This window comes from Camarhynchus parvulus, chromosome Z (assembly GCF_901933205.1).
Source record: "Camarhynchus parvulus chromosome Z, STF_HiC, whole genome shotgun sequence".
Lineage (NCBI taxonomy): Eukaryota > Metazoa > Chordata > Aves > Passeriformes > Thraupidae > Camarhynchus > Camarhynchus parvulus.
In genome coordinates, this window is record NC_044601.1 from 27870993 (window position 1) to 28120351 (window position 249359).

Below are 249359 nucleotides of genomic sequence, written 5' to 3' on the forward strand. Positions count from 1 at the left end.
TTCCCTGCAACTGATCAAGGCAGTTAAATATTTTTTAGCATGCAGAACTGTCTCTGCTTCTGTTCTTATCCTCTGCTGAGAAGCTCATTATGAAGAAATCTTTCCAATCTTTGACCAGTGAAAGATGGTCATTAATAAATGATGAGGATTATCCTGACAAGGAATTATCCTGATGCTCTGATATTATTCTGATAATTTTCTTGAGAAGTACACAGGTTGATGCCTCTGAAGTACTATTTCTTCTTCATTATCACATTGAAAAAGTAATTAGGTATTCCAAACCTGATGTGAACAAGAGTTAAAAGGAATGGAGAATTTTTTCAGCAAATCTGGGAGCTCTTTGTGGGTCTCCAAATTGCTGCTTCCACACATTCCAACAATATGATGTGAAACCCTTTAAACCAGATGTGTTTCCTAATTAGAAAACCTATTTAGTCCACAGAAACTAGAAATAAGTTCAGAACAAAGGGGAATTTTTTATAAATTAATTTAATTTTTTGTTACCAGAAGGCTCCGCAACTGTAATGATTTTAAAATTATGGTTCCTGAACAATGCACCTAAAGCAATGCAACAATACCACTGCCAGCAGGATCTTACATCTATTCCTGTGCTGTATCAAAATTTTCCCTCATTATTGAATCTAGGGGTTTCTTTCCCTGCACAATTTCTGGTGCCCCACTCCTGTGCTCCTGACACATGACAATATCGCTAGCATGACTCATGCCATTTAATATGGCAAAGAGCTGTTCCTGTGACTGATTGGTCACGTGTCAGCTCCCTTCCTCCCGCTTATCAGCTCTTGGAGACACTGCACACCAGGCAGACTTATCAACCTCCATGTCATCCTCAGTGTGCCTGGGCACAAGCCACCTTCTCACCTCCTTACAGCCTTGAAGGTCTCAGGCACCTGGACAAAGAAGTTGTGATGACTCAATCACAGAAAAATGGAATGTAACACCACACAGAGAGAGAACTATAAAATTGAGAAGTTACAAGCCCCAGGTGGGACTTGGCCCACAGCTGCTTTTGGACAGCAAAACCCACGATCCCCCAGTGGCCAGGGACTCCTCCACTGTTGTCTGCTTCCTCTGAAGATTGACTATAGATTATGATTGTTTTATTTACACTGCAAGCCAGCCACTTGATCTGCAGAGAGTCCAGGCGATTAAGAAACATCAATTAAGATGTGATTTTAAATTTGGTGCTATGATACTTATAAAATCGTGCTACACTGATACCATTTACAAAAAAAATCCTGTGCTACTGTGATCATAAAATTCTATACTATGCTGATCATAAAATGATGTTTTTAAAAAACAGATATTTAACTGTAATTACAATCTAGTGCCATCATTCCCTGAGGTTCTCCAAAGGAATCAGTTTGTCCTTACAGTTGGTAAGTGGAATTATAGGACAACCATTTTCAATTTAAGGTTGAATAGTGGCATCTCAGTGGGGTAGCAATCAGGTATATTCATATGGAAAATTGTCCTGTTGTGCTGGTGAGGGCTTTTGGTCTGTCTTGCCTTATGCAGCACAGGAACACAAGAACTGGAAAGAATATAGATAGGAGAACAGCTTCATTTTAGTTTGAATGGAATTTCCAGATGTCTCTGGACCACTGTCTTGCTGAAAGCTGGGCCAGTCTACATCTGGGTATTCAGGGCCCTCTCTATTTGAGGTCTCAATTTCTGACAATGGAGATCACATTACCACTCTGTACCAGTGCTCAACTTCTCCTCACTGTGTGGGAGGCCCCGTTACTACCCAAAGGTTCTGTGTCGCACTAGAACTCAGAGACGGAAGGTAAGAATCCTGAGATAATTGCACATTGCAATGTGTAACTGCAGAAAAAAAAAAACCAAAAAACCCCAAAACCAAAAAACAGCAAGGAAAATTAGTTGCACCAAAATGACTCCTTGCACCATTTATCTCGTTGAGTTCAAGCTAATTCAAGGTCCTAGACAAAATCTGCAATGGGTGGAGAACACTGTGCTGTTACAGCTGCATCTTTACCAGAATTTGCCATTGTCATTTGTCCACCTACTGAAGAGTAGCTGGGATTGAAGTACATAATTCCAATGGCTACACACTACCAGCGCTCAAAGCAGATCTATGATGCAGATCATAGTGGTCACTTGAGCCAGAGCTTTCCAGAGAGGCACTGAAAAATGCAAGAAAATGACAAATGGAATGCTGTACTCCAAATCCAGCTGGCTTTATGAAGCTGCTTTTGCAAATTCTGCAGGATATCTGTAGGTGACAAAACCCTTCAAAATCTGATTTTGAACAGCCCATGTGGTTTAAGAAAACTAAAGATGATTGATGTGAACTTGTTCTTGGAGGCAAAGCAATCATTGCAAAAGTAGAATTAAAGAGGAGTGTCTGGTTAGGTTTTTTCCCTGCAGTATGAGAATATGGTACAAACTAGGAGTCTTGCAACTCCTTGAGAGACCCAGGTACTAGCCAGTCAAGAAACAGGACACTCACTGCTCAGGCTCAGGCTGAGAAGTTGCTCTGAGAAAAAAAAAACTGTAGTCAGAATTCAAGAGGACTGTCTGGTTAGGTTTTTTCCCTGCAGCATGAGAATATGGGACAAATTGGTTGGACTTAAATAACTAACACATGCTCACAGTATAAGAATTTCTCCTTACTCAGGAATAAACTAATTGCAGGAAGATGTCACCCTGGAAAGTAGAAAAATCGGACCTTCCTAATAATCCTATTTTTAGTCATACATATGAACAAGAAGGAAAACATTCAGCATTTTCATAGACTGTGGATAACAAATTGATCTCTAATCATTACCTAGGTATGATTTTTGTGATGCAACATACACAAATAGGAGGAATCCGAATGTGTTACGGATGCTATGTACACTTTCTGAACTATCTAACACTAGTCACCAGGAAAGAAGTGCCTCGAGAGAGAGAACATTTCTCTGTTTTGTGATGGCTTAACATGGTGCATTTGATTGTTTTTTTGCACAGCCTAAAGCCATATTAACCACATGAATTATCTGCTTTCTATGTTTCTTGTGGATATCTCAGTGTGAAAGATTGATCAATACTAAAAATTTTGGACTTATTTTCTTGGAAGATAACTGTAAAGTTAGACTTTGCAGCACTGCTTGAGTGTTTATTAATACAGAAAGTATTTTGCTCTGCATGTTACTTGCTACTTTTTCTTCTTTATCCTGATTTAAAATGCACTGCATGTACTGCAACTCCTATTATACATGGAAATCATGAGTGTGAGAGGAAACAGGACCTTATAAATTCCAGATTAGATGCTACTTAACTTCATTATTTAATTAAATTAATATGATTAGGAGTGTGAACATTGGCACAAATTGGTGACTTGTGTGCAAGGATATGCCTGTACCAAAAGGTTAGAGCCTCTTTTTTACTAATTCCCTAAGTTGAAAGAAACGGAATTATTTCTGCTTCAAGAAATCCAGATCTGAGAAGAAGTAGATTTTCTATTCAGATAATAACATTTTAGGATTTGTTATTTCACAGTGAAAGTTCACTTTCATAATCACCCCTTCCTCCTAATGTTTGGCAAAAAAAAAAAAATAGGCTGGAAACCTGCCAAGCAGAACTTAAAAATGTGGTCAAAGTTCTAGACAAAAAAGACAAAGCCTGTTTCCTTCAAAAATACATGTGAAAATGACTTAGAGCAGGGACTAGGAGTCCTGCAGGTGTAGGTATACCCTGCATGAGCAGACTGAGATTGGAAAGCATCTCGTGCACATGCAAAAATATTGTGGGCCTTGCAGATTTGTATTGGAACAATCTCTGAGATTAGAGAGACAATGGAATTCTTGATTTTACGTCTCTGCTATGCCAGCTTTACAGATTATTCTGTAGGTATTCATATTATTCATTCGTAGGTATTTATCCAGGTTTGGGCGTTCCTAGGGTTATCCTGTACACCCATAGTTCCTATCCTCTCACACTTCTGAGTGGCAACTTTAGAGAAATTCTGAAGTATTAGAGAAGCTTACCTGCATCGATGTGCTTTTGCTCGCTTGTCACCTCAGAAGGGGCCTGTAAATGCAGGGAAGAGAACGTGGTTCCTCACTGAGCCACAAGGGACACTATCAGGCTGAGTTTGGAGCACTGCTGGGGCTTTCTTGCCCCTCCCCTGACTGGCAGAACAGGAATTGGGGATCTGCTAGACTTCTGGGTAATGAGATCCTTTGAGTTTTAAAGAAATTGAGACTCATCTTGCTTCAGGGAAAAAAATCGCTCTCATACAAAGGGCCTAAAATATAGCATTCCTGAATCAGCAGCTACTGGGAGCCTTGCAACCCCCTGAGAGACCCAGGTACTAGCCAGTCAAGAAACAGGACACTCACTGCTCAGGCTCAGGCTGAGAAGTTGCTCTGAGAAAAAAATCTCTGTAGCCAGACAGGATGAATATGCTGAGCAGAGACAGGAGACCAACACTAAGGACGTAAAAAGAAAAATTTGCTGATTACAGTAAAGGGAGCATGCAAAGCTCCTTTCCACAAAAGCTAATGAAAATACTGCAGGAAGGAATTACAATTGAAGCCTGCACTTACAGGGGAGGAGGTTTGTTCTCAGGTGCTCACTAAAACATACAGACATGCCTATGTTGAGCAAACTGCAAGGATAGTGCCCAAACCCAGAGAGAATGAGGCTTCTTATAGAGAAATATGTAGCCAAGAGCAAGGTTAAAAGGGTACATAAAACCAGATAAAAACTTCATATGTAAATCTAGTCCATCTTTATTTCATAAAGAGAATTAACTCATTAATATAGCTGAGTCCATTTTGCCCTCATAATTCATGACTGGCTGTGGGTAAATACATTGTGTGTAAATACATTGCAGGTATGTGTCTGACATTGGGCTTAACAATGTCAACAGGGAGTGAGACAGGTGTTTGCCAAAATGTAACAGGGCAATACAAAGATGACTTAGTAGTAGTAAGTAGATAAAGGTTTCCTCTTCCCTTCCCTCCACTATTCTGATTATAAAAAGGTTAAAAGAGCTGCAAGTCCCAAATGATTAAAAACAGTGCAACACATGACTGTGCCTGACATTTTCACACCCCTCTCCAAACTGTGCATGACATTCCCTTTCTTATCTTTGAAACAGGTTTGCATCTCAAGTCTAATTTTCAGCCACCCTTCTATGCAGAAAGCATGTTAGGGAAGACAGATGTTAACACTCTGAACATCCTCCCCTTCCTTCTTCTCCCCCCAGTTTTATATGCTGAGTGTGACACCATATGATATGGAATCATATGGTTGGTTGAAGTCAGCTGTCCTGGGTTGTGCCATCCCAAGCTTTTGTGCACGCCCAGTTTGCTCGCTGCTGGGGTGGCGTAAGAAAACAAGGCCTTGGCTCCATGTAAGCACTGCTCATCAGTAACCAAAACCCCCTGTATAAATAATGCAGTTTTCAGCACATATAGCCCTGTAATAGCTATTGTGGAGAAAATTAACTGTACTTGAGCCAAAACCAGCACACGGTATTAGGAATATGTCCACAGCTCCTAGTGAAACTGCAATGTTTTTGTGCAGATTTTTGAACTATATGAAAAGGGTTCCACTTCTTGCTCATCTCTCTGCATTGATGGACTTGATAAAGCAATGGGGAAACGATGCTTCACACGAAGGTATAGCTCTGGAAAACTCTGTCACAGATTTGCATTGGGGGAATTAAAAACTTTTTTATTTCTTTTATTGATAGATCAGAATTCTGATTAGTGGAAGATTTTTAAAAATGCAATTGTGAGACATTCTCTATATCTTCATTTGAAACTGCATTCCGCTATGCAGCGTAGACAGAACAAAACTGCAACAAATCTCTCCTGTCACTGATCAATAATGCACAATTGAAGCACCACAGGCCAAGCTATCATCTGAGTAGTTCGTCTGTTTGCTTAACTTTTTCATTGTGGCAGAGGCCAGAGTTAGGCCTGGAGAGATCAGCCTGCATGTATTCCTATCTCCACTTGAACATCCATTCAATGCCTCCAGCATTCCCTAAAACCAGACCACATCAGCACCAGGATTAGGACTAAAGATATAGTGAGACTACCACAGCTGGCCAGACAGAACTTGGGGAAATCTGCTGTAGTATATGTTTACCTTTGGGCAGATGGAGAAAGATTAGAAGAGCAATACTAAGTGGCTGTGACTGTGGTGGCCCAGCTGACAAATTTTTCCAACACACAAGCTGAGCAGCATGATTCGCACAAGTATCATCTCTGCGTTTGATTTACTGTATCCCTTACCTAGGAACACACACGGGAAAAGTGCCTACCAAAAAATATGCAACATCCTGTTTGTTTAGGCTCAGCCCTGGCCAAAACCAGGGCTTAGTTCGTTTCTAGGCGCCAGCTGGAACTCTCCTACCCCACCACGGAGAGGAAGGGGGACACACAGGTAGCAGTAGTAGAGAATTCAGAGTTCAAACTGTGCAGGTGGTGGCTGCAGGTCCCACGGCCCCTCCAGACGGCAGGCGGAGGCACCTAGGAAAGGAATGGGAAGGCACCTCCGTCTTCCTCACGGCGGCAGCTCCCCTCCCCCGCCCGTTCGAGGGCGTAGCGGGGAAGCCCCGCCGGATCCCGTCGCGCCAGAACGCGAAGCGAGGCTGAGGCTACACCGACCCCGGGCCCCGGCCCCGACCCCGGCCCCGACCCCGACCCCGACCCCGACCCCGACCCGGCCCCGGTTCCTCAGCACCGCCCCGCCGGCACCTGGCGCGGCCCCGCCCGGCCGCGGCGGTGGGCGGGGCCCGCATGCAGATGCGTCCCCCGCCTCTCCGGTGCGTGCTGAGGTCAGGCTGGGCTGCGCTGCTAGCGCGGAGCAGCGGGGCTGAGGTTGCGGCAGACCCAGAGCCGCGGGCGCGGAGCTACGGCGAGCGCCTGGCTCGGGTCGGCAGCGGCTCCCTCCCGCCGGGAAGCCAGGGGGCTCGGCGGGGCCCTTCCAGCCGCTGGCAGCGGGAGAGCGGGGAGTGCGCGGAGCGGGGCGCCCGGCCCGCCCCGCCGACCCGCTCCTCCATGCGGGCGGCGAGCGGGGCTGGGGCGCAGGGCGCCGGGGGCAGCGCGGAGCGGTGCTGAGGCCGCGACCGGGAGAGACGATGGCCAAATGGCTGAACAAGTACTTCAGCCTGGGCAATAGCAAGACCAAGAGCCCTCCGCAGCCCCCGCGGCCCGACTACCGGGAGAAGCGCAACGGTGCCGGCAGCGCGCCCCGCCCTGAGGGGCCGCCGCACCTCCACCTCCACCACCACCACACCTCGCCCGGCTTTTCGCGCCGCCGTCCGCGCGACGACACCAGCGACCTGCTCCGCGCCTACCGCGCCCAGAAGGACCGCGACTTCGAGGACCCCTACAGCGGGCCCGGCTCGTCCCTGCGCAAGCTGCGCGCCATGTGCCGCCCGGATTACTCGGCGCCCGAGGACCTGGGCGAGGGAGCCCTTAAGGCTTCCTCCTCCTCCTCCTCTTCGTCGTGCTGCGCCACGCCTCCCACCACCGGCTCTCCGCACCTCTTCCGCAGCCACAGCGAGCGCCGCCCGGCGACGCCCCCCGACGTGAAGTACATCTCCCCCAAGCACCGGCTGATCAAGGTGGAGAGCGGCGGCGGCGGCGGCGGCGACAGCGCGGGCAAGAAGCTTAGCAAGGGCTCTCAGCAGCCGGCGGTTGCTGCCCCCTCTGCCGTGAAAGATAAAGTAAGTGTTGTGCTCCTGTTCCTGCCCCTGTAGGCGAGGTGGTAGGGCTGGGGCTGCGTCGGGCCCTGGAAGGACTTTTGGCGAGGGGACCAACTACTGTACATCTGGAGTTGCCTCTGTTCTCAGCCATCCTTCATTGGGTGGCCTGGCCCTTTTTAATTCTTTAGGTCATGCGGGGCCTGTGCAGGTGTAGCGCGTGAAGTGATGGTGCCCTGTCCTTACGGCTTCAAGCTCGCCTTCCTTCTGATGGGACACGTTCCCAGGTGTGTCTGACCCTCCTTTGAGGCACAATTCACTGCCAGCCTCATGATGGGTACCAAGGCTCTTGTTGTGACCCGGCAGAACAGGATATGAATTAGGGGGAGGGATATGCTTGGGGAGGGCTAGAGGCCTTGAAAAGCCTTGTGCTTGTGACCCCAAGCCTCAGCGCCACTGCGTGTGGTATTGGACGCAATATATAAAAAATAAACTGGTTTTATGGAGAGAGTTTGTCATTTGTTTATTTATAAACCTCTTACCTCCTAGTTCAGTGTTAAAGGTGGTTCAAAGTCCTGTGTTACAATGGCAGGGCAACTTGCATGATAGCTGTGTTTCCAACTGGTTTGTAGCTGAAACAAATTCCTTAGCTACTTGCCCAGTTGCAAACGTTATCCTGTCTTTTACTGGTCATTCTTTTCAAATTTTAACAAGACATTCTAGACACAACACTGGAAAGTGCTGGCCTTGGGAACTCAAGTTAGAGAGGGAATAGCATTATTTGTTTTTTAAGAACAGCACATCCTCCTGCCTGTGTTGGTCTTGTGAGTATAGTTCAGTTTCTCTCATGTATTGGAAATAAATGTTTCTGGTATTTTGTTAATTGGCATTTTCAACTCCAGGATAATAGTCACATCACAGGAATTTCAGGTATGTTCAGAATATTATCAGTCTAAATGATCTGTGTGTACATCTTTAAGTATGTAACATGATTGCATTGCTGCACTTCCATGACAATTTGATAAATTATATCTGTCCAAGTGGAATTCCAAAAAAATCTGCTTGTGATGATATAGGGTGAAAAATCTAGGATTTATTCTGTTGTCTTAGTAGGTGTTCCTGACTGGAAGCAACTTTTTTTTTGTGGAAGTGATTGATTAAAGGCTAGCATCTCACTATGTTTTCCACTATATGTTACAATCGATTCAGTCTTCTTTAAATTTCTTACACTGATGTTAGGTATCCTCTTTTGGGGAACGCCTTTCAGCAAAAACAATTGCTTGGGGCGGAATGTATTTATTTTTTTAAAATCTGTGTTCAATTTTAGACCCTACTGAAGCAATTTTTATCAGAAAATACGTATTTGTTGCTAGGTAACGTGCTGCTTTGTAATGCTCATAAATCTGTATGCTGGTCCCAAGCCCTTGTTGAAGGTTCTGAATCTTGTAGGCAAAAATTCTCATATTTAGGGTTTTTTTCCAATTATTGAGAGAGAAAACTATATGTGACAAGCAGGAAATCTGAATGTATCTGAGAAAAGCCAACTGTGGCTGCCTGCAACAGCATTTTTATGCAACATAGCTTGCCTTTTGTTCAATTGTGTTAAGTTTATCCTAGCAATGGACGTGAAATCTCATTCATTTCACAGCTCCAAAATGTAGAGTTTGACAAGTGAACTTGGTAAGTAGGGGTCATAGTGGGCCAGCAAGGAACTGCTTCTCTTCTACACCTGTGATTCACTGAGGAAGAAAAGTTGGAAATTTAGTTAACTGAGTGTCTGTAGTTCAGTAGCGAACCAAGCAATTGAAAATAAACTTCAGTAAGAAAGATATAATAAGGAAGACAGTAAAGATGGAATAAAACCCCCCAAAGCTAGAGGCTAGAGGTCTGCTGTTCATAAGAATTCACAGACATGTGAAAAACATTTTAAAACCTGGGGTTTTTATGCTGTGTGTAAGATAGCATAAGCTAGTAAACACTTTAGGAATGAAAAAAAATAACTAAGGGCCATATAGTTCTGTCTTCACAGAACTATCTTAGTGTTTAATGATCCAGTAATGCCTGTTAAATGTTTGTGTTTCATTCCAGCATGACTGTTTCAGCATTTTGGTGGTGGTTTTTTTTTCTGAATTCATTTACAAGGATAGAATGCTTGTTTTCCTTTATGTGTTGATGGAGAAGTGAGAAGTAGGGGTTTCAGCAAATTCAGTGAGCAATTTTGTATCTTCTGTGGTTTGTCATCAGTAAAGAACTGGATGAAAATCTCAGTTGTGTGTCATACTTGAAAGAGTTACTGGAATGGGAAGGAGATTCAGGAAGGTGCTTGTTTGGTGTGGTTACTTATAAAGGGCAAATGGTAAAGGGCAAAAGTACGGAGAGTGGCAGACTGGTTAGCTGAAATTCCCAGAGGAAAAGAAAAATTGTAAACTAGCTGATTCAGGGAGTAAAGGGGATGGAGATTTAAAGTGGTGGCAGGCATGATTATATTATGCAAGATTTTAGACAAAGGCTGGTAAAGTAGCCAGAGAGATATAATCTATCTGGGATTCAGGAAGTTTTGGTATGTAGCAGTGGAAATTCCAATTAAAGCTGAAGCAGACAAATCCAGATTGCCATGCACCTTTTAGTAGTGAGGTGACTAACCTCTATAACAGATGCAGTGAGAGTCATCATTTCCACATGTCTTTGAATCCAAATTGTTGGGGGGATTTTTTGTTGGTTTTTTTTTTTTTTTTTTAATGTAGGTAATACAATTGGGTGGGTTTGGGGACTTTAACTGTGGTGTTTACCTTCAGACAAGGGAGAGCAGGGTGTGTTACAGTTAATGGCTGAAGCAGTTCAGGTCCTCCAGTATGGTGGATAAGGAAATGATTGGCTTCCATCTTTAGTGCTGGCTTGTGAGAGCTTAACTTATTTGCTTGCCACAAAGAAGCTAGGGAGTGTGGGCAAGTTGAAACAACATGTGGTTATATTCTGGATTAATCTGGCATCTCCTGTATTTGTGTAAGCATAAACACAAGACTTGGTTTAAGACCAGCTCACTAGGCAATCTACTTGTGAATGGAGATCAAAAGAAATAAAAGCTGAAATCTTTCTGAGTGATTGTCTTCTATCTGGATTTACACACACATGGTGTGTGTAAATCCATGAAGTAGTAACTGAGGGGGAAGTGTCTGGGTGAAAGAATACTTCAGATATGTTTTCACCTGTTATGTATTTGAACCTAACCATTTCTCTGCCAGATTTTTCAGCTGAAGAACCTGGGATATTTCCCAAAAACAGCTGTATCATATTTCATCACAGGAAGTTCTTAAGATTTAAAAGCTGGGTTCAAAGACATTTATTTCATAATGAACAGCATTTTGCACTATCTCTGTTCAGTGGAGACAGAACAATGTAACAATTCTTTATATTGAATGCAGAAGACACTGCAAGTTGCAAGATCCATTTCCACAGGTGTTAAAGAAATTTTTGACATTAATCTCTCTTCTTCATTAGACAGGTTTGTTAGCACAGGTCAATTATGGTATCTGGTAGTGCCTCAACACAGGGAGTCTGAACAAATAAATCCCTAGGCAATTATACACTTAAAATCCAAACTCCCTATCCCTCACATGACAGTCTGGACAAACAGCAGCATTGGGGTCTGGGGTCTTCTTACTTCTGGTTTTCTGTTTTGTTACGAATTGCTTGCTGTATGTTTAGTTGGTTCTGCCATCCATGTTGTAATATGGTTGTTGCAGTCCATAAGCTGTGATCTATTATTTTTAAATAATATTTAAAATGCTAGTTTTGTCCAGTTTAATTATTATTAATGTACATATTGTTAGCTCCAGGCTGTACTATAATCTCTGTTCAACTTAGACAACATAACCTTATAATTCCAATAAAGTTCAACCTACAGCCTAACAATTCTAGCTATTTTTGTTAAGCAAGCACTCAGCTACTTTCAAATAGTACAAAATTTTGAATGGCAATACAGGATGTATCTGATGCAGTAGAGAATAACTTGATTCTGCACAGTCAGAGTCGATCTAGTGCAAAATCATGTCAATGTTGTGCAACAGCAGCATTGAACTGTTCAGGACAGCAGAGCTGCTGACTTGATGTACAAAGTTCTGAAAACACTATCTATGCATAAGAAACGTGTGCCTTTGCAGTAGACTAGCGAAGTAGTATATCTTTTTGGACTTCTGACATCTTGCATAAAAGTGATTAGACTCTGTACAACATTATTAAGATCTTTATATTATTAAAATACTGGTTTAGGTTTGAGCAGATACTTGTCTTATTTTTATATATGGAAGGTCTATATTTTATTTCATCTTTAAACTGAGAACAAGTCATGTGCATTTAAAAGAATCTTGCAGCTGGTATTTCAAGGTGCACTGAGAAAACACTTGAAAGATGTCTAAACAGTGTTGGGGTTATTTGTATCAGAGAATATTATTTCTAGATATCCTAAACTACAAATGTAACTCAGTGTCTTATTCCCATGTTTCATCCATTGCAGCAGAGTTTCAAGCTGCCTCTCCATACGGCTGGTTCTGAAATAGTCATCCTCTCACATGTGATTCCCATTGTTATATGGCTCTGTCTTTGAGTAAAAGAAAAAAAATAGTCATGGCTGCTGGTTGTGCATTAATTGGTTAGGCAAGGCTATACATAAAGGCAGGAAGTTACAGTTTTTCTGTGTATCTATGTTGTTACAGGGCAGCTATAATGCAGCTAGAAATGCAATTTTTTCTCATATGTTAGTCTTATGATTAAGGGACTAGAGCAGTCTTGTGAAAAGGAGGATATTTAGATACAGCCTGAGACTTTAGAGTCTTGACTTCAGAACTTTTTTGGAATGATGTGGTAGGCTGTTCAGTTACGAGTACGCCTGGCATCTGCACTGTATGCGCTGCTTGGAATGCTCATGGCTTTGGAAGCTATCCAAATTGTCAGACTTCTGGGCACAAAGAGATAGTCTCTCTCTGCTTGTATCAGGAAAGAGTATGAAGGAGTTGGACAACGTGGAGATTGAAGAAGGGAGTGGTAGACTTCTGGAAGAGTGTATCATGTGTATACCTTTGCAGTAAGCATCTCAACTCTGTTGTAAGAAAGTTCTTCAGATACTGCCTTTGAACAAGGGAATGGACTTGCTGTTCTGCTACAACACTGGGGTCACCATAAATGCAGCTTTCTTTCTACTGCATGATAGCACACGTTACCTGCAGACTTTCCTTCTAAACTGTCCAGATGAGGAAAGACATCTGTACTACATTATTTTACATATCCAACTTTAGGTAAACTTGCACACCAACTGTTAGCATTAGACTGTTGTAATGTGTATATGGCAGTAAAACCTTCTATAGGCTAAATAAGGTTATGCAATTTACTATGATTCAAAGGGTATTCTGACTCTAAATGAGAAATTAGGAACAGCAAAAATTGTATGGGAATTCAAGTAAGTATTTTAGCCTGATTAATGAGGAGAAAGGATCTAGAAAGGAAAAAGATGAGGCTGTGTTTCTCTTTTTAAACATTAAGTTTGCATGTAATCTTGTAGTTTGCTATCTGATCTTGTGGCCAGTTTACCATTTTATTTGCTTGGATCACTGAAGAAGTGTCTGGTTTTATAAGATTCTTTGCTCCCCAGGCTCACTGACAATGGTGTAAGAGAGATGTTTGTGTCTCTAAACACCTTTGTATATGTCCTTGCTTGTGCTAACCACTGCCTGGTGGCAAACAATATGGTTTAACTTTTTACTCCTTTGCTGTCCTGTGTCATTGTGGTTGTATCCTTGACTAACAGTATGGTAGGCATGGTTTGGAAGTGGAGGAAGTGATATGAGATTAAGCAGTTGAAACAGCATAATGGTGGATTCTAGCAAGAGATAGGAAAGGACTGTGGTGCAGATCTTCCTGGATAGGCCGTTGTTTTTGTAAATGTTAATGTTAGACAGTCTATTTGCAAGGAAACAGACATAAGGTGTGGTTTTGGAGTAGTTGTGCGTTGTCCAGGAGGTGTGGAAAATTGTTTAATTGTTTTACAAAATATATTCTGCTAATGACATAAAAGGGGTACAATTTTTTTAAGCTTTTTTAAAAAAACTTTGTTCTCTAAGGAGAGCAATGTATCTTAATTTTTCTGCTTGTCTTTCCTTCAACAACTCTTAGATCTACTGAAAAATTCTCAAAGCTGCATTTTCAGATTTAAAATACTTGCATGGATGGGTCAAGGAAGCACCTGTTTCTTTCTGAGGGGAAAGGTACAAATGCATTTTTAAACTTTGAGCAGGAAGTGCTGCATTGCCTGCCATGTGAAGAGTGGTCTGCATTGCCCTTTGTGAAGCAGTGACACGTATGGGATAGCAGGGGACTTCAATTACTGCCTGGGAATAGAGGAGAGAAATGGAAGGCAAGAACTGTTATTTGTATCAACTTATTAGCAGTTCAGTTCTGTCCATGTGAGTGTGTGGATTTATAAAAACTGAAGAACAATTCACCTTCACTGAGCACCAAACCTTGTATTTGGTGGAAGAATAGCTCTTGAAATCCTGTTATTAAATACTGGGAGTTTTTCCCCCAGCACATCACTATCAGTTCACAACTCTCTGAGAAATTTAGGCACCACATTTCCTAATTTGTATTTCAATTACCTTTTAGATGAGATGTGTCATTCTTTGGAAGTCACCGCTACGAATGTGGCCTGTGATTCCTTCTGGGATCAGAGCTAGTGTTGGTCTTTATTAATACTCAAATTTAGGACTCGGAGGAAAGGCTTTATATACATTTTATCTGTAGGGTAGTCCTCTAGAGTCATATCCTAAATTTCTGACTTGGTAGCAAAGTATTAAATGCCCTTGATATATTTTTCCTGATACTTTCAGGAATCCGGTCATGTACAGATCACTCTATTAGCATGTTTTCCAAGACTGTGAAATTTATTTTTAATAGGAAGTGATATTTAGGCTACAGGGAGGATTATCCAACAGGTTCTTGAATTCAGTGCTTCATGGAAGAAAAGTGGAAGTCTTTATTAATATGGAAAACAAATCAAGACCAAACTTCACAGTCCTGCTGTAGGCAGGCTGAGCTTTGTCCAGGCTTCAACATCAGAGATCTTTCTGGTGTCTAGTTGCCTGAATTTTACATGAAAATATAATTATTTAGGAAACATCTGCTTAGGACGTGTTTGGGATGTGAGACCTGGAGGTTCCTTGGGGTCAAAGAGAAAAATCTGGCATTTGTCAAAAATATCATGTTGTGAAAAAACCCGAAACATACCCCTGCAAAAAGTCCACAACCAGTACAACACACCACCAACCAAACAAAATAACAACACAACTCCCCCCATTTAATATTGTTAATCACTGTTGGCCACCATGATGATTAGATTGATAGAGCACCTCTCATATGAGGAAAGGCTGAGGGAACTGGGGTTGTTCAGTTGGGAGAAGAAAAGGCTTTGGGGTCACCTAAGTGGAGCCTTCCACTCTCTGCAGGGAGCCTACAAGAAATCTGGAGGGGGCGTATAGTGACAGAGCAAGGGAGAATAGCTTTGCAATGAAAGTAGATTTACATTACATTTTAGGAAGAAGTTCTTTACTGTGGAGGTGATGAGGCCCAAGTAGCCCAGAGAAGCTGTGGATGGCCCCATCCCTGGAAGTGTACAAGGCCAGGTTGGATGGGGTCTGAGCAGCCTGGTCTATCTAAAGGCATCCCTGTCCATAGCAGAGGGGTTGGAACAAGATGATCTTTAAGGTCCTATCCAACCTAGGCCATTCTGTGATAATTTAGAGTGACTTCTACTGTAGCTAGGGACTAGTCTTTTGTGAATACAAATTCTCAGAGAGGATGAAGAATTTTCATTACATTGTGTTAAATGTGTTAACTGTGGTGTTCTCAGAGATATATTCACAGTTTTTAAGTGCCCTTGTCTTCTGTATCTTTGCTGATAGACACATGCTGTTATCTGCAGTATTGGTGGGTTTAATTGCAACTCACAGAAGTTGAAAGAGGAATATATGGTCTGTCGTTATACAGTTATTTAAGTATGTGCCTGCCCATGGCAAGGAGTTTGGAACTAGAGAATCTTTAAGGTCCATTCCCCCCCAAACCATTCTATTATTTAATACTGATAATATAATAATATATATTATTTAATAAAGAGAAGTCTTTAAATATCCCCTAATAAATTCCCCAAAGGCCTGGTAGACAGGAAAAGTATTTTAGATTTTTTGCTACATGTTGTTTATTATAATTTCTCTTGGATTCTTCTAGAACAGTGTGTCCTTAATCACAATAGCCACTAAATCAGTGAAATAGCTAACAGTTCTGTGCTGATGTTGGTGTTTTAAAGATAGCTTGATCTTCTGCATTTCTGTTCAATTAAAAAAAGAGATTACCTCTATTTTTTCAGCGTGGTGAGTTCTCATTTGTTTCCTTCTTTTTCATTCCCTTTAAAATGTTTGGTTTAGATAGAGATACCTGTGAAATTATGCGCTTAGGTGTGTTCTTTGGTTTCTTCCTGTGTCTGCATATGCAGATCATGCTTTTGTATATGCAAATACTCATTTAAACTTGTGTTTAGTATGATAATATTTGTCAGACTTTTTTTAAGACTGTAAAAGAACAAAGACTATGCATCAACAGTGAAGCTTGCAACTTAGTTAATATATAATAGAAGGATAAACCAACCACAATCTCAGTTTATGTGTAATTTTCTGGGAGGTAGAGTGATTATTGGGCTTTTGATCTTGTATCTGCTGATGAACTTTTTAGCTAGAGTTACGGTTTTTAATTTGTCAACTTGTCCGTAGCTGAGCTGTACTCTTTTTCTTATCTTCTGACTTTTAACTAGCAACCAGCAAGGAAGAGCCCCTGCAAGTGTTCTCTAAATGCTTATTGACTTCTTTTAATAATTGTACTTCTGTTTGTGTTAAAGTTTCTTTTACTTGGTGTTACTGATGCCTCAAAGTACTACATCTACATGTATACAAAAATAGAAAATAGTATCATATATGTATGGGATGTCATAGAACAGGCTTGAATAGAGTAGGAATCAGTAGTTGTAGGAGCTCCTAGTCCACACTCAGAATGTAGATCTCACATTCTCTCAAAAGATAAGCCATAGGTCTTTAACAATAACCCTGACAAATGCAACTGATTTTGACATTAATTTGGAATCTGGATGACTGCCTTCTGGAGATTCCTGATAGCTGTGTTTTCATTTTGACAGACTGGACCTGTGAGGAAGGTGGCTGGATTTGGCAGAGCAGGGAGCCAAATTAAATATGTCCTGCTCCACAGGTCATCCTCTGTGTATGAATGCTGTCTTTAGCTGTGCGTAGAAAATTTCAACGTGTTGCCATTCCTCTGATTATTGTCCAGGGTAGATGTGGCAAGTACAGCATTAGATCCTGGATAATCTAACTAGCTGAGACTTCTAGGAGGGATGCATTGGTAGACAGTGGATGCTGTCCAGTATCTTCTACCTGCTGTCCAGTGTTTGTCAGTCAGTAACATGAAAGATCAGTTTGGAGACCAGTCAAACGAGTTTAGCCATTTGCCTTGGAAGTGCACTAAATCAAAGCTGTGGAAGGGGCACTGCATGCAGGCTCTAACCTGGGATCTCCTGTGCTCACCTTGGCCTCTGGACTGTAGAAAACAAATGCCTGACTGAAACCAGTTTGCTGGGCAGTGGTAGAAAGGTTGTGGGGAGAAATACAAACAAGCAAAATGCGTCTTTCTGGAAAGCTAGTGAGCTCTAGTGAGCACAGGAGCACATTGGTTGTCACAAGACCTGGTCCTACATGCCTATGGGGAAGAGGTGACAGCATGGTGTTCTCACAGTGGATCTTCCCCATGTGGCATGGAGGTGATCAAGATAATGACCTGCAGAGCCCCCACTGCATATTCAAGGCATGTACCTGTGATACTTGTTTAACATTGGAACGCTTTTTCTTTCTCAGAATAGCATGAAAGGGGTATGAGAACGGTGTATTAATACCATTTGTCATGAAGCAAGTGTTTTGTTTAATTAGAAAATTCATGTACTCAGAACCTTCTATTTCATCAAAAGTTTTCGTCTGTGCTTTGTCTAACCAAGAACAGAGGCTTGGAAGGTGAGCTCATTAAGCTAAAAGTAGCTTATGTGGAAATGGCAAAAAGACTTGCAGAGTAGGAACTCTTTTTCTGTTTGAGATCTCTGAAAACAGGAAGAATAATCCTCTGAAATAGGATTGTCAAAAGGAGTTCAGACATTTACGGTAAGTATGTTATAATAAAACCGGCAATCATACTAATTTGAGGTTTTCAGGCACTGGGGTTTTTTTGAAAGAAGTAGAAATACTTGAGACTTCCTAGAAGTGGAGAATTTATAGCTGTTAGCAGGTATAGAAGAAATCAAATTCTGGCACTGGCCAGCTGCTACATCTGGGCTGAGAATTACTGAATTTTAGTATATATGGAAACAGTAACAGTCAGCTGGGGAGTCCTCTGACAGCTCAGCGTTGTAACTCTGCTTGTAATAAGATATACGGTTCCAGGAATGATAAAGCAGGTTGCTCTTTCTGCCTGAGTGCTGAAAAGTGGGTTTGGTATTTGCTGTGAGAGGGTGTTGTTTAGGTTGGAGTTTTTTGGGTGGCTTTTTTTTTTTGGGGGTGGTCTTGTTTGACAGCATCTTTTATGTATAATTTTCCTGGTATACTTTGGGCAAATGAAGAAGAAGAAATGTCAAATAGCTGTGCTAAGTCTGCTTTCTGTTTTGTGTTCTAGTATAGTTATGCAAAGGATTGGCAAGTGCTATGTGTCAACATTTGCAAAGGAGAGCAGCACAGAGCACATGCGACCACCTAGCAGCTCTTGACAGGCTTGGAGCAGAAGGCAATATGGATGGCATTTCAGCTGCATCACTTTTGGAAATAAAACTGCCCTTGTGACTAGGAGAAATTACTGCTGCATGATACACGTTGTCCTCTTTGTCTCAAGGGTGTGCAGCTGCTGTCACTTGATTTGCTGCTTGGGCATATGTTGCCAGACAGGAGGGAGGGGACTTTTCCCCTTTGTGTTAACTGTTTTTTCGAAATAATGAGGGAGTAATTTTGGACAGCAAGTGAAAGAAAGAATTATGTTTTCCTCTCTCAATGATCCACGTCAGTCTGGTGATTTCTGGTCAAAAAAAGCTTCCAGTCACTTTAAGCTCTGAGCAGAGGAAAACACAAAAACCCCATAATTAAAATGTCAGTCTTGGTAGTAAAATAAGCAAAATAAGTAGTATAAAATTGCAGTGTGCCAGTGTTATGGGGCCTGAGTAATGACTCTGAAGTGTGTTAGATGTTTTGTTTCCTAATCTTAAAGGAGATCTGTCTTTCCTAATAGAGTGTTCATTTATTCCATTGCACTTGTGCAGGTGTTTGATCTGTGAATACTTGTGTGTCCTGTTTTTCTTCTCTGACTGGTGGGATATGCTGGCAGCAGGAGACAGAAGCAGATGCAGCCTCAGTCTCTCAGCTGGCTGGCAGTGTACTCCTGGTTCTTTGTTGAAAAGATTGAAACTGTTGGAATAGCACTGTGCTGTAAGTCTTACTAGTGCTTGTCTTAGAAATGTGAAGTAACTCAGTTGAAAAATCCCTTGTAAATAAAGTAAGCAGTCAGGGCAAAACCCTTTAGGCTTGCCTTGCTTTGAGTGATGAGTTGGATAGGGTGATCTCTTGTGGTTCTTTCCCACCTGAATAATCTTACAGTTTCATAGGGATTCTGATGTTGAAGCCTGCCTCTGCCTGCTTTTGTTTGCTTCAGACTCTTTTGCCTGCTGTAGATTCTATCTCTGTGCTCTGCAGTATTTCTCATAGGAGGATTTCTGCCTTTGCCGCAGTCCGCTTGTCACATCCCAGAAACAAAGATTAGCTCTACCACTTCTATTATAGGGAGGAATGATTCCTGTGACTTTATTGACTGATAAAAAACCTATAGATAGGTCCTACACAGCATACGACAATTTTGCAGTTGTCAGGAAAGCAGAGTAATGTAAGGTCAAATGTGAGATTTTCAAACCTTCAGATTTTTTTAGTCTCCTAGTGGAGAAGAAAATGTCTTCTGACAGATAATTTCTTTTTGCTATCTTTTGTCTCAGTTCACAAAATAGAAATAAAAATAATGTTCCTTTGAGTGAAAAAATGGCACAGATGGTTTTGAGGGTTTAAGTTTAGCCAAGAAGTTTGTTTTGTGTCTTGTTTTTTTCAAGACCTAAAATTAAAAGGTTTCTTATTAATGCAGTGAAAAGAGCGCTTTAGAATATTTATTTTAGAAGTTTCTAGCAGTTGTAGCTTGTAAACCTTAAAAGCAGAGGAGATGAAGTATGTGTAAGGGAAGGAGTGGGTTTTTTTCCTGAATATTAGCAGACTTCTCTGATAAGATTTGCACTGGATTGAATTTGCTGACTGGTTGGCTCTTTCTAATTTGTCCATCTGAATTATTCCATTGCTTCTGCTAGTCAGAAATCCTTTTGACATGGAGTCTGCCTTCATGAGGTTTCTGGTATAAATAGGTGCACACTTGTATTTCAGTACCATTTAGTAACTAATCTGTGGCAATTGTGTATTTATCCTCTGAACCAAGACTGTGCTTTGAAGATGGCATAGGATGCAACCGAGTGAAGGTGTTTTTATTTGCTGATAGGATGTCATTGCCTTCTGCTTTGCACATCTCACGGAAGACTTTAGTAACAGGTTCCTTCCTGTCTTTCAGGTATTGATAGCTGATGACTACTCAGATCCGTTTGATGCCAAAAATGAATTGAACAGAATGGGAAAAGGGGAGAACACCGGCTATATGGAACCATACGAAGCCCAGAGAATAATGGCTGGTAAGAAAAGACAGTTGCATGTGTGAGCTCCAGTTGCATGGCAGTTCACATGCATATTATAGCTGCTGTGAAACAGAAATGTCCTTTGGCATGGAAAACCATGTTTCTGAAGCTGCTTAGGTAGGCAGCAGCAAATGCTATAGAAGCACTGCATTTTACTGCATATGCCTTTTTACCTAAAAATACCGCTCTGTACCTCGCTTTTAAATGTAGAAGTTTTGTACTGTCAGGTGACAAGGTTAAAAAATAAGAGCAATGGGAGTTGGAGTGTGTATTCCTCTTCTTGGCAATGTGAAGGCTGTCGTCTTTGTATGTGGGTGAGATGGCCAAAGCATGACATTGTGTTATTCCACTTAAAAACAGTTGAACAGCTTGCTAATGGACTTTTTTCCTCAATCAGATTTGGACTTCTTGGTATTGGAGGAGGGCTGCAGATCTACATCTTTCTGTAACTTCCTTCTTTCCTTCCTTGCTTCTCTGATGTTTTTTTTATCAACAGTCAAAATGAGATACTCTAGGATGCCTGTGAGCCTTTGATTGCTATTCTTGATAGTGTCCTTCCTTTTCATGTAGGAAAATGGTTGGTGGTGATGTTGTTGTATGCCTTTGAACTATTTAAATCTTTGTTACCAGCATTGTGCAACTCTATTTTCTGTGTATTTTCTTTATCAGAATCAATATCCTACTTTTTGGCTGTGCAGTCTGTAAAATGTTCTGAGGTATTGGGCCATATGTTTTTAATTTGTGATGATTTGACCAGTCAATACATATCTTTGTGCAGTTCAAATGTACATTTCTTGGGTTCGTACAGCAGGTCCTTTTTTTCTCATTTTGCGGTATAAGTCAGTCTTGTGCCCAGTTAAGTTGATTATATGCTTTCCTTTTCTATTGGCAGCTCCGGTTTTGGGCCCTCAGGAAAGATTAATCAGTGGGGGAAGATGAGGCTGTTGGATGCAAAGATCCTTTTTTCATGCAAGTGTTGCTATTTTTCTTTTCTTAAAGCATTTCTGAAGACAGACACAGGAAATTACATGGAAACAGTTCTTTGGAAGTTTTCAGTACCTTATAGAAGGGCTGGGAGCTGTTACTTCTCATTAGTGTAAATCTATTAATTTTAAGTCAAGGAATTTCTCAGAAAATCATATTAGTCCAAATAATTTCTTGCTCTTTATACAGCAGTGGTGAGCACTTGTAATTTAAATTATTAAGCTTATAGTGCATTGGCTTGTTTCTTCCTGCATTTAGGACTGGAGTTTGTTCTCTCTTCTTTTTCAGATTAGTCATAACAAATGAGATATTTAGTAGGACGATACTGGATGGCTTATCTGCAGAAAGGGACAGTAGATTCGTGAGCTGTTGCAATTACGAGATGTCCTTTTGCCTAATTGGTACCTGGTGCAACTGATAAGCTATTATATCTGCTCCGTGTCATTATAAAAGAAACATGAGGAGCTCTTCAAGATTCTAAAGGCACTTTTGAAAATAGAGTTTAATTGATTATAATGATAGAGCAAGTGTTCTGAATATTCATGTGACTGAGCAAGTAGAAGATGATTGATATACCTGTGAAGATGTTTTGTGTTTTGAGATCTGGGTATTTAGTTTCCAGTCATCTTGTCCTAAAGTGGATAGAGAAGGTCTCCCCATAAACCTCCATGGCATCAGGCTATGTTGACTGTATTCAAGCACATAGTTTTATGTGTGGGGATTTTGTAATTGCTCCGGTATTGCCTTTGCACTTCACTTGATGAATGAAAATCCAAAGGCATCTTGTTGGAGAATTTTTAAATGTTCTGTTTATACTTACTGAGTACCTGCTGCTACTGAAGAAGACCTTTTGACTGAAGTTTGTCTTGCCTCAAAATATTTACTGCTTTGTTACATTTGTTAGTTTTGTTATCTGATGAATAGAAGAACATCAGAAGGGTATCCATTTAGCCTGACTAATCTGATTAAATTCTTCTGATTGCATTTAAAGTGGCTTAATCCTAGAGAGCAGGAATTTGCATAATCCAGCAGAATGCACTGTAGGAGAGATAGAAAATAAAACAGCTTTTTATCAGTTATTCCATGTTTACTGGTGTACCTTAACTCTTGAACTCTGGGAACCCAGTGTAAGGGTCGTTGAAATATGACCCTACAACTTTTGTGCATGCTATGTGTTCCTTGAGTTAGTAGAGCATTAGGCAAAAGCAGGTGTCCATATGAAATAAGACCTTGTGATTTCAATATGAGAAAGTAAGCTTACATCTGAATAGAAATGTATGATGTCTGAAGTAAGTAATATTTTTATTCAGAGCTTATCCTTTCTTCCTAAAAGTTCTGTGGTCTTGCAGTTGTCAGGCAGTTTGTTCTGAGCTGATGTTTAATTTAAAAGAATAGGCAGTCCCTGAGTTGATTTATTTCAATTAATTATTGAAATAAATAATTTTATCTCTTCCCATGCTGTCGTGGTTAGAATTGGGTTCAGTCAGGCTTGAAATTTCTTCTGCTGGTAGTGCTCCCCAAAAATCCCCAGATTTGTGGTTGTGATGACTGGAAAAAAGAGCTACCTTTATGACAAAGTTTGGAAGGATTTCTCAAGGAAAGACTTGACCTGAGGCCAATATTGAGTGTGTTGACAACATGATAAATGTTGTCAACACACTCAACATGTTGATAAGAAGCTATCATCTTTTGTCAGCTGAACACATCTGCTGTGGTATTGCCATTCCTAAGTGTCTGTCCTTGTCTTCAGGAAGTCCATGCCAGAGGTTCAGAGACAGTCCCTGGCAATCCAGCTCCTGAAGTGCTGTGTGGTGGGAATCTCAGCGTGGCAGGGTGTGCATCCAAAGCCACAGCAACAGTTGTTGCATCTTTGCCTTGACCACAACCTCTTTGGAGATTTGATGTCCCGGAGTAACTACATGACTATAAAGGAAGTTCTGTGGTATATGATGTAAAGTATCCTGGACTATGCATGGAATTGGCTGAAGATTCTGGACTGGCTGCTACCAAGCATGCAATGACAGCAGATAGAGATAGCTGATTTCTAAGGATCCTGAGTAGTAGGTGGACCTTTCTTCTCCCCTGGCATCAGTTTGTAGCTGCTGCAGTGGCATGTGGCCTGTCACAGAAACAAGCCTGTGCTGCTTTACCTAGGCTGTAGCCAAGCATCACTGCTTGGATCAGGTGTAGTATGTTCTTCATGCTTGAGAGAGAGCTCTGCAGAGAAGCAGTGGCTGGAGATGCTGCATTTGAGCAGAAGTGAATGGCTGAGACACTGTCAGGTCAGAGTGCTGGTGATCATAATATCCAGGCCTCTCTGTCATCCATTCCTCTCAGGGAATGCTAGGGGAAGAGAAGTTATTTCCACTTTAGTATTTACGCTCATCAGCCTGCACTGAATGTCAAATCCTGGAGAAGGGTCTGTTTGTTTTCTGTGGTAATCCCTTACCTGAGAGGAGAGAGGTTTCCTTAGTTCATGGATATGACTGTGGCAATGGTTGGGGAAAATGTGTGCATTTTTTTTCCCCTTAAAATCCCCTAAAAGTCAGAAGGCCCTGTTCCAGCTATAGCCTTACAGCCACGCCTTTCCTCTTTCTCCTGACAGCTGTGCATGTGGACATAACTCTTCCAGGAATCTCTGCCTTTCAGAAAGAATTAACACCAGTCCTCAGATTGCATTAAACATTTGCCATCAAATGCCAGATCAAGGCTGCCTGTACCGCAGCCTTCTGTGTGCTGCATCATAGAATGCATCTAAAACTTGCCTTTGGAGAAGGATCCAATTTTGGATCATCATTCAAGTGGAGATATGCTGGTAGGCAAATTGTTGCACAAACAATGGTGTCATTTTAAGGTATGATAAGGAATACTGCCTTTAGAGATTGAGATAATAAACCGCATCTGTTGTCCTACTTTGTGCTTGGATTTGAAGAGAGCATCTTGCTTCCAAAAGGAGATATTTTATACCTTGAGTAACCTCTAAGGTTACTCTCATCAGAACAACTTATGATGTCTTGAGTATGAAGCACCTAGCATGATACGTACTATAATATATAATTCAGTTTACTCCAACCACCATAAAATTAAAGTAATTTTAAGTCTCAAAATAATTTGGAACATAATGAGAAATTACTGGGTAAGGGGCCTGGGTGTTTGGTGAGAGAGGAAGTGGAAAGCATTATCGGGATATGAGGCCTACCCTGAGAAAAGTGTGTTGGCAAAATCACTTCTCTTTTTTCTGGATCAGGAATTGTATCTTCTGTTCTGTAGAATGGTCAGGGAAGGAGAAATTAAGCCCTTGAATTAGAACAGTGATTTGAAAGGCGAGATAAGTATGTGATGCATCAGTGCCTTAGAGATTACTTAGAGATCTAGGAATGCCTCAGGTTTATGCCCTGGTAGTCTTGATGTACATCGCGTTTTTCCTTTGCTTTTATAGATATGACCTAGGACTGTGCCAGAGACATCAGCCTCTTTGTGCGGTTCTGGCCTCTAGTTCATGCATCTGCCTCAATGATGTGGTAGCCAGGGAGAAAACACTCTTCTTGTGTCTCAGAATTCTGAAGATTTAAATGGGTAGCATTACTGCAAACAGTTGCTTTCCCTGAGATGTAACATACCATGCGGTATTCCTCACGGAGCAAATGCTATGTTATGTGCAGACTTAAGAAGGCTGTCATAGCACTATTGATAAAACATACACTCTGCCTCTGTTCTGATCTGGGTAACTTGAGAGGTTCCTCAAGGCATAAAAGATCTCCTTTTTGACAGCCAAAGTAGGTGTTACTGGAGGAAGGAATTCAATTTGTTATTGATGTATTTCTCACAAGAGTCTAGTCACACAATTGTCCTGGGGACTGGGCATGTTAGATCTTGTAGGTGGGATGTGCCAACCCATGAGATCAGGGAAAGTACTCAGTGTGCATTTGGTGACTCCCAAATCGACACCGAAGCATGCTGCCACTACTGCTTGAACACTGGAAAATCTAAGTCATTAAAAGGCTTCTGGCCATAAATGGAAATCTGAATTCAAGTTTCAAACAGAAAAGATGAACTTGTATGCATGCTCCAGGGTTAGGTGAATGATGTAGCAGAAGGATCTGTGTACTGGACTGAAGAGCTGGAATCTATTCCTAGGGATTCTCTAGAGCATTAGAATCATGGTACAGAGATACCTGTTTTCTTGCCTGTGTTGTTCAATGCTTTCATCAACCTGAGCAATTACATATTAGCAAAAGTGAGCATAAACTAAGGGAAGCGTGTGATGAGGAAGGGCAGGATTTTCATCCAGAGGGGCTTTAATGAATGTGAGCATTTTGTCAACGGGAGCTCTTTTAAAATTAAATGAGCGGTTATTAGAGAGAATTCCAAAAGAAAAATCACAGCTTTGTTCATAGGCTCACAATATTAGCATCCTCTTCTTTTCTTCTTTTTCTGTGTATTTATCATCATGTCTCCATATGCGTTGTCCTGGCTGTACCATAGAACAGCAGTGAACAAGTCTAACTAGCTCATACTTAGAGATTTTGTGCTTGGGCTTCTTTCTCTAAGGATGCAGAAAGCTGAGACTCCTCTATAGGTGCAGACAGTGCTAGAAGAGTTAATGCCTTCTTGCACTTCACTACTTCTTTCTAGGGGCTGAGGTAAAAGACCATAGCTGCATCACAATGGCATCTCTAATGCATGACAGGCAGCCTAGCAAAAACAGTGCACCTGCCTTAACTGGGAGCTTCCCATGGACATGCTGGGAGAAGTAGCTCAGTCTTTGTGCGAGCTATCACAGAAATGCTGGGAGTATGGAAAAAACAGCATTCCCATGAACCTGGACCCACTTCAAAAGGTCTTGGGTGTCAGTTTCCCTTGTAACTAGAAAGGCTGTTTTTTTGTTCAGACATGTAACTTCATCTGAATAGTCACTAGAGCACATTGGTGGTGAGTCTGATCTTGTAAAATTCTTTACCAGGTGGCCTCTAGCATGTTGCTTGTTGGCACCGGGTTTGCAACTGCAAATAATACAAGAAGAGCAATGATAACTGCTTTGATAAAGGCTTTGATTAGGATGCCTGGATTAGCACATACAGATGAGAAGTTTAGGAAGAATATTTTTGGCTTATTGAAAATCACCAAGCCTAGCAAGCTAACCAGATCTCTAAGCACTGTAGTGGCTTTGTGTAAGATTTGCTGTCTGTCTGTACTTGAGCATGGCAGACAGCTGTAGTGAACACAGGAGAAGCAGTGTATTTGTCCACTAAGCTCAACAGCTGGCATCATTTTCAAAAAAAACTTTAAGCTCCTTCTTTTGTTCCTACATTTATGTATTTCAATTCTAATTCTCTTTGAGGGTCTGACAATAGGCTAGCCATGACTAGAAATGAACCCCAAACGAGGATTGATCCATTGTGAATTCCTCATTAGCACTATTATCATCTGGTTTCCAGATGATGTGAATAGACCACATGCTGGTCATTCTAGTAGAAAAATTAAGATTTTTATTTTTTCCTTTAAAAGTGTGGAAAAGTGCGAGGTAACACTTCATTCCTGAAATTTAATGTGCATGTGCTCTCATCTCAACATTTGCAATGTGGAGAGCCACTGTGTAGGATTTGAAGATCAGTAGCACACAAAAGTAAGTTTGTGATTGATAAGAAGTTGGTTTTACTTGGTGTTGGGAGTTTCCTATAGAGCAGCACTGGAAATCTTGGGGAGCTCTTCCTAGAAGTGACAAAGGAGAGATGTCTGATGTGTTCTGAGCATTCCCCATCATTTGGAGCATAGTGCTAGTGTTACTGTCACCTGCTGCTATCCTGTAGTGCAAAACTCCCTGCAGCTCATGAGAAGTGAGGACATAAGCTTTGAACAGCTGTGCTTTGTTAAAGTATGCTAGATGCAATGTTAATTAGAAACCTCCTGGGCTTCAGCATCTATTTCAAGTTGTTTCTTACTTAATTTGGAATTTGGACAGACATTCCATTGGGCAATGATTTAAAGGAAAGAAATTGTCTAAGAACAATTACAGAAGAGAACGTTTTCCTTGGCATTATGTCTAAAGTGCATGAATTGAGTGATGTTTGAGGTAGTGCTGGACCTGCTTCAACGCAAGTCCTTGTGTTCTCTGAGCAAAGCAGCAGATCTCACACATGCTGTGAAACCCTACCAGTTTAGAAGCATGTCCAGTTGCCAGGATCATCAGTACTTCTCTTTCTGTCTTCATGAGCACTTGTGCCCCATCAGTGACTGTGAGAAGATAAAGCCAGAAAGGGGAGAGCCTAGTTTCTCATGTACTGAGAGACTGTGATGTGCAGTGGTTGCTGCTGCTGGGTGCATCACTGGGCTGGAAACCAGCTCTGCATAAAATTATTACAATTTCTTTATGTTTAAAGATGTTTCCTCCCCTAGAAAGATTTAAGGTGCTCTCTCTAATGTTTAATACTACAAGTTTAATTTAATGTTGGTTTTGTTTGTTGGTTTTGTTTCTGTTTCTACACCTTCACCTTGTGCTTTTGATTTGATATAGTTTGGAAATGGACTAAATGTGAAACTTGAATCACAAGCCTGAATAAAAATTGAGTTTTTCACAGTTTCCTGACTGTTGTTCTCATTAAGACAAAAGTTTATGCCCAAAATAATGGAAACAAGATGTCCAGAATTTTGGAAATGTACATCAGAATTATAGTAGACTACCTGAAGATGCATGTTGAAGGACTATAACTTCATTCATTCAATTTCTTTGCTCACTGTCTGATGAACATGTACTTGCATAAAAAACTAAGTGAAGGAATGGATGTTTGGGAAAAAGAAACCAATGAGGTCAAGATGCTATTTAACCTTTGCCTGCAGCCTGGAAGACTGGTGTTGGCAAAGAAGCAGTCGTTTCAAGACACTTTTGGTGAAGATGGTTAGTTTGACAAAATCTATCTGCTTTCCTAATATAAGCAACGTGTGTAATGTGTGCAGGTGCTTTTTCCTTGGTGCCTACCTGTGCTTTGCAGGCAGTGTTGCCTGTGGCATAGGGAGTTAGATTTGTGTTTCTTAATATGCTGCTTTGATTCTATGTCTGTTTTCACCTGCCAGTTACCACAGGGCTTCCTTCTACTCCATCCTTCTCATGCCCAGATAAGTTTCACGATTTTGGACTGTTCTTCTTAAGAACAATGATGCTTTTAATATAGGATGTGAATTGCCTGTCCTTTCAAGACAGCAATGCTTCTGGCAGCAGTTTGAGTAGCGCTAAGGTCTCTGTGGTCCAAGAGGATCTGTAATTGTAGCACTTCAGCAGCTGTGTCTTGGAAATATGAAAAAGAGTACTGTGACCCTGGAGTGAAAAAAATTCAGTCAATCGGAATATTGGTATTCTTTTGGTTACAAAGGTGAAAGAGCTACTGTTTTTTCATTTTGTGTCCTGCTGACTTGTTCAAATCCTTTACATCTCCCTCCCATCTCCCCTCTACCCTCCTCTGCCCAACTTTTACCCTCTAGTACCATGTATGTTGAATTTGAAGGTGTCTCACTTCTCTGGTCATCTACTTCGTCTTGGTACAAAGGATTCTCTTAGGTAGAACATGCCTGAACGTGAAAGTATATGGCCATGAAGGGATCCTCTGCCTGCCCTGTAGAGATTGGTGTGAGTTGTATAAACCCTTAAATTGGATAAAGTAAATAAAAAATGAAACTGTTCTGCATTTCCCCTTGTAATCAGACCTCTGTAGACTGTGATTCCTTCTGATTTAATCAGTGTTCCATCTGTTCTTTCCATGCCTTGAAAGTCTTAGAGGCAGTGAACACAAACTGAAATAACAGGTTCATTGAATACAGAGGGGAAAAAAAAAATCTCACTATGAGGACAGTCAGATTGTGGCAAAGGTTGCGTAGTGAGATTTTGTAGTCTCCGTCTTCAGAATTTTTCAGGACTGGACTGAGAAACCAGAATGTCAGTAACCTTGTCTGACTCCGTAGCTAAAACCTGCTTTGAGTTGGACATTGAACAAGATTGCTTCCACTTCCTGAGATTTTGTTTAACCTAGCTTATTTTATGATCCTTCAGCTGATTTGTGAAAGTGAGAAGTGGCAGTGAGAGTCAGCATATCCCAGACTAGATTACTGGAACCCATGTTTGTTTAGTCTCAGTTGATTTCCAGCTTCATACCATGACAGTATGTTCCCAATACTGATCCTTTTAAACTTTATCTCTGGGAAGACCAGACAGGTGACTGTGAGGCGCAAGGAAACAATCTGCTGAAATGTAGCTTGAGCAGGGGCTTATGCACAAATACTCTGGTTTTGTGGAGGTAACCCTAGATGGGCAGACTCCATGCTGAAAGCATGCTGTTGAAGCAAGGGAGTCTGACTCTTGACAGCTGTTCACTATCAGTTTGTTGGCGGGGGAAGGACCAGAGGCTGAACCGATGGGTTTCCAGACTGCGCTCAGCCTGTACGTACACTTCTGGACTCTGTTGGCTGGAATTGTGGGTGCTTTCCAGGTGGAGATTATGATGGAAGCATAGGTGGCTGATACCATTGTGCGCAAAGCAAAGGAACGCTATAAATTCACTTTTGGTCTGACTGGGAGGAGTGTTATTTTATTAGAAAGGGGGACATCAGAGGTACATCTTGCCAGCATATCAGCTCTCAGTCTTCTCAAGCTGGTGCCAGCTCTATTGCTTGTTGCAACATGGCTCAGAAGCAGAATGTGGAGAATTTGTTACATGAATAATCAGCTGTGTATGGGAGATGTAGACTGTTGCTGATGAGTTTTATAGGGATTTGTTATATGGAGATGTAATAGTGATATTAAAAGAAAAAATGAGACATGCACTTGGGACAAAAAGTGATACAAAAATCCCTTGTCACTTTTTTATGTATCTTCAATTATGCTTTGTTTTCCTTTTCTCTTTTATTCTTTTGCAAAGAGGCTTTTAGCCAAAGGAAATGCGAAAATGTTTAAGAACAGCATGTTAATAAACAAGCTAGTGTCAGGATGACGACCCTGGGAATAGATATTTCTAGCCTAACCCTGATTTATTGTTTTTTAAAGGCAACTAGTGGACTTTATGCATGCTATCAAGCCAGAAGGAATTTCTACGCTTTCCCCAGCTAGCTGTGCTCAACTCAAAGGTCCTGCTTGGGGGTCCTTCCACCCCCCCCAAACTAGTGAGAATTTTTTCTCAGAAGAACTTTCTCAATCATATTCTTTCATATTATACTCTCACTTACTCAAATCACTTTGGTTTTTTTATCTGCACTGTACAGAAGAGTTAAGTAGGCTCAAAAAAGCTGGTACCGGAAGTATTAGTTAAGCATGAGGTAAACAGAATAATTCTTTGAAGGAACAAGGTACCCTTTCAGCCCTGACATGTTGTCATCTTTATTGTGCTTAGCTTGCTAGTAAATGAATAAAATTTTTGCCTGCTGGTTTTGCGTCCAGACTCTGGAAATCCCAAGTGGCAAAAATATGAGTGAAACCTTCAGTAAATTAGGTCTATTTCTGACATCAGCTGTAATGTTGTAGCTAGTATGCCTTTTTCAGTTAGGAAACCCAAACCAGATGAGTGCTTTCATATCCTTAGAAGTAAATGACACTTGAAGATTCAGCCGGTTAGTTCTGTGTCTACTTTTGCTACAGAGACTGTACATCTTGCCACATCAGTTTACCAACAGTTTAATTTGGCTTCACAGCAGTGTCATAAAACAAACTTAAAACTTCAGTGAGAAGTGGTGAGAAACAGTTTTTGTGCTCTTTGCATTTTGTGTAGGGTGGCAAAAATGTACAGCTTCTCTCTTTCTCTGATTTCTGGCTATGAAGAGCTCTGGTTGAAAATGCTCCTTTGGAGGAGCTCAAAAATCTATAAAAACCCAGCTGTTCATTATCATTCTGGCTGCTAAAATTATTAGAGGCAGTTGTCTGCAGGAGCAGCCTGTTCCTTCTGGCTGAGGTCAGGTAAGCTTCATCTGGTTTTGGTGTGTGTTGGTGTGCTGATATGTCCATTAATCTTTGTTATCCCTACTCAGGTAAAGACCTAGGACGCCTTCACTGTGTTTCTGCTTGTGATGGACTGTGTTGTGCTACTGTGATTAAATTTGTTGAATAATAGCAATGTACAAATAGAAGATGGAAATATTCAGTCTTCATCTGGGCTTGAACAAGGCTATGCATTGTTCAGTTTCATATGTAGGTGTCTTGGGAGAGTCCACATACATCTTGGTTTTATGAAGCAGGATGTAGGCATGCAAAACTGATGCTATAGCAGTTTACACTAACAATTAAGAGCAACACAGGTAAACCTGGGGGAAATTAGGTTTGCCCGAAGGAACTCGGCTTGCTTTCTGCATTCATTTTCTGTGGATAATTTGAAAATTCACTGATGAAGCAGTGGGTTTTCTGCTGTTCTGGCTCTTGTCCTTTGTACAGTTGAACAACAGTTGCACTTGTCTGGGATGGGCTGCAAGACAGAAAAGCACGAGCTTTTTCTAAGCAAGTCCTGCAGCAGGAGTTATGGCTCTAATGCAGCCTGAGATTGCCGTGAAGGTGTCTGTGCTGCTGCCTCAGTTGAAATAGAAAGGGAAGAGTGAGATGAAGTTTAAAAAAAAGTGATGTCTTTCATATGTACTCTTGATTTTGCATTATATTTTTGTAGAGTAGCACATAGTGTAGCTCTTTCCTTTGGCTGTGACATGCACCATCACTGAGATCCTGGCATCATGGTAGAATAATAGAGCATAACAAAAGACAGCCTCTCTTAACTATTCTTAAAGGACCTTTTTGTATCCATCTCCTAAAACAAATAACAAAAAAAACAGCAAAAAATAAAGCCTTCCACAATTGTCTCCATGGATGTGGTTTTGTGCATGGTAAATGTTTCCATGTTCACTGTTTGGTGGTTTAGAGATGCATATTGAAAAGTAAGAGTGTAACTGGAAAATTTACCAGAAAGTGTTGACTCAGTTGCATCAGGATCAGGATTGCAATGAATTTTTATAACCTGACTTTTTCTCACTTGACCTAATTGGAAAATATTAATTATTGCTCTTCCAGACTTGTGATACTTCCATTGCAAGAAGTGAAAAAAGTAATGATTTATGATGTTTGCACATGACTGTCATTTGCTTTCTTAAAGCACCTGTTCTTAACAATTCTGTGCTGAATGCTAACCAGATTTATTTGCTGTTATGTATCAGTGTAAGCACAAATACGCTTGAGTGATGATGTGATAGACTGTATGCATGCAAACACTGCTGCATGTTCTGTGCTGTTGCATAAGTCTTGTCCAAGGGGAAAACCCAACACTGTGTAAATGACAGATTACTCTGCAGGTGGGCGTCTAACTAGGAATGGACATCCAAACAGGGTTTACCTGAGTAGTTTTATAATTACAGATAAATCTGGAAATACAGGCAAGGTACTGAATATTAGCAGCTGCGCAGCTCAGCACAGAGTATTTGAAACCTATAAATGCTAGACACAAGTTTACTCATTATGTCAAGTAGGTCAGCAAGGGACTGATGGAAGGAGAAAGAGATCATAGGCCAAAGAGGACACCTATGGAATAAATCTGTTGTAGGAATTATTAAGTAGCAGTTCTTCTCCTTGCCTCTGTGGCAAATGCTAGCAGGTGCCTAAAAGAAGATAACATGTCTCATCTGGCTGAGAATACATCTCATCTGAGTTTGTTAAATCAGATATGGCATTTCTTCTGGCTACAAAAATCTACTGCCTTACTGTACCATGTAAGTTGTACCTCTAGGGAACTTCTTCCCACTATTTGTATCAAAGGGAGGAAGTCTGGAGGGAGGCCCCTATCTACTTATCCTTCTCTACCCTCTCCCACATCCCTAGGAGGCTGTGCTCAAAGCCAGTAACATGCAGAAAAGATAACTCCTTTCTGCATAATTCTCATAGAATTAAACTTCCAGCTCTCAGGAAACAGTTCTCTCTTTTGTCTTGGTCATATAAAGTCCCTTTTGCTCCCATCTGGTCATTCCTTGCAATATCATCCTGAATATATAAATATATATATTTATACTCATTAAAAATAATTTTGATCTCCTTTGATAATTTGATTCTTTTGACTAAGCTTTCCGCAAACAGAGACTCTCACAGGCAGACATGATGCAAGAAAATATCTTCCTTCTGTGCTCTTCTTGAAGAGCATTTAAATTATGAATGGTTTCTTCTTCCACTCCTGCCCTCTCTCAAGGTAATTCCTGTGAAGGTGAGATTTTTTGTTTGTGAAGAGCACTGGCAAGGGCATAGGGGGGCATCAGTAGCAGTCATGAGCAGCAGGACTGATCTAACTGCAGGAAACAGTCACATTCACTATAAACTTCTCTGTCCTCACATGGGACAGCTTTAGCTTGTTTAAAATACTCATTTAGATGTTGGTCTTAGGATGGCTTTCAAGGAGAATTTATTCTGTTTGTGCTAATCTTAAAACAAATATTTTGGGACACTCTAGTTTGTGTCCTGGGCTGATGAGAACCCTTGTACTAACTGGCATACATGGAAATCCCAGCACGGCGTTCTGTTTCCCAAAGGGCTTCTGTTCCCTCTTACCTCAAGAAATGAATGGTCTTTCACACAGCCTAGAAGTTTTAGAGTGTGGAATGGGGATCTTGAATTTTTTGATTTGCACTGTTGCCACTTGGATTGCTCTGTTTAGGCCATGAAACAATGATTCTTGTATCCCAAAGAGCAATACTCCAGGCAGGTCAAGAAAACCTACAAACAAGCCAGGAATATAGCACTGTGAGGTAAGTGGCTGTAGCAGCGTCTGGAGTTGGCTCTTGGTCAAGCAGCAGTAAACGTACAGAGCTGCGGAGTTTTATGGATTCTTTTGTCCCCTTATCTAAATAAAGAGGGCATCCCTACTCCTCTTCTGTCTTACTGAAAAATGTGCAAGGAGTAAGTAGGTCAGCAGCATCAAAGCACCTCCAAAGAGGCAAAGTCTGCAGAAATCAAGAATTTAAAACTGACAGTTAAACACTGCTTACTTATCAGAAAATAGGGTGTTGAGGTGGAAGGCTTTATAGAATAAATTTCTGCCTTCAGGGAACTGGAGAAAGTTAATTTTTTTATTTCTTTGCCTCTGCCGAAAGAGAAATACATCTCCAAAGATAATTTTCATGTCCTTTAGAAACAGTATGGCTGTCCTTCCAGGCCACCAGGATTTAGGTGTTCTTCCCATGTGTTTTGTTTTTTTAAACAGCATCCTTTGACTCCACCAACACCCACCCCTCCTCTTCCTCACCCTCCCCAACCACAAAGACAAATATGTACTTCCTGTCTTCTTAGGCAGGGTAGTGGTTGCTTGTTTTAATTCAGTACATACCTTCTGTGGAAAATATTAATGGGGTTTTTTTGCTGGTTTATTGATACTTACCATAAACGGTCTTCTCCCTGCCTGCCCCTGCTCTGACTGGCCTAACAACTTTTCTTTATCAGGATTGCTGGAATGTAATGTTGCTTTGAATGCTTTTTCCTGGGGTAATGAGTCATACTTGGACTTTGGTAGTATTTCCGGCATGATGCAAGCAACATGAAGATGTTGGTTTTCACATCATGCCAAGCCCTCACAGGGAACAGGGGAACAAATATCTGTTCATTCCTGGAAAGTGGCTCACTTCTGACTCATATGGCTTCTGTTTGGAAGAAAAGATGAGGGAAGGAAGATCTCATATCCAGCTTTTCCAGCAAAATCTGGAATAATTACCATTGCATGGCAGTTGCTGCAGTTTCAAAGCAAGACAGCTCTCCCTGCCACTGGAATATAATTGGTGCTCCCTTGTGTCCCAGCAGTTGGAGGCATCCAGCTGGATCTGGAAGCAGAGGGAAAAGCAGTTTGATTTCTGGTGACCTGAGGGTAAAATTTGAGAGGTAAAACTCAGCTTCTCTAGTGAATAGGCTTTGTAGTAATAAAATGAGAATTCTGCATCACAAGTCCTAAAATATTTTCATACGGTCTTTCCAAAATGGATTTGAAAAGAAGCAGTAATCGCGAGGCTTGGATAAGTAAGCAATTGGCTGAGTATTTTGACCTGTTTATCTGGGAATTAATTCAATGGAAGCAAATGTTCATATCAAGGTAATCTTTGCATTAATCTGTCTTATGCCTGCAGCAAACTGGCAAGTTACTGGTTGATTGTTGCCTGCCCATACACCTGGAGCAAATAGCTCACTGCCCTTCAATGTGATTACTTGCCAGTTCAGTGATTTTCCATTAGAGGCCTCAAGAGCAGAGCATGTGTAAAGCAGAGGTTTGAGCATTTCAGAAAAACTTACGCCTTGTTAGCAAGCACTCCTGCAGATGGGTCTTTGTTGTCTGTGATCAGATCTGGCCCTGATGTGACCTTTACCTGCTAGAGATTGCCAGGTTGTCAGGATAATGTGGGGGGGGGAAATGCATCAGATGCTCAGCAATACCTCTCAAAGTGAACCTGAGCATTTTCAAGTTTCTTTCTGCTTCCACTGATAATTTCTGGTTTTCAGTGGTAGGTGAGAATACAAGAAATGCAACTGGCTGTTGTCCTTAAACAGGCCTTATTACTGAGTTATGTTCTCACGTACTTTTTTTTTTATTTTAAATATGGTATTTTCTTTTTCCCAGACTTATCCACAAAAAGCCAGTGTGCTTATAGTGAGTTCTCCAAACACTTTGTGGACTGCCCTTTTAGGGCTTTTGAATATAAAGTGTTTGAATCCACATTCCTCAAGTTCTGCTGTTCATAATTCTGCTTTGACTATCCTAGTTAAAGACAGGTTAGCCTGTTCTGTCATTGCAGAAACACTCCCTCTCCCTATGGGGAATTTTGTATATATAGGAGGAAGAAATGCAAGAAGCTGACTCTAAGGCTATTGTTGCTGGCTTGCCTGCTTTAATTAAATACCTACATCTTTCTGATAATAAGTCTTTGGTCTGTCTGCCTTGAAAAGTTTTGTGAGTTCCAGATAAAGTCGCTTCAGTGTTGAGATCCTTGTCACTGGAATTATCTGGTAGATTTGAGTATTCAGTGAGAATAGCAGCACAGTATATGGTGTTCACTGCAGGCTGGTTACAGTTTTGCTTGTAGTTAATAGCAGGTTGTGTTTTTATTTGGTTAGTGGGAAACTAAGTCCAGGTTAGTGGGATTGAAGTTGTTTAAATGCTGACTTCTGGAAAGAGAGCAGAAAAAAAGCCACCATCTGTAGTCTGAATCCAGAGGTAGGAGGACAGAAATTCTTCAAGCTGACAGCTTGACAGCTGTCCTCTGTACAACCTTATTCTAGCATACTGTTTACATGTTAATGTGCATTAAATAGATGAATGAAAAATCTACTGGGCTTTCTGCAAATAACTATGTATTTGAACAAATTTAACTGCATGTCAAAATGACCTTGAAAATCATTATACTTACATTAAAGGGTTTCTAGCAACAGCTGCTTTTTGGAGTTAGGAGTATTTCCAAGTATTTTGTTTCATGCTTTCTGAAATAGGATGAAGATTTATTCAGGAATGTGGCCAGATAAACTCTGTGAGTTCTGTACTGCTGAATGGAGTTGAGTGCAGCTAAATGTCCTCTGTAAAATCCCATCAATAGAGTTCTGTTCTCTGTCCTGAGTATTGCTCTTAGGCTTGTCAGATACAAAGGGCTTTGATAACCCTTGTACTTTTCTTGAAAGTCAATTTCAGTGGTAGCTTTTCAAAAGTTGACCTTGCATCTTTGTACTGTTTCCAGCATGAGACCTTCATAGTCAGATTTGTCTCACTAGGACAGGGCTTTTGGCCAGAGAAAGCAGCTGAGGAACTGGTAGGACTGTCATTTTAATTTGGCACTAGTCTTGAAAGCAGTAGCTGAGATGGAGATGGGTCTGGTTTATCACTTTTGCACCTGATATGTGTGGGCCCGTGCACTTTGAAATCTGACATACTGGCAAGTAAAAATAGCTTTATTGTGCTGCTGTTGATCACTCTGTAAGCTAATGTGACTATATCCAATTCCACTATAATTTTCCCTGGTTTTCAGTGGAGCATGCATAAATTACAGATGGCTGTCAGACTGATAAAGAACCACCAATGTCTGTCTTACCACTGATGCTGTGATTGGTTGCATGCAATTTGTTTGAAAGTTTTCCCAATAGAATAGCAGGGGTTGAAAAAAATCAGGCAATTGATATAAGGCAGGGATTTTGTCTCCTGCCGGTTTAGACTCTTCCTGCGTATTAGATGTAGACGAGCAAGATGTGCTGTTACTGTGATGCAGGAACCCCAGCCTGCACAGTCATTGTTCATTGTCTTTCACCACACAGGAGAACAAAAACTCTTGCAAGCCCTTAACTTCAGGGAACATCTCTGTAACTAACATTCCTTACATGATTGTGGCAGTAAGACTCCTGCATTTTGCTTGTCTAGTGTTTCATCAAAAGATATGTTAAAAATGGGCTGTAAATGGCATTGAGTTTATTACTGCCATTTACAGATGTGCTTGATTTGGGAAAATGGACTTTTATATTATCAGAACTTTTTTTAACAGTGCAACTACATTGTTTGACCTCTTGCTACTGCATGCTTTGAGATGAAGGAAATATCTGTCGGCATCTGGCCATTATAGAATGGTTGTTTTTTAGTTTGTTGCAACCTTTTGGAAGGCAAGCTGTAGAAGTTCACCTGTTTGGTTTGGTAAGCAAGTAAAGAAATGTTGAAAACACTACTTTGTTGGCTTCATAGCTGTTCTCTTCCCTTGATGATATATCCCCTAATTCCTTTCAAACTGTTTCCAGAAACATAGTGCATCTATGTGTAATCCTGTTCAGTTTTTTTGGGCTGTTAAGGTGTTTGGTGTGGCTGATGTGGCTTCATGTCCTGTGGTGCTCTGTTCTGTATGTGAGTATCAGAATTGTTCACCAAGTGGGAAGAACAATGTCAAGTTGAGTCTTGTGTCTCATAGTGTTGTTTCAGTTTTGGTACCTCTCCTAGTCAAGTTCTTGGTTTTACATAGGAGCCCAAACTTCAGGAGCCTGATTCTGTAATAACTGCTGATCTGTGAGAACAAGAATTATCTGTGGGAGTCTTACAGACTGCTAGCAAAATTAGTGCTTTCAAAACTTCAATTGTTACTTCTTCTGATAGCTAGTAACTTAATGCTGAATTGTATACAAATGTACTTTTAACCAGCAATAAGAATTCCAATGATATAGTTCATAAAAGTGAATTTCTAAATAAAAAGTTAAATTAACAAAGTTTTTTATTTCCTAATCTTTCCAAAGACTTTACCCCTTAGAGCCGTCACTGTTAGTGGCTGTAAAATTACCATGAGAAAGGCTTCATCACAAATGTGCTGTTGTCTTCTACTGTTTCATTCTTGAATATCAAGTTTGCACTGAGCTATCTGTGTGTATAATGCTAACACTGCTTATGGTACAGATTCAGCTGTGCTGTCGTTTATTGAAAGGAACTTCTTCTGATTTAGCTTTTAGTAAAATTACTTCTATTTACAAATACTCTCAAAGGTGAATTTTCAAGCGTATGTATACAAAGCTTTACAAAAGAGATTGGAGATATGTGTGTAGAAGTGTGTGTGCATACATGCATATGTTTTTATATATCACAGAATCACAGACTATGGTGAGTTGGAAGGGATCCACAAGGATCATTATTAAGTCCAGCTCCTGGCCCTGCACTTCCCTCCATCTAGGTTGTAGCTTTTCCTAGAAAAACTTTTCTGTTTTAGAATCAAATATTCATAATTTTTGTAATTATGCTTCCTGAACATGAACCACCTTCTATTTACTGGTAAACTTTTTGGTATGGCCTGATGCTTTGGTTTTCTGGGTAAAAGAAAAATGGCAGGCAAGAGTTCTTGTATTGAAATATGCTCACACACAAAGAGCCAACTGCATAGCTGTATTTGGCACACAAATTTGTGTTTGGCACTTCCACCTGATTTGGCTTCTGTTCCTCCAAAATGCACATTTCTTGGTGTAGCATTGACTGAGTCCACAGTGCCAAAGACAAAAAGATACATGCCACTTTTCTGACTTCAGAAAAAAACAAAATGTTTCTCTTTGTGAAACAAAGTATTCAAGAGAGCAGTGTATTCTTTCTATTACAGTTATTTTTTCCTAATGCAGCATTTTTTCTTGATGTGGTTGTTCATAACTAGAATTAAGAGGATGTGTCTTGCTTGTAGCATCAATTTTGGTGTATATTTATTCAAAATTACCGTATTTTTACTGCATAAATGAAATAATTTTTTTTCAAGGAATAAGGGCACTGTCATTTTGCAGACTTTTCACTGTGCTTTGAAGGGGTTTGGAGAAGTTACTTGATTACAGTATTCTTGTTGATATATTACTTGATTTATGACTTTTGTTGTTTTCACAGAGAACTGCTCTGGATCTTTCCTTCATTTGTAGCTTAAAAAGTTCTCTCTCTGAGTCTTTTCATAACTTTACAATTTGCTACATTATTGGTGTTCTTATTTTGTTGTTGCAGTGATCAGTATAATCACACAACATCTGAATTTGGAGGGGACCTCTTGATATTAAGTAATAAAAAGTCCTGTTCAAGCAGATTCAGCTAGAATAGATTGCCCATAACTATGTCCAGTCAGATCTTTAATATCTCCAAAGATGGATACTTCACAGCCTCTCCAGGCAACCTATTTCTTTGTTTGACCATTATCACAGTCAAAATGTGTTTTCTTGTGTTCAAATGGAATTGCATATTTTTTGACTTGTTATATCTTGGCCTGTCACTGGGCACTGTCAATAAAAGTCTTTCTCCGTCTTCTCTGTCTTCCGTCAGGTATTTATATGCATTGATAATGTCCCCACTAAAACTTGGTTTTTTCCCAGCTAGCCAGTCTCAACTCTTTCAGTCTCTCCTCATATGAAAAGTGCTTCAGCCCCATTATTGAGCTTCATGGCCTTTTGCTGAAGCTTCTTGCAGTATTCTGTGTTTTTCTTGTGCTGGGCAGATGAGAACTGGACCCAGCAGTCCAGATGTGGCCTCTCCAGTGCTGAGTAGAGGGGAAGAATCACATCTCTTGATCTGCATTCGGCACTCCTGATGCACCCCAAGTTGGGTTGTCCCTCATTCCTGTAAGGGTGGATTGCTGGCTTGTGTTTAACTTGCTGCCTTACAGGACCCCAAAGTCCTTCTCTGGTGAACAGCTTTCTAGCGTGTTAGTCTGCCATTTTCCAGCCTCCCTGGGTCCCTTTGAATGGTAGCACAGCCACCTGGTCTGTCATTCACTCCACCCAGTTTTGTATCAATAGATGGAGGGACCGTGGCTTTGCCTAACCAAGGCTCTGTAAACTCAAAAGAATGAAGACACTTCCCATGACCTACCTGGTAACCTGTCCTGGGGCTCCACCTCACATGAGGGGAAGAAGGTACCCACAATATATCACTTGGATCTCTTGAGTTACCTCTTGTGCCTGTTCCTCCTTACTGCTTCTTCTGATTCTGCCCAAGAAGGTTTGGTTCTGACTGTTTTTCAGGCAGCTGAGAGCTGCTGTTACAACTGCTTTGATGTGAGATAAGCTCTAATGCTTTCTTTTTAGTTTTACTCTAGTTCATTTTTTCCTGATATTCCGTAGGTGTAAAGGCAGACAACTTTTTTTTTTTTTATCAGCATATACAATAGTACTGTGGGATTTTTTTTTTCTCTTCTTTGTGTCTTCAGATTTCACCTCGGAACCATCTCTTCCTGAAGAGCTAACTGTACACAAATTTCAGTGTTCTTGGGAATTTATGTACAGTTGCTCGTGAGTGTGCTTTTTAGCAGCTGACAGGGATTGTGTGCTTCCTGCAATCTGGCTCTGCACAAGCTGGGAAATGTTGGTGGAGGCATGAAACTGTGGTCGTAAACTGGAGCAAACTTTTGCTTCCAGCCGGTTACCAATGTAGAGGTAGAATTTAGAAGTCTTGTACAAGCTTGTCATCTGTATAATTACGTGGCTATTAAGAAATGGGTGGAAGTTGAATGCTCTAAAATTACAGACTGTAATGATAAGACGTGGTTAGTAGTGATTCTGATGCAATTTTCCTCCTTGCCAACAGAGTTTCAACAGCAGGAAGGCATGAAGTCCCATCAGAAAAACATGCAGCTCTATGACACACCCTATGAACCAGAAGGCAGTGGTGTGGAATCTGATTCTGAAAGTGTGGTGAGTCGCCGTTTACGAGAAAGCAAATTGCCACAGGATGATGACAGGCCTGCAGATGAGTATGATCAGCCGTGGGAGTGGAACAAAGTCAGCATCCCAGCTTTGGCAGGTAGGATTCCTAGATCCCAGCCTCAAAATTCCCTCTCACAGTTATACTATATATACTTGCCTTTGGGGTAAATCAAATACTTATGCTCTTTTGTGTGTGTGTGTGTGAAGAAAAGTCTGTAAAGTGAATGTGGGTCATCTAAATCTTTACCTACTGCAGAAATATGAAACTGCACTTTTTGCTTGGTACTTCAGCCAACCTGTTGTCAATCATCTTAGCAACTCATTTCATAAAAGTAAAAGTTCTGATTCTCCTGCTCCTTCTCCCTTCCTTCATTTTAATGGATGGAATGGTGTTTATTGTTGAGTATCTCTATGGTGAGGAAGTTGCTTTGCAGGGTCCTGAAATTGTGGAGCTATTCTCAAAGGGACAGTGTGATGAAGTGTTGGGGGTGAGGCGGGAAGAAAAGAGGTGTGGCTCCGGGACTGAGCATGAAAGAAGTCTGACTGCAATGATTACTTGGGAGTCAGTGTGCATTTATCCTAGGTAAATCCTGCTTGACAAACCTGTTTGCTTTCTGTGTTAAAACTACTAGATCTCTTAATGGAAAGAGAGCAGTAGGTCTCATCTGTGTAGACTTTAGCTTTCAGGATGTTGTGCTGTGGCATCAGCTGTGTTTGGAATGTTGTAGCCCAGATGGGTGGACTAGTAGATCTGCAAAAACCTTTCAGAGTCATTGACCTCAAAGGGTAGTGTTAGTGATTCATACTCTTCCTGGAATCTGGTTACAAGTGTGATTCCTCCCAGGATATGTTCTGAAACCCTTCCTGTTTAGCACAGTTATTAGTAACCAAGAGCAGAAGGAGAGGAAATGCCCCTTATCAAGCTTGGAATAACAGCCAAGGAAGGGGAAGGTGCATACAAAGCTGCCATTCTGAGGGACTTGAACAGGCTGGAGAAGTGGACTGACAACAAGCTTACAAAAATCTAATGAGAACAGACCTAAAGACTTGCATCTGGAGCAAACTAACCCCCTGCAATGATATGGACCTAGATCTGGTTGGCTTTCTGGGCTACAGCTTTGCTAGAAGGGGCTTAAACAGTCTTAGGGGAAGTGGACTAAGTGTGGCTAGCAATGCTCCTCACCATGATGAAGGCTAGTAGCATGCTAGCCTGTGTGAATAGGAGCAAGCCAGTGGATGAAGCAAAGTGACTGTTCCTCTTTACTTCATATTTCTTGAACTATGCATAATGCTGTGGTAGAATTTTGATATAAGAGGGATGTTTATAAACGTTTTTGTTAACATAGAGCCAACAAAATGTCAAGAAACTGCAGCACATGGCAGCACATGTGAAGAGATGCTGAGAGACCTGGGCTTGCTTAGCCTGGAGAAAACTTTGGGTGAGACATAGTGGGAACTTTCTAATGCCTGTGAAGATATCCTCTATAAGATGGAGCCAGTTTCTTCACAAATGAGCAGGTGTGTGATGGGAAGATGAGATATAAGATGAATCAGTAGAAGTTCTGACTCAAGTTGGTTTTTTCTCTGCAAGAACAGTCAAGTATTGGAAACAATTATTCAAGGAGCACTTGCAGTCTCCATCTGCAGGTTTTTTTTCATCCTGTGGGAAGAAATGACTGGATAAACAACCTGATCTGATCCCATACTTCCCACACAAGGTCGGTGATTGTGTGCTACCCAGAAGTAATTTTTATTTCAGAAACTAGCAACTTCACTGCTTAATGATGCTGAGATGCAAGTTGTGGGCCAGTATGCATCTGTCTCCAGTGAGATCACATTTCACAAATTTTTCAAATAGTAATATAGCAGCTAGAGAGACTGGATTTTAAAAGTTAAGTCTAAAGAGTCATATATGGGCATATGCAAATTATTATCCTTCATGTATTGGTAATATTATATGAAATCTATGAGTTTTAATTCATTTGGATCTTATCTTAACCTCTGTATTCATCTTTGTGTCCACTTTTTTGGTCTTTATCAGGTAAATTCTGAAATAGGGTTTTTCTGAGTTGTTTTAAAATAAGGATCTTAGTTTTGTTATTTTTTTTTCTTTATATCTACTTTTCAGTTTTTACATGTAACTGTAAATTAACAAGGTCAGTCCAATACAAGATTTTATGATTGGCTTATGTGTAAATATTCTTTCAAGTACTATGCAGTTACGAAAGCACACGGAGCAAAATATTGCTTTACCGAATTAATAGACTAAAGAGAGGTTTAATTAAATGGTATTATGATATGGTTGGTTTACTTACAGGTTCAGCATAGAGAATTGTTATTTAAAATAAGAAGAGTAAACAGTTCTTGAGATTAATTAGATTTCTCTCATTACGGCTGCCATTCATTATAGATTAATTTGTTTTAGGTACAAGGTTATTTTAGGTACAAGAATTTCTTTTGTCACAAAGAAATGTCTAAGGATTGGCTGCAAGCCCAATTGCAAGCTGCTGTTTCATCTAGTGTCTCTAGAAATCCTCTTTGTCCTAGGAGTAGTAAATGTTTAAAATAAGGAATAAAGAGGTCCAGCTCTAAAGTTTGAAATGGTGGAAAGTTTGCAATGGAGAAGTGTTGACCCCGTGCTGAGATGTATGAAGTGCTCTTGTGACTTAGTCAGTGGTTCCATAGTATAGATCAGGAAAGGGGTTTTTCAATTCTTGGCTGAGGTGGACTTTTCTGAAAAGTGCAGTGTTGGTCTAACTATTAAAAGTTCTAGCAATGGGTAAGTCCCACTTTACAGGCCCACAATTACCGTCTCCGAGTTCTGTGGAACTGTGGAGATCCTGGAGGGATCCTCTGCTGAAACTTTCCTATTTTGTGAAATTCATCTGGAGGGAACAACATACATTTGTGATGAGAGTTGCAGACACAGAGTCTTATGAAGCAAATGTTTTTGATTTGTCAGGTGATAGACTGTAGAAACAAAACCAAATCACCAGCGACACTAGAATTACCATGAACCTAATTACTCATGCAAGTCTTTGAAGGAAAAAATTGTTCTTCTGCCATGATTTCAAGATTTGTTGCTGAAGCATAGCTAAAACCTTTTTATCTCCAGCCTGGACTTTGAGATTTGTCAGAATGAAAGTGTGCACAAGCTATAAAGTGTGCTCAGGCTGAGGGCAGTGTGTCTGTGCTCTGACTCCTAAGGATGAGGCTGAGGCTGTTGTCATGCTGGCATTGCAGATGGAGCAAGATGTACATAGCCTATGGATTTTGCTGTGCTAAAAGATGTGTCTCTGTGTAGCAGAGCTGGAATGCAGCATTTTGACTGTCTGCAGCTGGAGTCCTTTCATAAACATTTTTGGGGTTGTTTTATTGGAGGCTGTCCAGCTGAAGCTAAAATGTGTTTTGATGGCTTTTATGGGAAGCGAGCAGGTCTTGTTAGAACTCCCACTGAGCTGGGCAGACTGGTTTGCCCAGAAGAGTTGAGGCTGGAAAAGCAACAGGAACAAAGTAGCTTCCAGGTACACAAGTCTGGCTAGAAAAGGAGATAACACCAGGGAGAGCCCCCTGGATAGACAGAAGATAGCATGGGCACCAGAGGGCCCATTGAAGAATGTCACGCTGACACTGGCTTCCGCTGAGTTTGTGAGAATCTGTCCTCTTCAAACTGTCGTGTGGGCACAGAAAACATTGGGTAAAGGAAATGCTTGTGAAGTCTGTAAAGCGAGTCTTAGTATTGCTTTACAAAATATGTGACCCTCTCTTACAAAGAGGGTCTCAATGGTCAAGAGGGCCATTTGGTAGCAGTTTCCAGCACTGATCATGGGGTCATGGAAGAAGGATTTATAAATGCCAAACTTTTTCTGGCTGCTTCTGGTGTTGAATGGAAAGGTGTTGGCTAGGACCCTGAGTGATCTAAAGCAAGGGAGTTCTGGCATGCTACTGTCACAGGGGTAGGGCAGGAATTACAGGGCAGTGGAAGAGAGGCCACATGAGGAGTGTGAAAGTAAAGTATTGCAGTCTGTTCCATAACTGCAGTGGCTGGATGTACTTTAGCTTTATTTAAGAGAGGATTCATAGCAGTCAAAACTCAGACCTGATTATAGCATTGGGTGGGGAGGTACCTGACTGGTTATCACACTTGTCACTTTAATCTGCTTGGATAGCCCTTCAAGACTGCTTCTTCCTGGGGAAAAAACCAAACAAACTCCAAAAACAAAAAAACCCAACAAAACAAACCAACCAACCAACCAACCAAAAAAAAAAAAAAAAAAAAAAAAAAAAAAAAAAAAAGGCCAGAAGTGCAGACACATGTCTGAACTTTTCAAACACAGAAAAAAGCCCCAACATTCAAAAGCATCTGAAGCATCTGAAATTTGACTTTGTCCTGTTTTTGGAGAATAGTTCCTATGTCTTATCATCATGTTAGTGACTTCCTACACAAGCATATAAAGATAAAAAAAGAAGGAACATTTTTAAACTAAAAGAGGAAACATTTAGATTAGATGTTAGGAAGAAATTGTTTAGTCAAAGACGGCGAAGCAATGGAGCAGGTTGCTGTGTGTGAATTGTGGATGGCCCTTCCCTGGAACTGTTCAAAGCCTGGTTGGATGGGGCTCTGAATAATGTGGTGTAGTGGCCGAAATCACTGCCTGTGGTGGCATCTCTTTGCTCTTAGGAGTTTGCAACTAGATAATCATTAACATCACTTCCAGCTCAAGCCATTTTGTGATTCTGTGTTGTAATCACAAGTTGTTAACAGTCAGAACTGAGTTTGTTATGTGAACTAAGTTTTTTGGCATCTGAAAGGTGTTCCTTGTTCAGAAGGTGACTCTCTGGGTTTCAGAGAGTACCCAAGTTACATCCAGGTGTTTTTCTTAAAGTAATAATACTGCTCATATATGTCATGGGCAGGTCTCCACATGCTGTGTTTCTCCTTGTTACACTAATCAGCTTTCATTATTCAGCAATGAGGGTTAAATCTGAGTTTATATTAAGAAAGAATCAGCATATTTCCACTATGTATACTTAGGAATGTGATTGAATACATTTGCCTAAATTTTACAATAAAAAAATTGTGCCGACTTTCTCTGAGTAGAGGGGGCATTTGGAAGTGTCCTAAGCTTCATGACAAAAGCATAAACAAATTTTTAAAAAACAACTCCAAAATATTTTCCTCATCCAACATGTCTCTGTGCATTATCATTTTGAACTTGAACATTGCAGTTGTCTGCTTTAAAACACTTAATACTGTCAGCCACATGCCTACTTGGCTGTTTGTTATAGTAAGTTCACTTTTAAGTGCATGAGGCCTGTGTTGTAGGGATGTCCTTCAGTTTTCCTTGTAATGTTTTTCTCCAGTATTGCTCTTGAAACTCACGTAGGGGCTGATTGAGCTGTTTGTGCTTGTGAGCACTGTGATTTTTACCTCCTGATGCAGTCAAGGTTCTCTGCCTGGTCCTCACTAGATGGCCTTAATATACCATCATTTGCAGCTGGGAGTGTTAATTTTTGATGAAGCAGCAAATCATAGAAGGCAATAAGAGTCAGGAATATGGTGTGGGTAGATTCTTTCACTGTTTCTGTCAACATTCTGTCCTTTAGTATTTTTTTTAATTGTAGCTATGTGGAATCTGTAAGTGTAGAATGAGAATACTGACATCATTAGTATGTGCTTGGCTACAGGTGTTGCACTGCTCTAATAAATTACAACTTTGCAAAATAAGTTGTATTTCTTTTCTTGGAATAATGTAGTTAGTGAGAGAAATGATGAAAGAATATCTTTCTTTTGTCATCTGTTTCCTAGACTTTAAAGGCAAAAGCTTTATGCCAGCAGCATGTGAGTGGATGTACTGTTAATTCTTTGCTGCTTGACAGTATTTCTGATATGGATGTTAGCTGCCTGATTTGCCCCCAGATCACTGTCAGGATGATGCCACATAACCTGAGGCAAACTGATGTTCTCACTTATTTCCTTTTGGAATTATGGCAGGTGACTTAAGGCTTGTTACTGTTACTTGTTTAACAGCATCAGCTCTGGAGGATCTAAGTATCACGTCAAGATAAGCAGTAGTTATTATAACAAGGTTTAGAAGACCGTGAATTTTATTACTGGCAAAACAAGAGAATTTTGGGACTGTACTCTGCATAGTAAGAAACACTTTACCTGATACATATAACTTTGTAGATAAAGCATCTAAATGCTAGTGGGTATATGTTTATTCTCTGTGGGGTGTGACAACCACTGTAAGTGCTACAACTCTTTTGGTCCTTGCTAACCTTGCCTGGAGAGATAATTATTGTGTATCTTGCAGCCCAGTTTAATGGAAGTGGGAAACGGCAAGCATCTCCTTCTCCCTCAAATGACCAGCAGAGGCAATTAAGACCACCTGGAGGAGGCTTTAAACCTATCAAACATGGCAGTCCAGAATTTTGTGGAATCCTGGGAGAGAGAATAGATCCAACTATTCAACTGGAAAAGCAGATGTAAGTAAGCACAGTAATTGCTCTCTAGCTCTTTGCCTCCACACTTACAGGAGCAGTAAGTACCCAGATCCTACTGTCCAGCTTCCCCCCTCAGTATCCCCAAACACCCAAAGATTTACTCTTACTAGTCCTGCAAATTGTAAGTAATTTTTGTGGGGGAGCCAAATAGTGTTAAAAAGGAAACTCATCTCAGAAACTGTGAATTTTATCTGTCAAATATTCCATTATTCCATTTTCAACCTTGTTGTTTATACTGCATTAGGGGAAAAAAAGTTATATCTCACATATAACCAAATTCTGTTTAAAGCTGCATGAAACCAATATATTTGTGGCTGCAGAGCATGTTTCTAATACATCAGATTTGCCTTGCATCTGGCAGTGATTCTCCACCAGGGAGAGAATGATAAAACCACTGAAACAGCTTTCAGATAAGAGATTGTTATTTCTACCCTTGTGCTATCAAACTTGAGAGTGATATTTAGATGCACTTCTATCTAATTCAGGTTCTAGGTGAATTCCCTGTAGTAAATGTCTGATATCCACAAGAGTGGCCTCTGTCCTGCCTTATTGTTGCCCTTCCTTGAACAATTTGGACAGACTGGCTTGTGTGGTGGAATGACCACTGTCCTGTATCATACCAAAGGTGCAGCCTCAGAGAAGGGGCCAGAATTCCTGCTACACAGAGAAAAATCCTGAAAGGTGAAAAAGTGGAGCAATTTACCAAAATTCGAGTGATATTCCTGGTCACTGAGAAGCCAGTGGATTCATGCAGTTAAGTGAAGAAGCTGTGTCTTGAATCCCTGAAGGCAGTCCACTCGAGAAACTGTCATTCTGGGTTAGAGGCAGAATTTATTTGCACTGGAGAGGGAGGGCATAATTTAGCATGGATGTGAGTATGTACTTTGTGAGAATACTTTGTTCCTTAATGCTAGTGGCATTGAGAGGATTAAGAATCCTTTTACTTAGAACCCTCAGTAGGAGGGTTTGAGAGGAGGTAGTTCCAGAAATTGCTTTCCCTTTGACATTCCATTTTCCAGGCAGTATTTGGAAGCATAAGTTTGAAACAGATAATATCATCCACATGTTGTCATGTTCCATCTAATCAACCTCAGCCTTTGAACCATCTGCCCATTCACTGATTGTATGCTTATCTCCAGTAGAGGAAGTACCAATCATTATTGTGAAATCAGTCACTGATACTGTTAGGTAAATAACTAAAAGGCTGTAAATTTAACTGTAGATTTGGTCCTCCAAGTTGGGTAGTTCCAGCTTGCCAAAGTCGCTCTCCCAGTCCCAAATATATTAAAAATAACTGCAGGAAGGACAGTGTCTGTTACCTACTGTTTGACTCACAAATATGCTGTGGTGTCATTCTGTCTTTTAGTATAACTGCAGTTAAATGTTACAATTGAAAACTGTAGGTCTAGTTTTTCCTTCTTAACTATTCAAATGTTAGTGGCATGAGGGCTTTTTTTGTTTCTTCAGAATAATGGATCAAACCTCAAATGAATGCAGTTAACAATGATGCATCATAAAGTGAAAGAGTCCCCATTTATTTTACCATAGAAAATTCATAATAATTCGTATTACTCATGTTAGTAGTGTGAGACATGTCCACAGCGCATGCCAAGCCCTTCCTTCTTTTTCTTCAAAAGTGGAGTCTGTTTTTGCAGAAAGGAATACAAGAGCTAAAGAAAAGGATGCACACAAATTGGCAAGTGGATGGGTAGGTTAGGATATTCCCCAAACACACAGAAATACCAAGGTGAGTTAGTATATTAAGAAAATATTTTTAGTTACTTGTGACTGAGGAATCTGTAACTCTGAACTTACTAACTCATGCACCCAGGGGAATCAAAGTAATTTGTTTTATTTCCTCAATAACAGTGTAAAGAAAAACTGTGTTCTGCTATTTCCATTGTCTTATTGAAAGTGAATCCCTCCCAGACTTATAATCAAGATCTTGTGGTTTCCTGTTTTGCTCTAACTCAGAAGTAGAGTAGTATTGTGCATTATATAAGCTGTGATAACTTAGTATGCTTATTATATAATTGATGCTGCTCTCCTGTCTTCATTGGAGTTGTAGCCCCTTAGTGGCCGAAACGTGACCATTGACAAAGTAAGGGACGTCAGGAAGAGCATTCTGTAAACCACAATCAGGGTACTTATAAACTTGGGAGGAGATCCTGTTAAGGGTCAAAGTGTGTGATTATGTTAGAATTTTGCTTTCAGGTTTGCATTGTGTGCATGTGTTTTCCAGGATATCTTAGAAGACATTCAGGTTATTCCATACTTTTGCACTGATGTCTTTCTTTCACAAGCTGTCATTACACTTTTTTAAGACCACATCACTGATGTTTGAATTTTTGACCTTTCTTCATAAATGCTTGTATGCTGACATTTCAAAAAATGAGCACACCCAGGACAAACAGACCCAATGCAGTTGAACAGCAAATCTCTCAGGAACTTAAATCTGATTATCGCACTTTGCTTATCACACTAGGTAGCTGGAACAGGAGCAATCAGAGTGTCCCAATTACATGGGCATATGACTCACAAACAATTATACTTCTGGATACTGCTGCCTACTGTCAGGTGTAGCTAAAACAGCTTCCAGACGTCACATCTGAATCAGATGTCTCATCCACTGTTTACTTTCAACTCTTAAAAGCAGGTTTTTCTTCCTCAAACCAGCCCTGTGTTCTTTTTCCATTTCTCTCTGAATATCAGAGTTCAGTATCTCCCTTATTTTGGTTAGGTAATATTTTACTTTTGTTTTATTGGCCCTTTGGGGAGAAAAGAAAATAAAGATAATTGTAGCTAACAGGAAAATTTTTAAATTCTCCCAAATCCATTTCTTGCTTCACACTTGTATTAATATTATTCTGTCACACTCAGAACGCAGTCTAGTCTTTAAATTCCTTGTTAAGAAGTATCCTTCACCAGTAAATATCTAGTGGGAGATGAGGAGGAGCCTGCCTGAAATAATTTGTATCTGTGTCTCCATCTTATTTGTGAAGGGAAGAAGCTGTCAGGGCCTCCCTTTCTAGTCTGTCTTGACTATACAAATATAACCTCTCTTTAGTTCCCTCTAATGCAGACTTTGGTTTTAATCAAGCACTCAATGAATTTTTAATTTGGGCACCAACTTTATTTTTTTAGCATATTCATCAGATTTGGCAATGGAGTCACCAGCAAGAGGCAGTTAAGGGAATAATTTCTGTCAAAAAGGCTTAGCTGATCTTTATTTACCTATCTTTTAGTTGGAGCATCTTTCTTAGAGTAAGAACAAATGGAATGAAACTCTTTTACACAAAGCAAGCAACAGTTCCCGATAAGAACAGACAGAGAGCACTTCTCATGTGTTCATTCTTGCTTAGGCAGACGTGGTAGTGTCACATAATGTTTCAAAGTGCAACTGGCAATTGCAGGGAGGGAGAGGTCTTCCTCAGAGCCACATTTGACAAAGGGCCAGACACATTACATTGCTCTGGAAACTTAGTGAAGGGTCAAAGTGCTTACTCCTGGAGTCTCAGATTTTGAAAGCTGATACAGAGCAGCATGCACTGAGAGGCTTCTTTGTTTGCAGTGGCTAACTTCCATGAAGGATCCACCTCTCTCACCCAGTTTCCTTTTTTCCCTGAGTTGTCCACATCCACTCTACAGATCCACCAGAGATTTATTTAAAGCTCTCAGAATTGCCACAGCTTTGTTTAGAATGTGCCTTTTCGATAGATCTTCACACTTTATCACTGTTCTCCTTTTTCAAAGATTTATTTTAGCAAATCTTTTCCACTGTTAACTGTTCATATTCTCCATGTGTGATCTTCAGTTTCTTTGCTTTTGTTGTTTATTTTGTGTATTAGTTTTAAAACTGATATATCCCAGGGATGAAATAGAGCAAATTGTATACCATGGATCTGTTTGCAAGACAGATTATAATGTGTTTCTCTAAATGGGAATTTCTTACATAAACATGTACACGTGTCTCATTGCGTGGTTTCCTGATCTGAGTTTTCCCCTCAGCTGACAGGAACGAGAAGCCTCTACAATTTGTAATAACTTCATCCAGAGCTTTTTATCCATAATATATTAGATTTTAAAGGTATCCATGTGCTATTGGTAGCAATTCACACCTTAAAAAATTAAGTAGTTAAAGCTGTATGCGTGGGAATGTTTATTTATGTTAATTAACCTCTTTGCTTTTTTCTAGATGGTATCATGGAGCAATAAGTCGGACAGATGCAGAAAACCTGTTGCGTTTATGTAAGGAGTGCAGTTACCTTGTAAGAAATAGTCAAACAAGCAAGCATGACTATTCACTTTCACTGAAGTAAGTACTTGTCAGTAAAATATAGTAAATGTCTTTATAAGCCCTAACTTCTCTGGTGCCATATGAGAAAATTATCCAGTTTGTTGCTGCACTGTTTTAGCTCCGAAGGACTGCGTGATGTGTAGTTACAGTCACTGAATTAGTATCTTCCTGTCCAGGGATGTTAATAGATTTTTAGTCTTAATTTAGTGTCCACTTAACTAAATAAACTTGGATTAATGTGGAGAAAATATTGGCGGAAGAAATGCGGCATTCGATGCGAACGATCAGCAAGTCTCAAACTTTATTGATAGGCATACATATTTATATTGGTGTTAATGAAGCTAATGCCTATTGCAAAGGCGAGCTCACAATTGGTTAGTTACTTATCAGTCAACTACGCCTACTTCTGCATTCTTATGGCTACTCTATTGAAACTTTTCTTCATATTTTGGCTAAAGACTTTCTCCCACATCCTAATGTTGCACCAAGGGTGCGGTGTCCTTTGCTTTATACAGACACTGACTGCTGACTCTTATACTTGTCTATCTCTTGCTTATTCATTGGTATTATGTCGACATGGCCTTTCTCAGCTAACCAACTGTCCACAAAATCCTCTACAGATTAATTTTTTTTTCTGGTTCTAATTTGAAATGGTCCTGCTGCTTCTGCTTTTGGCTGAATAAGGAACTGTATTGTTAGGGGATTTTATTCCTTTTGTTTTGTTTGCTTTACTGTAGTAAAGCTGTACAGCATTGTTACAGTTCTTAGAAGTAAAAAGCCCAGGATTGAGAATGAAAGATCTACAGAATTAGGAAATAAGCAGTATTCTAGTCTTAACACTGCTCTGAATCTGCCTTACCTAGCTTAGGCTGAGTAGGGTACATTACAGATGTCTTCAACCCATCATAATACAAATTCATAAACTGTTGGGGTTGGAAGGGAGGATCAAAGATCATCTAGCCCAATTCTCCCACCCATAACAGGATAATGAGTTCATTTTCTAGCTGAGGAAGATTGTCAAGGTTTTGTGTGCAGGAGAAAAAGAAGCCCCTTTACCTTGATATAAGCTGTACAGGTGCAAAGAGAAATGTTTCCTTTCTTTCCTTTATGCAGGATAGTGTCTGATGTGGAACCTAACCTTCCAAGTGGGTCTGGGGTACAGGCCAACTTACCCTTTTCATTAGCACTACCCTTTTCACTACCTTTCCTGCCAGATTGGCTTTTATGCCATTTCTTCGCAGATGTGCTCTAAAAATACATTTTACTGCTGGGATGATGGTGATACCTGGTTGTAACAAACACTTTTACAAATAGCACCAAACTGGATCCTTTTTTTTATGTTTAAAATTCCATTCTAGGACTTGAGAAGAAAAATATTTTGTAGGAGTGTGTTTTAAATCACTGTTCCTCTGCTAGTATTTTTGGGACCTCTCTGTAATGCAGAGGTTTGCCTTGAGCTGGAACACATCTACTTTAGAATTGTGGTTTCTGTTATAGAGTTTCTGTTATCTCTATATACTCTGATATAGGTATCTTCTAGATATTTTCAAACGCTGAAGCATTAATGGCATAAGCTTTGGAATAAATTTTCCCTCAGGCCTAAACTGTCCCTTAAATTCAAAGTCTTGGAATATGGCCTATTTTTAAAAGTATTTCGCTTAATTCTTGCATCAGCCCAGTGATTTTTGTTATTCTGCCAGAACACACTTCCAGAGGAAAGGTGACAGTTAAAATTATATTTTGCTGTTTTGGACAGCTGGATTCATGCCTTTAGTATCCTTTTGTAGTCTCTTTGGACAGAACTATGACGTTTCCATTGTCTATAAGGTGTGTTTATGTTTCTTAGGGACCTTTAGTACCATGTGTGAGTCAGCTTTTTTTTTTTTTTGTGTTAAATGTTTCATTTCTGCTTTAGGGAAAAAGTAAGACTCACACCCTGATTTTGTACTGAGATTAAGTAACAGTGATTTAAAATCTATTCTTCTGTTTCATGTGACAAGCTTTTTCTAAAAACAAAACAGAAAGCAAAAACCAAACTCAAACCACTTCACTCTAGTTTATTTTTCTTTTCTCTAATATCAAAAGATTGTTTCCCAAAACACAGCAATGAGAATCTACCCAAATATTACCTGTATTTGAAAAGTGAAAAGATGGTAGAACTTGCTAATTTTCTTTTAATGTAGTTGAATATTTCATAATGGAGACATCTGTGAAGACCATTTTTTCCAATAGCGGGAAGTCTTTTTATGTTCTATGGACATGGAGAGAGTCAGACAGGCTTGACTTGCATGGGGAATTTGTGCGAGATGTCTGTCTGGTTCAAAAGTCAAAAATTATCATTCCAAATATAATGAAATGAGTGTGAAAATAGCTTTATTGCTAAATTAAAATGCATCTGTGTATAAAACAGTCATTGAGGTAGTTTAAGTTGCTCATGTCAATGTTTGTTGCTTTGAGATGGTGTCGTTTACCCAGGAAATTTAATTGCATGTGGATTAGCTATCTCTGTGGGCACCAGAGAAGGTTTTATTGAAGTACGCATTTGTGTTGCCCATCTCAGTTAGAAACAAGGAATTGGTATTGTTGGTGACAAGTGCTTGAAGCTAAAAGCAACTTTCTGTGGATTGTGATCCAGAGACCTAACCTCCTTGTCAGCATTGTTTAGATTCTGCAGAGCAGAAGAGGAAAAAATATGATCTACCTTCCCAGAACAAAATGATCCCAAAGGCATGAGGAGCAGCTGTACATTCTCTTGAATCTCCTCTGTCAGCCCTGGATTGTTCCGTGTTTCCTCTTCTCTGCATTCCTTTAGGGTTGTAGATATTTGGCTTGCTCACACCCACACACTCTTTCCTTAAACACAAATACAATTGCAGAAGGCTGGCTAAAAATTGGAGACCCATACTCCTGATAACTGTGCTGTAACAAGAAATTCCTGGCTGCTGTTGAAATGCCTAGTTTTAAATTCCTTGTCTGAGACCTGTTCTTTACTAACAAGAACACTGGTGAAAAAGGTAGAAGTGGGTGTGCAAATGAAAGAGGGAGAGCCATTTCTTACTTAAAAATGTTTTAGGTGTTTGGCAATTACTTCCTAACATCAAGCTCAGAGAGATGCCTTTCTGATGTAGCAATAGAACAGGATCTCAGGATGGGGTTATCATATTTCAGTCTTGCTCAGTGAAGACCAGGCACCAGCTGGGCTCTACTAGCTAATCCTTTCAGTCAGGATTTCCCCCTCCAAAGGCTCTTGCAGCAGTGTGCACCATGCCCACACCACTTCATTTCCTGACTCACATTTCAGTTTGGGGAAATGTGGCTGTTCTTAATTTTAGATAAGGACTATCTCACAAGTTAACTAAATGTGCAGTCTGTGAGCAAAACAGTAACAGGCATTGCTTTCTGATCTGTCAGATAGTTCCTGCACAATCACAGCCTCTGGACATACAGAGCTGAATTCAGAGAGGGTGGTGCCTTTTGACATCCTGATCCTGTGGATTCGAAAACAGGCATGTGGTTTCCCTGAATAGCAAAGGAAACTGCAGCCTATGGGGTTTTTTGTCATTACAGTCTGTAGAAGTGGTTGTGATTTCCAAAGTTGAGTACATAAACTTTGAGTAGTTCTGGGTTCTGGATAAATGATGGACTTGCACCTTTCTGTTGATTTTTGTTCTTGGAAGTAAATCTCTTAATATTGTAAAAATAACAAGTTTTTTCCTGTCAGTATAATTTACAAAGAGGTCATGGGATTTTTGATGGCTCTCTCAATTAGCAATTGAATAAAAGTATTTAAAAGTGTATTACTAGTCTGTTGTTTGCCTAAACCATAAAGATAAGGTCCTGTTAGAGGAAAGTATGGAGTCTGTCACTTCTATGGACAGCCCAACAAGCTGAGGATTCTCGTTACCTTCAAAGCAGCAGGTGGGAACTGGTTCTAGAGGATGGAGCCTGGGCTTAGTTTAAGTAGTGATTTTCACACATTGGGTGCAAATGAACACTTGTACACCTTGTTTCTTTGTAGGGGAAGAGATGTTTATTTTATCATGGAGACAGTGCCTCTCAGGTGTAGAACGACAGTGTTGTGTATAATGTGCTTGAAAAAGCAAAGCTGAAGCACGGAAAACAGTTAATAGGCAAGCCTCTTAATGTCTCCAGTAAATGATTTTTCAGTGGTTTGGGGTTTTTTTTGGGTTTTTTTTTTTTTGGTCTGGCACTAAGCAGTGAGGTTTTATTTTATTTTCTTTTTGCTGTCCATAGGCTTTGTTCAAAGTTACAGCAAGTAAAGTTAAAATTATGAAATGGAAAATCATTTTGGAGTGGAAAAATAACACAGTATATATTTCCTACATTGCTAGAATTTTTTTCTGATGTTATTGCAAAGTTGTTGCTTTTTTCTTTATGCAAGTGACATTTCATCAAAATTAATGCAGAAAAATCTGTTCTGACAAAAGAGTGCTTTCTTTATTCAAAAATAGGGTTCAGAAGACTAGGTCAAACTTTCTGATTGTGAACACTGAATCATGTTTCAAAGCCATTAATATTTCCTGGAAAAAAATACTAGGTTTAATATCTAATTAATATTTATTATAGCTGCTTTTATCACACTTCATGCATAAGATCAAAAAAGCACATTCTATTTAACTGTCTGCCCAATTATTTTCTCATCCTCACTGGGTTTTGAAAACTGAAAGAAAATATGTGGGGACGTTGCAATTCAAAGTCTCTTGGTATTATGGTTGTGTTGCCAAACATTTTAAGCAAGGTGTGACTGACTATTAGTCGACTGACTATTAGTCATGTGTCAAGTTTGTGTCTGTGTAAACATCTGTGCTTGAGAGTTCCAAAGAAATTTGGTGCAGGGATCAGCAATTAGCAATTTTTTGTGTTTGAAACTCATAGGAATGGTTGCAAAAAGGAAAGAAAGGGTAGAATATTGTCTCTAGTAGCACTGTTTTGTCACCATCAGTTGAATGAAAATGTGGTGAAGAGTTGTTGCAACATTTGAAAAAACCACAATGACATTTAGAATTCATACAGTAATAATATCACATGCTGTAGTTCAGGTCCCAGCACCTTCTCTTACAAAATGTGTATGTCTTGTCTCTTCAAGGCACTGTCTCTTACCAGTGTTCACATATGTGAACTTGGGATCACTATTTAGGTTCTTTTCTTTGAAAACTTCGGGCCTGGCAAGCTCTAATAGTTGTTGCTGAGCTGAAAATAAGCATTCCAAAACTAGGACTACTCAGTCAGGCACTTGTTCAGCTAGACTCCAAAAGTGCTTCAAAAACTGAGCAGAAACTTATTTATAATTACTTCAACCATGGAGCTTTTTTCCCTGTCATTACCTGAAATTTCAGTAATCTCTTTGCATACTAAAAACAGCGTTTGGAGGAGAGGAAGAGAGAATATGACTTCCAGGTTCTTTTTTCACGTGGTCCCTGTAATTCCAGTCACTGGTCTAGCAGCGTTGATGTTGTTAATCAAGTGCAGATGCATCTTGCCCTTACCTGTCACTAAAGGCACTGATTCTCTGAGTCCAGGCATACTGGAAGAGGGGAGACGGTGAGACAGATTTTAAGGACAAATTGTGAATGCAAGACAGCACAGAAGGATTCTTAGTGTAGATGTGAATAGTTTCACAGAATAGTTTACAGTTGAAAGGGTTTAATTCAAGGGCATGATTACAAGATGCTGAGTTGACTTTCTTCCAACTTAATTTGTTCTACATTATAGAAGATGGGAATTGTCTGTTTTAATATGTCTACTTGCAACCTGTTCAAGTTCATTTGGAACAGGGCTGGGCAGATAGCACATTCATAGTGTAATTTTTGGACACTAAAAGAGGGTGGAAAGGGAGTGAAGAAGGAAAATATTTGAAAACATAATCTTTGCTTTAATCCACCAGTAAGCCTGAAAGAATGCTCAGTTTAAAGAGTTCTGAACATCCAGGAAAGTAGCCAGTATAGAAATCAGGTCTATCATTAACAATGTGGTATTGGCTGCAAACACTAGTGGTAAGCAAAACCAGTTCATTGACTGAATGTTGTTGCCTCTCAGTTCTCCTCCTTTATGAACAGAAAATTTGTGTGTGAGACACTGCAAAGCTTTGAAGTCAGTTTAACATACCTTCCAGTTGCCTAGAGAGATCTAATTGCAAATGGATCTCTGGACATGCCTAGTCCAATCCCTTGCTCCAAGCAGTACGTGCTTATCAGGTTGCTGAGTGCTTGGAAAACTTGTGAGGATGAAACCCTTCAGACCTGCCTTATCCCTTATCCTGGTTTCTGGGCTCTAGGACTCCTACGAGGAAGTCCCTGTGTCCAGTGGGAACTCCTTTGCAGCTTGTGCTTGTTGACAGAGAAACTTCTGTTTTCTCTTGTAACTCTCTCTTTTAGGCAGTGGATGTTTGCAACCTGACACCCTCCATCTCACCTTTCCTTCTCCTGAAGACTAAACAGGCACAATTCCCTCAAGCCTATCCTCGTCTGTCAGTTATTCCCATCCCCAGACTATGCTTAGTAGTCCTGCTCTGGATATGCTCCAGTATTGACATCTCTTCTATCATGGGACACCCTCTCACCAGATACGGGTGCAGCCTCACGAGCACTCTGTACAAGTAGTAGTCACTGTCTTCCAGCCGCTGGCTGCACTTTGCTGTGGAACTCAAGGCTGCAGTAGGCCTTCATGGGCAGACCATTGAATCATTCTCCTTCCCACCATGTGTCCTCCCTTAGCATAGTTCCTCTTCTGGCCTGTTGTGCCCCAGCTTGCACAGCTGCTTGGGTTTGTTCCATCCCAAGCGCAGAAGCTATGTATTTGCCTTGTCTACATTCCATTAGCCTGCTATTCATAACTTTTAGCTCACATTCTTTTTCCATCACCCTCACAAGCAGTGTGGCCTTCCAGAAGGCTCACCTGTCAGGATATATTTCTAGGATTCTTTTTGTGTGAGCTCAATGACTATGTGCTACACAAACCTGAATATATACATTGGTCCTTCTTGGGGAAGCAACAGCTGTCACGAATACATGGCTTGTATTAATTTGTTCATACTCTGTGCATTGTCCTCCTGTACAAAAAAGGCTTGTGCTTTTCCCTTCTCTGCACTAAAGTGCACTTAAAAGATTGTTCTTCAGTCCTTGTCATACTTTTGAAATTAGCATGCACCTGATTCCATTAATGTATCTGCACACTATCAAGTCCTTTTGTGGCAAAGCAGATTCGTAGTCAACTGGAGAAAGAGAGCAATACATCTGTCCTCATAATAAGTATTTAAAGATGTCACTCTTATTTAAGGAAAATAATTTAGAAATTAATTATGACTTGAAAGATATATTTTCCCACTAAGAAATTGATATTTAAAGCATGACTTAAAGCATGTAGAGCCATAATTACAGTGCCTGCCATAGTTTCTGCGCACCAGGATTCTCTTCATCAGACAATTTTTGAATACATCTGTAAGATATGAGCTTGGTTATGATACAGGCACTTACAGATGGAACTCTGCACCTGCTAACTAGAATATGGCAGATTTTAGAGAAGCCAGTTTTAACATAATTTGTTTTCCTGCTGCAGCTTTCTGTGTCATCTTGAATTGGGTGTTTTTGCTGACACAGGCCAACTCCAGTTTTAACACTACTGTCTCTGCCCCTGGACACACCTAGAAGAAACAATGGCTTGGAGCCAGAAGGTTAGGGATTGGGACATCAAACAAGCTGTAAAAACCTTCTAAGCCTCATTTAACGTCTTGATGTGTAGGAGCTGTTCTTTGCACTTGTGTTGCCCTAGCTGAACTCTACACTCTTAAAGTAGCCTATATGTTATGTTAAGACAGCAGACACTGAAAGGTCACTTCTGGGAAGAGCTGAGGCCAGCTTTACCTCTGGTGCTGCATGGCAGTGTGGGTGCTTCCTATCAGAGTGGAATTCTGTTGGATGGGTTGCTTTGCCAAGAGCAGGCAGGGCAGTTCCATGATTCCATGACACTCTTCTCCTGCCTGTGTAATCATAAGCCTTCCTCAAAGAGAGTGCCTGCAGAAAGACCACAGGATAGCAGCCCTTGCTCAGTATAGCGCGCAGTCTGAAGCAGTACTATGCCATGAACCTTGGGAACATGCTCACCTGGAGTAGTTTTCCCACCCGAAGCCACCAGATTATGCACAGAGATCTGTTCTGGGCAGTTACTGCCCAGGTGGAATGGGTAAGGTCTGCCCTGAGGCAGCCGCAGGGTAGAACAGGACAGGTCTTGTCTTGCCTAGCTGAGCAAGGTTCGTGGCCTGCTTGTGCCTATGAAGGGACCCTCAGGCCTCCGACAGGCCAGCACTACAGATATTTGGGTCCAGATGTAATGACTGGCTATAGTGAAAATAAGTGTTCACAGGAAAATATTGCAGGGGCTGGAGAGAAGGGCCATGGGAAGGAAATGGATTGTTTACTGGCACACCTGTGGATCACTTTCTGTGTGAGACAGCCATGCATGTGGATCAAGGCAGCGCAGGTGCTGAAAACTAAATACTACCTTAGGCTGCCTTTGTGGTGAACTGTCCATGGGGGTTGCAATTAGCAGTTGGAGGCAGTCAGTCTGGCCACTGTCTTGGCCTGCCACCCAGCAGGTACTGCCATTTTGTTCTCCTACTTTCCCCTCCATGAGGAGAGCCTGTCGTAGTGCTGCACCCCTCTTCCCTATGCACAAGCATGAACTTACACTTTGCTTTCCTTGCAGGAGCAGCCAAGGTTTTATGCATATGAAGCTGACGAAAACCAAAGAGAAATACATCCTGGGTCAGAACAGCCCTCCATTCGACAGTGTTCCTGAAGTCATCCACTACTACACTACAAAAAAGCTGCCTATCAAAGGAGCAGAACACTTGTCCTTGCTCTACCCTGTGGCTGTACGGACTCTCTAATAACCTAGTCTCACCCCTTCCTGTGGATGGGAGGTGAGAGATAAGCTGGGTTGCACAGAATTCATTGCCAGAATTAGGAGCCTGAGTCTATGATGGAGAGAAGTAGCATTTAGTCTTGTGAATGTGGGCTCTCTGCAGAGTTGTCTGTGAGACTCTGTGTGTGATACACTTGTGCTGCAGCATGCCTCTAGAATTGTATTGCTGCGTAAGAGAAAGAACACTTATTTTAATGCAAGGAGAGCAGATAGCCTTCCCAGACTTTCTGTGTGAATGAAAGTGCTTCCCAACAAAAGTTCTTCCTTCATGCTTTGAGAAGAATCAACAAGTTCTTCTCAGCAGTAAAAAACCGACAACTTGTATTCTCTTGCTACCCTGAGAAACTTCTCCATGAGAAAGAGTAACCTTACTCTGAGGGACCCTAGGGTGTTCTTGATGGACCTGAGAAGGAGTTGCTTAGCAAGCAAATCTCTGGCTCTGGTCACATAGTTTGATGGGTTTGGGATTTTTTTAATGCGGTTTCTTAGGGTAGTCAAATATTGAACTTCTGTTAGACACACAATCTTAAAATAGTTTTGTGAGAGCAAATCATGGTCAATTACTTATGAATAGGGGATGTAATTAAACAGTAGTTTGTTATATATTTTTATCCTTTTTGGTACAATAATCTCTTAATGTTTACTGTCTTCATTTTCAAGTTTCATTTGTAGGTACAGGCAGCTAATTCTGTTTGGGGCAGTTACACCACAATGTTTTAAGTAGTTAGGATAAGTAATTTTGATATGTGGGTTAGTATTTATGCATGAGGGTGGTCAAAGGCTTTTATAAAGCTTTAGTAGGCAAAATCTTCACTTGCTCATTCATCTGGATCAAACAGCTGTCCTACTGATGTAGCAGGCTAATGTGTATCACACTGCCTTTCCACAAGATGGCTTTTGCAGCTGTGAGAATTGCAGTATGTTGCAGAGCAGAATTTTGTTTTTCTGGTCTACCAAGGCATTCTTAAGCCATAGCCCCACTGGCATATACCTTCTGGCCAGTGCTCTTTTTCACCATGAGCAGAAGCCTGCCTCCTGCTGTATTTCAGTCACTGTCAGCCAGAAGCACTGTGGAAGCTGCTCTGTATCTTAGTCCTGCCTACTCAGTGCCCATGTACTTGGGACATATTTTTTACATGCTCTGTATGCTCATTCAGTGAGATAAGTGAAAAATTATAACTGTACACAAGCTGGAACTGGGGAATCTATAGCCTTGTAGTCCTCATGTTGTGCCATCTCCCACATACATCTAGAATGTTGTGTATTAACCCATCAGCTGGTATAGTAGCAAACTGGTTGTATGCAGGTTATGTATTTTACAGACAGCAATAGGACTGTGAAATTGTGTGCTATTTAATTCAGCTTTCTTAGCTACTACTATTTTTTATGTATGCTTAGAAAGAAGTGCAAATCTGAAAATTGTGATGGAATAACCACTTATTGCCTGTAAAAGTAGTTCTTCATGGTATTGTTCAATCTGTTAAGAACCTCAAGGATGACCCATATACTCTCACTGGTGCTAAATATTGTTTCCTTTTAAGCCTGCCTTATTCTTTAAATGGCATCCAATGCAGATTGAACAGAAGTTGATCATACGTGTGTAGAGCCCAGTGTCATTTTGTGCAGCAGTGGTAGTGGGTCAAACTGCCTGTCTTACCCAGAATCGGAAGTTGCATTGAAATAGGTTTTCCAGCTTTCCGAGGAGGGTGGCTCAGTGGAGGAGAAAGAGACAACATTCCTTTCCAAGTGAAAACAAACATCCCCTTTTTGTGTACTTGATGCCTTGAGAAGGCTGACCTAGAACAGATGCTAGACAGAGTTAAAGAATAAAGTACGTATTTATTAAAAGGCCTTAAAGAATACACCATGGGCAGTGTAAGAGCCTGGCCAGGGCTACACCCAAGATGAACCCAAAATGGTCACAAAATGGATGACCAGTCACAAGGTGTCACACTTTTATAAGTTTTGATCCATTAGCATATTGGAGTTAATTGTCCAATTATAGATTGAGGTTATGAACTTCCATCCTCCTTCTTTTCTCTCTTCAATTCACCATTGTTTATACTTTTTGGGCCTGGAGCTTGTAACAGTTGTCCTTGGTCAAGCTGGAAAAGGAATTGTTTTGTCTGTCTACCCTGTGAAGAGAACTTACCAACACTTAATATGAAGCTCAGAGCTACACACTAAAACAGCACAGAATCTGAAAAATATGAAAGCTAAAACTTAAGGCATCATGTTACCTGCCTGCTTTTTTCATTTCCCCAAAGTCTCTACTCTCTTAACATCACTCTACTGACAAGAGCGTACAGGCACTTTTAAGTTAGTATATTCTCTCACCAGAGTAGGAGTTTATGAAGGTGGCAGAGTTCACACAGATTAGGAATCAGGTGACATCTGCTCTGAGTCTTGGCCTTTGTGGGCTCCAGCAAAACTATCATGCCCTTTGGGACAGAAATATGTGTTATTTCTTCTTTTGTGTATTGAATCTGGCATGATTGCTGTTCCATAGTCTTTTTCTTCTTTAAAGGGAAAAAAAAGTATGCCCCTACTCTAACAGCAATTACCAGTAGAAACCAATAGCATCATTAACCAAGGCCTTGTCTGGCTTCCTTAAGCACTTTGTCTTTAATTCATGGGGATAACTATTGCACCAGACCTTTCTTGTCATGGGTCTGATCAAAAGTCAGATGAAGCCAGCAAGTGCCATTTTATTGCTGTCTGCGAATTTTGGGTTGGGATCCATTGTTTCATACAAATTATGTGAATGTGCATCATATAAATGAGTATACTGCTTATTACAGCTTCAAGGATCAGATCAAGGTTCTTGGTTCAGGAAGAGGAAATCATCTCAGAACGTATTGGTTGTCCATGGGAAGGTTTTTTTATTATTTTTCTAAAAGACTTTTAGAAAGTACTCAATAATTGCAGAATAAATAAAACCAGGATTTTGTTTGCACTGTAATGTTGTCTCTGTTTATTTAAGTGATTGTATGATATTTTTCCAGTGAAGGAATATTCTTCCCAGATTTTTTAATGTACAGTGAAAATGCGGTGTGTTAACAGTGTGTAGTATTGCGTATAGGTGGAAGATCTTGTAGTGATCATGCCTATATTGCATATTAAAAGTTTATTTAAAAAAATATATAAACCTCTCCCTTTTTTTCCTCTGATTGTCCTTATGTACTCAGATTGTCATGAATAGCTAATAATTGAAGCAGCCTTTTAGAACAACTTGTGTTTATTTGTCTCAACTGTGTTGTGAAAGTAATCACTAGCTTGTAATTTGGAGTCTGGAAAATCATATATCTCAGTTCTACCCTGACTAATTCTCTTGATAATGTGCACCTTTACAAGGGCTGACAAGGGTGCATGTATGAATGATATTGCTGATGTCCAAGGAATCCAGTTATTGCTGCTAGCAGCATAACACTGGTGAGTCACTTTTTGCAGTCTTTGTAAGAGGTGTTAATTTGGCTTCTATTTTGATGAGTATTTCACAGCATGGTGAAAGCTGTGAACATCTGTATGATGTGTAGGAGGGCTTTAGTGGCCAAAGTTGCATTTCACAGCTCCTTCCATAATTGGAAAATCATTTAGGTTTGTGGAAGTACAGTCATCACCATGTTTTCTCTACTTGATAATAGATTATTGTCTTACTTTGAAATTAAGTCTTCAGAGACAGGATGCAAAGCGCAGGGCTGAATTAAGTGCAAAGGTACAAAACAGACATTCTTGGCTTCTCAGAGAACATGGCCTGAGGTAAGTATTCCTTTATGTTGTAAGGAAAATGCTTACTGCATGGAGGATGACACATTTGTGTGCTTCTCCTCAGCATCCCATTGGGTTTTGCACTTTATCTTGATGTCATGGCTCAAGCTGGCAACACAAACATCATGTGGCAGTGTTGGTGGAGTCCACAAATAGTATGTTTTATCCAGGCTCTGATTCCATTTTGACACTGCTACGCTACTAAGCTGTACTCTGGTGGACTCGGTCCTCTGCTGCTGTAAGTTACTCATGCTGTCCTTGGGTGGTACCTCAAGTGGTGCCTGAGCAAAACAAACAAGGTCTTAACAGAATTTTAGATAAACAGATTAAAGACCTCACCCCACACACTATACTCTCTCCCTGTAGAGAGGGTAAAACAAAACAGATTTGGAACAGAACTGTCTGTAGTCCTGATATGAGCAAGGGGTAAAGGAAATAGAAAGGAGATTCAACTGATTTGCATACATTTTTTCTTTTTTAATGATTAGCAATGATCCCACATAAAATACCGCATATTGCTTTCTTTTATTACTTATTTTTGGAGGCCCCAATAAGAAGAAAAGAAGAAAGTAAGGAAGGAAATCGTAGCAGCTGAACAAAGTTGTTGATCTGAAATGAAGCAAATAGAAGTCCTGCTGAAAAAAAATGTTCATATGTTGCAAGGGATGACCATGTACAATCCAATTTTCTGCAGCATGTGATTTCCCATCTTGAGCCTTGAGCTTCTTCTGCGAACAAGGTATGCACAATCTAGAGATAATGTGGTGACTTCAGTGCTCTGCACCTTGTGTTTAGTTCAGTGATAAGATTAGACCAAACATTGCCTTTGTTTTCAATGTCCCTGAACTGCATTTGTTGCTACTGACAATTCCAAGACACAAGCTTGGTGAAGCTTGTTGGCAAGTTGATTGTATTAACCCATTCTCCAAGTCTGCCTCCAAGAAACAATGGTTCTTACCACAGGAGAAATATCAAGAGGATGGCTGGAAATCTGCTGAGTTGCATAAGTCGCGGGGATGACTGAAATCAATGATGATATATTAATTTCATACTATGATGATTGTATGAAATTAATATATAGGAAGTGTTACAGGATTGTTTATAGAGTAATGGCTAGATTGTGTCAGGCAGTATGGGCAGGGCCTGGCTGAAATTTAGCTATGAAAGAATAGAGAAGGATAACGTAACCCTTACAAGTAAACAGCTTGTTAACTACTGTGAAAGTTGTAAAAGTGTCATGGAGAAAGTGTGGAGATACTTTCAGCAAGGGCAGACTGAATTGCAGTGAGGCAGGAGCCAGGTGTGAGATACTGAGAGAATTTGAATACAGGAACCAGGCATTCTCTAGCAGTCTGTAATGGATATTGTCCACTGTCTCAAGAGAGACACAGAAGGTACCTACAGGAGGTAACCCAGACAAAGAGATTATGAGGAGAGACTAAAGAAACTTGATGAGAATCCAGAGAGATTCAGAAGAGATCTCGAACAAAACCCTGGGGAGGAAAAGGTGAGAATTCAGGAATACCTTGGGAGAAATACAAGGGACCCTGCATCCTTAGAAACTGCACATGGTAAGGCTGGAACTGCTACACTGACCCTCCTGACTTGTCTCCCAGATTGTGTGGTCTACCACACATGACAAGGACTACACTGATCAAACTCAATTCTCTTCTGGACTGTCCTGTGGAACAGGAAGGTCATATTTCTCATGGTTGACATCACAGATATCCATGTCTAAAATGTTTTTGAATCTGACTTCATTTAGACTCTGCACTTTCATTTTAACTTTTATTGCAAAAACCAGCCTTGAACTCTCTATTTCTTATTAATTAACTATTGTTAATTATTTTCAAAGATAAAGTTATGTGATATAATTGTGATAAATTATAATAAAAGGATTCCAGTTAGTAACTTTGTATGGCCAGGATGGATCATGGTTTCAACCTGAATATTACCAGTTCTGTGAAAATAAGGGTCATGTAAATAATGTCTTTGATTTTTATTGTTGGTTCATAATCTCCTTTCAGCACAAACGTAGTAAACTTTCCTCTGAAATCATCTTTTTATTTACCTCCAGTAATTAGATCCATTCATAGAGACGGCAGCCTATAAAATCTTGTCATCTGTCTATTTTTTCTACACATTAAGACTATTTTTATCTCCACGTAAACATATCTATATAGAATCTGTAGGTCATCGAGTCCAACATTTAACCTGACACTTCCAAATCCACCCCTAAATTATGTCCTTAAATGCCACATCTTGTAAATATTTCCAGACAGTGGATTGAACCACTTCCCTGAGCAGCCTGGTCTGTGATTCATAGCCCTTCCAGTAGTGAATTATTTCCATATTAATGCAGTCTAAACCACCACTGGTGCAACTTGAGGCTGTTTCTTCTCATCCCCTCATTTGTTGGGAGAAAAGGCTGACCCCTACCTCACTAAAACCTCCTTCCCAGTAGTTGCAGTGTTGAAATTTCCGAGTCTCCTTTTCTACAGGCTTAACACATCCAGTCCCATCAGCTGCTCTTCACAGGACTTGTGCTCCAGACCCTTCACCAGCAGTTCCATTGCCCTTCTCTGGACACACCCCAGCATCTCAATGTTCTTTCTGAATTGAGGGACCCAGAACTGTACAGAACACTCAAGGCGTGGCCTCACGAGTGTCAAGTGCAAGGGGCCAGTCACTGCCCTGGTCCTGCTGGTCACACTATTGCTGATACAGGCCAGGATGCCATTGGCCTTCTTAGCCACCTAGGCACACTGCTTCTTTGTGTTCAGCCACATGGTGGCCATATCACCCCCAGGTCCTTTGCTGGGCAGCTTTCCAGACGCTGCTCCCCATCTGCAGTGCTGAATGAAGTTGTTGTGATCCCAGGGCAGGACCTGAGATTTGGCCTTATTGAATCTGACACCATTGGCCTCAGCCCATTAATTCAGCCTGTCCAGATCCCTCTGCAGAGCCTTCCTGCCCTCCAGCAGGTCAACACTCCCGCACAGCCTGGAAAAATGACTGATGGTATGCTCAGTTCCCTCATCCAAACCAAATCCGGCTCCAGTACTGACCCCTGGAGAAAGCACTTGTGACCGGATGGATGTAGCTCCATTCACCACCACTCTCTGGACGTGGCCATCCAGACACTTTGTTACCCAATAAACAGTGCACCCATCCAAGTCATGAACAGCCAGTTTCTCTGGGATAATGCTGTGGGAGAAAATGTCAAAGGCTTTGATCAAGTCAAGGTAGACAACATCCAAAGCCTTTCCCTCATCTATTAAGTGGGTCACCCTGTCACAGGTCAGGTTGGCCAAGTAGCACCTGTCTTCCCTAGATCCTTGCTGGCTGGGCCTGATCTCTGGTTGTCTGGTATGTGCTGTGTGATGGCACTCAGTGTGACCTGTTCCATGACCTTCCCCAGGCTGACAGGTCTATAGTGGCCCAGCACCATACAGATCCTCCTTCCAGCCCTTGTAGAAGGGCATCACATTGGCCAACTTCCAGTCTCCTGGGACCTTCCTGGTTAGCCAGGACTGCTGCTAAATGATTAAAAATGACTCAATGAGCTCTTCCACCAGCTCCCTCAGTACCCTTGGGAGGAACCCATTTGGCCTCATAGACTTGTGTGTGTCTAAGCCATGTTTGATTGTTAATTTTTTCACCTTGGATTAATAGGCCATCATTCTGTTTCCCATCTATGTCTTCCAGATCACCAGATGTATTGATAGAAATATTTTGTCTTTTACTGTGATAGCCAAATTAAGTTCTAGTTGAGCTTTGGCCCTTTAAACTTTCTCTCCATGCAAATTTGGAACTTGGTAGTCTTTCTGAGTGGAGACACACTTTTTCCAAAGGTCATAAACTCTTTTCTTTGCTAATTATAGCCAAAACTCTTGTCCAGACTGGTTTTCTTCCCCCCCCACTCTGCCCCACCCCCATCTCCACCACATGTCTTTTGGCATTCAGGGAAGGTACTTCTGCACCTCTAAGAGTTTTTTCTTCTAAAATTTTTAGCCTGCCTAGATTCTTTTGTCCTTCAAGAATCACAGAGTCCTTTAGGCTGGGAAAGACCTCTGGACCATTGAGACCATTCTTTGACTGATCACCACCTTGTCAACTAGACCATTGCACCATGTCCTGTGTCCAGTCCTTTCATGAACACCTGCAAGGGTGGTGACTTCTCCACCTCCCTGGGCAGCCCATGCCGATGTTTAACAACCCTTTCCATCAAGAAATTCCTCCTAATATCCAGTCTGAACCTCCCCTGGCACAGCTTGAGGCTGTCCTCTCATCCTGTAACTAATTTCCTAGGAGAAGGGGCCAACCTCCAAGTAGCTACAACTTTCTCTGGGATTTTTAGAGCAGTAAGGTCACCCCTGAGCCTCCTTTTCTCCAGACTAAACAACCCTAGGTCCCTCAGCCTCTCCTACTAGGACTAATCCACTAGATTTTTAACCAGCTTCACTGTCCTTCTCTGGACTCACCCCAGCACCTCAATACCTTCTTTGAAGTTCCTTCCAAGGGACTCTGTCAACTAGGCCAAAGGCTTCCTGACAGGTTTCCAAGCTGTAGTTCTAACCACATTCCTTAATTTTATCATTTCATGATTACCATGGCCCAGACATCCTCCAGGCATTAGCTGCACCAGTTTTACTGCTGTTAAGGCTGTTCTTCACCTCTGTCAAGCAAATTAAACTGTCCCTTCCCTTAGTTGTCTTTTGTGATGTCACCATGTGACTGCCTGAATAATTCTGATTTCAGGGTGCTGAGAATTGGCTGAATGAAAGAGTTTGAGTTGCAGAGTCCATTGTCTGCTCTGTCACTAATAGGAGCCCTTGTGAAGAAAACTAAAGGTGGGACCATGCTCCTTTTGCACTTGGAAGCTGCATTTAAGTTCAGATTTTGCTACTGACCCCTACCTCTGTATTATCTTTGCTTCTGTAATACATTGCCTTGTGTCTCGTTGATTCTGATCCTAATCCTGACTCATCACCTTGGTTTTCAGGCTTAGCTTCAGGCTTTCTACATTCCTATGCACCTGCTGTGTTACTACTGGAATGAGACTGACTTGCTTGTTCAGAATCATGCCGGAAAAACAAACAAGCAAACAGAAAGACAAACAAAAAATAAGACTGCATCTTGCTCCAGCTGTAGGTTTTGTTTCTATAGAGGTCATGTGAAAATGGAGCTTGACAGCAAGAAATAATATTCTGGGATGGCCAAAGCTGCTGAATTGGTCTGTTTTTCACACATTGAGCTGCTGAGTGCTTGCATGTACATCCTTCCTTCAGGTTTTACATCTTTCATTTACAGCTGTGGCCGCCCAGTGTCTGCAGAAGCAGGCTGGTTCATGAGCAAAACAAAATTTTCCTGCTTTCAAAGAAATGACATGCTAACCAAATCCAGATCAATTATAGTGGGGACTATTAAGATTTCTTAATTTTTTTAAAATCTATGCTGAATCCTAACTTAATCTTATCATGATTTTTCTACATATTAAATTTTCTTTTTACTGAATCCTAGAATTTTGGTTATTTCAACAACAATAACAATGAAAATGGAAAATGTGTTTGGCCTGCTTGTGCCCATTTCGCTTTTTATGTTTGTCTCTCCAGATGCATTTCTTCTTTCCTTTCTTCATCTTAATCTCCCATTCCTCCTCCTTTTGCCTACCTATTTGAAAAGCTGAAATCTTTTCTGTCTGAAAATCTTTTATTTTCTGAATTCTGTCAAACATTTTGGTTTGAGTCTTGGAAAATTAAAAAAAATATGATACAAAATGAAATTTTGTGGCCACTCCCAGCATATTTGGTCTTGATGCAGCCAGTCAGACAGTGCAATCCACAGGACTCTGAAGGGGCAGAAGGGGATAGGGCTCTGTGTTCCCTCTGCCCAGAGCTGCCAACACTCTCCAAGTCTTGATGGCCAAGGCACTCCTGGATTACAGGGAACGTCCTCCAGCCTTGTGAGGACTGAACACACCCAGCTTGTCCTGGGGTGGGGCCCTCTTCAATATAGAGACAGAGCATAAAGAAACTTTTCCAAGTGGATCCCTCCCACAGGCGGGCAGTGATCCTATTTTCTGTAGGCTCACATCCCCCTGTCCTGTCCCTCACAGCCTTAAATCCTCCTGTTTCCTGATGCTGTGTCTCTATGTGACACAACTGGGGCTGTGTAGAGATGCACTCCTTCGACAGGGAGTGCGGGGAGAGGGAAGAGAGATTTCCTTCGATCCCATTCTGGGTCTGTAGGGGAAAATCAATTCACACTCTCTTTTCCTGGGAACACAGCTCCCTCGTGAGGCAGACTTCAGCACGGCCGTTTGAGGCTCCAGGTTCATCTAAGGAATGGGATATCGCTGCAGAACCACCTGCAACACCAAGGAAGCAGACATACCCATCAAATCTCAGCGCAGGTACAAATGGGAGAAGATGTGTCTTGTAAGAGGTGAGGCTGGGGAAAGGAGGGTTAGATCCTGCTGTTTTCCAGGGAGCCCGGGTGCCCTGCTGCTCACTAGCCCTGCTTTGCTCTAGCTGCTAGTCCCAGCTGTTCTCTCAACACCAAAAGAACCCAGACCTCACCTCTTCGCCATACTCTAAAGACTCTACTGCTTAATTCCTTAGAAATCAAATTATAGACTCCCACCCCTATAAACCCTGCTGCCCACCCAGCAGGCTTTTTTATCCCACCTGTTGATGTCATTGATGTATGGTAATTGTTCAGGGGGATCATTCTGGTGACTGTCAGCTCTGATCAGTCCATGACAAATGGTAGGACTGTGCTTCCAGCCTGGTGCAGTTCATTCTAGGTGTACTGACACCCTGTCACATGCTTCTGCTGCCAAAGGAATTGAGTAAAAAACATTGATAATATCTGTTGTAGCATACCACTTCTCTGTCCTTGACTCCAGCTGGCACAGGACTCCAGCATATCAAGTATAGCAGCACTCAGCAGCAGCGTGACATCTTCATTCAGGACACAATAGTCCCTCTTAACTTCCACCAGACTTCTGCATGGGCCATATGAGATATTTAAAATAAACTGATCATTCTTTGGGTCTCCAGTGGGTGAATCAGCCTCCAGGTGGGAGCCAGGGAATCTCAGTTCCCGCAGTATCACTGCTGGTGCAGTGTCATGGTAGCAATCAGCCTGCCATTCATCCACCCACAGTAAGGCCACAACAGAGAAATGTTCTGAGAGGCCAGACAAGCTAGTCAGCTGTTTAATCTTCTCCATATTCATGATGGCTACACTGAAAGCTCATTGGTACCCTTTTGGGCCCTTGAAGTTTGCTGTCAAGTTCACTGTCCTCCGGTAGTCAGAGGTAGTCTATGCCAAGGATACGTGAGGCCTCCAGGACTGTCCAGAATAGGGTGTTTTTGCCACAAACCCAAAAATATCAGTTAGTAGTATTAAACAACTCACATAAGGGTGAACAAAAACTGTGGAAGTCTATGCAGTAAAACCACCAACATGAGTCTCAGTAAAGAGGAGGTGCATTCTCTCATTCTGTCTCCAAAATAACTTCCCCAGCATAGTTAAGTACACAGCATTTGTATTAACATGCTCCAGAGCTCAACAGAATGGAGAGGTATTCAGTGCGGCCAGCCAGCTTCAAAGAAACAGAAACCTGCTGATTAATGACTGCTACAGCTATGGCATGCTCAATTCAGAACTCCCATTGGCTCAGTCCACATGCTGGGTGCCAAAAAGGATGTGGGGGTTGACCTTGGCTGGATGTCAAGTGGCCACAAGCAGTTCTATTACTCAACAGGACGGGGAGAAAGTAAGATGAAAAAACTCATGGGTCGAGATAAAGGCAGTTCAGTGAAGAAAACCAAAGGCTGTGTGTGGAAGCAAAGAAAACAAAAATATTTATTCTCTCGTTTTCATCTTCAGGTGGTGTCCTGGGAAGGAGGGTCTCAGTATGTGCAGTGATTACTTTGGAAGACAAATGCCTTAATAACAAATCCCTCCCATGATCCTTAACTTCTTTTTTTTTTGCCAAGTACAACATCACATGGTATAAAATATCCCCTTTGATGATGAAATATCCCCTTTGTTTTGTCCTTGCTATATGTGCTCCCAAACTCTTGCCCACCTCCAGCCTACTGGCCGTTGGATGGAGTATGAATAAACAGCCTTGATGCTGTGTAAGCCCTGTTCAGCATGACCAAAACATTGGTGTGCTATCAACACCATTGTAGCTGTAAGTACAGAGAGCAGCTCTATAATGGTTGCTACCAGGAAACCATTATACCAGGACTCCATCCCAGCCAGACCCACTCACCATGCTCGTTTGTGAGTCCAGTGTCACCCAGCTGCAATCAGAATCCCATCTCCCTCCATTTCACCCCTGCAATGTTAGGGAAAGCCCTGTCCTCTGCCATTCCAGGCTGACCCTCGCACTAAACTTTCCCTATAGCAAAGGAGGAGGCATTGAAACCTCCTTCCATGGCTCCACACAGCTGACAATTGGCACTGCTGGCCACTCTCCACTGTGCTTTGCTCCCCAAGCCCAGGGAATAGGGCAGCAACCCATTAGGTTGCTGTCCCAGCCATGAAGGTTTGTTCCTCTGCTTCCTAAAGGGCCTAGGGTTGTCTTCATCAGAGGTCTGCTTGCCCAAGAGCCTTCTGTCCCAAGCCATTTTTTGAAAGATGCAAAGACTGCAGCAGGGATGGGATCTGGCTCTCTAACAGGCCGCAGCAGGTCAATAATCCTCATGATTGCCAGCAGCTGTAGCACTGAGAAGTGGGTTACAGGTTTTGTATCTGCTCAGGGGAAACTCAATGTGCAGCTGGCCAGGCTTTCAGCAGAGGTGTGCCTTGGAGCAGCTGCCAGCTTGCAGAAAAAGTGGCAGATTTTCTCTCCCTGGGCTCTGTTGCTCGTTGCTGAGTTCAGCCAGCAGCTGTTTGTGACCCTTCTGTGAGCTGGCTCACCTGCCTCAGTCAGGCCCTGACATCTCTTCATTGATGAAGGTGTTTCCACTCAGGCAGCCTGCACGTGCCTCCTCCCATGCCAGGGAATGCTCCGCAGCCATGGGCTCCCTCTGAGGAAGGAAGCTCAGGCACAGGTGAGGGAGCTCAGCCAGGCAGTGCCCTGAAGCTCAGGCCTTAGCCCTGCTGCTGTGGGTTCTTTCTCCACTCTCCGTCCTCTTCTGGGGGCTTTGCCATCAGGCCTGTGAAGGCAGCTTTTTCACAGGAACACACTGAGAGCCCAACAAGCATCCCTCTTTGGCCGGGGCCACTGCCCAGCTGCTTTGGGATACTACCAAGCTAGCTGGGCTTCCAAAGCTGTGATTCACCTGGAATCCAGCCCTAGATGTGCTGAAAGTTCAGGGCCTGGATCCCAAAAGGAGCCTCTGAGGTTCCAGTGCCAATGCTGACTCCATCACCCACCTCACAGTTAAAGTTTTGCTGAGAATGAAATAGTGACAGTACTTGCTGTGCCAGGAAGAAATATTTCCCAGTCCTGGAGTTGCTTTGTTGGGCATTTCACCCTGTGGTCCTTGTAACCTAATGCTACCCATTGCAGTGGGGCAGGTTCTTCTAAAGATCCTTTGCAGAATTAGAATGGGTCACAATATTGTGATTACAATTAGATCTTTATTATTACATAAAGTAAGTCAATTTCAGACAGAAAATCTTTTGGAAACTCTGCAATAGCATTCCAGATAACTTCAAGCATAGCAGAAATACTTAGAACAGTTGTTGCAATTCCAACACTACCTGAAGTTGGAAAAATCTTTTTGAAATGTTGTGTTTTCGAGTAAATTATCGAGTATGCTGGCAATTAGCTCCTGAGTCCCACAGTGTAATCAATGTAGAAAGAAAAAAATGCTGTATTTGATTGGCTTTGAGCTGTGATTAATTTAAGTGGAATTTGGTCATGTGACTGAAATATTGGAGGGCATGTCATTTCATTAGGGAAGATTTATGATGCTGTGAATTGATTTTAAAAACATAGAATGGAGAATATGTTCCAAACTGAAGACTGTGATTTAGCTCAGATGGTGAAAGTTGCCTTTCTTTATGGTAAAGCAACTGTCTTCATTTTCACATTCTGTTTTCAAGAAGAAATTTTCATGAAGCCATAGATCCTTTCCTCTTTCATCAAAAATCTGTTACTTGCAGTTCATGTTCTGCTAGAATATTTTTCCAGTTTAAATTATTGTAAGCATCACGGGGGGAAAAAATCAGTGAAAATGTTATTAGCAATAATAAAAATGTATCCAGCTTAAGATTTTCTATCAAAATACATGAATCATTCATAAAAAAACTCTAATAATGAGTTTTTAAAATTGGGAAGGTAGTCTGAATAAAAAATACACATATTTTTAGGTAGGAGAAGGGGTTGAAGGAAGGATTGTTACAAGGTCTCCCTGTTTGGCAGAGACCTTTGTGAATCCAGGAAGGTTCTAGTATAATATTAGCTTAAAAACCCAGACTCCAGAATCTACCTTGAAAACCACAGTATGTCAAAGAATGGTTACAGTTGTATATACAGAACATGTGGAAAAGTAAGGTTTCATTAAGAATAGCTTCTTAAAAGCAGGTACTTCAAAGATATAACAGAGAAGTTCAGATGTTGTGAGAGCTCCACAAGATTTGGTGCTTGAAGATGTCAAAGATAGAATGTTAGAGGAAAATGTGCAAAAAAGTTTGAAAAGGACAGTTAAAATTTGCATTAAAGGGAAAGTCATGCAGAACAGTCAAAGAGTTTTTCCTTGTGAGATTTTCCTCCTGGCAATGTGGCCAAGAATCTGTTTAGAAGGGTATCCCATCCAACAATTTCCATTCTTTAGAACGACACTCCAGGCAAGTTTTGGTGATTAGCTTCTGATGGCTACATGCATTTAAATGTGAAAGGGTTCTGAATGACAACCAACAGATGTAAAAAAAAAAGCCAGAGATAGAAGAAGTGCATGTGCTGCTATACCTTGGACAAAAGCAATGTGATCTGTCATGCAGTTAACAATAATGCAAGAGAAAAGCATGACAGCTCAGATGGCTTAAGTATGATATAAATCAGACTAGTGGAGGTACTGCATTATTCTACAGAACTAAAAATACCTTCTCCTGAGAGTGATACCTGCCCTATTAAATGCCTCATAAGTCTGGAAAACTCATAAAATCTTCTGCATCCCAATAAACACAGAAACACCTTGTCAAATTTACATTACCCTAATTTCATCAAACCCCATTGCACTGCTGGAACTGCAGAGGAAGCTGAAAAGATAGCAGCTGAAGAAGGTAAACAGGGCTTCTAGCCATCTAATGCTTTCAGGCCCTGTTGTGAGGGAGAAAGGGTTATGTGGATCTGCCTAATTACTATATGCTTCTGTAGGGAAAGACCACTTCATCTAGGTTTTTCTGCAAGTGGCATGGATATCACTTAACTGTTTTACCAGGAGTAAACAGCCCGTGCATAATTATCCCTTCCAGAGGGGAATCACGCCGTCAGTGCAGGGGACGCCGCTCCCAATTTGTTGACATTTTGCTGTGAAACCACCCTTGACAGCAAAGTGCTTTCGTGCCGCCATCAAGAGGGGGCAGCCTCTGTTAACTGCATCGCTGCGCCTCACAGCACAGCGCTGTGTCTGCCTTTCCAGGGAGCGTTTTCGTGCCAAGTTCTTGTCACATGGCCTTCTCGCCTGTTTGCTGAGCTGAGAGTTTTGTCAGAGCCGTTCAGGACACATACCTGATACCATATTCTGGACTGAGCTAGACCGTGTAAGCATCCCAGGTAATGGGGGTGATGGGGCTGGTGGCAGTTGAGAGTTACCTAAGTAGTGTGGTTTGTAATTAGGGCTGCTTCAGTCACACGGAAACCAGGACACTGATACCAGTAAGAACCAGAGTTCTGACAGAAGTTCTCATAAACTTTGGTTTTCTTCAGTCAGGTTAAATGAATCCCAACTAGTTATAAGTCTTTCATCTGATGATCTTACAGGATCACACTGGCAGGTCTACATAAGCAGTGAAAACTGGATCTGTTATAAGGCCAGATATCACCTTTACCCATTCAAGACTGTTTTCCTTCAATTGTACATAATAATTGTCTCCTTTTTTTTTTTCTTGTTAGAATACTGACCCTCTATTTCTAAGGCTTGAATTTCAGATTTCAGTGGGAATCCAGATGCAAGGGGCATAAATAAAAACTTCATTCAAAGACTTATGAAATATACTTAAAAGTTTTACTGCCTTCATTTATTTATGTAGAAGACCTTATTTTTTTTCCTAAGGATCTGGGTCATAATTGAATAAATAGAAGATAAAATTCATCTCCCTGAAGTGCAGAGGTTAGCTGCAGCTCCTCGGTGATCAGTGTGGGCTCACCAACATTTCCACTGAGCTCACCTTCTCAGTAAGAGTGGGTCAGAAACGGATCAGGGAACTTTTAATGAAAACAAATGGAGAAGTATCTCAGCACTAAATTTAACAAGAAATCTGTGTCTCTTTGGGGTTTTTGACTCAAGAAGAGCAAAGAATGAGGAATAGTGTGTCATCAGATGCAATGGATCTTTAGATAACTGCTCTAAAAAGTGCTACACAACTGCCGCCCCTCAGAGCTCTGCAAAGAGTGATAAAATTTGTTACCTTTGTACAGCATTCAGATACCCTGCAATTAGAAACCTAACATCTTGAGAAAACATAGAAATTACTTAGCCAGATGATGGTGAACAGATCCAGGGGTTTGCCACATCTATGATTGCACTCAGTCATAATCCAGAATCTCAGGTTTGCAATTTACATTTTTTCTCCCAGTTCAGTGCTATTGTTGGAAAATTTTTTAGTGAGTTGTCCATACTTTTCTAACATGGAATGAGGCATACAGCGGTGATTTCAACAAGCATTAACAAGCATGCTTGTTTGTTGTTGTCGTTGTTTCAGTGACACAAAATGCAACACCTTGGATAGGCTGGAGAAAGCTCACAGGTACTTTTCTTTTCTTGACAATAACTGAGTCTGGTGTGCTATGTCTCTTCAACGAAAAACAATGTTGATGTTGGATTTCTGCACATTATCTTACTTAGATGATGCAATTTTCATAATTTTTTCTATGTAATGTCATGCAGCCAGTCTAACTGGCTGTAAAACAAGCAGTATAGGTGCAAATGCATGTGTCCATGACTTTACTAAGGATAGATATTTCTTCATCTGGATGAGATTCAGGATAATATTAGGAAATGGAGAATAAAATATTCCCAAAGCCGCTGGAGGCCAAATGGTAGTGTTTTCTGAAATGCTTTAAAGCTGTGAAAGAAATGATCTTCCAGGTAAAATTAATCCTGTTTTTATAGTTGTCTCAATATTTCTATCAACTATTATCATATTCATGCCCCTCTGATCCCTCCAGAGGCCAGCTGTGAGAGACAGGTTTCAGGAAGCACAAAGCTAGTTATTTGCATGAATAGCATTTTCACACGTCCTCTAGCAATAGCATCTGAAAGCCTTGGGCACAGAATGTTGTCAAAAAGAGGCTCTGAACCGCAGAGACTAGGAACCATGCACAGCATTGTTAGGGCAGTAAGAGGCAGGAGAAACAAAAGGTGAAAATAGAATCACCACCACTGACTCAGCACCTCCTTCTGCTCAGAACAGCTTCAGCACAGCTTTTGGTCTGTCTTTCCTAGGGTGGCTTTTGCATAGATTAAAGTTGAGTCTTAGTATGAGGGTTGGATTTATACAATGATTATGCATTTTGCAGAACTGGGACATGGAGATGAGATCCGAATAAGTTATTAGATTGGCTCTATTTTGTGTTACTGTTGAAAAAACTTGTTAAGGAATTACATGCAACTGCTCATGCCATATATCCTGTCACTCAGATAGCAGTGGTGAGGAATTTATCCTCCACACTACCTGAAAGGGACATAATTTAGCATTTGAAGTTCTCTGGATGGTTTTGATTGTTTTTTTTTTTTTAATAGTATGGCATGTTGTAGAGATAGATGTTTATACTCCAATAATGACTGAGTGGATGCTTTTATATGCATTTTTATGGATTACTAGTACTAATTGTTGGATTCCTGGATTATTTGCCTTTTCTCCCCCCAGGTATTCTTATTTCCTGGGTTTTTTTAATTAATATTTCCAGAAGTCAGAGTTTACACTGCAAATTTTCTTACTAATTCTGGAGGGATGAATATGCATATAAGTTATCTAAACCTGCTTACAATATTTCAGAATACTCTGAATGTTCTGTTTCATTTTGCCTTTGTTACAATCAAAGGAACCCATTTTCCAAGTGCATTTTCTGCAAGCTTCTGGCTCTGTCTGCCTACAGTAGTTCACTGGTTCACTGATGAAGCAACACCACATCTGCAGCATGCATGGGATCTTCCTGTGATGAGATAATTTCAGTTAAGCAGGTGCAACCTGTGTCAAACAGTTGTAGTGGGTTAACCCCAGCAGGCAACTCCGTACCAAGGAGGTGTTCACTCACACTCTGCCCCATGGTGGGATGAGTAAGAAAAAGAAAGAGGAAAAAAGAGGCAAGACTTGTGGTCTGAGATAAGAGCAGTTTGATAATTGAAACAAAGTGAAGATAACATCAACAATAATAAAAGTAGCAACAACAATAATAATAGTAGCAACAACAACAATGAAAACAAAAACAACAACAGTAATAAATAGGAGAGAGAAAAAAGGATACAACGGAATAAAAACAAGTGAAGCCCAATGCAATTGCACACCACCTGCAGGTTGGTGCCCAGCATGTCCCTGAGCAGTGACTGGTGACACCTGCCCAGCTCCCCTCAGTTTAAACACTGAACAGGACATTCTGTGTGATGGAAAATCCCTTCGTCCTGTTAGCATCAGCTGTTCTGGCTGTGTCCCCTCCCAGTTTTGTGTGAACCTAGTCATGTGGCAGAGCATGGGAAACTGAAAAGGCTTTGATTTAGAGCAAGAACTACTTAGCAAAAGCTGAAATATCAGTGTTACCAACATTATTCTACTACTGAATCCAAAACACACTGTACCATCTATTAAGACAAAAATTAACTCCATCCCAGCAAAAAACAGGTAAGGATCCACATCTTATCCCATTTTTGTCATGCCAGATCCTATGCTGCCCATTGCCTTTCCCATATTTTGACTGATGTACCTACTGCTGTCATTCCTTAAGTCTATGGAGCTTCCCTGTAAGGGTCTGTTGAATTCATTTAGTCCGTGACCCTGGGCCATCACAACAATCAGGCAGGAAAGATGGTGCGTAGTACCCAGTTGGTGCATGTTGTAGACAACTCTGATTCCATCACCACTGTGCTCATTGAGTTCCACCAAAGTCCATTCCTCATTAACGTGGCGATTGAAAGTCTGGAGTTGTGGAGATGGATATTGTGAGGCACCCGATGTGATGAAGGGTGGGCAGCAGCCATAGAAATGATAATACACAGTATGTGTATATACATATATATATTTTTTTTACATATATATTTATCTGTATATATACATATAGTAAATAACATCATACCATTTTAATTCATTGGCCAAAATGAAATGAAACCCCCCTGAGGTACACACTGGACTTCCTCATCCTCCTGCATTATCCACCGTGTGCACCTAGGGTCTTCAGAAAAGCATCCCACAGATGGGTTTACCTATGCTTAAGGCAGGGACAACCCAAACTGTTACATTATCCCTTTTGGGTCAGTATGTATGGCACAGCCCCACAGATGTGGAAATCCCTGGGCCGCAGATAAACTCAGACAGTTCCATCCAACTGGAACTGCTGCTTATCCCACTTGGAATAAGCAAGTGGAATAAACACTGTGGCCCGCTTATCCCACTTGGAAGTAGCAATTGCAACTCCTGCCTTTAGAAGCGTAGAAAGATGCTTTCAAGTGAACTTCATTACAGTTTTGGCTCTAGAATTAATGATAATAGAGCTGTTCCTTGCAAGAAAAACCTGTAATTGCTTGAAATTCCAAAAAGGGATCGTGTCTGCAATGGGCATTCCTGCATGGCACGCTGCATGTTAGAGGCTGACTGATCTTGAGAACAAGAGATTTGCAAAGTGAACAGTCATGAAACTGAAAATTATCTAAGTCGTGTGATCAATAGCAATAAATAATTACCAAGTTTCATGACAATCAGAATAATTTATAATTAATTGAAACAAAGACTTCAGTGACATCTAGAGCCCAGTGAAGGTATATTTTATCAGCTGGAATCCGCAGACATGAATTTATGCTCTCAGATTAATTTCCATTTGTATAACTTGTTTTGCACATACTCTTAAAGTTTATGTGTTTTTTTTCTTCAGGCTTTTTCTTGACCTAAGATGATTTAAACATTGGGAACACAAGAATCTTTGCTGTCTTCTAAGTTCAAAACTCTCAGCCAAACAAGAAGCACTATGGCCAGCATGGAACCAGGACAGCTTCAAAGGGGAAAGGGCAAACAGTGAAAATAGGATTTTCTGCTCACTAACCATATCACATGATTGAGTTCTTTAACTACTCAGTGCTTATGATTAGAATTTGGCTTTCAATAGAACTCAAATTATGTTTCCCATGCCTAACTAAGTTTTTTTTAATCACTTAGCGCTGTAGACCTGGACATGGTCTCTGTCTTTCATCATTCTGAGGAAGAAAAGGATGAAGGGGAGAGTCAATTTGTGGTGGCTAATTTATGGAAAAGTTCAAGTGGACATGATTTGTAATTCAGCTTTGCAGGAGTATCTTATGACTTGGGCTGCACCTTCACTAAAGGCTGCCAAAATCAGCAAGGATGTAATAGTTGCAGAGCTCTGGGCAGAAAAAGTCAAAGTGCAAAAGTCAAATCAGTTAATGATTGAAGGCCAAGGCATCCATTCTGCACAGTGAAACATAGCACTGTCTGGGACCTGCTCAAGATAGTTGTTTTGTGGATCATTAGCTCTGAACAATAATCTTCTGTTCAGGATCACTACAGTGGCTCATTCCATATTACTGAACATGTCTTGAGTTTACTTAAGCACATAGCTGTAGAAAAGGATCCGAGCTCTAGGACAGAATCAAGAATGTGAACATAATTAATTAAATATCATTGATATTTACCACTTCCATTTCCAAGCTAAATTTTTACCTGCTGTTATCACTTGTTTCTTGGATGGCTGGTCAAACTAGAATATTGTTGTGCTTCATAAAACTAAAAAAAAAAAATTATAATTCTTGCTTTAATGATCTAATACAATAGGACTGAATAACATAGTGGAAAACCTATCTATGGAACAAGAAAATACAGAAGGTAGAAGTTATTATAGCAACAAAACCCTATCTGACAAAGCCCAAGCAACTGTTGTTCATCCTGAAGTAATATAAAAAACAGGAAATAAGCCAAAGAGAGTGAGTTTCCCCAGAGCAAATTCCATGTGAAAACTCTTAGTTCAGCTCCTATATTCCTAATCTCAAGTTTCCACTCATTTAATGGTACTTTATGTTCCAGCTTCCCTAGGAAGGCAAAAAACCTGGCACAAAGTTAACAAAAGCACTGGAGCCAGTCAAGACTTGTGTGAGCTATTTACTGTCTTGGTGCCATGGAGAAGCATGAGAGCCAACTGGCCAGGTTGAGGCACTGCCTGTGCTGGTGGTGGTGGTGCTCCACATCAGCCTTTGCCCTTGCTACACACATGAACCCTGCTTTGGATAATGCAATCAGAAGACTTGAGTTTGAGCTATGTTACAGAAAAGTTCAAGTGAAACTCCACTCCAGGACAGTATCAAAAGAGCAACTTTCCTGCCAGGTGCAGCTCGTTTGTGGGGAAATTTTCCTATTGCCTCTTGGCCCCTTTGTTACAGTAGGATGAATGACCAGCTCCATGGGCAAACTTTCCAGCAGAGGCATGCACTATAGCATTTCCTGGATCACAAAAGTTTTGGGATAATTTAGTGGATATATTTGCAGGGCCAGGGAATCAACTCCCAGGCATTCTCACTCATAAAAAAGGGTTCTCAGTTCTACAGAACTCAACTTCCACCACAGTGTTTAACTCAGAACCTAGCACCTCCCACTCAAAACAATGGAGATCCTTCCTTCCTCCCCCATTCTCAGGAGAAGAGAAGGTGATACTATAATGGCCAGGATTTTTAAAATCTGGATGTCATTGTATCTCTAGGTTATTGTTTCTATTGCAATTGCTTGAGTAGGAGAGAAGATACTGTTTTCCAAAACAGTATCTTACTTAGTGAGGAATGGAAGACCTGTAATACCAGGGAATTAATACTACAGTGATAAATTATTTTATTTGTTTTTTCCTTATTTTCATTCTGTTTATTCCATATTCCCACTGTACGAAGGATAAAACCAGATATTATTCATATGAATAAGGTTATTAGCCAATATACCAGATTACTTATACAAAATACATTTCCAGGTGTGAAACAGTGTAATTTAGTTTTTCAGTCTACTTTCAGATCAGCTAATCAGTAGCCCATTTAAATTCACCATTTTAAGAGAGACTTCTAGCACATGTGGTGGTGCATTCCTGCTATCTCCTAGACTGCTCTGAGATCTCAGGAATTCCTGTTAGGCTTTGTCCTTGATAAATTGCTCTCGGGTGATGACTCTTCCCCTGAACTTATCAAAAACATCTTATCCTGGTCCATAGCAGGAAATTCTGTTGCCTAACCAAGGAAGGGGACAAGAGATAACCCTGAAAGCCTTGGAACTTAACTTGCCTGAATCATAGCCCAAGTGGAATAATATTATTGTTACTGAAATTTTGAGGAAAATTACTGGTCTGGATTGAGGCCAGGATGGAGACTGACTGATGACTGAAGCCAAGAAACTTGCAACCCTATGAACAACAGTCCCAAGTGAGGCCCTTTGAGCTCCCCTGGGCTGCAGTGGCTGCACCAGTGTCTTGTGCAGGGTCTCTTGGAGCTCCCCAGTTCACAGGTTTGAGAACTCAAAACAGTAAGTAAAAACTGAGAACAGGGTCTGGGTGGGTACCCAGCTCCTTGAGGGTCAACCCTTCATCCATAGAGATGCAAACACATTTGGTGTCAATCTGAACAGGTACCTTAACACATCCATATACACATCTGTGTTTGTGTGTGTCTGAATTCATTTAAATACAATCTATAAAGTATAGCATGAGTCTGCCATCTTGAATCTATTATCAAGTCACTGTTGTAACTGTCGTAAACCCTGTTGCTTCTCTTTCTAAATGTTAAATTTGTCAATGATTGTGCACTGCCAAATCTTTTATACTAAACCATTGACCAAGGGTCTGGGACTAAGATTGTGCTCAGCTGCACTTAGGCTCCACCAGGAGTTTAGAAAGCAAGGGGGTCCTTACTGAACTTCATGGCTCAACAAAGGGGGGGGTCTCACTTACCATTTTATATCCTTATCACTTTGCATCTTCAGACTGTGTGTGAATCATTCTAAACTGATTCTAATCCAATTATGCCTCACAATGCAATTTTTCCATGTATGCTTCATCTATATGCTAGGTCATAGAGTGGACCTTGCCACCAAACTTTTTTAAGTCATGCTTTCACAAATTTATATTGAATTTGCCAATACCCTCAATGGTGATTCTTTAAATGACCTAAATGATTCATTTGTGACATCATTTCAAAGAAAACAGCTTGTTCAAAATGGAGATATAACTGTTTCTTCATGCCACTCACACACCCCAGAGTATCCTGGATACGGAAATATGAGAAAAGACAGAAAAATTCAATGGAGGAAAAGGCAGTTACAAAATTGAAAGACACAGCATGAGGCTCAGACCCCTCAATTTACAGTCTGAAGCAAACCTGGTCTCAAAAAACTCCTAATACCTCCTGTACTGCCCAGTGCTACAGCCAGGGTGCTGGGCAGACTCACAGATCTTCTGAAAGAAGACAAAAAGAGCATGGTTGTTTCTCTCAGTTAAGAAAAGGCTTGAAGACACTTACGTTCTGTAAAAATACCGGATTACAAAATGCTGTGTTGGATGAGGAAGTTTTTGAGCTAAAACTTGATGTTGGTCTAAGAACAAATGGATACAGATTTGCTATCAATAAGTTTAGAATAGACATTTGGGAAGGTCACTGGAGCAGCAAGGTTCCAGCAGTGTCTGCCCCCAGAACTGATAGAGAGAGGCTGCCAGTCTGGCTTTTCAGAGAAGCAGAGCTGAATTTTTCAGAGGGCAGTTTGATGAGGTGCCAGAAGGAATGAGGCCTCCTAAGCCAGGAACCAGTGCCAGTCTGGGTTCTTTACCTCAAAGCTTATCAGCAAAGGCATCTCTTGACTATAAATCATTTGCTTGGCTCTCCAATATATGGCAATTTCTATATTCAGGATACATTACTTAAAGTGGAGGTGAGACACTGCTTCCTTGCTCAATTTGAGGACTTGAAATAGCAAGTTAATTTTTCAAGAATTATTAACTGGAAATGACACATACAAGAGATTTTCACACATGGTTTTTCCTAGGTTGTATTGTTAATAGCAGCCTGAAATGCAGACCTCTGACCACTTCTACTGCCTGTAGTCTGTCCAGCTACTGTGATCAGCCATGAGGCAATGCTGGCAGCTGACATCACTAAAGGTCAGGCATATTTTCTGTCACAGAGATGTGCTTATCCTTATGTCTTCAGTGTTATTTTGCAAATCTTCTGTCAGAGTAGCTACAGGATTCGTACCATCAATCTGTAAGAGAAAACAAACAGAAGCATGACAGAATTTCTCTGATGTAAGCTTTGAAACCTCCCTGGGTAAAAGGACTACATTTCTTTCAACATTTGAGTGAAAAAGTGTTTGTTATGCCCCTGTGTGCATGGCACAACTGCGTATTTTCAGTATTAAGAAAGGAAAGGGATGCTGATCAGTGTGTAGCCAAAGTCTGCCTCTCTTCTCTGCAGCAATGTGAGCACAACAGGGTGCAGCTCACCTCACACTCCCTTTCATGGTGGTTTCTCATGACATTCTAAAAGAGAGATTTCCATTCCAAAAAACATTGCCTCTAAAAACTTCTTCTTGCAGGTGATGTGTGAGGACTGCACGTCCTCAGGATGGCAGTATGAATTTGAGAGGAAAACTGTGTCCTTAGAGTACAAGATAGCCTCACTCAGGAACTGTGCTTACCTCAGGCAGGCACCAGATCCTGGGTCCTTAGGCTGTGCCAGCTGAAGGTCTGATCTTGGAGAAACAGCAGTTTAGAAACTGCTTGGAGAAGCTCCAAGTGTCTTTCTCTCCGTCTGACTGCTTGTGACTTCAACACTTTTCACTTCCTCAGGCATTGTGCCCTTTCTGCCAGCCCTGGCTGAGTAATCATAGTTATTTTCTCATGTCAAAAGACAGAAGGGGAAATGTTAGTTTTCTACTTACAAACTAGCTCTCCCTAAGTTGTTTTTCCTTACAGATCTGTAATGTGTAATAAGGAACTTGCTGGCTAAGAAGACTTACATTGGAAATATCCTTCCTCATACTCATGAAAGGGTTTGCATGAACCTCAGTGAGAACCAGGCTAGCAGGACAGATGAAGGTAGACCTTTATGCAAAAAGTTTCTAAATTAATCTCACAATCAGGAGCAAAATCTCCAGCTTGCAAGATCAAAGCCACCACTACCAGATATTTCCACCCCAAGCAGAAGTAATGCAACCAGAATGTGCAGGGCAAAGGCTGACACCAAGGAATTGGTCACGTTTTTTCGACTTTATTTTTTGGCAGCCCTGGAGCAATCAGAGTTTCTCCCACCATCTGGAATGATGGAAAAAAAATTAGAAAATTTCCAAACTCAAATAACAGCAATAGTCCTTAGGTGGTCCTTTCAGATATATGCTGATTTCCATGGCAGTAATTGGTAAATATCCTCTTGACTAAATCAGCAATCATGCTCTCACATATAAACCTTAGCAATATAATTTCTCAATTCTAAGATTGATTATTCTGTTTGAATATTTCAAGACAGAACCAGCAGATTATAATTAAGAGGAAAAAAAAATAGGTGAAGTTCCAATTTTCCTTTTTCTTGGGAAAAAATGGGGGAAAAACCAAAATAGGAAACTCACCACTCATCTGAGACTAGGATGTTATCCTTCTGAGGACTTTCCAAATGTGAAAGTGAGGGATTTGATAAATGAAAGCAGTATTTTCATTCAGAAGATGAAACGCAAAAGTTCCAACTTCTTACTGTTCCAAGTTATTTACAGCAGCAGTATTTGATTGATCATGTTACTGTAACAAAACGTTATTGCAGAAGTACTAGGAAAAAAAAATGTTCATATAGATAGAGAAAAAGAAATCCCACCTGGAATGTATGTAGCATTTAATAGCCAATGCTCTAGAAGGAGAAGCAAAAATTTAATATTCTTATGAGAACATTCTATTTTTCCAGAAGAAATGTGTAAGAGGTTCTATGTAAAGTGACAATCATCTGAGGAAGGGTTTTGGTTTAAACTTTGCATGACTGTATTAAAACAGAGCAACATTGCAAAATTGACTTGGCTTATCATTTTCAATAGTATTCATATTAAAAAAGGAGCTGTACTGCAAGTTTTGTGCCAGACTATGGGTGGTTTAAACATGTATTTCTCATTCCTAAGGGACTCATACGATTTCCTGTTTTCTCTGAAAGACTGTGCAGCTTGTAGTTCTATCCTAAGTATCAATATGGAAAATCACAGATATTGTGCCATTTTCTATTCAGGTTTTTTTCTTATAACTAGAGAGAGAATCTAAATATTTATTCAAAGTTGGAACATGACCACAAAAGGAGATCCAGTACCACAAGCAGGCAAACAGCTACCAAACCTCACTCAATTTACTAATTTTTGCAACTTATTAATTCTTTTGTTGCTCATTGCCAGAAAGTGGTATCTGTATGCAAACAGATGTTTCTAATCAGCCTCATATGCTACCTGTAATTTACAGTCTCTAAAACCACACTCATTTCTATGTGTAACTCACAGAACAACATTCATGAATAACTGCCAGGGCATCTTCTTCTCCTTTTGTATTTTGGACGAAAGTACTGACAGCCCTCACTCAGGCTATAAAGCCACTTCCTCTGCAAAGGGTGAGCAGACCAATCAGATCTATTTAGAGTCAGAGAAAACACTATCTCCTGGTGTAGGAAACTTGACTAACAGTGCTGAGTTTTGCTGCAATTAGATAGTCATGGCAATTCATGCAAAAATGAGAAGGAGCTCTTTTGGCCAAACTCTGAATTTTGGGGAACATTTCTGTGTTGCTCTTCATACACGTATGTCTAGTACAAGAGTTTCTTCAAGACTGAACAGGCAAACCTTCTTATGAGCACTCTGTTTCACTACGCATTGCAGTTTCTTCTTTAGCTACCATGATATGACAGGAGAGTCTCTGACTGACTTGTACTCAAGGAGAAAAAGCCCAGGTGTAAAAACAGTCTGTAGGGGTAAAATGAATGACACAACAAAATGAAAATGTCAAATCAATTTTTTTGGTAGACACACTGAAATAGTGCCCTAATGGAAATTATGGCCAGATGAAAGACATATCCCAGAGTAAGAACAGCCTGAAGCATCTATAAAAATGGACTCCATCTTGTTGAAAGAAGTTCAGATAATGGTGGACAATAACTCAGGAAGGACCAAATTTAAAAACAAATACCAAGGTGACTGTTGATCATCATTACTCTCTGAAGACAGACTGCTCCTGCATGGCAAAAATTCCCACAAGAATGCCAACATCTAAAACTCTTCAACTTCTTAAAATTCAGTCTAACATGTAGCATCTCTTGAACATCTAAACCATGTTCTTCCAAAAATGGTAACGTACTAGAAAAAGTTCAAACCAGCAATACAGTCCTAAACAGGATTATCTTTTTTTTGGTTTTGGTGGTTTTTTTTTTTTCATGCTTTCTTCCTCCATAAGACAAGCATTCAAATAGGTGGTGACATTTGTGTTTTTAAGAGGCAGATAATGAAACAGTTTGCAAAGAGCATCTCTTCTAGAAAGCACAGGCTTTATACAAGTAAGTATACAAATACAATACTTTATGCAGCATACAATCTGCAACCTTCTCAGTTTCCTAAAAACTCAGTTCTCTAACATATGAATCCTTGGTCTGAAATTATTGTGTTGTCTAAGAGCTTGTTATTTCAAAAGTCTAAAATATACCTGATCTCCCTAACTTTTCTTGCTGGAAGAATAATGCTCTCAGTGATGTTGTCTACAGAGAGATGGTGGAGAATCATGAATCCCTCACTTAAAGGTATGCCCTGGAGTTGTTTCCCAGCTGACTTCCTACAAGATCTGACCATGGATTCAAATTTTTGGTTCTGAGCTATTGGGCAGAAGAACACAGGTCAGTTTAGCTAGCAGCAAACTGCCAGACAGCCATTAGACTCATGCAACACAAGACCCCCAACACAAGAAAGAACCAGGCCTGTTGGAATGAGACTAGCAGAGGCACCAAGATTATCAGAGGGACAGGGCACCTTCTCTGTGAAAACAGGCTGAGAGGGTTGCATTTCTTAGGCCTGGAGGAGTTCTCCAGAGAGATCTTACAGAATTTTCTAGTACATAAAAGGGCCCTATAGGAAAGCTGGAGAGGGATTTTTTACAACAGCATTCAGTGACAGGACAAAGGAGGATGGCTTCAAATTTACATAGTAAGTTTACATATTACATAGTAAATTTACATTTACATAGTAAATTTAGGTAGTAAGTTTAGATTAGATATGGGGAAGAAATTCTTTACCATGAGGGTGGTGAGGCACTGGAACAGGTTGCCCAGAGATGTTGTGGATGCCCCGTTTTATCCATGTGGATGGAGCTTTGAGACACCTGAGAGGTGTCCCTGCCCATGCCAGGGTGTTGAAACAAGGCAATCTTTAAGGCATTTCCAACCCAAATAATTCTATGACTTTATGAAATCCTGAGATTCCAGGGCATGATGAAAAGAAATCAGGTCCACTTTGAAAAAGCGGGCACATTTTTGAGAAACACGACATTCACATGCCAAGGGGTCCAAGAGCTCATAGAGAAGCTGGAAGCCTCTGCCCCATGAAGAGTCAGTTACCTGTCCAGTGCTTAGGGCAGTCTGCATGATTTCCTGCAAAGTCTCCACTGCCAGTATGCGTCAGCATCTGCTCCAGGGTTCTGAGAAGATACCAGTCCTGACTGTGATGCTGGATCTGCCCAGAGGTGTTTGTGACACATATTGTGTCTATGCCTGGTTTAAACCCATGGTTTCCAGGCTTTAGTTGTCTCCCATCTATGGAGCACAGTGCACGTGCTGCCAGAAGAAGGTGTTTTTCATCTCCTCTTCTGTACAGCAAGATAGGAATGTGGTCTAGCAAGGTACTAAGCCCCCAGTTTGGGAGTAAAAAATATCAAACCATTATTCTGTCAAGGCAAGCACCAGCCACGGGAGTGAAAACTGCTAACTTTCAAGTTAGTACATTGGCAGATGGCTTACCCAGGTCTACAATGCCAGTGTGGATGCTGTAGATTTTGCCTCTTTTTAAAAAGGCACCAGACTTTCAGTCACATCTGGCTGACTGCTGTGTTCACATCTAATGTTAAACAGCACATTGGCAGTGGGAATACAAGAACAGAGGTAGTTTATATCAAAAGCTACTTGTTTTCACTTCTTTTGCTATAAGAATCTCAGGATGCAGAGAATCATATTGTGCTGAACCTGCATTTTCAATGATCTCTGAGTGTTGCTGCATGCCTAGTTTATGCAAGAATTTGTTGCAGTTTTCTCTTATGCTGAGATACTTCTGTGAAAATACTGCTGTATAGCTATTGATAGAGAAATACTCTAATAGACTAATGAAATTACCAACTGTTTAACATTTGAGCCAAATATCCCATTTTCCCCCTGAATGCTGTCAGTAGAATAAATGTAGCTACTATTAGAGCGAAAAGTCTATCTTGTAGTCAATGTTAGGCTCAGGTAAAATACTGTTTCACCAGTAAGACCCTCTCCTCTCTTTGCCACTTCCTCTTGCATTGTGTGGTACTACATCCAACACGCAGACCAGTTTTGGAAACATATCTTCTAAGAACTGATCTCTTGTCTAACACTGGCAGCTCACAACTATTTGTTGCTTGAAGCAAATTTTCAGCTTACCAAGCACACCATGTAGAAAAGTTTGTGGTTTCTTCCAGTCTTTGATTTGCTGATTGGTTGTGTTTATCATAAACCGCAAGGGGTTGTGAACTGCCATGCACTGAAGATCTTAATTTCTATTACTGCAGCATCCAAATAACAGTGTGACTTCAAAAGCCTCCTGTAAGGTGTAATCCACAGTCTAAGGCATTTCTACTCTATTGCTGAAGAAAATGTAGTAATAACATTTTAAAGGATTTAGGTAAAGTTAGACCACTGTAGAGGAAAGTATATAATAGCTTTACATACTTCTGTATGTAGGTGTGTTCATGCTCAATAATATTTCTGATTCAGCCTCCCATTTAGTATCATTTCATTAATTGATCTCTGGGCTCCCACTTAAGGAAAAGTCAGTTCCACCAAAGGCACCCACAAGAGTTCTTTATATGCTGAAGGCCCACATGACATTGTTCTGTAATGAACACTAGGTGTTAAAAAAAAATCAGAATACAGAAACAGAAAGAAACAGGGAAAAGGCAGTACCCAGGATCGAGGGAAATTATACCAGCATAATCAATACTCATCCTTAGTAAGGAGTGTGAAGGTGATGGAGAGGAAATGCAAAATGTTTTGCACAGCTTCCAGTGCCAGCTGAGCAGCTACATATAAATGTCACAATATTTCTTTGCCTCCAAGACATTCTCTGTTCAATGAAAGTATAAAATTATCTCCGCCGATTAAAGACAATGCAGAGGTTTTGCATTGTGTTGTTAATATTTTTAACACGAGAATTGAGGATTTGTGTAACAATGGTAAAAACTGACAAACATGCTGTCATAAGCTTTTTTTTAAAAAAGGGTAGAGGGGTGGGGAAACCACTATTCACACCCAGAGCACGTCCATCATATATGATGAAGAAGGTTAATGGTCTATGAGAAAAAACCTCATCTCATAGTGACAGACAGGGCTGCAATGTACCACTGTACAGGGCCAAAGAAAAGGTCAGTGGTGGGCAGAGCACACTTCTAATGGCAACTTACACAGGTAGATAGTGATAGGACAAGGAGAAATGGTTTGAAACTTTAAAAATATTTTTTTAAAAAAGCGTGCATGTGGAAAAATTTAGATTAGATGGTAGGAAGGAATTCTTTATTCAGACGGTAGTGTGGAACTGGAACAGATTGCCCAGAAAAGTTGTGGATGCCCCATCCCAAGGCCAGGTCAGATGTAGCCCTGAGCACCTTAATCTAGTGCGTGGCATTGCTGCCCATGGTGGACAGGGTTGGAACTGAATGATCTTTTAAGGTCCCTTCCAATCCATGCCACTCTATGATTCCATGATCATGCTGAGGCTAGTAAAGATCAATTCCCAAATTTTAGCACTGCTCATTTTTGCAGGATTTTGTCATTAATAGTTTATTCATGCCTTGAATTTTCAATCTGTTTAAAGGCATTAAATATTTAATTAACATTATTAATTCCATTTGTTACAGCTCCTCAAATAATGATTTCTGGAAATGGTAAACATTTAACATTGTTTTGCTGAATGGATGTCCTATATAGATTCTTAAAATACTGATAACTAATAGATAACCATGTAAAGAAGTAGTAGAAAGTTAATTTGTTTTTACTTTGAAAATGACATTTTCACAAAGTCTTGTGAGATTCCTGAAGGGCATAATTTTAATGCTGTGCATTCATCTAGCCAGTGGGATGAACTCCTGCTTGGCATAATCACTGCTCAAATCTCACCTTGGCACATGAAAGCCATTGAAGATCTGGACCATAACATCTCTGAATATGACTTTGATGCCTGAGTCAATGCAGGCATTTAAGCATTTCCATCTAAATCTTTTACTTTTGAAAAAGCTAGGTGTCGCAGACATCTTTTTATGAAAATCCTTTTCTTGGGATTTTTTCTTCCCGAGAACCTGAGAGGCTTCAGGAACAAAATGTAAACAATGGTTTTCTGCTGCTGTGGAGTGCAACAGGTCCATGTGTGATTGGTCTCATGCGCTTGTTTGTAATTAATGGCCAATCACAGCGGAGCTAGCTCGGACAGAGAGGCTGAGGCAGCTGCCTTTGTTATCATTCTCGTCTTTTCTATTCTTAGCTTAGCTAGCCTTCTGAAATGAAACCTTTTTCTTCTATTCTTTTTAGTATAGTTTTAATGTAATGTATATCATAAAATAATAAATCAAGCCTTCTGAACATAAGAGTCAACATTCTCGTCTCTTCCCTCACCTGAAAACCCCTGTGACCACTGTCACAGGTAGGCAGGCCTATAGAGCTCCCTCTTGGTGAATCCTAAGTAATCCCACTAGGTACATGGAGCTACTTGTGGAATTTTCATTAACAATCACACTGAGCCTTGAGGCTCAACAGATAATTGTGCCACAAGTGCTAGATTTCAGGGTCTCCTGCACATGTGAAGGAATTAAACGAATAATGCTAATGAAGAAGATGTGAGTGTGTGTGCCATTGTTCACAAGAGAAGCAAGAGAAGATGCTACCTTGTAGTCTGACCTGTGTTTTGACCCAGGAAAACATCTCTGACTTTGCTTGAAGAATTTGGAACCAGTGGTTTGCCAGAATGTCACCATAGCTCCACAAGTGTCTGCAGACAACAGCCACAGTTCCTGCTTAGAAATTACAGGCCTGCATTAAAAGTTAAAATTAGCAACATCAGAGGAAAAAAAAATCACATATCCATGTCTTATGGCTCTTTTTCTTTGTTTGAAAGCTCCCCACCTCAGAAACCATGGCAGGAGCCTACTGTTAGCAGATCGTGATGGACTAACCCCAGCAGGCAGCTAAAGCCCACATAACCACTCCATCAAGTGGGATGGGAAAGAGAATCAGAAGTCTTAAAGGCAGAAAAATAATGTATTGTGATAAAAATAGTTTAATCAGTAAAGCAAAGTCTGCGCAGGCAAGCAAAGAAAATCAAAGTATCCATTCACCACTTCCCCTTAGGAGGCTCTAGGAAAATAGGGCTCCATCATGTGTCTTTCCCCTATAATCATCATCAATGTACAAAACATAAATTAAAATTTCCTTCATAAATCTTTTCCAGCTATCTGGACCTTTTTACTCCTCTCATGTTTAGTCAACTAATATGCAGACCTGCCTCTGATGTTTGGAAGACTAATAAACTTGTCACGTGAGGAGAGTTGTCCAATGACTTCCAGTTTCTCATTGGTAAAGCTGAACTTGGTCTTCCTTGGCCTAAACGGAGGACAGGAGAAGCGGGGCAGTAAGCAGCTTTTACTGCATTAATCAGCCCACATCTTCAAAATGAAGACTGTACGAGTAGCCACTCATATGGCTGATGTGTATGTGCTGAAAGCGTGAACAGCATTAGAGTTCCTAGCACTAAGCTATAGCCAGCAGCATAGATTTGGAATTTGCATTTTGCAGAGCGCAGCACTCATTTGCTTGGGCTAATTTTAGTGATGAGCTAAGAAGCATCCATGTGGCAGCGCACAAGCTGAGCTCTGGCTAGCTCCACAGAAGAGAAGAAAGCGCAGCCTGCAGCCTGGTTGGGCCAGCTGGTGTGGCCACTGCAGCCCTCGTCCGCACCAGGGACGACCAGGGCGACCAGCCAGCTTCCCGAGACCTCTCTTGTGTCTTGGCAGGAGAAGGCGTCTCGGCAAGGCAGAAGCCAAGCGGGCAGCAGCAGCGTAAAGGTGGCGAGGCGAAGAAGACAAGTGAAGCAGACAGTTATCCGCAGCCGGTGTGGGTTTATTGAAGCTCAGCCCAAATGCCGCCCCTCGGGTGAGGCAGTTATAGAAACCCCGAGGGGAGGAACAAATCACAAACAACCAATGACATAACAGAACAAGATGAAGGGCACGGCACATAGACAAATGAAAATACAACATAGGAGTGGCTTCCTACCCTGATCCAATCACCCTCTGTCCCTGGAAGAAGCTTCTAGGGAAAGGGAGTGGGCAGAGAGTGACGGACAGGGGGGTTGCCAGGGAAACGGGAGGGGAGAATCAAGATAATGAAGTAATGGGGAGGGGTTACATAGATGGATAAGAAAACTGCAACAAAATGGCGGGAGTTGTCGTGGTACTCTGTGATCGACAGTTAACTGTAGGGAGAAGAAGGGGGAGGGAGCCCTGAAACAGCACCTAAGAGGCCATTTTGATTTTTAACCGAACAACTAATAAAACTACTTACAAACAACTTGAAACACACCTAAAATAATTTGAATCCGCACCACAACACATCAATAAGCAGAGTGAAATTTATGACCCAGTTAGCAGTGATTATGACTACTTATCAGCAAAAGAAGTTTTGGATTTTTTTTTTTAACAAAAAAAAAGGAACTGACATCTTATTTACAGAGAAGTTTTCAGAGATTATGAAGTTTCTACATATCCTTTGCTTCATCCTTTTAGGCTTCTGGGTGTATTTGAGTACACACATACCTATAAGTGCATTTATGTATTTCTGTATTTATGTATACACATAGCAGGAGTATATCTCATTATTGGTAGGATTGCTGTGAAATTCTTTCAAGAAAAAGGCGAGGGCTTCCTGTGGTCATATGCATGAATCTAGCAAGCTCTACTGGTTTGATCAGAGAAGCAAATGCCTACGGCTGTCCCCCAGCTACTGCTTGTATGGTTTGATCAGGGAAGCAAATATAGAGGAGCAAATGCCTATGGCTGTCCCCCAGCTACTGCTTGTCAACACAATAAATTAACCTCCATTAGTTAGTGAACGCATTGCAGATTTACAAACCAGAAGTAGTCACTTTAGACCTCAGTTCTGTCTTCAGCTTTGGCTTCAAAGTACATCAATATTGGACCTTTAGACTAGTGCTTGTCATACAATTTTCTCTGGAAAACAATCTCATCCAATTCTGGAGTCTTAAAAAAAAAAAACAAAAAAAAACCACTAGGTTTTTTGGAAGCTAGTCCAAAAATTGAACATCACCTGTTAAAAATGTGGTAGTTCATTCTTTGTGCCATCTAGCCTTGACATCTCCAGCCTCTTTTCCAGTTTTTCTGCTGCAAATCAAATAATTCTCCAGTACTTCCTGCAACCCAGAAGAAGTCCTTGTACATTTTTAAGTTGCTTCAGGGAGCTCCATTTGGTAAAGCTGCACAGGTCCTGAAGTTTCTCACTGGGAACAAGGTCTTCACATAGCATCAGAAATGAGGTGAGAGCAGAGATGAAAAATATGCACTAGTGGAATCTAGTTGACTTGCTGGAATCAAATAGGAGAGAGATTTGGTTTGTGTAAGAATGTTATACCACAATACCTCAGGGCTTCATAGTCCTCCATGTTGTAAATATTCCTGAACAATAGAAGAAAACAAGTGGGGCGGAGAGTGGAGATTACGGACTGGAAACAGCTGGGACACATGAAGTCTCATAGTTTCTTGACCTGCAGAAGACATGGCCAACAGAGCAGCAGTTCCAGAGTACGGCTTATTAAATCAAATTGAAGTGGATTTCCTAAAATTTCTCTTCTTGCAGGACTGTTTGAATTGATTCTGGATCTTGTTCCAGTATCAGGCTCCTGCCATTTGCATCTTTTCTACAGGCAGTGAGGCTTGTATAATGGAAGATATTATCAGGTACATGCTACGTTGGATTTGGGGGACTTAGCTCTACCTCATAGCTGGGCTAGAGAGTTCTTATGCCATCTTGGGCACCATCATCCTGACCTTCCAGCAAGAATCCTTGCACGTATATGTGGTCAGAGGGAGTTTTAGGAACTTGTTCTTCCCTAGACTCAGTCAAGGTCTTTCAGCTGTATGTCACACACAGGGAATGAAATGCTGGTGCTGCTGGTCCCATTTAAGCTGACGCTAGGTTTTCACCCAAGTTTCAAACATGGGAATCATAGTGGTGATCCTGAGCCCAGCAAGATTGTGGCTCAGGAACTCACCAGTCCTTGGTCTGCCTCTTTGCTTGCCCTTAGTTCAGTGGAAACTCCAGTGAGGGCTTGTGCACCTCATGGGTCCTGTGATGCTCTCTATGAAGTGCCCAGTACAAATGACTGAGGTTCTCTGGTCCCAGTTCAGTAACGACTGACTTCAAAGACAGGCCTGTCTTCAGGAATCTTCTGGTTGTATGTCACAAACAAATCAAATGGCCCCAATCATACCTGTGGGTGACCTCATCCCTTTCACCTCCTCCCACTGGGGTGATGTGTCTCTCTGTCCTGTCTATTGCTCTATATGTACCCATGGCCCTTCTCACTGTGGACAGCTGCTGTCAGATCTACTTGGAGCCTGAAGTGAGGTTGTTTGCACTAATGCATTGTGATGACTTGGCCAGGCAGATATTTACGGGATGAGCATTTTCTGCAGGAATTTTAATTTATTCAAGCACCAACATCTTCCCAACACAGTTAATTCAGGACAACAACAGTTGCATTTTCTTTTCTGTCTCCTGGACATGATGATGTGAGAGGCAGACACTATAGCAAACACTGAATGAGTCTGATGTCTTTCTTGGCACAACAAAGGTGGAACACCAAATAAGCTCTCCTCCCCACATCAATCTCCACAGGCACCTCTCAATGTCTCTGATTTCAGCAAGGTTCTTTCATCTTTGTGAAAAATATGTTTGATGCAGTCATTCTCGACTCTCTTTAGATATATTATTGACCACTGAAACAGGAAATTGACTTTGGATACCCTTGAAGATTTGTATTCTATTGATACACAAGTGAAAGCTCTTGCTTGGGAATATTTGCTCCTCACTGTCTGGATACATTGTGTGTTCTGTCACAAAGCCCTCTCAGAAACTTGTATGCTCCCAGTTCTGCTGCATGCAGACTCATGATCTATCTGTTATCTGTTACTGCAGTACCTTGCCTTGCACTATCAGTCACTAAAGGCTGCTGCAAATCAAACACCAGCAAACAAACATCATCTAACAAACATCGCAGGGGTAGAGCTGTTCAATCTGTTTCAGCACCAGCCATCATCACATTATATTACTCATAAGCCATGCTGATAAATTCACAAATGACATTCTGTTTTAGGTACTAATCAAGGAGTTGTGGTCCTCCAGTGTGTCCCTTTCATCTGGTAAGCAGAGTGGCTTTGTAAGGGCTCAGTGGAAGAGCAGACATGCTGACAGTGATTCCAGCTGCCTCAAGAAAAAAGGCACTTGTTTGGCCAAATTCATCCAGAAAATCTACTATTGTGAGATATGACAGGGTTGTACTGATCAGGAGAGAAAGGCATCTTAGTCAAAGAGGAATTAAAATATTCATTATATCTCAAGCATGTAATCCACTGAGGGAGTCTCCTTTTAGAGCCTTGTCCTGCTTCTTTTAATCAAAATATTTGCAGCACCTTGCTCTGGAAGTGGTTTCACAGAAGAAACAGGGCTGTCCACAGAAAGAACCATTAAGAAGTTGGGTAAGACACAGCACACACTATTGCACACTTCACTGCTTAACTGTCTCCACATGTTGACTGAATGCACCTGAGGGGTCTTTCTGAAAGTCTAAGCAGACAACATATTCTACCACTCCACAGAACTATATACATACCTCATGGCTACAACTGTACACCACCTACATGACCTTAAACAGCCAGTCTGTGGCCATCTGGAGGATCTCCCCTGATCAAACCAAAAGGGGTTTTGTCATGAAGGAGAAATTCAAATAGAAATGGCTCAGCAATAGCCATTTGTGACAGAGGAATTACTTGGCATCGTTCACAGGAAGATTTAACTGCAGAACTGGTTTAACTGACTGGAAGCAGGATTGCCAAAAATAGATCAACCACCATACAAAGGAGTGAAGATTCCCTTGCTGATGAGGAAAGAAATGCTCCAGTGTTATCTTGCAGGATCATGTAATTCAAGTGGTCAGGGGCCACTCTGGTAGACAGAGCTGATGGTGGAGAATTAACCCAATGCTTGGCTGAGGTGCTCCGTGCACCTCATGGAGCATCATCTGGTGGGTGCAGGTGCAAGTGTACATAGAGATTCAGCTCATGCTGCATCTTTTTAGACTCCTTGGAGAACCATCAGTGACAGGAAAACTGTGTCCAAGGCACTTCACATCAGATCTCTTTATACTTAAGTAAAAACACATGCTTAATTCACCCAAAGGAATACAATAAAATAGTCATTACCTGTGTATTCTTATGTAATATGAAGTCATACTTGCCTAAACACAACAAGGATCAATTACCAGCTTTTTTGCTCATATGTCAGCCAATATTTTACCACAAAGTCTTGTTTTAGTTCCTTCCTCTGTATTTCTTGAAAAATGGATTCTGGAATTGCCTGGAGTTTTTCCTTCTCCATCCACAAGGAGGTTTGTTTTTTCATACATTCATTCTGGATGGAAAATGGCTATCCAGACTGTACACATGGACATCGCATATGCTCATGCACACACAACATCCTCTGCCCCCATTACAGACGTTCACCAAACACTCACAGGAGCCTTAGTCTGAACCTAAATTAACCCACTGAAATGAGCTGGCTTTGAGAACCCCACGCTAGTTCCAGAAGTTTGTAAATAGCAAAGCCTTCAAAGACTAGTAGGTAAAACAAGCAATGGCAATCTTTGCCACCTCATCCTAGATTTGTTTCTCTGTATGCATGTACGTGTTGGGGTCTCACTGGAGAAAAGAAGGAAACTCAGTACAGGTTCTCCTTTAACAGAAACAGATGTTCTCCTGCTCTCTTGGCAGAATCCTTTCTTTTCACTGAAGTAATGCAGCATGTCAAAGCAAAAAAGAAAAAAAAAAAAAGCATGTGCATCAATGAAATATGTAGCCCTGTCAAGTGAGAAGATAAATATCATAGAGCAATCAGTGTCTCTATAGTTGTGTTTTCTGGTTTTGGTGGATGAATAAATAATCTCTCTACTTCTTGCTCAATATGCCTAAGAGTGAAATGCAGCCTCCAGAGGCACTGAGAGACAGAGCCTGTCAATTCTGAATGTAGACATCTTGTAAATTCTCTTTGTGCCTCAGACCCACACAGTCACTAATGATGGGTTCTGTCATTCAAACCTGTTTTTTAAATTTCTGGTTTTATTTCTCCAAGAAACTTTAGCCTGGGATAGGAGGAATTACTTCAGTGTGCATTTGATGGGAAACTACACACAAAGCTTGTGAAACATTAAACAAGGCAGATAATAAATTCTGTTACATAAACACCAGGTGCTAATATTCTGTCAATGCTCTAGCTCAAGGTGTATTACTCTAGCCTGTCCTCTTCTTGCTCTGTAACTAAACTCCAGTCACTATGACTGGTAACACCTCTGTTCCAAATCAAATGACTGTTTGTTCCTCTTTCCTTTCCTGTACCTTTTAGTTCTTTAGGGAAGGTACAATGATATTTAAAGGCATTTGGAGGGAAAAAATTAAATTTGGCCACAGGTCGAGACTGCATACTGATTATTTCTTTAAACCTAGCTCTTAAGCTCTGTCAGTGAATAAGCAAATACAAACCTAGCTTTCAGAGTACTCCTTGCAGGTCTTCCATTGATTATACATACATTTCTTATACACTACAATGCAACATCAGGAAGGAGATAGTATTCTCACTGGCAGGTAATCATTTAACAATTGATGTGTTAAATGTGATATATTTTTGACATGGAGAGAAAAGCAATATGCAAATATACCAGAACAAGAATACAAAAGCTAATAAAACAGAACACAATATTACAATGATCATAGCATATAAGATGTAATATGCCAGATACAGATGGTGTGAATCCCATAAAAATTTCACACCAATGATGTCCAGCAGTTTGTTCAATTTCTCTTGTGATTCAAAAAATTCTAGCAGGCATTATGGTTGATTGCAATTGTTACTTGTCTGCCTTTTCATATCTATTTTTTCAGGTTTCCAGTTTTTCAAATTGAGAGCATGTTGTGTTCCATATTGGTCCTAAGGCTACAGGCCAAGTTGAAGTCCAGAATTCTGCCAGCACTGATGTGAGCTTTTTGATATTTGGATCTCACTGTCCAAGTTACTGCAGAATTTACCAACTTTTGTGGGTTTACAATACAGAATACCAGACTTCTCAATGCAAGGGTTAGCATTGCCTGATACATCCTATCTTTTCAGATGTTGTCAACACTGTCTCCAGTTATAACACACCATCATCAGTGCATTAATAAAGCTCCAGGGAATACTTAGTATACTTTCTAAACAGTTACTTTCTGTAGTATGCAAGTTGAATGACAGCTTTCACTTATTCATTTATCAGTTCCTAGTGGAGGAGAAAGAAGTCTTGGATTGTATCCAAGCCTCAGTAATGAATAGTTTCATTCCCACAGTTCCCCTTATTCCTTTCCCTGGAAGTCCAGCAAAGTGACTCCGCGTTTTTTGAATGATAGGTGTTGAATCCTCTCCTGATTTCCTGAATACCACACCAAGATATTTAAGGTATACTGCTGGTGTGGTTCAGTACATGCATCCTATTAATTAAGAGTATTAACTATATCACTTTTCCTGGGAACAGCTGCAGTGAGTAGTTCAGGGACACTGTTCAAGGCTCTGTAATCTACTGGCAGTCACCATGCGCCGTGAGATTTTTTTTACCATCAGCTATACAGGGAGAATGAGACTTGGTAACAATTCCCCATTCCTCTAGTTCTTTTATCAATTATGATAATATTAGTATATCAGTTCTTCTATCAATATAAATTCAAAATAATATCAATTCAATGATCTAATTCTTTCATCAATCCACAGGTGGATAGCATTAGAAGGTAACTTGTAATGTGAAATGTCAACTAGATTGCTATGGGATAAAGGAGCAGCTGTTTGCAACACATTGACAGCCAGGGATGTATTTGCATAAAGTAAACTGTGAGTCAAAGAGTGTGGTGCCCCTTTTTCCACTTTCCCCATGAGACCACGCATGAGTATCCCTTGAATACACACTAGCTAAGATCTGAGCAGGAGATGAGTGAACATAGTCCAGGAATCTAACTGCCTAAAGGTTAGCTTTTAAATCTGTAATAGCAGGTCTACTTTTCTTCAGTTTGACATTCCCTTCAGTCTGGCTACACTCTTCTACCATTACTTGGTAGCTATGACAATCATGAAACTTCACATTGGGTTTAAATATTAGCCACCATGTCTAATAGTGATTTGAAAAAGATGGTCTATATTTCTGCTACTGCTTGTTCAGAAACAGAGGGATGCATGAATGGTGTTTTACAGCGTGGGATAAAGTTGCATTACCTACTACAAACAATGTCATATTCTCCACTGCAACATGGAAGAGCTGCACAACATCCCTCTTTGATCGGCATTTTAATATATCTGAAGACTAGAGTATAAGAAATTTAGAATGACTGAAGCTGTTTTACCTGGGTTTCTTGTGGAAAACCTGTGCCATCACAGGTCAAAAATCCTGTCATCTACATAGAGTCTGACTCTAAGAGTTAATCCAGAGCAGCTACTGAAAGAATGAGAAACATCTTGCCACTGATAAAATAAAATGCATGATGAAACAACCTATCCTTTTGACTGCACTATCCCTTCCACATTGTATTTCTCATACTTATTTGAACTGTATTTTTTCTGTACAAATCAAAACTTATTGGAGAAGAGTCACTCTAAACCAAAGAAGGGTTAATTTAGATTAGGTACAAGTGGCTTAAGAAATGTGGGAAGAGACTTTACCACTGGAAACTGAGGCAAAAAATGCTGAGTGCCTCAGCCTTTTCTGTACTAGACCAGTTGTCCTGTCTTATTTATTGGAGGCTTACATTTTCTTTGGTCTCCTTTTCTGATCATGTACCTGCAGAAGTCCTTATCATTCTTATTATTGTGGTAAAATTTCTTCTTTGGTTGGGCTATCACCTGGATTAAGACCTCAATGCACTCCAGGAGTCTCCTGGCCTGCTTATGGGAGACAGAAGTTGCAGTGTACTTTTCCAATAGATGTCAGAGTAGTTGAAATCCCCCATCAGGATCAGAGCCTGGAGTGTGAATCTTCCTGTATCTGAAGTAAAAACACTTCATTAACATCCTCCCCTAGGTCTGGTGGCCTGTAGTAAACATCAACCATGAGGTTTCCCTTGTTGGTTTGATCCCAAATTTTACCTATAAATTTTTACCCATTTCACCTGTTCATTGCTGGTTTTCCATGGCAGCTCTCTGTAGTTCAACCATTTCCCACACAGAGGGTAACGTGAACCCCACTGCTGCCCACTCCTCCTTCCTTGCCTGTCCCTTCTGAACAGTTTATAGCAACCAATACAGTGCTCCAGCCGTGCAGTTTGTCCCTCAGTCACATCTCAGTGGCACTGATTAGACCACAGTGTTCCAGCTGCACAGAGGTTTCCAGCTGTTGCTGTTAGCCATGCTGTGGGCATCGCTGCACAGGCATTTCACCTGTGCTGCAGATTGTCTCACCTCTTCGGATGAATACTCCCCAGTGCCATTGAGACATTCCACAGGTCAGTTATCACATCAATTTTCAAGGTCCATTATCAGTTTTTTCAATCTTGCCAGTCTTGCAAATTACTTGCAGTAATTTTCTTTTTCTAATCATCAGGGACTTCAGCAGCACCAACAGAAACAAAACAGAGATAATGAAGGATTCATGGTAGAAATCACCCCATTGCAAAGTCTGGCTTATGCAAAGTCTTAAAACATCACTTCAGAGGCTATGAGATTTAAGAGATGCTCTGGGCACAGTGGATGTTTTAACTTTTTCAATTTTTAGTGAAACAATATACCTAATCCCACAGTTTTCAACATTATATCACAGTAAGACCCTGAAAATCATACACGTAACTGATTTTTCCAAACCACTGGGAGAGGTATGGAAACCTAGACTTCCATTTTTATTGGTTTTTTTAGGCAGCATTGCAAGTTCATAAACTTTATAACAAAAATCACAACAAAGGAGAAAAACAAGCTTTTTATAACTTTTCCCTGGATCTATTTGATATAAACTACCAAGGAGTGTAATTCTGGATAGCCAGCAGTATATTTCTGTTTACAAAAATGAGTTAACCGTTGTTTAAAACCTTAGACAAAACCTTGTGTTTAAGTACCTGAAGACCTCAAGCAGATTTGAAGGCTTTTTGTACACTGCTAAAAGCTTGCCTGTTTTCCAAATGTGGCACTTACCCTAACAGGGTATTAGACTAAAGGTAGTATCTCTTATCAGACCTGAGTAAAATGACTCCAGGAAAAAAAAATTAAAAATCTGGATCTAGCTTTTGCAATGATGTTATCTTGAAAAGGCTTTATTTGAATTTAGAACTAACAGGAAAATGGAACACCAAAGCTCCAAAAGCAAATGAAGTGCAGTGCACCGCAACTGTCAGGTTATGTCTGCAAGACTGCTGCCCCAAATTGCATAGAAACAGCTTTCCTGAACTTGCAGACAGCCTGTAGTCTGGAGTGTGTGTTAGACTAACAGCTGAAGTAACTGCATACTTCAAAAATACCTCTTCTTTACTTATTTCTGGAATATAATCTACATACAAAAAGATTAGAAAGATTGTCTTAGCTGACGGACTGGTGCTATTTTCACACCTTTTCCTGTAGGGGAAAATTAGTATTCAAATTTGCCATTTTTGGAGGGCTCACAAAAAGGAAGTCTGTGCCACAATGCACTTTTAGGTATTACCTTCAATACGGGAGTAGTTTTAAAGCAACTTCCCCCCAGGAAGTGAGTGAAAAATGAATCATCACAAAAGCAATAGTGGCTCTGTTCATCACTTTCTGCCAGCTGTGAACTGCCAAGAGCTTCACGCAGGCTGCATGCGTATGCCAGAGAGCAGCAATCTGAAAGAAGGGTAGACACTTTGGAAAGGTGAAGTGTAAGGAAAGTACTTCAGACCCTCATGTTTCACATAATCAGGAAGTAGGAGCTGTTGAAGTTGTTTCCGATTTCAGGGCTGCAGACCTGAAACACTCCATGAAGTTTAAGCAAACAAATCAAGAAAGGTTTTGAATGACCTTAAAAAAATTTTGGGACACAAGAATCACATCAATAGTCTGCTACAAACCCCAGAGTTGCTAATCCTCTGGGGAGTCATGATCACCTGCTCCCACACTGGATGAAAACCTCAACCAAATGATATGGAGTGACGGAAAAAACTGGCACAGTGGGGCAGGCAAATGCAGGATTTGTGGAAACATTTCCCACTCACAGCATGACACAGGAGAAGGCAGCACTGCTGTGATGTGCAAAATGAAACAAATTCTCTGTCTGCACATTTAGATCTCAGAGAATTACTGTTGCTCCACTGAGGACAGCAAGTGCACCCCTCTGGCTAGTAAATTCGCTATGCATTTTCTTTGTTAATGCATGCTTCATTTTTCCCACTATTCCACTCTTTCTGAGAACCAAAACTGCTGGGCTCACTCCACTCACGCAGCTGTTTCTCCGCATCGCAGAGGCGCATGGACGCACGCACAGAGGCATTTCCCTGACTTTCAGAGAAACTCTTAGCTGCGTCTTGGCTGCGTTCCGGGTGTCTTCTTATGCCAATGGATTTGCTAGAATGTTGTTCGTCTGACACCAAACCGGCGTCACCGTGACAGCTTAAGGAAATCCCTATCCTTAACCTATCCCTTCACCGACATCCCTGACTTTTCTGTATATATACCGGCAGGCGCGGTTTGTCCCTGTGAGAGATCGGTACCCACTGACGCCTAGATAGGGCGGTCCCCGCTCCCTACACGTGCCTGTGGGGGCCGGCTCACCCATCGATGGCAACCTTTGCCCCTGCCCCCGGGCCGTCGCCCCCGTCCCCGGAGGACCGTGCCGAGTCGGGGGTGGGGGCGGAGCCGGACAGCGAGGGCGAAGGCTCGCGGCGGCGCCCTTGCCCGCAGGGACGGAACGCGGACCAGGGAGAGGATGGTTCCGGGCTCTGGGCGCAAGGGTTGTTCAGGGAGAGCCGCGGCCCGCCGGGCGTCCCGGCACGGACCCCGCTCCCACCGTCCCGACGGGGCACCGCCGCAGTGCGGGGCGGCCGCGCCTGTGCGCGCCCCGCGGGTCGTCACGCCCTGCGGCAGCACTGCTGCGGGCGGCGAGAGGCCTTGGGGAGGCGCCGGACTGCCGGCGGGTCGCTGGGGCTAGAGGCTGGAGGGAAGGAGGGAAGCAGGGAAGGAGGAAGCAGGCGGGGAGACTTCCTCCTCCTCCTCGGCGGCAGCAGTAAGCAGTTGCGCGGCTGGAGCGGCCGGCACGGCTAGGCACCGGCTCCCCCGCCCGGCGGTGGGCTGCGCCCCGGCCGGAGGCTCCCCACGCCGCCCATGCCACCCACGCGTCCCCGCTGGCGCTGACCGCTCCGCCGTCTCCGCCGTGGGGCTGCTCCTGGGGCGGCGCCCGCCGCCGGAGCGGGCAGCGATGCCGGTGGCCGCCCGCTCGGCAGCCCCCGGGGCGCAGCCGGACGCCGGCTTCCATGCCCCTGCCCGCCAGCGGGACCGCGGCGCCGCTCCGAGCGGCGAGGACAGCGGCGGCCAGCGGCACCTCCGTCAGGGCGGCGAGGCGGGCCGGCGCGGCAGATGGGTGGCTTCTTCCGCCTCCCCCTTCCTGCCTGCCTTCTCCTCCTCCCCTCCGCCGCCCCCCGCCTCCTCCGTTGCCTCCTCCCCCGCTGGTGGGGCCGCCGTCGCCGCCTCCACCTCCCCCTCGGCTGCCTCCCTTCTCCCGGCACTCCCCCAGACCCGCGCCCGTGTCCGCTCCTGCTCCGGCTTGCCGGGACTCGCCATGAGCGGCGGTTCCGGTCGCTTTCCGCCGCCCGCCGCCCTCTGCCCGCCGCCGCCCCTCCACGGGCCGAGCTTGCCGGAGGCGGGAGCGCGGAGCCAGGGCCGGGGCAGCCCCGCCGGGCACGGCGCACCCCGCGGTGCCCCGGGCTCCAGAGCCCCGCCACCAGGTGAGCGGGAGAGGGGCCCCGGGGGACTGGGAGCGGGTCCGGGCGTCCCACCCCCGGCTGGCAGCGCAGCCGGCCCGCAGGGCCGCGGAGTTGCCCTCCGCAGCGCCCGGGGTCCGTCCCGGGTGGGGGCCACAGGCGGGACGGGACGGGAGGGAGGGCAAACTCCCGCTGTTCTGAGCACGGCGAGGCGAATCGCGGCGGCGGCTGGCGGCAGGCCATGTGTCGCCTGGCCGGCTTTGAGCCGGTGCCCGGCGCGGCGATGGCTCTTTCCCCGACGGTCAGTCGGGATGCGGCGGTGCGAAGCGCTCGGGCGGGCGCCTCAGGCTGTGGCGCTGCTGCCGCCGGCGCTCCCCAGCCCCGCTGCCCTGCCCGCCCGTGCAGCTCCAGGGGTTGCGCTGTGCGGGGCACCGTGTGCGCTCGCCCTCTCGCCTGTGTCTTATCGCACTTTGATGTGTCCTGGGCAGCGCCGGGGCCTCGGCGGCTCTGCCGCCCTGCCTCCCTTACTCAGCGGCCACCGGCCTTCTGCTGCTTGTCGGCTGAGCCCCGCTCCTTGAAGGATTTTTGTGTGTGACTGTGTGTGTGTGAGAGAGAGGGAGGGGGCGATTTGTCCGTATCCGTGCCCGGAGCCAGGCTCCGCCCCTCGCAGCGGGCAGCCGCTAACTGCGGGAATTCACGGAGCGCAGTGACCGGTCGTACCGAGTTCTTTCGTGGTGCTCCAAAATGCTGATTGCAAGTTAGACTTCTGCCTTGTGAGACCCCCTTTGAGTGTCTTCGGGCCTCTCATCGCCAGTTCCACAGACGTGTTTTTGGATTTCCTCTTAGAAACCGCTCCACAGCCGGGTCCCTCTGAGGAGCTGGTTTCGAACATGTGGTTCGTTCATCCTGAAGCTTCGATGTTTTCAGGATTGTGGTCCTAACATATGGGTTGATGTGCTTGTTTATAGTCAAACACAAGAGCCGCTTCCAAGGCTGTGCTGGAGTTTCCCACATGCTTATATTTAAACACGTGTCTGTGTGGTTTTGGGATCAAGGCCTTAGATGTTTTCCTAAGCTGTTCTTTGTGAATGGCAGCCAGAATTAAGTTGTTTATGCATATATGAAGTTACTAATTAGGAAGTGGTATGGGAGAAGGTCAGAAAACAAGACATTTTTCTTTGGGCCTGGAGGGTGAAAAAATGAGGTTTCTAATTAAGTCTTTTTTTAGAATATATTTTTAGTGGTGCTTATGTCTTGGGCACTTAGGTGTTTATACTGATAGAAATCTTGCTCTGAAATGAAGTAGAGTTTATAGACCAGCTCCTCTTGAAATTCGTGATTGACAGCATAGTAAAGGATTATGTAAAATGCAGAAAGTTGAGGGAGAACTTGAATTTTTACCTTTGCATTGTATTATATAGTTCAAAAGCAGCTTTTGCTGTGCCCTGAGACCACACAGTACATGGGGCAGATTAGTCCCTCCCAGGCCTTCCAAATAAAATATATTAGGAGAAAAATATTTTTCCAGTATACATTATTTGGAAATGGAGATTTTGTCTGACAAAACTGTATTTCAACTTTTGTTTTAAAATTGCATGGACATTCCTGGTGGAGATGATAACCTTATCTTAAAGCCTGATCTCAGTACCTCTCTTAATCTTCTTAAGCTCTCAGCAATCCTATAGACAAATTGACCTAGTATGCTACTGTTGGGAGATAAAAGCTTTTGTATTTTCCATGATTTGGAAAGTCACGTGGAGAAAACTGTAGCCTTTACCATATAATACATTCATCACAGGCCTAGTGTACAAAGACCTTAATGTTGGATTAAGGAATAATGGACTTTTTTTTCTCCAGAAAGAGGCTTTTTTGGGGTTTGTTCTGAAGTTTTGGTATTCACTAGTACAGTTAGTTCCTGTGTTTAAAAGCCCTTAAAAGTCCTGTGTTAAATGGCAATTGCAATAACTAGAATGATTTTGCTCAAAAGAGCTCTTGCAGACAGCCAAATTGAAAGTTTAAGTTTACAGTATACTTAAGTCACAGTAGCGGGTGAATGCTTGTTACTAGTCATTGTCTAAAAAATACATAAAACATTTTCAGATAGTGTGATATGTGATTCATCTTACAAATTTGAATTAGTGTCATAATTTGAAGACAAATCCAAGAGATTTCTAGATCGGGCATGAAGATTGTCTGCTTGCTTTGCTTGATTGCTTGCTTTTCTCCAAAGAAAATACTCTTCATGAAGGTCCATCTTTTTCAGTCAAATATTGGTCACCAGAGGGAAAAACAGTGAACTAAGCTCAGGCATCAGGGCCAAAGTTAGACTGTTTTGCTGAGCATGCTCTTAGTTGTAGTCTTAATCCTAATATATTAATTTTTGATAAAAACCTGTATTGTGACCGAATCTTCAAACGTCGAGGGGCAGTGAAATTGCTGTACTTCGCATGCAAGGTTAGGAGAATGTTTGCTATGTAGTTTCTCCCAGCAGAAAAATGTGCAGTGGTAGTTGGGTCTCTTTTGGTGTTGTTTCTTTTGTGGTTTTTTTCCATTATGTGTCAACAGAATGGAACATCTCCCATTCATGGCTGTCAAATGTGAAAGGATATTGGACTAGAAATGCTGATGATTCTTTACTTCATTTAGAAAATTGATCCTGATCTTAAAAGGCATTTCACTGTCCATAAAGTAATTTGCCTCCAGTGGGGTACCTGCATCTCCTTGGTGAAAAAAAGTAATTCACCTAGAGGAAAGGTTGTCAGCTAGGAAAAGTATGTATGCAGTGGAAATTCTTAGTGGGTTTTTTTTCGTATGTTTATTTGTTTGGGTTTTGCCTTTTGTTAATTTGTTTTTTGTTTTTCAGGTCTGTATTGACATTCTCATTTCTGGAAGGAAAGATGGCTTTTGGAAGTTGTGCTGTATTTAACTCTTGGTGTTATGTCCATAACTGACGAAAACAGCTTTTCTCTTAAACATCTTTGTTACTCATATCAGCTCTTTGGATGTCATCTGATGAACTTTGCTATGTCTACTTAATATTGCTTTTTCTCCTTCTGTGGCTAAGTCTTTAGTTAGTTTAGTTGTTTTTTAAGGTACCCACTAAGTTAAGTCCTATATTAACAGGGGTAATGGAAGGTGCTTATTTTGGCAGATAACTCTGTTTGCTAAGTCTTTCAGTATGGAGAAGCTGAAACCTCTGTTGAAAGGATTAGTGCCAGTTTTCAGGCCTAGCTGATTGTTAGAGTGTGAGGAGTTGGACTTCTTGTGAAGATTATATGAGATGTCAGTTAAATGCAGTAGAAAGCAGAATTATTAGTGATTCTGCTTAATTCTGTATATGCTGAGCAGTTGTACTAGAATTGTATGTTCATATTGACACATAGAAATTTTTGTGCTTTTAGCAGTTGTGCATAGTTATACCATCTCTGTGTGGTATTTGTGGTTTTGTTCTCGAACTGGAGAGCAGTTAATGTGGCTTTACAGTGAGAGTCACATTTAATTCTGGCATGCCTGGTGATAGACGCTAGTTTTTTTATTTATGACATGGTGATGCCTTCACAGCCTTATAACCGTATGAAATGAAGTGAGATGGAAAGACAGCTTCTTGGTAGGAACAGGTGAAGCATATTCAGTATGTGGAGACTTCTCAAGAGTTATAATTGATTTTGATAGATTAAAGAAAAAATAAACAAACAAATAAAAAACCTCCCACTGAAACCAGAAACTATCATTAGAGCATCTCCATTTTAATTTGGTCAAAGTGTGATGTAAAAAAATGGCTTGATGGTACTTCTTTGATAGAATTACCACAGTATTGTAAATCTGTAACTTTGCATGTTTGAGCATATTCTGTTTTGCACATGAGATTGCAATTACCTTTAGCATAGCAGAATTGTTTATTATAATGCTGGTATGTTAGTTTTGCTATTTTTGAATTATAAAGGAAGATAGGAGGTAATGTTTTTACATAAATTAGTTGTACTTTTTGAATAGATTAGAGTAATTACAGATTTAATGTTAACAGACATATAATAAATGTTTGTTTCAATAAGTTAGTTATAAGATATATGATCTGCATATTTATCATATTTATTTGGGAAATAAATACAAATGTATTTCCTTAAAAATTATTTTCAGATAAGATGTATTAATTTTAAGCCATGCTCTGTGACTATCACTTTTTTATTTTTATTTCACTTTTAACTTGTAATATTTACAGAAACCATAAATTTTGATTTTATGGCCTGAAATTGTTCTTTGGAGGTGTGCCTTTTAGGTGCCAGCATCAAGGCAGCTAAAGTGGATGCTAGCAAGTGTTAATATACTGCCATCCCCTGCCCCCAACATAAATATTTAAGGATAAAGTGTCGCTGAAACAAATTTTTTTAAAAGAAAATATAGAATATAAAATTAATATACAATTCTTTTGATTGTAGTTCACAGAGTATGAACAACTTGATCGCTGTCTAATCCGGTATATTTTAGATGTAAAATGTGCAAAAGCACGGAAATTAAAATTTCAGAATATTCTCTAAAGTACAAATTTCAGTTTAATAATAGCAAGAAGACCAGAGATATGTCTTTAATTTGGAAATGCATGCTCTGCTTTGTAACATCTGCTTATGAAAGAATCTAAATTATCCTTTTGGTCTAAGTCATCAAAATACTGAGCTTGAGAATTATATTTGCATTGTCACAGAAAGGTTAAAATGAAAAACTGTTTTAAAGAATATTAATGGGCATGATTGAGAACACTGTAAATTCTTGGAAAAGCTGTGTTAAATTAAAAAAATAATGGTGGGATTCGGAGTTTTTTCTTTGCCTTTTAATGTTTAGTTTTGCTGCTTATACAGCCTTTTTTTCACCCACAAATTATCGTGGCAAAATGAAATCCACATGCAGACAGAATCTTTTTAACCAATTTTTTTTATTTCCTGAGAAAGATAGGCTTTAAATATTTTTCAATGGATTGCTTTGCAGCTTTTTTGTTAGTTCTTGCGCCCTAGGTATTTTAAATAATCTCGTATGGCATCTGCTTCATATTAGAAGTTCAAATGGAGTTGTGTCATCTGAACATAAGGGTTGTCACTGTTAATGTGATGCAAGATGTGGATGGGTTAACAGGAAGGTACAGTACCAGAATAAGAGAGAATGTTACGAATTTTTCAGTGCCTTTGTTTTCGGTGGAATAGAGTTAATTTTCTTCCTGGCAGGCACTTTGGGCATCAGCCAGTGTGTGGTGACGGTGGTATTGTGCATCATTTGTTTCTCTTGGGTTTTATTCCTGAGCCACCCCTTCCCCTCACCCCCTCATCTCCCTATTGATTATAATTATAATTATATCATTAATGTTGATTTAGTATTTTATTTTATTTCAATTACTAAACTTGTCTTATCTCAGGACATGAGTTTTACCTCTCCCGATTCTCGCTCACATCCCACTGGCAAAGGGGGAGAGTGGTGGAGAGCTGCTGCTGGTACCTAGTCAGGGTTAAATCATGGCACACTGAGAGCTCCCTTTACATGAATATTTCAGTGAGATGATACTGCTTTTCCCCACCTTTGTTTTACTGGGTTTTGTTTGTTTTGTTATGCTATACCTTTTTAGTGCCTTTTTTTTTCTTTACACCTTCTTGTTGCATTCTTCTATGCTTGTTCTAAACCTTTCTTTTCTTGTTTGTGTATGTGAAGTACAGTAACTGCTTGGTTGTTAGAATTCCTTGCATAAAGAAAAGATCCTCCATTCTTGATAGGAAAAATAGTCATATTCTTGTGTTTTTGTGACTTAAAGCTTCTTTCAGGAAGTTGCTTGATGTGTAATGTAGGGCAAAGAATGCATACTTCACTTAAAGAAAGATGCAGGAAGTTTTTTAAATAGTAAGTCATAGGTATTTTCACAACTATTTTAAGCAGGCATGACATACAGTGTTTTCTGAGCTTCTGAAATGCACACGCATGCTCCAAATGTTCATTCTAAAAACACTCTTCTTTAGATTTTCTCAGTGGAGAGTCTGGCATCCCAGCTCTAAGCTCCTGAGTTGCTGTTCCTTTTGTCCCTGGCACTGTGTTTAGGTTGAGTCTCTGCATCATCCCTCTCATGCAAGCCCTTTGCCACTGCAGTGTATGAAAAAGTAACATCTGTTGTCAGTCTCAGGGTGGGAAACCGTGTCATCAAGATGTTTCTCTAATGTCTTTTGTAATGACTGGGGTTCTGCATCCAGACAAATAATCTGTGTTGCTTGCTGCATTGTCTGGCAGCTGGTGTGGTTTTCTTGACCATGGGCTGTTACAATAACCACCCTTCATTGTAGTATTTCAAAGCTCACATCTCTAAGCATTTGGGCTTGGTCACCAGCTTCTAGGACAACCCCAAATGGGAAATTAAAATATTAAAGGAAACGTACTCTAGCATTTCAATTACTAAAACCAAACAAAACCCAAACTCCTCCAAACAAGAAGAAGAAGATAATTCCAGCAAAATAACCCCCTGAAAAACTTAAAGTCCTTAACTGAATTTCTGTTGTTCTGCATAAGATCCACATAACTGTAGCACAAGGGTGAGCAGCCAGTATCAGTAAAGAATATTGCTTAAACTGTTAGAGGGTGTTTATGATTGTTTCTGATATAATTTAAGAATAGTAATTGCATTTCTTCCTGTGATACTACCAATCTCTACTTCCAAAAAAAAGTTATTTGTGCTTATATACATTTTTCTGGAAGGACAGTACAAGGAAGGTAGTGATGTTATAAATTTTCTGCCAGCCTGTGGAGGAGTAAAGTATGAATTCTGTGAATCTTATTAAAGTACTTCATAATCTGCATGCCTGGAAAAATCCCTGTTAGGAACACTCCGCGTAAATAGTCAAAATAGCACTAAAAGCCATGCACTGTATTTGTTTGCATGACTTCTAGTTGTGCAAGGGCCCAAGGAATGGCTATTAAACCATGAAGTATGGCTAGAAACACTGACTGTGTGTATAGAGCAGTTGTGTCTGTCGGAGAATACTTGGAGCAGCTCCTGTGCCATGTGATTGAACCTGCACCACAGGACAGCAACATATAGTTTGGAAACTTTTGCTGCCTGTTTTTTCCACTTTATCTTTTGCTGCTTGGTACCTAAAGTATATTCAGGTTCTAGAGTGAAAATATTAGAGATTTATGTTTACTTTCTGATTGAGTTCATGCTCTGTGAAGTTTTGGCTGTTAGGCACATGGATACTTCTGCTTTCATTAAGAGCCTGTGCAAATGTTTGTAGGATCTGGAATGTGGTGGATTTTTTTTCTCCCTACCTACAAGTCAACAGTCTAAAGTGATTTTTTGAGTTTCCATTAAAAATGCGATCATCTGCTTTTTTAGTGTGTGCAAGCTCTCTGTATATATCTTTTCCATGGCATTGCTTTTTTCCTGTTTATAAGTTGAATGGCCCAAAGCCAAGCAGAGTAAGCAGTAGTTTTTGGAAAGAATTATCATGCACATTTAGTAGTAGGATATCGAGCCTTTTGGCACAGAAACCCTGTGAGTTTGTAATCGTTGTGGTTTGTGTGTGTTTTTGAGCAAGTTTACATAAAGTGTTTATGATATGATCTGAAAATCGCTTTTACAGCTTATTTTGGAGGTTGGGTACGGGTTAGATTTCTCAGCTGTTTCAGAAATGCATTTTGATTTTTGGAGGCTTGGAAGTGAAAGCTTTTAGCCAGCAGTATGACAAGTGTGTCCTGGTTTTATCATTGAAGACAAAGTGTCTTCAAACTTAAGAAATATGTGATTATGCTTGTAAGGATGAGCAAACTGAGGTACACACTGCAGGGATGTATTTCAAAAAAGTGAGAGTCCAGATGTGTTTGATGTTGTTTGTCACAAGGACCTGTTGAGTTGGAAAAAGTGAATGAGATAGAAAAATACTCTTTTATTTATTAAAACTTTTAATTTAATTTTTGTAACACTGTCAGTCTCTTGTGCCTGTACAGTATTGATTCTGCTTTTATGCACTGAGATACCAAAAAATATTACTAATGAAGAATTTGGACCCTGAGGAAAAATAACTTAAAGGATTTGTTACATTTTGTCAGCTTTTTATTTTATGAGGCATTCTGAACATGAAGGATTAGGGAAAAGCTATGAAAGTGGTAAATATGGTAAAAATTATTGGGTGGGTAGCACCCATTCAAGGATAGCAGTTCCTGACCTAGTGGAGCTTGCTTGCTCAAGGGCCGCAAGCTGATGTTGGGGCTTTAGCATGGGACCTGTGAGGAGAGGTAGAGGACGCTAGGATTGCACAGCATGACTGAAGAGATGGCCCAGGAGAGATCCCAACTGAGGGATCCCAATGGCCTCTGTTCTCCTCTTATGGCACATGAAGAAAAGATAGTGCCAGACTTTTGCATGTGCTGGTAGGGCGAGTCACTGGGAATAGGGCTCAGGCAGAAATACCTAAATATCTGGCAGATAATTTTAGGAAGAATCTTTCTTCACTCTGAAGCAGAGAACTGTGGACGTTATGGACTTACAACTTTGGAGAGATTCAGAACTTTGCCAGACAAGGCACTGCTCTAAACTGGCCTGGTCTGAGCAGAGGGATTGAATTATCGGATATCCAGCAGTCTTTTGCAGCCTGAAAAACTTTCTGTTACTGTGTAGTGAGCATGTTATCTTTAGCCTGGTGATGCCTGCTTCAGGCCTTTCAAGTAGAGAAGGAACAGCAATTTGGGACTGGTTTAGTTGCACACGGTCAGAAGTGATGGTGAGAACTCAGTTTGCTTCAGCACACAAGTGTCACCTCAGTCTTGTGAGACTGCTCTTTTTTCAACCTCGATTTTTTCACATGCTTCCTCCCCACACACCCAAAAGTCCCTCTTTTTATGGGTATTTAATGTATAAATGCTTCTAGGTAAAACATCAACAACTGTTTGTATTTAAAGCAGAGCTATACTTCTGCCTCTCATCCCTTCTTTGTAACTTACTTGCTGGTTAATGTACAAACAGTCTATTTTCATCTGACAGACAAAAATATGCACTTCAATTCTTTATTTTTCAGTCCTAGAAGTGTAGGGAATGTTGAGTTCTGTCTTTCCTGGTACAACTCTCAGAAAGTGCCAGGTAAATTAATTGAGAGATGTGTTCAGCAATGAGAGGGATTTTTCTTCCCAGGCTTGGATGGTATGTAAAAAAATACAAAAATATATTCACTGATGTATTCTTACCCTTTTTTGTTAGTCTTTATCAAACCAGTGTTTGTAATATGATGACCCTCCTAGTGTTTTTATAGTATTTTTAAGGGAGAATGGTGCAGACAAGAATTCAGTCAATAAGATAAAGTATGAACACAGCAAAAAGTAAGAAAAGAGTGAAAAACTATGGTATATGACCTCCTCAGGCTGCCTTCCCATGCAAAAGTGAAATGGGCATTCTTAAGTAAAGCTGTCATACTTGTTCCCTTAGTCCTGCTTCTCTGTAAATAGCTTCAAACTTGAGGGAGGCTTTTTAGTATTTTAAAAAAACTTCTAGTAAATCACTGGTTAAGTACCAGATAAATTAGTCTGCTCTCTCAAGCAAACAGCTTGAAGAGATCTGATGCTGTTTTGTGTGACTTATTGATCTGTGGAGACTGGTAGTTGTTGGGCAGTTAGACAGTATTTTGTTTCCGAACAGCTGCAGTGTATGGTCTCTCTGACAAGGACACAGGAAATAAAGGAGGATCTTGAGAGCTTGGGAAACCAAAGGAGTTGCAGCGAATGGGAATTGTAAGGATTTGGAGGCAAAACGTTTTACTGTGGGAGAAAATATAAAAGTACGCAACAAAATTCCACTAATGCAGATTTTCATTATTTCTGATGTTTATGTAACAACTGATTTATTTTGAGTATCACTCTTAAAACATCTGTGCCATAAAAGAGAATTTTCAAAGCAAGTGAGTTGCCCATATTGTTATGGACTTGTTTACTGTGAATTAACTGAAGCATCATCTGTATCTCTTGTTTATGGGCTGTGTGGAGGCTGTGTGGCAGGGTGGGTAGTGAACCAAAACGATGATGCCCAAGTGTTCTGGAGTTACCAAGTCTTCAGCTAGGTTGGGGCAAAAGTGGTTTTAAAGCATTTTAAAACAAAGAGTAGTGTCATTTGTTTAATTTATTATTTTGTAGAGTTACATTTCTGCATTACATCAAGTTTTTGTTTGCTTAATTATCAGGCATTTTTTGAATGCCGCATTTTCTGTTTGTGGCTGATGTCATAGAGAGGTAACTGTTTCTAGTAAGTTAGTTCTTCTGCACTTGTGTGTTTCTCCATTTTCTGCTAGTTTAGCCCCTTGGGTTTTTTTGGTCTCAGGTAGCAGGAGAGGTAAAGAAATAGTCTAATAGTTTGGATTAGAAAGCAAGACATAGATCATTCTACCACTGTAAAATGCTGTAAAAGAGCTTTATTTTCAAGGCACCATATGTACCTATGGCCTTTTATGTCTCTGTGGATTTTCAAAATAGGGTTGATTGTCCAGAAAATGATTGCCATCTGGAGTGGTTTTAATTTTGATCTTCTAAACTTCTTAAATTTACACAATTTGAAGAAGAAATGTTGTTTAAGATTTACTCCATCTCTTTAAGAAGAAGGTCTAGCATAACCATTAAAGATCTTATGATCTCTGTAGAGAGCAGTAGATGAGAATACTTTAATACTGGTTAGTACAGTTGATATGACTGTTGTTGAATATCTTCATACTGACATGCTTTGATATTTATTATGCAGTATTGTGATATATGGTAGGGATAATTCATGCTAATAATGTATGGTATAAAATATTGTAAAATCCAAACCACCAAATGCTGGTTTATTTTGACCACCCTGGCCGGGAGCTTTGGAGTTGCTGATTAGGGTGCTAGAAAGTTATGGCTGTGCTGACTCAATCAGTATATCTGAAGGGGCAAGGATGGTTTTCTCAGACATAAAAGGGACTTTGAAATGCTTATTCTGGGAGAGTTTGTCCTGTTTTGAGAAACAAGGTAACTCATCAGTAGGACCATTTTGATCTGATAACCCAGTTGTTCTTGGGTTGTAGACACAGTGCATCTGGAGAATTGTGGTTAACAAATACACTTGTGTGTTCTCTTATGTAGACTACCAGCTTATAGATGCTTGAAATTTCAAGTTCCTAACAGCTGTGTGTGGTACTGAAAATTAATTTTCAGCCATGTTGGGGCCTATGTGGTGCTTATTTGGAGAGTGGGTATCAGCTGCCTCTTCCTTGCAGTCAGTCCATGTGATGAATTGAAGAGGTGATTTCTATAAAATGTTTGTATTTTAAGCCTTTACCTTGCTTTGCCTAGCTCTTGGTGTCTTGGGTTTGCTGCTCCTTGTGTTTAAAAATTTTGTGCGCCCCTCAGCTCTTTCGAAGAGTCATGCTGGAGCGTGCTGGATCATTCTTACGACTGTCCAGGTGTTTTCTTTGCTTTTGCTACCTCCTTGGCAGATTAAGCTTGTCTATTTCAAGGCTATTGCTGGAGGAACAAACTTCAAAGTGCAGTGAAAAATCTTTGGTGGGCTGAGTTGCACCACTTGCAGATTATTATATTCAGCATTCTTATGACCACTGAAGCTTTTTATGTTATCATTGGAGCAGTGACATCAAAAGGGGAGAGCTATCACAAAGTCTTAAGAGAGGGGAGACCAGGACATGTGGTTACGTATTCTCCAGAGCTGCCCAGAGTGCTCAATGGAAAATACAGTTAGCAGGCTGAGGGTGAGGAATCATGTCCTGGGAGACACATTTCTGGGACGTGAAAATGATTCTCAGCACTGGTAAACAAAATGCTGTCTTGTTTCAACTGCTTGGATTCCTTGTGAGGATTTTATATGAACCGCAAAACTGGGCTTAGAACTTTCTTTTTATGGTGTTACCAAGAAGCACTTTTGCACATGAAGCAAGCCACTGTTGTTATGAATGTGTTATGAAAGAAGGGGAAGTAGACTTTACTTGTTGTATACATTTAAAAGAAATGTGACAGTCTGATCTCTGGTTAAATCTGAATTTGCGGAGTTTTGCTCTGGCTGTAGCATATTTTATTTTGGAAATACTGGGCAGTGAGCGCTTAAATTCTAAATTTACTCATCCAAGCACTGCAGATGTTGCTTTCCAGAAAGCGTTGTGAAACAGAGCAGATGGAGGCAGGTTTTGAGAAGCAGATTTGCTCTATTGCCTTCATAAGTGTAGACATAATTCTCAGCATCAACCACAAATAGTCATGCTTCAACTTTGCAAATCAAGTATCATGAGTTAATGTCTGATCTACTGGTCTGTGTTGATTTCACTCATTATGTTGATGTTTAACAAGTCATGTGCTATTGTACTCTGAAATCTATATTTGTAAAGAGAAGGGCAAGAGAAGTTCTTCCAGAAGTCCAGTGGCTGATCTTCATTACTATAGAGAGGCTATTAGAAATCTTTGTTTTGCTTTGAAGATAACACAGAAGCTGTTGAAATTGAAAAGGGTGGTGTGCTGAAACAAAAAATTGATACATCTCAAGTCACAAGGTTGTTATTCATTTGAACTCTCCCTTTACATATATATTTCTGTTGACTAGTCTCTATTTTTCCACTGGCTATTAATTTCATTAACATTCTGGTGATCTTAAAGATAGCTTGAGAGTTCAAAACTGGTGAATGAGATGACTGATGTTAAACCCAGTGTCTTAAGTTCTAACATTTTTTCTTTTGACATGCATACTTTGAGTTTGTTTGCTTCTAGAGACAAACAGCACATGCATGTGGAAATGCTCACAGACAGACACACAAACTTAGATACCTCATATATATAAACAGTCATTTCTGTATCTCTTAAAAGTATCTGCCATTGGGTAGTGGCCACTGTCCTTTACTTCTAATTGCCTCAGTGCATTATGTAAGGTATAAAAAAAAGGTTTGCTGAAACTGGCTTTATGGTTTCCTAGAATTAATGTGTGTTGACTGCATTGTAAACTTACAGGGATTTTTTTGTGAAACTTGTCTCCAGCATGCAGTAGTATAGCTAATAATTTGCTGTTGGGACTGGGTGACCCAGCTACTTTGAAACTTCTATTCCAGTTCTGTATGCTGCTTACTGAGATCTTGTGTGCAGCTGAAATGTGCTTAAAAAGAAAACTGGACTATATATGTGTCTTCAAATGTGTGTATATAGTTTTTGTGTAAATGTTGGAGCCCTGTGTTCTGGACTGGAGAGAGGTAGGCCTTCATTAAGAGCAACAGTGGTAGTTTGTTTAGTTGTATAAAAATACTGGTGGTAACAATCCCCACCAAAAGAAGGTAGTCACTTAAAATGACTTGGATATAACTGCAGTAACTTGTCCTCTTTCTCAAAGTTGTCATGTCAAAGGGGTATTTTGGCTGCTAAGCTGCTAGACAAACAACTGAAAACTGCTGAGCTATGTGGATATGTCACAGGTATTGGCTGACGTACATCTGTGTTGCTGCTTTTGCTTTCAGATGTTACCATGAGTATCAGTTGGAGCACAAGGAGCTATGGTAGTAGGAGTGTTTGGGAGAGCTGGGTCTTGTTTACTTGAGAAAGGTAAGAGTGTGATGGGGTTGTGGGAATTCCTGATGGAATACAGTGAGAATGGGTGACAACTCGCCAGGCAAGATCACCCAGCAATGAGATGCTTTACCTTACTAAGTCAAAGAGGATATCACAAGCTGAGAATTGGCAACTACAGAGAAGGAAATACTAAATCCACATTGCCTCTGTAGCATGTTACTGAATTAGGAGATATGAAGCAAATTCCAGAGTACAGTTCATTTCTGCAGAACATATAAGACAATATAGAAACTAAAGGAAAATTCAGTGGAGAAAGGAGGTTATATTGTGATGAGATAACTTTGAACACAAGGTGCCCACCAAAGCCACTCTAATCACTTACCTTCCTCATCTGGATGGTGAAGAAAAAGTGTGACAGAAGGTTCAGCAAGTATGGTCACAGCAAAGCAGACTTGGTTCAGATAAATTAATTAATTGCCAATGAGAAGCCAGAGAAGGATAATGAGAACTAAATACAAACCTTAGAACATCTTTCACCCACCCCTCCCTTCTTCCCAGGTTCAACTTCTGGTCCAGATAGTTCTTCTCTTCCATCTGAGTGGCTCAGGAAAATGGGGGATGGGGGCTGTGATCAGTTTGTCACGCTTGTCTCTGCTGCTCCTCCCTTCTCAGGTACTTTCCATGAGATCTCTCCCAACTTTTCTATCATGAGTCCTCCCCATGGACTGCAGTTCTTCATGAACTGCCCTAGTGTGTCTTCCAGCATGGTTACAGCCTCCTTTGGGCACCTGCTCAGGTGTGGAGTCCTCCATGGGCTGCAGGTGATCTCTGCTGCACCGTGGACCTCAGTGGGCTGCAGAGGGATAGCCTGCCTTATCATAGTCCTCAGGACTATGGCTGCAGAAGAATTTCTGCTCCAGTGCCTGAAGCAGAATTTTCACTGACCTTGAGGTCTACTTCGCTGCTGTTGTGCAGTTTTTCTTCTTCTTAAGTAAGTTCTCTTAGAGATGCAGTCAGTGTCACCAATGGGCTTGGCCTTGGCCACTGGTGGTTCTGCTTTGGAGCTGGCTGCACTGGCTCTTGTACAAAGAGGAAGCTTCTGACATCATCTGACAGAGGTTATCCCTGTAGCCAGCCACCAAAACCTTGCCACACAAGATGGTCTGAAAAAAATTTCTAATTATCCACATAAGTAACCAGTGCAGACAAACATTGCCTGTATGTATGTGTTATCTAACCTTTGTCTGCACAAAGATTTTGATGTCATGATTTATCCACAGCTCCAAGACAGTTGCTTGAAGAAGGCAACACATCTTATTTCCATAGGGTGTCCTGGAGCAAGATGAGTTATATGATGAATTGGTTGAAAAGACTAATGCAGGGAAGCAGAGTGAATTCAGCATGTTTTATTTTCTGGTGTGTGATTGCTTATGACTAAAACAGTTTTCTGCCTAGAAAAGTTCTACAGCTGAAAAGGGTAATGTAGTTCTCCCTAAAGGCAGGTTTTTCTGGGTTTCACATCGTATACCTTGCATTTAAAATTGAAAGTGAACTGCATTGCAGCCATTATATTGAAAAAAGAAGTATAAATATACAGAAGGAGGTAGATAAAGGCTGTCAATCCTACAAGATTACTCACTTGTCAGAAATAAAGATGCTCTTTATACTTTTAAGTTTGCCTTTGGGGAGCAGTCTGGAATTACGAAAAAATAAAATAATTAATTTCCAATTGAAATGCTAACCACAACTTTTTGATGTAGATAGACATTAGTGTATCATGTCTTTTGCTTAGCTTTTTGGGGATTTCAAATTTTCAACTTAAGATTGGAGGCTTTCAAAAAATTGCAGGGGCTTTGTAGTGGTGTTTATGTGTTGGGTTGTTTGTTTGGTTGGTTTGGTTTGGGGTTTTTTTTTGTGTTTGTGTGTCTGTGTGTTGGTCCCCCCCCGCCATCGGGGAGAAAGCAACAGCAGAGCTAACAGAGCTGCAGAAATAATCCAGCTGTATAAATGGAATGGAAACAGTAGTGCTCAGACTAATCTGTGATTTTCAGTAAAATCTACTTATGACTGACCTGCTGCTTTGCCATTTGATTGAAATTTTTGCACTTTTTCTGTTGTCTTTGTAAATCTGGTACCTAGATTTTTGAGCGTGTTTTTGCAACAATCTTTCAGGTGGATTATGTCTATCTAATACCCATCTTCTGGTAAAATGTCAGTGGCTGTGATGTTCAGAGTAAACTTCAGAAAGCAGTTGCATCCATCACAAGAACGGAGGGAGATTTGATAACATATTTTCGTGTAAGGACAGAGGTCAACAAGGTTGTTGACAGGAATAGAGAGTAATAAACTTTACTCAGCAGTGAAACCATGTTTCTGGAAGAGTGCATGGGTTTATGAGTAAGGAGAAAAGGGAAATGACTTCTGTCCTAATGCTTGTAAGGAAGTGTTCCTTTCCAAGTAGCACTTGGTTTGCATACCAAGGAAAAACTGGTATTTGAAGGGATCAGCTGGTGTTGCTGTAGCTGACCCAGCTTGTATTTTGTACTGTGGTGAAAATGTGCCCATTTCTAGCCTTTCCAAAGTGATCAAAGACATCTGTATTGTTTAAAGAAAATTTTCTGATCTGCGTTTGAAGGGATCCGTTTTTCACTGGAATGAGTGGGTATGGGGCCTCTCCAGGAGCTCTTAGGTAGATTGTCCCTCTGTGAAGCTTTCACCGTGATGATGCAGCAGTCTCTTTAAAGAACACCATCTGAAGCCATTGCTAGAAGTGCATCAGTGTTTCCTTTTATTGAGTGTGATACTGTGGACCTTTGGGACAAACAAAGGAATAAGACGAAATCAAGACATGTGCAAGAGCTGGTTTGGTTGGTGTGTTAGGTTGGCATTGGGTGCTCAAGGGAGATAAGGAAAGCCAGGTCTTTCCAGAGTTCATAAAGCATTTGGCATGTGCATGTATGTTTTCTCTACTTCATGTCATCAAGCATCTACCTTTTTATTAGCTATGTACAATCAATACAAGGAATATCCCAAAAACTGTGTTTCTAGGGTAATAGCTTTATGTATTCTTAAGGTGCAGCTAGGAACAGCAGAAATAGCTGCGCATTATCACCTGGCTTCTGACCACCTTAGAACCTTCTACTGCGATTTAACACTAGCAGTAGGTGTTAACTGAGGTAAACCGCTTGTCCAGGTCCACTGGGTGTTCTTACAGATACATACCTACAGTACATAGGAAATCTGGAAGTGTTTCCCTCATTGGTAGTGCCGCTCTTAACATGGGATCAAGAAGAGAAAGCAAAGAGATTGCAACCACTTTTTTTTCTGCCTATGTAGTAACTTCCAGGTGGTATTTGTTTCCTCCTTTCATCATCCATTGTACCTATTACAATCCATTTTGATACTCTTTAAAGGGCTACTAGGATATACACAGTAAACACAAATGAGTGCTTTGTAAAAGTAAATAAATAGTGATGGCATTGATTTTTTAAATTTTTGGCTCTTTAAAAAATTCACCATGTGGAAATAGTGATAGAGATAGCATCAGTGATGAAGGTACATATACTTGAGAACTTGGGAAGAAGAGAAAAAGAGAGTAAACTTGTTTTTTCAGGAAGAAAAGCCAGATTGTTCATGAATCAAAGTCAATAGCTTATGCACTCTGTAACTGCAATTTTGAATAGTCCTCACAAATAAGGAGACTGAAGCTAGAGACCTCTCACTTTCAGGTACTGATCCTTCCTGCCTGACCCTAAATAATATTGCAAAGCATAAGCTTGCAGGCTGGTAAATGTCAGCCTCAGCTGCTGAATGTAATTTTTACCTGATTCTGCTGTATGGTTTGCTCATGTAGCCACAGTGCTTTCCCCCTTTACAGTAATAGTACAGGGTTGTTGCTCTTTGCCTGGTACTTCATATGCACAAGCAAATACAATGTAAATCATGTACAAGGCTTATAATGAATATTAGACAGCTTTTCTTTCATATCAAGTGAAAAGCAGAAAACCTGAATTGCCCTTATCACCCAGAACCGCGTTATCATTTCACAGAAATGTATTAACCCTGTCATACGGAGCTAAGCGTTTGACTGCACTTCCTCCCCCAGATGAACTGTTCATTAAAAACATTTTTGCATAACTTATTTTCAACTTAATCATTCTCATAAATTTTTTAGTATGGGTGACATTTTTGTAAATGAAACAATTCCTGTAAAAACTTAGAGAGTTTCCCATAATAAGGTGTTGCTTCTGTTATGAAAATAATGTAGGCACATTGGCAGTTAGACAAGTGAGGATCTGTGTCTAGAAATCCAGAGCACATCTTAGTCATTTGATTCTAGAAGAAATAGCATTCAATTAAATGGTTTATTGAGGCAAACTACTGATACTTGAATTAAATAATCTGAATTGTGTTTTTCCTCTCTCAAACTGTCTCTTGAAAGAAGATCTGGACCTAGGTCTATTAGAAGCCCTAAGCAAGGCTTTCAATCTTTCTGAGAGATTGTATTGAGAACTTTAGTTGCTGCTTTGTGCTGGGCTCTCTTGAAAGGGTATTTTGAAGATGTTATAACATCCCACTATTAGAAGAAGTGGAAATCTTCAAGTATTAGACAGGTTGAACTTGTGTCTGGCAGGAGATCTCTCCAGTTCCGTTTTTCCCACTCTTAAGTCTTGGCCACACATACCCTTGTTTATTTCCTTGATATTCAGATCCTCATTCCTAATATTTCCCTGTGTTCCAACTTGTTTTACCATCCATCGCCTCTGGGTGTCGTGAGGAAGAAGAGAAACAAAACCATAATTTCCTCCAGAAATTCTTCTATTTTGACTTCTGTAGCCCTAATGTTGTCTGCTATTCTTCTCTCTGATTTCAGTTTCCATGAAGGGTCTGTCATGTGGTAAGTGCTGAGCAATCTAAAGAAATTCAGCCTTCCCTCAGTGCTTGTATACTGCTAGAAATTGACAGCTGATGCTTGGTCATGTTCCAGGAAAATCATAGGGTTGGTATTGGGCTTCTGAACCAGGAAACAACATGGCATGCTTTTTTCTTCATGGTGCAGAATCCTTTTACTTACATTTCTGTTGTGCTTGGAGAGGCTGTATTTTGCAAAGTGCTGCAAACGGTGCAGAAAAGAAAAACTGTAATCAAGCAGACTACTTTCAGAAGGTGTCATATAGATTTTATCTGACCTGGGATCAGGAATGTTCTTTTGCCTTGTTCAGGCACTTACTAGTCTTATAGGAACTACTAGGACTGTGAACAACTGCTTGTCCCCAGTAATCACACAATGTCTATTAATGGGTTTCTTCTCCTGAAAAGGACCACTGTCAGTCCTGTTGATGGTGCCCTGTTCTGTCTTGCAGCTTTACTGATATCACACAAAAGTACTGAAGAGTTTTCGAAAACCTGGAACCTGTCTACAGCTGTCCTTAGAAGTCTGGAGGGGAATGTTTGTAGAAGGTGAACAATGGCTTTTGGAGCAAATTGTTCTTGTTTCATCAGATACTGGCTGGTCATAAGCCAGTATCTGACAAATACAAGCTGATTGTACCTGTCCCATCAAACTACCAAGCTTCAAGAAGTCCTGGTCGGGGACTTCCAGAGGGGGAAGTTCTACCAAGCATATTGTGTTCAGTGGGCTGGACTTTTTTTGAGGCACAGTGAGTGTTCTTCATCAATGTTCTTTTTGTCAGTATTATACTCACTCAAGCAATTTAAAAGCCGAAGAGTCCAGGTGTGTGTGCTGCCTTCTTGGTTTTCCCCACGTATCTATTTAATCAGTATTCTCTGACTAATTACAGGTTCTTAAGAATGCGGTTATCAGGGTACTGGAAAACCCTGAGGTATTTTTCAGTCTCATTCTGTAGTCTTAACGGGACTACAGAAGGGGAGAAGGCAAAAAGAAGGTTTTGGTTCACAAGTGTAGCCGGAATGATCTTTCTCCTTGTGTGGACTCCTTTGTAGTTACTGGCACTGTATTTCATCAGTCACTTTATTTGCTCCTCACTTGCTATTGTTAAATACTGTCATAATTCTGTTGTATATTTTTCTTCCATTTGACCCCAGGTCGTGCCTGTTGCTGATTTTAATAGACTAGGAAATGAGGATTGCTTTGAAATGGATTGCTTTGAAACTTTGAAGGCCTTGTCCATTAATTGCAGAACCACGTTAGACACATGAGGATAAACACTCCTTAGCTGAACAATTCTGCCCACACTTAATCAAGCATATTTGCCTGTCTGTGGAACTGGCTGGGTCATGTCTTCCATGTTTACTTTACTAGCAGTATGCTGCTCTGCTTGCTCCTGAATAGAGATGTCCTGAGAATATTCTGGATATGTGGAGGCTGTGCCCTGGCAGTGGGAACAAAGGTTGCACAGAGTAACTCCCTCTGATTTCAATAATGATTTTGTCTTCCTGCTCCTCCTTTCATCTCCTTAAAGGTATTTTTTGGCCCTCTCCCTGCTTCTACTTATGAAGTTACTTAAATGATTTTTCCTCTTTAAAATGATAAGTAACTGGGTCAACAGCCTTGATTTTTAATTGCTATGAATAATTAGGAAGTTTTTATAGTAACCCATCACTACTTCTTCAAGATGACTTAGCGAATCTTCTGATCTCTCCATCCTCTGCTTTCTGGGAATGTGTTCACTCCACATTCCACGGCTGGGATTGCGTTTTTTTCCGTGTCATTCCTAAGAGATATCTTAATAGAAAATCTTGCTGTTAAGCCAGAGTGTACAAAGCTGTAATTGCACTAGAGTGGGATGGAGTTTGGAAGATCTTACAAAACCCCCACAAATCTAATGGTTTTTTTAAGGAGTGCTTCCAGCTGTTTACTGTATTTCAATTTGAGATTGTGTTTTTGCGCCTGCTTGAGAAGTCTGGGTTCTGTCCACTAGCTAAATCAACTTGTTGCTTCCTTGAAATTAGCAGTACTAAAAAGTATGCCTCATGTCTGCTTTGTTTGTGTTCTAATCAGAGAACAAAAGGCATGTGGTAATTACACTGCAGGGAAAATAACTGTAAATTGCTTAAGTAAGATATGAGCAATGCAATTGAGGAAAAAAATCTCCTGAATATTACTGGCTAGTACAAGTATTAGTACTGCTAGTAGTTAGTAATACTACTAACTGGTAATAGTACACCTAGGACAGTCTCCCTGTTCTTAGAAGTTTGTTTTTCAGAGGCAAAGTGAACTATGTTCTGAAAACATTCCTGTAAATATATTGACTTCTCATTGAAGTAGTGTCACAAAAGGAGAATGGACTAAGCTTATATGGGCTTTTGCAGTAGTCCAAATGCTGGAGGCAGTATTTATATCTTGCATCTGCAGTTGAGCTGGTGGGAAGAGAAAAGGCGGAAGGATTTGCCCTGGGGAGTTGCTGCACTTCATGTGCCAGACATGTCCTTCATGTTTTCCAAATAAGCTTTGATTGGAGTTCTAAGCTTTCTGATACATAACATCTGCTTGCTGTCCAACTTAAGAAACGAGTGAATATTTGAGTGTTCTGATGGATGAGGAAGCTGAAGTGTTCTCTCTGGTTAGCATTAACACTTTCAGTTAAAAAGAAGTCTTTGGTGAGATGTACGTTGTCATTAGCATACTAGTTGGTCTAGATTATTGGCTAGACATTTAATTTCATGTTGTCAGTCTTGTATTATTTGGCAATATGCCTCAGATACAAAGGAGGATGAGTGAAATAAATTTTTAAAACTGCTGCAGTGAGAGAAATGGATGTTTTGATATTTCTGTACAATGGTATAGCAGATCTAGTCAGAGAAGCAAAGAATTGTTGCATATTTGGGGTTAAGAGAGAAGGAAAAATGAACAGTTAAAGCAATTATATGTCATACCGAACCTGCATGCTTCAAGGATGAGCTTCCAAGGGTACTCAAAAAACTTGTGTTGTGTCGTTTTATTTCAGCTACAGCCATGAAAACATAGGATAACTTTCCTGTTTCTCCATTCTGAGTTAGAAAATATTATTTAATGATCACAGTTCAGCTCCTCAGTATTCAGGCAGCTACCTGAAGTTTTTCCACTGCTGTTTTTCTCCTGTGAGCAACACGTGCAGCTTCTTGTCCCTATAAAGCCTTACATTTTAAAACATCTTCTGTAAATTAGGGAATGGCAGATTAAATGTGTGTGATTATCCCAAAAATTATGTGGTGTGTGATTATCCCAAAAATTACTGTCATATTTGGTAATTTTGAACAATATACTTCTATGATCTCTGTTTCATGTGAGATACACTTAAGTGCTTTTTCCAGTTTTTCCTGTGTGAAAGCTCCTTCTGGGTAATTTCTTTTAGAAGTTTTGCAAAATTGCCCTCCTTAACTTACATTATGCCCCTTGACCTTTTGCCTTCTCTTTCAGTGTGTCTTTCCTGTAGTCTTCAGAGATAGTCTTCCTTCTCTGATCACTGACTTTCATACTGTTATGTAAACCTATAAACTTCACGTTTTTAGACTTAAGTGTTGTGTTCTTTAGTTACCTCTTCTCTAAGTTAAAACGTACTGGTCTTTTCATGATCTCTACAGTCCTGATCGTTCTTGCTCCGTGCTGTCTGCTGGCTTTGATTCTTGCTTCTCTGCTTCTGCCTCCTTTATCAATTCAGCTCTCCTAAAATCTTCACACCTCCATCACTGAAAGCTGGGGAAGAAGAGAAATATATTAATGTGGAGCAAAAAAATGCTGTAAGTTTGTTGCTGCTACCAGCTTACTCCCTCCCTTGCTCTGGCAGCGCCTTTGTAGCCTCCAATTGAATGTGGTAAGCTGTTGCCCTCAGCTAGCCTAGCTTCGAGTAGCAGACTTTGTCTAGCATAGGTATGCTGCACTGAACACTAAGCAAATAACGTTACAAAAAAAAGTGCTCATCCCAGTACCTTGATAATTAGCTTCATTAAGTGTACAGTTTTTTCATGTAGGGAGTGAATCAGAAAACATATTAATTCTGGAAAGATTGTGAAGTTGGGTTCTTTGTGTTCCTTCATTTCTGTATCAAATATCATCATTTGGAGCGTAAAAGACTGTCCTAACTGTAAGCAAAATTCACATTGTACTTTGAATTCTTTCCTCATTTTGCCTAGTAATAAATAGTGAAGGCCAGGTCTCTGTTGCTTATGTGTCACCTCAGAACAAAGTTTTGACAGTCTGAACTAGTGATCAGTATGTGCAATAAATAGCCCTCGACTCCCTTCTCTGAGCAGTGCTGAAACTTATATTTTGTCTTCTCTCAGCATATGGTATCTTCAGGTTTTCTCTTTGAAGTTAATCAGACTTTTAAGTTCACAAGAAACAGAATCTTTGATGCAAGAGTCCACCAATATATATGGTTGGTTTTTTGGGAGAAGCATTTTTCTACAAAAACTTAATTTGCTTATTTCCAGTAGTTAGTCCATAGTTTTGATCACTGTATTGTACTACAGCTTTTTCAGATGAGAGCACAGATAGTGAACAGTGTTGTAATGAATTTCCTTCATATGAATAAATAGTGCCATTGGCTTTAATGCTCTACTGTAAGAGCAATTTGGATAAGTATGTAAATTCTGTGTTTACAATAATTACAGCTTTGGCACTACATTCAGTTTGTTTTGTAGTCAGTTATGTAGGGTCCTCTTGTTGGTAACTGTGCTGCTCTTACTTAAATTTCTCAGAAAACAGCAAGCTGAAAAAAGGGAGCATTTTGTGGAAAGCTTTTAAAAGGTTTTCAGGTTCTAATGAACTGTTGTTGTTCAAGGTTTGTAGCTGTTCCTATTTCTTGTCACATACGTGACAGAATTAATTGATTGTGCATTGCTAAAATGGTGGATTTAGAACTCTTACTCAGCAAGTTTCTCCCAAGTGCTGCCTTTTTTAGGAGGAAGAAAGAGTTAGGGCATAGTCATTTCTAGTTCTTGCATTGAACTTATTCTAAGTTAGCTTTTAAATTGAGCACATGTTTTCTAAATTCACGGCTTTTGATTGTTTGAACGTGTGGAGTTGGGGAGCTAACTGTTCTTTTACTGTATGTTTCTTTTCCTCTGGTATACTACCTCCTACTGAGGATAAAAATGCCTTTTTATATTTTGGTGTTGCAGCTGAGAAGGTTGCAAATGCACATTGAAAAATAACAAAAAAAATTAATGGATTTTCTTCCTTGTTCTCTGAAAAAGCAGACAGCAGTATGATTTTATAATTTCATTTTCTTTGGCCTCAATATATTCTTGCCCTAAATCAACTGGACAATATATTATGTTCTTGCATCCTCATTTTTGGATTGCATGCTCTCTGGAGAAGTGGCCAAAATAGCTGAAATTTAAAGGAAAAAGTAGTAGCTGTGTTCCCTTCTGTTATGACAGCTCTGGTTGTGGGATTGAGGAATAGAAGCAGTGAGCACAAACGGAAACATAGGAGCTTCCTTCTGAACATCAGGAAACTTTGGAACAAGTTGCCCGGAGAGATGTTGGAGTCTCCCATGTTGGAGATACTCATCTGGACATAGTGCTGAGCAGCCTGCTCTGGGTAGTCCAGCTTAAGCGAGGAGGTTGGACAGGATGACTGCCTGCAGTGGTCTTTTTCACAGCAGACTTGTTTCCATAGTAATCAGCAGTGATGGCAGATTATTTCTTCCACATTTAAAAAGCTGTCAACATTTTTCTCTGAAATGGGAAGTTCCTACTCCAAAAAATGTTATCTTTGTTCCAGAAGTTCTTCCTTTTCTAATACTTGGAAGTGACTTTTGAGGCCTTTCAAATTAAAACATTTTACCAGAAATTGATTTATACTAACTTCAGAAGGTAAAAATCAAATATTTGTTAAGTGTCAGTTGTGGGCTGTAGAGGAAAGTCAGTTTAGGTAGAATATCCCAGCTTCGGTTTTGGAGAAGGCATCCTCCCATAGTAAACTCTTTGGAGGAGAGGGACACCTGAAGCAAGTACATATTTGTGCTGAAAAGCCTTTGTACCTTAGTAATGTATTTGGCAAATTTAAACTTTAATTTTTTTAAGAATATCAACTGTTGCACTAATTTTGAATTTAAATAAGAATTGGCAGCTTTTCAGAGATAGAAATACTGTTTTCTGACTGTGTTTTGTAACATACCAGATAAATTTTATGAAGGAAGGTTAGGGGTATTCTTTGACTGAACAGCTTTGATTTGAATTTGTCATCCTGTTCATAACTTTTCATGTTGCTGAGAAGCATAAGCCCTTGAAAGCTTTGTCAGTAAGCAAGTATAGTCTAACTCGTAACCCGCTGGGAAAATTCGCACTTCATGAAGAGAAAAGAAGTGACACAGGGTTTTGTACAGTGAGAGTGAGAACTACTTCTCTGGGACAACAGCAGCCCTCCAAGCAGTCCTTTCTAGCTGGCTCAAAAAAAACCCCAAAACAATAACCCAAACAAAACAAACAAAACACAAACAAAAACCCAAACAACAGCCCCCCCCCCCAAACAAACAAAAAAACCAAAGCCAAAACAAATTACCTGGCTTTATTGCAGAAATATCTTGTTTTGTTATGACAGTCTTTTTGAGGGCAAGGTCATATGCTTATTTTCCCGTTGAGATGATAAGTCTTAAAGCTCTTTAGTTTTATGTGTTGATAAAAGGAGATTTTAGGAAAGAAGGAAAAAAAGAAGTTATTTGAAAAATGAGGTATTTCTTACGAATCTATAAAGTAAAAATCCGTATTCCGCCTCTGGAGTGCCAAATAGATAAGATGGTCCAACCAAGGCACACATTCAGATGTGTCAGCAGTAAAAATTGCTGATAATTGAAAATTTGTTCATGTATTCTTTAATTAAGTGCTGAGGTAGTACTTTACCTTTCAAGAACCTTCCCCCTTCAATATGAAAGAAGAACTGCCATTAAAAAAGCTCATACCATTCCAGAGTAATGTACAAGACAAAAAGATCTGTTGAGCAACTTTTGCCAACTGTCACTTCTCCACATGGCTTTTGTTAAGTACTGCGTATATGAATTTTAGGTTTTAGCAGCAAAAATTACTGGGGGTAGGGGGCAGGCTGGCAGTCTGTGAAGCAGTTTGCCATCTGGAGCTGGTATAAGCAATCTGTTCACCAGGGCTTTCATACAGAAATGAACTCTGGACGTTTTTTCAGAGGATACTGGCAAAAGAACAGCTAGACAAAAGCAAAGCTCGTCAGAAGAATTATCCGCACCATGCAACAGCTACATGGATTTCAGCCACAGAGTTCAAATTTATTCATCAATAAATTCATGGGCTAGCAAACATGGTGTTACTGAATAAGGGGAACGCTTTTTGTGTGCTGTGGAAGTCCAGTGGTCACTTCTGACCTGGCTGTTTTGTGCATTGCTGTCAAAAAAATACCCGCTGGATGTCCTGTGTTTGGTAACTTGCCATTGCAGCTACTCTGACTGTGAAAGTTATCTGGAAAACATGAAGAGAGAACAGGGGATTTTTTTGTGTGTATGGTTGTTGGACTTTTGGTTCTTTGCTCCAACTTTCTGATATTGTCTAGCCTACGTAATCAAATGTTGGTGAGGGTAGAATTTATGTTAGAAGTAATCTAAAGCATTTTATTATTCTTAGAAAACAAATGTCCATGTTTTGCAACAGCTTTTTGAAGGTTTGTATCAAACTGCTCGCTTACTCCAGCAGAAATTGAGCAGACTGAAATGGTTGATTATTCTCTTGGACTGGTATTTTCTTTGAGCTCTTTAAGAACATGTCACCAAAATTCTACATCAACAGTTAAGGAACATTAGTGGGCTTTTGGATAAACTGGAGCTCCAACTGAGTGTAGTGACAAAGGCTTGACTGAGCTCACTTTAGACTGCTCCCTGCATTTTTCCTGACCACAGACATGTCACATACATGGCTCTTTGATTTACTAGTAGCGGTTTTTGTTTCTGATGGCCAGGGTCCTGCTTTGCATGGTAGGTTCACTGACAGGTTTACCAGGCTGTGGAATTGCCAGCGGCCTGTAGGTTTGTATGCTGCAGCTGGCGTGCAGTGACTGACTACTGCCATGGAATAGCGGCTTTTAGTGCTATGTGTGTCCTTTTATATTTAAAAGGATTTAAAGGTATTTGTTCAGCATTTTATTGCTCTTTACCTACACAGACTCCACTTCTTTCAGTGCAAGAGTCTGTGCATTTTATTAGAGGATGTTAGTCTAATATCCTAAGCACTTATGAAGCATTGGTGAATGTGAAAAACATCAGTATGGGTTGCATTACTGTAGAGGTGCTTCTGATACTAGTCTGTGTCAGGGAAAAGCCTTTTCTAGTGCTCTAAATTTTTATCAAAATGAAAGAGACTCTCCAAACAACCTAGGGGCTTCCAGTTTAGCATTAAGACACCAGCACAGAAATTCTTGGTGTTTCCCCAGCGGTAAAACAGAACTCACTGAAACATTGTAAAAACCAAATGATCCGAATAATTTTGACTGATTGGCAGATTTCAATTTAAATAATGCTGAGTTTGTCCCAGGCTGCTCTACTTCTAACCCTCAAATTACGATTCGTGTTTTCTTGCCTTTAATGCCCTTCTCCTTTCCGTCAGCCCATACAGCTGACTTCAGTAACTGACTTCCAATGTCCGTCAAATACCACGTGGAGCTTTTTTTCTATGTCAGGTGCACTGTTTTGCAACCCTTTAAGACTTTCGGATTTTTTGTTGAAGTCCTCCTCTCTCTGTCTCTCTCTCCGCCCTCCCCCTCCACCTCTCCCCTCTTCAGATTACTGTTTTCTACTTGGCAGAAACAGGAAAATCTTCATGTCATTCAAATCTTAGCTAAGGTAACTCCTCTGAAGCTAGTAACTGCCCCATGGGTTTATATGTAATTTTTGAGTACTGGAATGGATTAAGTTTGTGTGTTGTTCTTATTGATTAGAAGTCTTGGTTTTTATTAGCTGTTTGTCCTCTGAGGAAAAAACACATTTAAAAGAAAGATCCATGGAAGTTTAAAGAGGCTGAGCTCAATCACATGTCTTTTTCAAAATTGTTTAAAATTTAAGTATGCTTGACAGTAGTAGCTATGTAAATCAAAAAACTGTTGATTTTTCTTACAGACCATGCAGACCAAAAACTAGAACAGTTCAAGTGCATGTTTATTGTACCAGTCTTGGCTTGTACAGGAGATCTTACTCATTACAGAGCAGTTAAATTAGCAACCTACCTGGGACTGTAGACCTGTTGGTAAGCTCTGGTACTTCATTAGACTGTTTTAAATATTCCCAAAGTGCCCCATAAAGCAATTTGAGTTGCTTTAAGCCTACATTCTAGATGTGTGCAGTGTGGGAGGGGATTAAATGACTGAACCCTGCTGTCCAGTGCTGTGAGTGAATTCCTTCACTTGCAATGTCTGCTGGCCAAAAGCAGGCATTCACTCTTCTAAATGCAGATGATAAAACTAAAGCCTAGCACGATCATATTAAAGATCTGCATGACATACCAAGAGAAGATAGCCTGCAACACCAACAAACATGGATTCTGTGAAATTGTCAGAGGAACTGGCTTGGAAGTTATAAGGCAGTGGTGGGAAGTCTCCTTAGCAAATTTATTTTACTACAAGTTTATTACAAATTTACTTATATGATCAAACAAGTTTTATAAAACATTTACAGCTTTTCTTTCACCTTGGCTGGAGAATGAGTATGTTCTCTCCCTGTATATGGCTCTTTAATTAGTTAAGGAAAGAAACAGAACAGCACAATAGTCCCCATTTGGAAAGACATAAACTACGTTGTTCTAAGTGGGATAAAGTCTCTTGAAGCATTTCTGGGTACATTTAGTAGGAGGTTTCATTAAACTGTTTATCTTCTGTGATGAAATTACAAGATCTATGAATGATGGGAGAGTAGAGGCTGTCATCTGCCTTGATTCTTAGCAAGGCTTTTGCTGTGGTCTCTCGTAGCATCATTGCACCCAAGTTGGGATGGTAAAGTCTAGATGAATGAAAAACTACTAGATGAGGGTAACAAGGACAGTGAAGGTTCTTGAAGGAAGCTGTATGAAGAATGACTGAGGTTGCTTGGTCTGTTCAGACTGAAGAAAAGACTGGGGGGTGACCTCATTGCAGTTTCAGCTTGGTCATGAGGGGAAGAGGAGGGGCAGGCACTGATAATCTCTCTATAGTGACCTGTGAAAGAACCCAAGGGAATGGCCTGAAGTTGTGTCAGGGGAGGTTTAGGTTGGATATTGGGCAAAATTTCTTCACCCAGAGGGTGGCCGCACACTGGAACCAGCTCTCCCAGAGAAGTGGTCCCAGCAGCAAGCCTGAGAGAGTTCAAGAAAAACTGAGACAATTCTCTTGGGCATGTGGAGTGACTCTTGGAGATGTCCTATGGGGGGCCAGGAGTTGGACTTAATGATCTGATTTGGTTCCTCCCAAATCAGCATAGTCTGTAATTCTTTGATCTGTGATTCTGTATGTGGAAAACTGGTTAGATGTTTGAGCTTGGGAAGTAGTAGTTAATGGGCAATACTACTGGCCTCTAGATAATAATATTATGGTTGTTTGTCCTGAAATCTGTTTAGTATCTGCACATTTCCTTGTTCAGCTGTTGATCATGCACATCACTAAAATCTGTGAATGACTCCAGTCTGGGTTTGCAGTTTGTACACTTGAAGTAAGGGCTGCCATCCAGAACAATCTAGACAGGCTAGAAGAGTGTACCAACAGGCATGTTGTGTAACTGAACAGAGACACAGGCAGTAGGAGATGCTGTTTGCCTCAGACAGGAGCTGACTGGCTGGGGAATTGCTGTGCTGAAAAGCTCTTAGGGATCCTGGGTGACAGTGGCCATGCATGAACAGAGTGTGCTCTGCAGCTGATAAAAGCCAGCAGCATCCTGGGCTGTATTAACAGGAGCCTAACAAGGAAATCAGACCAAGTGATTCCTCTTCAGTTATCCCTTGTTAAATCTGGAATCATCCACTTTTGATGCCCCGGTACAAGTAAAAATGATGCAGAACTGTCTTGAGCTCAGTAGAGGAATATGATGTACCACAGATTCTGGGGTGCATGCTCTCAAGGAGAGGCTGAGGGACTGGGGCTTGTTTGGCATGAAGGAAAGACAACTGTAGAGCAGGGATCTGTAGTAATAGTCTGCCTGCATCTATAAAGAAGTTGCTTACAATACAGGTGCAGACTCTGTACTTGGATACAGAGCAGAAGAATAAGAGAGTGATCATTAATTGAATCAGATAGTATGGTGAATACCATGAACTATTTTTAATAATGGCTTTTTATGCTCTTTTTGGAAATTTTGTTATTATTTTTAATAATGGCATTTCATACAGTGTTGTCTCTATAGTGGTGTGGCAAGCTTTAAAATACCACATATTTGCTTGGGATAGTGTAGCCTTTTCTGGAGTAGATGGCTCCCTTAGATAGCCAAAAGTAAGCTGTGTCATTGTACACAGATCAGAAAAACACTGATGTTGGAAGGCATGTTTTGAGGTCATCTAGTCCAACCTCTTTGCTGAAGCAGGGTGATTTAGAACACGTTGGCCAGGACAGTGTCCTGAACTTGGATTCTTTTTAATATCTTCAGATCCTGAAACTGATTTTAGGATTTTATGCTATTGTAAAATTTGATGTGGAGACAGGGCCTCTCTGTGACAGCACAACTCAGGTGGAAAAAAACTACATAAGAGTCAAGTAGTCCAAATAAGTTCAGTCAGTGTTATAAGGGAAAAAAAGCAAACAAAAACCCACCAAAACCCTACACCAGAAAAAGCACCTTAAAAAACCCAAAAAACAATGTCTCCCAAAGCAAACAACCAAAAATACCCAGACACAAACAAAAATCCACAAATAATACCCCTTCGTAGGTCACTTCTTAATGAAAAGAGCCTGAGAAAGGGTAGCTTTTTTGCCCAAATTTCACTACTGTTAAGACTTTTTATACTCTTCCCAATTTGTTTTTAAGCATGTGTATCCTTTGTTGTGGTATATAGATAGAATGCAGATGTTGCTTCTTTGACCTTTACAAGTTGTATTTATTTGCACTATTTCTGTGAACTGTAATCATGAACTGTTATGTGTAACATTTAAAATTGACAAGTTTAGAAAGCAGTTGGGAGAGTTTGGAGTGTTTTTTCTAATTTGTTAACTTTAAGTATGTGATGACAATTGATGTAGGGAGTCTTATTCTTTGAAACTTTCATCTACTTCCTCAGATCCTTTCCAGTGATCTCTTTGTGTGTTTCTTTCATGTATCATTTAAGCAAGGAGAATGTTGTTTTTCTGCTTATATGTACAGTTACATACCTACTCAACAGCTGGTGTCGATACTCACATAAAACCTAAGAGTGTTTTTCACTATTTTTTTCTCCAATTCCATAGCAAATTTGGCCTAGTTTTTTTAAAAACTGCTCAAATTTTCTGTCTTGAGGTATGATCTGTGCGTTTTAATAGCCGAAATGCATTTAACTGTTGAGAAGGCAGGGAGTCAACTTCCTTGCTGTTTCTCTACCTACAGAGCTAGCGAAATGTGTAGCTTTGTGCTTAACTCAGACAAAAGGGATGCTGACCCTAGTGTACAGATCTCATTGACATTTTCTAGGTTATAAAGAACTACAGTGTGCCTGAGTGCTGCCTGAGTTGTGTGTCAAGTGTGGGTGTCACTGCAGGCCCGTTTACTGATGTTATCAGCCTACCAACAGGTGCCTGCCAGCAGAGAGGCTGCTGCTTGTATACATAGCAGGGGAGCATTGTGAGGGCTGTAAACCCTTAGACCCTTCAATAGCAATTGCAGGAGGACATTTTTCACCCGAGGAGACTAAATAAACGTGGCATAGCTTTCTAAATGGAGGGTATATATATACTTACTTGAAGGCTGTTGGGCTGAGAAAAGAGAGCTTGAATTAGGTTATTCCCAATGTAGCTTAAGATCATGTAGTTCCAACCCTACTGTGAATAGAGGCAACTTCTGCTAGACCAGGTAGTTGAGAGCTCCATCCAGCATGGCCTTGAACAGGGATGGGGCATCCACAACTTTTCTGGGCAAACTGTGCCACATCACCCTCACAATAAAGATTTTCTTCCTAATAGCTCATCCAAACCTGCTGCCTTTCAGTTTCAAGGTGTTGCCCTTTGTTCTGTCATTACAGGCCTTCGTAAATAGTTTCTTTTCATCTGTCTTGGAAGATTCCTTTTAGGTGCTGGAAGACTCCAAACAGGTCACCCCTAAGCCTTCCCCTTTCCCAGCTGAACAATTCCAGTTCTCTCAGCCTTTCAGAAAGAAATGTGACTATTCTGTTCTGGTTGTAGAAGGTAGAAGGAAGGTAGGGTGTGATTTAGTAATGGTGCTGCATTCACTTACTTTGTTTTATCTGTTTCATGTATTAACATAGAAAGGAATTTCCAGAACTGAATCCTCAAGAGAATATCTTAGAAATAAACCTGGTAACCAAATTATTGTTACAGATGTTTCTTCAGGCTCCTGTCACATGCTAGATGGTCTTTTAATGGTACTGAGAGACAAAACTACTGCTGGGGTAGCTTTTTCAGTGGATTTGTGCATCTGGACATAATCTCTCTGACTGCCCTTTGTTTGTCTGTATACTGCATTCAATTGTGTTTCTATCCTTGTTTTTTAGCTGTGTTGTCATGATTCCTTGCTTACTTGGGAGTTGGGCTGTACTCAGATTGTGTGTGTGAGTCTGTGTGTGTGTGGCTTTCAGTCTTGCTGTTCCTGCTGAGTAGAATACTGTGAGCTATACAGTGAAGATGTCTTTGGATTGTCTTTGGCTAAGGGAAACTTGGAAGAAGTGAAAACCTTGAAAAACAATTCCGAATGCTGGTGGCATTTGGATTGAGAAATTCCTGGCTAAAGCAAATACCTCACCTAAAGACAGCTAAGAACTATCCACAGTGTTGTCCCTGGATGTTGTATATACCAGTTTCAGTCACCATATTAGCTAATTTATGTAAGTGATTCTCTGCCTTTCCACATAATTTGGAATAATTTGGAAATACAGTTTAGCTTCTTTATAGAGTGTTTTTTACTAGCTAAAAGTTAAGTTAATTGTTAGATTTCTGGTCTTTAGGAAACCCAGTAAAATATTCTACTCAGTTTGTGATTTTATAATTTTCCATCAAATGTTATAATTAAAAATCATATTGAGGGTCAGCATGTCCTGCATGCAACAATATCTGTGTGTGTGTGTCTGTGTGTGTGAGAGATTTCCTGACATACAATTAATCACTGAAAAATGTGATTTATACACTGTAGTAGTCAAAGCCTAACAGAAGTTCTGTACGTTGCTGGGAAAGACCTTTCTATTTTTACCTGTATATAATTTTGTCATTCCTTTTATATTTGGTTTAACATGAGGAGTGTGTGGGAGTGTTGTCATTTTAAGGTTTGAATGTTTGCTGAGTTTCATTCAGCTTTTCTGAGTAAGCCAGGGTGCTAAGAATGGTTCATTGCACGTAGTCTACTGAAGCTGCAATACACCAAGGTTTAGTTTTGTGTTTGGACATCCAGTTTATTTCTCTGATTAATACATCTGTGCTGGATCTACTGTACTAGTTTTTTTCTTTGGTCAGTATAATAACATGAGGGCCTTCATCTTGGGCCTCCTTTCTTCTCTATAAGATGATGAAAGTATTATTTACACTTGGTTTAAAAGGATAAGGCATAAGAACTAAGAAAGTTTATCATCCTGATGAAGATACTTATTTTTGAAATTTTGCTCATGAAAAGCAGGTGTGGATGTGGTTTTCTTACATCCCAATTATTTGTTAAAGCAAAAAACAAAACTACATAATAGACCTAATCTCATTTAGTTTGCCTTCTATAAAATAACATCAACTGTAAAATCATATTATATTTCAGAGACTCATTTTTCTGGCCATTTTTCACCATCATCTATTTCACATTAAGGTCACCATTGATTTCGGTATCTTTTCAATTTCTCTTGAGTCATGGGCTCACTCTGAAATTTACTCCTATTCTTTAAGATGCATCCAGGGGCAGAGCAAATTAGAGCAATTTTTTGTAGAAGCAGAGGAGCCCATTTCAGTACTAAAATTCCCAATGTTTCATAAACTGTTCAAATGTACACACCTTAAAACAAGTTTTCACATTTCTGACAAGTGTGAAAATGTATGTGCAAAATACCAAAATACCAAAAATTCAAGACGCATGTCACCAAAGTGCAGAAACAAAATATTTGCTCCTGCAGCTCCTCCAGAACCCCAGCCCAAAATCCTCCTGCATCTTTATCAGTTCCCAGTTACCCCCCTTTACTGATGACATACGTCTTTAAAATGTTGTGCCAGTTGTCCTAATTTTGGGGTTGGTTTCATGAAGTCCCCAGTCAGAAGGTTGGTGTGCACTGGAATTTGTCCAACTGAGCCTGTTTGCTTGGAGTGGCCAGTCAACCTGGGCAAGGCACCCTGTCTGTCCCACTTGGGTTACCAAAAACTTACGCCAATTGTGGGCTCCTTTCCTAGTTTGCAGCGCCAACTCACACACCCAGGCAAGGTATTTCTACCTCTTATTCTGGTTTGTGCAAAGGAGGGAGCAGGGTGGTAGCCCACAAAAGGCTGGCTCCCCAGTCATCAGAACTTTACATGGTTTGTACATTTTAACAAGAAACATCAAGATTCATTGCTTACAGATTACGTGACTTTCATTAAGTAGTACTCAACCCCCCTATTTGCCATGCTAATTAGTCTGCAGGTGCAGTTTTTCCCTCTGTCTGACTCTGGGATCTGTTTGGAGTAGGTGGTCACTGAGTTGGTGGTCCACTGCTGGAATTACCTCTCCCCCAGTTACTGCTCAGTTCTGACCTTACTGCTGGTGGCTCTCATCCAGACAGGCCATTCATCTTGGGATTGCCTTTCCTTTTCCCTAAAACAATCACTAGCCAAGCATATAATGTTCACAATGCAATTGCTTAATCATAACTGTCTAGTTATGATCTACATCTACTGATTGACAACAACAAAAAAAATTGCAAAGTTGGCTTCAGATCTTGGGGGGCTTGATCCAAGACGTGCCTATGCTTTTGTCTGGATTCTGAGATCTGCAGCCAGCCTCCCATCATGGGAAGTGGTGCAAGGGTATGTGCCGATGGGGTGGGTGAACTATAGTGGGTTACTGTGAGGAAATAAAACATCCTTGAGGCTCTGTATACTTGGTCTGGGCATGCTGGGAAGCAAACTGTCCCAGCCTACTGTAACAACAATAAGTGTTCCTGACTGCATACTTGATCAGGGGAGCTGGGCTAACTTGGGTCCTCGCAGCAGAGTTTTCTCTTGCCCTACACAGGGTTACAGGGTTTTCTTGCTAGCTCTTGAGTATACCAGGAGATCTCTTTACATGTCACAGTTACTAGAAAAATCATCTTTGTGTGCTTCATTGTCCCATGAAGTCTGTGTGAGACAAAATACCAAAGTTTACCTTTCTGCATAGCCTCTGCACTTTTTCTGGTCTTTTTTATTTCTTCCCCTCTCACATTTACATTCAACCTTTGAACAGTGGGGGCAAAGAAACCCCAACAAACAAACTAAAAATAACCAACCATGTGCTCAAAATATTTTTGAGAAGAGATGGTTGTTTTCATTCATTCTCAAGTTTTTCCTTTCTCAGAGTCAAGCCTCCAAGAGGCCTTAGTATGAGGAGGGAAGAGACTTTAGAAAGGATATTGTACCACAGATTCTGTTACATGATCAGGGGTTTTCAGTAAGTAATTTTAAGCCAGGTATGATACACGAGCAGAACAACGTAGATGAAGAATGAGAGAGGATCTGTGTGATGCTGCAAATTGCTCAAAAGCTTTTTAGTGAATGTTTCTGGACAATAATATTGTAATGAGGGAGAAGCTTGCATTTGTAGACTGCAAGCCTCTTCTGTCAGAGGGGTGGTCTGTGCCAGAACACAAGGCGTGCTGCCATGTCGTGCTTTGAAAATTGGGAGGATGCTTATGGCATCTCAGTTCCAGCTGAGTTCTTCAGAGCTACCTACAGCCGCTAGAGACAGTAATTTTGAGGAACACCTGCAAATATTCCTCTTTCTGAAAAAGAAAGCCCATTCATACTGTTTAAGAAGGTGTGTTGGGGTTTCTATATTGGTGGATTTCAGTGGCAAAGATTGGCTTGCAATAATGCTGACAGTTTGGCATGTAAAAAAGAAGCTTCTGTTCTAAAAACTTGAGACTTTTGTGAGCTTCCCATGGAAGTCTTCCTGTTGTTCTTACTGTAAGAAAAGTGATTAACTTGTTTCTCTAAAACTAGTTTTTCTGAAAATCTGTCTCATTGATTTCATTGTTGTTTTATCTGTTTGGTTAAACAAGGTGTTCAAAGTGAATGTAAGATTTAGTATCTGGATTAATACTTCCATAGCCAGCTCTTAAGAGGAGGGTTCCAATTAGAGGTGTGTACTTTTGACTACTGTTCATTCTCCTCTCTCGTCCCCCTATATGTTGGTTATTTAATTGCTTTCAGCTGCAGGTACTGGTATGCATGAGATTCCATATTAACTTTAGCCTGTTGACTAGAGATAGACTGAGGACTACAGGGGCAAATGCTGACTGTTCACAGTCAGCTTCCAGTTGTATGTTGAAAAATGCTCAGAGAACTCACTTGTTTCCTGATTTCCTCGGGGTTCAAGCTGAATCTGACCACTCTGCAGTTCCCCGGTGATCTTTTGTCCTTCTCCCCCGAACTGGTGTAACATTTATTTTTTCTCAGTCATTAGGGGCCTCTCCATTTTCCATGCTTTTTTACATGACTTTAGATGTGAGAGAGAGAGGGCCTTGTCATGGCGTTGCTCATCTCTCAGTACCATTGGGCTCAGCAGGTCTTATCCCATGGATTTGTATGGATCAAGTTCTGTTATACAATATCTGACTAAATCATCATCAACTGATGGCCATTCTTTGAATGTCCTTTAACCCTGTCTGTAAGAACAGGAGTTCTTTGCAGCTAAAAAACAAAGGCAAAGAAGATATTGTGTACCTCTCTCTTATCTGTTCCTGGGTTCACTAAATTACCTACTCCATTCAGTAACTATCCCATGTTTTCAAAGGTCAGCCTTTTACTGTTCATGGAGCAGTAGAAACTCTTTGTGTATCCTTCTCATGCTTGCAGGTCTCATTGCTGGTGAGTTTTGTCTTTTCTAATGCCATTCCTGCATGCCCAGGCAATGTATGTAAATGTTTCTTTTGTAGCCTAACTTTGCTTTCACCTCCTGTATACTGCCGTTTAGCAATGGAGTTCCACCATAAGTTCTTTGGCTGAGCTGGTCTTCTGATATGTGTACTTCACATTATCGGGCTGGACTGTTCTGCGCTTGGAGAATGTCCTTTGACCGGCTTGCTTTCTTGTGATCCTTTACCATCATTGCAGCTTTCAGTGGGATCATACCTACCAGTCCCCAAATTTGCTTTCCAAAAGTCCATGGTCTGTACTCTACTGCTCACTTCCTCTCTGCCCCCAGGGTTTAGAATTCCCCTATGTCATGGTCATTACCACTGAGGCTGCCAGTGATTTTTGTATCCTTAATTGGTACTTCCCAGCTAATGAATCGCAGATGTGGTTAGCTGTACACTAGCCCAGGTTAGCCTGTATAGTACCAATATTAAGGAGATACTCCTTATAGAAATTCTATTCTATTCTATTCTATTCTATTCTATTCTATTCTATTCTATTCTATTCTATTCTATTCTATTCTATTCTATTCTATTCTATTCTATTTTTTTAGTGTGTGTCCCCACCTGCTCTGTTGTTTTTTCAAGGGGATGTCAAGGAGATTAGAATCATTCACAAGAACCAAGGTTGTGATCAAAAGCAACCCTCAAGTGGTTTAGGGTGCTCTGTCTGTGTGGGAGGTCTGTAAAAAAGGCTTTTATCATGATGCCACATTTCCTGACATCTTTTCTGATGTGGATCCATAAACCCTCACCCACCTGTTGTCCACTAAAAGAGCTTCATAAATCCACACTAGTCTTTTGCATAAAGGCACCCTTTACCTTCATCTTCCCGGTCTGCGTTTTCTGAATAGCATCTGTTTGTCCATCACAGCTCTGTCATTCCTGCCAGATCTCAGTTATTCCAGTCACGTTGTGTGGTGACTGGATGCAGAGCTCTTGTTCCTCCTCCTATGAGTTTTCAGACTGCATGTGTTACATGTACACTTCAGACAGGGGCCCCTTCAACCTGTAGTGTTGCTGCTTAAGTGCCTCTTTTTCTTGTCATTCAGGGTCCTTTATTCTTTCTACTGCTACTCCCCAGTTCTTCACTTATCTGTGAGTGTCCCTTCCTAGTTGGAGATAATGTGAATTTGAAAGTAACTTGGCTGGTAAAAATTGATGTATTGCCTTGACTGATGCTGCTGTGCAAGGAAGTAAGTGGAAAGCATAATATCCATTCACACTGACTATCTTCTGCCTGTTGCAAACACTGGTACCTCCTCTGTCAAAATCTTGTGTGTTGGTTTGTGAGGTTTTGGGTTGTTCGGTGGTTTTGTTTTGGAAATTGGTTTTTGGTGTTTGTTTTGTTTTTGTTTTTTTTTTTAAGATTGTTCAAGAAAAGGAAGAGAGGAAAAGGAAGAGAGTTTGGTGACCAACTTCAAATCTCAAAAAAGAATTAACAGTTTTATGAAATGTGCTAAAGGCTGTTCCTATTATTAGGATTGTATTAGAGATTGCTGCTCATACTATAACCTCTTCTGTGGAAGGATTTATCACTTTGCAGTGAAAACATACTGCAGGCAATAGAGTTTGGCATTCCTGGCCAGGGTCCAAATAAATGCTAATGTTTGGTTTCTTTGTTCCTTTTTTAATTTAAAAACATAATTTCATTTTGATTTGAAAGACCCTGAGTAGTAGAGGTTTTGTGGATTTGGCTGGTGTTTATAGTTCCTGCAGCTATATTCTGTTTGTATACAAACTGGTGGGTAATTAATAATGTGATCTGATTTGTTTCCATTATATGTACACAGTGTTAAAACTGAACTTGAATGTTTACTGTTAACTAACAGTAAAGCTTATATTGAGAGTGTATTGGGTTTTTTTTAAATACCCATTTGAATATATTTTCACGCTTCCCTATAAACACAGAAACACATCATGCACACACGCAGTTTGTTGGAGCAGGAGAAACAGAGCTGTTACTTCAGCAACTTCAGTTTGCCTATGAGTGCTCTGAACTGATTCCAGTGAGACTGATGGCATATCTTTGCCTTCCTGGGCTGCGTCTCCTGCCATCTGAGTGCATGCACATTTCTGATTGTTCTTCATTCTTTTCAGTTCTTCTTGCTGCAGACATTGTGCAGTGACCTAGTGATTCAAGCAGGTGATTAAAAGGAGCTCTCTATTTGTGAATTACTTTGCAAGAGGGTGTTTTCGAGAGAAGCCTGTTCAGCAGATGTTTACAGTATAATAGTAGGTAGCTCTGCATCAAATTCTAGTTTCGTTTGCTATCTTCTAATGTTTTGGAGAAGTGCAGGTGAACCTTTTGTACTCATAAGTGGCCTACAGTGTGTAGATTGTGGAGAGAAAGCTGGAGCAGGACTATAAACAATACTTCATTTTGTAGTGAGTTGTGGGGGTGTTGTATGGCATTTAGCTAGAATAAGTTTACTGGTGTGTTTAGGAAACCAAGGTTACAGCTCTGAGGCAGTTCATATTGGCAAAAGCATATTTTGCTGGGGAAAACTGCCTCATTTTAAGTTATTAAAAACTGTCTCATAGATAATTTTTATCTTAAACCTAGGATTGCTTTTGAAATGAAGTAGTGTATATGACTTATTTTTAAATTATGTTCATGTTTATGTGTATTGCCTTAGCCTTTTAAAGCTGATGTTAAAGTAATAAAGTTAAAATTGTGTCCCACTGTGTTGAGGCATCTCACAGATTTTACAAACTGTCAAACGGGCAGGTATAGTTGCACACACACATTGAAAGAAAGAAAAACATGAGCCTCCCTCTGCTTCATTTAGAATTTAGTTAATTTGTGTGGTAGCGGAAGGCACTTTGCTCTCAGCCTAATGTCTGTCCAGTACAAAGCATACTACTCCTAGTTTTACTGGGTTTTAGTTACCCTGTAACACCAGGTGGAACAGGACTGGGAAGGATTCACAAGCAAACTGTGCACTACATGTTTTTGTGAATGGAGCATTTATGGCTTCTTGATTTTCTGTTCCTTTATTTTTCCTAAGTATAGTGAAGTGACAAGACTGTTTCAGTTACGACAAAGGGCAGTTCTGCCTTGGGAAACTTTTGTTAGGCAGTTTCTCTAGGTTATAGACTTAAAGTAGATGCAATCCTTAGGGTAGAAAGAAAAAATTTCTTTATATCCATCATGCTTTTGACGCTTAAAAAATGAGCAGTAGTTTAAGTTATTCTTCTCATGCTACACCTCTGTTTATAGTAGGAGGGCAAGGGGATGTACTTCTGCTCATAGCAGAGAGTTGCGCTGTGGCAACTTTGGTCAAAGTCACTCCAGATGTCCCATTCACAATTGAGCTTGGTAGTGTTACGCCAGCTTTTCAGGTAACACCCCTCTTGGTCAGTTAGTGACTTCTGAGCATGGAATTAAAGGATGTCTGAGAAGACTATGGATTCATGCAGAGGAATGTTTCTACTGTTGTGTCAGGAGTCACTAAGCAGGTCTGTTGGAGACTGATCAGGGAAGCTAGCTGCAAGATCCTGGACCCTCTGTGCAAGTTCTTGGTCATGGATCTCTCTCCTCATTGTGTATGACCCAGGCTGCTTTTGCTGTTGGCTGAAGAAGTTGTGAAGCAGCAAAGAAAGGCTCAGCATGTGTGGTGCCTGGCCATGAATGTAGGTACTGTAGGATTGACAAGCTGTATGAGAGGAGGCTGATAATTGGAAGACATCTCAAATGTCAAGCATCTATGGGTTAAATATCTGATACAGTTAACAGTTCAAACATTTTTACACAACCATTTTTAACAATAATCCTGTAGTTATTTAAAAATAATTTATAGTGTGGTTTCATAATTGTTCCATTCAAGGTCTTTTGTTTATCTGTAGTAGTGCTTCCAGCAACTACCCAACCCCAGTAACAAACCAGCAATTTGCTTTACATTTCAGAGAAACAATCTACTTAGGTTTTGCAGCTTCATACCTTGAAAACAAATGCTGTTGTAAGTCAAGATATGATGTCCCTTGCTTTGTTGTTGGTTTTACTTAGCATATGTTTATGCTAGTATGCCTTACATCTTGCTGCTTTTGAATTCATAAAGGTTGTGCATGCTTTCTGTTTACCTTTAAGATGGGAGGAAAAAAGCCTGAAGCAAAACCCATAGGCCGCCACAAAAATGCCTTCACAGGGAAACTGAGTTAGGCTGGTTTTAATTAATTTATATTGCCAGTTAGGATACTTCTTTGATTGATGGTTTTCAGTTTAACTTGGAGCATTCATCTAGAGAAAACTTGCATTTTAGTAGTCAGTAAGTGTATTTCCTATTGAACATAACATTTGAAGTCTTATTTGCTAAATTTTGTGAGGAAAGGAGGTAACTTACAGGGACATTTAAGGAATTTATATAAATGCACATTATATTGGCTTCTTATGTTCTGTGTTTTAGGCTTTGAAAAATTGTATGGTTTACTTTGTTTTCCTTGATGAGATTAATTTTTATGTCTTATTTGATGATGGGCTTCTGTTTAATAGAAACATGAATTGTATTTAGACAACAAGCTTGTTAAAACAGTCTTGAAAGGCAGATGTGTTTTGTCAGTATGCTGAAAATAAAGTGGCTCTGAGAAATCAGGATAACAGAAACAAAATTATTTGAGGAAAATGCAAATTTAAGCTTTTTTTTCTTGATCGGTAGTATTTGTAGAACTAGTGATTTAGCATTCACTTGCACTTTGCCTTCTTTCTCTGGTATGTAAAAATTAGACTATTTTCTCCTATAATTTGTAATAAATTTCCTAACTTTGAATGAGCAGGCTATTAAACTCTTTTCAATGGGAAGAGGAACAAAAGGCATCAGCTTCTGAAAGAAGACTGACTTCATTTGACTGGCCAAGAGCTTCCTTCAGAGACTTGACTGATCCTAAAAGTTCAGGACTATTTGCACTGTCTGAAGTATTTTATTACTTTTTGGTTTTTGTTCTAGACAATTTAGGTTTGAATTTCTAGTACATTTGAAAATAGCATTGATTGAGTTTAAATTCAGTATCTTAATTTAAATTTATGTATTTTTACCTGCTGGTGTCCGATATTCAAAGACTTCCTTGGATCAGAGATTGTAATCAAGGTTGTGCATACAATTTTTATATTGGCCCATCATGATTTTTCTTAGACAGCATATTACTATGGCATTTCATTTTTTTCTGCATTTTTTGCCCATTGCTGTGAAAGGGTTTGGAATAGAAATGCTCTTCTGAGAACTTCTCAGTAATCTTATCTTTTAAAATACTGACAAGTAGAATGTACTTTCCAAAAAATGGGTCTGTGTGGCTATCTCAGTAGACCTCCAGGCAGAAGAATCTTTCTGTATGTGTATTCTGTATGCTGTGAATTAATGAGAAACTGTCTGTATGCTGCATATTTTATAGAGCCAAAGGGAGCTAACCTTTACCCCTGGTATTACTCATCCTGTTAGTTTTGATGTTGGCGACATTAGGCCATTTGATTCCAAATATTTAACACAGATGGATGGGTGCAATCCAGCTTGTGTTGCTTGAATAGATAATTGACAGAAAGGTAAATTACCTTTGTAATGGATATTACCTGCAGTGATTTCAAAATAGCATGTTAGCTGGAGCTAATTTTGTTAATATGTTCTTTCCAAGAAGAAAATATTCTTTTCTGTTGAGAACCTTCGATGAGTTTTAGAAAATGCAAGGATTTTCAGAAGTGAAAAACTGAATGGAGTTTAAATTAGTTATAAAAAGTAGAGGACTGAGAATAGGGCAAATTTATGGGGGATGGATCTGTCACTTTTCACTTGTCAGCACATACAACCTGCAGATCCAGGGTCCCAGAACTATTGTTTATTTTGAGCTTTTTTTGTTGATGTTGTTGTTTGGCTGTGCCAGAAGGAGAAATGAAGTGCTATCCTCTGTGCTCTATCCAGACGGAATTGGTATTGACCAGTACTTGAAGTAATGCAACAAGATCATCCATTTGTTCTCAAGTGTCAAAGCTTCCAGAGTTTCTTTACTAGAGTTATTAACATCTAACAAAGGTAAAATAAATGTAAACATTTGCTCCTATTTACAAATTTAACTCATTCCATGGCTGACAGGTTTCTAATCTGAGTGTTGAATATGTAGCAGAAGAATGCTTATGTTAACATTTAATGATCTTGCTGAGATGTGTAGCCTTTGGAATGTAGATAGACCAATTTCTTTGTTTTTAAAAGAGAAAAGGCAATGTTGTGCAATAATGACTGATGATAATGGCTGATCCAACCATAGTGAAAAGTTGCCCTATTTGGTAAAAATACTCAATAGGGGAGTGTGGGTGTTCTTCTTACACTGAAAAATAAGCATACTTAACCCTGGAAGGTTTTCACCTCTATCCTAGGGCATATGGTTGTTTTCAGGAGAGTTTTTCTGTCTGCTGGTATTGCTGGAAAAACTAAAGAATTATTCCTGTGTTAAATTTGGGAGGACTATAGAAGATACATTCTGCAATCTCCAGGGTCCAGGACAGAGAGAAAAATGCATTTTGGCTCAAGAAGTGCACTGTATCCTGAAGTGATTTTGCCTCTCTTCTCTGCTCTTATGAAACCCCAGTAGGAATTCTGCACCCAGTTCTGGGGACCTCCGTACACAAAAGGCATGGACCTATTGAAATGGGTCCGGAGGTCAGCCACAAAAATGGTCAGGGGGCTGAAGCACCTCTCCTTGGAGGAGAGCGTGAGAGTTGGAGTTGTTCAGTCTGGAGGGGAGAAGTACTCCGGGAAGACCTTACTGTGACTTTTCAGAAGGATGAACAGAGATTTACTGCCAAGGCTTGTAGTGGCAGGACAGGGAGCAAAGGTTTTAAATTTAAATGTAAGTTTGTCAGAGTACTTCTTCACTGAAAAATTTCTAGTTACCTAATATGCCTTTCAGATTTCAAACTTGGCACAGGCGTGATCTCCTGTTCACTGAACACTATGCTAGTGTTCTGATTTACTCTCCTTATGGATGTCCTTTTAAATTAACCTTTAAAACTCAAAATCATCAAAAAAGAAACCAGATTTCTGAAAGGCTGGAAACTGACAGCAAGAAACCTGATGCTTTCTGCATACCTGATTGTTGGCTGAATTACTTGTAGTTTTACCTGTTGGTTGTGCCTCTAATAATTGTCTCTCACATTTGCACCAGAACTAAAACTGGGGATTATATACCAGTTAATATCCTTCCTCAGGATAGGCAGTGCAGAAGAAAAAGGTTTTGAAAATAAGCATATAGTGTGGACAAGGGCAAGTGGGATATAGGTGATGACAGGGACTGGGAGCTGTGGAGATACCTAGGCATCTTCGGAAAGGAATATCAAGATTGGACATGGTAAGCAGTAGTGCATCTTGGTTTTAAAAGCCAGAGTACACAAAAAGAAGTTGCAAAGAATTCCCCATGACAGAATTAGCACAGAATTGTTATTCTGTAAAGCTTAATGTAATTTACTTACTGAATGTTACTCCAAAGACTTAGAATCTGCTTTTTCAGAGAAACATTCGTCATTTGATGATATGTAAATATCAAATTTTCTTCTTATTTTCTCAGAAGCTTTTTCTTATTGATGATAATGATACTGCTGCTTGTGATAAACCAAGTTGAGGTTCCTCAAAATATTTCTCTCTTTAGAAAAGCCTTGTCAGCTTGAGACAGGATACATTCAGAAAGGGAGGAAAACTGTGATATTGTGGGATTGAAATCTCTATTATAATTTACCACAAGCAGCACTGGGTTAAAAGAGGAGTTCTGTTGACCTTCTGCTCTTTTCCTCCAAAGTAACTTCTATGTTATTGTCATAGCTTGGTTTGTTCAGGGGACAGAAATATTACTAAATAGTTCCTATTATTTTTTTGAGAAGTTGTAGTGGTGTCTCAGGCTGCTGATGGCCTTATACTCTGCACATATGAGAAAAAGACATAAAATGTTGATTGTTAACATGATTTTCTTTGAAACAAGACTGGGACAAATGCTTACTAATTGGAGCAAAACCAAGAAAGACAGGAAGAGAGAAAGTTATTTCGTGGCCTGTCAAATGTAAATTAGCTTTTTCATTTTGTTGGGGCAAGTCATTCCTTACTGATTATAATGTAAGTTGCAGTTGTAAGCACTTAATGGACTGCAGGGAGGTGAGGGATGTGGAGAGTTTATACACTGTAACTGAGCACTATTTAACACTAACTTCTCTGGATTCTCTCTTAGACCAGTTTTGATTGTGTTGAGGTTTTCACATTTCATTAAATAAGCTGTCTTTGGAGGGAGCTTGGGCTCTCTGTTGTTTGAAACAATTTCCTAGAGGTTGCTTAATCATGAACCTTTAACCATGCTTTCAGAATTAATTCTCTTTCAAACAGATATTTGCAAAGTCAGTTCCTAAGTAGGAAATGCCTCTTTATTACCCTTTGCTTTATGATTAGATTGAATATACAGTGGAAAAAAAAGGACAAAAGAATAAATAATTGACATGCATTTAAAACTTTTTTTCTGGGATTACACTGACATTGCTCTTTCGTATCTGTGTCAAATACTACAGGAATTGGTACCAACATTATTTTTGCCACTGAAGCATTCACTCCTCCAGGCTTGTTGGATGGGAACTTTAAGGCTGTTATTAGAAAAACCTGATCAAAACTGAAAACCCCAACCAAACAACTACGACAGCCTTTCTGCAAATTAATGCTAATTTTCATAAGTGATACCATAAAGAAACAGGCAGGGAGTAACAAGCTAAGGTTTAGAGTTAATATTGTGCTTCTATGCCTGTTTAGTTTTTTTGTGGTAATGATGGCTGGTTTATGTTGGTAACAATAAATGTAAGGCATAGGAAGCCCTTTATTCATTGCATCCAGAAAGTTTGTGTAAGCAGTTTTTTATTTTTTAGAGACTAAATGAAATTCTCAAGAAAAGATTAAGTTCAAGAAAATCAGTTTAATAATGTAGTTACACATAGAGAGGAACAAATGGCTTGAAATTTCAGGTCGCTTTTGAAAAATAACTATGATTCAGGAGGCACAGAAATTCAAGACAACTGAATCTTCAAAACCAGTAATTCAAAATCCTGTAAAGATGGAAATAGAATAGTATAGAGGATATCTGTGTGATCTTTTATGTTTATACCGGGCCTTTAATGTAATGTAGTTGTGCTTGGTATTTGCGTCTCTTACTTCAGCTCCCACACAGTGGTTGATGAAAACTGAATTCCAGGACAAGATTAAAAGATTTTATCTTTTTTAAATGCTTTATGGCTTGCCAGTTTTATTCTTTGTTCTACAATTGCTTTACTTTCAGTAAAAGTCAGCCTTGAGTTATTGAAATACCTGTTTTCTCTCCTTTTCTAGCTGTTTTACATATGCTTTATAGTAACTGTATTTGGATGTCTTTTGGGCTTATGGTACTGCTGTTAGCCTCCTTTTGAAACATGACAAGAAGAGGCAAAAAGTTTCCTTCTTTCTAAGTAGATACTGAACGTCCTTGAGGAGAGGCTGCTTATGAAAAGGCACTGCTATATTTTGGTCCTTCAGTACTGTTTTCTGTGGTGAGTTTCACTACACTCTTTGTCTATAAATGAATGTTACCGTTCTCTCTGGAATGGCAGTAATTGTGCATTGAAGGCTGTGAGCATCCTTTACTAGACTATACTTGCACAGAAGCAATCCCAATGCAACAGCCTTCAGGGAACAGCAAGGAAACTGTGACTAGCTACTAAGCAAAGCAGCCACAGGGACCAGCACCGCAAACTGGAGATGTTGTTCAGAGTTTTTTAGCAATAGTGTCCTTCTCTTGCAGGATTGTATGCAGAAAGGGAGTTTCCTTTTAGCTTGTTAATCAACTATTAATTATTTTTGTTATGTCTCAGAGATAACTTCAGTGTAGGAGCTGTGAATCTTACTGTATACAGTGGAGAACAGAATGGAAAATAAAACATTGCTTGTCTTTAATCTCTGTGTCTTAAAGCGTCAAGCTTTGTGTCTCAAGTATTCTTTGTTAGGTGGGTATTGTAAGAGTCCTGCAGTACAGCAGTTAAGAGGAAGTGTGTTTTTGTGCTTTAGCTGCAGAGGTCATATATTTCAAGCTGCAACTTAAGTTTATGTCAGTTCTTCAGAAAATTACCTCAGAATGATTTTGTCATGAGAGAAGATCTAAAGAGAATGAGAGCTTAGAGGGGGAGGAACTGGTGATTGCGTTGTTCACTTGGTTCAAGTACCTGACTGCCATGTCCATGGGAGTAATCTTTTCTGAATCTGTACATCTTGTCTGCAGCAGCATGGAATTATCTGCAGAGTGTACAGGTAGATTACCCCTTAAGAAACATGTAGTGATTGTGGGACTAAGTCAGTTTTTGGAAAGTGGTTCCCTTCCCCACACAAAAGTTGCTTATGTATTAGGTGTTATTTTTGTATATCCTTAGAGCAGTTGAGATGGTTGAGATTAATGTACCTAAAATCAATAATCCCATAGGCACTTCTGGCTTTCTTTTGGACACATCCTTTTTAAAAGGGTAAAAAGAAGGCCCCTGAAATTACTGACTAGTCAACCTCACCTCTGTGCCCAGCAATATCATAGAACAGATGCTACTGGTAGCTATGTCAAATCATAAGGAAGACATGGAGGTGCCTGGAGACTGATAGCAGGGCTTCACCTAGGGCAAATCATGCCTAACTAATCTCACAGCCTTCTATGATGGAGTCCTGACTGTGTCAGTTGACCAGGAAGAGCTACAGATATCTCCCTGGACTTCTGCAAAGCCTACAGCATGGTCCCACACAGTGTTCTTGTTGCTGATTTGGAGGGAGTAGGATCTGATGTACTGTGTGATGGGTAAGACATAGGCTGGCTGGCCATGTCCCAGAGTTACAGTCAACAGTATCCATGTGAAAACCAGTAATGACTGGTGTCTCTTGGGGGTCTCTACTGGTACAAATACATTTTGATACCTTAATCAATGGCATAAAATAATTGAGCAGAGAGAGCCTCAGCAAGTTTGTGGATGATGCCATGCTGAGTGGTGCAGTTGATAGGCTTGATGAAAGGGATGCCATCCATCGCTAGACAGCATTGAGCCATGTGAACCTCATAGGGTTTAACAAGGCCAAGTGCGAGGCCCTGCCCCTGGGTTGGCATGATCCCCCATTCTGATGGAGCCTGGTGAATGAATTGACTGAATGCAGCCCTGCAAAGAAAGACTGTGGGTGTACTGGTGGATGAACATTCACATGAGCCAGCAATGTGTGTTTACAACTCATGGTTTAGAACCATGTCCTCAGCTGTTGGAAGAGAAGCATGGCCAGCAGGTCAAGAGAGATGATTCTGCTCCTTCCACTGCACTCTGTTGAGACCCCCATCTATGCTACTACATCCAGCTCTGTGGTCTTTTTGATTTTAAATGGAAAGAGGGTAGATTTAGGAATATAAGAAGGATAGAAGGAAGAAAGTTTTAACAATGAGGGTGGAGAAACACTGGAGCTGGTTGCCCTCATGTGGATGTTGTGGAGAAGTTGTAGAAATTCCATCACAGAAAGTATTAAAGGCAGGTTGAACAGTGTTTTGAGCAACCTGGTCTAATGATAGCTAGACTAGATGGTATTTAAAAGGTTCTTAAAATCCAAATGCTCTATGATTCTTTGAAATAAGCTTGTACCCTAATGAATGAGCAGTGAATTTTCTCAGTGGACTTGAACTGTCATCTGATGCAGGTTTCTTGGATGCAAACTTCTTAACTGATTTCCTGGTCCTGATTTATTGTCAGTCTTTCTTGTTTGACACTTGCATGAGACAGCTGGAAACAGTGTGATTTTTATGAACTCAGTTAATCAGAAATAGGAGGATACAAAGGTAACAGATAGGGAATGGTCTAAATAGCTTATCTGACACAAATAGTACTTTTACTGTATTTATATATTCTTTTTCTCCAATTATGACCTTCTGGGAACTAGACTTAACACCCTGCTAACATTTTGTTGATGCTTGGCTGTGTAGCCTCTTCAGATACAGTTTGTGTCTTGACATTTTGAGTGTTAAGAGCACCAGTAAAATACTGGTACTGTGTTTATGGGTGTAGCAGTATTTCTGCATTAAGCTGATTTCCTGAAGGTTTATTGATGCTGTAAATGTTTTCACCAGATGATTTCTTGCTGAACAGCTCCTTGAATAACCAGGAGAAAATGATCCCCAGAGCAAAGCACAGCTGTCAATAAAGCTATGGAAAACATTCCTTGCTTTTGTATGTGCACTGTAAAGATATGAGACCTCAAATTTTAGAATACTTCATGGTTATTGAGTCTTTGGTCATTTGGTAATGCTGCACTATTAGTTCAGGAAGAAATCTTTTGATGTCATACTTGATACTCGACTTGAGCTGTAGGGTATGTGGGGAAGCAAGTTGCTGGGGATTTGAATCCTTCCGACACTGTATTGTGTGAAAGTGACTCACTTTTTTTTGCAGGTGTGTTTAGCTTAAAAATATGCAAATATTTTCAGAATTTAGAGCTTGCAAGATGAAGTTGGGTGGCGTCTCTCCTTGTCGCAGACTGCTGTGGAGGGGATGAAACCATCTGGTTGACTCTGTGGGTTACCAGGTCATCTGAAGCGTAGTTATCCTCATTCTTCACAAAAAAAACCATGTAGCTGCTAAAGTTAGTGGAGAAGGAAGAAGGCAACTGCTAGGCCACAGTACTTCCTTGTATGAGGTGAGGGGGCCATTATTATAAGTGTGTTCACAAGCATAGTGTTAAAGAAATTTAGATGAGTTTTGTTCTCATCTCCATTAGGTAGGTTTATTGCATCTCTTGTGTGACAGTCTGGACAAATAGCAATGTTAAGGGTCTGGGGTCGTGCTCTTCATCAATTCATTGTTACCAAGTAGTTGCCTTGTGGTCATCTTCACACCGTAGGTCTTAGGTTGGTTTTGGTGGGAGTTTCTCTCGGTTTTATGGTTTGTGTTGAAATATGGTTGTTACAGTTCATAAACCACAATCTATGGGTTGTCTACTCTAACTATTTATTTAAAAATAATATTTAAGTTGCTAGGTTTCTCTTTACTAACTATTATTAATGTTCAGATTTTTAGTTCCAGGTTTTACTATAATATCTATTCGACTTACACAACATAGCCTTATAGTTCAGATAAAGTTCAGCTTGCATCCTAACAATTCAAGCTACTGATATCTACTTCCAAATAATAAAAAATTTTCAACACTAAGGTAAATGATATGGAGATGGGGTTATATTCAGATGGCTGCTATAAGGGCCATTTTGTGGACAATTCCTGGAGTAAGCTGTCCAGTTTGTACCTGTACATTTCAATTAGACGTTCATTGAAGTAAAAGTGTTTATGCAGTCTTGTAGAGACACAGCAGAAACTTCAGGTAAAAAGATCTTTCTTCAGTTCTGATTTATAGATGAGTTTTCTTCAGTTCTGATTTTTAGATGAGTTTGTTTATGAAGCTGAGGCCTGCCTCATTTTCAGGCTTTTTGCTGTACTAAAGTAAATTTGTCTGTTCTTTTTTTAAGCTCTGATATTGTTAAAATATGTCAGACTTCAAGGTTTTAAAATACAAAGAACCCTTTAGGTTCCTCTCCTTTTCTCTAGAAGTGTCTTGGAGGTGTCATACAGTCAGAAGTTTGACTGGAAGATACACTTAATTTATATGCAATTAATGTAGGCCCAGATTTTGTTTTGAACTCTCAGTTTTGTCATTTTCATCCCATTTTCCTGCTGGTTAGTAAGCATGGTGTGTATTTCTCTGATAGCTGCAGAAAAAAGAAAAGCTGAGAGAGCTTTTCTTGCGGAGTGTTACCGTGCTTCCTGATGATTGCTAGATACCTAAGTTTTCACTGGGTGTGTGGAATTGAGGACAGCATTCCTTGGCTCAGTCGGGATATGGAAGGGGCACCAGAACTCAGAAAACACCAGCAAACTTATGCTGGTTGCAGTTTGACAAGAGCATGGATTTCTTGACAAGTAGAGGAAGCAGGAGGAAAGGAAGGAGAGAAATTCAGGAGGCATTTAACCTTTTCTTTTCTCCTTTAGTGGCTTTAGGCTGCTTCCTGGCTAAAATGTGTTCCAGAGTTTTATCAGAACGCCTTAGATAGGTATACTCCATGCTGAGGAGTTGCTTTAAATTATCAGTGTTGTGTCCCATACCATGCAACTGAAAATATTAGCTCTTCCTAGAGTGTAATAAATTCTTTCATCAACTTAAGTTAAAGTGTATGAAAATCCATGGGAATTTCAATTTGTTGGAGTTTATAAAAAAAGGAGTGGAAGGAAGAAGGGAAGAATGGCAATCCTAGTATGAATTGTATGCAGCTAGCATATATGTATCGTGTTTCTTCTTTGTGGTCAGATTTGCATGCATAGAGAAAAAAGTTTTAAAGTATTATATACTTAATTTGCATCCTTGTTCTTACTTGACCAACCTGAGTAGCTGTATCATTTATTGAACTTACCTCTAACTTTTCTGTCGTAACAGCAAGGTATTCTGTTTACCCCATTGAGTAAGTCCTTCATTGCAGTTGGAAAGGTTCTTGATTTAGAATGTGCCCCTAAAATCTAAATAATATGCCACAGGTACAGGAGCATTGTTGACTAGTACATTATAATAATCTGCAGGAGTGGTTTGCATTATTTTGTTGGAAGTTGAGGAAGATCACAGATAACCTCCCTTCCTTGTATCTTTTCAAATAGACTAGCCATCCATGGCTATATCTCACCAGATATACGCCATTCAACTCACAGGTTTTTTAAAGGGAGCAGTTAATTAAGAGTCTAAGGTTGACCCAATTCAGACTTTGTTTCCATGCATTTCCTACTTTCCAAACTCTAGTCTGCAAATCAAACACTTAGCCCAGAACTTGTCTGATTCATGCAAGTTAGTAAGACTGAACAGATTCACTCTAGATAAAGTAGGTTTAATAGTATAGGTATTTCCTATGAGACTGGTGCTGGAAAGTCAGTGAATGTATTAATCAGTGTCATTCACTTAAGCAGTGAGATACTTCCAGTAGCGCTGAAGTTACTGAATTAAAAGATTTGAATTCACACCTCTTTTTCCCTTGGACCAGCATTGTGTGTGTTTGGATGGTTTAAATTGGCAAGCATGACGCTGGCCTTTCAAACCTGATACTGATTCTCTTTATTACAATGCAGAAGTTAGACAGAATCCATGAAATTCTGAAGATTCTTTTTGCTGTTCAGTTTAATGTGGGGGTTTAGAAGAAAAATAGCCCCTTTCCTATGGTAACTGGGAGGTATAGCAGTCTTTCTTTCTTGCCTGTTTCAAAAGAATGGATATTTTTCCTGGAGTGCAAGTCATAGTACTAAGCTGGTATCTCACTTTATTTGAAGAAGGGTATGCAAAAGAATTTAACTTTTTAAAGAGGTTATATATATATACACATAGTGCATCAATTGAAGGGCATTACTCTCTACCTGTCTGATACTGGTAATGGTGAAGGGATGCCTGATCTGATGTTTCACATATGCCTGCTGTGTTTTGGTGGTATCTCAGCAGAAATTGAGGCTACTCTTTTGTCACCCAGGTATTGGAAGCTGTGAGCCTGAAAAAACCAGCTGACCGTTAAAAAGTGCCCTGTTACTTGCACAGCCTGGAGATTGTTTTGTGGGAGAGAGGAAGTTCAAACTAGGATTAGGCTTGAGAAAATGATGGGCATTAGACCTCAAAGTTGCATCTCCTGAACACAGTTGCAAGGAAGTGCGTTTGGGAAGGTGCTGTGGGCAGTGGCCTGTGTGCTGCCTTCTGCTTCTTACGTAGGAGTTCTTGATGGCATTTTCCCCACTCTGACTGTTCTCAAAGTCAGCTTTGCAGAGATAATTCTTCAGTCAGAATTAAAGCTTTGATTGTAGTAGCCCTAGGGTCTGCTAGCCCTGGAGTGCAGTGTGGTCTTGAGTTGGCCTGAAATTCCTGTCAATTTGGGGATATGAAGGCAGTTTAACGGAGTTTGTATCTACTCCCTGCAGTCGGTGCAATGCAAATTGGCTTTTGTTCCTTTCAGTCCTCGGGCATCTTTAACGATTAAACAACAATTGAAAAGTCTTTGGCACAGACTAGAGAGCTGCTGAGGTCATCTTTTGAGATTCTGACTCTGATCTTCCTGGCAGGTAGGTGAAATGTGATTAACCAGTCTTCAGGTTTGTCTCAGTGCAATCTGTCAGAAAGACAATGCTTTAAAAACATAACTCAGTTATTAAAAACTGCCTTTATATTTTATGTGTATAAATGTAAAAATATTTTTAAGATCAGAGAAGTCCTACAGGACTTTCCTGACCATTGAACTCAACATTATAGATTGCACTGTCATGAAGCAGAGCCTTTAGCTGGTAGTCTGCTGTGTCAGTGTCTTCAGATCTGTTACCTCTGCTGACCCATTCAAGGGACTGTACTATCAATGCTGTCTTTGATGTAAACCCTTTTCCAAAGGCAGCTTTTGGTGAGGCTGTTGGTGAGGTCAGCCAGCTCACTGGTGCAAAGCAGCCAGGATGTGTGTAATGCCTTCACTTCTCACAGTTAGGGATTGTGTTTTATATCTTGTTATTGTACTGTAGGGTATTAGTTGACTGCAAATGAAACAAATATGTCATAAAGGCCATGAAAATCCTGTTAAGAGAAAAAAAAAAAAGAATTTAAAGGAAAACATTGACATAGTCTCTGCTAACTGCAGAACAAATCGGTTGGTTAGCGGGTTCTCTGCTAACTGCAAAACAGTTGAGTTTGACTGAAATATATAGATAAAACCCAAGTTAGAATTATTTTTGGTAATGTGGATATTGTTAGAATTTAAGGTATAGCATCATGAAAACTGATGAGCTGCCCTGGTGTATTATGTTGCATTAACTAACTGGAAGCTCTGCTACTGGAGCTGTGTTGCTTCTGCTGGTATCTGTTATAGCTAGAACAAAGTCAGCTTATCGTTGTGATGGTGCATGCAATCATGGTTTGTGAAAAGCCTATCTGTAAAGTATATAATATAGCCTGTAATGCAAGGTCCACGTTTATGAATTTTAATTTGTTAGGGAGTAAGTCTTAGGAATTTAACCTCTTGAAATTCCTTTCATTATCCACATGCGTAGATGCCTGAAACAAGTTTATGAGTATTTTTTGTAATTTGGCTAAATTTACCTATTTTTTGTTGCCTATTTCCTTATTTTAGACCAATTCAAAAGGTTGTATTTTACATCAATTCTGCCTCTGGTGTAATGGTCAGAAAGATATCAAGCTTTACCTTTAACACTATGTTCTCCTAAGTTTTGTAGCTTGCTTTTGAGCTTGAACTGATTCCAATTCAAGAAAACATGTGGAGTGCTTGTAGTGAAACATTTGCAGTTTGCTTAAGTCTAAATCAAGTGGGAGGGGAGCACTGCATATTTCGAACAGTTTAAAACTAGTTCTTTTTTCCCTTTTCACCTTGAAACTTCAACTGTATAGTGATTTCTTCTTTGCCTTCTCTTCCTACAAAAAATACACAGTATGATCATGCATTACTGTTGTTCAAGCCAGTACAATGACTCCTGTTGCAAAATAGTATTTTTTCTGAAGTGGTAAGCCAGAAAGAAGCTTTGTAAAATATTTTCATATATTCTTTGTACAGAAGTCTCAGGACTGGGATAAGCCTTTGTAGGGGTGTACTGTCCCTTTTGTTCCTAGGCTTAAAGAAACTTGTATAGAAACATTAAGCAGGCAGAAATTCCACTATAAGAAAATTGGACACAATTAAAACTTTGACCTTGGAATTTTCCTCTTTTAGTCTTAATGTATTGCTGGAATGAGGCTGCTGGTTTGTGGTTACCCAGGGTGCTGAAAATGTTCTGTAGCACAGTATATAAACTTGAATTGTAGCTTCTCCTTATTTTTGTATGCCCATATGTACTTTAGTGCATTTGCTGGTTTTGGATTGATGAGCTAGCTATAATTTAATTCTGTTTAAAATTCTTAAAAAAAATATGTGAAGACATTGGCACACTTATAAAATGTCTCTCTGATGCTTGTTCTGTTTTCAAACCTAGCTGTTTGGCAACTAAATCTTGAGAAAAGAAAGTTTGCTAAATTTACCTTTATTTTTAGTGTTCACAGAATTTGGGTTATCATTTTAGTTATTTTTTTTCTCCCTTCCCTCCTTGTTTTCCAGGTAGTATTGGTACAGCGTTTCAATGCTACACAATCCATCAAGATCACATTTGTACTGATGACAGTGACAAGGTGAGATTTATGTGAATGTTTCATTCACAAGATAATTACGCATTGCAGGGTTTTTATATATTGTTTTTACTACACAAACATGTATTGTTTTGCAGATATAGCAGTCAGTTTTCAGAGTTACTTTTTGAACTGTCTCTATCATAGTAAGATATATATTTTTCTCCAGACAGTCTTTTAGGCAGTTAATGAGAAATTTGTCTTTAGTACGTATTTTTTATTTTTGCTTGTATTCCTTTGCCATATTGACACCCTCAGTTAATAAATAACAGCAATGGCTTTGCCAATTTCTAGGTAAGGTAGGATGTCTTGTTTCTTCTGACTTTAGAGATCAGAGCCTAGCTAAGTGTTCAAAGCTTTTTGTTTTGGTTTGGTTTTTTTTTCACAGTAGCCATATTTTTCTGTTTTTGAATTGCAAATTGAAGCTTTTACATGTTAGGACTTCTTGTTCTGTTGTGCATCTTCAAAATAGCAACCTGTCTAGTCGTGTGCATGTGTTTCCCTAACTCTTTTTTGGCATATTTGCAGATTAGTTTGCTTGGGGGTCAGTAGAGTACTATGTATTAAGTGGTCAGTGATACTTGGATCACTACTGTAATTGTGTCATGCAGAAAAGAGTAGTTTTGATATTGAAATCCTTGTGAGACTGACTGTTGATGGTTTTACCTTAAGCTTTATTGTTCTGTAAATACTGCAAATTGATTAACTTTAATTCAACATGTAATGTGTCTTATATTGTATGCACGTATGACACCTCATAGTAAACTAACTTCTTGGCTTGACATGTCTGGGAAGTGGTGGGTATTGGTCAAATTCTAAATCATTTTTCTTGGGAGATGAAATGCAACCTGTGGGGCACTGCCTTAATAAGTACACTAATAATTGTGCTTTGAAACTCTGGAAGAAGATAATTTTATAGTTGTTCCAGCTTGTCCTAGAGCTAGAGTTATTTTCAGAAAGAGCTTCTTTTACTGTTCTACTGCCTTACTATGTTTTTTTTTCTCTCTCACTCTCCTTCCTCTAGTTTTATGGAGAGTGTTTTGTTTGTTTCTTTGTTTTGTTTGTGGGTGTTTTAGGGGTTTTTGTTTGGGTTTTTTGGGTGTTTTTTGTTGGGTTTTGCTTTTGTTTGTTTTTTTTTTTTATTTACCGTGTGTGTATTTGTTTCTTGGGTTGGGTTTTTTGGGTTTTTTGGTGGTGGGGTTTTTTTTATTTGTTTGGTTTTGTTTGCTTTTTGGTTGGGTTTTTTTGGAGTTTTTTATTTGTATGGTTTAGTGTTTTAGTTTAATTTTATTTTTAGATACCACCCTAGATTTGATTACTGGTTCATTCTACAGATACTGATCAAACATGCTATCTAGAGCATGGCTAACATTATTTTAAATTTCCACTTGATTATCTGGTTAGCTATATTCAACAGTATTCACTGCTTTGTTTTTTGGGCCTTGTATACTCTGCACTGGAAGATTCTCGGATGAGGAACGGGTGGGGGAAATTTCATTTCAGAGCCATCCTAGTGCACCAACCTAACCATTTTCTTTCGTGAGTCATTACATGGAATACCATTTCTTGTGTTACACTGATTGCCTTTCCTTAGTTTTATTTCATATCAAGGCAATTAAAGTTGTTTAAATCTTGTTGGAAAATCTGTTTGTTAGGTGCTTCATTGGTTTGGAGCAGGGGAGTAGGAAAGGGTTTGGCAGCTTGCCTGGTACAAATTTCAGGAGAGTGGTTGTTTGGTACACCACCTGCCTCCATATTAATAGAGGAATTAGGCCAAATGTTATTTTTTGCATATTTACAGATGGTGGAAGAAAACAGTCTTTCTCCTTAGGGTTGATTCTGCACCAATTGAGAAAGAACTTCCAACTGTAAATTTTAGTTAAGTAGAACTAGTATAAAAAGCAGAAAGAATGTGGTTTTGGGTCTGTTTAAGAGACACGTTTTTCCCTCAGGTGTCTGATTTATTTGGTAAGGGTTTTGATTTTTCTGTAAGAATACATGAAGCTGTCTGACATGGATTTTGTAGGAAATTCTAGTTGATTCCTTGATTAAAATAGCCACTTGTTTGGAAAAACAATGAACTATCCTCTCATCCAGGTTTCTCTGGATGGCATCCTGTCCTTCAGGAGTGTCAACCACATCAGCTTGGTGTCATCTCTAAATTTGATGAGGGTGCACTCGATCTGTTAATCTGTTTCACTGATAAAAGTACTGAATAACACTGGTCCTGATACAGATCCCTGTGGGGCACAACTTGTCACTGATGTCCATTGGGACTCTGAGCTTTTGGCCACTGCCCTCTGGATGCCCAGTGATTGAGGTTTGTTGGTTTTTTTCCAAAGGTTTTGTATATATGGATAGACTTTTTTTAAAATCATAAGTAATCTTTCCTTAAGGTAGCCTGTGCTAGGATACAGTTGCAATTCCCTCTCACTCCTTGCTTGTATTCATATATGCCTACATTCTTTTGTTAGTTTTGGTCAGTTTCCACTGTGAATTACTTTGAAAATCAGGTTCTGATTTATTCTGCTATTACTGAGCGATACCACCTGTTCATTTTGGTATGAATATAATTTAAATGATACTAAATTTAATTTAGTATCATTTAAATTTAGCTGGATTTAATAGATTTATCTACAAATTTATTAATTGTTGGGCCTTTTTATATTCTTTCTGGAAACTTTATGAAAAGCATGCATTTAAAATAGTTTGACATACCTTTGATTAGTCAACAGGCGTATTTCAGCAAAGTAATTTACTACTTTTTGCCTGATTGTGCAGAACCAGTTTTTGCATTTTAGAAGAAATGTAAAGGTTAGTATTTGACTGGCAATCCACATATATTTTACTGTAGTTTCTCCACAGGCCCAGGTGTCATTTTCTGAACAACAGCATGAGAAAAATTCCACCATACATGCTAAAGGAATGTTGCAATCTTAATGAAAACAATTCCCAGGCTTCCAGTCCAATTACTTGATTTTGTTGACTTGGCACATGAGAATCTTGAATTCATGTTCAGTGACATCAGCAGAAAACCAGTGTAAGATTTTTCATGTGTCGACTCACTGCATTAAGTGAACTTGTCTAATTTTGTAGTGCCAAGAGCAGTGCTTCTTGTATTACAGAGAAATCTAATACAGCATAGGTATAAAATACATTTCCCATTTTTCTTGGTGTAGTAAAGTGAATAGAATTAAGATTTATTTAAAAATAATTGTTGCTTTGGTGGTGGGAGCTTTTAAACCTCAGTATATAAGTCAGGGCACTGTTTGTTCATGTTTTTAATTTCTTTGATTTTTGCTTTAAAGTAGAAATATTAAATAGAAGAACTGAATAAGTCTCTTTATTGAGCACAGCATTTAGGGAAAGATACTTGTAAGAAGGAACTGGTATTCCTTAGTATATCACTTTAATGCTCAAGCAGTGGATTCCTACTAGGGTTAGATATCTATCTCTATATACTCTGCAAGTATATCATCCTGCAGAGGCTTTCAATCATACCAAGTTTATTTATCTTTTAAAATACTTTTTTGTCCCTTGGGTGGCTGTTTCACCAGTGCTGTGCTTCTGTTAAAGAATGCTGACTCATCTTGAAAGGAAAGTCCAAAGATGCAACCCTTAACTACTCTTGCAACATCCCTTTTCACAGATCTCATCAAGTTACCTATTCCATACAGTTAAAAACCAGATTGGCCATCTAGTAGTAATGACAAAAAAAAAAAAAAAATCACTGGAATTTTTTCCAGGGAAATTTCTGGGAAAAAATCCTCTGGATTTTTTTTTCTAGTACTAAGGGGTTGGTAATTATACTTTGCTTTTCTCCTTTTTAGCTTATTGTCATTTATTTTACTTTCACAGTATGTAAAGAATTTTTTTTTCCTTTTTGATACTTATGATTGAAATACATAGCTACATAATTTATTTTACTATTTCTAACCTTTAAATTTCCCAGCTATAGTTGGTACATCTTCTACAGAGATTTTGTGTCACCTGCTCAAGGTCACCCTGCCTTGACAGGGGAATTGGATAGGATGATCTCCAGAGGTCCCTTCTAACCCTAACAATTCTGTGCTTCTATGGACTTCCTCTCATTTGCCTGCCTTAATGAAATTGTCATGGACGTCAGGTACTCAGTCTGTAATACAGAGCCCTGTTAGCTCGTTTAAAAAATGTTTTCACAAGAAGGGAAGTTCTAATCGTAAAGTAAAAATTATCAGCTTTGTGTTCCACTTTGGATGGTACAGTGTCTGGTAGCATAAGCCTATGAAATTCACATATAGCTGAACAAAATGTGATTAACAAATTCAGGTATTTGAAGGACCCATCACATTTATTTGTATATGATGTATTATATAGGACTACATGCACGTCTTGTGGGGAATGTGAAGGGCAGTACATAGAAAAATGGGAATATCAGGAGGAATTTCTTCTGTCCCCTCCAATTTCAAAACTGGAAAATTTTCTTGTCCAATTAGGACAGGTCAGATTCATGCTTCATGTCGTGTATTGTCACATCTGCACGCCCACACACTCTTAGTCCCAGTTCATTCTGTCTATGTTTATTGAGCAGCTTTATGCCTTTTTCATTTCACTTCTGGCAGCTGCAAGGATGTCATTTACCAATTTTCAACCACTTTTGTGCCTAGTGAGTCATCTCCTTTAGAACGTTAGTTCTTTATACCTACAGCGGATGCTTGTTTTCCTGGTTTAGAGTTGGGAAAAAACTTTAATTACGCTGAGGTAGAGAGTGCAGGGAGGTTGGAAAGGTGAAAAGTAAGGCGGTAGTATCTTATTTGAGTGGAACAGCTCGAGTAAATCAGTTCAGTGAGGCTCCGTTTGCTGCCTTTGCTGATCAGGGCTGTATCCCGAGCCGGTACCCGTGTGGCACCGTCAGCAAATCCTGTTTATCCAGTGACTCTCGAAAGGGGGTTAGAGCCAGGTGAGGGTCGGTCTTCTCAATCGACAGAACCACAGGACGTGGCCTCAAGCTCAAGGCCTCGGGCTGGACATGAGGAAGGATTTCTTCAGCGGGTGGTCAGACACTGGAACGGGCTGCCCGGGGAGGCGCTGGAGTCGCCGTCGCGGAAGATGTTTAGGGAAAGACTGGACTTGACACCCGGTGCCACGGTCTGGTTGACAAGATGAAGATCGGCGCCAGGCTGATCTCGGAAGTCTCCCCCAGCGCTGTGCGCTCCCGATCCTGTGAAACTGAAACTAAAACGGCGCCGGGCGCGGGGGGAGGCCGCGCCGTCACGGCGACGCGCAGGCGCTTTGGGCCCGCGGCCGCAGCCGGGCGCGGACAAAGAACGCCTCGCTCCGGGCGTGGTGTGACGTCATCGGCCGGCGGTGAGTGACGTCACCAGCCCGGGAGGCGGGGGCCTCGCTCCCGGAAGCGCTGGCGGAAGGGTCGGGTCGGGCCCGGCCCCGGGCGGCCGCGGCGGCCCCGAGGTTGAGGCGGGGCGGCCCGCGGGAGCCGCGGCGGAGGCGGCGCGGCCGCAGGTACCGGCGGGGCGCAGGAACCGGCGCGGGGAGTGGCGGGGGGCGGGGCCTCGCCGGCGCCGCCCGGTGCCCGCGGCTCGTCAGCCGGGCAGGGGAAGGCGCGATGTCCCGGCGGCGCCGCTCGCCCCCCGTACAGGTAGAGGGTGAAGGAGGACGTGTGGCCTGGGCCGACGGGGAGCCCGAGCTCCTTCCACGTGCGCGGCCCACGAGGTGGAGGAGAGCTGGGGAAGGGATGTAATTGTCTGATGTTTTTAAAGCTGCTTTATTTGCTTTGGCAAAAGGCAGAACTGGAACCTGAAAATTATCAGGCTTTCCGGGACTGAATTGCTGTGTGCTGTCTTGAGGTTAATGTGCAAGGCGGTAGCAAGTGTTTCGGAAGCGCTGAACGTCCTCCCTTCAGTGTAGTAAAATGACGTCTCTAGGTGTCTGTAATCCTCTTAAATTAGTCGAAAGAACACCTGTTTAAGGAAACATTGACTTAGCAAGCATACGTGTTAGGGCATTCGGTATTTTTTAGTGCACGTGACTTAATCCCTATTCCTAAAAAACACAAACGGGGTTTCTTTTTTTAATACTTGAACTGTAAAATTACATCTTTTATTCTTACAAACTGTGTTTTTAAATGTCTGGTGCATTGAGATCTTAAGTGGGGATGCCCATTTCAAATTGTAACTTTAGAGCAAGTAGCTTAGTTATTATTTACACAGAAGTTCATTGAACTGGAGGTCATGACAATGTTTATGAATGTATGGTATTTGCATTTTGAAAGAGATTTTTGAGGGTGGTATTTGAAGCAGACCTGCATTTTCTGATAAGTTCCTCACATGTAGAGTGGGGCAAGCGGAATGGTAAGATGAACGGGATTGATAGAAGTCTGCCATATTCAAGTACTGAATTACATTACAGTTTGATTCGGTGTTGCTGATGATGTGCTTGTTCTTAAATGTCATTCACTGAAGCAACTGCTTTGGTTTCATTTGCCAAATTTATGCTATTTGTCCACATCCCGGGGATCTTGCTGTCTGCTGACCCAAAAGACTCCTTAACTGCTTTGCAGCATTATATTACATTACCTTTCTTACCTTACCTGTGGTGGTGGTATTAGAGGCTCACTGGTCTGAGAGAGGAAAAAACTCCTTTTGGATACTAATGTGTGAAGTAAGAGAAAGGAGAGTGCAGTCATTGCATTATTAAGTCTGAGATGGAAGAGCAGATAGCTTTTGTGGCACGTTTCATGGCTAGTGATAGTTCATAATGTTTTTGATCTTCCTTACTCACCAAATCTCTGGGCAAAAATGAACTATATGCATACATAGAGTAACATGTGAAGAAAGTTTTCAGGGAATTGTTACTTGGAGTTATACTACTTGTGAAAAGTGTCAATTGTGAAAAATTGTATGTAAATAAAAGGGTCTTAAAAAGTAAAGATTTCATTATCTCCTTTGTGAATCCTTGTTATCTCATAGACTTACAGAGTAGGTTAAACTTAATTTGATTCTTATCTGGTTCACTTTGTGGGGTTTTTATAATTAACCAAAGTATAATAAATACTGAATTGAAGTTGCATGTTGTTAAGTCCTTGCTTTGTACCTGGGCTGGTGTGGAAGTAACAGTATATAATTGTCTTCTGAAACACAAGGATTTGGCTCAGAAGCTTACATTAGTTGAATCAGTTACTGTTGAGATTTGTCAAGTTTATGTATCAGCTTTTCTAAATATTTTTGTAATATGGCTTACTGACATTATAATAGATAATTTTTATGATTTAAGGTGGACTGTTGAGGAAGTCAAGTTATTGTTTCAACTTTTTGCTAAAAACGTCTTTAAGAGTTGTGATGGTTTTTATGTAGCATCTTCCTAAAATATAAAAATTGTGTGGTGAGGGAGGGAAGTTACTTCTTCAGATCTGCCTGCTGTTGAATTGTAGTCTTGTACTATGAAACTGGTCTTGTCATAAGTCAAATACGTCATACGTGTTTGTTTGTAGAGACAACATGGACTGAGTTTCTGGTGATCTAATGAGAATTTGTATAGAGCAGGTCTTTGAGTTACAAAGTTCTCAGGTAGTCTTTGTGTTATTTTACCATCCCCACCTTGCTTCAGAAGGATGTGAAAGGTGGAAATAAGGGTAGAGGAAAGATAAAGAACTACTTTTTTCCTAATTTTAGTCAGAAAGTTGTTTTGCCTGTGGAGGAGTGATTCTTAAAACTTGCGGAAGATACAGGCTTGAATTAATCCGTTAATATGGAAGTAGAACTTGTGGTTTCCTTTTCTATGTAAGAACTTACATCAAGTTAAATTATCTAATACAGAATATTTAAATTCTGCTGTGGGCAGAACTTGATGACATCTGTGATTTAACAGGATGGTTTTAATATTTTTTACTCTTCAGCTTCTCATGGGAGTGGATAGATTCTTCTTTTACTAAGCTCTTTAAAAATAAGGAAACTTGTTTTGCTTTTTGGTGCCCTCTACTGATGCCTGTTTGTCAGAACATTGAAAACTGGTGCTGGTTTTGGCCTTTAATAGCACTGAATGCTAACAACAGCTGCCCTTTAAAAGCAGCGGGAAGGGGAAAGAGAGAAAAGAAGCCCTTTTACACCTTGAGTATTTTGCTGTTTGCCTTCCAACCAGTCTGACTGGATTGCGTTGGAACTGTACCTCACCTGGTAGAAAAGTAGGTAAGCAGCAGATACCTGACTTGCTACTGTTTTCTGTTGGCACTGTAGCAATAGAAAGACTGATTCCTTTGCTTTTCTCCTCTCAGGAAAATACGGACATTCTTCCTTTAATGTATGCAGTTCCTGGTTCTCAGTAAATACATTCCAGGTTTGCTGTCTCAGAATTTTTTATCTTCTTATTTGTTTTCAATAACTTTGCTTTTTTTGTATTTCCCACTGGTACCTCAGTTATTACAAAAAATAACCAGTGCTTCATTTGAGCACCACTACATAGGCTGTGCTTTGCTTACTTTCTGTTTAAGTAGCTCTTTCATCTCATCAGTCTTGCAGTTTTGTTCGTTTGCAAAGTCTGTGAACATCTCTGTTCTAGAAAAATTCAGAAATTGCATTAAGTCAGTTACATTCTCTCTACAGAGCCTCTTACCTTAGCCTTGTGGTCTGTCTTTGCCAGCTTTGTTAATTTCTGACAGAAGTGGCTTTTTTTTTTCTTTTGTGACACTGCAGTAACCATAAATTGTGTGAGAAGGGATAAGAACATCCATGGCACAATTTATGGTGCTGCTGAGCAGATGCTCTGTCTGGCAGTCTTCATGGAAGCTTTAGGAAATTCTTTCTAGACAAAAATTCGGGACTTTTCTTCCTTATTCAGATGACCTTATTAGATGACCTGTTGGGACTGTTCTTTAAAAAATTTGTGGTGTGATGAATATTTTTGATGAGCCTCATTTTCAAAATCTAATTCTTGGAAATTTATCTCTTGTCAGACCGTTTTGTTTGCAAGTACTGAGGGGGAGGGCGTTTTTGATCTGTCTTCTGTGTTTGTGTCTTGGTAAAACATCAGAACCGAATACAAAGCAAGATGGAAAATCAAGAGATGGGAGACATAAAAGACTAGAAAATTCATTTAAAATAGCATTTTGTAAGCATTTGTGAAGACAAGTGAGTTCCAAGTGGATGAGTATGGCTTTGAGAAAAACATTCAGATATGGGCACAAAGGACCTCGTAAGACCAATAGGCATTTACTCATTTTGTATGTGAAGCTCTACTGAGCATAGGTTACAGATCATATGTGGCGCTTTCTTCCTCTTTATTTAATTTCCTTACTGTATCAGAGAACAGCCAGAGTACTTTTTCTCAAATTTAAATACAGAGACCTAGTATAGTGTTTGTATTCTTTGGGTCTGCTTTCTATAAGCGAATATGTGAATCTGTTTTGTTCACCATTGGGCAGGACTTGAGAGTGTTTTTAAAAAGGACACATCTCACCAAATTTCTTCATGGTTTTAAGTTCTTAATGCCTATTTTTTCCTCCTTATAAAAGGTGTGGGATAAGGTTTAAGAAGTGAGTCAGCAAACCATGCCTATTTGAGTGTGTTTGGGGAGCAAGGCGGATGTTCCTTTGCCTATCATCTAATGTGTATCATGGTTTGTTTTTTATTGACCTTCCTTTGACTTCATGTGAGAATAATCTTGTTTTCTAAAGTAAATGGAAAGATCTACACAAGTAGGAGCTGTTTTTTGAAGTTGAGAACCTGCAGTGTTTCCTCCTGTGTTCCTTGTTAACTTAGCAGAAAATGCCAATTCTTTCTTGGTTTTGTCCTCTCAAATAATTTGTCGCTTACATTGAGGAGCGACTTCTTTACCCATTACATGACCTGTTTGATGACAGCCTCCCAACATGTGTGTTTTGCAGGGGCAGAGGAACCAGCCACTGCTGTAGTAGTTAATATGTTTACAGGGCCTTTACTGGGTCTGACACATGTAAAAAAGGAAGTTCTATAAGCTACTAAGGGTAAAAGGTGTGTTTAAATCCCAGCTCTAGAGAAGAACATTTTTTCCTCTAAGCTTTTTAAAGCAACTCTTAATTTATCCAAGCTGTTGATAAAAACTAAATTATATGCATATATTTAAATCAAGTAGTCTCTATTATGTAGCACATTGTCTAAATCGGATGAACTTTGAAAAGAGTAAAAGAATCATTTAGATTGAAAAGGACCCATAAGATGATCAAGTTCAGCCATTAACCTCGTACTGTCGAGTCTAGCACTAAATGACCTCCCTGTGTCTATCTTTTTATTGCCTCCAGAGATGGTGACTCAGCTGCTTCCCTTGCCTGTTCCAATGCTTGACAATGCTTTTTGTGAGGAAAATTTTCCTAATACCTGATTTAAACCATTTCTGGTGCAAACTGGGGTCATTTCTTCTTGTCTGTCACTTGGAAAACAGATCAACTGCCACCTTGCTGCAGCCTGTTTTTTCTGGTAGCTGTGGAGAGAGACAAGGTCTCCCCTGAGTCTCCTTTCCTCCAGTTTAAACAACCCCAGCCTCCTCAGCCGCTCCTCATAAGACTTCTGCTCCAGACCCACCATGTTCCAGCACCTCAGTGCTGGAACCCTCTTGGGGGCCTAGAACTGGACACAGCACTCGAGATGTGCCCTGACCAGTGCCAAATCCTGCTGTTGTTGAGGCTGTTTCTGCAGTGTATCTACATGCTGTAATGTAAATAAATTAATTTTTAAAAAAAGTTTAACAAAATATTAATCATCACATTGTGCTTTATGACCCACTGTGTCCAGCCATAGGTGATGAAGAGTTTACTTATCCTAAACTGTGTGAACGGCAGAGTTAAGCCTTGATATTTATTTCACCTGTGAAAATTTGTATTTGATTCATTGTGTAGTTTCTTAAACAGATGAAGAGTATTTGTTGGGGCTTCAAATTTCTAACAATACAGAGAGACTGAAGCAATATAGAGAGAAAATTGTGGTATGAACTGAGAACATGTAAACTACATTACATACAGAAATTTTTAACAGTATGGTGTGCTGACCAGATACTTCCATCTTCCTGTAATGCAGGTCAGTATTGTGATGACAAGCAACAGTGAAGGCAGCCAAGTGTAAATATGTGTTACTACAATACAGGTTGAGTTATTATGCCATTAGTCCTCTCACTAGGAACAGATTTCAGACGCCGACTTGTCCTTATGCCTGTTGCAAATATCAGTTATAGTAGTGTACTTAATGTTTTCATTGGTGTAAATGTTAGGATGTTCTCTTGATGCTATGTCAACAAATATAGTCAGTGTAACATCCGTTAAAACAAATAAAAGATTTTGGTCTTCAGTGCTCAAGTGATAGCTTGTCCATTTACATATGTTGTGTTTCATATATGTGTGTGCATACCAGTGTGCATCTGTGTATGTGTAGTTTAATATAGGGAAAAAATCTTAAAGTGCAAAGAGTGTGATTTTGGTTTTTTACTTGTAATGAATGTCCTAGTTAACCTGTCTCCACTGAGGTACCTGTATTGTTAATTTCACATGTCTAAGTGGCAAAATCATTAGTGAATACACACTGAATATGCAAACTTTGTGTAGAGTAGACTTAGGTATTAAGCAATTTTGAGCCAGATTCTCTTCGGATGCCTGGTCCCTCAAAGCAGGAAGAGCAGAATTATGTTTAAAATTGAAAATGTGATCTTTTTCAGATGCGTGTATACCTGAGCACCTTGTCTTGATTTCCCCACTTCACTCTTGCCCTGGGATTATTTTAAGTATGTCAATTTCAGCATATTTTATGACATTTAAAGAAATTTTTTTACAGTAATGAATACATTTTAATGGTACGTGTGCAAAGTTTTATGTGTTTCAGCTTTATATATAGGAAAATGATAATGATGATGATGATGATAATGATCTGTAATTCTGTAGTATAAAACTTATCCCCTCTTACATATGAAAGAGGGGATCAGGACTCTGTGGAGGCCCAGAGATAGCTTTTAACATCATCACCTGAAATAACACCTTCTATAATTGTGTAAGATGGTGTGAATGTCAAAACATGGATACTTTACCTCAGATCTGAGTAGGCATTTTGAAGATTGACTGATAGAAATTATCAGTGGGAAATATTTTTTAAAAGTCTTTTTGGATACCAGTACTGTTTGTTGCATAACTCTTTCAATTTTCAGTTTTAAGAAAACTTGAAATGTTTGCTATCATAGTACATACTAATTGCAGGGAACATCTGCAGAAATAGCACAATTTTTTTTTTCATTTTCTATCCCACATACCATTCCATTTCTATCACATACTGACAAAATTGAAACTGTGACCATAAATTGGGATTTTAAGGTAATATTAATATTCTTCCAGCAGTTGGATTTTTTAAAATAGGGAGGTATAGCTGAGGCTTCTTCTCATATTGATGTTTGGTTGGTATTTTTGGATTGAGAGTTAAAGATTCCCATTCAGAAGAAATAGAATTATGTGATACAAAAATAAATACTTGCTAATGTGAGTGTGGAGCATTTAAAGTGCTTTGATTCATTCCTGCAAAAAATGATTGCAAAACCTTTTCATATTTCAAAGGACTGTTTGCATGCAGCAAATACTGCAAGCAGTTGCAAATACTAATAAATTTAATATTTGAAGAACTTTGATATGGTTATGTGCTGCTTCGGTTCTTAAACCTTCTTCACTGTTAGAAAAGGAGGTGCTACAGTTGTGATATATGGATTTTACTGTCCATTTTTTATGAGCAAGAGAGCTTGAAAATGAGAAACATGTAGTCTTATTAAAACACTTCCCTCCTTTTTTTTAATGTTATTGAGTTCCATAGTGCTGAATATGATGCTAATATTTTTACATTTTTCTAATGCCTTTGTGTGTTTTAAATTCATGTGCAGCAAAGTAATATTCCAGTGTTTGGAATGAAAATTTGCTATCTAATAATCAAATTCCTAGGGCTGTTTCAAGTACTTACTGTGTGAAACTTCAGCAGTTCAGATGTAGTTGTCTGTTAATGTTGTTATTTGTATATCCTAAATATTCACTTAAGTGAGAAATACATTTCAGAGAAGAAACTGATATGGAGAAAACACTGGAAAAACACAGACATGTCAGTCTGATGTAGAATAAGCAACAAATCAAAATTCAGCTGTTAATGGTGTTTTGACCATAAGTAAAGCAAGTCTTCATTGGACTGTCCTGTATGTCAGTGTTTCTTCTGTAGTAGGAGCCCAGAACTGCACACAGTACTCCAGATGCTATCTTCTAGGACTTTTACAAGAATTCTCTCATTTTGGCCCTTCTTCCAGTCACCTGGTTTTTTTTTAAACAGTTCTGTAGATTGCTGTGTGGTTTGCTATTGTATGCCTCAGCTCTTCACAGATAAACTTTGCATGCCGTATTCGTTGTCAGTTCTGATTGCTGAAGAACAAATTGGCTTTTGTGCCTGCTGTCAGTAAATAATGAATTAATCCTGTTAGCTAGAAATGAATTATGGATGGCCAGAAAGATTACTGAGGCACGTTCTTGGTACAGTTGTTACAGCTATAATTTATACATACCATGTAATTGATATATACCATCATAGCATTGAAAGACCAAAAAAAAGAGATGAACTTGCACTTCTTTTTACTATGTCTGGTAATGTTCTTGTTTCACAAATTGTGTTCCTTTTACTAAATATTGTGGAAAGTTCTGCTGTTCCACTCTCAGAAGGGCTCTTTAATTCAGAAAAATTACTTAGAAACCTGATATATATAAAGCTGCTGCAGAAGATTTTGTACCAGCAGCCTGACATGGCTATTGAACTTTGGTTTCCATTTTAAGATGTAGTGGCTAGTTTTCTTCTTACCACATAATCATATTTCAGAAGCAAGTTAAAGAAAATATTGTAGGCTTCTTTTCAGAATGACGTGCCTTGCTAAGCACTATTCTGTCCAAATTGATGTACTTTCTTCAACAGAGATATCACCAGGAGCATGAAGTTTTTTAATTAACTTTTTTTTTTAGATTTTACTGTGGCTATAGGAAACAATGTCATGCTTAGTGTTTTTTGTTCTCTGTGGAATTTTCATCCCAAGTGCTAGTTACAGATTCATTTTCTTAATTCTTGAGAGTGTGAGAATTAAGACCAAAAAAAATGAAGAAAAAAATTCTGAAGTGCAGAAAGAAATTATCTTCCTTTTTGAATACTCAGATATATCTGGTGTTCAGTGGGGAACTGTAGATACAGGGATACTTCACACCTCAAGGGTACATCTTGAAGTACCCTGAAGTCCTATATGAGTTGCACTTTGCTTCTTTCACAGGAAAAAGGCTTCCAAAAGCCTTACGTTTAGCATCTGCAAAATCACAGCAGCTGGAGTTGGAAGGGATGTCTGGAGATCATCTGGTCCAGCACTTCTGCTGAAACAGGGCTAGGTAGAGCTAAGTGCCGAGGTCCATGGCTTTTGAGATGATCCAGGGAGAGAGACTCCACAGCCTCCAAGAAAACTGTGCTGGTGCTCAGTCAAGTTACTCATGTTCACATGGAGCCTGCGGTGTCTATCTGATGAGATAGCCCTGAGCCTTCTCTTTTCTAAGCTGATCAGTCAGTCCAAGGCTGTCTCAGCCTTTTTTTGCAAGAGGTGCTCTAGGTGCGTCATCATGTCTGGGACCCTTTAATGGAGTCTCCAGTATGTCAGTCTTGTGGTGGGAGCCCGGAACTGCACACAGTCCTCCAGATGCTGTCTTCTAGGACTTCTGCAAGAATTGGCTCGTTTTGGCCTTCCTTTCAGTCACCTGCTTTTATTGAAACCGTTTGCAGATTTGGGAACGTCTGCATTTCTTTGCCAACTTTTTATTAGACCAAATTCAGATTTCCCTTACTGATCCTTCATCAGGAAGTTGTCTAGCATGTACTCAGACAGTCAAGTTTTTAAGTTTTATCCTGGTCACAATTCTGAAATAAAAGCTTGACTAGAAAAAAATGGCTCTGAATATTACTGGTAATGAGGTGTTTAAGTAAAATTGGAATTACTAAAAAAAAAACCAAAACACATGAAACATTATTTACATTCTAGGATTTCTGTCTAGTGCCTGGCAGATGCAGGGTGTCAGTATTAGATGCATGGACATCAATATTAGAATTTTTATTTTCTCACCATGTACCCATTTACCTTGACTTCATGACTATGTTATACCAAGATTGTGCTCATCGTCGACAGCTGTAACAGTTTGCAGTTCTTACTAGAGAAGTCACTGTATCTGTTCCAGATGTTCTCTTACTCATGAAAAGAGGTAAAATGGTTATGTGAATGGTGGTGAGTTGAAGCAAGGGTTCTGAATCCTGCCTACCGTGCAGAAGTAGAACGAGCAATGTTACATGCTCTAATTGGACTGGCACACAGTTGGCAGGATGAAAAATATCACTGTGCTGGCCAGTGCAGCTAAGCCAGCAAAATTCTTTGGGCAAATCCAATTATACTAGCAAAAGATTCTTATTCCTGGTGTTTATTTTGTCAGCTGAAGTTCCTCTAAAGAGCTTTTGCCAGTGAAAGATGTGTGTCATTACAGTATGATTCTGCCGGCAAATCTTTATACATGGAGAGGTCCTTTGTCATCCAGCTTTGAGTCCAGCTGGATAATCCTTGTTTATTTTGTCTTGAAAAAAGCACACCAATTAGGCTTGGAAGTAGTCCACTATTTCATAAAATCTGTTACTTTTTGCCGCTTTTGTGGCACAGGGCTTTTAATTTACTGCCCCATCGTTGCTTATTATAGCTGGTCCTTTCTGGTTTTATTTAAAGGTAATGTCAAACTTCATGATCCCCAAGAGCTTTTAATCTGCTAGCTTACAAGTCAGTATGATGCCACTTTTTCATTCTATTCTTTTTTTTCCCCTCTCACCGTTATACAAAATGGAGATGTGGATCCCTCAGGAATAAGGCAGGACAATAAGCATGTGAAAGCTTTGGCTTTCATGCAAGCTGAATTACCACTGTGGGAGCCCTGAGACACCAGTGCTGATCAGATGGGGACCTGATTGGGAGTGAAGCTCAAGGGAAAGCACAGCAGGGAAGGATGATAAAATCTGTGCTTATTAGTACACAATGTATATGCAGTGTCCTGTTTTGCTCGTTAGGGAACTGGCTGATGAGTGCAGGTGCTCCTGTCTAGATTCCAAGATCTGCATCTGGCATCTGTCGTGTGTACTAAAGTACATACAGATGGGGGTGTGTGAACTATCCTGGGTTATCATGGCAAAAAGATAAAATGTCCTTTGGACTTTGCATACCTGGATGGGAGAGACAAACTTTCCTGGTTTACCATAAGAAATTCATCTCATCCCCTACACCAACCCTTTGATTTTCATTAAATATTCCTGTTTATTAGGGCAAGGGTGAAGGGCTGTTGTTTATTCCCATATTCTTCTTAGTTTTTACTGTTTTCAGAAGTAATCTTCATTTCACTCTTCCTGGACTGACCAAGTGATTACAGTTGTTGCTCTGTATTGTTCCTGAAAGAGTTTTGTGATCTGTAAGGGAACATGGAAGGAGAGACCATCAGCTCGTGTAAGTTGTGTCTGGTCAAGGAACATTTGAATGCCATAAGGGGATAAAAAGAAAAGGAGTAATAAATAGGAACATTTTAAGGCACAAATCTGTTGAACCAAAAAATAAGGGAGGTGGATAAAAGGACCAAACCTGATTAGTCACTAATTGAAGAGGGTATGTGGAATGTAGCAGTGTTTAATTCGGTGAGATTATTTGATTGTAGACCTCATTGCATGGCATTATGAGAGAAAGGAGAGAGCCATAAGCAAGATATGGAGAGAGACACAAACCTGCCAGGCAAACTTAATGGAGACAAAGACAAGAAACAAAACCTGGTCTGTCACAGTAACTGATGAGCTATCAGAAATGTGCACACAAACACAGATTCTGTGATTGATCAGGATGCAGCCTTGAGAGTCTAGGTTGTTGGGGCAGGTCAGTGAGACTATGCCATCTGAGAAGGTGATTTGCAAGGGAAGGGAGTTGGAAAAGGGACAAAATGAGGCCAGACAGAAAAAGGGCTGATGCTGGTGAACTGTGGCTAGTCTTTACACTTGTTTGGCTGAGCCGTGTGCATGATCTCTGCAGTCTGCCCTATTTTATTAGATCTTTTCTTAACTGCCTCTCTATGTAATTTCACTTTCTGTACCATATGTGTGAGTGCTGCAGGGGCTAGGTGAGACCAGCTTGAGTAGAAACCAGGCCAGCAGCTGGAGTCCCTCTGGAGATGTTGGCAACAGCCAGGTCTGCATTGCCAGTGGTAGAAGTGAGTGAGGTTCTTGGTGGCAGGAGCTGGAGGGGCTGTAGCTATCTGAATTATTTTGTTGGTTTCCTACAGAATTTGTATCTATAGTGACAGCTACAGGGGAGTTGTGTGAGCTTGTAAACTCTGTGTTGTAATGCCACACCAAAGTTAAACTTCTGCAGCTTCTGGTTTCTGTGGAAGAGATGGAAGACAGTAATGCTTACAAAGCCATCTGGCCTGAAATGGCTTCATCTGTCACATAAGTGATTTCCCTTGCCTTGGTTTTAGGGTTGTCGGGCACAGCTCTTGCAGAGCTTATTTGACCTCAGCCAAAAAATGTACTTAGGATTAGTTTGGTCTTGCATTATGAACAAGCCACTGCATTTGGATGTAACTGTCTGTTCAGCCCAAGAACTTGCTGTTATTGTAGGTACAATCAGACTAACAGAAGTGTTGAAATGTAGTTCATATTGAAGTTGTTAGAATTGTTGGAGCAGATAGGATATGCAGAATACTCAGTTTACTAGATGCCTGTAGTTAAATTTGAAAATGCTTATAAATGTTAATGTTAACCAACTTGTATTGATGCCTTGAGAAAGCTATCTAGAACATAGGCTAGACAGAGTTAAAGAATAGAGTAGGTAGATGTTAAAAGTTATAAAGGATACACCTTGGGCAGTGTAAGAGCCTGGCCAGGGCTACACCCAAGATAAACCCAGACTGGTTACGAGGTCCCACACTTCCTTAAATTTTGGTCTATTTGCGTATTGGGCTTAATTGTCCAATTACACCTTCAGATTATGAAGTCCCATTCTTCTTGTTTTCTCTCTACAGTTCACCCTTGTTTATGCTCTTGGGCCTTAAATTGTTAATGGTTGTCCTTGGTCCCAAGCTAGAAAAAGAATTGTTTTGTCTACCTACTCTGTGAAGAGGGCTTACCAACACTTAGTATGAAGCTCAGAACTACGCATCGAGGCAGCACAGAATCTGAAAAATATTAAAGCTAAAACTTAGGACTTCAGTGTCATGGGGAAAAATAATTTCCTTTTCAGTATGCAGTCATGAAGAGGAAACATGCAGCTGATGATTCCTGGTCAGCCTGTGGTAGCGTTTTATAGGGCATGCCCATCAGATTATCCTTATATAAAGCCTTCTGTGGGCTATGCATGAGAATACTCCTGAAGTATTAGTTTGCTTTTAAGATACAGGTTTTTTGTGGGCTACAGGATAGATGTAGTTTATTCTCTGAATTTGAGATGGAGGGTATGGAGTAGTTTCTTGTGTTTCCCAGAACCATTAAGTGGAAATATATAGGGAGTTGGAGAGGAAAATGATTTTCAGATATTTGCAGTAATGGCTTTGCTAATAATTCCATTCTGTGACAGTTAATAATCAGTGTGTGGGCACAGTATTTATAATTTTGCTGGGAAAGGACAGTGGCAAAAACACGCCTCAAAGGGTGTTGTCTTGGTGAAAATACCTTGTTTTTCTCAAATAAAATGGAAAAGCTTTCAGATAAAACATTACTGCAAGAAACATATACAGAAATAGAACAAATACTTTTAAACGGTGTTTTACAAACAGGCAAACTCTGTATTCACCCTTATTACCATTACAGTAATGAGAGTTTATGGGGTGCACAGATGAGTATGAGACAACTATACTACGTATGTCAGTGAAATGATAATTTTTGGGAATGTCAGTGGAATGCCGACTTTTAGGGATGAGATTGTAGATTTTAGTGGCCTGACATATGCTGCTTCTTTTACTAGTAAAAGTCTGATGACTTTATCCTGGTACTGCTTTCTTTAAATACGAAGTAATCTGTATTCCTGTTCTTTGTGCTCTTTTGGTTCAGTGTATTTTAAAGAAGGGCAGTTGAGTTTATCTTGTTAGTTAAAAGCTAGGTAGAGTGTTCTTGATAACTGCCATCAGTCTGTTCTTGTTGCATGTTGGACATGAAAAAGATACATATTGTATGGTTGAAAAAATTAGCAATACTGCCAGACAATATTTTGAGTACTAACAAGAAATGATAAAAGCCATTTGGGATTTGGAGACTTGTCATTTTGGAAAGTATCGTATATTCCACAAATAAACTACTGAACTTAGTGGTGAATAATAATCAGGTAGGCTGAAACAACTGTCTAAAATACTGTCAATATATAGTTATTCTGCACGCTGATTGAAAATAACATGAAAACAAAATTATACAGGATATGTGTCTCTTATTAGCTCCTTATACTTTCCTGCATGTTAGTATTATCTTGATGCAATTACCACATGAGAATTGGTTTCTTAATAAAAACTAAGACAAAACATGAGGTCTTGAATTAATTAGGTTTGTATTGGGGTTTTTATAGAGTCTGTTTGCAAATAAGTTGAGCTTAGCTTTAGGTTACTTCTTTTTCAGTAGAGAAAAAGACACAATTACATTATAAATGCCTGTACATGTAGTTCCAAAAAATTATTTTACCTTTATTTTCTTTCTAATGGGAAACAGTTTTGAGTAAAATTACTGTTGCTTACTGCAGAGGGCAGTTAGCACTTAAAGAGTTTGAAATATCTGTGAGAATTAGTAATCTGGAGTGGTGATGAAGGCAAATGGCTTAGCAGTTTACATCTCCACAGTCTTTGAAGTGGTGCACTCCTGATGCAAAAGGAAAAAAATAGTAATAGAAGAGCTGTTTTTGCAAAGTAGACTGCTTTCTATGGGGCAGGGTATATTAGTGTAATGCTTGGGAAGGCTGTCATATTTAAGTTAGGGCAGTACCAGTGGGAGATCCCCAGCCAAAGGCACATATAGATTGTATTAGGACAGAAGTAGTTATTATATTCTTTCAAGATTTTGTTTTCTGCCAGCTTCACTAAATCCACTTTTTTTCTTCCTCCATTTGCCATTTTCTTTTGCACTCACAAAATCCCAGCATACCTAATTTATCCCAGCACTTTTATTACCTGTCTTTCTCTTTGAATAGGCTTAGTCATCATGGTATAAGAAGTTGGGCCACAAATCATCCTTCTCTCACTCTTGTAGCACAGTTCCTTTAAGATCTGTCTTTTGGCAGTGTTCTCTGAAATCTGATAAATTATGTGTTTTCACAGAAGCTGTGCTCTCAGGGCACTTACTGGGTATCTCTTCCAGTTGTGTTTTTTTGGTGTTGAGCTTCTCAGGGCTAGCAGCCTTCTGGAACAGTCACCCTTTACCTGGACATCTACTGTCATGAACCATCAGGTGCATACCTGCCTTTTAACCTATTTTTCTCTCAAAAATTAAAGTGCAGTTGGTTAAGGAGCTCAAAAGAGATTGAGCAACAAGCAGATGCATGAATTATCAGGCTGGTTCTCTAAGGAAGATGACTGTTTTAGATAAGATACAGTAGGGGAAAACTGCAATCTGTGTTAAAGTATTTGAAGACAAGAGACTGAAAAGCTCTAAAATTTTGTAAAAAATGGCCACAAGTCAAAGAGAGGAAAAATACCTTTTGTCTGTTGAGCACCTGAACAAAACTTCTCGTTCTTAAAGGAGTGTCCTTGCACTGCAAAGAATGCTGGAGTACAAACTATATGTTGATGGAAACCTACCAAGAAGCAGCTAAATACTGTTCAGAAAATAAAATGCTTCTGTAAAGCTAAGAGACAGGAGAGGTCCAGAGTCCAGTCTACAGATAAGTCTGAAGTGAGACCTCTAAAAATCTAGGGCAAGGGGGCAGTTCTGGAACACAAAGCCGTTGCAGACAAGTTGTTTTCTCTGCTTCAGCTATCTGCAGTTACATACAAATGTGATTGAAATAGTGGACTGAAACAGAAGTGGTGGTGTGACTGGGCAAGCTGGAGGCCAACTAAATACTAGAAGTTTGCTTGCACTAGGAATTCTGTCAGAGAAGTTCACGTGATGCTTGGACTCAAGGATAGTTCCAGTGGTAGTTCATGTGGTTTTAGTTTTTTGTTCAGTTGCTGATCTCTGCAGTTTGATGTGTAGTTTTCTGTATTTTCAGTTGTCGTGTCTGTTAACAGCATGATGTATTTTAATTTTGGCAGAATAGTGGGGTGGAGGGGAGGGATGTTAATTTCATTTTATGCTGGCTTCATAGGCATTGGTGGGAGCTTCTGAAAAGAATGACAGCTCTATTCGATAGCATGGACACACAGTGGAAGTTGTGTTCATAGCCAACTGAGACAACATCACTTGGAGGTGAATGACCTTCACATCAGCACTGGAAATTTCAGGCACTATGAAGGAATAGGCCTTGTGGAGTTTAAATTAAGTTTAAGTTTTAACTGGAGATTGATAATTTTTTTTCAGGTTTTGTGCATGCATGGTTATGATTACATGAATAACTAGAAGGATGAAGCATTTCTGTGCTGAGTTAGCAGAATTAAAATAGGCTGCAGTACAGAGCAAATGTCAGATTAGCTAGGCACAGACCTGATAGGAAGGAGGTCCAATGCAGAGAGCAAGCTCTGTGTACCAGCTGCTTACTGACTAGTACTGATTCCATTGCTGTGAAGACTGTGTTTATACATCTTCCCATGCTTTTGTAGCCTGTAAGTGCTATGGCAGGAGGAATGTAAAATAGGTGATAGGTTATTTTCTTCATGTTACTATTTTCTGATAGAGTTTTGATTTTGCATGGATGTTGGAATTTAATATTTTAGTGCTGCTAAAGTATAATTTAAGTAGTAATTTTTCTGGAGGTTAGGGAACCATAAAAAATAAGTTTTTATAAACAAAATATAAAGGTGAATACTTGTATACTCAATTTTCAATGAGTCACTTGTAATTCTAGGTGCGAAGCCATACTGAAGTATGGTTTGCAATTCACTCATCTGGAGGTTGGTTTTGTTTTGTTTTTGTTTTTGTTTTCTTTGCACTGGCGTAGAGCGAAGACAGTCCTAGTCCCAAGCGACAACGCCTTTCCCATTCCGTCTTTGACTACACAGCAGCGTCACCAGCCCCATCACCACCAATGCGACCATGGGAGATGACATCAAATAGGCAACCTCCTTTGGCTCGACCCAACCAACACCACTTCTCAGGGGAACGATGCAACACACCTGCACGAAACAGGAGGAGGTGAGCAAGCTGGGTGGCTTGGAAAACAAGTTCTTATTCTTTCTGAATTTAGCTCAAGGAAAGTGTGTTTTGGGTAGTATGGATAGATTACACATGGTAAACATGCTAACATTTCCTTTGAGCTGTAAGATAATGCAGTTGTGACTAAAACGCTACTGGAAATATTTCAGGCTTGTGCATCATCTTGTAATTTGTCTGAGAAGTCAGCTTGAGGAAAAGAGTGCTCCAAAGGTGCTTTATTATGAACATAATTCTCTATTACTCTGCACTGAGGTAAAAAGCATGTAGAAAAGTGCAAGGAAAAATCTTTCTCATCAGGGTACTTTTAAAGGTGTTAAGAGTTACTCATATAATACCATCATTTTCACTACAGTCACAGTTAATATTGTACTTAAAAGCAATCAAAATAAAGATGAGAGACACCAGCTGGGGAGATGAGAAGGTTAGCATAGTGTCACATGTTTGCTGAGGTGGGTGATTCATGTGTAGTAGTAGTTAGATTTTCATGTTGGTTTTAGCTTGTGGCTCATTAATTTCTCAAAGCAGAGATTTTGGAATAAGTTCTAGTGGTTATGAAAGAGAGAAATTGGAACTGGGGCCTGGATGGATGATGCTCTAGCAAAACATGAACTCACAGATTTTTTTTGCTATTCTAGTTAAACAAATTATCCAAAACAGAAGCTTTCATTGCCTCACATTCTGCCTCAAATATACTGAGTCATCTTATGCAAGCTAAAACACACCATTTGCTTCTAAGAAATGTTTTAGCTTGGTTTGTACTAAAAAAAAACAAAACATGTCTGCCCTTTTTCATTAATACGAAATTTAGGCTTAAGATCTATTTAGCTAGTTTTCTTCAGATTCCACAAATCAAATTTGTCAACAATGGTCACCCAGTAGTTTTGCAGCAAGAGAGCTTAAAGCATGCTATTTTTGTATCTTTGCTTCAAGTTGATGAATTTGAAAGTCTTCAGTCAGTGGCATGTAAAATGTGCAGCTCTCAATGCAGCTTGTCAGACTTAGGAAAGAGATTAAATTGTGAACTTAAAAGGATTGTTGTGAAGACAGAAGATCAGACCTTTCATATAGTTTGGTGCAAGGATGCTCTGTTAGGGGCATTTGGCCCACAAAATGATCTTTACCTCAAATGCTTCGAACTGAGATGCCTAGTTTATGTGCATTCAGTCATTTTTGTTTGGTGTCCAGTCAGCTTACACAAATTTCTTTGCAGTGTTCATTAACATCGGCAGAGTTAAACAACGTGCTTAACTAACTGTCTGGCTAGTTGTCTAGCAGAATCTAGACAGTTTGGGTATACTGTGGGATGGAGGATAAGAGTGGAAATGTCTAAGGGCTGAATGTGTGCAGGACAAGTGTCTTGCTGTTCAGATGCAGTCAAGTGCTAATGAAGTAGTAGCTTGTGGCTTTTTGCAAGTAAGCCACTTGCAAAGAGGGAGACACCTCATTGCCCAGCCATCTTCATTCTGACAGGAACTGTTCGGTTGGCTGCAGCTTTATGAACACAAACATTACTCTTTCTAGAACCAGCTTGCCTGCTCCTGGGTAATAACACAAGATTTTGCTCTAATCAGAGACACCTGAATGTATCAGTACTTTGTTTCCCTGCACTTGAGTCAGGGCATTTTTCAGCTTGGGTGCAGTGTTGCATTTGAGCTAGCTCCAGGTCAGTTCCACAATAACATTGCACCTAGTTTCTTCTAGAACGAGGGTTTTTAGGGAGAACAATACATGCATGTTTCTTGTTTTGCAGGAGTCTTTCTGAGTCTTAAGAGTGCTCTGGAGTCATACCAGAACTAATAGCCATTCTCATAGATCAAAAGCTTGAATCCTTAAGATCATTATGAGTGCATGTATTATTAATGCTTTAGGTGAGGTTATGCTTGTGCTTATGAGGTTATGCATGAGCATATGCTTATGCTTATGCTTTGCTTCAAAAATTTTGAAGCAAATTTTTTCCTTGCTTTATTTTCTCTTCTCATTGCAGAATGGTTTCAGAGTTCAGCAAGTTTTCAGGTTAAGATAAGATGAAAAGTGAACTACAGCAGCAAATGGTCACTGAGCTCAAGGGAGCAGACTAGGGCAAGTGCAGGCAAAACCTTTGAAGTGTGTCTAGTGTGGACATCACTGCCCTAGTGTCATCAGCATTAACTCCTTCGTCCTACCAGTTGACTCCTCTTGGTCAGGACAGTCTGTCTTGGGTATTTTTATTACCTGGATTTTTTTTTCATTACCTATCTTACTATTTTGACCTTTCCTCTTGGTATCAATGATTTTTTACTGTGCCTAACACAAGAGTGCCCCGATTTGTTGTGGTTTTTTATTCTGATTTGTTGTAAGCAAACAAATACTGCATTAATAAAGATAGCCTTCTGGTGTGAATTTGCAGAAAGATTATTTTTGTCTAGATACTTATATATAGTACAGATAAATTATGAATGTGAAAGCATAATGCGTGCCTATGTGAAACAGAAAAGGCCATTCCAATTTATCTTTATCAGTCACTGCGAAATGGGGGGATCTTCTGTACCATTGCTCTGCCTTACCTTTCATCTGTGCTTCCTTTCCTCCTTGTCTTGAATGTAATTCTGAACTAAAGGGATTCAAGAATGTCTTACTGCAAAGAAATCACCCTTGTTAGAAATACTAAGATGTGCACATACTAACTCTGCACTTATGGATACCTTTTGATGGCTGTTCTTACCTGAGGATAGCAATTCCTGCAATTTTTTCACCATTTCCATCCTGTCTGTGTTGTAACCTGGCGTTTACCATGTTTATAGTGTGCATGTAGTAACAGAGGATTTTTTGTGGCTGTTTTTAAAGACTTCAAGCACAAATTCATCACTGAAGTTTAATAATAGTTTAGACCCATGTCTTGACAATTATTCTGAATTCCAGTAATTCAGAACCTGATAAAGCTATGTATCCAGATATTCTGAATTTTGCTGACTGAAAGGATAGTATATTTATAATTCTGCACAGGAAAAAATGCAGCTTTGCTTTTTTCCAGAGAGTGATACTTATTAATTCATTTTAAAAGATACTCCAGAAGTTTTGTCAGCCTTTGTTGGCTTTTTCATAATTCTGGGTTCATGGAAAACTAAAACCAGGACTTTTAACTAAGACTGAGGCAAGACTAGTTTTATGAGAACTACTACCTTGTCTAAGAAGCCACCTTGTCTAAGTGCTGGTGGCAGTTAAGAGAATTTTTGTTGTTTTGAAGCAGTGGTGCTGTCTTTCGTAACTTTTCTCTATTTTTGGAGCTTTTCCAAAGAAAAATCCTCACATAGGTATTTTTATTTTAAAATATTCAGACAATTTCTGTTTCATATCAGGAAATAGCAAATTTAAAACAACTGAGTACTCCAAACAGTAGAACATCTTCTGCATTACTAGTTCCATGATTAGAAATTATATATGCCAGTTTTACCTAAGGAGAATGTAGCAGTTATACCATATTAGTAATAAAGCAATGCAGCATGCAGCAAACACTTCAGGAAAGAAAACTGGATTTAAAATACACTAGTAAGAACTAAAGTTTAGGTTTCTCGGTGGTTAGAAGAAAACAGAGCTTGTATATTCTGCCATGGTTATTTATAAAAATAAAAGGTGGCTATGCATTTTAAAATTTGTTTGGGTTTTTCTTTGCTGTGTTACAGCCTGGCCTTATGCCTTCTGTCTGACCTGTTGAGAATTACCATATGTTTCAGTTCCAGGAGAGGCAATAGTGTCAAAAATCTTTGTGAGGTAGGGTAGGAAAATAGTGACTTGAGACATTGTATCATATGCTTACAGTTGTATCTGGGTGGCTGGTGATGTGGTCTCACTTTTCCCGAGTATGTCTGTTTCATTTCATGCAGCACAAAAGTTGGACTCAGCCTGAGAAGTATCTGGGATTTGCCAACATGTTGCAGGTTTATATGATTTTTATTTGATAATAGCAGAAATTCTGTTCCATGCAGTTGGAGAGGACACGTTCTAGTAATGGTCACAGATTCTTTTTGTCTCTTCTCTGCAGTTTAGTTCCTTTAGCCTGTTTCATAAATGGGAAGCCATTTCACCCCATGTAGCTTTAATATGATGTTGCTTCTGGGACCTATAACTTCAGTGTGTTGTGGAGATTGGAGGGCATGTGCTGAAAATACTGCAAGATCATTTTGTGCTCTCAGTGCTTTCCCTTTCCAAATAAATGAGAAGTGACTTGTTCAAAGCTTCTCATAGTGAGTTTATCACATCTGTGTGCATCATTTTCTGGATGCTGAACCTGAGCCAGTGGTCTCTGATTTCTAGAAGTTTTAGCTCAAGATAGTTGCAGCTCTACTCAGAACTTGCACACAATTATATAAGAATACATAATCAAATCCTACACCTGTAGATCAGTTGCTCTAATTGGTATATGCTGTGGTCTGAGTCTGTCTACCAAAGTTCTCCACTCTGGAAAAGAAACAATGCCACAATCATAATTTCCTGGGACCTCCTGGAGAGAATTTTAGAATGCACTCAGTTACGCAGTGAACATGTGAGAGCTGAAAAATTAATTTGTTTCTTCAGAGAAGTCTACTGCTTTGTCTGCTGTCACTAAGCAAGCAGTCAATCTGTGGTGTGGTTGAAACAAAGACCCTGGGAAAATCTATGATCATTTAATGAAGTATTTTTACGTAGATTGAATAAAGGCATGGGAATATCGTGAAGATTGCTGTCTTGACTTTTGAGCATTACTGTGGCAATCCAAGTGTTATTTTTTTTGACAAGGTAATATTTACATTGCAGTTCTCCTCTTGGTTTCCCTAACAGCATGGAGTTATGCTCTGCTAAGGATTTCCATACTGAAAAAGTGTCATTTATAAGGATTCTAGCAGTTCTGTCAGTAAAAAAATTTTATTCCAATCTACTAAACTTGTTCTAGTAAAATTTTCCAGTTTAAAAAATTGCTTGATATTTGATTCTCTTGAGGTTTTAGTTAGTAAGAAGGATTTATGTCATTTATATAACCTCTCATTTTTTAAATGCATTTCCAGTCCTCCCATTCGACGTCAGAGAACAAGGAGAGATCGTTTGTCTAGACATAATTCTATTAGCCAGGATGAAAACTATCACCATCTCTCCTATGGACAGCAGCAAGCAATAGAAGAGCCTCGAGCATTTCACCCACCGAATGTATCTCCTCGTATGTTGCACCCAGCTGCTCACCCACCACAGCAGAATGCAGTGATGGTTGACATTCATGATCAGGTAAAATTTTTACAGCACAATGAGAAGGCTGTTCGAGAGGTGGTGTTTGGTTTTGGGGGGTTTTCCCACCATCTTCAAGATCCCTCTCCTCACCAAATCATCTCATCTCATGGTTGACAATGAAAGTCACAGAGCACTAATTTCTATTTGACTTCTTACAGAGTGGTGGTTTTTGTTGAATATTATGTGTATGAAGCATTGCAGTAGGCAGTGAAAGAAAACCCCCAAATATTCACATTTTTAATAAAGAAGATTGATACTTAACAGTTCATACTTAACAATTTGTCAGTGCATAAATTGGCATATTTCTCTATGTCTCTGTCACAAACCTTTGAAATGCAGTTATTTTGTTTTTGTAATTAGTTTCTTGCAATAAAGTTGTGATATGATATTATTAATTATGTATTCTATTTCACATGAAATGCTTCACCTTAGCTTAGGAGTCACAAAACAGTTAAAATGTATTATTTAGAGGTAGAATTACAATGCCTATAGTTGGTTGTCTACATAGCAGCAGGAATCGCAATAGTTTTGTTGCGTAACTAAATTAACTCTCCAAGCCTAATCAACTCCTCCTTAAATTATATGAAAAAATTATATTCAGGTTGGTCCAGAAAGTAAATAATTCCTCTCTGTGACAGCACTTTGTATAGAATTCTGTAACTGAGAATCTGTAAAAGAAGTTTTGGGCCTCTCACTACAAGGACATTGTGTTGATGGAACACGTCCTTGGAAGAGCAGTGGAACTGGTGAAGGATCTGGAGCACAGATCATAAGGAGTGGCTGAGGGAGCTGGGTGTGTTTAACCTGGAGAAAAGGAGGCTCTGGGAAGACTTTCCCAATCTCTAAAAGTACCTGAAAGGAGGTTGTAACCTGGGCATTGGTTTCCCAAGTAACAAGTGACAGGACAGGAGGAAATTGCGCAAGGGTAGTGTAGACTGGATATTTTGAAAAATTACTGAAGGGGTGGTCAAGCATTGGAACTGGCTTCCCAGGGAGGTGGTGGAGTCAGCATGCCTGGTGGTATTTAAAAGACACGTAGTGTGGCAATTACAGACATGATTTAGGGGTGGCAGTGCTGGGTTAATGGTTGGACTTGATGAACTTAGTGGTCTTTTCCAGCGTAAATGATACTGTGATCCTGTTGAGGTAACCTTTGTTGTTGTCTTCTAAATTAACAGGCCATAGCACAAATACACTGCTTGCTGCATAGCCGCGAGTAGATAATAGATGTCCACATCAGGAGCTGCACATGCACAGAATGCAGTTATAACATCTGTGCTTAAAAACTGCTTGGCATTCAGTGCAGATGCATAGCACTAGTGTGTCATACTGTGTGTGCAGAGCAGTTCTCAGCAGGGAAGTATTTGCATATGGGACCAAGTGAAAGGACGGAAGCCAGTGCCATTCTAGCATCTCACAAACTTACATTTTTAGGAGTTCGTCTGCTGGAGATCTGAAAATGCTCTTGCTTTATGTTGCAAGCTCATTACAAGTCTGGCTGAACAGTTTTCCATTCCACTGCCAAACACAGTCTATGGTTAGATGTATTTCCAGACTAACTGAGGTCTTCCATGGTGCTACTTTCCAATTCAGGGGCATGAACATTTTGAGAAGTCATTTCTTTATTATTATTATGAGCAACAAACATTCCAGGATCACATATAGCACTGCACTTAAGCCCAGCTTTTCGTAGCAGAGCCAGAACTGGTTCAAGTTCAGTGTCTTTCCTGAACCTGGTTTCTGTCATTATTGATGTTTGAGATTTTAACCTGTGTTCAGTGATCTGTGTTCTATTTTGGTTTCTTTATTTGGCTGCACACTACCAATTTGGTAGTTTAGCTCTCTTTGCTCTTCTCACCTTCATGAGGAGCTGTTCTTGTTCTGTTTTAAATAAGAAGGTTCTGTTTTGGCTGATCTTGAAGAAAGAGAGTGCTTTGAAATAATGTCTTTCAATTAATCTGTGCTTCCTGACTCTTAAGCCTTTTCAGTTTTATTAGAGCATGAAAATGTTAAAAGATCGTTCAGTGTTAAAAGAATCCAACAAAACCAACAACAAAATTTCAAACAAATAAACATCCCATGTGGTTTCTAGGTGCAGAATACCGTTGGATCTTGGTTTGTTGATTAAATTTTACAGATTGCCACTAGTTAGAAAATTTGATTATATGGTTTCCTAATATGAATCTGGACTGCCTCTTAGTCATGTTAACTTTTCCTTTTCGGCTTTCTAGTTAGCTGTTCTGTTAGTAACGTTAGGAATTTAGCTTAAATGCTGGCTTGAAAGTGAATCAAGAGAGTGGTCTCTTAGGAAGAAAGAAAATCTGGAAAATTGTTTTGTTGCTTAAAGATACAAGTCTCTTGAATTAGTACTGAGTCAGTCCGTTCAGAACTGAGAAAATTCTTGAGCTGCTTGTAGATTAGCTTTTTATGTGGGAGTTACTGCCTTCTTATTTCATAAGAAGGTTAATTTCATAATTAACTTGGGGGAGAGAAGGGAGGGTAGGCAGGTTTAATAGTCTGATGTGCTTCTGAGTGACTAAGGTGCCTCTGAAGTTTTGACATGTTAAGCTGAGAGATCCCTTTTACCCAGAAATTCTGAATTTTATCAATAAATAACATTCATTGATTAAAACATTTTAATGAACAGAAATTACAGCCATGCACCTCCTATTACACTTCCTTTGTGAATATATTATTTTTCTGATGTGTAAATAAAAGCTTGTTGTCTTACTGTGCTCTCAAGAGTGTTAACACTTTACAGTAAGTTATTAAATACTTTTCCTTTTGCTGCAGATCCATCAGGGCACAGTTCCTGTTTCGTACACAGTGACAACTGTGGCTCCACATGGGATACCACTTTGCACAGGCCAGCACATTCCAGCCTGCAGCACGCAGCAGGTCCCGGGGTGCTCGGTGGTTTTCAGTGGCCAGCACCTTCCAGTTTGCAGTGTGCCTCCCCCAGTAAGTAGGTCTCTCTAACTACACCAGTTTCAATCTATTTTTCTAGTACAAATCTAAAATGTCGTACACAGTACTATATACAGCGTCTAGTGAGCACTTTTGATGTTGGTATAGTGTTGGTCTCTGCCAGCAGTGTGTAACTTTGCTTTTCTTGTGATGCTTTCTGTGACATGAGTAAGCCTGTGTGGCACTGAAACAAAACCCTTGATATGACCCATCTATTTCTTTAGGCTGCCCATTGAAGAGTAAGGGTAGTTTGTGTTTATCATGCCCAAGTACTATTTATCCCCATGAGAGGCAACAAGGTCTGCAGCATGATACTGGCAAGTCTGGATTATTTGTGAGAATCAGTTCCTTTCCTGTCAAATTGGTGAAAATCTGTTACATAAGCTGATGTATATCCCTGAGGCAGCATGAGAGACAGGCTTTTTCTTCTGTTTAGTGGTGGTGGTAGTGGAACAAAGCAATCTCAGAATAAGTACCCAGAGACTGGAACAATTCTTAGTAAATTCAGCAAGGATAAAAGGAACATGTCCTAAGAAACAACAGAGAAAAATCTGAAACTGTACTGGCGCTTAGGGAAATCCATCCAATGCATACTAATAATCTTACCCTATGCTTTGAATAGGTATATTATCTGTGCAATTCATAAAAGGTTTTGTGGTTCAACAATGCAGTTGTCCTTTTAATACATATAGGAGTAAGCTCTGGTTTTTGTTTTGAATGTACAACAGTGAATCAAGTGTGTTGAGAGAACAGATCCAGTACAAATGAATATAAACAATTAGGTTTCTGTAGCATCAGCAGGCAGACTTTATGCTTTCTTCTGCTAAAGCATAAAATTGAGGAATAGTTTTAAGTTTAGAGAGGACTCTGGAGGTTGTCTGGTGGTCACCTGCTGCAGTACCAGCTTCCAAGTGTGGAGATTTCACAGCTCCTCTAAGTTTCTGCTTCAGTGTTTGACTGTCCTTGTGATGAAGAACTTCCTCTGGATGTCTGGTTGAGTTTTCTTTGTTGCATCTTGGTCCCATTGGTCTTTTGCTCTTCCACTTTGCTTCTTGAGGAGATGTTGGACTCTTCCTGTCCACTCTCAGGAAGTAGTTAGACGCAGCGGTAAGGTATTTGCTTACTTTTCTCTTTTTAAAGAAGAACAAGTCTAGTTCTGCCACCTCTTTTATGCAGTTATCTCCAAGTTACTGGTCATCATGACTTTCACCAAGACCTGATCATCATGTTGTCATTGTCTGTGTTTGGCACTGACATGCCCAAAACTGGGCCCAGGAATTGATATAAATGTCACAGTTTCTGAGTGGAGGAGCAGAATCACTTCACTAGTTTCACCAGTTGCTTTCTTAGCCATGCATGCCATAGGCCTTTTTGGCTAAGAACGCTATGGGTATTATATATGTGTCCACCACAACCTCACTTTTTTTGCTGCAAATCTGATTGCAACCAATTAGTCTCAGAGTGTCCTGATCCATGGAGTTACTCTTTTCCAGACTTCACATTTGCCTTGGAACTTTAAATAGTTCCTGTTGGCCAATTTCTCCAGCCTATAAAAATACATTTCAAGGTAGCATGTGCCCTCCAGCATGTCACTTTGCTCCCCAGCTACATCTGTTAATTTCCCAGTTTCCTTTTGTCATTTTCACAATATTTGTCTATCTCACTGCATGTGTAACTATGAAATAAACAAATGCCATTTATTAAGCACCTTTATCAGTTTTAAAAGTTCTTCAGAGACCAAGATGGCATCCAGAGGGACATGGAAAAGCTTGAGAAATGGGCCTGTATGTAATCTCATGGGGTGTAACAAGACCAAACACAAAGTGCTGCACCTGGGTTGTACCAACCACAGGCTGGGGATGAGCAGATGGAGAGCAGCCCAGTGAGAAGGACTTGGGGATGCTGCTGGGTGAGAGGCTGGACATGACCCAGCCATGGGCACTCCCAGCCCAGAGAGCCAGACGTGTCCTGGGCTGCATCCAAAGCAGCAGGGGAGGGAGGGGATTCTGCCCCTCTGCTCTGCTCTGGTGAGAGCCCACCTGGAACCCTGCATCCAGCTCTGGGGTCCCAGCACAGGGAGGACATGGAACTGCTCACTGGAGTGGGTCCAGAGGAGAGAGACTAAGATGATCAGAGGGACAGAGCACGTCTCTTATGAAAGGCTGAGAGAATTGGGTTTGTTCAGCCTGGAAAAGAGAAGGCTTTGGGGTACCCTAATTCAGATACTTGAAGAGAACCTAAAAGAATGGTGGACCGAGACTTCTTACAAGGGCATATAGTGACAGAACAAGATGTGAAAGGGCTTAAACTGAAAAACAGTAGGTTTAAATTATATATTAGGAAAAAAAAGTTCTTTACTGTGAGGATGGTAAGGCACTGGAACAGGTTGCCCAGAAAAGTTATGGATGCCACATCCCTGAAAGTGTTCCACATCCCTGAAAGTGTTCAAGGCCAGGTTGGATGAAGCTCTGAGCAACCGGATCTAGTGAAAGATGTCCCTGCCCATGGCAGGGGGTTTGGAACAAAATGATCTTTAAGGTGCCTTCCAAGCCAGCTCATTCTACAATATATCCAAACTGAAGAACTTTTCTAAAGCTTGAATGAATAAATAAGTAATTTTAATTTCTTTCTGCTTTGAAGTTAGTGTCACCTCATTTGCTCTAGCTTTAAAAAGTGACATGGGCATAGCACAAACCAAACATTTCCAAACATATATATAGGAGCTGTGGTAATCTCTACCATGAAGAATCCTATTTCAGTGTTTCCCAAAGAATCTCATGTTTTGAAGAAGACTGTGAGGTGTTCTACCTGCAAATTTATCTTCAGCTATTTCAGAGGACAGTTTTCAATTTAGTAAAATACAATAAAAAGGTATTATAAGCATAGAAACACTTGTTTATGGTATTTATTTTTTAGAAAAATGATGTAGTAACTGAGGAAAAGTATAGTCAGCATTTAAATTAAAAATACTACTTGGATCAAATTAATCTACTAGTATTCTGGAGCATTTGGAGGTTTATGTTTGGTCATGATCATAGCAAATTGAGATGATAGTTTCACCTCCACTACTGAAATCTAATTTTAAATTAATTCCTTTTACCATTTTATGCTATTATAGTTAATATGTAAATGTATGCTGTGTGATACGACTAATAAAAAAAAGTGAGAGATCAAAACTGGGTGATCTTTCTTTTCAAGATTTGATAATGAATATCTTAATTAAATGCTCTTGTAATTGTTAAAAGTGTAAAAGAAATGCCTGACATTCTCATAACAGTTCAAAGTGCAACAAAAAGGAGATTGCAGATTCCTTGCTCCTCGGTATATAAAGGTGGAAGTAAAACTGAACAATGCCACAAAGTACATTCCTGTTCCCCTGCAGTGCTTTCAGCATTTTATTGTTCAAACATTAGTGCTGAAAGTTGCTTTTTTGTCAGGTATTTAAAGGAGGAGAGAAAAGGGGCTGTTTTCTGTAGTGTCTGTCACTAGGGAGCTGCTTTTAGAGCATAGGATTCACCCAAAAGTGCAAAAGAAAGCAGACTATATGAATTATTCATAGTATATTAGGTAACAGAGGTCTTTAGGCGCAGTCTGACAGCTGACTCCCTCATCAGCATCCCGAGCTTATAGTGTTTGCAAAACCATTGCTTTCGCATGTTGTTTTGCTGATGATATGTAGGAAAAATAAAATTACTAGGATAACTGTATCTGTTCATCACTTAGGAGCTTGTCTGGTCCTGGAGTATTGAAAATCCAGTCTCCTGGTGACCCCATGAGCACCTGGCAGACATCATACTATGCTGCTTCCTAGACCCTGTTCTGTAGTAATAGCTGTTCCTTGGGTATTTGAATGAAATCTTATTTATGTGTATTTTGGAGGCTTTTTCAACAAGGGCAAAGAACTGTTCTGTTACAATTGTATCTTTCTGTAATAAATACATAGAATATGTATTTATTGTGTAGGGAATGTTTGTGCAGGGAATGTTTGTGCATTGTGTAGGGAATGTTTGTGCTACAAAAATGTATTGTTTTCATTGTATTTCAGATGCTTCAGGCGTGCTCAGTCCAGCACCTACCTGTCCCATATGCAGCATTTCCACCCCTCATTTCTAGTGACCCATTCCTTTTGCATCCTCCTCATATCTCTACACACCACCCTCCTCACTTACCTCCTCCAGGACAATTTGTTCCTTTCCAAGCACAACAGTCACGGTCGGTAAGTAATGCTTCTTACCCCACTCTCTGTAGAGCTGGTGGGCTGGATGGGCGCATTGTACTGATACCTGATTGAGGAAACAAGGATTTTCTTTCAAATTGTAGCCACTTGGTATGAAGATGAAAAAATACTTCTGAAGTTCAGAGTTTCACTTCAGGTTCCGTCATTGCCTGTGCTGTTTGTCCATATGCTTTTACTTCTCTCAGAAAGTTGGGTATTTCCTTCGCCATCAGGTATTTCTTTCCCAGGAAGCAGAATAGAATCCAGAGGAGATTGTGTGAGCATAGTAGGCATCTCAGAGAAAAGCTTAGCGGGGAAAAAAGCACAATGGTGCTTTTATTTTAGTTTCTTTTGTATTGCTTCTTGATTAATTTTTAAATAACGAGTCCTTTCCCTAGGACATTCTCTTTACACTTAAGAAAATTACTGATGTTGCTTAAGCAAATTTGGGTTAGTGAAATGGACTATGCAGACATGGAAAAATGTGACCCTGTTTTGGATTTAGAGGGAAATCAGGTTTACAGTTCTGGCCTACCACTCTTTCTGTGTGGTTTTCCGAGTACTTATCCATTTGTTTGCCCCAGTGAGTAGAAGATGCAGATATTTAAATAACACAGAAATAGGATATAGCTTTATTATTGCAAACATTGCTGAGACTCCTTCATGCCATGTCTCTGATGTGGCTAGGATTGTAATCACTTCATTACAGTGATGGGAGAACAGTTTCCATCATCCTAACAAAGTGATTCTTTGTGGTAGAAATCTTTGCGAGACTTAGCTTTAGAAAATTTATGGACTCAGGTTTTACCTTGAGTTGCTTACTTGGATTTTTAACTAGGCTTGCCTGTCTGCTTTCAGCTTTGCCAAAAAGCTTGCATCATAGTGATTTAAGAATGTTTTTTTCTGTATAACAGAAAAATAGTAAATTCCTTTGGTTCCACAAGGTGGCTTTCTTAGCTGAATTTCTTGAAATGGTGAAATTCAGTATCAATAACAGAATGGTGTATTTGTGAAACAGTAAGAATTCCTGGTTGTTTCTTGGGCATTTTTGAACCAGATTTGACAAGCAACAAAACCAATCTGGAATCCCATGCTTCTGAAACCTTAGGACTGCTTGTTAGCACTGTTTGCATGATGACCCTCCTAGGAAAGCATCTACTTGCTTTCTGGATATCATTATCAGTTTCATCTACTGGAACCACCATGATTCCCCTCCACTTTCCAATTTTTCTGGCACAATTTCAGTTCTTGTCTATGGTTGTTTATTTTTTTCTCTCGCATAGTTATACAGTGAGAGCAGCCTGGCAAGGAGAACAAATATTTGTCCTGAAAAATGCAAGATATAGGAAATTACAGCCACTCCTATATTTGCTAGATCGCATAAATTCCTGGCCTATAAGCATGGCTAGCTGGAAAAGGTGAATTTATATCAAATGTGTAGTGTTGTCTTTGCTCTTCTGGGCAGTGTTAATGACCTAGGAATTGCTCGCAGTTACTATAAAATTGATCATGGCAGCACAGAATATACGGCTGGGACTGCAGTTCTTTATTGGGGAGAAAATTTCATCTCTGTTATTGCAACAAAGACTATCTCTTTTTTTTTTTTGTAGCCACTTCAGAGGATAGAAAATGATGTAGAATTGCTTGGAGAACATCTTCCTGTAGGAGGTTTTACATACCCTCCCTCAGCCCATCCACCAACGTTGCCTCCCTCAGCTCCTCTTCAATTCTTAGCCCATGATCCATTACACCAGGAGGTGTCATTTGGGGTAGTAAGTATTGTTTTCTATGCTACATTCTCTTTCTCGCTGCATTGACATTCTTGATTTTTATTCTGTAGTGCATTTTGTTGAAAAGTCACGCTTTTGCAATCACATTCCATTATTGGAATAGCTGCATATTTTGGTATTTTCTTTAAGCCTAAGTTAACCAAGTTAAGAGTAATTTAATGACACCAGCAAATTATTTCCAGTATTATCTGCAGAGTGCAGCAGCATTTACTTAGAAAACTTTCCATGTCTTCACATAGTTCAGGACTTCTACTGCAGGTATCGGTTAGTACAGTTCAGAAAAACTGTTACCACTTTTAGTTAATTCTTCATCATATGTTGAGTTTCCACAGCTCAGGAAAGCCAGAATGCTTTAAAAACAGTTCTGTTTAAGCAGTTGTAGAGTGCTTCCATAATTTAGACTACACCATATATTATAAAGATAGCCATGTTATAAAGCTTGATTTAACTCAGCTTTCAGGGGATCAGCAGACAGTTCAACTGCAGCAGCACAAAATAAAATTAAAAGGGTGCAGGATAAAGTCTGTGTTGAATTTTGTTGAATCATGTGCTTCTGTGGTGTGTGCAGTGGTGCTGCTTCTAGGATCTTTGTCTTGTACTTCAGTTTGCAATTATACTAGTCTTGAGATGTGTCATGGTTTTGTTTTTGTGGTTTTGTGCGGGTCACTTCTTTAAAAAAACCAAAATACCCCCTCTCCTGCCTGTGTGATGCTGGGAGAAATAGCTGGATCCCAAGTGTAGGTGCTGAAATATTTATTGCCTGACAGGTACATCAAGTTTTCCGTGGTTTATGGGCCATATTGTTATTTAAATTTTAAATAATAATTAAATTTTAGGCCCTGCAGCTGCAGAATATGCAGATACTTTGTCTTCAATTATTCTTCTTGAAATCACAGAACCTAGTCAAATGGTTGCTTGCAGTTTTCATAAAGGTTCAAGTAAATGTCTACCATTTCGAAAAGTGATCAACTTACTCCTAATCTAAAGGTGTACAGATTTTCAATGAAGTCTTCAGGCACTATGAGACACTCTGGAGTCCAGGACACTTAAAAGCTTCTATAAACTGTTTGTATTTTATTCAGTATGCTTGTTAGATGAATTAATCTAATCATACATGTTTTGCTTGGAGTCAGACCTTTTTGTTTTTAAGTTTGGTTGTTAAAGCAGATAGGGAGCATAGTTACCATTTTCTGCAGATCATAGCATTTGTCCTCACTGATGCTTCAGCTCTGTGTTGTTTATTGCTAAGGAGTAGAATAGAGACATATTACATGTAACCATGTGGCCTTTTATAAAGTATTACTAAATTTTTACAAAGCTTTATTTGCATTAACATTAGAATGGAATTAGATGCATTTCTGATTCTTTTTCATTCAGTGAACACAACAGTTTCTAATTATGTTTTTGGATTGTAGAATTCACAAAGCAGTAAAATTAATATTTCATATGTGTAGTTTGAGCCTCCAACCAAAAGGAACCTGGCTATTTTGTATTGTTCTTATATTCATATGTTCATATTCATATGTTAATTTTATGTATGACCGTGGCTACCTAATTATAATGTTTCTGTTAAAAAATTAGGGGATTTTAGGTTAATCATTGGGAGTGTTGGGCTCTTGTGCTTTCAAATTTCAAACATGTAAGAAGAAAAATGTGTTAGTAAAGGCTTAGAGTGTTCTTTGTTTCAAAAAAAAAGTCTTAAGGCCCTCAAATACTAATTTAATACGTGAATTTTGAAAAAAATCAAAAACATTAATTGTAGAAAATACAAAACCAGTTTTTAGTAAAAGATTTTAGTAAAAGATGACAAAAAGCACCCTGATTTATCCATAGAATGAATGCATGGAAACGTCGGGCTTGAGCGTCTCTCTATGTGTGGTTCAGGTGCAGAAGTAATACTGATTAAACCTTCTACATACACCTGAAAGGCTTCAAGCCTTTAAACCTAAATATAAGTATATACCACTGCTTAAAAGTTAGATATTTTTTAAAGAGATTTTTTTAAAATTCTCATTTTTAAAAAGTTTTTAAGGGCTTCTTTACTCAGCTGCTTATGCACAGGCCTGCATAATAGCGCCTGAGCCTTTTGTATTTAGAAGAGGTTCAGCAATTCATGTCCTGTTTCCTAAACTGTACTGACTGTAGACTAAACACACAAGAACTTGTAGGGATTTCTGTTGTATATTACCACTTTTTCACATGAATTTATATGGTTGTACATTATTGATGTGAATAGTAATTTCAAATTGAGGCTGAGATTCTGTTGGATTTTAGCAGAGGCAAAAATTTTTAAATAATGCTTTATTGAAAGTGAATGTCATTATTTCATCATTGATTAAGAATAGAAAATGTAGAATCATGGGCTTACAGGCTGGATAAGGTTGGAAGGGAGGTCATCTGGTCAAGCAGGGCCACCTAAAACTGGGTGTGCAGGACTATGTCCAGCCAGCTTTTGAGCATCTCCAGGAAGGCAGACTCCACCATCTCCCTAAGCAACCTGTGTCAGTGCTCAGTCACCCTCAGAGTAAAGTGTTTCCTGATGGTCAGATGGAGCCTTCTGTGTTTCAGTCTGTGCCCAATAACTCTGGTCCTGCCACTGGGCACCACTGAAAAGAGCCTGGCTCTGCCTTCTTTGCACCCTCCCTTCAGGTATTTAGATACATTGATAGGATCCCCCCGAGCCCTCTCTTCTCCAGGCTGAACAGGCTCAGCTGTTTCAGCCTTTTTGCACACATGAAATGCTTCAGTCCCATCTTAGTGACCCTGACCTTTTGTTGGACTCTCCCCTGTATATCCAGGTCTGTCTTGTGCTGGGGAGCCCAGAACTGGACACAAGTTCCAGTTCTGCGAGTTTGAGTTGAAGCTTATTTTCTTCTTTCTTGCAGCCTTACCCACCTTTTATGCCTCGAAGACTCGCAGGGCGCAGCAGGTACCGATCTCAGCAGCCAATTCCACCACACCCTTACCATCCCAGCCTATTACCTTATGTGCTGTAAGTGAAAAGTACATTTGCTTCCATGTAGGCTATTAAGAAGTCAGAAAGCATCTTGGCACTTTTTATGGTTGAACTCTACCAGAGACCAGGCATATTTCACCTGTCTCACAGGAAAACTTTGATTTCTGTGTAAACTTTTCAACCTGCTTTTAATAACCAACACCATGGAGCAAGAAAAGATTTAAGTGAACAGTTTTGTCCAGTGTAGTTTTGTAGGTATTTTGAGGCACAGTAGCCTCTTGTTTCTGAACTCTTGGTAAAATCTTCGACAGATTTTAAATCATAGTTCTATGATACTCTTACAGAGGCATAGTTACACTGTAGGATCAAGTTATAGGAGTCTTCATTTATGGAATAAATTAATTTGGTTTGGTTCTTAATTGTAAAACACAAGAGTGGGGACTTCTGTGATGTGTTACTCTTTATTGGCTTAAGTGCTACTCTCACAGCTGTCACATTTCTGTTCTGCCTCTGAGTAGCTGTTTCTGGAAAAGATGTGGGACAATTAACATTTAGGAATTATCTCTAGCGTTTTATGGTAGACTCTCTGGAAGAGAGTTTGGGTCTATGACATGTATTAGTCTTCTGTGTTCTGTATTAGAAGTAAGAATTAAATGTTTGGAAAGACAAGATTAAGTTTCTGGTGGCAGAGGTGACACTGACAAGGAAATAATCAAGCACTGACACCAGATCTGTAGATTCTCTCTGTGCAATGTCAGACGTGGCATGAAAATGGCACCAGAAATCTGATTCAGCGAAGTTGTTCAACTTTTCATCTTGCAGTCCAAGAGTAGTGTCATAGCTTCTTGCCTATTCATTGAGGACATGATGTGGCACAGTAATTCCTGATTCTACTATATTAGTGCTTTGAATTTGTGACTTCCATGTCTGTGGATGAAGTTTTGACCCATTGTACTACCTTGGCAGGGGGTAAAAAGACTTACTGAATATACAACCAGAAAAACATCTCTCTAATCTCTCAGTCTGAAGGGATTCTGCTTTTACCAACATCACAGTACATGAGAAAGTGAATTTGTGCTTGCCTTCAGGATGGGTGTGTCCAGTACAAATCCTATTTATCTTCACTTTTGTGGTTTAGGCTTGCAGAAGTTGCAAGACTTTTATGTTGGAGATCTGAATGGACTTAGTATTCCTCTTTTGATGGTCTTTTATCCACTTAAGGAAATAAAGCATATTTAAAAGCAGAATGTCAATTTTTTGTCAGTTTTAGGTCCCCATAGTCTGTGATAATTAAGAGATTTGTTTTTGTAATAAAGCTGAGCTTGGTTAAAGCATCAAGCGAAGCACGCATGCAGTTAAAAAGTCAGCACTCCCAATATCAGAAAGTTAGCAGAAAAAGCATTTTTCTGTGACTCTTTCACTTCAAATGTCTGTTCTTGACTTCAAACACAACATTTTTGCCAGTTCTGAGAACATGTTGGTTTGAGAGGCATCAGAAGGGTTACTTTGCCAGATGTTTCTGTGCTTTCCTTCAGCAAGATGCTGAACCTTATCCTTGTTTGCTCTCGTGGTAGATCAATGCTCCCAGTGCCACCGGCAGTTGGACCAGCTTTCAGCTTTGAGTTGGATGTGGAAGATGGAGAGGTAGAAAACTATGAGGTTGGTGTGTGAACTACAACTGTCTTTAAAGAACAGATGTTAGCTCGAGCAATAGATAAAATTTTATTATATTTTGCTTTTAGTCCTGGTTTTGCTTTTCAAATAAATGTAGTGACTATGAAGACAAAATCCAAAAATGGTCTTTTCAGATTTTTTTGTAATACTGAATATTAGAAGTGTTTAGCTTTCTTTCTTGTCTATTGCTCTCAGAATTCACCTTTCTAGGCTAGTAATCATTAAATTGTTCAACTTTAATGTTCTCCATGCTACTCTTCTCCTTTCAAAATTTAATTGATTTTAAATACCAAACAGAAGTGAAGCACTTTCAAAAGAAAAGGGTAAGTTGCTGGTTTTATGAGTGTAACTTTCAGAATAGTTTTAATATCATAGGATTAATTAATCTAAACATACTGTTTATAAAATTACCTTACTGCCTTTTCATCTTGCCCTCTGGAGGGGATGGTAATTCACATCTAGAGATGCAGAACCCTCTTCAATATCCTAGATAATTATGGGGCTGTTCCAGCTGTTGTTTCTTTGCTGGTTCTGAAGCTAATGGATTCCATTTGATTTCTCTTGAGTTAGTCATCATTAACCCTGACTTCTGCATCTCTTTGCCTGTGCTCTCATTAAGATATCTTTGTAGTTGCACATCTTTAGTTTAACAATGAGTGCTTCTTTAATAACTTCTGTGGTGATTCAGAAGCAGCGGTGTCTTCTGAGAATTTGGGCCCTAGGATCAGTAGTGTAAGAAATCAATACCATTTGCAGCTTTCATAGTATCTTTTCTCTCCTTTGATTGTCTATCACGCTGATGTTGTTTCCTATGCCCCTCATGAAGGAGTGTGAGTTAAATACATGACAGTTTACAAATTATATACATGAAAGGATTTTAGGTGCAATCGTTGGCTTACAGAAAATTAACATAAAAATGAGCAGCCAAAAAAGTGCCTAAAGTTTGATGATATGTATTTGTTTTTCAGATTGAGGCTAAAGTCTCCATATTTTAATTCAACTAGCCCAAGACACAGAATGGGTATCATAAACTGTCCCATTAAATTTATGGTTTCTTTCACAAGACCAAATTCACATATTCTAACAAAGGAAATTAGTTGACAATTTCTTTCTGACAATTACCAGCACTGTTAATTTCATAGCAGGGTGAGGTGATCCCTCAGAAGTGAATTATTTATTCAGTCACAGGACTAATTGGAAATTGGGTCCTTGGATGGATCCCAATCCCTCTGGGATGGGATTTCAAAGCCCACGTTATCCTGGGAGATGGGTTTTGAAATCCTAGAGAAAATATCTTACATCATTACAAAGATGGTTAAGCTCTGAAAGACTTTCTAAGGAGCTTGTATTGTGTGGGAGAGCTAAGGTTCTAAACATTTATTGATAGGAAAGTGTTTTGTGCTAGCAGCTGGTGTAGTGAGATGTGATGGTACTGCCTCAACACTAATAGAAACAGAGCCTGTTTGATCAGTGAATTTTTATATGTCTGGTTTCCATGTTTTGCAGGCACTGCTGAATTTGGCAGAACGTCTGGGAGAAGCCAAACCACGGGGATTAACAAAAGCAGACATTGAGCAGCTTCCATCCTACAGATTCAATCCAAACAATCACCAGTCAGAGCAGACATTGTAAGTACACAATGGTCTCTTTCAACGATCCATAATTTAGGTGGCTTGATTTTCATTTCTTTAACTTGCAGTCACAGCAAGGTAGAAGAGCAAGAATACTTGACTTGTGGTGTGAAAGCACAGTAAATAATAATAAAAAAAAACAATAAAACATCCATAGAATCCCACAGTCAGTTCTCAGTGTCCATTGTCAGATGTAGATCACTGTAAAATAGCTACTGTGTTGCAATCATACCTCTAAGGTTTTGTATGGAATGCATATTTGTTGTTCTTACATAGCAGATACATTTGAACTTCATTGTCTTTTTTAGATGTGTGGTGTGCATGTGTGATTTTGAGTCAAGGCAGCTACTTAGAGTCTTACCCTGTAACCACGAGTTCCATGCCAAGTGTGTTGATAAATGGCTGAAGGTAAGAAAAAGTAATCCTATCTTAAATGAAATTGATTATGTAGTTTTGTAGGAGAGGGTGGGGATATTTTGCTGTTATGCTTCATTTCATCTTGTTTCATGTTTCTGATACTTAAAAAGCCAGCAGAATGGAATCACTGCCTAGGTATTACATTATTCTAATAATTGATGAAGACTGTTTCTTCATAATATTTGGCACAATGGAAAATGAATATGAATACAGGTGTTTTCAGTGACAGCTCTTACTGTCTTCCATTTGCTTAAAACAGTAAACTGTGCATTTGAATATTACATAACATTAAAGAAGACTTGAGAAAAAGTAAATAATATAGGAGGTATGATACAGAGTTTGGTGATTGTTATAAATGATCAAATTGTGAGCCAAAATTATCAAAAATTTTGAAAAGAGTTATTAATTTATCTGCACGACCAAATTTCAGTCTCCAAGACTACCACAGCCAAAGATACAGCGTCGAGTCCGGGATCGGCAGTGGGTGAACCTGGATCCAACCCCTAGTGTCAGAGTCTCCCCCATTCATGAGTGCTGCTTCTTGCGGCGAGGTTTTATACAGTTTATTGTGCCCAAGGCAAAGATGACCAAATTTCCTTTGTAACTCTTCACATGCATTGCTGTTCCTTTCCATGTGCAGAGCTGGACAAAAGCCAGGTCCAGGTATGTAGTCAGCATCAATGGGTCCTGGGGAAGCCATGTATTCAGATGTATCAGTTTGGCACCCGCTGACTATCTTGATTGATGAGTTGGCAAGGTGATAATCGCTCGGATACTGGTAGTCATCGCCCTGGAAGCCTCTATTCTTATGTTAAGGTGTCGATCGTTACCTTAACTTGTGTCTGGGAATTCGTTGTAATCTGAATAGACAGGCACTCTCAGCCGTGATGGTCAGAGACATAGTTTTTGGATCTTACAATAATTTATACCATACATTAATAGCATGAATTATCCCTACCATATATTACAATCCCTCTCCTTTTATATCACTAATTTAATTCATGCTCCCTTTATAACCCAAATTGCTAAGTTCTATTTATTTCTTCTTCTACCCGCCACCTTTAAGGGTCTTTCACAAAGAGAACAAACTTTATTAAATTATCCTGTGCTCCCCTTGTGGAATACCCTGATACTCAGTATTGTTTACACTTGTTTTTCAAATTTCGCTAATATTTTGGCAGCATTGCTGGCATACTTCTTTTCTTCCAGGCTCATGATTTTAGGTGTGTTGCTTCCAGAAGCCAGCTCCGGGTCCACGGGCACTATTGCTGTCTGCATACCCTGTACCACAGAATGGATCAGTCTAATAAAACAAGGAATTAGACATGGCAGGAATAGGATTCCGGCTACTGAACACAGCGCAAAGAATATTTTGTTCCACCAGGCCCCATCAAACAATCTGTCCCACCATGAAGATTGCAAAATCGAATTCCATTTTTGAACTGGGACATGGGCCACTTTCTTGATCTCGGCTGCCAGTCCTTTTGTGGTCTCCCCATAATCGTCAATCTCAATACAACATTCTGATTCATTGAACTTTCCACACACTCCCCCTTCTTTGGCCGGCAAATAGTCTAAAGCTATTCGATTTTGGTACACAAATGCCCGTACTTGGGTATGCTGCCGACTAAGTAAATCCAGGGCCTCTGAGGTGTGGTTTGATACAATTTCCAGTCGGTAGATTGGAGTCAGTAGGTAGATCTACCTACTGGATAGGTAGATCTGTTGAGTAGGTAGATCGGAGTCCTATACCCATAGCTTCCATCCTGGGCCCACGTGGCCAGTCCATAATAATCAATTATTCTCGCAGCCAGCCACTCTTCCTCCCCTCAGGTTTGTTTACCACTTATGACCAGTATCAGACTTCTCCTCTCCCTCCTCAGGGTCTCGTACAGAGGAGCCCCTAGTAGGTTACTTTTCGTTCAAGGGAGAGTGAAGAACACTGGCCAGATCATGCCCAAAGTGCATGATCCTTTCCACCTTGGGGGTAACTCACTGTATGCCTTTTTCCCACAAATCCAGTAAATTCTATCCGGGGCTTTCCATCTAATGTTTGTTCTCCCTGGGTCTCCCCAGTATTCTCTCAGGCCCTCCAAGGATTGGTAAGGGTTGGCTCCAGGATTTTTGACCCAGCAAAGTCCCATCTTTTTGTTCCATTCACAATTGGTCTCATTCTTCTGGCTTCAGTACCCCGTAGGGGGTTCTGGTTGCCAGACCTTGCCATTATTGTTTGAATTTACCGTCAGGGTGGTTATACACGGAGTGTATCCCATCATTTCGGTATATTCCTTTCCTTCCCGACTGATGCAAATGGTCCCAATCACCCTCTGGTCCAAAATCCATCCCTCAGGCCTCTGTGCCAATTTTGAGACCCTTCGATTGTCCCATTTCAGAAGCTGTTCTGGAGGCAAACCTTCTCCTTTCCATGGCCATTTCTCTGCTGACTTCAGCCCCCCACAAATCCAGCAATTTGACAATCCCAGTTCAGTTACAATTTCTTGCATCAAATCAATAAATAGGTTTCTGTCCGGGGAAGGTAATTCCCCATCAGCGTATTGTTGCTCAGGTAATTCATACTGTTCTCCCAGAGGTTTTAATCTCTCTTGTTCAATTTGCTTTCTCCTTAGTTCTGACTCCCTTCTCTTCAATTCCTGAATGATTTCCCTCATTCTTCCCTCAGGATCCTCAGCATCTTTATTTTTCACGAAGCAGACAACCCTGTGATATTGCAGGCACACCCTATCATCATTTGCCTGTGCCAAATCCAATATGATTGGTTCCCTGCTTAGGGTTAATTTGCTATCAAATTGACATTTCTTCCCATCCAGTACATTTTCCCATTCATCCTGCATATCCTCAGCCTCGCATTGTCATAACACAATGGATTCACTTGGTGATATGTGACAAAAATCGATTCAGTTTTTCCCCCAACCCACGTTGTTCGATTACTTTGGTTGCAAATGGGGATTGACATTATTTCTGCATTCCTTCTCCATATCTGATGCTTGTGCTCGTCTGACTGCCCGTTCCTTGACCCTGCCTCGGGATCAATACACCAAATCCCTTTGTCCAGTTTACATAATTTGACCCTCATGCCATTTCTCCAACAGTACCTGCCATTCCTAGATGCATTCCTCTGGGGCTTGGTAAGCTGAGGATTTTCCATCCCCTTGCTCAACTGGGACTACCTGAGTGCAATTACCACACTCATCTGCGGAGCTCTCATTTCCTCCTCTCATGGGGACCTCAATGTGCAGACTCTGTATCCTGCACATGGCTAGGCTCAGGCCAGTCAGGATTCCCACCAGGTGTACTCCTCTGCCTTTGCCTCTGCCCCCTGGGGTGCCACCAGTGGCGAGGAAGACCATCTTCACGGCAGCAGGAGTATTCTTCAGGGAACACGTTTTCTGACCTAGCCACATACCGCCTTTTGAAGGCGCCCCACCGTGAAATTCTGGCGGCATCTGAGCTGCCCAGTACCTTGACTGATTTCCGTCACTCCACATCCTGAACCTCTGCCTTAGATCTAAGCTTTCCACGCACCCCGTTCTGAAAAATTTGAAACCACTCCTGTGAATCTAATTCAATAATTCCTAGGCTTGTGGCTAGGGTTAGGATTCAGTCAGTCAGCTCATGCTCCTCCTCCAGACACGGAGTGCACAACCCCTTTGGCCTCTGTCTGCTTCTACAGTGTACAACAAACGCCCCCTGACAATATTCACACTTGAAATGTACAAACGGATAGCATACGCAATCAGACAGTATACAACTTAGCTGCTCGCCATCGGTCCTTTACAAGGACATTGGAGTTTAAGTTTCAAGTCGCCTGGGGAAGAAGTGACCCTCCACTCGGGTGCTTCCTCCTGATACTCGACTTTCTTCACCGTAGACACGTGTGTCCAGCTTTTCTCCACCGTCCGAATGGCCATGTCTGTTGTCAGGAACGCAAGAAAGGGACCTTCCCAGTGGGGGGAGAGGGGTACATCTTTCCACACTTTCACAAGCACTCTGTCACCCGGTTGAATTTTGTGGATAGCAAATCCCAGAGGAGCACTCTGAGATACTATCCCTTGTTTCCTAAGTTCCTGCAAATTTTTGTTGATTGCAACCAAATATGGTTGAATCTGGCTGTCCTCAAGCCTAGCATCCCATGCCTATATGGCATCCCATATAGCATTTCAAACGGTGAGAGTCCTGTCTCCAAGTGAGGCATGGTTTGAATATTACGCACTTCTAAAGGCAGGCATTTCAACCAGGACATCCGAGTTTCTAAAATTAATTTAGATAACTGCGCCTTCAAGGTCTGATTCATCCTTTCCACCTGTCCTGAGCTCTGGGGATGCCATGGAGTGTGGTATTCCCACCAAATGCCTAGTGCCTCAGCCATCTGCTTAATAATCTTTGATGTAAAGTGTGTTCCTTGGTCCGAATCAATGTAATTCACCACCCCGTATCGGGGCACAATTTCCTCCAGTAATTTCCTGGACACCATCTGAGCTGTTGCCCATGGACTGGGGAAAGCCTCCACCCAATGGATCAGTTTGTCCACAATCACAAGCACAAATTTGAATCTCCCGATTTTGGGCAACTCCGTGAAATCAACTTGAATTCTTTCAAATGGTCGGTAGGAATGGGGTGACTCCCCAGGATGGCCTGTCTTGCCCTAGTCTTGTTAACTTTCTGACAAATCAGGCATCCTTGTACCTCCTGTTTGGCCAATTTGTAAATTCCCCTGCAGGCGAAAAATTTCAAAAATTGTTCTGCCCGGGCCTGTGCCCCCCACTGTGCTCACTGGTGCAGTTTCCGCAAAATCCTCCTGGTAAAACCTTGAGAAACTAGTTCTCCCAAGAGGTAATTTCCACTTACCTTCTTCCAATTTACCCCCAGTCTTCTCTTAGCATTTGATCTCCTTTTGGGAGGCTGAGGAGGGTCATCTGGGACCTCAATCCCTCAGTTTCCGGGGTATTTACCATCATCAGTGCCATGGTCTTGGCTTCCTGGTCTGCCAAATTGTTTCCCCAGGTTCGGAACTGAATCCCTGCCTGGTGTCCCTTTACATGGACCATCGCAATTTCCTCCAGCCCCCTTAGAGCTTCTAAGATTTGCTGGATCAATTACCCATGCATCAGTACCTTTCCCCTGGTGTTGATCTATCCCCTTTCTTCCCAGATTTTCTCAAAGGTGTGAACCACTCCAAAGGCATACCCAGAATCTGTAAAAATTGTTCCCTTTTTCCCTTTCAGTCCCTTCAAGGCTCTCAGAACTGTGTACAGTTCACAAGCCTGTGCCGACCAACTTGTGCTCAGGGGACCTGCTTCAATCACCTTTCCCGTTCTTCCATCCATGACTGCATATCCTGATTTCCTTTTCCCATCAGTCATCCTGCTTGCCCCATCTACAAACCATTTTTCTCCTTCGTCTACCTCTTCCTCCTCTAAATCCTCTCTGATCTTTGTTTGCAATTCAACCACCTCCACGCAATCGTGAACAAACTCCTCTGAAGCTTCCCCAAACAAAACTTCACAGGGTTCTGCATGGTTGTTGCCCGGAATTCCAAATCCTGTGAGTGAATCAAAATGGCCTCATACTTTAACAACCTTGCATCAGTGAGCCATTTATCTGCCTTCTGTTGTAGTATGCCCTGCACATTGTGCAGTGCAAATACTACCAGTGGTGCGCCAAAGGTTACCTTCTTAGCTTCCTCCACCAGCAATGCTACAGCGACAATCACCTGCAGGCAGGTGGGCCAGCCCCTGCTGACCAGGTCCAAAAGCCTGGACAAGTAACCCACAGGTTTCCTGACCCCTGCCCAGTCCTGCGTCAACACCTCATATGCTGTGTGACTGCTCACATCCACAAACAACTGTGAAAGGGTTTCCTCACGTCAGGGAGGCTCAGCACTGGTGCTGCTGTGAGTGCTTCCTTGACTCCCCTGAATTCCTCTTTGTCCGCCTTTGTTCATTTGATTCGGTCTGTGGTGAGTTTCTCATATAGAAACTTCACCTTCTCACTGTACCCTTCAGTCCACTGCCAGCAATATCCCAACAGCCCCAAAAGCTGTCTGACCTCCCTCTTTGTTTGCAGGTGTGGTAAGGTGATAATCCCTGCCACCCTTTCTGGATCCAATTTCTTTTTGCCCTTGGTTAACCTATGTCCCAAGTACCTGACCTCGGGCTCTGTGAATTGCAACTTTGACTTTGACACCTTCAAAGGTGTCACCTTTTCCCCTAAAAAGTTCAAAAGTTCAATGGTGCTCACCCTTACAACCTCCTCCCTTTGACCTGCAACCAACAAATCATCTACATATGGTAGCAATTTTGTTCCCTCCGTTGGTACAAAGTGGCTCAGCACCTGCTTGCCCGAATAAATTTGGGGAATCCACGAAGCCCTGAGGCAACAGCGTCCATCTGAGCTACTGCTTTCTGTTATCTCCGGATCTTCCCACTGAAACACAAAATAATCTCTGCTGCCCTCCGCTAAGGGACAGGTCCAAAAAGCAGCCTTCAAGTCAATCACGCTGTACCGTGTGTCCTCAGGAGAAGTGTTATTCAACAAAGTGTAAGGATTCGAGACCATGGGGAACAAAGTCTTAGTTCTCTGATTCACAGCCCTTAAGTCTTGCATCAGCCTAAAGCTACCGTCCGCCTTTTTCACAGCCAGAATTGGGGTGTTGTGCCAGGACGTGCGCAGCTCCAGCGTTCCTTTCTTTATCAGTTCGTCAATCACCAGTTTCAATCCCTTCCTCCCCTCCATGGAGATGGGATATTGTTTGACCGGAATAGGGTCTTCTGGTCTCTCAGTTTCGACACGAATCGACTCTTATGTCCAACCTCCCAGCTTCCCCTTGGACATACCACACCTTCGGTTCTATTTTCTCCTCGTCCAGGACGGTGAGTTTATACATTCTCACTTTAGCTGGGAATTTTCCACTGCCAAGCCGATTTCTAGGGCTACCATCATGTCCCACCCCAGTAAATTAAAATCTGCGTCCCTTATCAATAATATATATCCTGTACGTCTTTTGTTTTCCATTTCTATTTCTACATCTTTTATGATCAGAACCTCAAAGGATTCCCCCTTTGCCCTGATTACCATCATGGAATTGTCACTCAGAGAGCACCCCTTCGGCAGCTGTTGCACTGCTGTGTGTTCCGCCCCCGAGTCTCCTATAAATCACATCTCCTGCCTGTGGGGTCCTACTTCTAATTTTATCAAGGACTCCCTCGGTGTTCTGGACCCCAAACTGAAAAGCCCCTGACATCCCTAATCTTCTTGAAACATTGCCTGGTCCTTGGCTTTGTTGGGACAATTTCTTCGGATGTGTCCCTTTTGCTTGCAGTAATAGCACTTGAAATCTTTCTTTTGATTGCTCGATCCTTTTCCTTGGGAAAGGTTCTGCTTCTTTGCCGGCGCCGTCTTCACCGTGTCTCTGCCCTGTTCCTGTTTTTGTGCTTCCCTTACCACAGCTTACCAATACCTTAGCTTGGATCTTCTGTTTCTCTTTGTCTTGTCTCATGTAGACTTTCTGGGCTTCCCGAAGCAGCTCCTGCACCCTTTTCCTGCCAACCATCTGTCTTTTCTAGCTTTTTCTGAATGTCTTCCCAAGATTTTGCCACAAATTGAGTTTTCAGCAAAACTGCCCCGATTGGAGAATGGGGATCCATCCCCAAATACATTCTCAGGCCCTTTCGGAGCCTCTCCAACCACTCTGTGGGTGTTTCATCTTTTCCCTGGCACTCCCTGAGTACCTTACTCATGTTCTGTCCCTTGGGTACCGCTTCCCTGATGCCCTGAATTATCATGTTCATTAGATTTATCATTTTCTGCCTCCCCTCCTCCGTCTGGGCCTTTCCCGCTTTCCCCATTGGGGTTTCTCCGTTCCCAGTCTTTGATCGTGGCTAGTCTGATCATGTCCCTCTCCTCATTGTTGACCAGCGATCTCAGGATTGCGTTGAGATCCTCATAGGTGTATGTGCTGGTCCCTAGAAATTCATCTAGCCTTTCTGCCACCCCCAAAGGATCATCCATCAATTTTCCCATCTCTTTCTTGAACGCTCTCACATCTCCAGTGTTGATCGGCGCACGCTACAAAGCCGATAACTGCCAGAGCCGTCGGCACCTCCCGTAAAGGGAAGAAGCCGGGCTTCTCTTTCTCATCCTGACTGTCTCCCATGGTTGCCTTCCTTGTTTGCCGCCTCGTCTGATGGGCCAGGGGAGAGCTGACTTTAGGGAAGGTTACCTGTTTTTCTTCAGTTTTGGGAAGAGTCAGCGGCCGCAGCTGCTCACATGGGAGCGGAGGTGCCGCCACTTGTTCATCTGGAGGGGGAGGTGCCGCAGCCTGCTCACATGGGAGCAGAGGTGCCGAGACCTGACCCAGCAGGATCGCCACCTCGAGAGGCAACGCGGGCACCGACAGTGCTTGAGCTGGTCTGGGCTGGGGCGGAGGAACAAGGTAGGGGGGTGGAAGATTGTCTAAGGGTTCCCATTCCTTTCTCCTGTTTGCTGCGCATTGGAGAGCTTGTACGGGTATAAACTCGTACAAGCGTACCTTCACATCTTGGCATACTCAATTTCCTCGAAATTCTGCAGGTGGCGATCAAATACGTAATTGTGCAGGGACTTGCAAGTCCATGCCTCAAACGTGCTTAACACCGGCCAGACCACGTATTTTCTGATCTCCTTCCCTCCCCATTTTTCTATACAAAAATGTATCATTTTCTCCTTGGACCTGCCTGCTCTCCTGGGGCTGTCATCCCAGTGTTCTAGCATCCACCCCAGTGGACTTTCCCTTGGGATCTCTGGCAGAACTTTCTCAGGACCCTGGAGAGATTTTTCCTGGGGCTTTTTCTGGAACCTGCTCTTTCCCAACCCCATTTTTCTGAAAATCCCACCTGCGAATTTTCTCACTTTGTCTCCTCCGGGGATGCTCATCGTGAGTCCCGATTCTTTGTCCGATGTTGATTTCCTAAGCTTGAGAAACGCGGCCAGTCTTAGTCACATGGAGAACCATTCCGCTGACTTTTCGACTGATCTCCGGTTTTCTTACCTGTTTTCTCTGGATCAGAAGGCAGACAGGCTCCTGGAATTTTCTAGGATCGTCTTTTTCTCTCCTTTCTGACTCAACTGTGACCAATTCCCCCCTCGAACTCCCTACAAGTCCCGGGTCCCGCGTGTGTTAAGCAAAAAGCGTCCGCTTCCCCCTTGACCGACCACGTCCCTCACGGGATGGTGGAACGGCGATCGTGGGGTCCACACTCGCTTCATGACAGAGTCGCATCTCACACATGCGTTCGGTCACACCCTACTCAACCATGCGATACTCACAGTTCCTCTCCCATGTGGATTCTTCGTGTATGTCGATTTCCGAGTGGAAAAAAAAGCACCTCGGGCTTGGTGATCCCCTGGATCTTGCTGAGATTCCAAGAGCTGGGCCCATTTTTATCCCTCTTTGGCTGTGGCTCTGGTTTTGGTTCCGTGATTTTTGATTGGTCTTGCGGACTCCCAGTCCTGTTCAGACCATTGAAATCAGTGGGGTGCCTTCAGGGTGGGAAGGGGTCCCGAACCCCGAATTCAAATCACTTCGGGGTCACCAGATTGTTATAAATGATGAAATTGTGAGCCAAAATTATAAAAAACTTAGCAAATATTTATGAATTTATCTGTGTGACCGAATTTCGGTCTCCAAGACCACCACAGCCAAAGATACAGCGTTGAGCCTGGGGTCGGCGCTGGGTGAACCTGGACCCGACCCCTGGAGTGTCAGACTCTCCCCCATTCACAAATGCTGCTTCTTGCAGTGAGGTTTTATGCAGTTGTGCCCGAGGCAAAGATGACCAAATTTCCTTTGTAACTCTTCACATGCATCGCTGTTCCTTTCCATGTGCGGAGCTGGACAAAAGCCAGGTCCAGGTGTGTAGTCAGTGACAATAGGCTCCAGGAAGCCATGTATTCAGATGTACAGTTTGGCACCCGCTGACTATCTTGATTGATGCAGTTGGCAAGGTGATAATCGCTCTTGGGTGGCTCCAGAGGACTCGGGATACCGGTGGTCATTGCCCTGGAAGCCTCTATTCTTATGTTAAGGTGTCGATTGTTATCTTAACTTGTGTCCGGGGAACTCGTTGTAATCTGAATAGACAGGCACTCCTGGCCAGGATGGTCAAAGACTTAGTTTTTGGATCTTACAGTAATTTATACCATACATTAATAGCATGAATTATCCCTACCATATATTACAGTGATGATGGTGGCTTCAACTGTTTTACATAGCTTGCCTAGCAAGAATGAGTACTAACAGATTTCCTTCCCCACTTTGCTGTTAATGTTGGTTTCTGGGGCAAATAAAGTGGGTTACATATGTACATTTATGTGTATGCATATATAAAGAAATGTAATATGTACAAATAGAAACTACAGTTTTACAAAATAATTTACTCATCCAAGAGGATTTGAGAAAAACAGAAAGGCTCAAGAGTCAGGACCACCCAGGAAGTGCACTTATTAAATAGCAGCTGTGCAGAAGGTGAGAGGAACAAGGAATACAAGTAGATTATGGCAGACATTTATACAGGCTACATTGAGCCAGATCTACTGCCAGCAAGGTATTGATTCCCATCTTGCCTCAGTTTTTTGACTATTTTGTTCTATTCAGCTTTAATCCATTTAGTCTGTCATGTGGAACATTGGAAACTGCAGTGATCCTCTGTTGATATGGTCCCTAGAAAATTACAAGATGGTGTTTGTTGTTTTGGAAAAAGAAATAAAACTCCCTTGCCTTTATGGCATCATAAATACAGCATCATATCTTAGGCAAGTGCTAAAATATGCAGTGCGGAGAATGAAAAATATCAAGTCAATATTGACAGTATTTTTTTCCTAAGAAGATACCAAGAATAATGAGAAGGATTTGAAAAAATGGGATGTCAAATTGCCCTTTGGCTACAGTACCCATAGTAGTCTACGTCTAAAGCTCCAACAAAATCTAGGGCCAGTGGAACTGTTTGTAGTGCTCTTAATTTTTGGTAGAAATGGTCCAGAAGTGTCTGAATTCACATACATGCTCAAAAATGAGCAAGAGTAATCGAAACACCTGTTGTTTTTTTTTTTTTGTCATACTAAGAAGCCACATGCACACACTCCACATAATATTATCAGCTTTTCTCTGCTAGACATATGAAGCTTTATTCACTTACTACAAATTAAAACTAGAGTCTGTATGTATCAAAGTGGTGTTCTTCAGTGTTCCCCTTCTCTTCTCAATCAGCATCCACACTATATGTGTCAGTCTTTCATTGCATGAAACTCTCTTAAGTCAGTTGTAGTATGGACAGTGAGTATCAGGGATAGTATTCTCTCCACTTTATGGAAAGAAAGAAAAAAAAAAGAAAATGTCATTTGACATAGCCTGTGAGATAGTGGATACTATAGGTTTATTATGTGGATTTTTTTAAAGACAGTTCATTCCAGGCTATTAATGCAAAAAAAAAAAGTAACTCTGATTCATAGAACCCCTGATCTGCAGATTTCTGGAAGTTAGAGGTACGTGTCAGGAAAGTATCGTGTGTGTTTATCTTACTGCTCTTTTCTTACCTGACATCCCACTCAGGAGTCAGACAAGCATGTTGAGCTAGTCTCTTTTGGACTCAGTGTGTTATTTTAATAAGTAAAAGAGTTAGTCCTTTCAATTGCAAATGAACTGGCAGTAGAATTTGGAACTGCAAAGTGAAAAAAACAGATTTAGTTTAGTCTGTTTTCATAATTGTAGTGTACTGTTCTAGTAGTGAAATAGTTTTGCTGATGTTCCTGTCGCATCATAGAATCTGCATTTTCTAACAGATCATCACCTGTAGTATTTTCTAAAGGTTGTCCTTAGACTGAGGTGCAAGATACGCAATCAAAATGTAGACGGGTGCAGTTAAACCTAGTAGAACTTGCAGAGCTGAGTGCAAAGTAAGATAGAGAACATTAAACCATTCTAGTGTAAGTTCACTAAAACAATACTTTTACACCATGTGGGCTCAGTTACAGTGGCACAAAGATGCTATTTGCAAATAAAGACTATTTTGCTTTGGAAGCTGTAACAAATTACCTGTAACAACCAGTCTGTTTTAGTTACTGCCTCTGTCTAAACTTGGTTACAGTTAAGAAGCTAATATCTGGAAGTGATAATAACTGGAAAATATTTTGTCCTTTAGTTTTGCTTCTGTCCATTTGTTTATGAATTTGAGAGCTTTTTTTTAATGTATCTTGATTGTATAATTATGTCCACATCTACCTAATTCACATCACCCAGCCAACATCATAAATTCTGCAAGGGAAAGTTAAAGTTCTGTCTTTCAATACCTGTAATGTTATTCCATGAAGTAGACAAAGAAAAATATTACTGGTTAGTTACTATTTTTTATTGATTTAATTTCATTTTTTGAAGAGTGTAGTTGTTATCTAGGACTATTTCTAGAACTATGGAGTCAATTTAATTTTTTTAAGTTCCATTCATATGTCACTTCAGTGAAAGATATCAGTAAAAGGTTAGTGATTCAATCTGAGTACTTGAAAAATACTCTTCTTGGGTTGCCTGTTGGTGATGATGGTGAAGTAAAAAAGCTACCTAAAAATGTTTTGTGGCTTGTATGCGTGGAATATGTGACAATACTATCTTTTTAGGTGGCGAGCAAGAGGACATGTTCTCTAACAGTGCATTAAGTTGGCCACTTCGGCTAAAATACTTAACTATTTAAGCAAATTTAAAGACTTAACAAGAGAAGATAAAATACAGTGGAGGAAACAAAATAATTAAAAGGAGAGAGGTTATCCTTTCACTTTTTAGTATTCCTAGTTCCCGTGTTTCACAGTATTTGGCTCCTTCTTCCCTATATCCTCTAGTCATGTATGAACACATGAGAAATGTGTTCTTCTATACAATAAAAATCATAATTCCAAAAGGGTACTTGACACCATGACCTGTCTTCACCTTGAGGGTTGAGAACAATGTTAAGAGGACAACCTGCCCTTATATTTAACCTACTGAGAAATGCTGTATTATATATATGAAAAGACAAACTGTAACTATACTTCAACTTATTTCTGATAGACTAACACCAAAGCAGTGCAGTGGTTTTTAGAGGATTCTAGTAGCCCTATAGCTTCATTATTCTAAATGCAGTTCGCTTTAACTATAAATTTCTATAAAATATTTTTAAAAATCAATTCATTGTGCAGCACTCTATAGTTACAGCACAAAATTAATTCTGCCTGAAAGAGTGGCAAGTTAGAAGATCATATTACAATATTATGTCCTAATCACTCCTCTTTTGGTGTCAAAGAATCATATGAAATGCCAGGAGGGGGAAATTCATTTAATGAAAGACACAAAAATGCAACTAAATTTAAAGCAGATGTTCATATAGGATCTTGAAAAGTTACTTTAAAAGCAGTGGTTTAGTGTCCATGAGTATTCATTTTGTCCTGGCACAGTAGGTCTATGTCTGCAATTCTTGTCAGGAAATTACTCCTACTGAATGCTGTTCTGCAGTGCAAGTGGTTGTTACTTCACTACCAACCTAAGCAAATAGCTTTTTATTAATCCACTGAATTCCATGTTTAAGAACATGCCTTTTTATTTTAAACATTATATCAGCCAGGCCATATTTAGAATCAGGCACATGAAATGAAATTAAATGACTGACTAAGGACATTTTGAAACTGCTAGTGAAAGAGCAAGAAATATAAGTTTAATTGATAGTCCAATCCATGATTTACAAAAATTACAAAGCAATAAAATTTATGGACAGTGCTAACTGTTGACAGCAGGAAAACTGACAGGAAAAATATACTGTAACTTTAATTTCCATTACTGAATAATGTTTTCCAGTAAAAAATAACATAGTACTTTCATAGGATTGGTTATTGTTTGGATTTAAAATATTTGACAAAGAATTCTGAATTCTGGCCTACAGAGTCATACTTCTTGATGCTCTTCACTTGTATTTTCACTGAAAAATGTGGTTGCCTTAGAAGACTTGGAGTACAGTGTTTGGTCTTGCAGTTTTGGTAACTATGAAATAGAGAATTTGTGACAGGGAAGAGCTCTCTTCACTCTTCCCTTTGCAAGGGAAGTATTGACTCATTGATGGACATATATTTTTCTGGGGCTTTTTCTCATTATTTGCTAAAATGAAATTAGCCAGTATTTGAAAAGGGGAATGAGAAAGCAGAAATACTTTTCCCAGTAGCTTAAGGAATATTACTTCTTATCTGTCTTACTTTTTAAGGAAGCTAGAAAAATAAATGAGTCACAGGACATATTTTCAATATGTGCTTTACTAAAGAGCTAAATATAGGCCTGCTGGGGTTTGTTACTTGAATATCTGCTTGGTCAGGTCATCTTCTCTTTCTTTATTTTATTCCCCTTCCCCTTTACTAAAAGCCCCTCCCTTTTCCCCCTATTAGCTTTCAGCTTTGACCAAATCTATCTGATGTTTTTCTGTGATGATAACCAAATAAACAAAGTATGGTGTCATTCCTGATCGGTACAGTTTGTGACAATATGACATCCTCACACAAAATGTTTATTTGAGCTCAAGGTGTCTCAGTTTGTTTTGGTGGTTTTCTCTTCATCATACAGTACAGGCTGTTAGTTGCATCCATCTGACTGCAGTGCATTCTAATTGTGAATCTGCATTAATGAAACCACCATCACTTAGCTAGAGCCGTATTTGTTGTCCTGCTTTGGGTTTAAGGGTAAAAGGCACAATTTTTTTTTTTGTAAATGTAATTTTGAATTTGCAAACTCACCACACCATTCAAACATAACAAAACAAGAAAAGACATAAGCACATTCTGTCTTCCCTTGAATTGCTCTTCAGCAATCACAGATGTCAGAGTCATGTACACATTACTGTAACAATGTATTTGTCAGTCTGGTTAACCCTGTTTTATTTTTCTGGTTTTACAGGCAAATCGTACCTGCCCGATTTGTAGAGCTGATGCTTCAGAAGTGCATCGTGATTCAGAATGACCAATCTAAGAGCACAAATACGGTTTGGGTGTTTCTGGTCACATGTATATATGGACGCTCTATTGAACTTACCTACCCATGTGGCTTCCAGCCTACCCTTTACACAAAAGGGTCAATGGACCTTACTTTGCACTGTGTGACTTAATCAATGATAAAGCTTATAACTAGTCTTCACAGTTACGGGATTATTATACTAACAAGTGTGATTGGAACTCCAAAGATTTTTTTTTAGCTTAATTTTGTGTGTGCACTAACATTCCCTGGGTTTTGTGTGATCATTCCAAGTATTGCTGCGAGATTACTGTGGATGTGATCTTTTAGCATGTGCTTTTATATAAAAGAAAAAAAAAATGGTAGCTCCAAACAATATAGCAATCTACCTTATATAGAGCCTTCAGATACTGTGAGTGGGGATGAATGGTATGAGTGTGTGTTTGCCTGAGAGAGGGTGAGTGAAGTGTGCTTGTGACTGGGTGTGCCTGCGTGTTTGAGAACCTATATACCAGCATGTACTGAGAACGTATGTGTGTAGTAATAATTATGCTGCAATGTATAATCTTGTGTGTTATTTAAACAGTACTAGTACTGTACACTGGTTCCTTCCCTTGTGTTTGCAGTTGCACACTGAATGCAATGGGTGCAGCAATTACAGACATTTAGTATTTTGTCCCCAACGTACTTACAGATGTAAAGACCTTTCTACCTACTACTATTCAAACAGCTGTTATGCTTCCCCTTCACTGGAGGCTTTAAGTGTGTACCACTAAAGAATGCATTGATTCTTCATACATGAGTAACCTTGGGGGTTTTATCATATGTTACAAAGTCTGGATTTTTAAATGGCTGATTTACAAGTTATTTTATCAATTTAGAGTCACAATATCACATTTAGCAATATTAATGTTTTCAGTTGCTGAAATATATCAATGTTTTCCTGTTTTCCTTTTAAATTTTTCTAGCTGGGTTTACCAGTTATGTTTCTCTTTCATGAAAGGAAGCAGGAAGTACACTGAGGGTGTCCTGGTCTTGTGGAAAAAGCTCTTAACTTTTGCCCATTGTACTTGCTAAGGACACAATCTTTCAGCTTATAAACACTGGCTTTTCGTTCTTTGTCATCTGCAAGGAAGTTGGTATGTAACTAAAATAACTTGTAAAAGGTTACAATTTTATTCCTGCAACTTCATGAATAAAATGCATTTTTAGTGTTTTCTCAGAGAAGGAGAATTTCATATTTCTTTCACCCTATCACAAGAGGAGGTAGGTTTTGGTCATAACCTGCAGAACTCAGTTGCCCTGATGCTGCTTCTTTCCCTTCCTTATTTCATGATGAGTGTAATAGGAAGAAGGAACTCCTAGGTTTTTGCAATCAAGTTTCCAGAGTGCTCCACTAGAGGAGAAATTTGGAAAACTTTCCAGAACAGTGCTGTGAAAAAAGGGGATAATGTCTATTCAAGTGCTCTGAATAATATTTTATTTGGGCTATGAAAAAAAATGAACTTTTTTTGTAACGTTCACACTGTTAACGTCTGTGATGTGTTTTAGCAAAATACTTAGGTCTGCATATACCACAATTATTAAAAGGATGCACTTTTTGCAAGGAAACTCTTCTCTTAAATTCAGTGTCATTTCTTTGGTTGCAGTACAAGTGGCACAATTACCAGTATTGCTACAACTTGCTGCCAGTCTCAGCTTTAAGTTTATTCTTTATAATTTCTGATGCTTTTGTATGCTGCTATGCTTTAGTATCAGTTAAAATTTCAAACAGTGTTAGAGGTTCTCCATGCTGGTTTTCCTCTTTGAAGATTTTACAGACCAGTTACAGCTCTTGGTGCAGCTAAATAAAAGCACAATTTTGCCCTGTTTCAGATGTTTTTCCCTCTGTTTAGTTATGTAGGTAGTTCTCAAAAACAGTGATGTTTTCTGTACCTGTCCTTACTTAGGAACACTAAATAAACAAAAATGCTCTTATTTCCACTTCAAAATACTAGAATTTCTTTTTCCTCTCTTCCAGTGGAGTTAAAGAATAGGCTTTTCACAACAGCACCTAGCAGGTTAAATTACATGTAATAAAATTTATTTTTTTAACAAATAAAATCATGTTTAAAAAGCATATGCCACGTATGTCTTACAAAACTTAGCCTCTTTTATATAACTGCAAAAGAAAAAGAATCCATGTACAGATTTAAACATGACTAACATTTCTGTGTTTAGTATTCAGTTCAAAGCATGGAAAGAGGGTACTTTTTCTAAACTTAATACAAGTGAACAAGACACATACTTCAGAAGCCGAGGTAAAGTAGTTCTCTTTCTGGAACTGGAGAAATATGTCCCTTTTCCCCCACTAAAATTCAGTGATACAGTGGGAGGTCTAGGAGATGGAGGGTCTAAGTTGGTAAAATCCTGCAATTAATTGTTGCACTCTTATGGCTCATCTCTTCTGGAATGGTTCTTTGGTTTGCTTGGATGAATGGGGACTCGCTTCTCGTGGTCAGTGTGTACAAAGAGCACACATGCTTAAATGTTTTGAATCAGCTCAGACAGGCTACAACCACATCTTCTGTGGTGGCTGTCAAGGGCAGGGGATTTATGTTCAGCTCTTAACTGCCATGTATTATGCATAGCTGCCGTGATGCCTGAGAGCACCTGAATTCAGCAACACTTCTTTTATGTTCATTGCCTTTCTACCATCCAGTTACTCTTTTTTTCTCAAAAAACAAAAATATACAACCGCCAGTATGTTTGCTTTTTCATATTGGCACTGCTGTGGTTTTTTTGCATAAACTGTCAATTTAATTTGACATTTTGGTGGATATCAAGGCCTACAGATAATTCCAGTGTCTTGTTTTTTGGCTTTCTTTAGAAAAAGAAGTAAGGCCATGTGTTGTACATCATTTTGTAGAGGCTCTTGAATGTGACTTCACAGCTCTTAATACAATGCATAATACTTGGGATGAGACTTACCAACTGTTTTAATTTTAATTGTAGTAAACAGTTTCAACTGAGTTATCTTTGGGCCTTTGTAAAAGCTGTGGTTTTTTCCTTTGGTACATTGTTACCTCATTTTGCTAATTGTGTTTCAGACTTGCTAATTATTATGAAAGCTTATGGTTTTTGTTGGAATCATATTTTGTTAAGGGTTTTCTTTAAATCATATGCTATTGTATCATTTAACATGTACATGTAGTTTTAAATGTATTATAAATATCTGTAACCAAATCATTTGAAGGCTTGATAAATTTTTAACAAAATTTGTACATTTTTTATGAGAGTTACTAGTAATGCTTTACTAGGTAGTGCAATGAATTTTTATTTTTAATCCCTGTGCCCAATTTTGGAGTTGAGAGAGTTGTTCGGTAATAAATGTATGATGTACACTTACACAATTTTGTCCTGTTCTCTCTTTGAGGAATGTATGGTTTTCTTTTATTACTGGGCATATTTCTGTGCATCATCATGCAAATTGAAATATTACTGGCAACAGCCACTTGTGTTGTAGGTGTTTTGCCATCTTAACTGTAGCACACAACTGTGACGGTTGTCACAAGGGTTCTTGGGTGAAGGAAGAGACGAGAAGGTTGACTCCATTATCAGAAGGCTTGATTTATTATTCCATGATATATACATATACTATAACTATACTAAAAAGAAAAAGAAAGGAGAGTTTCCAGAAGCTGCTAAGCTACCTAAGAATAGAAAAGTAAAGAATGATAACAAACCCCTCTCGCTCGGACTGTGTCCGAGAGAGCTCTCAGTTTTGGATTGGCCATTATTTCTAAACATCCAAGATGGGCCAATCCAGATGGACCTGTTGTGTCGGGACCCAGGACACACCTCTGGCTGTCCAGGACACCAGGACCCCTGCTAGGGGTCTCAGAGACCCTGTCACAGAGCCCAAGACACCTGTGGTTTTGATTATGACCCATGGAGCAAATTACCAACCTTATATGAAGATCAGCAAGCCACAACAGTTTAGGTAGAATAATAGTGAAATTATCACGGGCTAGAAAAGAAGATTTTGGGTTTTTTGGTATGGGGGTTCAGGAGGCAAGATGGAGAGAACTGGGTGTGTCCAGCCTTTCTCCTTCTTCTTGGCCTTCATCTTCTGCTGTGATGTTAGCACTTGGGGATTGGTTTAGAATATAGGTGCACTGTCTAACATGGGTGATAGGTATTGGAAGGTAAAGGTAAATATGATATACGTAATTTGTGGTATAAGAGACGGCGCAGCCTTGGGGGCGGGCGGAGAGCGTCGTGGCTGCCTTGCTGGTCAGACCTCTGTCTGCCAGGGAGAAAATTTTGTAGATAAGACTTAATAAACAACCTGAAGACCGAACAACAAAGAGTCCAGTCTCATTCTTCAGAGCCTGGGGTCGCTCCCTAGACCACCCAACTCACCTTGGGGGCAGAGAACAAGCAGCCGACCCCGACACATGGCGTCCCTGGGTGGGCAGCCAAGGCAGAGGCGCCCAAGGGGCACCCAGAGAAGACCCGAAGCAAGCTCCAGATCAGCTTCGAAGAAGACCCGAAGAAAAACTTCGAGTGGGCAGCTCCCAGAGCTGGACTCGTTCCCAGGAGGGCTCCGATAAACCTCCTTGGGAAGTAGCCAGAGCAGCAGAAAGCAAGCAGCCACTCAAAGTCAACTCGCACTCCCACCTTCGCCGAAGAAGAATTCGTAGCAGGACAGCCTGGACCGGACCCAGAAGGCGCACCTGAGATCCATCCTCCTGTGAGCTGCAAGCCGGTGAGCAGGACTTCCAGACTGCCCTGACGACCTCGCTTTAGTAAGAAAGTTCAGAATTAAGAACATGGGGGGGACACTCTCCCAGGAACAACTGACCATTCTATCCGCCCTACAGGGCGTAGCACAAGCACAAACCCCTTCAATCTCTAAGAAGGAGCTCAAAGATCTTTTACTTTGAGTCAGACGCAATTATCCTTATACAGAGACGCGTCTGTTGTTTGAAGTCAGTTTTTGGCAAGAAATAAATAGACATCTTTACTTCTCAGCAGTTAAAAGGGATGAAATAGCCACAAAATTGCTAGCACCAGCTAGGGTCATGCTTGAGGCAATCTCTAAAAGAGTTGCCAGGCAGAAATCTGTCAGATCTCTGACAGAGGCAAAAGGAGAGGAGCAAAGCCAGAGAAGGAGATTGGCTCTGCTCCCAGCTGCCCAAAAAGAGGCAGGCCCCGATAAAAGCGGGGAAAAGATTTCACCATCTGCAACTCCCTCATCCCAAGGGGCTGCGGGACCTCAAAAATACCCAGAAATTTCAGACACTTCAGAAGTTTCAGAGTCTGACTCTGATATCTCCTCACTTCCAGGCGAGATCGAAGAATCAGATTGCGCTGTTACAGCACGTCTGACCGGCCTGCGGGAGTAAAAGGGGAGGGGGGAGATCTCAGGATCGGGTAGAGGGACCCGGGAGATGCCAGAGGGGGAGGGGGAAGGGCGTTCTCGCAGCGGACCCGTTTGCGCTGCAAAGGCAGCAGCGGCAGCGGGGCCGAGAGGCGGGGAGGCCGCGGAGATGGTGGGAGGCAGGGTTTTTTAAGCTGCTTCAGGCGCAGCGGCGGCGGCGGCAGCGGTCCCCGGTGGAGCCGTGCCCAAAGTGCGCGCGAGAGGCAAGACAGGGAGACCCGGGGAAGAGTCAGAGTTCGATTCCACTGCGTCGGACACGGGGGGAAAGCAAGCCGGAGCAGCTGCAGAGCTCCAGGCTCCCGTGGGGAAACGCAGGGAAAGAACCCCACACCCGGAAGTCAAACCGCGCAGGTCTGCCAAGATCGCGGCAAGAAAGCAGGCACAGGCGGGGGGGAACTGCGCGCGCCGTCGAGAGTCATAGATACGGCGTCAGAGGGGCAAGAGAAAGAGTCCGAGGAAGAAGGAACATCAGAGGCGGAGCGGGACAGAGACAGTGACGTCAGCAAGGGGGAGGTGAGAGCGTGCCCAAGGCTACGCATGCCCAGAAGAAGTGGGGGCGTGGTCGGAGGCGTGTCCGTTCCCCTGTGACGACACGGGCAAGGAGGAGGCAAGCTCGGAGTTCGAGTTCGGGGAGCTCCACCCCTTCTCCAGTCTCAGTTCCTCCGGTTCCAGGCCTTTCGGGTCAGACCTCTGTTGCCCCAGGGAGGCGTTCGCGTGTCCAATCCCAAATGCCAGCACGGCTAGAAGCAGCCCGATCCTTGCCAGCCCTACAGGGCATGACAAAAAAAAAAAAAAAAAAAAAAGATAAAACGGCCTTGAAGCTTTTATCCCCAGTGAGGATAATGTTAGAAGCAATTTCGCAGAATTCCGCGGGGTCTGCCAGCTATCAGCAAGCAGGAAGTATTCTCTCAAGGATGGGGGAAGGGAAGCCATCCTGCCATCAGCAGGTGGTAGTTGCCCTTACCGACCAGGGAGGGGCAAAAGTAACGCCTGGCAAACAGGTGTGGGAAGAATTAGCATTATCTCCAGAGTCCCCAGGGTCCCATGAGTCCCCAGAAAGCCCAGAAATCCCAGAACTTTCAGAAAGAAGAGGGCGGAGGGGGTCGGGGAACCCGGGGGAGAGCTGCTTCTCGGCGACTGGCGAACCCGTGCCACGGCGGCCCCGGCCGGCCAGCAGCCCGGGGGAGCCGCAGAGGCGGCCGTAGGAGTTGCGGAGGGCGAGGAGGCCACGGCGGCAGGAGGGGGAGTCGCAGGCACAGCAGCACTGGAGGCGACAGCGCGCACGGCGGTGCACGCAATCGCAGCAGCGGGCGGTCAGCAGCCGTCCAGGGCGTGGTCCGCGGCGGCGAGGGCAGCCCCGAGCGGGGCCCGGCCGGGCGGAGCGGAGCGCGGGACCGCGGGAGCGAGAAGCACGGCGGAGGCGGGCGCATGCGCGATGGCGGCGGCAGTTTCACGCAAGGGGTGTCAAAGAGGAAAGTTTTTTCCCGAGTTCGCAAACGCGGCATGGACACCGGCCGAGCGTTGGCACGGAGCCAGATCGGGATCGGAGCAGCGCAGGTGTCGGTCGCAGGCAGAGACGGGGCCTGGTCAGGGTGCAGAGGGTGCCCGGGGTACCGGCCCTGCTCCGATCCCGTGGCGGCGGGCACGCAGCCAGCCCCAGCAGCCAGCACACAGGCAACGACAGCAGCCAGCACACAGTTTCAGCCTCCATCAAAATCTCAAGTTGGAGATTTTTCGCGGGTGCAGCACATGTTGTGTGAGACACACCGAGCTCCTCAACAGTCCGGTCCCACAGAAGTGACAGAAACAGCATTTACCAGATGATCAAGCTTCAGATGCAAAAGATAGAGTAAAAAGCTGTCCAAAATCAGTGTAAAGTGAGAAAGCACCGGGCTTTTGCCCAAGATACAAGAAAAAAAAAAAAAAAGGGAAACCTGTGCAAATCAATGTTATTCCAAATATGATGTAGATGGAAATCTTCTATTGTGAAAAATGCCTCTAAGGGAAGGAAGCTACCATATAAAGATAGAAGTATTAGTAATGATTCAATTACCTAAAATATCTCTGAAGACAGAGCATTTGAGAAATATCAATCAGATCCTATCTGTGAGATCATCAGCTGATTCTCCAATGGTTCAGAGTTTTGTTGGCATTGAGTTTGTAATCTTTGTTATTTTTGGATTTTATAGGTGATACTGATAAATAAGGATTGTTATTAATGCTATATGAACACTTTAAAAAGATCGTGATAACCCCTTCAAACACTTCCTGTTGATAAGTTGATTATATAATGAGAATTCTCAGAATTTATGATAAGAATTATTATCAAGGTGTTGTTGTAATATTTACAGCCAGCTTTAATGTGTTTCATTATCTCTTTGTGTGATCATCTACAAGATCATCTACGTGTCTCTTCAGAATCTTCTCTTTTTGTTTCTTAACTACTCATGTTTTTTGGGTTTCTTTTGAATCCAGATTGCCAGTTTCATGGTTTTCTTCAGTTATTATTTCTTCAGTTATTATAGAGTACTGCAGCCAAGAATTCAAGAAGTTTGCTGTGTTTGAAGAATTTCTATCCAGACAGAAGTTTCGGAAGAATTCAATTACTTAATGGTTTGATTGATTTTTAATTCTAAGGTTTCCTACTCATAATTGCTGTTTTTAAGAGTCTTGTTTTAAAATGTATTAAGTGATGTCCATCAATTAGAGTTCGAACTCTGGCCAAGTTCTAGCTCTACTTGAATGGAATGATTGACAATCAGCCCAGATGTTTTCTGCATCAAAAAGTATTCAAGTCCCTTTGGCTTGACAATTTGACCATATATGATAGCTGAGCCTGTTTTCAAAGGGAGTTTGGAGAAACATGAATCCGGACATGAGTTCTCCAGTTCTCTGTTGTTTTAAGGTTCATCAGCTGTCGCAGACTCTGGGATGACAGTTCAGTGTTGCAGTGATTGATAATTGTATGATTTCAGATGTGTTATTGGTTATGTGTATTATCTGATTGATTTCTAATTACTGTTATCTTACATTTCCCTATGCAATATTGCATAGAGACTGAAACAGAACAAATCAATGTTTTATTTTCAAATCAAGACCCATTCTTCACCTCCAAGATTTTGAGATAATCCTCCAGTCCTTGCAGGGACATGGATTTGTTTGTGTTTTAGCAGGTGCAAAAGTCCAGGTAGATCTCAGTAAACAATGTGAAACTCGATCAAGTGCATGAGAATGCTGACAAGAAGCACAAGCAAGAAAACACTGACTATTCCACAAGCAAAAAAAAAAAAGACGCACAGATGTAGACTGCACAGAGATTCCAACCCTTGTGCTTTGCCCACAGAAGATTGTAGACTTTGAATTGCTTCATGGATGAGAGTCACACAGTGATACCTACTGGCATCACTGGAACTTCACCCAAGAGACAGGACGTTTTAATAATTGGTAAAGACAGAAGCAGCATCCTTAAACTTGTCATTTATCCTTCGATTGTTTCAGCAAATCAGAAAGAAGAACTGACAGTTTTAGCCAAAGCTCTTCGACCACCACTGACTGTTCCAGAGAACACCCCGGTAGCCAAAGCTATCGCTTTGCCACCACATGCAGCGGAACAAGTAATGCCGGTGTTTGATCAGCAGGACTTTCCCTCTAGAGACCATGTCCATAGAATTCTCAGTTCGTCAGAAAGTGTTCGTCATTTAGAAGAAAACTTCAGGCTCATGGAGACTGCTGCACAACCTCAGGAAGATCAACAAAGTCATTGAGGACATGGGACCGCTTCAACAGAGACTTCCTTCACTCTCAATGACTGGCCACTTGTGATTATTGGTCTCAAAGACTGTTTCTTCAGCATCTTGCTCCATCCAGATGATGCTCCTCCACTTGCATTCTACGTCCCAAGCATCAACAGGGAGGAGCCTCTGCAAAAGTACCGACACAACAGGAGCTGTAAGAAGCTTGTGACTGTGTGATTGCAGAGGTGCAGAAAGCAAGACTGGAAATCAGTGTTTCCAAGATTCTAGAGATCGCACCATGGAAATACCTAGCGTAGAAGATCTCGGAGCGAACAATAAGACCACAGAAAATAGAAGTCGGCAATTTGCATGACCTGCAACAGCTTTTCAGAGAAATCAACTAGATGAGACCAACCTTGAAGATCACAAATGATGACATCCCAGAGGCTTGATCTTTTGAAAGAAGACAATGATATCAAATCTCCCAGAACTCTTACACCTGAAGTGCGGAAAGAACTCAAGAAAGTTACAAAAGTCTCCAAAGACGGTCCTCATGGACCTGGAGATGGCATCCCAAATTATCATAAAAAAAGCAAAGGCAAAGTTGCTGACAATGTCAGGCATGAATTTTTCTACAATTCATTTACCATTGAGAAAAAAAAAAAATTATTCTGACTGAGCAATGCAGAAATCAAAAGACTTGTTAATTGCGTTGTTAGACTATCCAAGTGTTTGCACGATTCATTTTCCAAGTCACAGTTTGCTGAAATCAAAAATTTGCTACAAAGAAAAACCGAGAGGCGAAGTCCGAAGTAGGTGTCAGCGAGACACGTGAAGCCTTACCGGACTCAGACACAAGAAGACATAGATCCTAGAACACAAGAAGCGAGCACGCAGACAGAAGGAGAAAACAAGACCATGGACATCTTCTCGAAAAACACATAAAGAGTTTAAAGACTTAGAGTTTCTTTCAGGGGCTTGAGTGTCACGGCATGGCAAAGCCTCTCACAGGGAGTGAAGCCATGATCTTGAGATTCGATCAGGTATTGCTCATGTGCCTCATTCTTCCATTTATTGCCTTAGGCAATGGAGCAGATTTGCCCATAGTCCAGCCAAAACAAAATGTTTGAAAAGCTTTAGCCAATGCAGCAAGTTTAGACAGCGTCTGCTTGACAGATTCGAAGCCAGGGAGACCATTCTCAACATGCTTAGTGAGCTTGCCGGTGAATGAATGGCCAATTCCAAAAAATACTCCTATAAAGATTTCACAGGTCATTTCAAATCCTGTGAATGAGTGGTGTCTTTAGACACAGTTCCTCCCTGTGGCTCTTTTTGAACTTGAGGAACTGGAAATTCCTCGATCAACAAAAATGAATTTTTATATAAAATTTGAACTTCCAGAAGTGACACAAACAAAAAATAAGACAATCTATGTCACTCCAAATCATCCTTTTTATAGAAATGCATCTGTTTGGTGCAAATGCACCAAGGTGACAACCAAAGCATCATTCCAGGTTCCAGCACAATTACCACAAGGAATCTTTTTCATTTGTGGGGACAGAATTTGACCTGGTATCCCTGCAAATGTCAAAGGTGGTCCATGCAGCATGGAGAAGATTTCATTGCTAACACCCAGTTTGAGAATTTTGAAAGAGCAAACACATAAGGAGAAAAGATCAGTGGAACAATATAGTCCAAATTGTGATGATGATGTGCACACATGGAGACAAAGCTCAGAGAATTGCAGTTGCAATTTTCTCACCCCAGACCGCATCGGGGGTGGCCTTGACTCAACTGAATCATATAAGTTGCTGGCTGAGCAAGCATGCTCGAGCTGTTTCTCTTACACTGAGTGACATGTTAACAGACATCAACAGTGTGAGACGAGCAACCCTCCGAAACAGGGAAGCAATTGACTATCAACTGCTGGTGCATAGACACGAGTGTGAAGAATTTGAAGAGATATGCTGCATGAACATTTCAGACCATTCAAAATCGATTCATGAAAACATCAAAAGGGTACAAGAAAGCATTAACAAGCTTGGAGAAGTCACTAGATCCTGGATAGATGATGTGATTAGATTTTTTAACCTTTCACTATTGTGGAAGGAGCTTTTAAAGATAGGTTGTTACATTTTGATAGTGCTTGTAGTTCTTCTGCTCATTTTACCATGCATCTTCTAGTGCATGCGGCGGGCCATGAACAAAGTTGCAAAAGAGGTGTTTTTGGTGCAAAGAGAGGGGGGAGATGTCGGGACCCAGGACACACCTCTGGCTGTCCAGGACACCAGGACCCCTGCTAGGGGTCTCAGAGACCCTGTCACAGAGCCCAAGACACCTGTGGTTTTGATTATGACCCATGGAGCAAATTACCAACCTTATATGAAGATCAGCAAGCCACAACAGTTTAGGTAGAATAATAGTGAAATTATCACGGGCTGGAAAAGAAGATTTTGGGTTTTTTGGTATGGGGGTTCAGGAGGCAAGATGGAGAGAACTGGGTGTGTCCAGCCTTTCTCCTTCTTCTTGGCCTTCATCTTCTGCTGTGATGTTAGCACTTGGGGATTGGTTTAGAATATAGGTGCACTGTCTAACATGGGTGATAGGTATTGGAAGGTAAAGGTAAATATGATATACGTAATTTGTGGTATAAGAGACGGCGCAGCCTTGGGGGCGGGCGGAGAGCGTCGTGGCTGCCTTGCTGGTCAGACCTCTGTCTGCCAGGGAGAAAATTTTGTAGATAAGACTTAATAAACAACCTGAAGACCGAACAACAAAGAGTCCAGTCTCATTCTTCAGAGCCTGGGGTCTCTCCCTAGACCACCCAACTCACCTCGGGGGCAGAGAACAAGCAGCCGACCCCGACACTGTTGCATTCCACAGCAGCAGACAACCTATTGTTTATGTCTATCTCTGAGGCCACACATTCTGAGAAGGAAAAGTCCTAAGGAAAGGATTTTTCACAAAGAGAACGTCTGCGACACACAACTTTTTCTTTATTCTTATGTTGAGAGAGCCTCAGAAACTGATCTGAAATGCTGTACCATATTTCTGAGAGTGAGAATTGAAGTTACTCAAAGCCTTGTGCTCTAAAGATCTTTCTTACCTAGCCAGAAGAAACTTTGCAGGGATGAAGGTGCTTCTTAGGCATACTGTTTGCACTGTGAATCAGCTGAAGAGATGTGTTACACTTTTGCAGTGCCCTAACAGTAGTACGTGATGCATCCTGAATTATAACGTTTTCATTAGCCAGGGTCACACAAGAAACTGGTAGTAAAACAAAACCAAAAAGAAAGAAAAAAAAAAGGAGTTGTGTGATTTTGGTTTTAAGATACTGTAAACTAAGTTGACAGATGTAGTTTTTTAAGAGGTTTACATTTACATAGGACATTTAATAGCTGCATCTTTAGCAGGTACTCAGGTACTAGGTACTCAGACACATTTGAAGATTAATTCATACTTTTGAGAATCCTTATGCAGGTTCACACACATACCTTTTAGATTTGGGAGATGTTGGAAAAGAGAAAGGTATCAATCTGTGAGCTCAGATACTTACAAAGTCGCATTTTTTGCACATGAATATATTGCAGAGCAGCTTCCAGGATCATCAGTGGTTTGGCCATGACAAGTCCTAGCCTGAAGAGCAGAATTGCCCTGCTTCGCTCTCCTGATCTGGTCTCTGCTCCCCTCCTTTGTGTCAGCATTTTAGTCTCTTCCTCAGCCTATGCAGTGTCTGTCTTTGCTCAGAATCCTGTGTTACCACTCCTTGGGAGTCTCCTGGCATTCTCAATAATTACCTGACAATTTCTGTTGCTAACTTCTAGTGAATCGTATCACTGCCACCAGATCCTGTGTACTCTTTCGTGATTCTGTTTTCCTATCTTGCTTTCAACTACTGCCTACAGCTCTAGTTTCTCTATCGGACATGTCTGCTGTAGCCCTCCTTCTCACACTGTGGTGCACATGACCATCTGACTTTTTAGATGTGATATTTCCTTGCAACTGATTTGCCTTGCAAATTCGTGATTTGCATGCCCACAGTGCTTATCAACTGATTCAGGAATGACAGCATGCTTAAGCAAAGATGGAGTTCCTCATTTCTTATTTAGTCTTACATGCGCAATAGACAGGCTTGGCTTTTCAGGAGCAGTGGCACTGCCGCAGCTTTTGTCCAATTCTAGCCTTTGCTAACCTTGGTAGGTGTAGATGTATTTATTTAACAGCATTAAGGTCTTCCCTTATCTATGGTTCTTTGAGGAACTAGGGTACCCTTCCAAATCAACTGCCCTTGTCCTTATAGGGGAGTTCAACTTGCCAGAAATCAACTGAGAGCCATCACACAGATGGCACAACCCAGGTCACAACATTCTTAAAAACCTTGGTGACAGCTTTACAGAAGTGAAGGGAGCCAGCTGGGAAAGATTCCCTCCTTGACCTACTGTTTGTCAACAGAGAGGATCTCATGTGTGGAGATTGGTTCCATCTTGGCCACAGTGACCACAAAGTGGTTAAAATCTTCATTGATGTGAGAGAAAATCCCAGCAAAACCTCAGCTCTGGAGATGAGCAGACTGTTCAGGGAACTAGTAAGTAAAATCCTCTTATGAGAAAATGTTTGGGCAGATGCTGGGGTCCATCAGTGCTGGTCACTTTTTCAGCATCACCTAGGGGCACAGTAACAGGCAATTCCTAAATGTTGGAAGTCAGGCAGGTGAGGCAGGAGGCAGCTTGGCTGAGCAGGCATTTTCTCTTGGAAATAAGGCAAAAAGTAAGGTATATGCCTGGTGGAAGTAAGGTCAGGTAACATGGGGAGAATGCAGAAATGCTGCTTCTCACTGTAGTGAGAAAATTTATGAAGCCAAAGCTCAACTGGAGTGGAAGTTGGCCAGACACAGGGACAATAAAAACAGTCTTTTCAAATATATTAATTGCAAAAGGCAGTGTTGAAGTAACACCAGCCTGTTACAGGATGAGCAAGGTCACCCCACAAACAGGGACAGCGGCAAGGCAGAGGTGTTAAATGCATTTTTTGCCTCTGTCTTTAAACACAGATAATGGGCCAGGGATAATGGACCCCCCAAGGAGGTCTCAGTGCCCTGAGCTGGAGGACCATGACTGTGAGAAAGATCAATTTCCTTTTGACCCTGAACTTGTGCAGGATCTTCTCCATCTGGATCCCTGCAAATCTATGCAGCCTGATAGGATTCATCTAGGAATCCTCAAAGGGCTGGCTGATGTCATCACAAAGCCTCTCTCCATGGTTTTTGAATATTCTTGGGAATTTGGAGAGGTCCAGGTGATTGGAAGCTGGTGAATGTTATCCCAGTTTTCAAGAAGAAAAAGAAGGAAGATTCCTAAAACTACAGTGAAGTCTCACTTCACTGCCAGGTAAAATTGTGGAAAAGATTATTCTGGGAATACTGAAAAACACTTGGAGGACAACCCAGTCATCAGTCACAGCCAGCACAGCTTCATGAGGGGAAAGTCCCACTTGTTCAACCTGATTTCCTTCTACAGCAACACAACCCACCTAGCTGACCAAGGGAAGCCAGGTAATGTAATCTTTTTGGGTTCCAGTAAAGCTTTCCATACTGGCTCTCACAGCGTCCTTCTGGACAAAACATCCAGCACACACCTGGATGAACACATCACATGATGGGTGAGCAACTGGCTCATGGGTCAGTGATTGGGGTGACATCAGACTGGTGACCTGTCACTGGTGGGGTCCCACAGGGCTCCATCCTCAGCCCTGTGCTCTTCAACAGCTTCATAAATGACCTGGACACAGGACTGGAAGGGATACTAAGTTTGGCAACAACACTTCACGCAGTCCACTGGAGCCTGGGATAGCTCTTGGAGCTCTGGCACTGCACCAAGAGTGGGGAACAGCCAAGGCTTCAGGACTGCCCATGGCTGAACCTGAAGAGCCACTGCCTCTCCGGTGCAGACAGTGACAGGGAGCGAGTGGAGGAGAAAGGAGGAGGCTCTTCTCTTGAGGTTCCACAGGGAAGAGTTTATTTACCAGCGAAGGGAGTAAGGTAAGAGAGCCCCAAGCACCACTCCACATGGGTTTTTAATCAGCCTCAATTTAGGGGGAGGTTACAAACAACTATCCAATGGGGAATCTTCATGGGCGGAGTAAAGGGAATACATCGCTGGTTTGGGACCCATCAGGACTGATGGGAGGAGAGGATAGGTCTCATAGGCCAATGGGGTGTCCAGGTTAGGGGTATTCCGAAGGGGTGTCACGATCACGGATTGGCCCAAGGGGAGAGTGACAGAGAAGGTTCCGGAAAAAGGGACTGGGTTGCCTTGACAGGCAAGGGAAGAAGCTGGAAACAAAGGGCGGAGAAAGGCATGAGGGACAGCTTTGAGGGAGGGTACAAATCAGGGATGAACCAACTTTGGGGAGAACACAGGGGTACAACAGAACAAACCATTAAACAATAAACTAAAGCAAACATGAACCACAACAAAAAAACACTAAATTGGGAAAGCTGTTTACTCCCTCAGAGGCCTTGCAGAGAAACCGGGACAAATGAGAGGGCTGGACAGGCATCCCCTGTATGAAGTTCAATGAGGGAAAGTGCCTGATTCTGTGCCTGGGACATGGTAACCCTGTTGGAATTGGAGGCTGGAGAGTAGCTCCATGGAAAGGGACCTGGGGGTCCTGGTCCTGACTGAACACGAGTCAGCAGTGCCCTGGCAGCCAGAAGGGCCACCCGTGTCCTGGGGTGCATCAGGCACAGCATCACAGCCAGGCAAGGGAGGGGACTGTCCTGCTCTGCTCTGCTCTGGGGCAGCCTCACCTCAAGTGCTGGGGGCTGTTCTGGGTGACATAATATAAAAAAGACATTGAGCTTTTGTAGAATGCTTAAAGGGTGGCAATGAAACTGGTGAAGGATCTGGAGGTAAAGCAGCTGAAGGTCACTTGTTCTGTTCAGCCTGCAGGAGACTGAGGGGAGACCTCATAGTGATTTTTCAACATCCTCGAAGTGAAGGGGCCAGCACTGATCTCTTGACTCTCATGACCAGTGACAGGAATGAGGAAATGGCATGAAGCTGAGTCAGGAGAGATTTAGGTTGCATTATCAGAAAAGGCTCTTCACCCAGAGGGCACCCCATGGAAGTGGTCACAGCACCAAGCCTGACAGAGTTCAAGAAAGGTTTGGACAATTCTCCTGGGGATGGTGGTGTGCAGGGCCAGGAGCTGGACAGAATGATCCTGATGGGTCCCTTCCAATTCAGCATATTCTATGAGTTTGTGAATTACTGCATCCACAAAGCTCTGTGCTTTTTCAAACACACAAATATTCTGTTTCAGAGCCATCAGTTCTGAAATGCCTGTTCTGCCTAGCACAGTCTCACATGCTGGCCTTTGCAGTGGATTGAACTGTGCCACTTAACACATCACAGTGTCTCAAACTGCAATTTCCAGTTGTGAAAGAGCTCCGGTACCATCAGACGTCTAGCACTTAGAACAAAATCCAGCAAATCTTCATTTTGATATGGACATCTTGGAAAGGCTCATCCTGGCATCAATAGAAGAGTCTAAAGTTAACAGCTGTGCAGATGCCCAAGCCAGCACAGTCCTCCATGATAAATGTCCTGGGAGATACCCCATCAAGTTCCTCTGTCTCACTGTTTCTTCCCATAGATTTGTGTGTGCAGGAGAATCATTTTCACTGCACCATGTTTGCTAGGGTTTGAAGAATGTTTATGTTTTTTGAGAAGCGATTAAGGAAAGAATATGGAGAGAGAAGTTAAGAAGCAATTCACAGCTCATTTGAGTACTAGGAGCTTGGGCCATCATATAGTCTTATTTAAAAACTGAAGATAAATCTGTGAGTTCAGCAAGAGAAACGAGACGAAACTGTCATCAAAACAGGGAATGGTAATCTTTTTTTCATGTGCAACAGACTAGTAATGAAAAGAGGTACACAGACCATAACATTTATATGGTCTACTATCTTCAAAAAAAATCCTTAGCAAGTAGTTGTGATAGTTTTGCATAGTAATTAGGAAGTATTTCTGTAAAAATTAATGAAACAATCGTGCTAATTGAAAGAAGTAATTATGCATACTGGTGCTGCTAAAATATCTGCAATATCTGCAGTAAAATATTTGCAATATCTGAAGTATTGGTTCTCTCCCTCAGCTTGCTTTTGCTCTGCAATTTACTGACCTGCTGTTGATCACAGACTATCCCTTCTGTGTACAGAGGCTATTTCTTCTCTGTTGAAACATACTCTTCCTTTCTACACAGATCTAGTCCAACCTGCAGGGCCAGCAGCACTTTGGGCCTGCGTGATTTAATTTTGCTTGGTCTTATGGCATTTTGCTATGTCTTTTCCTTCTGAAGAGCAAGGCCAAATTTAAAAACTAGTTACTGCAAACTGCTTTTCATCTTCCTCTGTATATCATTGCATCTTGGGCCAGCAAGAACAGATTTAAGGAAACAGCAGGGAAAGGAAGTTGCAGAGCATGAAAAGAAGTGATTGTGCTCCATCTTTAAGACTTCAGCATGGAGAATGAGCAGTTTGCCACAAAAGGAGTAAATGCAGTTGAATACTACAAATGACACAGCATCAAAAAATAAGGATGTCAGTTTTGGTTCCTGGATGGTTGCTCACTCACATGCTAAAATGAATGGCTGATTCTATGACCAGACCATCTGTCTGTTATTAATAGGGTGTCTCATTCAATAAATGAATGTGCTTCTACAATGCACAATCATTCAGTGTACACGAAAGGACAGGAAACCATACAACTTCTGTAGGGATTGACATTTACTGACAAATATCAATACCAGGTGCTGACGAAGTCACAGGGAACACAATCACAGTAATGAATCTGTATGGTCATATAATTCTGTGTATCCTCATTTTTGTGTAATGCCCTCAACAAGTCAAGTTTCATCAATTTACTAGTAAAAGAAGAGAGGAGCAGATAAAGAATTGTTGTGTGACTTCACTACCACAGGGTGGGAGCTAGGGATATGAACCAGAAGCAAAAGCCTTCAGGTTAACTAAAGGTCATGTGGGATGATTAGCTGCTAAATTCATCCTGAGGTAGCGGGTAGGAGTGCTATTTTGACAGAACTTCATACCTGAAGTGAAAGGTACAATCTGTCTGAATCCATTAAGAAAAGAAACAATGATCTGCTTTGGTAAATCTTTCTCAGGGTATGAGACATTCAGAGGACAGACAAGATTTGCTGAATTAAGGATGTTATTTGCTGATTAAGAAGACTATTCCTTGGGAAACCACTTATACCAAATACCCCTGGGCTCTGGTCTTCCTGGGAATTGTCTTAGTGAGCCCATAATTTTGCTTATGATGGATTTTGCGAGATCTGACGCCAGGGGGAATCTCAGCATCAAGTGTCCCAGATCACAGCATTCCTGAGCTTCAGAAGCACTGCTGCGTCTGTTGGCTAGAATTTCTGCCCTCATTTTATGGACTGTTATGTAGGTGGCTCTGTAGGAGAGTGGAAATGGAAAGATACACTTCCATTTAGTTCTTGTTTTGGGACCTAGAGGAAAAAAACGAGCCAAAGAGAGATTGAGAAGACTGTACCCAGGCATAAGAAGCCCCTGCTGCTCTGTGCCCGTTGGATGAGGCAAAATGCATTCACCAGCAGAAGGCTTCCAGTCTCCCTAGGAGCTGCAGATGGCAGCAGTTCAACAACTAATTCCTTCTCATTGCCACTACTGCCCTGTGCATCTAGCTGTGTCTCAGAGCTGCAGTTTCAGAACACAAAACATTCAAACACAGCGCGAGTTCTACAATTCCCAGTCCTCCTCCTTCCCTTTTGTCTTCCCCCACGTCCTCACATGGTGTTTCCGCTTCAGTAGTGGGGGGGATCATGGTATATTGCCAAGCTGAACCAGTTTCCTGCCTGTTGTGACAATGACAGCACAGAACAGACAGGGGACAATATTGCAGAGCGAAGGACAATATTGCTGCCAGTGTGACAAAGCTCCTTGTGAGCTGTGCAGACAGCTCAGCCTTGCTGCCACATGGTACTGCTGGGGGAAAGCAGTCTCTAAGCTCTTTCTTAGATGCTATGGAGGGTGCTATGGATGTTGCAGAAAGTGTTGAATCTTTTACAGTGAAGCTCTGCTGAAGGTCTGTGGCACAGCCATGACATTATTACATTAGGTAATACCTTTGCACCTCAGAGATATTGCTGGCATTGCTGTTAGGTGAATGAGACTGGGAGTGCTTTTCTTCTCAGTGGGCTGTGCAGAGGGTCACTGTGGCAAAAATGGGCTGCAAATTGACAGCAAGCAGACTGTGTAAGGCACAGTCCTCAAACAGGGAGTGTTCTGCTTGGCATCCTTTCTGCCCTGTAGGTACCAACATTTTCCATGAAAGCCAGACTCTGTGAAAAGGAAAGTGGTGTGTAGGAGCATATTTCATTTTGAAACGGTGGTTTCCATTCACAAATGGCATAATTTCATTGACAGGACATCTAAATTATGGCAGATTGGTTTGGTTTTGAATACAAGTAAGGCGGGGCTAAATATGTATATGCAGCTGTGGCTACCATTATTTCACAGTAATAATTACATTATTATGATGAAATAAGTCAATTTTTACATAGTAACTCACCTCTTACACCTTAAATAGTACATAAATGGTACCTACATAGCTGCTGATATTCCTGGACCCTTTTTCCAAAAATCTGCAGTTGTTATCTGCCACAGCTTGGTGGGCCAGTTTCTATTTCCCTGGAAATTTTCTGGGGAGATGTGTTACATGCCTTTTGGGTAGGAACTTCAGCTGCTGTACTTTGGCCCCTGAAAGACAACCATCTGTTACTCAGGCAAGAACCACCTGCTCTGCAATTGGCAGCGTTGAGCAAGTATTACAAATAACTGATCACCAGGATAATATGGGTAAGCAGAGGACAGAGAGAGCACCTATTGTAAGAAAATTTCAGCTCCCAATAAATGCAGATGGATTTCAGTGCTATCTTTGCTGGGCTGTCCTAGGAGAGTGTTTTTGAATGCTACTGTTCATAAATAACCTGGTGAACAAGCAAAATAGAAAAAATATAAAGTGAAATCAGAATGTTGTCATAAATAGAGGTAGATGGGAAAAGATAACACAGGGAAAAAAAGATCTTTGCCTTATTGCCAGTTAGGGCATTCTCTGTAGCAAACAAGATGTCACAGAAAGAATCCATAGCTGAAGTAAGAGAAAAAGAGAAAAGAAGAAAATAAAATTAAGTCAGTACAAAATAGGGTGAGTGGGCATGTGGAATGCATAGATAAGAATGCCAAGCAGAAATTCTACATTTCCTTTCCTTAAGTGGCAATCCCTTTCCCAGCTGCATATCCAGACTGTGTGTTTTCATTGAAACTTGCTGTCCCTTCCTGGCTGTTTTCTTCCAACTAAACCACATGAAACCGCATGAAATCTTCCTTGATCTGAGCATCTCCACACTGGATATGCAGCCTCGATCCTCTCTGGAACTGGTGTCACGATCCGTCCTTAGGAACGGGTTTCATGATGGTTGAGTGATCTCAGAGTGCAAAAACCAACATGGCACAGGGGGTTTGCAGTAATAATCAAAAACCAGTGCACCTTTATTGAATGACCACAGCAAAATGTGTTAGGGGGTAATTGGGAAAAAGGGAAGAATAAGGAAAAAGAGGGAGGAAGAGAAAAAAGGTCTGTAGCTACCAAATGTAGAGACGAAGTCCATTGGTCCAGTCCAGCTGAGGATCCACCTGTTACATCAGGGAGATCTCAGAGATTCCAATCAATTCAAACTCCCATTATACTCTTTTTTGATGGGGGAAGGGGATGAATCTTGAAAATTAAGCAAAACTAGTAAAGAACAGTCTATTGTAATTTCTGAGGGAAAGAAAAAGGGTACAAACCGTCCATATTCTCAGCAGTGGGTGAGAACCATTGTCTTGGTCCACTGCTCCCACCTGCAACATCCATCTCACTTTGGTCAGCTCGCCTCCCCACACAGCTCCCCTGGGTTGGGGGTTTCAGTCCCAGTCTTTGGAAGGAGGGGGGTGGTTTTCCACATAGGAGTTTCATGTCTCAGTCCTTGAGGGAGAGGCTTCTCCCATCTCAGTCCATCCATCATGGTGGTTGTAAAACAGGTGAGGGGTCTTCTGTGGGGATCACCAAAAACTACCAAAGGAAAAGTCCAGCCAGGCAGAGAGGTGGGGGAATTCCAGGGCCATTGTTATGAAGCGGGTGCAACCAAAGAGAGGGCAGAGTGCCTCCTTTCTCCTTTCACCTGGCTCAGTGTTGCATACAGCAAACACACCTGTGAACAATGACTTGGCAATGCCAGAAGCTCTGCTCAGGCCTCAGGGTCTTGGCAAGCAACCATCTCCAACAAGGCCAGGACTCCAAACAGAGTCTTTTCAGTGGCCCCAGTTTCTGTCCTTTCACAGCGATTGTGGGGCAGATGAGAGAAACTTCAGACAGAAACTTACAGCTTGGAACGCCAGGTGCTAGAGAATCCCTCTCCTGCCTGTGACAGCAGGAGCATCACTAGGGCTTTGCTGAGAGTTGTTTGCCTTAAACCTGGGAGCTGCCTATAGCAGAATGTCATCTTCCTGAGCCCTCAGCTCACACCGGTCAGTGAAGAATGATGCAGCTTCCCGTGCTCCAGGCTGTGGTTGCCCACACAAGGCAGTTGGGTGAGGTGGAACTCCTTGCAGTGGGGCAGGCAGTGGGTCTGAAACTCGTGCCTGTCATCAAAAGGCAAATAAGCAGGAAGTCTGTGGGGGTGCTGGGCGAGTGTCATGTGGGAAGCAAGAGCATGTGACTGAAGAGGAAGGAAAGGAGCCAGTCTCACTTTAATTCTCTCCTGTCAGCTAGTTTTCAGTTGTGGTACCATGCTTTGAAAGGTGGCTGAGACACCAGAGAGCCTATGTAATTAAAGTGTTTGCTTGCAGCACAAAATCTGAAGTAAAGCAATGAATTAGAATTGGTCTATTTTATGTAAGTACTGAGTGCCATATTTCACAGGGCGTCTGGGACAGTGCTCCTCCTGCTCTGAAGGCTTTCAGTGCACAAGCCAAGGATAAACTCTGACAGATACTGCGAAGGCCAAATCCTTGCCTTATGGCCTGAACTGAGGCCCAGGTGCAAGAGGAGATGTTCACTTGTCCGTTGTCAGCACAGAAGTACCTTATGCTACCCTGCCTTATGTAGGGAGGTGCAGGAAGAGGGATGAGGAGCAGCAGGGTTGCAAAGAGATGCTCTTTTGAGATGCTGAACACGTGGCTGGGGACACTCAGGGATACCCAAAAGCTAACCCAACCCTTGCTGGCACAGGTAGCCCAGGATGGAGCAGCATCTCCCTCTAAATTTAACTGGGGAGGTTTTTTTTAATCAGACCCCAAAACAGGGAAGGAGAAGGGAGATGCAGCTGAGGCTGCTAATGTGCCCCTATTCCCTGCATGTGTGCTGCCTCCCAAAGGACGTGGGAGCTAATCCCAAGCCTTACACTCTTCCTTCTCCCTTTCTCTGTCTTCAGTTTCCTGTCCTCTGTCTGAGGTCACTGTGCTGCCAGCAACAGTTGTCCAGGCTGAGAAAGGCTTGTTGGGTCATACTGTGGATGCCTCTGCCCTTACTATTTTCAGGGAAAGCTGGTAAGGAACACCTAGGAATGCATTCCTGGGTGCCAGCTGCCAGAGAGCTGCTCTCAGCCCTCACCCACCCAGAACGAGCATGAAGTGCTGGTGTGTCAGAGTGCATTGGGGACCCTTGCCCAGACAGGGTGGCTGGCTGCAGTTGCAGGCTGGGCTGCCACTTCTGCAGAAGTTATTCTGGAGAAATACCACCCTTGAAGGAAGACCCATGTCTCTTCTGCCCTTCCTCCCTCACTACCTGATGGACTGGGGCTTTGGGGTTCAAAGGAAATGTTTTCAAGTCTCCACCAAAATGTCCAACCCCATGGTATTTGGCAAACTGGGAGACTTTGGTGTTTGGTGCCTGTTTCTGTACAAGCAGCCAGAGAAGCAGCTCAATGAGGCCAGTGGACATGGCACGTACTGAGGTGCCACCTTCTGAAAGGGTCATACATCACCAGGGTGAAAAGGCCCAAGGAGCTGTTAACGAGCCCAGCTGTGGGCTTCCCAGGACGAAGGAGATAGGCACATAGTGGAGAGAGCCCAGCAAAGGGCCACTGAAAGAAAGAAGGATGATTGCTGCTGTGCCACAGTGTAGCAAACCTATTTGGAGATAGCAAACAGGAGGGGAAGGAGTTTAAAGTTCAAAAAACCACTTGTGCTTGCAAACCCCAAATGCCTGGCTGTGGTGCACAGTAAATCAGTTCTGCTGGCAGGCATGCATCAGGGCTCTGGCTCCATCTACAAATGCCCAAATGCCCCCTGTGCCCCAGCCAGGCTCAGCTGCAGGCTCCCAGACCCAGGGCCAGCCAGTGCTCTCAGGGCTGCTGCAAGGATCACTGCCCTCTGGTGAGCCCTCCCAGCAGTCTGAAAACGGCACATCCTGCAGAGCCCCATGCTCTCAGGTCCCTGTGGGTCTCTCCAAAGCCGGAGGAGCCCTGGCCCAAAAGAGCCAAACGCAAGACTTGGTGCTGTTGGGGCTGTGCAGAGCTCTCAGCATGTTGGCTGAGGGGGCACCTGCAACTCAGCATCCAGTGCTAGGGATTTTCTCTAGGGCCACCACTCAGCTCCCAGCCTTCCCAGATGCTGAGGACTTCACTGGGGCTCTACAATGCCCAGGTGCAGAGAAAATTGCCTGCAGAGAAAAACCCTGCCAGCAGAGAAAAGCCCAATTGCTCTGGCTGTACCCAGCAGACCTTTGCACCCACCCTCCTGCCCTTGCTGGGCATCCTGTCTCTGCTTCCCATGCCTCCCCAAGCCTGATTACCAGCATGCTTGCCCCAAGCCCAAGAGCCTGTATTTGGAGCTGCTCTAACACATGGAGAGTATTTCCCATCCCTCATAAGCAGGCAACTTCTTCTGGAGCAGAGGCAGATGTGCTTGGAGCACAGAGTGAAGCTGTCACATGTTCTAGCCGTAAACCTTGCAGGGAAATAATACTCCTGGGCCGCAGTCTCTCACTGTGGCTCAGGTTGATACTGAAATCAAACCAAGTTAAATTTTTAACACAATTTGAAGCATTAGAAAGCAGACAAGTAAGGTCCTGGAAGTTCATCAAAAGGGGTCTCTGGTGATCATATTCCCTGAATGCTTCAATGTCAAATGCTTCAAATGTGACCTTCCCTCAGACTTTTTCTTTGGGCATGTTTTCTTTGCTTCCTGTTACATGACTTGCTAAAAAACCACTGTAGGCCTCTTTATCTCCACTGATTCCAGCTACATTTATCATCCTTTGTGCATACCTTTACACCCTTTTATCTTTTTTTGTTTGTTTGTTAGTCATTAAGCTCAATTCAGCAACTCCAGGGCAGCTGAGAATTTCTATTCTCTATGTTACTTATCAAGGAGTACCTGAACTTGGGTCAGAATGACAATGAGTCTGTTTTCTTTCTGCCACAGGGAGCAATGGTAGCTCGTTTTTTCTTTTCTTCTCTGCCTTGAGCTCTGACCCCCTTTGGGAGAACTCTGGGACTCAAATGAAGGTGAGGTCTACCCAGCTGCCCTGCCCAGTTGCAGCCCAAGACTTCCCAGGAGCCTAGAAGTGCAAGCTCATGGACAGCTAAGCGTGTGTCATTGAGAAACCAGGAAGCCGCTTTGATTCTGGATGGTTTCAAGCTGTGTGAGGTCAAGACTGTTCCCCTGTGACAGGGAAGGGTCTGGATTAGTGAGAAACTCTGGGGAAGGACAGCAGTCCAGTCAGCATCGATTCATGGTGCAGAACTAGAGGCTGTGGTTACCCAAGGAGAACATGTCTCCTGCCCTGTAACCATGTTTATGCCCACTTTGGCTTGTCCCAGACAGCACCTTACCCTGTGTTTTGTTTAACCCCAGCCAACAGCAAAGCCCCACGCAGTTGCTCACTCCCATACCAGAAGGATAAGGTAGAGAGTCAGAAGGGTAAAAGGTGGAAAACTTGTGTGTTAAGGACAGTTTAACAGGGAAAACAAAAACCACCCAAATAAGCAAAGAAAAATCGGGAGCAGTCCCGCCCTCAGTACAGGCTGTGGGATGAATGAGTTGTGACCAGTCCTGCAGAGAAGGACCTGGGGATATCAGGTAGAGATGAAAAATTAGATTTGAACCAGCAATGTGCACTTACTGCCCAGGAAAACAGTTGTATCCTGGGCTGCCTAAAAAGAATTTGTCTTCCTCCGGTAAACTATCTGAAAGTAATTCCCTTGAGGGAAGACAACTGTACCAGGTGGGTGAGTAAAAAGCTAAGAGCAGTGCATTCCCAGCCTGTCCCCCTGTGTGGCATCCCTTCTCTCCAGCACATTGACTGCCCCACACAGCTTGGTGACACTGGCAAACTTGCTGAGGGTGCCCTTGGTCCCATTGTCCGTGTTGCTGACAAAGATGCTGAACAGCATTCTCCCAACACAGACCCCTGAGGAGGTACCTGATCATCTCACAGTCAGATTCAAAAGGATGCTGTGAGGGACAGTGGGCCTCACTAAAATCCAGAAAAACTACATCCATTGCCTTCCCTTCATCCCCTAGTTTAGCTGGTGACATCATCAGAGAAGGATAGCACATTAATTAAAGAGGACTCTCCCTTTGTCAGTCTACGCTGGCTGTGCCTGATGATCGCATTATCCTTTAAATGCCTTTCAACAGCACCCAGTAGGATCTTCCCCAAATTTTTTTTCAGGTACTGAAGTTAGACTAAGAGGTCTGTAGTTCCCTAGGTCATCCTTCATGGCCTTGTAAACTGTGGTAACACTGAATAGTGCCACTCAGCGTGCACGTCTCCAGACTCCCAAGAACTTAGTAGGTGATGAGAGGGGTCCTGCTGGGACATCCACCACCTCCTCCATCCTTCTGGGATGGAACCAGTGTGGGCACAAAAGACCTACAATCTGTCAACTGGTACAACTGGTCCCTGACAGTTTGTGTCTACAAATGGGAAGTCACTTCCCGCTGACATGGTCCTCCCAACTCTGAGGACCAGGCAACAAAAGGTTTGTTGTCACTATTAAAAGCTGAGGCATAAAAAATGCACTTTTTCCTTACCTCTATTTACCTGGGATACTTTTCACTGCTTTAAAATGTGTGTGTTGAAAGGCTTGCCAATACACAGCCAACTCAGTGATACTACAGGGAAAGACAAAATTTTCATGTCAGTTTGAAGTAATTCTGGCACTTCTTTAAGGCATACTATCTTTGCACAAATCTTTGCATTTTCTTGCAGAAAGTGTATTTGGAAAAGTATGAGTTTGAAAATATATTCTGCTAAAAATTAGAAATAAAGATATACATTGATTTTTTTTTTGATAGCCTAAAACGATCTTCTGTCTTTTTAAATGAAATAGTGGATAGCTAAGCCACAGAAGAATTCTTACTTTCATTTAGTTTTTTAATGAAAATGCCAAAAGAGAGAGCATCCAGTGCCAGTAAAATTAGGAGTTTCAAAATTTTATTTATTTTTCAGGAAAAAAAAATACTTGAACATGAAAACTGAACTCACACAGCACTGATAAAACATTTTACTAACTGTACAATTAAAATACTTAAAATACACACATGTATGCATATGTTTCCGGAAGGTTCTCTTGACTCAGAATAAAATAGATCTTCCCTGTGTGGTCCCTCTGGAAATGGGTAGCAATGAGGCAAACAAAACCAAGACAAACTCTGATTTCTGCAGGAAAAATTATTTCTGTTCTTAAGCCAGTGGAAAGGGTGACTTCTATTGGAAACAGACCACTTTGATGGAGGATTCTTCAGTTCAGGCTTATTTAACATTCAGCCCCTGTGTGGCAGGGACTAAAGGCTGTTCAGTGTGTACAGATGGTGTATTAGTGCCATGCAAATTACAGTCCTCAATGTCTTTGCTGAAGTGGTGATTCCGCTTGGTTTTGAGTTGGTTAGTTAGTTGGTTTTTTGTAGATGGCTGCAAAGACGTCCAGATCTGCACCAAGATCTGTAAATTGTATGCTCAAACAGACTTCTCTCCTTTACCCACCTTTTCCTCCTTTACCCACCTTTTCCTCCTTTACCCCCCCTGCCATACTTCACACAAACTGATACCATGAAGATGGAATCAGAGCTTGTATTAGAAATTTTCTGTACAAAGAAGTAGAGGATCCTACACCTAAACAAAAGTCTGGTCTCTGTGTATTGTATGCTGCCAGCTTGCAGACACACTGAAATCTTGCAGAAATGCACCCCTATTTCGCAGAAGGCTTATATTAGATCCAAGTCAGCAGAAGGAAAGTATCATTTAACCTCAAAACTAACAGATGAAGACTCGGGCCCATTCTGACCCTACCAGCACACTCCACCCACTCTTCCTCAGCTAGCTTTCACATTGTGACTGTGCTGAATGAGGAAAACATTATTACTTCCTGTTTTCTTATGATTTAACTCTTCTCTCCACTGCCTGTACTGAAGGATGATTCTTCTTGGCAAAAACAGCATGAGGCCCACTCTGAGACATTTAAAACCTGTTTTGAAAGACTAAAGGTATTGCCTCCAGAGAGATGAACATGGGAATTGGATGAAAAGAGAATCTTTTGTTGTGAGACCTCTCACAACAACAGTGGAAGAGCACTTTCCCCCCCAGTGTTAGTAAAGTACTGGGGAGAAATTACATCTTATTTTGGTGCATTATACAGCATTGGGTTGTCCAGTAGTGTTTACACAAGCATTATTTGGTTTTATCACAACTCTCTTCTCCACCATAAACAATTTAAAATGCTTGAAAGCACAGAGAATCTAGTTTTCAATGAGTTAATTTGTAATGGGAAGTGCCCTGGGTACTAATAACTTGCAAATTCTAATGCTGCAATAGGCCTTGAAATGTCCTTACAGCCAACCTTATGTTTGAGTTTGGATAGATAGACTAGAACACCTGAACTTGCTACTAGTGCCATTCCTCTGGGACAGAAGATGAGCCCAATGTGCCTAATGTTTTTATCAGCAACCAAGGCAAGAGGATGCAATATGCCCTCAGAGTTTGCTGTCATTACAAACAAGGAGAGTATGAAACAGAGGATGAGGAAAGATTATGTAGCAGGCAGAGTCAGTCTTCTGAGGGAGTGTGAGGTGCTGCAGAAAGCACCAGCACGAACTTCACAAAGATCAAGATATGTCTGGGCTTATCCAACCCATGGAGTGACTCTGCAATAATTAAGACTGGGGATTAACTTTGCCAGAAAAGGAGCCAGACTCCTGAGCTGAGTATCTTCCATCACTGTTGTGTGGTTTTGTGGTGATGAAGACCAGCCATGTGTTGAGTAGCACATTCGGTGCAGGCAGCTCAGGGTGCAGTTGCAATGAGAGCTGCAGGCTGAGCTCCGGATGGGAGCCTGAGGCAGGAAACCAGGAGCTGCCAACCCTTGGCACAGGAAAGGGCACAGGGACCTGTGGCACCAGCCTGGGGACTGGACACTGAGACACAGCAGGAGCCAAAGACTCAGTTGGAAGACCCCAGACTTTCTGGCATACAAACTGTGAGGGTATAAAAGCCCAGGTAATCCTTTGTTCAGGGTTTCTCCTCGGGGCACCAGCTCGAACTCTTACTCTCTTGCTACACCAGGATTAAATTACTTGTAACCAGAGACCTGGCTGAAACCCTCAGGAGTGACAGGCAAGTGCCATTCCGAACGAATGAGCAATGACTGCCCTGCCCTCCACCAATCAGTTAGGTGCTGGGTTCAGATCCCAAAAATACAAACAGACAGACAGAGGGGGGGGGCGGGGGGGGGGTGGTGTGGTGGGTTTGATGAGGGAGGAGGGGGAGGGGGGGGGGGTGGGCGGTGGGGGGGGGGGTGGGGGGGTTGGGGAAGGGTGGGGGGGGCACAAGGGAAAAGGGGGGTTTGTTTGTGTTGTGTGGGAGGGTGTGCTGGGGGGGGGTGGTCCGGCACCCCCAGCACAACGGTGAGGGGGATTTTGGGGAGGTTTTTTGAGGATATTAGAGGGAAT

The 249359-nt window shown here is 40.9% G+C and overlaps 2 protein-coding genes across 4 annotated transcripts; both read left to right on the forward strand.

Moving 5' to 3' along the window:
- The first annotated feature begins 6823 nt into the window (after positions 1 to 6823).
- SHB (SH2 domain containing adaptor protein B) lies at positions 6824 to 64559 on the forward strand. The gene is made up of 6 exons (XM_030968779.1): positions 6824 to 7711; positions 20426 to 20543; positions 41564 to 41779; positions 48000 to 48171; positions 52385 to 52504; positions 61208 to 64559. The coding sequence occupies exons 1-6, from the start codon at positions 7121 to 7123 to the stop codon at positions 61389 to 61391; spliced, it is 1401 nt and encodes a 466-aa protein (XP_030824639.1). The 5' UTR covers positions 6824 to 7120; the 3' UTR covers positions 61392 to 64559.
- A 42252-nt stretch (positions 64560 to 106811) lies between these two features.
- RNF38 (ring finger protein 38) lies at positions 106812 to 223551 on the forward strand. 3 transcript variants are annotated; one of them, XM_030969511.1, is made up of 12 exons: positions 106812 to 107081; positions 161853 to 161923; positions 184055 to 184248; positions 189288 to 189501; positions 192298 to 192465; positions 196517 to 196687; positions 198298 to 198459; positions 201363 to 201469; positions 203008 to 203092; positions 204614 to 204735; positions 205047 to 205146; positions 220109 to 223551. In XM_030969511.1, exons 1-12 carry the CDS (start codon positions 106916 to 106918, stop codon positions 220169 to 220171), a joined length of 1623 nt encoding a protein of 540 aa, XP_030825371.1. In that variant the 5' UTR covers positions 106812 to 106915; the 3' UTR covers positions 220172 to 223551. The 3 variants fall into 3 exon arrangements, with proteins under 3 accessions (XP_030825371.1, XP_030825373.1, XP_030825372.1); XM_030969513.1 differs by lacking the exons at positions 106812 to 107081; positions 161853 to 161923 and adding an exon at positions 167369 to 167419; XM_030969512.1 differs by lacking the exons at positions 106812 to 107081; positions 161853 to 161923 and adding an exon at positions 167470 to 167555.
- The last annotated feature ends 25808 nt before the right edge of the window (positions 223552 to 249359 follow it).

Excerpts from the sequence above, each read along its gene's own strand:
- SHB (XM_030968779.1), top strand. The coding sequence starts at position 7,121 with ATGGCCAAATGGCTGAACAAGTACTTCAGCCTGGGCAATAGCAAGACC. Across the intron at positions 20,544-41,563 it reads AGCCCAGAGAATAATGGCTG|AGTTTCAACAGCAGGAAGGC; the intron begins GTAAGAAAAGAC and ends CCTTGCCAACAG. Across the intron at positions 41,780-47,999 it reads CAGCATCCCAGCTTTGGCAG|CCCAGTTTAATGGAAGTGGG; the intron begins GTAGGATTCCTA and ends TGTATCTTGCAG.
- RNF38 (XM_030969511.1), top strand. The coding sequence starts at position 106,916 with ATGAGCGGCGGTTCCGGTCGCTTTCCGCCGCCCGCCGCCCTCTGCCCG. Across the intron at positions 161,924-184,054 it reads GTACTGATGACAGTGACAAG|AGCGAAGACAGTCCTAGTCC; the intron begins GTGAGATTTATG and ends GCACTGGCGTAG. Across the intron at positions 198,460-201,362 it reads AGGAGGTGTCATTTGGGGTA|CCTTACCCACCTTTTATGCC; the intron begins GTAAGTATTGTT and ends TCTTTCTTGCAG.